Source organism: Astatotilapia calliptera, chromosome 17 (genome assembly GCF_900246225.1).
Source record: "Astatotilapia calliptera chromosome 17, fAstCal1.2, whole genome shotgun sequence".
Lineage (NCBI taxonomy): Eukaryota > Metazoa > Chordata > Actinopteri > Cichliformes > Cichlidae > Astatotilapia > Astatotilapia calliptera.
Window position 1 is genome coordinate 5,447,407 of NC_039318.1, and position 249,285 is coordinate 5,696,691.

General features: G+C 40.2%; 5 protein-coding genes and 1 non-coding gene across 11 annotated transcripts in view; 3 read left to right on the forward strand and 3 right to left on the reverse strand.

The window, feature by feature from the left end:
• The first annotated feature begins 20,678 nt into the window (after positions 1 to 20,678).
• LOC113009434 (pollen-specific leucine-rich repeat extensin-like protein 2) lies at positions 20,679 to 51,242 on the forward strand. The gene is made up of 5 exons (XM_026147712.1): positions 20,679 to 21,041; positions 21,129 to 21,333; positions 21,712 to 21,842; positions 22,071 to 23,231; positions 51,159 to 51,242. The coding sequence occupies exons 1-5, from the start codon at positions 20,679 to 20,681 to the stop codon at positions 51,240 to 51,242; spliced, it is 1,944 nt and encodes a 647-aa protein (XP_026003497.1).
• Positions 44,790 to 79,780, forward strand: adcyap1r1b (adenylate cyclase activating polypeptide 1b (pituitary) receptor type I). 3 transcript variants are annotated; one of them, XM_026147031.1, is made up of 15 exons: positions 44,790 to 45,152; positions 47,472 to 47,540; positions 64,166 to 64,302; positions 69,364 to 69,460; positions 72,144 to 72,257; positions 72,369 to 72,472; positions 72,573 to 72,670; positions 73,436 to 73,568; positions 73,687 to 73,840; positions 73,922 to 73,982; positions 74,069 to 74,138; positions 74,222 to 74,313; positions 75,259 to 75,388; positions 76,093 to 76,134; positions 77,169 to 79,780. In XM_026147031.1, exons 3-15 carry the CDS (start codon positions 64,246 to 64,248, stop codon positions 77,559 to 77,561), a joined length of 1,545 nt encoding a protein of 514 aa, XP_026002816.1. In that variant the 5' UTR covers positions 44,790 to 45,152; positions 47,472 to 47,540; positions 64,166 to 64,245; the 3' UTR covers positions 77,562 to 79,780. The 3 variants fall into 3 exon arrangements, with proteins under 3 accessions (XP_026002816.1, XP_026002815.1, XP_026002817.1); XM_026147030.1 differs by lacking the exon at positions 47,472 to 47,540; XM_026147032.1 differs by lacking the exon at positions 47,472 to 47,540 and having other exon boundaries at positions 77,182 to 77,437.
• A 5,432-nt stretch (positions 79,781 to 85,212) lies between these two features.
• ghrhrb (growth hormone releasing hormone receptor b) lies at positions 85,213 to 158,964 on the reverse strand. 3 transcript variants are annotated; one of them, XM_026147033.1, is made up of 13 exons: positions 158,645 to 158,964; positions 143,828 to 143,936; positions 116,821 to 116,931; positions 105,597 to 105,697; positions 102,446 to 102,543; positions 102,188 to 102,320; positions 95,461 to 95,614; positions 95,268 to 95,328; positions 93,685 to 93,754; positions 88,509 to 88,600; positions 88,264 to 88,393; positions 88,120 to 88,161; positions 85,213 to 86,404 (listed from the first exon to the last, which is right to left on the reverse strand). In XM_026147033.1, exons 1-13 carry the CDS (start codon positions 158,744 to 158,746, stop codon positions 86,198 to 86,200), a joined length of 1,410 nt encoding a protein of 469 aa, XP_026002818.1. In that variant the 5' UTR covers positions 158,747 to 158,964; the 3' UTR covers positions 85,213 to 86,197. The 3 variants fall into 3 exon arrangements, with proteins under 3 accessions (XP_026002818.1, XP_026002820.1, XP_026002821.1); XM_026147036.1 differs by having other exon boundaries at positions 86,387 to 86,404; positions 88,232 to 88,393; XM_026147035.1 differs by lacking the exon at positions 143,828 to 143,936.
• On the reverse strand, positions 137,919 to 138,037 carry LOC113009829 (5S ribosomal RNA). The gene has a single exon (XR_003270253.1). It is a non-coding gene; the product is annotated as a 5S ribosomal RNA (ribosomal RNA).
• A 23,075-nt stretch (positions 158,965 to 182,039) lies between the features above and the next one.
• Positions 182,040 to 193,591, reverse strand: cyldl (cylindromatosis (turban tumor syndrome), like). Of its 2 annotated transcripts, none has more exons than XM_026147023.1 (15): positions 193,442 to 193,591; positions 190,989 to 191,459; positions 189,512 to 189,769; positions 188,459 to 188,537; positions 188,207 to 188,382; positions 187,928 to 188,090; positions 186,948 to 187,089; positions 186,429 to 186,539; positions 186,258 to 186,349; positions 186,104 to 186,167; positions 185,862 to 185,994; positions 185,404 to 185,512; positions 185,213 to 185,331; positions 182,830 to 183,043; positions 182,040 to 182,753 (listed from the first exon to the last, which is right to left on the reverse strand). In XM_026147023.1, exons 2-15 carry the CDS (start codon positions 191,424 to 191,426, stop codon positions 182,569 to 182,571), a joined length of 2,283 nt encoding a protein of 760 aa, XP_026002808.1. In that variant the 5' UTR covers positions 191,427 to 191,459; positions 193,442 to 193,591; the 3' UTR covers positions 182,040 to 182,568. The 2 variants fall into 2 exon arrangements, with proteins under 2 accessions (XP_026002808.1, XP_026002807.1); XM_026147022.1 differs by lacking the exon at positions 193,442 to 193,591 and adding an exon at positions 191,728 to 192,032.
• The window catches only part of zc3h3 (zinc finger CCCH-type containing 3), a 75,975-nt gene continuing 19,511 nt past the window's right edge, over positions 192,822 to 249,285 (forward strand). The window contains exons 1-5 of the mRNA XM_026147021.1: positions 192,822 to 192,926; positions 195,452 to 196,820; positions 197,626 to 197,795; positions 239,032 to 239,182; positions 246,872 to 247,035. Of these exons, the coding sequence (XP_026002806.1) occupies positions 192,881 to 192,926; positions 195,452 to 196,820; positions 197,626 to 197,795; positions 239,032 to 239,182; positions 246,872 to 247,035 (1,900 nt within the window). The 5' untranslated portion in view covers positions 192,822 to 192,880. The remainder of the gene's footprint in view (positions 192,927 to 195,451; positions 196,821 to 197,625; positions 197,796 to 239,031; positions 239,183 to 246,871; positions 247,036 to 249,285) is intronic.

A 249,285-nucleotide genomic window follows, 5' to 3' on the forward strand; every position in this document is an offset into this window, starting at 1 on the left:
TCCTACCACAACACTAACAAATAGAGTTAGTGGGGTTAACTTTATTGGTGATGCTAAATAGCAGTTAGTGGCAGTCTGTCTCTGTTAGCCCAGTGACAGACTGGTGACCTGTACATGGCCTACCCCAACTCTTGCTCTGGCAGCTGGGATAGGCTCCAGTCTCCCACAAACTTGAATTGGATGAGCGGGTATATAATGGATGTATGCGTGTAAATACCTATAGCAGTAGGTTTGTCTAGGTGCTTACTATCTACATTTTAGTAATGACTAATCTACCACATGGTAACAATTTATACTGGCCCTCAGTATCAAATCCTGTATAATGATAGTTAAAAAATAAATGAATAAAGATATTGTACACAACAGTCACAGTTTTAATCAATGAGTCTTGATATACTGTGCAAAACAATGTCGTCAGCTTTTGTTTTGATCCAGAGCTGAATTCTAGCCTAGAGAATAAGTTTAGGCTCATTCCGTCATTTCTTCCTGATTGAGCCATGATCTTTTAAATATGAGAAAAAGGCAGGGGAGCAGAGTGACACTTCACTTGACACAAAATCTGACCTTAGGAATGTAATGGGTTAGCCAACAGCCATGATGGACCTGACTCTATAACTGTATATTAAGTGCATTAACTGTCATAACTATTAAAAATGAATTCTGTGTCTATTTCAAGCCCATGAACATTTCAGTGGACATAAACTATTGATTTTTTTAAATTTAGTTTTTAACAAGCCATTTCTTGTAAACACATCTCCTGGAAAATCTTTTGGAAAACTCATATTTTGTATGTAATCATATATAATTTTGCCATCAAAAACAAATGGCAAAATTATATATGATTACATTATATATGTCCTGTGCTATTTACATAGAACAGGACAGTAGAACAATGTTCAGAGGTTGACCTGATTAAATCGGTACTGGTGTTATTCAATGGATTCCTGTGTTTGGAAAATTATATAGCCTTTTCAAAGTATACATTCATAAATCATAAAATATTGACTGCACAATATGCAAGCATGATTCTTTTTTTTTTTTTTTTCTTTTTTTTGCCTGTCCCGTTTGGTTCTTTTGCCATCAGAATTGTTGTCTAAAGGCAAAGAAAGATGCCCAACGGATTTACTTTACCAAATGGACCATCCCAGCCTTGCTGTATAGATCTATTTGATTCACCTTTGCTTTTATTGTTTATTTAATTTTCATTTGCTGAACACGGGACAGACTTGACTGGGGAAAAGAAAAGGGAGAAAGAAAGAAGGAAAGAAAAAGAGCGGGGAAGAGGGACGGGGCTAAAGCAACAAAACAAACAGACTAAAAATACATATATCAATCACCTGGATCACCTGTTGAGAAAGAAAAAAGAGAAAACAAGCAAAGAAAAAGAGAGCAATATAATAAACAACATCATCGTGATGATCTATGTGAATATAACAGTAAATATTAAATATTATTGTGCAGCACGTAAGATCGACAGCGCACAGTGTGCTTTGAGGTAACAGCCAAAAAGGGTGTAGTTTGTTTGTGTGAGCACCCGTGTGTACATCTGTGAGCATGAGCGCGCTTGTATTTAAAAGGTTCCTTCATGTAATGATCTGCTAGAGGGTGTGGGGGCCATAGCCCCGTCCTCCAGGGCATAAAGCAGGTATGGAGGAGATCAAAACTCCAGACATCCAGAGGCCCCAAGAGCAAAGGAGACCAAGGAAGACCAACGGAGGGGCAGCTGCACCACTATCCCAGAAAGAGCTGAGGAGAGCCCCAAATGAGGGGTCGCTCAGCAGCCGCGGAGCAGAAGCCGGGGGGTTGCAGTGACGTACCCGTGAGCTCCGCCGGCAGCCAGTTGTGCCAGAGTGACCCAGGCCGAGAGGCCGAGGGCACCCCACCCCCAAAGGAGCCCGATCGAACCCCAGGCTCCAGGCCCCGACAAGCAGCCACCAGGAGTGAGCTGGTGTGTACCTGGACGCCCATCCCCGGACACAAAGAACCACCAATGCACCGATGTCTGAGGCCGTCTGCCACTGGCAGGGGAAGTGGTGGTAGGGGGAGATAGGCCTCCATACCTTGGAGGGCCTGAGATGTCCCCAGAGAGGTGCCGTCTGATACCCGACCTGACATATAGACACAAAGAAAAACAGGCACACACAGATACAAACATCCATTCCCACCCTCATGCTCTCATATGCAATTACTCAGCACTCACCCAACGTGGAGACAGACATAGAGAGACACTGTACACACGATCACACTCCCCAAGCGTACTCTATACTCCAGGTCTAGGTACCCTTGCCCCCGGAGGGGGAAACCGCACCCAGACCCAGGTAGTGTTACCCTTTTCCCTGGGGTGGAGAGAAGCAGACCGCCCCGACTCTGCAGCAGCAGGGAGGCCCCACACTCCAGACCCCAGTCGGATGGCCAACTCCTCCTCCCAGCCCCCCCGCCCCAACAGGCAGCAGAGAACAGGGATGCGTGTGAAGACTCCAAACCTCCGTCCACCCGCTCATATGTAGTGTTGATGCATGTGTGAAAACCCAGGGGGGCATGGAGCTACCTGCCAGAGAGCAGCAGGTAAGCCCATAGCCCCTCCTGTTTGCCCTCAATGTAAATGGTAAATGGCCTGTATTTATATAGTGCTTTACTAGTCCCTAAGGACCCCAAAGCGCTTTACATATCCAGTCATCCACCCATTCACACACACATTCACACACTGGTGATGGTAAGCTACATTGTAGCCACAGCCACCACTGACAGAGGCGAGGCTGCCGGACACTGGCGCCACCGGGCCCTCTGACCACCACCAGTAGGCAACGAGTGAAGTGTCTTGCCCAAGGACACAACGACCGAGACTGTCCAAGCCGGGGCTCGAACCGGCAACCTTCCGATTACAAGGCGAACTCCCAACTCTTGAGCCACGATCGCCCCCTTCCTCCCATGTCTACGTGTATTTAAAATTGAGAGGTGGGCAACGACGCCAGGGGTGAGGTTGTACACCCTGATGGATTTCTGGATGACGTGTAGCGTGGCAAGTGGCAAGTGGCCCCTCCCTTGGGCCAGCTCCCCCGCTGACCCCAGTAGGCACCCCCACACTCTGCAACCCACCAGGGAAAGGGGGCCCAGGCCCATCCTGACCGGGTTCCAGTTCAGCAGCGCCACCCGACCCCACCACAGAGAAAACTGCACCCACCCCATCATCCACTTATCTTCCAGACACAAGACAATACAGGGAGTGCAGAATTATTAGGCAAATGAGTATTTTGTCCACATCATCCTCTTCGTGCATGTTGTCTTACTCCAAGCTGTATAGCCTACTACCAATTAAGCATGTTAGGTGATGTGCATCTCTGTAATGAGAAGGGGTGTGGTCTAATGACATCAACACCCTATATCAGGTGTGCATAATTATTAGGCAACGTCCTTTCCTCTGGCAAAATGGGTCAAAAGAAGGACTTGACAGGCTCAGAAAAGTCAAAAATAGTGAGATATCTTGCAGAGGGATGCAGCAGTCTCAAAATTGCAAAGCTTCTGAAGCGTGATCATCGAACAATCAAGCGTTTCATTCAAAATAGTCAACAGGGTCGCAAGAAGCGTGTGGAAAAACCAAGGCACAAAATAACTGCCCACGAACCGACGAAAGTCAAGCGTGCAGCTGCCAAGATGCCACTTGCAACCAGTTTGGCCATATTTCAGAGCTGCAACATCACTGGAGTGCCCAAAAGCACAAGGTGTGCAATACTCAGAGACATGGCCAAGGTAAGAAAGGCTGAAAGACGACCACCACTGAACAAGACACACAAGCTGAAATGTCAAGACTGGGCCAAGAAATATCTCAAGAACGATTTTTCTAAGGTTTTATGGACTGATGAAATGAGAGTGAGTCTTGATGGGCCAGATGGATGGGCCCGTGGCTGGATTGATAAAGGGCAGAGAGCTCCAGTCCGACTCAGACGTCAGCAAGGTGGAGTACTGGTTTGGGCTGGTATCATCAAAGATGAGCTTGTGGGGCCTTTTCGGGTTGAGGATGGAGTCAAGCTCAACTCCCAGTCCTACTGCCAGTTTCTGGAAGACACCTTCTTCAAGCAGTGGTACAGGAAGAAGTCTGCATCCTTCAAGAAAAACATGATTTTCATGCAGGACAATGCTCCATCACACGCGTCCAAGTACTCCACAGCGTGGCTGGCAAGAAAGGGTATAAAAGAAGAAAAACTAATGACATGGCCTCCTTGTTCACCTGATCTGAACCCCATTGAGAACCTGTGGTCCATCATCAAATGTGAGATTTACAAGGAGGGAAAACAGTACACCTCTCTGAACAGTGTCTGGGAGGCTGTGGTTGCTGCTGCACGCAATGTTGATGGTGAACAGATCAAAACACTGACAGAATCCATGGATGGCAGGCTTTTGAGTGTCCTTGCAAAGAAAGGTGGCTATATTGGTCGCTGATTTGTTTTTGTTTTGTTTTTGAATGTCAGAAATGTATATTTGTGAATGTGGAGATGTTATATTGGTTTCACTGGTAAAATAATTGAAATGGGTATATATTTGTTTTTTGTTAAGTTGCCTAATAATTATGCACAGTAATAGTCACCTGCACACACAGATATCCCCCTAAAATAGCTAAAACTAAAAACAAACTAAAAACTACTTCCAAAAACATTCAGCTTTGATATTAATGAGTTTTTTGGGTTCATTGAGAACATGGTTGTTGTTCAATAATAAAATTATTCCTCAAAAATACAACTTGCCTAATAATTCTGCACTCCCTGAGTTCTTCCTCCACCTCTGCTGCAAGGATGATTCTAACAGGGTATCTTTATAGTGGTGGTCTGCTGGCACCAAACCTTTCACTTGTTCTTCTACTTGTTTTGTATTAGTGTAACAAAAACAAACAAAAAATATTTATAAACTGACTATTTAGGCATGTTAGCAACCTAACACAAAAACAAATTCATTCTTCCCATTTCGTTGGTTGAATTTAGGAAAAATGCCCAAAAAACAACACAGTTTGACAAGAATAAAGCACTATTTTTTCCCAACCATGATATCAAAGCAGCTGTTAACCCCCAGATGTGGTATAATTTGTTATGGTGTGGAGTGTGTCCTTAAAAAAGTTGAGGAAACTTAACAAGTAGAGGTCAAAATAGAACTGCCAAGCCGCAAGAACCATCTACAGCAGCTGAACACTATATTGGGAATTAAACTGAACTGACGTTGGAGATTTTGATTAAATTACGAATGTAGTAAAATAACATCAGATTTTGAATGCGGTACCATCTGGTAAGTGGCAAAGGCTCCATTTACCTCCAATGCAGTGAAAACATCTCTGAATTTGATATTCAGCACTGATCTGTATCTGCTGCTCTCTGCACTTGATTCCTTTTTAGATAGTACACATGGAACAATTCACCCTAGAATTTATATCAAAATACTGATGGAAAACTGAGAGCCAGACATGTAGGACAAATATTACCCTCTCAGCTTGTAATCATCAAATCTCTCACTTTTTATTACAAATATTCTCCAACCAAAACTGATGGCACAAACGATTTCCCTTTCTTCTATTCTGCTTTCCCCCCCTAAACGTGTTAGTGCTCTTGCCCCATCTGTCTCCATCAACTGTTTATATAGCAAATCGTTTTTCTTCTGGGCCCCTGCAACGATGCATGACCCAAACACACACGCACAAAGTCAAATATTTCAGGACAGTAAACAACAAACAAACAACAAAAGGAGCTAAAAGTGTTTCAGTGCCTCACTCCCTCATTTCCTGATCAATGGAGGGCATTGAGCTTGGTTCAGAGAAACGACCCCAGTTCATTGACCTCCTCTGACCCAGAATAAACACGCTCAAACATTCTGACAGCAGCAGGGAGGACTGGTTGAAACAAAGAAGTTGGACAGTGGGCAAAACAACAATCCCAACTAGGCAACAGGATTTTTGTCACGCCACTGGGTCTGATGACCCAGTGCTTGTGTTTTGGGGGTTCAGTTATACTCTTTGAATTATGTGTTTTTTTGTTTTGTACTGTATTTACAGTTCCTGGTTTCTAGCTTTCTGTTCTGTTTCTGCTCTCTGTGTGTTATATGCCTAGTCTTAGTTTTCTATCTCTATGTCTTCCCTGTGTCCCACGTCTTGTTACTTTTGTCTCTGTGCTTCATGTTCCAACTGTTCCACAGTGTGTCATGTTTTTATGTCTGTGTCAAGTCCGTGTCTCTGAGTTATGCTTCCTCTTTTACTTTGACAGTCGGTGTCCTTTGTCAATGTATTCTGCTATGCTTCCTTTGTCTTGTTATGTCTGATTTGTTCCAGCTGTGTTCCCACCTGTTCCCAGTGCCTCGTTGTCTTGCTTGTGCATTAAAGCCCTGTGTCCCGTCATACCCTCTCTGTGCTGTGTTTTCCCCCCTTCATGTTCCTGATGAAATTCTTGTGTTCAGTCCCTGGTTTGTTTTCCTTGTTTGGGTTTCTTATTTTCTAGTTTCCAGTTTAGTCTCTAGTTTTCATGTTCTAGGTTTTGGTTTGTGTTTTGAGAGTTTATTTTCTATGGAAAGTCATCCATCAATAAAGGTTGCCACTTTAAGTTTTCATTCCGTGTACGAGTCCTGCCTGCTACAGCACACACCTTCAAAAATTTTCTTTCTCTTTAGCCTTTCTTCACAGCGTGAAGACGCCTTTTCATCTCTCTTAATGTGTGGAATCATCTAGATGGGGAGGAGGGAAGGAAAAGGTCAAATATAGCACAATATAAAAAGTCTGCACAATAAAAAGCACATTATAACAACAGAAATATATACATTTTACTTTGCCTTGAATTCAAAACTAAAATCCAAACAAAAATCATACAAGCAACTCGTTGAATTTTGTGAGGATATCCATTATGAACAGTTTAACTCAAAGCTTTCTGGATAGTCAGAGGAAGTCATGGTTTAGTAATAATTTATTGAATGAATGAATCTAAAACTGCACTGCAATACTGTTCAATATGGGAACATTTCCACCCTTAAATATTTGAGCTGGCAGAAAAGCACAGGCACTAGGTCTGTAATCTGCTGTGCTATGTTGTGATGAATAACTCTCTCTCTGTGCATATGTGTGTTTGTAATTCACTGATCCATCTGTTTTAGTGTGCAAACAAGTGAGAGTAGCAGTTACAGAATCATGAGGCTCTTCATCTGGCTTGCTGTCTGCCTCTCTTTCTCTCACCTGGCTCTATCTGCATGCACCCACCTTCATTCTGTGTACACATTTGTCACCATACCACATTATTCAAACGTGACACAGATAAGTGAAGTGGTGTAGTGCTGTTTCAGGGATACTACAAAGTAAAGAGAGTCTTTATAAAGACAGACAACTGTCCCAATAAAACTGAGACAAACCAGGATCCAGCAGTAGAAGTTTCTTGAGGGCAAAGCTGCTGGCACCAGAAAAGCACTTATTGGCCTACTTATTTCTTAAAATAGCTTATTTCTGTGATTGTGTGTTTTTGAGATTATTTTGTCTGTTGGGGTGTATAATATGTGCTTGGCTGCCTGGTCACTGTTACAGCCATATTATTGGAATTAGCCTTAAAATGAACCTTTTAAAAAACTTTAGATATAATCACCAGATACGGGGAATTCAGAAGCAAGTTGTACAGGGTGCTTATTTCCTATCTTCTTAGGCAGATTAACGTAGCTAATACACCTGATTTGTACTGTGCTACTGTTCGGTGAAAAGCCCAGTGTCAACATGTAATCTTGGCTAAAAATTAGTTTTAAATCAAAGTTATAGAATTGGATGATTACTATTGTTTGATCATCACTCTGTGAGCCACTCTATGAGATCACCATTAACGCTATAGTCACACTGGAAAAAACAGTTATTAGAGAGCATAGCACGCCAAAAGTATTGCAACTGTTTGCAGTGATCTTGATGCCTTTTGAAGTGGTTGCTTTGAAGATGGGGACCAGGTCTGCAACCAATTGCAGTCACATGTTGTCCTCAAAGTGACTTTAGTTCATCAAGATCCGTTTCCATCTACATACACAGAAATGCACATGAAACAGAAAATGCAATTAACTACTCCAGTATCCACCCAGAACCTCACAGATTTGAAACTGAAATTCACAAACTGACAACAATAAACATTGCTGACACAGTTGCTGCTGGACAGTTTTGTGATGACGAAGGATCAAAGAAGAGAGAGTTATGAGCACTAAATTGTTTGTGTCAGGTATTGCTGACATGAAATTCTGACATGTGTTATTATGAATCGGTAGCAAAACAGATTCAATTGAATCTGACTCTAATATTAATAATAATACTGATTTTGCTTTATGTAAATGTCAACAATATAAAACAAAAAAGAACATAAACTCACAAGGGAAAAACAACAACAACAACAACAACAACAAAACAAAATAAGAAAAAAGAGAATTTCAGTCAAAGTTTAATATCAATATAGTTCGAGTTGAAAATCCTTCATGTCTAACATGTTCATTAGACCCAGGAATGTTGACTGTGCAATGACCTATATCTGATAACATTAAGACCACTCTTTGGCATTCAAATTTGTGTTGAATCTTAAGCACATTAATCAATTAAAGAATTCAGGATAGGCTGTTGTCAAGATACATGTTGCTAAAATGGTTGCGCAGTTAACCCTGTTTCCTCTCGACTCTGCTATCTGATAAAAATGTCTTGAAAAATAAGGTGTAAGATAGCGTCAACAAAATGGACAACTAAGTTCCCTAAACACAATGAGACAGGAACATGATTTACTGTATATAAGTCCAATGCATTTTAACATGTTAATACAAATAAACAAACAATTTCATAACATAATTATCTATCAAATCAAAGCTGTTGTGTCAAAAGCAAATGTCTCATTGGCTTACTTTACTGGAACGATATGATCAGTATTTGTTCCTTTGTGAGAGACTGTCTGTAAGGAAACAACATCAACATTGGCTTATCTGTGTTGTAGATTTTACCACACCACAGACAGACTGACCAGACAAAACTGTTCTGGTGAACCACAGCCTACTTTTATCTGGCGAGATAACATTGATGAGCCAACATTATCTGCTATCCTGTTGATCTGAACTTAAGCTGACCCAGGTCTACAGTCGGGGTTTTTTTTTGTAAATATTGTATGGTTTTAGGTATAGCTGTGCAATAATGAGGCTATAAGGCTTTGCTTGTTTGTTTTTTCCTCATATTTACAAACAAGCAATATCTAAGTTCAATCACTGATAATATATGATTATATGCTACAGACTTTATGTGATGGATTTTTCTTTCGATGACAGCTCCTCAGTCCTGTGACTTTGCTGAAAGTCATCTAATTACATGCAAGTGATTTAAATGTATATCGCTTTTCCTCTGTCATTTAGACTCATAGTCTACCCTGTCACATTCCTGCCCCCCACCCCCCACCCCCCCAGTGAGCAACATGGTTTGCAGGCGTGTGTGTGATCTGAATTTCAACATCAGTGTCTGTCTTCGAACAAGATTTCTTGTTTTCTCTCCCCTTGACTCCTCCCCTGAAATCAAACAATGCGATAACATCAGTCAATGGATTTCTAATCACAACAATGCATTGCGCAAGACACGCTTGCTGTAAAAACAGAGTTAATTCTGTCCTTGCAACTGCGACATACACACGCTCCCTTAAGATTATGTAATGCACTGTGTGGCACACATAGTACATATCAAACTCATCAGTAGATTTTCACTGCAGACCGAGTCCTCCTCCTGCTGCTGCTGTCATGGGAACAAAAGCTTAGTCTGAATTGTTTTTGGTTTCCAGGCTTATGAAACCTTGAATGCTTGCTGTTAATTTATCTCTGCTCTTACCTGGTCTTATCACAGTCATTTCACCTTAAGAGGTATTTAAAGCAAACATGCCAATATGTTATTATTGCTCCTGGGTAGTAAATAACACAATATAACTTAAAAATAGGATAAAAAAGAAGCTCATTTAAATTCTTTTGACATAAATAACCACAGACTAGTTCACAATTTAGTAAATTTAATCCTCAGTTTTTCTTAATGACAGATGCAATTTAGAAATGGAAAAAGAAAACCTTTCAAATGCTGTGCTATGTGTATTGTACAAATATTTTCAATGATTCCTGGCTGAATAGGTTGGGAGATTGTGAACTGATTGCAGTAAAATTCATAATACAGTTTTTCTTTGCTGGCAATTCGTAACATGGAAAGAATACATGGTGATGACGTGCAGCGAGAGACTACAATTGTGGTTAAGTTCATGTAAGGTCATTTTGAGGCTGTTATGGATGCAGTTAGGATTAAAATATATGATTATTTTGAAATTACGCTGGTGTATTTATATATACAAAACGACTGTTTAAAATTAGAACACATAATTGATCAAGGGATTCCATGCACTTTTGATTAAAAAAAAAAACTTGCATGGATTAAGAAGGAAAGCGTTAAGGAGGTAAGTATCTGGGTGTTTGCCTCATTTATGAATTTCAAAATGCATATTTGGAGTTGAGCAATACAAAAATGAGAACATTTCTTAAAGCAAACTGTAACATACCTGCAGGTGTTGTACATTTTCCTATTCCATCATTTTCAGATGGAGCGCACCACATCATTATTCACTTGTGGTTGTTCTATACTTTTCAGAGGCCCTCAGTTCTGCCTTATTGTCCTCTGTGTTTAGGAACCAGAGTGCACTGCTGACAGGAGCATTCACACAATTCTTGCCTCAATGTATTTACAGTGGCAAGTATACCTACATTAGTCAAGTGAAAGAGCAAATGATAAAATATTAAACTGAATTTATAAATAGATTCCAAAGTCCCTCAGACCTGATCTAGATCTCTGCCTATTTGACCATCTTGATAAGACTTTCACTGTATGCTATATTCCTCACATCTAACTGCTCACATTAAATATGCTCTTGTTTCTCTGTCTCTCTCTCTCTCTCTCTCTCTCTGTCTGTGTCTTTGGTGTGTTTGAATAACACTGAAATTAGTTGAAATTAGTTGTCATTTCGTGATTGTCCCGGCCACATGTTTTAATGTCCTGTATTTCTTAAACAGTAAGTGTTGTTTGCACCCCCCACTAAATTTCCTGCAAACATTTCACCATTTGACTTCAGCATACCCAGAACTTTGACGGAGGTGAGATATCTAACAAGCCAGATGGTTCTGCACTCTCTTGGAAGAGACTATGATTCCAAGCTGACCAGTGGAAGTGAACTTCATAATCCAGCACCAGACAATTAGCCCTCCTTCACCTCCTTGACAGGTCTAAATTGATGGACTTCCCACAGTTCTGAGTAAAAGACTTCCTGCCTCCTCTGTCCACTGCTTCCTGAAAGTGGTTTTAAAAAGAGTTTTGAAAGGTTCAAAATTTCTGAAGTCTTGCTAAAATGAAGCTAAGACCCATTTATTGATGATACAACTTGGTTTTTACCAACAGAGTATTACCAAAAAATTAATCACCTAAGTTTCTTGTCATAAAATGTGGAAAATGCCGTCAGACATAAAACAACAAGTCCTTTGGCTCTATTAATCACACTCTGACAAATGTGTTTTTTATAGAAAACCCAACGTATGGACATCAAGACTCATCCATCTATCCATGTTCTTGTGCTCATGCAGATTTTGTAAATTATACTTAATTTAAAAAGTCTCAAGAGTCATGTTTCCTATAGAGGAAAAATAATAATCACATCAGGACTAATCAAAACTGTGATATATTCTGATCACCATCAGTTATTAATATTAATTCAAGAAGATGGTCATAGCTAGCCAATGTTAGATATTTTACTGGGTTTTGTGTGTGGGATATGTGGACCACACAGTATTGCAGATTTTAAACGTGTAGCAGTGAGAAAAGCAAACATTCTCTCTGTTCTAATTGAAATGCGTGTCAGTGGGGCCTCTTTGTCTATGCTGTTTCAGTCTACCATGCAGCTTCAACAAGCCCCACAGAGAGTAGGTACAGTAGCAGTAAAGCAATCAACTAGACTGGAGCTCAGGGCTTGAAAGGCACATCATCATATGGAACAGCATCGTCACTGGGGTGTGAAATCAAAGCTACACTCAACAAAAATATAAACGCAACACCTTTGTTACTGCTCCCATTCCCCATGGGATGGACGTAGAGACCTAAAATTCATTCCAGATACACAATATAACCATCCCTCCCAAACAGTGGTCACAAATCAGTCCAAATGTGTGGTAGTGGGCACATCTGCTATATTGAGATAATCCATCCCACCTCACAGGTGTGCCGCATCAGGATGCTGATCTGACATCATGAGTAGTGCACAGGTGTACCTCAGACTGCCCACAACAAAAGGCCACCCTGGAATGTGCAGTTTTTTGCATTATTGGGGGTCTGGGGACCCAGAACCGGTCAGTATCTGGTGTGACCACCATTTGCCTCATGCAGTGCAACACATCGTCGCATGGAGTCTATCAGATTGTCAATTGTGGCCTGTGGAATGTTGGTCCACTCCACTTCAATGGCTGTGCGAGGTTGTTGGATATTCGTGGGAACTGGTACACGCTGTCGTATACGCCGGTCAAGCACATCCCGAACATGCTCAATGGGTGACATGTCCGGTGAGTATGCTGGCCATGCAAGAACTGGGACATTCTCAGCTGCCATCTGCCCTGAACAATGTGAACCATGATTCATCCGTGAAGCGCACACCTCTCCAACGTGCCAGACGCCATCGAATGTGAGCATTTGCCCACACAAGTCTGTTACGGCGACGAGCTGGAGTCAGGTCAAGACCCCGATGAGGACGACGGGCATGCAGTTGAGCGTCCCTGAGACGGTTTCTGACAGTTTGTGCAGAAATTGTTTGGTTGTGCAAACCAATTGTTCCAGCAGCTGTCTGGGTGGCTGGTCTCAGACGATCTTGGAGGTGAACCTGCTGGATGTGGAGGTCCTGGGCTGGTGTGGTTACACGAGGTCTGCGGTTGTGAGGCCAGTTGGATGTGCTGCCATATTCTCTGAAACGCCTGTGGAGACGGCTTATGGTTGAGAAATGAACATTCAATGCACGGGCGACAGATCTGGTTGACATTCCTGCTGTCAGCATGCCAATTGCACGCTCCCTCATTGCTTGTGGCATCTGTGGCATTTTGCTGTGAGACAAAACTGCACATTCCAGGGTGGCCTTTTGTTGTGGGCAGTCTGAGGTACACCTGTGCACTACTCATGATGTCAGATCAGCATCCTGATGTGGCACACCTGTGAGGTGGGATGGATTATCTCAATATAGCAGATGTGCCCACTACCACACATTTGGACTGATTTGTGACCACTGTTTGGGAGGGATGGTTATATTGTGTATCTGAAATGAATTTTAGGTCTCTACGTCCATCCCATGGGGAAAAATAAAAACACTCTGTATGATAGCCTCCCTGACAAGTGTATTAAACATTATCTGGATGCTACTGTCACATGATCAGACTCTTTATCCTGACCTATGTGTTTAGCCTGTCGCTTTTTTAAAACTTCTCTCTCTCCACCTGGGATTCTTAAATATTAATAATGTATATTATAATTATGTTAGTTTGAAATTTTCTCTCTGTTCATTTGCAACTTTGTTTATAGTTAGATTCCTTTCACGTCACCAATCTCTCTCCCACTTTATTCTGTTTCACCAGAATGACTCGTCACTGCAGCATCTCCTTAATTTAATTTGCACTCGTCCCTGACCTCTCAGCTTTCTTTTGCCGCTCTAGTCTATGTTCACTGAAGGCACTTTACATTTAAGTGTCATGTCTGAAATTCATGTTCTCAGCCACGGGGCTTTGAGCTTGGTCTGTCCCTGCCGACGGACAGCACAGCCAATTTCATTAATCAAACAATCCACGAGAAAATGACCCCAGCCCAGAGGTACCTGAGTGAGAGGAGATGGTATCGAAACATAAACTGAGTACAACCGACTCAACTCAGACAAAATGACCATTTCTTTTCGTATAAAACTCTAAATTAGACTCTTTGTAATTATGAATCATTCAGTTAATCATAAGCCTTTGGTAGATATTTTAGAAATTGCACCCTTTGTTTCAACATATGCTTCGCACTCATTATTGTACTATTAAATATAATTATTAGTCATGTCAAAGAGACATTTCTTTGCACTTTAAGATTCAATTCTTACATATTGTAAGTGTGGCACATGCTGTAGACACTATTTTGAGGACGTGGAACACGACAAGCCACAATCCTCCTCAAACCTGTTGTTTATTGAAATGCCAGCGAGTCAACATGCACTACCTGACATTTCCAGTGGCCGGTTCAGAGCATGTGGAGAGGAGGTTACAGCAGTGTCATCTTTCATGTAAAGTGGCCTTTGATGACCAAGGAAAGGCTGTGGATTTACAGCCATAGTGTTCACAGCGAGAGAGCTCATCCATTTTCTCTGACCAAGCATGACTCTTGAGAAACCTTTTGTGTGTTAGAGATCAATTTCTATCCTGTCATTAAAGAGTTTCTACTTAAACACGGCTCAGTGTCTTGTTGTATTAGTTTATCCTGTTACAGCTTTTGCACATTTAATCTCATTGATAGTATTTTATAACGATAATGGTCACAAATCTCTCCTAACTGACTTACAAGACAGAAAGACTGAAAGCATTCTGCACAGTCCATTATTCCAATGAGATCAGAACAAAGACAAAGTCAAAACAAGACAGCGCAGGCAGCCTCTGCAACCAAGCAGACTGACAGATTATGTGTTTCATAATGTGCTGCATGTGATTTGAAGGAAATGTACCAGGAAGTTTAAGTTTGCATTAATGGATCAGTCACACTAAAGCATAAATAGGAAAAATCTGTTATTGTCTGGGGAGTGTACAAATGTTTGTTTTGCAATTTGCAAATTATTGCAAGTAGATGTGGTGAGCAACAGTTTGTTTTTTTTTACTTTATTTTGCCACATTCTATTGCAAGGGGAGTGCACAGATCACATGATGGGAGGCAATCTGTCTTCTACTGTCTGTGCTGATGAGTGTGAAGCATTTTTGATGTATCTTTTTGGAGCAGGGGACTCAACTTGTAATATGGATATATATAAAATAAAATTGCTGAGCACCAATGTCATTTTGCAATTTAGTTATCATCCTGTGAATTTCTGTTTAATGTGGTTTCAGACAGACGGCAACTGATTTGTGACTTTCACAATCACAATTAATCATAATTAATTGGAATATTAACACAAACATATTGCATGTAATTGCCTTCTCGCGTAGTCTAACAGCACACTAACATCTCATTGCTGTTTTATGAATGTCTTGATGCCAAAGAGGCTTTGAAGATGGCAACTAACTGCACGTGGTTGTACACTTCTCCATCTGTAAAATGAGCATCTCAAAAGCAACAAGAACGCATGTTCATTGCACACAGTTAAAATGATTTTTGGTGTTTTCCCTAGTGTGACTGTGGCATTATCTATAGATAGCTGTGATGTGCTGTGTTTTTTTTTTTTAAATTACATACATATTTGAATATTAGACATCATGCACCATTATTTCCTGAATGAGATACTAACTGATCCAGACATTCTAAAGATTACTTGGCCTTAAGTCTGTTTGGACTAGAGTTTAGAGAACTGGTGCATCACCTGAGGATGAGCTTCTTAAGGCAAATGGTTAGATCCTTTGTTGTTAGCAGTGCAGGACTGTTTTGTGCCTCGGGTTTCTCATTGGCTCACACTCTTATGCAGCCATAGCACGCACATGAATGAGAGGCGGAAGGCGATTGTAGTTCCTATTAACTGGGCATTGCTGACTATCCCACTAATTGCTGAGTTTACTTTTGTCTGTATATCATATTTACGATTAAAAATAAAAAAATAAATAAAAAAAGATTAATCAAGTTGAATATTGATTGCTTTTCATATGGGAATTGATCCTGCAACATGAAATTTTGTATTGGAGGCATCGATATTTCAGGATCGCTCTGCACATCACTACCCCTCAGTCAGTGAGTGAGATGGTAGACAGTGGTGAAGAGGAGAGTTTGAGAGTGTCACAAAAACGCATAAATATGACTGACACCTGTAAACGAAGCAGCATCTGGCTAAGAGCAGAACCTGCATCAGCCCATCCAAGCTGAATGTCAACTTCCCATCACTACTACGCAACACAGAAATACCTTAAACCTGTGTCTTATTAGCCAGCAGCGGTATAACTACTATAGTTACAAAGATGTCCAGCTTTATATAAGTTTATTACTGCCTGTTCCTTGGTTTCTCAATCAGAACCTAAGATGGTGGCAAAACTGCTCTGCTCAAGACTTCAAAGGTAAAACTTAAATAACCAATGGACAAAGTCCATTTTTATATACATTATATTACTGATAAAAAATGTCTTCATTGAAGAGTTTCTGTCATACAGGTCCTGATGCATATATTCCAGATTGCTGGAGGTGATACTCAGGATGTAAGGCCACATCAATCTAAATGAAGATGGTAAATACAGCTGTACCTATCCTATATTGTTGTGACCATTACGGGGACATCAATCAAAAACACCAGGCCATTAAATGTCAGGGGACCAAGGTCATAGCATTCTTTAACCTTTGTCAGATGGTTCGCATGACAACAATAACTGAAATAAACAGGAATTCAACACACAACCTAGACCTAGACTCATGTAGACACTGAGTGGAATTCCAGGTGTGCCATTGGTATGCAGTGTGTTTGGTTTGGTGAGGTGTGCTCACTTTAGCCCATTACAGTGGGGAATGAGACACAGGCATCACCCATCATTACTGTAATTGGTTAAATTGTGGCTACACATACAAGTATTGCTCTCCACCTGCTGCCAATTTAAAAAGAACATCTGATGGATTAAAAAAAACCCCCAGCATTTTAAATAAAAGTGTAAGTGGTAGAAGCATATGTTTATGTTCCACCTCCTAGAATGATAAACTTTGACAGCGTGTGCACTAGAAAAATGTGCTCCAGTATAACCCCAAAATACGACTAAAAAGTTAAAGGAACAACTTAAACATTTTTAACTTTGAGTTTCTGGTGTGATTTTGAGTACAGCCCTCAAAGAGTGGATGATTTTAGTTAACACTGTTCCTTTGTTTTTTTTCTTTTGTTCTCAACAAATTAACAACAGTGTATTATAAATATAGACTATTGTATAATTCTGTAATTATATACAATTATAATTTTTGAATAACTGTCAATGTGTATTTTAAGCTATTAATTACTATTATGTTACATATACGATGCTGACACAGGAGAACATGAAAGATAATAACAATTTAAAAACACGACTGAAGGAGACCATACATAATACAGGAATCATTAAAAAAGTAAAACATTCCTCTTTATGTTTACTTAATATTTTAGTGCTTCTACCACAAACAACATAGGCTTCTGACATTATAGGAAAGAGAGAAAAAAACATAGAAAGTTTGATATGCTCCTTTGAAAATCAAAACATTAGCCAACAGACCAAGACTACAAACCTACACAGTCAATATAGCTTTTGCACTTAAGAAAAAAATCAAAGCAGAACATTTCTGCATGCATTTAACTAAAGTAAACAATCAGTTTAGTGCATACACACACTCACTACTTCACACTTTTCCTCCCACTTGTAGGGCTTCTCACCCATTGTGAGAAGTATGGGATCAGAACGATGCCACCTTGAAATGAAACTGAAAAAAAGAAATTGTGGGATATATTGTGGGACAAAACACGCAATAAGAGGCTCGCACTGGGATTCCGACCCGCATTTATTTGCATACATTATAGAGGCCACTAGTGCTGACCAAGCTGCCATCTTTCTCTCATCCCGTCTTTCAATGGCTGCTTCAATTTCAGCTTGACCCTCTAAACCGCAGGTAAGTAATCATTTTTTGTCATCTTTCCTTGCTGTCGCTCTGGACTGGACATTAGTTTAGTTTTTTTTAGCTACATCTGGTGAAGTTGTGGTAAAATGCTGGTATTAGCCTATTCGTTGTAGCAAGCTAGCCTAAAGCTAATATTTGCTAAATTTAGGGATACCCGTGTCTCTTTAGGAGTTGGAGGCCGTTGTTTTAGGAGCGGCACAAGATCTCATCAACAGGCAGTGTTGGGGAGTAACGTAATACATGCACCGGCATTATGTATTTAAAATACAAAATATGAGTAAATGTATCCGTTACAGTTACCGTTCAATAGATGATATTGAGAATACAGTTACTTTGTTGAAATAAATGGATTACATGGCGGTATCTTCCTGTTTCATATGCAAGGCCAGACCTACCCAAAGTGTGGGGCCCGCCCCCTGGGGGGGGGGGGGCGCAGATCCATTGCAGGGGGGGCCCGGCATGAAAAGGGAAAAAAACCAAAAAACAAAGCTTGTACACTGCTAGCACGGGGCGCCCACACAAACGCAAAGCAGGAGATGAAGCATCGCTGAATATGTTTCCAAACCAACTTCATTCTAAGCCAAAGAGTAGAAAATATAGTGAAGCATGTCTGCCCTTTGGTTTCACCTGCACAAGTGCCGAGGTAGGTCTCCCCTGCAGAATTGGTTGTCCCTTCGTCGGGAGCAGCGCTGGGCTCTCCAAATCACGGACAAACACTATCCCACATTCTTGATTTTTAGTTCACAAATACTTGTTGTAATGACTAACTACTCCTGACATTTTGGAGATGTTAGCTTGTTATACAGTAAAGTTACAGCGGGATACAAATACAGCAGGCTGATCCTGCCACGATTTGTTCCCTCGGTTCAAATCACGGACAAACAGTATCCCACAGTTGTTTAAGTTTTTAAACCCATTTTGCACAGAGAGGCATTTTTTGAAAAATGTATTGATATCAATGTATTGATGTTGAATATTATTACACAGGAAAAAAAACAACTACATGTAAAATAATCACACTGTGACGCCTCTGCCTTTCTAAATGGAGGGACAGTAACTGCGTGTGTAAATGTAAGCGTGTAAAACCTGAAGATAGAGACACTGTTACTGTTAATCTGACTATCTGCCATTCTGCAATTCATCTCATGTAAACAATAAACAAACGTGGCGCACAGCGTGACGTGAAAAAAGGCACCTATCGTTGACGTTGCGTGACAAACTCCATATTCCTTGTCCACACATAAAGGCAAAAAATGAGTTTTAAAAGATCTCCGTTTTCGGTGATTCCATACGACGTTTACGTGTGGACGAAACAGCTGTGTTTTCAAAATCACCGTGTACGTGCAGACGCAGCGTAAAAGAGTTAGTAGTTTATTTTCTTACTACCTGCAGATTACTTTTATTTGCTTAATTGTTTACTAAATGTTTGAGGTGGGAAATAAACTGCAATGGAGCAAAATATGGGTGTGTGTGGTTGGAGGATGTGTGCGTGTGTGTGTGCACGTGCGCGGGAGGGGGGGCAAATATTTTTCTTGTAAAACAAAGGGGGGCCCAGCAAAAAAAGTTTGGGAACCACTGTGTTAGGCTATGGTCTCTCTATTTTTGGTAATTCCACACCGGTGGAAACCCAAACAATGCACGCAATAAGAGGCTCTAAAAATTATTATACAAAAATGATTTAATATGAAGGCAATAGCAGAGTGTTACATGCATCACCCTAAACAATGTAGCCTGATGGGCAGTGTAGTCCATGCTGCAGGGAGAATGGACTGCCATACCCGTTATGTGTCTGTGAGCGAGGGAGGGAGAGAAAGGAAAAGTAGGAGCTGTCACGGGGCAGAAACGGGGAGCTGGAAGCATGTAAATATAATAATAACCACTGCAGCCAAAAAGAGTGCCTGACGAGCCCAGCTGTAAGTAAGCTATTAAGACTCGACTGTACACTGTGTTATTCCGAAACAGTAAGTTCCTTTCAACGCCTCTCTCTGTCTCTCTCTAGCAAAGCTGACCCAGACAACAAAGTAAAGCTAGTTTTCAGCCCAACACGGACCCGACGTATTAGCCAGAGGTCCCTTTACTATGGTTCGGAGCCGCGGACCTGTTTTATATACGCATGGAATAGTTTTCTATACGAGATCGCTGCAAAAAGTGCAGCTTTACTTAATGTCCACCTACTGTTACTCATTTATATTAAGATTTAAACATCTAGTTGGTATTGGTATGGCGAGTAGCCTTCAGTAATAGTAATAAATCACACAGCAGTTGTAAAGTATTCAGAATACATTTCTTCTATAATCTTTGGTGGAATACATTTTAAAAGTAACCTTCCCAACACTGTCAACAGGTTAGCACCTCATACCACAGTGCATCAAAGCAGTCTCATGAGCGCTGGGAAGGACAAGCCCAGAGCCCAAAACAGACAGTGCAGGAGATGACAAGGTTACTAATTGTATGGTGAAAATTATATACCTTGTGACTCTCACGCCCGTACATGTCATGTTCAGTTCACCCCGCCCTGTCTCGTTATGATTATCAGTGTCACCTGTGTTCCCCGTGTGTTCCCACTTCCCTCGTTAACCCTCTGTGTATTTCTGTCTGCGTCTCCCTCTGTTCAGCGTGACGTCGTCCCTCATGCCGTGTGTGGATCTCCCTGTGTCTCTCTGTGAATTCTTAGTTTGTAGTTTTCCCAGTTTAGTTTTGTATTTCCTATGTTCTGCCTCTTCAGCAATAAAGCTGCCTTTTGAGTTTATTCCCTCGTGCCTGTGAGTCCTGCATTTTGGGTCCTACTCCTGCCTGCCGCACGGCGATTCATGACAGTACGACGTCACCAGTAATGGACCCAGCAACTCACAACCCCTCCGCTGAGCTCCGGGAGGATTTGATCTATACGGTGGAGTACCACTGTCAGGAGTGGGAGGCGCTGCCAGGAGACGAACACCGGGAGGTCGTAGCCGCCCGTCTACAGCGGATGGTGTCCGGACTCCCGTGGCTGTTCGGCGCGCTGCACCCCCACATCCGGGACTTCCTTGTTTCCACCGTAGGCGTCCGCCCGGAGCTGCCTCTCCAGTGTGAGGGGTCGGAGGACGTTCAGTCCGGTCCGCTGGAGGATTCGCGGCCCGGCTCATCTCCTCCCCCCTCTCGGCGAAAACGGCGCTCACGCCGCCGCCGCCCTAACGTTTCTGAGCAAACTCCGGGGGTGAGTGACACTAACTGTTTCTTCCATACCACTTCCAAGTCGGACCAACTCGGACAATATTCTGCTCCTGAGTCCGCTGTTTTTCAGGTCCGTAACACATCAGAAATGAATAGCGAGTTTGAATATGACTGTGTTTCCAGGGCTCATAATGTTCCTAAGTTCACCTCCGCACCTTTTAAGCACGAGACTGAGTTTATTACCCCCCCAGAGACTGCTGTTCATGCTGAATTAAAGAATCCTGGCACTGTAAGCTCCATGCGCGTCATCCCAGAGGCCATTAACTCCGTGTCTGGTAATTCTGGGTCGGTTAATCCTGAACCTGCGTTGCCTACCCTCACGCCCATGTTTCAGTGTGACTATTTTTCCTGTGCTCCTCCCAGGTCAGCAGCAATTAACACACAGACTGATAATCTCACCTTAGAGAAGCAAAAGACTATTGTCGAACTGCATACTCATGAACAACACCGTGAAGTTAACAGTTCTGAGGTCCCTGTACCTGCTGAGTATAAGACTGTGAATGATGTTTCTTCACTCCTGGACTATGCTGCTCTCCAACCTATATATTTAGAAACCGTTTGTGTGAATGCTCCTGTGTCCGCAACGGATCCCTTTGTGCTCGGTGTTACTGACTCTGCTAAACCTGGATCTTCCTGTGCTGTGACTGTTTTAGAGACTGCTACTCCTAACATGGACAGCTTAAGGCCTACAGAGTTGCCAGGAGTGACTCGCCATGAATCTCTGTTAGCCGCCCGGCCCGAAGCTCAGTCGCCACCTCCACCACATTCCGCCTCGCTTCCCATAGCACAGTCACATCCACAGCCTGACTTACTACAAACCTTATTTCAATCCTTAGCCCAGTCAATAGCTCAGTTGGTAGAGGAATCATCGGCCTTATCGTCAGCTCGGTCTCCAACTTTACAACCATCACTGCAGTCTCCAGTGTCCCCAGTGCAGTCTCCAGTGTCCCCAGTGCAGTCTCCAGTGTCCCCAGTGCAGTCTCCAGTGTCCCCAGTGCAGTCTCCAGTGTCCCCAGTGCAGTCTCCAGTGTCCCCAGTGCAGCCTCCGTTAGCGCAGTCACCCACTCAACCACCAGCACCACAACCGTCACTACCTCTAGTTCATTCCCCTGTGAAGTCATTAACTCCACTACCTACTCCACTCTCACCACAACCATTGCTACAGCCATCAGAGCAGCCCCCTGTGCAGACTTCAGTGCAGCCCCCTGTGCAGACTTCAGTGCAGCCCCCTGTGCAGACTTCAGTGCAGCCCCCTGTGCAGACTTCAGTGCAGCTCCCTGTGCTGGTTCAGCACTGCAGTACAGCTGAGCTGGCTGCACCCGTAGGAGAGAGTGACTGTGAGTCACACACTCAGCCCAAGTTGTCTGGTCCCGGACCCCATGACTGTTCCACCACTGTGAGTAACTCTGTTTTGCCTGCCATTGTGTTGCCTGACTTGGATAACTCCGCCACTGTGTGTTTGGACTCTAAAGACGTTATTCCGAGTGACACCTTGGTGCCAAACTATTCACCGACCGCCCTACCTAGCGATCTTTGTGTTCCAAAGCAATCGGGTTCTTGTAACGCTCGCAGCATTTCCTCTGAGTTAGCCAGTATAAACGTTTCACCCGTAGAGTTAGCGGAACCAAAGACTGTTATTCTACACCAGACTCACCGACATACTGCTACTAGCATTGCAGCACCGCAGAACCATTTTACTCAGCCTGTACGTTCTGAGGTTTCTCAGTCTGAGCTCAGCCACACACCCCCATCATCAGCTCAGGATGTAACAGTGCATGCTGAGGAGCACAAACCCCCTGAAACCGTGTGTTCCATTGCTGATGCTCCTTCTAGTGACTGTTTCATGTTCCAGCCTGTTTTGTCTTTAGACATTTCTGACATTCCCCAGCCAACTCCTCAACTAGCCATTGCTCTCTCGGCTTCTCAAATAGTTACTGAGAACGAGACCTGTGTTGCTGAGCAAGCCAAGGCTGTGGTTTTTTCTGTGCCACAACTCGAAAGAGCTAACTCAGACGCCGCCTGTGTAAACTCTGCTTTGCCCTTGCCTGCTAAGCATAAGACTGCTTGCCCTGTGCAGCCACAGTTAGGGTCCCCTGAGCCAGAAGTCTCCGCACCTGCTGGCTCTGCATCCGTCTCCACTGTGGGTTCAGGAGAACCTCTCCAGCCGCCACTCGTCTCCGCTGGAGGGTCCGAGGGGCCCGTTCAGCCTCCTGTCTCCGCTGGAGGGTCCGAGGGGCCCGTTCAGCCTCCTGTCTCCGCTGGAGGGTCCGAGGGGCCCGTTCAGCCTCCTGTCTCCGCTGGAGGGTCCGAGGGGCCCGTTCAGCCTCCTGTCTCCGCTGGAGGGTCCGAGGGGCCCGTTCAGCCTCACGCCGCATCAGCTGGAGGGCCCGAGGAGCCTGTCCAGCCGCCATCTGCGACCGCCTCGTCATCACCTGGCCCGGCTACATCCGCCTGTGCTTCTGCTACGCCTGGCCCGGCCTCCGAGCCTTCGTCTGCTGCAGCCTCTTCGGAGCCTTCGTCTGCTGCAGCCTCTTCGGAGCCTTCGTCTGGTCCAGCATCCTCGTCAGCTGCTTCGTCTGGCCCTGTGCCCACCAGGCCATGGCCAGCACGCCTGAGACTGGAGGGCCGCCGCTGCCTTCCGCGCGGTCGGCCCCCTGAACTGCTCCGTCGTCTCCTTCGCCGCCGCCGCTGCCTTCCGCGCGGTCGGCCTCCTGAACTGCTCCGTCTCCTTCGCCGCCGCCGCTGCCTTGCGCGCGGCCGGCCTCCTGAACTGGTTCCACGTCTCCGCCGTTGCCTTCCGCATGGTCGGCCCCCTGAACTGCTCTGTGTTTGGGTTGTTTCCTTGGGCTCCGGTGTTTGCTGTGCTCTTCTTTTGTTTTCTGTTCCGAGCCCTCCGTCCTGAGCCCCCGCCGCCCGCCCTGGGTTGTTTTCTGTTTGGTTTTGTTTTTCTGTGTTTGGGCTGTCTGGAGCCAGCCCTTGAGGGGGGGGTACTGTCATGGTCCTGGGCCATGTTGGCACAGTGTTCTTAGTTTCCTTGTACGTTTGTATTTTGTTCCTTGCTTAGGCCATGTTTTCTGAGTTGCCCTGTTGTGTTGTTCCCTAAGTGTTTTCCCTTCATGGCTTTTACCCCCTGTGTGCCCCTCTGTGTATCTGTGAGCCCTCGTCTCTCCTTATGTTTTATCCCATGCTTCCCCTGCCCATTATGTCTAAGTTCTCCCCGTGCTCTCTCTTCCCCCTGTGTGCCCTCTATGTATTTATGAGCCCTCGTCTCCCTTTGTGGTTGTTTCATGTTTCCCCAGCCCGTTATGTCTGTGTTTTCCCCGTGCTCTCTCTCCTCCTGTCTGAACCTCTGTGCACTTCCTGTTTACCTTGTGACTCTCACGCCCGTACATGTCATGTTCAGTTCACCCCGCCCTGTCTCGTTATGATTATCAGTGTCACCTGTGTTCCCCGTGTGTTCCCACTTCCCTCGTTAACCCTCTGTGTATTTCTGTCTGCGTCTCCCTCTGTTCAGTGTGACGTCGTCCCTCATGCCGTGTGTGGATCTCCCTGTGTCTCTCTGTGAATTCTTAGTTTGTAGTTTTCCCAGTTTAGTTTTGTATTTCCTATGTTCTGCCTCTTCAGCAATAAAGCTGCCTTTTGAGTTTATTCCCTCGTGCCTGTGAGTCCTGCATTTTGGGTCCTACTCCTGCCTGCCGCACGGCGATTCATGACACTTTTAGGTATCTTGATTGGCAAAAGAAAAGTAAATACAAAATCTTTTTCTCACATATAGGACATTTCCAAGATTTTTTTTCAAAACTTCTTCAATTTCTTTCATTACAGCTGTCCTGTGCCAGATGTTCTGTTGACCCACAGTGAGAGGCATCATTTCAGAAACACCAGGAAGACTGAAACTCATCGCCGGGATCAAGCAGGGCTCGTGATCTTCACCAGCAGCTCCCTCACAAGAAGGATAAACCCAGCATTTCATGAACACTGATGGAGACCTTTGCTTTGTGTAATGTTAGAAGTACTCAGATAATCCTCAGAGGGTCTGGACTTTTACATAATATAATAGCTTTAAGTCCTGTAGAAAGTTAAATATATGTTGTGCTCTCTGGTTACTCTGGTATGAATGACTCTGAATTACTTTATGATAAATAACACACTATTGTCAAAAAACAGTGAAAGAATTCCAGATCACAAGTTTTTAGTTCAAATACAAGTAACAACCTTAAAAACAAAATTAATTTCAATTAATTGTTTTTCACTATCATTTTTTTTTCAGTTTCAATACAAGATTTTTCAGTACATTTATTTCAGTTACAATATTTTTTTTTTGGTTTCATTTCAAGGTGGGATCGTTCTGATCCGATACAAAGAGGTTAAGAATCTGTAGTGTTCTCATCTCTCATCTGCTCTGGATTGATTTTATGTAGCGTTCCAAGAGGAGAGCGAGATAATGAGATCACAGCATGCATTTTTCATGGACAGGGTGGAAGTGCAACAGTCACGGTTCCGAATCTACATTTCAAATAAAACTGCCGCCCACGTCCCTCGCAGAAGAACCTTTGCCTCCGAAAATGAACTTATCCTTCAGCGTTCGGCCTCCAAAGTGAAGACAGTGATCTTTGCCAATGGCAGGACAAAGGCTGGAAGAGACAATGCTGAGAAACTAAGAAAATCCTTGTTTTTCTTTAAAATGGCTTGATTCGTAACATACAGGACAGAAAAGAAAAGATGTGACGCCAGTGCTAGCATGAGGAATGCAGATCTGACAATGCTTTATCCTCTAGAATGTAATGATCTAAATCCTTAACTAAGAACATGGGAATGTAATCCTCAGAGAGCCAATGATCAACATTTTGCCGGTGAAATAGTTTCATTTGTCTGTTTCTGAGGATCAGTTTAGACTATTCAAACAGAGAGTTCTAACCTGTAAGCTGCCATCTGTAGGCAGCCTAAAAATTGACTTGCCGACATTTCCTCTTGCTGTGTGACAGTGCAAAGGAGACACACAATAACAGTGATTACATTCTGATAAAGGCAGTAATTTCATTGCAGTGGGCAAGGGCTGCTTTGTGTGTCGGAGCAGAGAGCATGTTTCAAAATCATCAGATGCCTTGATCTAAAGGTACGTCTCAGCACAGAGACACAGAGTGTGGAATCAGTCAAAGTTCACACAATTCTGCTTGTAGGCTTCACACTCCTCTCATGTAAGGATCTCAGCCAAACTGAAGCCTTTTACCCTTTTCAGTAAAAATGGGGAAACACAGTGATAGCTGCTTCTCCTTGTCCATGTTTGCTGTGTACAAGAATACATGACAGCTGCTGAAGGATTTATGAGGTTTTTTAGCTTTAGAGCTCCGGCAGTTGCTGAGCACTGATATAGTGCTTTATTTATCAGTTATTTCATATACATACACAACATATTTAAACTATTTTTTGTATTTTTCTTCACATCTCTCTGATGGTTCTGATGAAAAACTTGACAGGACCAACAAGAAACAACCAAAAATGTCGATTTCTATTTACATTTTTTGCAGTGGTTTATCACAATAAGATTGATGAAATTGTAACAAGAAGAAACATCCTTTCATATAAGTAAAAGTAATTGTTTTTTAAAGAATCTGTGGTGGACTGTTACCATTACAGCTACATGTGCTGAAATGAATTTCCCAGCTTCTCATTTGCTTTGCTTATTCCCCCCCTCTTCTTCTTCTTTTTTTTTTTTTTTTAAAGAGATCATGATATTCTGGTCTCATATATCCTGAGTGATGGCTGACACATTTGTCTGTGCATTGCAAATTGCATATGGACATATTTTAAAAGCTAGAGTTTATAAGAATAGTAAATTACACAGGGATTAAATAGCTGAGAAAACAAACACACACACACACACACTGACAAATTAACTCTGGTGCCACGCGTTTCTCATTTCTCACTCTGGCCTGTCAAGCTGGGAGATCAGCTCTTAATGGAAATGTTGACTGTTTTATTTAAGTGCCAAATGCTCTTCTCTTTGTTTGGACTGTTAATGTCTAACTCTTCACTCCGCTTTGCTCTGACAATGTCTATGAAAGGAATTCTCTTTTCTTTTAATCCAGTGTTTTAGCTTGTTTCCCATTATTATGGTGTATTGGCTTTCTTCAAGTCACAGCATGAAGATGCACCAGATCTACACCCTAAGCAATTAAGAGTTATGGCCATACCAGTGAGGCAGACTTTGACCAGTACAGGGAGTGCAGAATTATTAGGGAAATGAGTATTTTGTCCACATCATCCTCTTCATGCATGTTGTCTTACTCCAAGCTGTATAGGCTCGAAAGCCTACTACCAATTAAGCATATTAGGTGATGTGCATCTCTGTAATGAGAAGGGGTGTGGTCTAATGACATCAACACCCTATATCAGGTGTGCATAATTATTAGGCAACGTCCTTTCCTTTGGCAAAATGGGTCAAAAGAAGGACTTGACAGGCTCAGAAAAGTCAAAAATAGTGAGATATCTTGCAGAGGGATGCAGCAGTCTCAAAATTGCAAAGCTTCTGAAGCGTGATCATCGAACAATCAAGCGTTTTATTCAAAATAGTCAACAGGGTCGCAAGAAGCGTGTGGAAAAACCAAGGCGCAAAATAACTGCCCATGAACTGAGAAAAGTCAAGCGTGCAGCTGCCAAGATGCCACTTGCCACCAGTTTGGCCATATTTCAGAGCTGCAACATCACTGGAGTGCCCAAAAGCACAAGGTGTGCAATACTCAGAGACATGGCCAAGGTAAGAAAGGCTGAAAGACGACCACCACTGAACAAGACACACAAGCTGAAACGTCAAGACTGGGCCAAGAAATATCTCAAGACTGATTTTTCTAAGGTTTTATGGACTGATGACATGAGAGTGAGTCTTGATGGGCCAGATGGATGGGCCCATGGCTGGATTGGTAAAGGGCAGAGAGCTCCAGTCCGACTCAGACGCCAGCAAGGTGGAGGTGGAGTACTGGTTTGGGCTGGTATCATCAAAGATGAGCTTGTGGGGCCTTTTCGGGTTGAGGATGGAGTCAAACTCAACTCCCAGTCCTACTGCCAGTTTCTGGAAGACACCTTCTTCAAGCAGTGGTACAGGAAGAAGTCTGCATCCTTCAAGAAAAACATGATTTTCATGCAGGACAATGCTCCATCACACGCGTCCAAGTATTCCACAGCGTGTGTCATGGTCCTGGGCCATGTGGGCCCAGTATTCGCAGTTTTGTGTGTTTTGTATTTCATTCCCTAGTCATGCCTTGGATTATTTAGTTAAGATGGTCCTTATTTGATTACCTCCTGTGTGCCCCTGTGTATCTGTGAGCCCTCGTCTCTCCTTGTGTTTATTTCTATGTTTTCCCAGCCCGTTATGTCTGTGTTCTCCCCGTGCTCTCTCTCCTCCTGTTTGAACCTCTGTACTTCCTGTTTTACTTTGACAGTCTCCCGTCAGTGTTGTTTACTCCTGCCATGTCTTGTTATGTTCATCTGTGTCAGCTGTGTTCCCATGTGTGGCCACTTCCCCTGATCATCCCTCTTGTGTATTTAGTCTCTGTGTTTCATGTAGTCTGTGTCGCGTCGTCTGTGTTACCACCCCCTGTGTTCCGGATCTCCAGCCATAGCTTTCCCTTAGTTTATGTCCAGTTTAGGTTTCTGTTTGAACTATTACTCTTATGCTGCCCTCACTCTGTTTTGTTCCTTTCATCAGCCAGAATAAAAGGCTCGCTTTTGTTTTACTCCACTCCTGCATCCTCGCTTGTGTTCGCTCCTGGGTCCACCACACACATTTCCGCACGGTCTGCCTCCGCAGACCGTGACAGCGTGGCTGGCAAGAAAGGGTATAAAAGAAGAAAAACTAATGACATGGCCTCCTCGTTCACCTGATCTGGACCCCATTGAGAACCTGTGGTCCATCATCAAATGTGAGATTTACAAGGAGGGCAAACAGTACACCTCTCTGAACAGTGTCTGGGAGGCTGTGGTTGCTGCTGCACGCAATGTTGATGGTGAACAGATCCAAACACTGACAGAATCCATGGATGGCAGGCTTTTGAGTGTCCTTGCAAAGAAAGGTGGCTATATTGGTCGCTGATTTGTTTTTGTTTTGTTTTTGAATGTCAGAAATGTATATTTGTGAATGTGGAGATGTTATATTGGTTTCACTGGTAAAAATAAATAATTGAAATGGGTATATATTTGTTTTTTGTTAAGTTGCCTAATAATTATGCCCAGTACTAGTCACCTGCACACACAGATATCCCCCTAAAATAGCTAAAACTAAAAACAAACTAAAAACTACTTCCAAAAACATTCAGCTTTGATATTAATGAGTTTTTTGGGTTCATTGAGAACATGGTTGTTGTTCAATAATAAAAATATATTCCTCAAAAATACAACTTGCCTAATAATTCTGCACTCCCTGTAGACTCTAATCCTTGAGTGAAGGTGAATGTGAGATCATGCGTTCATGGAAATGCTGACTGTGTTACATATCACGAAAGTGTTGCAGTAAAGGTATCCCATATGGAATAGATATATATAAATTTTATAAAGTTTGTATCTGTCTTGTGTGAAACTTGTATGAAAAGCATATAAGAGTGAAAACAGATATAAGATCCCTCGAAAAATTATATAATGAAACTTGTATGTTTTGGATACTTACTAAAACAATATATGAAAGTAATGAGAAAGTGGCCACTTTCATGAGTAAATCATGTAAGCCTTATATGATTTCCTCATGAAAGTGGCCACTTTCATGAGTAATCACATATAAGTTTATACTATTTCTTTTCCATATGGGATATATCGTCATGTACTAGCAACTTGAGTTGATGGTGAGTGATAAGTTTTTGAAGTAGCATTTGTAGTTCACTCCATCCTCAATAACCTCTGTGCACAATGCACCTCAGCGTTGCTAACTTTCTGCGGAGTCAATTGCTACAAATTTCAAAAAATTGAGTCCAAATCTTGTGACTCATTTTACAGTGGCTATGCTTATCCTATACATTGGGCATTGTAATACCCAGACCGTATCAAACTATTAGGTTATCTCAGACTGCCCATCTGAAGTCAATGGGTTGATTCAAACAGAATTAAGCATACATTATACAGCTTGTCCCTTTCAACCAATACTTGTTCCATAAACTGCCCAACAGAGTGGTTTTTGTGTTTTTTGTTATATTTTTTGGGGGGTAAGACTTTAAGCACCATTTGGGTGCTTACAAAGTGGTTTTACACAATAATATAGTGCAGCCCTTCTTCAGCTTCAGTTGACATATCTTCACCACAGTGCATAGAGATTCAAATAAGTGTTAGAAACAATACTTATTTCTTTAAATTCTGTTAATATCTTATTTTAACTTCAAAAGATTTTAAACTCTTTGCAAAGTCTGAGTTTTACAACAAGTATATAAAGATGAAACAATGAAGATGAAAAATGGGAAGTGTCTTCTTACTACGGATGCCATTCTCAGGATATTTTCTTTCTATCTACCATAAATAAATTGCTGTTGTGTTTAATCTGAGTGACTGGTATAATCAGGAGTTCAATCTAGTTGGTTTAAATTTGTGAATGTGTTGCACACTGTTCCAAAAAATAGTAATGTCAAATGATTTTACTGTGTAGTTTACAGTTGTGTACTGTTTTTCTAAAATATCATTACATAAGTAGACTGTGATCTGACACGTCAAATGTAAAATAACATAGCATCACTGTAAATGTAATAAAACACAATTTACTTGTTTGTTAAATATATTTTGTTGTACATATGCATATTTAGATCGTAAAAATACATCCAGAAATGTCTCCCATCATGCCTTGGGACATGTGCTGCTGTTTAGATGTTCTTGTTTTATTGTTTATGGTTATGTTACTTTTAACTGTTATCTTGAATGTTGTGTTTACGCCGTGGTGCAGCGTCACTGACAGTTGTTGTTTTGTAGAGAGAGTGCTGTACCAAGAGTGACTTCTGTTGTGCTGTTGTTGAACCTTGAGGCACATTGTAACACAGCAAGTGTTTTAATAAAGAACTCCCCCTACCAGCTTGGGGTTAAATAACAAGCTCAATACCTCTCTGTGAGCTTCTTTGTTAAGATTTCTCTGCATGCCACAATGTAAAACATTGCACGGACACGCTGTGCTAATTATATATTTTGAAAAAGAAATGTAGAGGTAGGAATTGCAATTAATATAAATAACATGATGCTAAGCATCGGCCAATGAATGTGAACTAACAACAAGGTCGCGGGTAACGCTGCAACCGTAAAAAAAACCCCTAATATGAAGGTATTTTACTGTGCATTTTACAGTAATGTTCTGTTCTTCTAGAATATCATTAAAGTTATGTAAATAGACTTTGACTTCACATTTTGAATGTAAATTAACGTTTAATCACTGTAATGTAATACAACATAATTGTCATGATTATTAAATGTATCTGTCTGTACATATGCATATTTAGATTGTTAAAATACATTCACAAATGTATCATGATTTCACAAATATCTGTCCGTTATTTGAAAGATTGAACTGTTGAATTCAAATGTAATGCTATGGAAAAGTATATAACATGATCCCTATAAGCTTGTGTTACATCACATAAGTATTATTATCATTGCTAGTTAGGCCGTTCGTGGCTCAAGAATTGGCAGTTCGCCTTGTGATCAGAAGATTGCCGGTTCGCGCCCCGGCTCGGACACTCTCCGTCGTTGTGTCCGTGGTCAAGACTCTGCACCTACTAGTGATGGCCAAAGGGGCCGATGGTGCGATATGGCAGCCTCGCCTCTGTCCTAGGGCATGCAATCAATTATTATTTAAACCAACTGTTAACTGTATATTTCTGTACATTTACGTATTATGATTCATATTTCCACATTCAGTGACCTTGTTTATAGGTAATTTCATTGTTTGATCGCGTAAAAATGTTCCTAATTTAATGTCTAAAAGCACTTGGAAAAGGCAGAATCCCATGTCAAATTAGTGCAACAAACTCTATTTTCATTACTGGAAATAACCGTATTTTTATGGGACAGTTATTTTCTGTTATTTCACGGTCGTATTTTGGCGCCCCAGCTGCCAGAATATTACCGTTGTTTTAGGATGTTTTTTTTAACAGTGCATATAATCTTTTGTCTTGTATAACCACTACAAAAATGATGAACCTTGTATGTTAAAACTGGCCTACTGGAGCAATCTGGAGATATTTGTTGGGTTCACCTGTTGCTGGCTGTATTTTATTACATTTGGGGACAAAAAAAGTTTGTCTTGTCAGGTTTGATAATTATTGTACAGTACCCCTCCTGTTTAGCTGGGCACAGTCACCCTGTTTTTCCCCTCCTTTGCACTGTGCAAACTTGTCCAAAGCCAGTTACCCACCACACACTGAGGAAAATGAAAGCCAACTAAAGTTTAGGACTTTTTTCAATGAGCCCAAAACACAAGAGATACAGGCAAGGAATTATGGGTAAATGACTAAATAATAATGGGGGGAAAGTATTTGATTTGTTAATTTTCATTTTGAATCACTGTGTATGCTTGTTCACTGGGAAGGATTGCATGTTTCTGACAAGTACCACCATGCAGCAAGACTGCTCATTAGAGTCTCCATGGCAATTGGGGGAGTGAGGAGGAAGAGTGGGGAGGCTTGTGAGGACCCATGCGGAGATCTCCATTGATCTGGACGAGACTAGCTGGAGAGGATGATTCACTCACTCGCTCAAAAAAGAAAACAAGACCACAGAGTGGTGAGAGATTATAAGCACAGCCCGGAGAACATTCTTTAAAGAAAACAGAGCCATGACTTTCTCAAATTCACACTTCAAATCACAGCTTTGTAACTGAAGACCTGACTGTGAAAGAGCCTGCTAATGAGACCGAAGGGCCATTTTATTAACACACTGGGTCAGTGTTCTTGTGCCATCCATACACAAGTTTATATGCATAAAGACAAAAAGTATCATTAGCAGCTATATTTTTAACAGGGACTTGACTATCAAATCACAAGATGTAAGGCTTCATGAATAGACACAAGCCTCCCAAAACTATTCACTTGTCTGTCTCAGCCTCTACATCTTCTTGTTATTGAATTTTAAATCCTTCTCATCATATTCATGGTCTTGAATAATGAGTCCCCGTCATATTTTGAAGAAATCATTGTACTTCAGGTGAAACCAAACCATCCCTTGATACAATGTGCACTGGATGCTGGGAGCTTCCCATGATGCACTGTCTTTTCTCTACTCCCTCTTTTCACTCTTCATTCAATCATGAGCTATTATTAATCTCTGACTCTCTTCCACAGTGTGTCTTTTGTCCTGTCTCCCTCCCCTCACCCAAAATCCAATGCAGTAGATGGCCGCCCCTCCCTGAGCCTGGTTCTACTGGATGTGTCTTCCAGTTAAAAGAGTGTTTTTCCTTCCCACTGTTGCCAAGTGCTTGCTCATAGGAGCTTATCTGATTGTTGGGATTTTCTCAGTGTTATTGTAGGGTCTTTAGCTTAAAATATAAAGTGATTTGAGACAACTGTGTGTGTGATTTGGTGCTACATAAACAAAATAGATTTGAACTGAAAATTTTGTTGAAAATTGTCATCTCAAACCTTCTCTTGGCTCAGGTTTTGGTTTCCATTTTTGGTGTCTTCTTTCTGACACATGATAGCATTTATCTCTGCTAATCATCGACCCTATGTGTTTTTATTCTGAACAATTCAACTCCCATTTTCCATGTGCTAATGTATTTATATTTGCTTAACTACACTTCTACAGGAAGCTATGAGGTAGTTCAACTTCACTATCCCACCAAAATGTGGTAGGAATTCATCTATTAATTTATTTTTATTTTCACTTCTGTCCAATGTTGTAGCAATACTGCATATCATTTTTCCTTTAAAAATACCTGTCTGTTAGCCTTGGTGTCATCCTAGACAGCTTACTGTTCTATAAATCTCACATCAATGATCTCACCCATTCTGCCTATTTCCATCTATGCAACAACATCCTTCTTTTTCCACCCAGTCTGCATCAATTCTTGTTCGTAGGCTCGGTACCGCTCACATTGACTATTGTGCTTCTCTCTTGCATGGTCTCCCTCAAAAATGACCTCCAAAAATGACCTCCGTAAGCTTCAACTGGTTCAAAACTCTGCTGCTCGCATTATTATCAGTAACCCCTCCACCAGCACATCACCCCTCTCCTTCAGGAATTTCACTGGCTTTCACTGGCTCACCCAGTTTAAATCTCAACTCAAAACATTTAAGTCTGCATATTCACTGTGATCGTATTGTTCATTTTATCTTGTGCACTTTTAAATAAAATGTATTATTTATTTATTTATTTTTTAAGGTTTCTCCCAACTAAACACTGGACCTTGGATAGATCATGTCTATATTTATCTGTTGGTCCAGCACCAATTCTGGACATCTATACGATATCCAAACTAGAAGCCTGCTCCATCTTGGAGATGTCTGCTGATCACTCTTCAACTGTCCAAAAATGACTAATGAACAACATCACCCTGTGCAGTGGTTAAACTTCGGAACCAAATATCATGTGTCCAGACTAACTAGCTGACCGATGTGTTGTTGAAAGTTTCTGGTTGTCTTGATAACCCTACCTTTACCACTCTCATTGGTAATACAGTGATCCTTCGCTATAACATGGTTCACCTTTCGTTGCCTCGCTGTTTCGTGGATTTTTTTTGTGCAATTTTGCATGCTTTTTGTTTGTTTGTTTGTTTTTTACAGCGCATTGTGTTCTGCATCCTGGTTGGCTGTAGACCATTGTCAATCAATCTCCTCCTTGTCGTATCTCCTGTCCAGCACAGAATGCGTTCATTTTGTCAAATTTACATAAATCTTCGATCGCTAGCAGTGTGACTCTGCAGTGCTGTACTGTATGTTTGTAAGTTTTCTCCCCAACAAACACAACAAGGTCGACAAAACGTTTTGCACCGTCAAAGACACCTGCAGTAGCAACAAAAAGGCAGAGGAAGATGCTAAACATTGCACAAAAAGTTGGACTTCTGGACATGCTAAAGGAAAGTAGAAGTTACTGTATTTTTCAGATTACAAGGCTCATTAAGTGAAACAAAACAGTCAGATATGTCAAACTTTACTCAACTCATTCTTCTTGCTTCTTCTACTTCCATACCATTGATCCATTAATGTTTAATTCTCTGGCAGCTGCTCTATTCTCATGTTCTGGACCTGAAAACAGGGTTTGATCTTTGGTTTCATTCTATAATACTGGACTTATTTTTTTCTATGAAGGCTTGAGGGTATTTAAACAAGAGATAAAGGTGTGAAAATGTTCATACCTGTCTGAGAAAAGTGTATAAAGTGTGTAGTGAGGGGTTTTACAGCCTTAAAACATCTATAATAATTGTAAAAAATAAAGCTGGCTACTTTGCTTTTACCTATCGTGAGTTATTTTTAGAACATAACTCCCTTGATTAACGAGGGACCACTGTAACTGAAATTGTGGAAAGTTTATTTTGGGTCACGTTTCTGCATGTTGCAAATAGTGTGGCTGTGAGGCTATAAAATTGACTTTAAAGTTTAAGACATCTTAAACAATCACAAGTCATCAGTGGTTCAGAACAGTGAGAGAACTGCATGGATGCAGTTAAAGCTTTTCTCAGTATTAGCATCAACAATGCGTGCTCTTGTAATCACAAGTCAAACTAAGCATATATCACACTAAACAAATAGCAGTATGTGCATCATGCCTTTAGAAAATATTGCATGTGAGCGATGATGTTAATGATAATTGGCCTACTAATATACTAAAGAATTTGAAAAAAAAAGTGATAATGATAATGATGCATCATTAATGGTATAAGTTTTCTTTTTTATATAGCAAGCCAATGTTACATTAACTGTTTCCTACACTTGTATCCATTTCTATTTAAGAGTTTAAGTGGAAGTACGTGGAAGAATGATCAAATATTTTGCTTTCTCATGGCCCATATGGAAACAATTAAAGAGATGCATCAATTCTTTTGGGAGAAGGCCATAAAATGAACACATACTACTACTACTACTACTACTACTACGACTACTACTACTACTACTACTACTACTAATACTAATAATAATAATAATAATAATAATAATAATAATAATAATAGTTATAGACAAACAACAGAGGCAATCGGAGAAATGTATGAAGTACGCAGAGATTACCAGTTTTACTTAAGAGGATAAGTTATCTTTTGGTCGGAAATCTAAATTGTTTAGTTAAAAAAATATGTAAGAATGTCGGTTCCTGGCCATTTTCCAAAAACAGGGCACAACAGAAAACAGTTTTGGAAACACTGCTCTGGAATGACTCTCTCCAGAGGCACTCACTTATGTAGGTCTTTTATTCACATTGTTATTTAAAGGATTGGATATCAAGAAAGCATTATGTCTAGAATGAATATACCCAATGTAATAAAATACCTTTCTTCACAGGATCATATTATAGTAACTTTAGGATCTTGGTCAAATAATTATTTTATACATTTATTAGCGTGAGAATGAAAGCATAGCAAACAGAGACAGAGAGACAGGCGAGGACACTGAAGGAATTTTGCTGAAAGCTGCCTGGCCTTAAATGCCTCTGATCTTTTCAGCGTGGGAAACGGACATGTTGGAGATATTTCTTCCCAGACCTTCATAAATAACGGTGGATTATAACGCTCTATTTTTGTTCCATTTCTCTCTCCTTCTTCTTAGAGCTTCTCGTCAGACTCCCTTTCAGGCAGAAACTCTGTTGCTATGGTGATTTCAATCGCTGTTATTGCTACAGCATGATGAGGGGGATATGCTGGTGGAGCGGGAGATGCAATATATTTATATTCTCGAGCATTTACAAGCAGATGTCTCAGCCAGCATTTATTCTTCTGCTCTCTCTATAATTGCAACATTCCAGATCAGACAGCAACACTGCAGGATGTAGAAATGAATAGGTAAAAAGAATATTAACCTATTCTCTAAGACATGAATTCATAAAACACTGGCCCTGCAACAAACTGTGGCAACCACTGTTGGGGTTGGTGAATTACTCAAAAAAAGAAATTACACATTACTCGTTACTTTTCTTAAAATACAGTAAGCTACTTAATTATTCACCAGAGAAAGTAATTTGTTACATTACTTGCTACATTACTTGTTACTAGGGATGGGTATCGTTTAGGTTTTATCCGATACCGGTGCCAAATCGGTACTTTTGAAACGGTGCCGGTGCTCAAACGGTGCTCGAACTGGTGCTTAAAGAATGGAGAACACAAAATTGGTCCAAAAACCTCTCATATTCAGCTGGTTTTTTGTAAAAAGATAACAATGTTAGCCTTTTCTGCAGCTATGGGGCATATATGGTATCACTCTTAGCTGGAAGCAGTGCTTAAACAATGGAAAAAATACAAACTTTGTCCAAAAACCTCTCATGTTTAGCTGTTTTCCACTTTTTCTTTGGTCATTTTAGCCTTTTTGGCCAGGGTGAAGGGAGCATCTGCCATCAAACAATAAGGCAGCCGCATGTAGCTATGATGATGTTTGTCATAGCTACATGCTTGATGTTTGCTAGTTCACCTTACATGCATTAATGTAATAACGTGGTTAGCCTACTCAACGTAAATTACACACGAACAACATTAAGCTACTCACGCAGAGAAGAACGGCTGCTGCTGCCATCCAATACGGCGCATTTCTCAGCTTTAAAAAAAAACAACGCTATGCGTCGCCAGGTGTTTCATCAGTTTCGAGGTGTTACCTCCTTTGACAGCATCACAGTATCAGCTTAAAGCACTTGTTGCAGGCTGCTGAGTTTGCATATTTTGCTGTGAAGTACAGCCAGACTTCTGACCGCTTCGCCTTGGGCATTTTTAATCTGTAGCTCTGCATAAAAGAACGTACGTACCTGGACCCGCCTATTATCCTCGGAAACGTAAAATGATTGGCTAGAAGTGTATCACAGCTCAGGAAAAAAAAGCACCGAAATAAAGCACCGAAATGTGCGCTGCTTTTTGGTCTGGTTACTACCGTTTATGTCAGAACCGGTGCCATCATGGCACCGGACACCGGTACCCATCCCTACTTGTTACATACTTTGACCGGAAATGCATTGTCTCATAATACCACATATCAAAAAATAATAGCTTTATTTTAGGCTTTACTTATCAATACAAAGCAAAGTTGACAACCAGCCAAAAGAGGCTTCAAAGTGTTCACCTCAACGATTCTGCTTTAGAAACATGAAAAGGTACAAAATTCCACCCAAGATTCTACAAAGTTGACTGTTGTTGTGTTAGCAACACAATGCAGTTGTTTCTGTCCTGGATACAGTTTGCTTCTTGCCATTCTGCTCTCATCCTTTTGTGTAATAAAAAGAAGTAATTTCCATATCCACTCTATAGACTGTGCCACTATTTTCCTCCTCTGACATCTGAACTGAAATCTGCTGATTGTGGTGCTAGTGCAAGTGGAATTAATAAGTGGAACCGATAAACAAGCAGACTAACAAAACCAAAGAATTGAACTAGTGGGAACTGTTTTCTACAAGAACTGGTTCTTGATTCCCATCCCTACACACCAGTCAAGAATTATGTCCCAAATACCCCCTTCCCAAGATAAGGACAAAATTTGTGATGCTATTCTACATGCACATAACTACGTGAGAAAGTGATTTTACTATTACTAAAGTGATATTATTAAAATATGTGATCAATACATAGAATAAGGGAATTTGCCACTTGTCACACTTGTAACAAAAGGTAATTAGCCATCAAGACACTCTGGCCCTTTGTTTCAGCCAACCCCTCATTGTCACAAGGTGTGGGGTAGGTTGGCCCTGTAGTTATCAATGAGGTTTCACAAAGAAAAATGTAATAAAAAAACAACAACAACTATTTCTTTTTTTCAGATCAGAGAAACCATACGATGCTTAAAGAATACAATATTATCAACATTACTCTGACTTGGTCTCTGTTTTAAGTCTTGATGCTTGCTCGATAATACAGTTATGGAAAGTTTCTGAGGTCTCCATTTTCAAGTTTCTAATCTTGATCTAGAAACCCTGTACCTCACTTACAAGTCACTTATGACAAATGCATACGCCTGGATTGCCAGGGGTATGATCTTTGCAAGATAAGTTTGTTAGAAGACACATGGAAGCCATACTTCCTTGGGCTGGCTGTTGGTTTATGGCTCAAAACAAACCATTCTGACCACTGAGACAACCATCCCCAAAAGTAAAGGAAAAGGCTGATCCGTGACACTGTGCACTGATTTACTGATGTAATAGTGGCTCTTTTAATTTAGAGAGGTCAATAAATGGGTACATGGGGTGTTTGTTCTTCTTGTGGATGTGTGTGACCTTTGGGTTTGCAGAAAGGTATGAGGTCAATTCAGTAGCTTCCAGCTGAAGGAAGCCTTGTGATTGATCCAAATCTCACTAGCTCTGTCTCCATAATTTTATCACCAGCATGAGTATAAGTAGATTTGTTTCTCTGAGCAAACCAGCTCTTCCCTTCTCCTCTTTATATTACATCACACTGCAGTGATGGAGTTTTATCAGTTCTTTATACTGTACAATGCTGCATTCCTCTTGCTCTAAACTATTTCATTCCTCTTTGGAAACTCACAACCACCTTTCTGTTTACACATATTGAAATAGCCGCTACCAAATTTTTCCCACCCCAGCATCCTGACTTACCCCCAACATCCAGCAGCACTCCACATCCCCTTGCAATGAAGTGGCCCAGTTTCCATGGCAACCCCATACACCAGCATATTATTCCCCTTTCAGAACTCAAAAGAGGATCAATTAGTGATGATGTCATTGCGTCAAGAGAAACACTCAAATCCCGATTTCGATTGCCTGAGAGCAGCCAGTCCCAGCCTGTGTGTGTGTGAGAGAGAGAGGGGTTTTAATGGTACATAGTAATGTAAGTGTAAATAACAGTTAAAAAAATAAAAAATAAAAAGCAAGGTTAGATTCTTCTCCTTGCAGCTCAGGCTGGAAGATGAAGGCAGACTTGGGGTGCCTGAGTCACCACCACTACACACTGTGTGGGAGGCCTGGATGGCAGCAGAATGGAGAACAGGAGCAGAATGAAATCCACTGATTATCAGCATGAGGGTTAGATGAAAACGAGACATGGAACGAAGTAGGAAGCAACATGTCAGGTGCAAGTATCACATTTCTCCTCAAGGAAAAAGTAGCACAAAAATGTGCTCCACGTCAACTAGAGACCTTGCTCTGCCATTTTTCTGATAGTACAAATTGATAAAATAACTCCCATCATAATTTTATAACTCTGCAGCAGCTCTCGCACCTTTTTCTTTCCAACACAAGAACAGAGAATACTGAGGAGATCTTTGGTGAGTTCATTGCACCAGTGAAACCAATAAGCCATGCTAACAGTGCGTGATTCCAGGTTATACATATATTTTTTATTTCTCTCTTGAACTGGATTTGGGTTTGGACTCTTTCTTTTTCCAGTGGACTGACATTTCTGCTTGTTTTTCCATTTTTTGGCAGATGAGCAGAGTTTTACAACAACTGCACTGGGCAAGCCAGTAAACTTGAACAAATATACTTTTAGAGACACTCTTCTAAAGGCTCACTGTGGTGGAGGTGGGGTCTCTGGCTCTGCTACAGTGGAGGGGTGGTGAAGTGGGCTTGAGGGGCAGTGCCAGGGTGGCTGGCAGGGCAGCTGCTGCCACTCAGTAATCAGACTCTCCCTTTTCAGTGATGCTGGGGCTTGAGAGAGGAGCTGAGTGTGGACTGGAGAAGCAGCTGAAAAGAATTCCTAATGTCAGGAAAAAGGAAAAAATATTGTGGCAATAAACACCACAAAACTGTCACCAGAGGCTACGTAGGGTCTATTCATTTCACACTCCCCCTTCTACCTCCAAATGTCATTAGTAAGGAAACTGGATTCCCAAAGGCGTACATAACTGTGTTTTGCAAAATGGATTGGATATTGATTGTGATGTGCAAATGTAGTCAGCGTCAGGCTTCTAGCTTTTTGATTTTTTTCAATAATTAAGTCTGTCTCTAATCATTGCCAAATAGAGGAATGTTTGTGCTGTGGCAAGGTACAACATTTGACCGTCACATGGTTAAAAGCAAAGCATAGAGTGTGATCATGAGACTGATCCCCACACTGTTCCACAAACTTATTAAACTGAGGTCAGTCCATCCCTTATAGCAAAGGCAACCTACGGCTTACAAGGCTCATCTGGTTCTTTTGCTGCATGCAGCTTACGAGCCACAGGTTAGAATTAGAGTTAACCATACATATATACTTTTTTTGTTAGTTTTCACTAGCAGTCAAAAACTAATGTGTACACTTATGTCTGCATTTTTATTTTGTTAAATACGAACAAAATTATTGCAGAAGCTCCCGTGTGTCTGGCCAGAAAGAGAATACCAATGTGTTTGGCAGAAAATGTCTCTTTTGATGTTGAATATTGCAAAGGCCTGCCTTAAAGGGTGTGCAAGGCAGGAGCTAATCACAGCCTCAATTCTATGGATTTGCTCACCCATTCAAACATAAGTGTCAAAGACTGGTTGAAGAAAAAGAAAATGTGCCATCTGTGCAGCAAGTACAGTCGTGAAATTTCCTCACTACAAAATATTCCACAGTCAACTGTTAGTGTTATTATATCTGTGGAGGAGTGCGGTCTGTGGGTCCGCTACAGAGGGAGGGGTGGTGAAATAAGTTCAGAGGGCAGTGTCTGGCAGAGCAGCTGGGACCAATTCCCTAATCATGCTCTGCATATTTCAGTTACGCTAGGACTGGGGACAGAGGAAGAGCTGAGATGGAGGAGAACAATTTTTGTTGTGTAATCACACTGAAAATAATCCATCACTTCCCTGCAAACACCGGCTCTGCTTGTGTGTATATGTGTGTGTGTGTGTGTGTGTGTGTGTGTGTGTGTGTGTGTGTGTGTGTGTGTGTGTGTGTGTGTGTGTGTTGTATTATGTCTGTAACACAATTGTGTTACAGTAACAAAGTGGAAGCAATTGGGAACGACAGAAAAGCAGCCATGAAGTGGTAGGCCACCTATAATCACAGAGCAGGGTCAGCAATGCTCAGGTGCATAGTACACAGAGGTCAAGAACTTTCTGCAGAGTTCATTGCCAGATACCTCCAAACTTCCTGTAGCCTTGAGATTAGCAAAAGAACAGTGCATACTCAAAATGTGCTCATCTAATGCAGCACAGATAACATCTTGGAGAAGCTCACAGCAGTCGTGAGTACTCAGACTATGCTCTTTGAACGCAAAATTGATAACATCTCGTAGAAGCTCACAGCTCTCCAACATTTAGATCGTAGTTTCTTAGTTTCAGTAAAAGAAATGTAATTTTTCACTGTACCAAAACATTTTGGACGATTTCATGCTTCCAACTGTATGTGAAAAGTTTGGGGAGGGGTCTTCCTTTTCCAACATGACTGCCCACCAGTGGACAAAGCAAGGCCCATAAAGACCTGGGTAAGTGAGTTTGGTGTGGAAGAACTTGACTGGCCTGCACAGAGTCCTGACCTCAAGCCAACAGAACAACTTTGAGATGGATTAGAGCAGAGATGGCCAGCCATGCCTTGCCATTCTCCAAGAATGTATATCACCTATCTCCAGCTTCTTGATTAAGGTAACAAGGTGAAGCAGAGTGGTGGGCGTATACCAAGGTCCAAGGTTTTCCACTTCCTGGATGTGCTGCTTGACCTAGGCCTGCAGTACCGTGCCTCCAGCTGCTTCCAGTCATCTGTTTCTGGTGCATTGTGGACAGCTCTGCCACCATCTGTGTCAGTGCTTGCAATGGCTGTTATAGGCTGTGAGTCCAATATTTTTTTCTGCTGTTTGGTAGTGTTGGGCACCAGTGCAGTATTTCTGTGTCACTGTGGGTTCCCTAACACAGACAGTCAGACACAACACTTTTGTTATACTTTTATTTATTACATTACACACTATCTTTAATGATTTTTTTAGACAATGCACAGTTCACTCAGTGTTATCCGTTGTTGCAGCTTCCCTGGCTGCCAGTCCAAGTGGATGTTGCACACCTCAGTTCTGGTGCACTACTACATGAATAGAAGTAATTAGACAATAGCTGGAAGCTGTGCCTTCCTTTGTCTCCTAGCAATGCCCCCTGTTCCTCTGTTCCACCCCTCCCCTTTAGCTGAGGCAAAACCACACCCTGCAACCAATAAATTAAAAAACAAAACAAAACAGAAAGATCCTCTTTAAATTTTGGCTTAAGAGAGGAGGTTTTGCAATCATCATCTGTTGCAGCAACCATTCTTTAGACACTGAGGCCTCAGAGGTGTGTGTCTTGTGTGGAATTTGCTTCCTCCGTCTCATTATGTCTCATTTTTCGAGCCTATCTCTCCTTGTTATAATGAGAGTGTATATAGTCTATCTGTCTCTCTCTGTTTATTTTTCCTTCGTCCTTTATGTCTTTGTGAACCCCAGCCTTATATCTTCCCACTCTGACGTCCCCAACAAATCTGTATCTCGTGGCTTTTCTTTGTGTTTTTGATTCACTTACTCAGTTCCATGTTTGCTGTAACATTTTGGACTATCAGCATTAAATGCTCATTTTGAGTTCGACTCCTGCCTTCTGTCCTTTTGGGTTCAGAATTACCAGCTCACACAGCCAATACATAACCTAATGTGGGAAAGGTCAACAAACATACAAAAAAGACATGTTTATTCTGTTTATAATTGAGGTGGTCCTTCCGAAATAACCACAGCATACTCATCTATATGTGTGGAGTTGTATCTAAATAAAATGCAAAACAGGTAAATCACCTTCACAGAGTGTGCAGTGCACAATCAGTATCAGAGAGGATTAACAGGGTAATAAGGCACAGAGAATGCCAGTCAGACACTGACGAGGGTGGGAAAAGAACAAAAGAGGGAAATAAAAACAGAGAAAATTATATGAAGAACAGGTCTTCAATTAAAACAGGAATCAAACTGAAAGAGGTGCCAAGAAAAAGCTGATAAGGCAAACTGAGAAACACACAAAAAATGGGAGAAGCCATTAAAAGCTACTGCCATTGTCTTTGCCAGTGTTCATCAAATGACTATCGTAATGCCACACCACCTCCTCCCAGTAAACACACCTTATAATCTTGGAATGGGAGGCATAATTAGCCTGTTGCAGGAAAGGCAGCCAGTTACATATAATATAAAATGTCTTGAGCAGCTTTAAACACATAGTGTACTAACACACAGTGTCTAAAATCATCTTACAGATTTTATGACGATTTCTCAAAAAATTAAGAGGATAGACTTTCCAAGATAATTTCCTGCAGACATTTTATAACGTGCAGATTTGTAAATGGACTTTATTAGCACAGCTGCTCACCTGCATCACACTTTGATACATTTATATTGAAATGGTCACGGTCGCTGTCCGGGGTTCTGATCTCTTTTGTTTGAGCTCTTTGATCCGTTCTGATGCCTCAGGAATAACACACACACACACACACACACACACACACACACACACACACACACACACACACACACACACACACACACACACACACTTTCTTCATGTTCCACCACATCTCTGTGTCTCTGTGTAGAATCAGATGAGACTAGATAATTTAACACACCCCGTTTATTCACATCCATCATGTAGAATTGGATTTCAGCTTCCTTGCGCGCATGTGTGAGAGTGTTTGTGCATGGATAAGAGAGAGGGAGAGAGAGAGAGAGAGTGAGAGAGAGAGGGAAGGGGGGGTTGATAGCGAGTGGACTAGTTGAAATGCGCGGCACATTCTTATGTGGAAGACGAGACGAGCAGGCAGCAGTCCTTGGGCCAAGCGACATATCAGCACTTAACAACCGAACAATCTCCACGCACGGCACGGGAAACCTCGTTTCATTCCTTAATCTCTGCCGCAAAAGCAAAATTACCGCATTCTTCCAAGCGGTAATTCTGCAACAAACCCAAACTGCATACCGGCTGGAAGTTGCATCGCCTGGAGCCACCGGGGAATCTTGTATCTTTACAGCTCCGCCAGGCTTGATTTGTCTCCTGTGGTGTGCGCGAAGGGGCCGCGGCGCAGGAGTTCTATTTGGAGCAAATTGATAAAATGGTAAGATTTGCGGGGGGAATTCACGAATCACATTTTAAGTGGTTAAACCTGCATGTAAAGGGAGGAGAATGGAAGTGAGCGTGCCGGGATCTTGCGGCATGTGTCGGATGATCTCAGTGAGGAGGTTGCTTCCTATCAGTGGCTGCCGGCAGCGCGCAGTTTGCACACTGCAAAGGAGAAGGACCATCACTAAGCAATGAATATGAGAAAACAGAAAGACAGGATATTGGAGCAGAAAAGCACCTATGTACAAAATAGCGCATTGTCTATATATTCGTCTGTGAACATGAGGAGTCTTTAATATATTCTGATTAAGTAATTCTTAAAATCAGAATATATTTATATATATTTAAAATCAGAATAATATGCATGAGCTCTTTTATGGATAAAAGAGTTATCCAGTCCTTCCTCTGTTATTAGAGTATTCAGTTCAATTACTCAAAGATAAGATTAATATTATCATCTATCCCATAATTTGGCACACACACATACATATATATATATATATATATATATATATATATATATATATATATATATACACACACACACACGCACACATGCATATGCACATGTGTGTGTGTTTCTGTCTGTCTGAAATCCAGGCCTTTGGGTAAATGCTGTGTGTGACCTTGTAATGCAGCCTGCTGTCGCTGAATAACAATTGCGGCTTCTCTTCTTTCTTTGCCTGGCTGGTTTGGGAGGGTTAAAGCTACACTGAAAAAGCTATTCAGTCCCAGCCGCCTACATCTACACGTCTGTTGTGTCTGAATGATGGCAGAAGATGTGTTTTCTCTCAGAACTTGTGTTTCTTAATGATGGGGGGAAATATGTGTGCATGCAAGTCTGCGTCCCTCTGTTCCGATGACATTATAAAATGCTGTTGAGTTATTTATTTACATCTCGGAATGCTCAGCTGCAGCATCATTCATAAGACTCGCCACAAATGCGATAAGTAATGCTCTGTTTTTCTATCTGAACATGCGTGAGAACTGTTTAAATATCTGAGTTGGTTCATCCCAAAGAAAAAGTGTGTATGCAGTTCTAATTTGTTTAAATTTACAGGTCACATACAGCTCAGCATATCAGAGAAACCACAGAATCCTGTTTAGATTTGCTTGACCTAAGAGTAACAAAAATTCCCATAATACCTCGTGCAGGAAAGTGAGGAGACATTTAGAGTGTAACAGCACAAGTAGGACCAGAGAGCTTTTCTGTCCTTTAGATCTCAGTGATGCTGACATTTAAATGACCCAATTAGCCTTGTTGTGTTGACTGGCCTGATCAGCAGAGGAAAGAGAAGAAAAAGTCAGGCCGGAGAAGGAGAAGATATTAGGCATCAGGCCCAGTCTCAGCAAGGCAGCCTTGTAACACACCCAGTGTCATGCATGAGCGAGTGTCATTTATAGTTGTATTGAGGCGATCCAGTTCCCATGCAAAAGGGTGAACACAATAAAAAGTAATGTTAGTTTTGAAATACTTGCCACATCCATGTCTGCAATTAATGGTATACGATGGTTGAACTGAATGGCAAAGAGAGCACATTTTAATGGCTACACCATCCGATCAAATAGGAGTTTTCTGGATGTGATGTGCATCATTTAATGCACACAAAATCCACAAAATTTTACATTTGAACTTTATAAATTTGACCAAATATGGAGCTGCCAGCAGAGTTCTTCATATTAGTACATATCATTCTGGACGGTAATTGTTGATGTCACTTTAAACAGATTATGAAGAATGGGGGAGGCTTGGGGGTCTGCATTTAGGGGACACATTGAGTAAGGGTTCTGGCAATTCTCCCCAATAAATTTCGAGTATTGGAGACTTATCTTTTCTGCATTGTGGTTTAATTTATCTAAAAGAAAATAATTTAAAAAAAAAAATGTAACCAGGATATGCTGTTGAAATTAAAGGCCTTTCACAATGAAGACCTGGTTATGGTAGCAGCCATACATACACAAAATATTTTAAAATGTAATGTAAATTTCAAGATCTAGATCATGATGTATACGAATGTCCACCACTAAAAAAAAACTGCCTTTAAAAAACATGTAAGTCTCCTTCACTGGGGTCCTTATCATTTTATTTATGCCTATTTGCTAAATTCACCAGTTGTTAGAAACATCATATTAAAAGTTTTGCAAGTTATTTCAAGTCCAAGGTGCAAAGTAAGAAAATAGTGTTTTACCTAGACCTGTCAAAACCCTTGGTGTAACTGTTTAAAGGAGTGTAGCTGATAACTGGAACTGTGACAGAGAAAGGCACACTGAAAGTTTATCCACTATCGTCTTTTTGTTTTCTATGTGTTGTCAGTGATGGCCAACCCACCAAATCATAAGGAATGCAAGGGCACAACTGACACTAGACTCAGTAAAGACAGTGGTATGTATATACACTCTATCAAAATAATTAATCACAGGAAGAAAAATATTATACAGTGAGGTTTCCTGGCATTCTTGATCACTTTTAAATATTAATTGTTAATTTCCCTCATTGGATGTTCTCCCTGCAGAATACAGATACATAAAAGCCTGATTTACCTTTCTGTCCTCTTTTGTGTTTGCCTGGTTTTAGACATGAGCGTAACAAATTGGCACTTCTGTCTAATATCAGGCTGATTTGTTTGGGGAAGTGACCTGCCTGAATGTGCCTGAATGTCTTAATCAATTAACTTATAAACCTCTCAGTTTTGACTGTGGTTACTATTTTGGGGGATTTTTTTGATCATTCTTAGGACTCATGTACATCTCTAGCCACAACACTTGGGCTATAAACTCCAAAAACAGAAATCTACAACTTTCCAAGATAAAATAAACTTTATTAGTCCAAAAGTTGGGAAATTCACATTGTTACAGCAGCAGAAAAAATGTTTTATAGTGCAGTGGTTGTGTGTTAATAACAGCAGGTATTGAGTATTGTACATTGAGATATGTACAGCCTCCAGTGTTTGCATATGCGGTGTGTTTTCACGTGTACATTCACTGCTTAGTTGGTATTTAGACATTTGTCCTTATCCCACTTCCTTCTGGCTCATCCATGGTTATATAACTGCAGTTACAGTCATCACAAAAAATGTAGTGGCTGTATTCAATGAGATTCTTTTGTGTTTTTATTTTTGGTATGCAGGGGTTGCTCTAAATATTGGGAGGTGATCTTTCCAGCTCCCCAAAACGACACATGTGCTTTGCAGTTCAATTCAATTCAAGTTTGTTAATGCTCCAGGAACCTGTAACTGTAAATGACACTGAAGTAATGTTACTATTTCAATACAATATGTTGAGCATAGCATTATTCCAGGCAGGCCGCAAAGCTCAGCCACTATTACAGGAGATCAGCTGATTTTGTTTTACACATCCAATTGTCTGTTTCACATAAGGCGTTAGCTGTATGTCCCCAGTTGCTGCAAATCTGCAACTCACCACCCCATCTCTCTTTCTGTGCCTAACCTTTTAAAACCGGAACCAATGAAATAACTGCCAGAAATCTTTAATTTTTTGATAATACAGTGTTTGTTGAACCTTTAGACAATGTAGATATATAAATTTTAATCTACATATATGATTTTAAATTTTTCTGTGTTTGCAATTTAGTCATTACAATGTGTCATGCAATTTATATCATTTTTGAGGGTAAAAAAAGTCACACTGATGATGTAGAAGTCTCAAAAACTCACAACACACATGTATTAAATATGATACACTTGGCTTTAAAGGGCTAAATATTGTATCTGGTGTCACTGTTTACTCTGAGCTGGGCTTTTGCTGCTCCACTCCATGTCTCCAGCATTCCCAGTATGGATGTGGAATCGTGAGGCGGTGTGTACAGTGAACAGACCCATACCAGGAAATGCAAGTTGCTAGAGGTGCAAATATCACTACGATCTTTTGACTGGTGAACAGTCTTTGACCAGCATCAGGCTCGTGGGTGGCCAAGGCTCATTGATCCACATGGGTAATGAAGGCAGGGCCATGTGGTCTGATTCAACAGACGAGCTACTGTAGCTCAAATTGCTTAAAAAATTAATGCTGGTTCTGATAGAAAGCTGTCAGAATATACAGTACTTACCAGTTTGTTACGTGTGGGGCTGCATGGCTGCAGACCAGTAAAGGAGCCCATGGTGACCCTTGTCCACTGCCAAAAGCACCAACAATGGGCCTGACTGTCAGAACTGTTCCACGGAGCAATGGAAGAAAGTGACCTGCGCCACTAGGCCAGCACACACCCTCTCTGCCATCTTTGTGATGGCAGAGAGGGTGTTCTTCTGTTGAAAACCTGGCACTAGGATGCACTATGGCCAGTGGAGGCAGTGTGATGCTTCAGTTCAATTCAATTCAGTTTTTTTAATATAGTGCCAAATATCCACAACAGTTGCTCCAAGGTGCTTTGAGAATTTAAGAGGAAAAGACCCTAAAATAATAAAAGAGAACAGAGAGAACCCCAACAATCATATAGCCCTACAAGGACTTTGGCGACAGTGGGAAGGAAAAACTGTCATGGCTGTGTGCAGGCAGGCAGGGAGGAAGGACCCAGAATGCATGACTCACTGAGGAAAAGTTGAACTCAAAATAAACAGCTTTATTGCGGGTTGCAGACTGAACAGAAGACTAACTATACTGAGGGAAAATAAACTAACAGGCAGGCAAAACAGGTACTGGAACACACAGCAAAACCTGAGGGTGAGCAGACATTAACGACACGACAGAGAGCAAAGGAAAACACAGGGCTTATATACACTGGGGAGTAACCAGGGAATGGGAAACAGGAGGGAGACACAGCTGGGAGAAATTAGACTAACCAGACAGGGGAGAAGTAAAACAGAACACACTGACATCAGACTGGGACTATCAAAATAAAACACAAAACACAAAACAAATCACAAAGACGCAGACTTGACACTGAGAGGCAGTGGCGGTCCTAGCCTGTTTGGCGCCCTGGGCGAACACTCCCCCCCACCACACACACACATATGAAGAGAGAGAGAGTGTGCATTGTATGCAAACGGCTACCAAACAGCCATGATAATTCGTCATACAATGAGAACAGGACAAATCAACAATTGACTAATTAATATTAAAATCTGTAACATAATGTATTGTTTGGAGTTTAGTCTGTTACTGTTACTATTTTTACCATTTCTCCTTGGAGCAACTGTAACCCGCATAACTTCCTTAGGGATTAATAAATTATTCTGATTCTGATTGTTTCAGGATGACCTGCCATTATCCAATGACACATCTGCTTACCTGCATCTTTTGCTCGTTTTACATAACCTAATAGACCTACACCTTAGCTCACAGATTCACTTTGTGTAGGGTTTATTTCTGGGATTTCACACAACCCAGGATTCAAATCATGAATACATAATGGGCTTGGATTTACATCATTATGAATGAAATGTGCTCTATTTGGAAGCAGCCGGCCCCCCTCCACTTTCGTGGAGGGGGGGCAGACTGTGTGTGAGACTTTAAATCATCAAACTGTAAATTATAAATTTTAAATTGATCCCTTTACCCCGAGTCCTAAAGTGTATATTTATTTTCTTACTCTTCTTATATTTATTGTTTGTTTACTTGCACTGCTGTAACTGGAGCCTTGTGTCTCGTCTCTCTGGACTGTATGTAGCGGAGATGACAATAAAGTTTACTTTGACTCCAGCAGCGAGCAGGCGCACCGAGGGCTCTCGCGCTCACTTTTCGCATATAGAATTTCGAAAAAACATCGGTGCAAATTATAAGTCTGCATGATTTTTCTTTTTCTTTTTTCTTTTCTTTTGCAAGTTGGTTATTAGATGCCGCTCTAGCCAGCCAGAGAATCCCCCGTCGCCCCGCCCTCTCCTCCCTGTGCCGCAAGCAGCAGGCGCACCTCGCAAACGGAGGGCGCCCCTACTCCCAGCAAATGGGCGATAGAAAACCGATCGGTGCCTATGACATTCCTACTATGCGCTGGCATGACGTCGGGGCAGCATGAGAATGAGCTATTTTTTTATTTTTTTATTTTTAGCCGATGCCCGTGATGTCGCCTCCCACCACGATGCTGCCCCAGGCAACCGCCTGTGTCGCCCGTATCAAAAACCGCTACTGCTGAGAGGCAGTCTGAAAGAATATAACACATGGAACCCAGGGACGACAGAGACTTAAAGAAGAATTAACATCAAACTAAACTCATGACCAGAACCAAACTGAAACATTGATTTATAATACTCATCAAAACAGGATAGCTAAAGAATCAGACATAAATCATAATACAGAAAAACACCAAAACATAAGAAACAGAAAATGCTGTGACAAAAACTTCCTTTTAACAACAAGAAATGACCAGCAGAACCAGGCTCAGGAGGGACGGCCATCTGCTGCGAACCAAGGTTTTCTCCTGAAAAACCTTGTATATACCTTGTGGATGTTACTTTGACATGCACCACCTACCTCAGCATAGCTGTAGACCATTACGGCCTTTCATGGAAACAGTATTCCCTGATGGCTGTGGCCTCTTTCAACAGGATAATGCTCCTACCATAGCATTCATGAGTGATTTGAGGAACAAATTGTTGGATTTATTGACCTGATCTTCAATCCAGTCGATCTCAATCCAACCAAGCATCTGTGGGATGTGCTGGACAAACAAGTCCAATTCATAGAGGCCCCATCTTGCAAATTACAAGGTTTAAAGGATGTGTTGCTAACATCTTGATGCCAGATAACCACAGCTCTCCTTCAGGGTTGTTTTGGCAGAAATCAACTTCAATATTAGGCATTCTGTCATAATATTATGCCTGTTATGAATTATGCCACACAGGAACCAATCAAATGCAAGGTAAATAGCTGTCTCTCTGTCTCATTGTGTTCACAATATTGTAATTTGAAAGTAATGTAATGTACTGGCTCCTAAAACACACCTGCCTACAGCCAGGTTTTTGTAGCCATGAAAATTGGCAATACAGTCTGTGACACTCACAGAGAATCTGGCTGTTTAATGACTCTTAGCTGTGGTGCATTTTGAGGATGTTTTAATGTTATTTAAACTGTTACTTTCTTTTGCGCTTTAAAAAGCCATTGCCTCGGCCTTGTGACTGCATAATTCCCAACAGAATTGTGGGAAAAATGGGACATAATAGGAGCGAGAAACCAGGCCAGTTTTCATACTGTCTTTTCTTCTTTGTCTCCCACTCTCCATCCCTCTCTCTGTAATGCGTGAACCTCTCTCTCTATCTCCAAAATAATGAAGACTAAGTCATGTCTGTGTATATTAATTCCTCCCATAATTCCTTGGGCTAAATATAGAGCCAGAGACTTGAGTGACTTAGTGAGATATTCAGTGGGAATTAGACAGTCCGGTGGTGGATTAACACATGAGATAATTAATCTTGAAGCACAAAAAGAACATTTCATTTTTCTGAAAAGAGGAGTAAGCACCTCCTTGATTAGAGATAGAAAGAGAAGAATAGTTTTGGTTTGAGGTTCTCTCAGTGAGTAGAGGGGGATAAGCCAGTGCATGCCTCTTCTCCCGGCTACAACAGCTGTCAAGCTTGACCAGAACACATCCTGGGAGGCTAGACTGCTCTAACTAAAATCAAAGGAGGCTCACGCTTTTTGCAATCCTGCTTTTTCCTCCCTGTCTCTTTTCCTTCTAATGATACATCTCATCACTGAGAAAGTGTCTCTCGGCACCGCAGCAGTGTTACAGGTGAGTGATCATTAGGATATCCTTGCTTCTCCTTTTCCTTATGCCGGAGCGAACCAATTCCTCTTCTCCCGAGTGAATAGTTTTTCTCAGCACCCACATATTCATAATGCAGCTCTTTTTCGCCAGCCTGCTCCCCTCTTACTTTCTCCATCCCTTCTTTGCTTATTCTCAGTCTCTTGGGTGAAACTTTACACGAATGTTTATTCAAAGTACAGACCGCAGTCTCCACATTGTGTGTATGTTTAGTTTAGAGAGTGACTGTGCCTCTGTGTGCATAAGTGTGTGCTTTTTTAAATTAGGTATGTGCTCTTTAAACGAAGCATCAAACATTACACACATCCAGGCTGACACTGTTCAACATGAAAGCCGCTGAGACTCATTAGGACACTGATTACAGCTTGGGGAGGAGAATTCTGAGCAGCTGCTGAGCTTACAGGCAAACACCCACACACACTCATGCATTCTCATTTTATGTGTGTTCATGGGTAACAATATGTTTGTTTTTAAGTAGGACCAGTTTGGTTATTATTTAAACAAATGTTTGTGAGTTGATCATAGTTTGGTGCTATATAGAGATTGATAGTGCTAATAGATATAGTCAATTGGCTATGTGATCGTGTGAGATTGTGCCCTCTCTAGACTCCCTGCTGGCCACTGCCCACAATTTCCTGAGTTCCCCAGTGTTATCTTTCATGTGATGTTTGGATGCACAGGAAGAATGTGCACAAATTTCTATCAGGAGAGTTTCTATAGATAACTTCACAATGAATTACTGCTTTCAATTCTTGTTTCTTCTGTTGGGTATTGGACAGCAGTATGTCTCCCTTCATTAATCGCAGCTATTGCTCCTTTGCTCCTTTGCCCCTGGCTTTCTGCTTCAGCTGCTACCACAGTTGCACTGTGTGGAAATATTGTAAATCAAATTAATTTGATCGTTAATCACACAGTTAAAATGTTTTCCAGTAATCATCTTGCAAACATTTAGATCCAAGAGTTCAAGAATGAATATTAATGCTGTCTGCTTCCACTGCTTTTCAGATTTCTGTTTTCCTTTGCTCTTATTCAAAGTTTTTAATTTATTTTGTTTCTGTGAATCACTTTGTAACTTTTAGGTGAAACATTATAAACATTCTGTCATGAACTTATAGCTGTCCTTTCCAACTACGCTACTTATGTATTTGTGATTATTGACCACACCATTGAAAATGGTTCCAGATGGTCTTTAGGTGTTTTTGTAGATTGGAAATGTGTGGTTGGCCACAGCCATGTTGATTGATCATATATACTCACAGTTACATATATACAAACACAGTACATATGTAACTACAGTATATGACTATGGCAGTGTACTGACCAGGAGATGAGTACACTGTGGTCATAAAGGGATGGAAATAGTCATCAACAGTACTTGGGTAGTACTCAGTTTGTACTAAGGAGCCCAAAACGTCCCTAGAAAAAATACCCCACATTATTAGGCAGGATGGATCCATGATTTCATGTATTTTATGCAAGGGAAGATGTTTCCAATCTTTTATTGTCCAGTTTTAGTCAACCCATGTATTTTGCTTTTAGGTAATGGAAGGGGAAACCCGGTATGGACTTCTATTGCTGTAGCCCATCTGTGTCAAATGTTGCCTTTCTATCATTTTGAAGAAGTCTGGCTATTCTTTTCTGACCTGGAGATTTGTGAAATTTGTGTCTCCATTATTAACACCATTATTACAGACTAACTTGTCAGCATTTATTTTAGACATATTCAAGCAGAAATGTTGCCATTAACCATTTTTGAACTACGGGTTGATTCTGTTCAACAGTACAGTCATTGCTCTCTGATGGGAAGAAGCAAAAACACTCCTTCCTCCCACGCATGATCATGTTTGTACTGAGAAACTGTAGGTCTGTTCCTCTATGGGTCACTCTATTTGTGGGAAAGAGGGGGTGGGGGTTATCTAAATGAATGGAGTTGTTGCTGTATGAGGCAAGGAGGTGCTGCAACAACTCTGTGCTTAAATAGGATTTTAACCATTCATAAAGGAATAAATGAGGAACTCAATATGCAGAAATCATTTTTGCTATTTTTATATTTGTATTTATGTTTTTATACTGTTGAGCTCATTTATGCAAGCCACAAATAAATCAACATATCTACAATTATACAGGGAGTGCAGAATTATTAGGCAAGTTGTTTTTTTGAGGAATAATTTTATTATTGAACAACAACCATGTTCTCAATGAACCCAAAAAACTCATTAATATCAAAGCTGAATGTTTTTGGAAGTAGTTTTTAGTTTGTTTTTAGTTTTAGCTATTTTAGGGGGATATCTGTGTGTGCAGGTGACTATTACTGTGCATAATTATTAGGCAACTTAACAACAAACAAATATATACCCATTTCAATTATTTATTTTTACCAGTGAAACCAATATAACATCTCCACATTCACAAATATACATTTCTGACATTCAAAAACAAAACAAAAACAAATCAGCGACCAATATAGCCACCTTTCTTTGCAAGGACACTCAAAAGCCTGCCATCCATGGATTCTGTCAGTGTTTTGATCTGTTCACCATCAACATTGCGTGCAGCAGCAACCACAGCCTCCCAGACACTGTTCAGAGAGGTGTACTGTTTGCCCTCCTTGTAAATCTCACATTTGATGATGGACCACAGGTTCTCAATGGGGTTCAGATCAGGTGAACAAGGAGGCCATGTCATTAGTTTTTCTTCTTTTATACCCTTTCTTGCCAGCCACGCTGTGGAGTACTTGGACGCGTGTGATGGAGCATTGTCCTGCATGGAAATCATGTTTTTCTTGAAGGATGCAGACTTCTTCCTGTACCACTGCTTGAAGAAGGTGTCTTCCAGAAACTGGCAGTAGGACTGGGAGTTGAGCTTGACTCCATCCTCAACCCGAAAAGGCCCCACAAGCTCATCTTTGATGATACCAGCCCAAACCAGTACTCCACCTCCACCTTGCTGGCGTCTGAGTCGGACTGGAGCTCTCTGCCTTTACCAATCCAGCCACGGGCCCATCCATCTGGCCCATCAAGACTCACTCTCATTTCATCAGTCCATAAAACCTTAGAAAAACCAGTCTTGAGATATTTCTTGGCCCAGTCTTGACGTTTCAGCTTGTGTGTCTTGTTCAGTGGTGGTCGTCTTTCAGCCTTTCTTACCTTGGCCATGTCTCTGAGTACTGCACACCTTGTGCTTTTGGGCACTCCAGTGATGTTGCAGCTCTGAAATATGGCCAAACTGGTGGCAAGTGGCATCTTGGCAGCTGCACGCTTGACTTTTCTCAGTTCATGGGCAGTTATTTTGCGCCTTGGTTTTTCCACACGCTTCTTGCGACCCTGTTGACTATTTTGAATGAAACGCTTGATTGTTCAATGATCACGCTTCACAAGCTTTGCAATTTTGAGACTGCTGCATCCCTCTGCAAGATATCTCACTATTTTTGACTTTTCTGAGCCTGTCAAGTCCTTCTTTTGACCCATTTTGCCAGAGGAAAGGACGTTGCCTAATAATTATGCACACCTGATATAGGGTGTTGATGTCATTAGACCACACCCCTTCTCATTACAGAGATGCACATCACCTAATATGCTTAATTGGTAGTAGGCTTTCGAGCCTATACAGCTTGGAGTAAGACAACATGCATGAAGAGGATGATGTGGACAAAATACTCATTTGCCTAATAATTCTGCACTCCCTGTACTAGGATGTGACTTAATACAAGTCCAAGTGTAAGAAACGTTGGAGTAGCAAGTGTGGAAGCAAGTTCCTGAGTGTGTTTGATGTCCTTTGTGATTGATAGGACAGTCTGACTTAAAACAAATAAACAAAAAATATAGACCAGAGATGCTGCTGACAGAAGGCTTTAATAGGGAACACGCCCACCGTTGTTCCAGTACTGAGGTGAAATGTAGGTCATATCTGGAGTCTTGTAAGTCAAGATGGCACCAGAATTTCCTGCATATCTCAATAATAATAATAATGATAATAATAATAATAATCAGTTTCATTTCTTAAACTACGGTTTATGATGTCAGAGGTTCGAAGCAGCGTCGGAAACACAACATGCTGATGGTGTACCAGCGCTCATGTCTATACTCCTGATTGTGGAGGAAAACCTTTGCTGCACAGAGTGGGACCTGTTGTTGCCACACTTAGACAATTTCCATGCGTACATGAATAAAGCAAAAACTCATCCATGAAACCGCAACTAATAAATCAGCAGACGTGATAAAACACTGCTTTCCTGGTGTTTAATTTCAAATCAACTGAAAAGAAAGACCAAGACGAGCGTATCAACTGCACTCGATGGAGCTGGCCTCAGGCAGTTCAGAGTGGGAGGTGTTGACAGTTCCGGGTGCCTAGTTGGAGTACTGGAGTATGGTTACACTGGCAGCAATCTAAATATTTACTCTATCTCTCATTCACTGAAACTGAAGCATGATTTAGGTTCAATGTTATGTATCAAATCACAAACATTTTTAATGTGCAGTGCGTTTGCTGTTTACAAAATCTCCCTAAATAGCCACACACATGGAGATAGGAGGATATTTGAGATGCTGTAAATGTTGGCTTTTTCCCACTGAGTTTTAGTTTCTGGTTTCATGGACTGCATTGGCGGGGCATACAATATGTTCACAAGGTGTGTTCAGACTGTATGCAGTCTGAGAGACAGACCTATCAAGTCTCTAGTATAATGAATTTCAGCTGAGCTTGAGTTACTTTATCTAAGTTTTTCTAAACTGATGGGACCGTAAAGGAAAGCGTTCTTTAAAAAAAGAAAGATTGTAGGTGCTTTCCTAAACAATCCAGTGTCATGGAAATGAAACTGAAGTGTTAGGTTTTTGTTTTTGGTTTTTTTTGTTTTTTTCTCTACACCTTGGTAATATATCATCAATGCTGTGATGCATGGTGTTGTGTAAAATAAATGAATTCATGGGAGATTGTGCTTTAGCACTTACCATGAAAGCTTTTCTAAGGAAGAGCATTAGAAGTGATTGAGGTGACTTTGGCAATGAAGCAACTCCCATTCATGTTGAGTCTTGTCTGATGTGTGTGTGTCCTTCTTACTTTAAACTGCAAGTGAAGGTAGTGTTTGTGTGGCTGTGGTCTAACAGCAGGACTTGAAAACCGACTGATTTTAGGCTTTAATGATTCTGCTGTTTCTACTACGTTTTTTGGTGTTTATTGTCTAAGAGATAAATAGAAGCACATTAGAAAACTTAAGGGGCACTATTTACAGTGGAGCTCAAGAAGGAGCAGAAAGAGGTCCCAGGGCCACGTGGTCCACTTTAGATCCAAACTCAGCAGCTCTCTCAGCGGTTGCTCTTGACAACAGCAGAAGGAGGAGCTTGTGCTGGCAGGGCTTTGGTAGAGTAGGAATGCCAAGCTGCCAAGTTCTCCCTGTGGGATGATGCCCCAGGCCCAGTCCTGATACTTGGCTTTGTTCATGCAAGCCCTCTAAGCCTGCTGCGTCACGGTGCATCCATGAGGGCTCACACATGCATACACAAGAGCTCTTTACACGGACACAACCTGACCTGCTGGTTCATGTACAGTTTGAATACTCAGTCATTTGATAGCAAGATAGTGACTTTGTAATGGTTCACAACTGATGCTGTAGGGGAAATAATATTCTTTTCTTGGTTTTCAAACTGCATTTCCCTATGAACTCAAAACAAATATTCTGAACATATTTATGTTCTCTCCTTCAGCACAGATGAAAGGATGTTCGGTGTTTTTTTCTCAAAACATTGCGTTATTTGTGTTAATAATTAATTTTCTGCTTGTGAGTTGCAGATTCAAGATTTTTAAACTATGTCTTTAATGAAGGCCTACCGTACAGTCCACTGTAATGTCTCTTGCTTGGTCTCCAGTACTTGGAATGAAAACGTCCATCACTTAAGCTGTGCTGGCAGACTGAGTCTCTTCTGCACAGCATTCACGATACAAGAGTTCTTCTCTATGATAATAAATCTGAAAATAGAACTGACTGACAAAACTGTGCTGAATATGGATGAGTGAAAACCTGAGTCGGCAATTTAAATCCCACATTAACAACATTTGACGTACTGTAGAGATAATTATTTTCAAATTGAAAAAAAAAAAAAATATATCAAAATATTTAGAGCGCTATTGCTCTTTGTGTTGCAATGCAGTGAGACTAAAGATATCATGTGGTTCAAGCAGGTTTTGTCCCTACAGCAAGATAAGCGTGTTATGTTCAACATTTTCAAATTGATCCTCAGTGTAAGGTAAGGAAGAAAATTTACTGAATGATACTTTATTTTTTCTAAGAGAAGAAATGGTCTGTTTGATGAAAACGACTCTTCACCAACTGAGAGAATTTATCTGAGAGCTTTGTCTGAGAATGCAGTGACACAGCCATGGGTCTTTTGGGCATTCTTAACAACAATAAAGCTGTAAAAACATACCCCCTTTCTCATTCCCCACATCTTCAGTTCTCATCTTTCTGACTTATATCTTACTCTCAAGAGACATGAGTAGGGAGGAGTCCAGGCAATAGGAACTATGTGAAGCACCCTCGCCTTGCAGTCTCATTTTAAAATGCCGGTTTAATACGACATGTGGCACGACTGCAATAATAATTCCTTCCCCAACTACTGCTGCTCAAATATAAGTGACATTACTTTTTACAAATTCAGAACATGGTGTAATGTTACAAGATTTACCTTTTTAATATTGCACACACACACAAACTGTGATGGGCAAAAGATTTTTATCATCATAAGTAACTAATGAGATTGCAAGACTAGGCTGACCAACCTGTGCAATCCCTGGATTGATTACAAGAAGGCCTATGACTCAATGCCCCACACCTGGATCCTGGAATGCCTAGAACTATACAAGATCAACAGGACCCTAAGAGCCTTAATCAGGAACTCAATGGGGATGTGCCATAAAACACTAGAGGCCAACTTCAAGCCCATAGCACAAATCACCATCAAGTGTGGAATCTACCAAGGAGATGCTCTGACCCCACTGCTGTTCTGCATAGGCCTTAACCGCCTCAGTGATGCGATTCACATTCTTATATACGCACCTAATCAACGTCGTTGACAGGTTATGACAGCGTTCTTATGTGCCGGCACCGGTGTTTTAGCTAGCAAAGTGGCGTGGCTGATGTGGAGTGAAGCCACATTAATGACAACGTGTACAACCATTGGAGATGTGAGCAGGACAGTTGATGAAAAAAGTTTCAGTTTCAGTTTCAATTTTATTTCTATAGCACATTTAAAAGACCCAGGTACATCAAAGTGCTTCACAGACAAGGCGCATTTGTGGGGTTACAGCAGTAAAGGAGCAGGAAAATACAGTTATCAGCAAAAGAAAATACAGTTTTAAGATGGTGACGTGGAAACAAGCATGGACCGGGGAAAAGTTAAAAACTAAGTTGTTAGGAAGGCAAGCTTAAACAGGTGGGTTTTAAAACGTGATTTAAAGGATTGGATGGATTCCGACGCACGGACATCAATCGGCAAGCTGTTCCAGAGTTTTGGTGCGGTAAAAGCAAAAGCACGATCCCCCTACTCTTCCGTCAAGACATTGGTTGCATTAAGAGCCCCTGGTTAGAGGATCTGAGTGCTCTCGTGGGGATGTATAGGTCAAGGAGGTCGATTAAGTAGCTGGGTGCCTGGTTATTTAAAATTGTAAAAGTGTATAAAAGGATTTTAAAAAACATACGGGGAGCCAATGAAGGTTGGCGAGGGTGGGTGTGATATGGTCATGTCTTCTGGTGCCGCTTAAAAGGCGTGCTGCGGCATTCTGGACTAGTTGCAGGCGTTGGATGAGGGAAAGTTGGAGGCCTAAATAAAGAGAGTGTGGACTTTATACCAGTTTTTAATAGGCCACGTAAAACTGGAGTTATGATAAAAAAAATATATGCAATGCTTGGTTTTTTTCCTATCATTGTTTATATTTACTGTGGGAAGAAACAGTAAAAACGGCGTTTTATAAGGAAAACGCTCAAAAGCACTCTCCGCCTGTGAGCAAAAACAGCCCCCCTCCCAACTCCCCCAGCGTTTCCTATTGGTGGAAAAATGTACCATGTGGATCAATCAAAAAATGATATGGCAACATGGCATTTAGTTGTTTAGGAAAGAGGGAAGTTTTAGGAGTGACGGCGGTGTTTTGAGATGTGAGAGATTTGCGATGTTTAGCGCAAATCTTGTGTAGTTAGTGTGTAGTGTAGTCAATAGTTTTGTTGTGTGTGTCAGAACAATGAGGCGACTGCTGAATGTTACAGGTGTTACAGGAGTGATACATCTCCTGTTGTCAGGCCTGCAGGTATCAGGCTGTTGTTCTTCTTTATCTCATAGTGGACAGAAATTTTTTTTTGGAGTGGCACAAATAATTTGTGTGGCATCAGATGATGCAGAGCAGCTGAATGTTCTGTAAATAGTTTGAAATGTTTATTTAAAAAACCGCCTTGGCTGCATTTTTAGGTAAATAGCTGAAAAAAACGTTGTTGTTTGCAAAACTCACTTACTTTATTGAAGAAGTGACTATATAATTAATTACCCAACATTGGTCATTATATACTGTATTTTGCAGACAAAGAGTTACAGGACTCTCTGCCAGACCACAGACTCATAATACAAGTCAGAACTCTATAAAAGAAAAAAGAAAAAAAACAAGAAAGTTGTGTTTTCAAAATTGCAGTTCAAGTTATTTTTTACTTCCAATAGTGTTAACATACTACACAGGTCCTGAACAAGATTTGTTTTTAATTTTCATTGTAAGTGTGCTAAAGCAGTTAATTAAAAGTAGTCTAACATAAATGTAAATGCTGTAATTTGCTTATTTTAATAAACCATGTAACTTGGATAGATTCGATGCTGGCGTGACCACAGTGCACACGTCTGCTGTTGCTCACAGTGGTTCAAGAGACCGCTCAGGGAGTTTGTGTTTTCGCTCAGACACATGAAAAATTAGAGGGAACATTGGTTACAAGTACCATGGGATCCCACAGGCAAATGGGAACAATGAAGAGGCAGGTAGGAAAGGTGCAACCACCAAGTACCAGGCAAGTCCTGAGGAGTCAGCTGAATGGCAAGAACAAGATCTGGGCTATAAACACTTTGGCCCTGCCCATTATCAGGTACCCTGCTGGGGTAATAGGCTGGCCAAAGGAGGAGATAGAAGCTGCTGACATCAAGACAAGAAAGCTCCTGACCATGCATGGAGGGTTTCACCCCAAGTCCAGCTCTCTGAGGCTGCATGCTAAGTGGAAGGAAGGAGGCCGGGGACTGGTGGCCGTCAGCACCACGGTCCAGGATGAGGTAGCGAACATCCATGAATAAATCAGGAAGATGGCCCTAACGGACTCAGTGAATACCTCAGGCAGCAGAAACCCAAGAAAGAGGAGCTAGAAGAGGCACCATCATGGATGGACAGGCCCCTGCATGGTATGTACGACCGGCAGATAGAGGAGGTGGCTGATATCCAGAAATCCTATCAGTGGATGGACAGCTGGACTGAAAGACAGCACAGAGGCACTAATCATGGCAGCACAGGAACAAGCTCTGAGCACAAGATCCATAGAGGCTGGGGTCTATCACACCAGGCAAGACGCCAGGTGCAGGCTGTGTAAAGATGCTCCTGAGACCATCCAGCACATAACAGCAGGGTGAAAGATGCTAGCAGGCAAGGCATACATGGAACACCATAACCAAGTGGCCGGCATAGTGTACTGAAACATCTGTGCCAAGTATGGCCTGGAAATCCTGAGGTCAAAATGGGAGAATGACCGAGCTAAGATCCTGTGGGACTTCCAGATACAGACGGACAAAATGGTGGTGGCTAACCAACTGGACATAGTGGTGGTAGACAAACAGACGAGGACGGCTGTAGCGATAGATCTAGCGGTTCCGAATGACAGCAACATCAGGAAGAAAGAACACAAGGAACTTGAGAAATACCAGGGGCTGAGCGAAGAGCTGGAGAAGATGTGGAGGGTGAAGGTAACAGTGGTCCCCGTGGTAATCGGAGCACTAGGTGCGGTGACTCCCAAGCTAGGCGAGTGGCTCCAGCAGATCCCGGGAACAACATCGGAGATCTCTGTCCAGAAGAGCGCAGTCCTGGGAACAGCTAAGATACTGCGCAGGACCCTCAAGCTCCCAGGCCTCTGGTAGAGGACCCGAGCTTGAAGGATTGACTGCCCGGGAAGGGAATTTTTTGTTTTGTTTTGCTAAATTTGCAAGAAATTCTTCCAAGAAATTTGCAAGAATCTCAATTTGTGTGTAGAACTTTGAGATGAAAAATTAATTTAATCCACATTGAAATAGGGCTCAGGTTACATGGACGCTGAACAAGTGAACTACTGTGAATACTTTCTGGATTCACTGTAATCCTTCATACATGCATTATCTGACAAGCCGTCTTCAATTCAAATTACCATTCAATCCAGGGATAAATTCATCAGAGGATAGAGGATATGAGGAGGCACAAATTAGTGAAATGGGGAACACCTTACTATCACTTGTCTTGTTTCCTTTCAACAAACAAAAAATCACAGCCATAAACTCTATATTTCCTTTATTCTTGGCATACACATTAGAAATGTGCAGTGAAGTGAAATCACTTTAGTTCCTCGACTTACAGTGCATTGTGCACATGCAATACTGCCTTTGTAAAAACATAATGGTTGTAAAACATAATGGTCAGAGGGTCAGAGGGCCCGGTGGCGCCAGTGTTCGGCAGCCTCGCCTCTGTCAGTGCGCCCCAGGGTGGCTGTGGCTACAATGTAGCTTGCCATCACCAGTGTGTGTGTGAATGGGTGGATGACTGGTTGTGTAAAGCGCTTTGGGGTCCTTAGGGACTAGTAAAGCGCTATACAAATACAGGCCATAATGGACCTTAACACTAAAACAAGTCCAGATATCGAGGATTTATTTTAAAGTAAAAACCTAAACCCTTGACTCCTGCATCCTGCATGGTATCCTTTGGGTCTTTTACTTTGTGTGGGGTCTTTTGCTGCTATGGATTAGGTCCATTTGTCAGTTTTTTTCTGTTCTCATGCTAATTCTCTCTACCAGTGGACAGTGCCTCGAGGCATGAGGTCAGTGGCTTTTTTCATGTCGGTGAAAATGATGTCTTAGGGTGTGGTCTTTACAGTTAGCAGATCTCAGTTTTATTCAGAGGTTTTAGAAAGGTCTTTCTACCACTCATCAAAGCAATGTTCTATTGAAAGCAATCATATAAAACTATGCTAAGTGTCTGTCTATAACTACTAATGAGATGTAATGTAGACATGCTGTTTCATACTTTTCCACACTTGTGATTTTCAGATCCCAAGGTGAGGTGACATCCCATCACGTTTAGTGCTGGATCTTTTTTTGTAGAGGAAACTCCTAAGAAGTAAAAAAAAATGTCTGGTGCAAAGATCAATTCACTGACCCTCACCCTACTCTTCCTTATGCCCTCGGTAAGTGTTATTTCTTTACTCATGTCTTATAAATGGGTTTATGAAAACGTGTGCAGCAAGGATAACTGTTCATGTCAAAGTGCTTCTGAAACATTCTGTTTGCAGCAGGTGGAGATTCACTTCAGCAGTGTTTGCATATTAGATTGATTTTCACACACTTGTACACTAATTTACTTAGAATAACCATATGGAGTATCTGCATCAATAATTCATTGATCAGCATGTGACAGGAATAATGGATAAAGATGTATCCTCATCATTTATTCATGGATTGTTCAGCATTATTCCAGCCTGTTAACTGTGTGAGGAAAGAATGGCCTCTCCTGTCAAGGGACACAGAAGACAGTAGTTAATATTTACAAATCGTCACTATGTATGTAATCACTCATACCCACATACACACAAAATGAATGGTGTTTGAATTCAAAGGTGTTTGAAGGAAGGGAAATAAATGGAGAGCTTACAGTCTTTAGTCGTGCTAGTAGTCCGTGCTGCAGGGAGAATGGACTGCTATACCTGTTATGTGTCTGTGAGCGAAGGAGGGAAGAAAAAGGAGAGTGGAAAAGTACAAGCTGTCACGGGGCAGAAACGGGAGCTGGAAGCATGTAAATATAATAATAACCACTGCAGCCAAAAACAGTGCCTGACGAGCCCAGCTGTAAGAAAGCTTTTAAGACTCAACTGTACACTGTGTTCGTGTTTTCCTCTGAAACAATAAGTTCCGTTGGAGCCTTTCAACGCCTCTCTCTGTCTCTCACTAGCAAAGTTGACCCAGACAACAAAGTAAAGCTAGTTTTTGGCTACGAGCCCGACACAGAACCTGACGTATTAGCCAGAGGTCCCTTTACGGTTTTACACCTTTACGGTTCGGAGCTGCGGACCTGTTTTATATATAGGAGCGGAATAGTTTTCTATACGAGATCACTGAAAAAAGTGCAGCCTCACCTAATGTCCACCCTGTTACTCATTTTATATTAAGATTTAAAAATCTAGTTGGCATTGCTATGACGAATAACCTTCAGTAAAAGCAATAAATCACACAGCAATAGTACATTCATGTAGTTGTAAAAAGCATGGTAATATATTAAGTAATCCAAAGTATTCAGAATACGTTACTCTCATTGACAACACGTTACAAAATACATTTTGGGGCATGTATTCTGTAATCTGTACTGGAATACATTTTAAAAGTAACCTTCCCAGCACTGGGTATATGTGAGCACTTGGCAACAGTGGGAAGGAAAAACACACTTTTAACAGGACCAGGGTCATGGAGGGCCAGTCATTTGCCAGAACTAGTTGGTGGTGAGGGGAGGATGATGGGACAAAACACAGACTCAACAGGCCTTGTATCCTGTATCATGATAAAGCTACTACCTTGTGTGGATATCCAAAATAATTTACAATTGTTACAAAATTATTTCGAATTTCCCAGAGGAACCCACCCGAGGGATTAATAAAGTTCTATCTTATCTTATCTACCAAGTATGTGTTTAAAGTTATTTGAAGTTCTTTCAAACTAAACTTTGCAACTTTGTAAACATAAACCAGTGTTATGTTATTGGTAGTGTTAGAATTATATAATAATGTACTGGCCAATGTTGTTTTGCTAACATATATATGCTTTTAAATAATATATATTTCAATTTGTCTGTTAAAACTATCATAACTGTAATAACTCTCTTGCCAGATATACCAACTTTATTTATGGTCCCCTTTCCTTTAATTCTAAATCATACATTTGCAATCTTCAGTAACCGTTGTCTTATGACTTGATTGTTTTGCTAGTGTGTATGTTTTGTAATGATAGCTACTGCTAAGCTCAGTTTAATATCAGTCTGTTTCAAATATTTTATTAAGAAACATGTACAATGCAAGTGAAAACTTTTAGATTGAATATAGTGCTTCAGTTGTACAAGTCAGTCAGTGAACGATGCTGCATATACCCACACAAACCAGTGCTAACCAAAAACGAGGAAATTTATTTAGCATCTTGTTCTGTATAACAGAAGACAGAGCAATGGTTGCCAAGTCTGTTCAAAACCCTTCATCTGGCACTAAGGACATATGGAATACAAATACAGGATTTAGAAAGTGTCTGACCTTCAAAGAAATCTCTCCTTGTCAACGTGTTTTTCTGCTGGAGCTGGTAAAAGAATGGAGACACTCCCTGGATGACAACCCCAATTCCCAAAAAGTTGCAATTCCGTGTAAAGTGAAAATAAAAACTGAATAAAATGAATTTGCAAAACTTATAAACCCATATTTTATTCACAATAGCACACAGAAAACGTATGAAAAATGTCTAAACTGAGAAAATGTGAGGGAGGTATTTAGGTGTGTTTAATAAATAAATAATATTTAATAATTATTTAATAAAGAATAAAAATCTCTTTGGTTAATTTAAAATAAATAAAATAAGTAATCTGTAAAATAGGGATTTAAAACAAATCCCTATTTATCCCCCCCCCCCCCCCCAATTATTTAGTTTTTTGATGGGAAAAACCTGTAAACTAGTTCAACTTCATTCTGAGCTGTTGTAAGATTCACATAACAATCTACTGAAATAAGAATAAAAACCCACGATCAAGTTTAGTCAGACAAGCAACATACTAATATTTGATGCTGATCTGATGCAGTGTGACCAAGGGCAGACAGATATGATATAACCACAGGAGGTTACAGAGCAGAGACATAAACAGAGGAAGCCGAATACACTGTATGTCTTTGCCTCTCAAGCCACTTATCATTTTAATACCTCTGCTTCCTATGACTTAGTCTCATATGCACTTAGAGAGCAGTCCCAAAGTCTAAAATCTAAAATCTAAAAGCAGAATGTGGAACTCGTCAGGGTGGATGTTTTTCTACACCTCAGAGTTTAATAAAATTCACAGCCCACATTTCAATCACGTCCCTACTGCAAGCCAATGCAGTCAGTTTAATGTCTACATGAATGAAAATAAAAACATCATATTTTAGTTAGATGCTAAATCTAAAACACAGAGAATCAACAATTGTTATCCAATTGTGTGATTTATCAATACACAAAGGTTTGCTATATTTAGCAACAGCTGAAATGTATCTGTAGCCAAAATGCCCAATACAAGTGTTTCCATTTGTTTTACTAGAATAGATCTCTTCTTTTGATTAATGGATGTAATTTTCAGCAACTTTAATCTTAGTTAAACAGACACTAATTGAAACACATGAGTGGATGTTCTTGACATTTTAACCAAGTGGTTTCAATTTCCTTTACTTGAAATGTACTTTAGTTTGCAAATCTATCTATATAGTAAATGATTTTTGACCGAATCTATAAATCACAAAGCCTGATTATCCAAATTACTGGGATAATTATATTTATTGGCTCATTAGTCCATTGTACATCATCTCATAATTACAAGATAAGGTCTGAAAATTTTGTGGGTGTACATGCAGTGCACTATTAGTACTTACATCATCAAAAATGAAGCATATGCTTAAGTTCAATGAGGAAGATCTTTAATCACTCATCTGCCTTCTGTCCCTGCTTTTCTGTGTACATGTCTACTGCTTTCCCACACTGTCAGTCTCAACACTGACGTCATTACTCTAGTCCAGTCATCTTCTTGCAAGCCTTCTTCGAGCCTGTCAGCCTCCACTTTACATGGTTTAAATTTGTGCTCTCCGTCGTTCTCCCTTTCAGGCTGTCATTCGTGCAACCCACCTCCTTCCCATCTCCACCTCACAGACACCTCAGTCAGAGCTCCATCCAAACCTCAGTCTTCATGTTCACCACCAATCTCTAGACTCCACAGAGTACTGTCCTAAATCCTATCACTGCTGGGATTCCATACTGCCATGATGGGTCATCGGAGTCTAATTGCCAAATAAATTCATTTCTATCTATCTCTATCTCAATAAATCATGTTGGGTTCTTCCAAGTGATCTCTCCTTATTTAACTTGGTTTCATTAATATTCACATACTGCAAATCACCAACACTCTTCTTTCAAGTCATCATTTACCATTTGAAAGCTTAAACAGTGTTTACTTGCCTCTGTCCTGATGTCTGAATACCTGCAAACCAGTGACTCATGAACATTCAAATGCAAGTTAGCTCTAATTATTACATCCATGTACACCTGTGTATATATCTGAGAAATCCCCATCTTCATTTTCAGTCAAGGTCAAAGAACTGTATTTTTAATAGGCTTACAGTTTGTTTTCAGAATCGTCCTACTGACAAGTGACAGTTTGTTCCTTCTGATTAAAGAACACCAGCTTCAGCTTTGCTCTATAGACATGATGGCCTGAAAAGGATGCAATCAAACAATGGACAAGCTGTGTAAAGGAAAGGTTTAAGATACATGAAACTGAAAATTATTTCAAACCAATTATGCTACCTGGTAAATTAAGCTACAACATTTTTAAAAAATAATATTTATGTTAAATCATTACATCAAATAATAAATATTTATTAACAAACTGCACTCAGTGTATGCCAGATGTTTGAAGCTTATCCATGTTATTCAGCAGATTAATATTCCTCTTGAAGCTAACACGTGGAGTCTCCTGGACTGACGCCAGCACAGAGACATGTTCATACCTTGATCCTCACCATAGGGGCTGTAAATGATGTGCCCCTGGTCATAACCTCCATGTCTGCAGTCGTAGCCATGCAGTCATCCGTGTCTGGATGTCTGGAGAGCACAATTATAAACTTCATGTCTGTGGTTCAGAACAGATGGGACTAAAGCTTGGCAACGTGTGGTGTGAAAAAGGCTCATCTTTCCTGACTTGTTTTCATTGGAATAATGTCGTCCTGTGGGTCAGTTAGAATGGAGAGAGAGCCAGCAGCTCTGAAATGATTAGTTTAATTGGTTGGGATTTCAGACAGATCCCAGGACTTAGACCTCTCCCACAGTAGATTGAAGCACATGAGTGGCTAATGAAGCAACCAAGCACTTTGCCTTTGAATCTTTTCTATGTGCTCTTTAGCTGCTTGACTCTCTCTCTCTCACTCACACACACACTCTCTGTATGTGTGTGTGTCCCTGTGTGGGTGTGTATTGTCTTCTAGATTTCAAGCCAACAGGTCCCCTCTAACTGTGTGATCAAGATGGAGCAGGAGAAATGCATGGAAATGATGGCCTTGGATTCCAACAATCAAGAATTTGGTGAGTCTTTGTTGCCTTCATGATAAACTTGTATTAAAACAGAAGCATCTTTGGATTCTTCGTGCTAATGAGCTGGTGATAACTCCACAAACTGTAGATGACTCACCTGATCCTTGGAAAATGTTTTTTAAAAAACGAACCTCACAGTTCATAGCCTCTGTGCTTGATTTGAAGCATCGGATAACTAATGAGGCCACAGGAAGACTGTATTTTTGGAGCAAGGGCACGTGCTTTAGTTGTTAGTGTCTTGTGATGATGATTCTGAAAATGAAAGTTGATCGGTGAGTGACAGCTGTCTCTCTGGCTGATTAGATGATGAATGAAGGGAATATTAAAACTATGGGCAACTTGTGTCAGTTCTCCTTTGTGACCTTAGTTTCTGACTTAACTCTCACTGTCAGAAACTAACGGCGAACTGTTCCATATTCAACAACCCTTTGTCATATATATCCAGCCTTGCCTTTTATTTTGTCTCCACAGACCTTTAATAAAAAAAACATTTGTTATGTGTTGTTAAAAACTTTTTTGTGGTGCTAGAATTTAGATAATCTTACAGAGTAAACTAACATTAGCTACTTAAATACTTTCCAACTATTGTGCAACCATTCCCATATGGAAAAGAAATAGTAAAAACTTATATGATTCACTCATTAAAGTGGCCACTTTCTCATTACTTTCATATGTTGTTTTAGTAAGTATCCAAAACATACAAGTTTAATTTATATAATTTTTCAAGGGTTCTTGTATCTGTTTTCACTCTTGTATGCTTTTCATACAAGTTTCACACAAGACAAACTTTATAAGATTTATATATATCTTTTTCATGTGGGTTGTGGGAGTCTAGCAGTTGTTTTTGGTGTTTGCGTGTATAGATTTTAAATTGTAATATCATGGTTTCTTGGCATATTACAAACATTTCAGCAGTAGTTGAATTTGAGAAACAAAACATGTTCACTTTTTGGGACAAATTCACTGTCAAATACAAAGAGTCGGTTTAACAGACACACATATATAACCATATCATTAACGTATATGTGCACCAATTTTTTACAACTGCAGGTTTAATAATCTCTGACAGGAAAGCTCACTGATTAAAGCAGTGCTTAGACTACGTTGTTAGATCCTGATTCACCCCCCATTTCCTAATGGTCTGTGCTGTCTGTCTACTAGTCTGCAGAATGTATTGTTAAATCTAGGGCAGGAAGATGTTTTTGACATTCCTGGACTGTTAACCTACTGCCTTCTAGCAAATGTTAATTCAACTGGTCTTTAGGTAGACTTAGTCCATATAAATTTTTTCAACCCTTCCTACACTACCCAGATGATGTTTCATTTCATTAGCTGCATGTGATGGCACTAGAAATCATAGAAATAATTCAGTATTTCAAGTATTTCACTGATTAAAATAACAGATTACTTTGGAACATGTTACACCCATGAAGAAGAAACCTCTGGCAGAACTGGCCTAAGGGAGGGGCAGCACAGAAGAAAATCACTCGGGCAATTGAAACACACAAAGAAATGGCAATTGCACTGAACTGAGATGAGCTAGAAGCTGTTGTCATCATGAAATTGGCTTCAAAACACAAAAGCAAACTATGTAACCAGTACCACAGAACTTCAGACCAGTGCTAATATTAAAACTTTAATGATAATATAAGCATGGAATATAGAGCCCATTGTACTATTTGCAAAAAACAGTCACAACAACCACTAACAACAATGTCCTAAAAACAGAATTTAAACCTGATGTACCACTTTACATGCTTTCTGCAGGCATCTCTCCATTTCTAACTCAAGGTCTGTTTTAAGTGAGCTTTAGACATTCAAAATGCAACACTAAATTAACACTAAAAGGAGAGCATCTGGAGCAGAAGATGAATGGCTGAGTTGATTGATTGATTATAATTCAAGCCAGGGTGTCGTTGTGCAGTTGCTCTGTTTAAAGAACCGTTCTTTATGTTGGTTCACTGCCCACTGTTCACTTTGAGGGGGCAGTGGAACACATGGGGACCAATTACTTAACATTTACTCACTGAGCTTCATTAGTTTGTGAATACCTTTTTTAAAAAGCACATTTTGCGGGGTTTAAATCGAGAGTTTAATTGAAATAAGTCTGTTTTTGTAGAACTTCCCTAATTGCAATGGGACAAATCATGGAACAGTATATATATATATATATATATATATATATGCTGGACACAGCTTTTTAGTGTTTTTCGTTGGAATGTTTGACATCAAACACACCACATCATCAAATTAGGGCATACCTCACCAATGTAACTACACAACAAATTATTAGTTATAGTTAAAGCTAAAATATCCAGTTGTTTTCCAGTTATCCTTTAAAACTGTGTCTAATTTAGAGTGACATGTAAATACACTCAAACAGAATAACAAATTAAAAGGTTACAAATCTATGAGACTTGCTCCTTGATTTCTGATGCAAACCGATCCCTGTATAAAAGTGTTGTAGAAAAAGATGCAACAGCAAAGACTATTTTTTACTACTATCATCATGTAGTAGTCTGATAATTGATTTATTTAGTCCAAAGACCAATTAGATGGAAACAAAGAAAAGGTACCTGGTCAAAATGTAATTTGATATAGTAGCAGTGATATGAAATGAACATATGGCTTTTTGGACTTGAGCACTGAGCTTTTCTCCCCGTCGTGTCCCCAGATTGCCCGTGGTTTTGGGACAATCTGACATGTTGGCAGCCTGCCAGGCTCGGGGAGGTGGTTGAGGTCAACTGTCCTGAACTCTTCTCTCAGTTTATGAGTGAAGAAGACTACGGTCTGTTTCTATACATTTATCTTTATATTTCAGACAGCTCTACTGCTGTAGAATTACATTGGTGTGTTTGGCGTGTTTACTGTAAGTAAGTAAAGGGCTCTGTGTCTGCAGAATTGGGAAAGGTTAGCCGCAATTGCACTCAGTTTGGTTGGTCGGAGCCCTTTCCCCACTATCTTGATGCCTGCCTGTACGAGGAAGGAAACAGCACCCACCCTGTGAGTTAAACAGCACCTCAGCATCTGCAACTGTGTCTAATGCACAGTTGTATTTGACATTTTCTACATGAAATGCTCTGTGTCTCTATCACCATTGTAGGACATGTATTACGTGTCAGTGAAAGCTCTGTACACTGTGGGCTACAGCACCTCTCTGGTCTCTCTAACCACAGCCATGGTCATCCTGTGCAGGTTCAGGTGAGAAATACTGTACGTCTTATAGGAGATAAGACTGACTTTAAACCAGATGAAATGCATCTGCTACAAGATCAAAACCACTGACAGGTGAAGTAAAGAGTACTAAGGACCTCGTCTTTGTAATGGAATCTTTCTGTGCCATTTATGAGTCAGCCTGTGGATGCTCAGTTTATGAAGTTGGTACAAATTGTTAGTGTGAGGATCTGACAGACTTGACTGTATATAAAAGATACGGCATCCATAAACTCCACAGGTTAAACACGCAGATACCTGCCAATAGGTCTTTATTATCGCACTACAATAAACACTGAAATTTCACTCACCAACACTGAAGCACAAACTATTTGAGTAGTCTGTTCTGCTTAGCAGTCCATATTAATTATCAGATAATGCCATTAAAATGTTTCCAAATACAGCAGAGAGGTCCAGTTCAGTGGTTCACAGTCAAAATGGCCACGCCCCTAACTTCAGATTTAGAAAAACCCAAATTGGTCATATTACTGGTATTACCTTTTGGACATTTTCCTATGGAAGTCTCTGGAGACTGATATGCTTTTGGAGCCAGCCTCAAGTGGCTATGGACACTAATTAATGTGGCAGAAGTAGTAGTACTTATGCTTCTAACACTGGTATCCTGTCTATGTGTTAACAGTGAATCAGTGTTTTGCAGAACAGCACTTGTGTGTGTTTATCAGGGAAAAGAAAATATTAGTTACAAAATAATCAATTTTTATCCAGAGTGTTCACATTTATTCCTTCACACAGGAAGCTGCACTGTACCAGGAACTTCATCCACATGAACCTCTTTGTGTCATTCATCTTAAGAGCTATTTCTGTCTTCATCAAAGACGGCGTGTTGTATGCAAAAGAGGACAGCGAGCACTGCTTCATACACACTGTGAGTAAAACAAGCTGCACATGTGCCAGTAAAGCAGGCTGTACTCATGCTGGTGATGGTTTGTGGCACCTTTGCTGACACTCTCTTGCACGTTGCTTTTATCTGTCTTTTCTTGAAGCTGGAGTGTCGAGCGGTGATGATATTCTTCCACTACTGTGTTCTTTCTAACTACTTCTGGCTCTTCATCGAGGGTCTGTATCTCTTCACGTTACTAGTGGAGACCTTCTTCCCTGAGAAAAGATACTTCTATTGGTACATCATAATAGGCTGGGGTGAGATGTCTTACATGCCATGCTGTCGTTGTATTCATATTTCCAAATGTCATGTTGTTTACTTGGTGATGTTGGTTTCAGGGACCCCGACGGTGTGTGTGACCATCTGGGCAGTGCTGAGGCTGCACTTTGATGATATAGGGTGAGTTATGAATAACACTGTAAGTAGAGTCTCATGTTTTTGTTGCATATGTGCTGAACATTTCATTTTATCATCTGCACTCTTAGCTGCTGGGACATGAATGACCATGCTGCCATCTGGTGGGTGATAAAAGGACCCGTGCTGGCTTCAATTATGGTGAGAAGCCAGGATGCAAAAACACAGTCTTTCTTTTGTCAAGTATATTTGTATTACTTTTATACAACTGGTTTATTCTACAGGTTAACTTTGTGCTGTTCATTGGCATCATCATCATCCTGGTTCAGAAGTTACAATCTCCAGATATTGGTGGAAATGAATCCAGTATTTACCTGTAAGTACTTGACATTAACATAAAGTTTCTTATTAGATGAGTTAAGATGTAAATGCATTTTGTTTTGAATGTGTTTAATATCTTATTTGTGTATTTAACATAATTTTATACCATTTTGTGATCAGTGCTAAAACATAACAAGTGTTTCATTGTGTAATTAATTAACAACAAGTACTTTTTACCCAATAAGGAGAGCGTTTCTCCCTATCTATAAGTTTTGGAATTGTCATGCAGTTTGCTTCACTGTTAATGAAAACACATTATTAGCACATTATTATTAGCATTTACTTTTAAAAAATTGAGGTATTTTGGAGACAAATTCAGTATTTCTGCATCTTAAAACTTTAACTTTGTCTTTCCATTTTTGTAGAACATATTTCACTTTTTACTTGACTACATTTAGTCACCTCACTATATACAATAGTAACCCCAGTGTCACAGACCCATTTGTGGATAGATCTGAATACATATGGATGACTATGTAGTCCAGCTGTCCATCCTTACATTTCAGGGGCACTGGAGCTTTGAGCAGTCTATCACAGGGCTATCACCATTCACACTCACATTCATGCCTACAGTCAATGTAACATGCATGCCTTTGCACTGTGGGAGGAAGCTGGAGCCTTGTGGGAGCTTGGGTTAAGCTCCATGATTCCTGGAACCCTATTATTTATTCTCCAAGTTAAAGTTCTGATTTGCCAGCTTTTTCAGAGCTCACGCTGATCTGATTGTGGGGGAAAGTGTTTAGTTATAGATATATAAGTTACAGATATGTTACTGACTGAATTTAAAACCTTGAAACCTTGAAATGGCATATTTATCCTCATGCATATATGCCCTACTGTAAATTTAGTCTTCTGTGTATGAGGACTGACACATTGGTAGAACAGCTCTCTCATTGTGATGGTGATGATGATGAGTGTGTTTCATGCGTTTGCTTTACAGGAGGTTGGCACGCTCCACTCTGCTGCTGATTCCTCTGTTCGGGATCCACTACACTGTGTTCGCCTTCTCTCCTGAGAATGTCAGCAAGAGGGAACGTCTGGTATTTGAGCTTGGGCTCGGATCCTTCCAGGTAATTATTTCTCCTGCATAGCCTAATGTAGGCAAGGATAATGCCTGTGTGAACTATTTTCAGAAAAAAACTTTCAGTCTATATTGTGGCAGTGCATCAGTTTCTTTCTACTCTTTGATCTGTTTTTATAGCTGTTGTTGTTGTTGTTGTTTATGATCTGTATTTATAGGGAGACAACATCCTTAATATTAGCACAGAACCTCTGCCCACCCCCTATTCAAACTTTTTCTTTATGGGTGGCAGCCAGTCAGAATAAATTTGACTTAAAGAAAGTGAGAAGGAAGCTAAAACAACTTGTTTCACACAGAGGGTGAACTGAGGGGATGCTTCAAGGCCCAGTAAGATAATTAATAATAATTAATAATTTGAAGTCTTAAGTTACAAAATTCTGATCTAGTAGTGTCAAAGAATTAAAATCTGGAGCTGGAAATGAGCAAAGTAGGTCTAAACATTTTTTTACATTTATTTTCAAATCCAAAGTCAAAATTTAGAACATAATTTTTGCTAGCAACATTTATAAACCTCCACTAGAAGGCAGCATCTTGCAGCGTGACTTATTCACCCTGCATATTCAGCCATCCATCCTGAGCTGAAACTGCCACATTAATGGTTAAAGTCAAGCAGAAGGATTCTTGACTGCATCGTGTTCACTTTAGATGAGTTAGTCTCTTTGTCTCATGCTCTGACTTTCTGTGTTTCTTCAGGGCTTTGTGGTGGCCGTCCTCTACTGCTTCCTGAATGGAGAGGTAAGTCTTTTTTATAGCAAGCTATCACCACAACACATTGGTGTTATTAAAGTACTTTATAACAGCACATAATCTCTCAATCCAAATATTTATACATGAGATCTGAGGTTTGAGTTATGAATCTCTGCATTGAACAGAAATGCACTTTATTTTTGGGGTCTCCACCAGATATTTCCTAATTAAGTCAATATTTAAAGAATTCAATTTGAAGTGAAAAAAATATCATTTACAGTCAAAACATTTTTACTATTAATATTCTTATTTTTTTAAATGAATTATGTCACCTTTCTGCAGCACACCATGGTCTGTCTAGAGTTTGATGCCAATCAAAATGCTCTTACACAAACACTTTGCAGTTCTGAAAACTACATAAATAAAGGATAAAAAAAGGAACATATAAATTTTAAAAAGTATTAAATAAAAAAGGACAGTAATAATAAAGTTTGATAAATAAATGACATGACATAATGGTAAACCAACAGCAGGTAAACACTGTGTGTTAGAGGAGAATAAATAGATGAAGTCTACAACATAATGTAGCAACACAGTGTAACAGCTAATGTGGCAGCAACACTATGACCCAGTGTAGAAAAATGTTGTACTGAACAATATTTTTTAATTGTAACTTTATCATTATTAATTAGTTCATGAAGAGACTTTTCCCTAGCTATGAATTGTGAAAGTGAGCACTGACCTCAGCAGAAAACATTGTCTCAGCGTGCCCTTATAATTTTAAAGATGTTGTGTGTCTTACATACACTTTCTTCAGTTTAACAGGTTGTAAAAAATACGAGGGGTAAAGGGAGTCTGGCACATTCGCATTTTCATCCCTTTAGTAGAAACTTTTTTTTGGAGCTCAGCACTTTCTTAGAATAGAATGCATGACTAATTTAACTGTGTGTAGATGTAAAACCATGAGACTGCATTTTCTGGTACAAGAAAATGACTGTTTACAGTCCACTCAGAAATGTAGAGCCTGAAGGCACTGAGCTTGTCTCTTTCCAGCGAGGTCCATTAATAATGACCTTGTGAAGTATATCCCTCAAGGTGCAATCGGAGATCAAGAGGAAATGGCGCAGCTGGACGGTGAACAGGTACTTTGCTGTGGACCTGAAGCACCGGCATCCTTCGTTGGCGAGCAGTGGGGTGAACGGGGGGACGCAGCTGTCCATCCTCAGCAAGAGCAGCTCGCAGATCCGCATGTCCAGCCTGCAGGCCGAGACTCCAGCCACCTGAGCAGCGCTCTCGGGGACGCCAAGTCTGATGACGACACTGCCGCCTCCGGACCTGATGCCACCAAACCTACAATCCTCCCAATGACCAGCCTCACCAACCCGTTCCTCAATCCCTACCCCAACCCGTACCCCGATGAAATCATGATGGAAACCCAACTCACCTCCAGCGACCCAGAACAGCCACTTGTCTGAGTCCACATCCAATGAAATATGACCAAACAGGTCATGACAGGTGAATTGAATGACACATTCAGGTGCAGCCTGTAGGTTCACTCTCCCGTTCTGGAACCCCACTAAAAAGGCATGTGTGCCGGCTCTCTCTGTATATATTGTATTGGTGTTCAGAATTGTCTGGTGTTGCAGTATTTGCTTTGCAACACAGAGGGACCAAATAGCTCTACAATACAGTATGTATCCCATCACACTGATCATTCCAGTCTGTCTGAGGACACTTTGGTCTTCAGGTTTCACACTTTTCTCAAGATACATTTTAGATGACTTTACACTTAATTCCTTAATTAATCTCCTAGCGCCTGTGCCATGGAAAGTGATTTAACTGAAGAAAGTAAACACTGGTGACTCTGATGTAAATATTTTACTGGGACACGCCGCTGGATTTAAATATGAAGATTAGTTTCCTATTAGCTTGTACAAACTGTTGTCCTCCGTGTCCGACGCTTATCTCAACTGGGACTTTGGATTTTTTAACAAAACGATTGTGTTACACACTGTGGAGATGTGTGAAAGATGAGGTTGAAAAAATAATAAAATAAATAAATATTAATAATAATTTGTGTCACATGGAAGTGAAGCCTGCCCCAATCTGAGCATGTAAATTAAGGATAAGTGCTGCTGCTACTCCAGTTTATTCTGGTGTGGGTCCCTAACCCTAAACACCAGGAGTAATCTTTTAAAAGAAGCTGTATATTTAATACCCTGAACATGGAGGAAAGTTTCTCTTTTTCAGCCTCTTTATCAGTGTTAATGACTGAATCAGGGACTCTAAAGCAAACCTGGCCAGTTTCATTGGCATCATACTCGCATTCAAAACAATCCCTCTTTGTCTCCTCTGTTTCGGTGCATATAAAACACTGAAAAAGCCATCCTCTTTTTTTCTATCAATGACTGCAGCACCCGCGATGCACAAACAGTGACTGTGTGTAAGCTTAGTATTATCATTCGCAGCCTCAGCTGTGACAGATTTAAAACAATATAAAGGTAGTTGAAGACAACTTCTGTCACAGAAAATTTTCACCAATCAGTATTTACTAGATTATTATATGGACATATTTCTGTGTAATATGCCATTAAAGTTAAAAATATGTATCATGTTGATCTTCAGATGTGTCCACAGTGCTAAGGTTTGCAAATGCGACCACAAACAGGCCTTTTTTTTTAATCTCTAGAAAGTCTAAGAAGAGGACACTGATGTAGTCAGCAGGTCTGTAGTTTTAACAGCCAATAGTACAGAAAATGTCAATGAAAATGAGCACACGACTGAAATGTCATGAGTTCAGTTGCTTGCATGAAACTGCATTTATTGTCCACGTGGGTTGTTTGTGAGAATTCAGTGTTTTTTGGATGTTGTTTTTTCTTTTTCTTAGGGTTATTAGTGTTTATCAGGCTGCTGTGGAGCTAATGTACTACATGTATCTCCTCCACAGCCTATTGCACGAGGAAACTGTATAAAACTATAATGGTCTAAGTGGAGATATAGACCATGAGAAACATCACAGCACTTCTTTTTCGGGCTAAAACCTTTGTATTTTTCTCCTTACAGAGGACCATTTGAAAAATCTGTTTGAATTATTTTGATTAATGAGGTTTTCTCCTCGCTTGGAACAGCTCTTTGTTACTGATGCTGTATGTGCTCATTCTGCTTAAAGACAAGTACGCTGAGATGGATGTTACTTATACCAAGATGGTAATTTTCTCATTCCAAAGACAAATGAATCGGCTCTTCAGTGAGTATTTGCACGGCCGTATCTGTTTGCGATGCTCAAGTTTGCATTGCAACTGATGTCACTGCAGATTTTTCCTTTTGGTCTGACTCAGCTATCCTCTAAAACCCCATGTTTGACTCTACTTTGTGTCTCCTAAAGTGCCTTTAAGCACAAAATAAGTATTTTGACTTCTGTTGATGAGTTCAAATAAAAGGAGATTTGTCTTTTCTTTTTGAAAAACTAAACTGCAAAGTAAAGGGTTTTACAAAGTGCTTTTACAATGCTTCACACTAATTTTAACCCCGGAGGCCTTCAAAGTCCTTAAAGCATGTTTAAGGAGACACAGAGAACATGACCAGTTAGTGTTGTCAGTAAAGCAGTGCTACAGTATAATGGCTTCTAAATATAGCGGCCATTGTACAGTGCAGCACAACATCACGTCTACACACTAATAAATGGTTAATTTAGTGGGCCGTTTTGGGGTTGTTGTTTTTTTTTCTGTTTTTTTTTTTTTTTTTTGCTTAATGGCAGAAATATGAGAAAAAGTTCTCATGAGCCAGTAAAGAAAGGGGTTAATGATTTTTCTTTTTGATTTGTTGTTGGGGGATTTGCAAAAAATAAGACAGTTTTCTTCATTACAGGAGATAAACTCTTATCTATTAAATATGAAAGACAGACACGACCTTTAAAACTCAAAAACTGATTAAATTCTTTGATTAGCATAATGCATTTTTGCTAAGTATGTCACACATTATTTATGACCGATAACAAAAGAAAACCACATCTCCTCAGTTCAGCATGTTATCATAGTTTGAGCTGTTTTCCATATCGGCTGTTTGAATTTACACCATAAATATCATTCTGGTGATTTACAGGTAAGAAGATGCCTTATATTAAACCCCAAAAGTTAAAAATAATAATAACTTGGACTTGGACTAAAATCACTTAAACAGATATTTTAAAGTAAAGATAACATTGTCCTAAACAAATGTATGTTTAGGTTAAATGCTTTGGCTCATTTGAAAGTATGACTAAAAAAAAGTAGACATCTAGGTTATATATATTCATGCGTAGTCTTGTTAATGTTAAGAGGTTACAACTACAGGCAGTGGTTCTCTTAATAAACATAGAAATTCTCTACATGATATTAAAATGTAGCCAATAAATTCACATAGATACTATTTGTAACTGTAAGAGTGTCATTTCCCCCCCTAAACTTAAGGCGTCTTTGGACCTGCAAATATTCACATTTTCTGGGAGTTCAGATGAGTCAAAAGCAAAGAGAGAAAAGAAGGGCTGACCAGAAACTGTGTTGTCCTGCTAATCTGCTATGTATGCATTTAGTCTGAGCTAAAACAATACCAGTGCAGATGCAACAGCAGCCATAGGGGGGTCATACAGGGAAAGGGCTGGTCAATCACCACCTCTGCTCTGGTTCACTTGGGGTCTTCAGTTGAGCTCATCACAAACATTTTGACAATCTCACCAGTCCAGTTTTAAACCATATATTTATGATTTCCTTTAATGTTAAAATTAAAGTTAGAGCCTTATATTGCCAGTACTATGTTGATGTCAAACAAAGATGTTGCTGTTACTATAGGAACCTGTTGTTTTTGACAATGAAGTAGTTAGTTAAAGTGTTTGAAAGGTGTGTAATCAACCTTTGTGACTAAATAAACTGCAGTGTAAATGTGCAAGACAGAAACAAGCTGCTAGTGTACCTTGCAAAAAGTTTTTGTGGTTCAAAGTAAATAGCTGTCATTCAAAAACTGCGCTGTGATTGTTTTCATATTTTTACTTTTAGTAAATGGTGATTGTGTTTGCTAAAAGTATAAAGCCTCCTGTAATGCCTCTGTACTCTAATCGGCTGATGCATGCGCTTTAAAACATTTTGATCTCATTTGACCAGCAGACGTAATCACAGGGGAGGGTCGTGCTTCCATGCCATTAAGGGAATCTGAGCTGTGTCCTTGTTTTAAATCCCTCCGACGAGTGGGTGAAGCAATTAATAAGCTAGAACACAGATATTGGGTTTCAACTGTGAATGCTTTATCAGATTGTAGTTTAAGTCCCATCATGACCCATTAAATACTTTTCCTTTGAATGTTAATGTTCACAAACATGAGGAAAGGTACAGTGCCATAAAAACTGCTGGGTTGTTTTTTTTGTATAGCATGACAACAAAGTTGATTTCTAATGAATTTCTTTTTTGACATATGCTGTCTCTTCAATTGTTTTATTGTACTGATTGCTATGGGGCTCATCATAGATTCAGATTGCTGAATGTAAAATTAACTTCAAGATCTCTGCTATGAGTCTGCTCCTGTCTGCTCATCAGCTCCTTTTTATTTGATCTCTCTTTTTTTTTTTTGGGGGGGGGGGGGGGGGGGGGGGGTGCACATTAGAAGGGTTTTTTTGTACATCATGTAAATATCAACAATAAATGTTTTTAACTTGTTGTTTCAATGTTGTTTGTTAATGCTGTTTTGTATTTCAAAGATGTAAATCTTTGAAATACTATTATTATTTTTTAAAAGACTGCTGTTCATATAACAACTGAGCACTCTAGGATTTAATCAGGGCAACATCCAGAGGGGTCAGAGGGTGGCACCAGCCCTCTTTTATGGAGTTTTTTATACATTACCCAACATTTCCTGTAGGATTAGTATTTAGGGCCAAAGACACCACCAAAATTATACTTAATAATATTTCAGGGAGGTCCATTGTCATCAAAAGAATAATATTTCTTTCTGCACATTTACTACATGTTTATATTTAGTAGTATGACTCTGTTTGTTACACAACATTAAGCAGCAAGCAAGTATAAGATATACTACAATAGTCCCCTGAGATGAGTATTGTGGTTAATAGGTGCTATTTAAAAAAAAAAAAATGAAATGAAGTACAGTTGAAATAATTTGCTCTTCATTATCAGTTGGACGTGTAAACGAATATCAGCTGAGCCATCAGCTGATGTGAGCTGACACTCAGTCCAGCTGATCTACTGGGCCTGCGGCAGAGCTTCACTTTGTGAACTAATGCTATGCTTGATTAAAAGCCAGCCGTATGCTTATGTATCTCCTCCCTGTAGAAGCAAAGACCAAAGCAGAAACTTGCACACATGTAGTAAACTGGAACCTGCATGAGAAACATTCACATCACACTTATAAGTAAAATGGGGGGGGGGCATTGTCCAATTCCTACAATGTAAATGAAAACAATCTAAACTGCAAGGTCCACACAACATACATAGCTTTTTTTCCCTCATTACAATAAAAATTAACTTCCTAATTATACAATTTTCAACAGAGCAACACATTTATCACATAGCTCAGCAAAAGCCAAAAGCATGTGGTACAGTATCACAGTCTTACTGGATTACACAGAGTTTGGATGCAAACCTACAGTCCAGCTGAACTGCTGGGAAACATCGAGCTATACCGCATGAGAAAAGGCACTATCCTGGTAAGTAGCTGATTAAGGTTATATGTCTTTCATGGACAACACTTGAAATGTATACACATGTACATATCTGTGTATGCAGTATGCAGTCTACATACATGCGTAATTCCTATTGTGTCAAAAGACAGAGTGATACCACATCAGTACTCAGTTAACATGGTAAAAGCAGCCTATCAATCAAAATTCTTTATTAGAGGAAAGAGGTTCTGGATCAGTGTTGGCATTAGCATTAGCTTAGTAATTAGTAACTAGACTTATCTGAACCTATGCTAATAAATAGGAACATGTACACAAACACTTCTTTTTCATTTTCAACATTTTGTAATATTATAGTATATAAGAATAAAAGTAAGTTACATGTATGTACAGTATGATACAAAAAATGCTGAATGTACACTGTATGTATAATTGTAGGGTCTACCTTACAATATAAAGCGCCTTGAGGCGTCGGTTGTGCTTTGGTGCTGTATAAACAAAACTGAATATAACTGAATAAACATCAACTTGGGAATTTTAAACATTTTAACTATCTTTTATTTACTATGATAAGAAGGTCATTTAATGTGGTGGTTGTACAAATCTGTAAGTCGAACTGCAAGATCATAAAATATATGTAAACTCTATTTGAAGTCTATTTACATTCACACAGAGACATTAAAACAATAATTTCACAATAAATAGATTTTACAGTGTAGTGCTCCAGATGTGCACAAGTGCACTGTGCAATGTGTAATGTGTATCGGCCTGTCTCTCTGAAACTTGATTACAATACAATACCCAACATTCAACATGCCATTAATCACTGTTCACTAGAGCTCTTAAATGCCACAGTGAACATGTATGTGGGACCTTTTAGACTTTTCTTTTACATCCCGTTTAATCACAGACATAATTTAAGTTGAAGGTACCAAAAAAACCAAAAAACAACAAAAAATCATCTGATTGAGGATCTATTTTATATTCAAAAAATTATTTTTTTTTAATAATTTTGAGACTGAGAAATTGTACCCCTACAAAATCTGCTTCCATGAATTTTTAGGGAACACATGTTTAGGTCCTCTTCTGATCTGTGGGCAAGGAACTCTTTATTTGTATTTAGTACATGAAAAACTAGCCTCAGGTCTAGAGGTGTCAAAAGTGTCTGCAACTAGAGTAGTGTCTTTTGTGAACATTTCCCCAGAGTTTTCATTTTTACAAGCAGCACCGCATGTCATGTGTAACAGCAAATATAACTGGCTATGACTAAATTGGGAACGTGAAGCTGCTGAGGGAGCAAGTGTTTTTTACTGCCAAGAAAAAAAGACTCTAACATTAGCCAGAGCTCTGTAATCAGCTACTATCAGTGTTAGCTTGCTAGTCTGGTTACTAAGTTGCATCTAAATTTCAATGTGATGATTATTGTTGGATAGTTTAAATCAAAATGAAAAATCTGAACAGCTGCCTAATGTCTTCTGAGAAAGTGGCCAGTGTTTTAAGTCTTAATAAAATTTGAATTTATGTATCCTTGTACGATTGTGATGGGAACATTAGGGAACATTGGGGAACAGCAGTGTTCGGTAGTTGCATGCTGGCTTATTGTATTTAAACATAATAAATAAAATCACTTTTTAAAATAATTTCAGGCTGTACTTCAATACAGAAATCCTTTGTGTCCCTTACTTAATCTGTCATCACCAGAGACTGTATATAAGACATGTACACAGCCACCACAACAACACCCACTGGTTACTGAAGTCCTATTAAGCTTCAAGTTGAGCAATTTTACTGTTGCCATCTTGATGTTTCACTGACGACTTAGCTCAGAAATGAAATCAAGGATACCAGTGACTGACAAGCCGCTTCCAGAATAAGTCTTTTTTCTGACGCTGACAATGACAAACTTGAACAAAATTAACTTTATATTTTAATCATTGTGAGCTGAAACTACCGAGTCAGTGCATAAAGTGCCCCAAGAGGGAGCTAATTTATTTATTATTGTAAAGTCTACATTAAAATATATTAACCACCTTAGGTGATAAATAAAACTGAATTGAATTGAATTGAATTAAGCGTCATTCTCTCAAGACTTTTTGCAACCAGAGGAGTTGCCCCCTACTGGCCGTGAAAAATCCCAAATGTAAGGCACTTTTGCACTGGCATCACTTTTATACCCCAAAGCTATGTCCAGCATTTATATATAGTTTATAACTATCTAGTCTAATTAACATGTGTTATTGTTTACTTCAGCAGTGATTTAAAAACTAACTATTGTATGTACAGGGCTTTGGTAAAGTCTGGAGACTGAGAAAGAAAACTCATTCATGAGCTGTGCTCACCTTAGAATTAGCAAACAGAAGAATATTTAGTAAAAAGTACATGGTCGTTTCATCCTTACCCTGTTTTCATCTTCTTTTCTGTCTCTCACTAACCTGTTTTAAAAACTACGTATGCTCTGTATATCTGTTTTATTTTATTTTATTTTATTCTGCTTTTCCTTTTTTTCATATACTAAACTGTTACAGTGTTGAATGGTCACAACGAGGTCACTGGCTGCAGAAGTAATCTACAACATAAGTGAGAGGAGATCTCCCAAATATGATCATCTGCTGTTAGGGGAGAACCAATCAGATAAAAGGAGGAAGGAGCTTGTTTCAAACAGTGGATGGACAGCACTAAAGCCCAGTATAAAACAATAAGGATTGTTTTGAACTGTCATGCAAAGCTATTCTAGTATTCTCCAAATATAAAATTATGGAGCTAGAAATGAGCGTAACAGGATCAGTTTAATTCATGTTTTCTAATCAATAAATAGATTTATCAATACTGGACAACCACTAACAACTAAGCAAAAAGGAGTGATACAATTTTCAGAATTTTAGAAAGGTTTAAAATTGATTCGCCTGTAATTATACATTTAAAACTGTCTGTCTGGTGCCTGCTTGAGACAACAATGAATACATATGTATTTATTTATTTTTGCCCATTTCCTTTTAAGAGCAGGTTGGAAGAAAATAATGAGAATGAAAGCTAAATACTAAAACAGTCACCCACAAAACTGAGCAGTTCAAGACATGGTTTTGTGATAAACAAGGCAAGAAAAAAATTTGGTGGTTGTGAGTAAGATGTGGAGGAGGGGCCCCGGAGCATAAAAACAAAATCTGAAAAAAACAAAAAACAAATGACCTCTTGTTCTGCCAACATGATATCTAGTGTCATCATGGAGAAAGGTTTAATGTGAAATGATGTATAGGATGTTATGAATTAATGAGCTGAACTCAAATTAGACTTAGTGTACGGTAAGCCTACAAGTCCCACACTTCTAAAAAAAAAATGTAGCATACAAATTAGGAGGTACCTTAAACGTTCAACAATCAGGCTCTGTGATTTAGTCTCTGCTAACCAGGCAGGTGTAGAAAAGGACAACTACGTGCTGTCGGCTGTTTTTCACACAGCCGAGACGTTGCTGTGTGTGACGGTATTGGTGAGGGCGTGTGTCTCAGAGCCTGGCTTATCTTTTGGGCTAGATTTGTCCAGGACAGATATCTGAGTGATTGTGCTGCTTTCAGTGAACAGGGTGCGCCGTCGTTTACTGTAGCTCAGGTAACTCTGAGTCTGCCACTTCCAAAACCTCTTCTTGAGCTCAGCCTGCACCTGAAATCAAGATGGAAAACATACATTCCAAATAACTGTTTTTAGAAGCAGGAAATACACAATGTACCTGCATGAAGCTTTCCAAGTGTTTTTTTCTCTACCATATAAAAGAGAACTAAACTAAACCAATTTTAGCCTTTCCAGTATGCACATTTTGTTAAATATGCCTCATCTAGTAAGAGATAGTAAAACAAAAAGTAATTATTTCAAAACACTACAAGTCTTTCTTGTTGCTACTCAGGTGCTTTAATCTGATTAGTGCTTTTCTAAGCACGATGATTAAATGGCATCTCTAAATAGTTCTCATTGTTCAGGTGCCTATAGATTGTGAGGTTCCTGACATCTTATTAGTTTATTCAATTCCCTTCAGTTTTATTTATACAACACAACAGTTACAGTAATTGTAATATAGTGACATTTTATGTAATACAGCAGAGAATCCCTTGAGTGGCACTTGGAAAGGAAGAAATTAAGCTTGTGCATTCAACAATCTGTAATCAGTCTTCCTCCTGCTTTCGCTGATGTAAGGCTGCTTTTCTGTTCTTTACATCCCTGCTTTTCTACACTGTCAAATTCAAATTCAAATTCAAATTTTATTTGTCACGTACACAGTCATACACAGTACGATATGCAGTGAAATGCTTAGACAACTGCTCGTGACCTAAAGAAAAAAAAAAAGAGGAAAAGGCTATGAATAAGATAGGAAATAAATATGAAAAATTTAAAAGGGTAAATTTAACTAACTCAAACTCAGTACTGTTATCATTACTCTACTCCAATCATCTTCTTGCCTGCCTTCTTTGGACCAATCAGCCTCCATGTTGCATAGTTTAAAGGATCAACCTTCATTTTCACCACCACCAGCGTCTAGATTCCCAGGGGTCCTGTCCTAAATCCTGTCACTGTCATGATGGGCCACCGGAGTCTGTTGGCCAAATACATTCATCTCTTTATCTCAATAGGATTGGAAGAATTGAACATTATCATGTTCAATTCTTCCAAGTGATCCAAGTGATCTTTGTTTATTGAACTCTGGCAGAACTAGGTTTGGGGGGTGGTAGTTATTGACTGCGACAGGCTGTCGGGGGGAAGGGCAAAAAGAAGCAAAAAATGGAGCACATAGAGAGATTGTGCTGGTAATTCCACTAAAAGCTAGATTCCTTCAGGATTGACTTGATATTGATTCCACCAACCCTACTTCAGAATACTGAATCTTTAATAAACTTTCTACGACCGTGGCACAGGGGGTTGGGAATCGCATCTGTAACCGGAAGGTCGCCGGTTCGATCCCTGGGCTCTCTGTCCTGGTCGTTGTGTCCTTGGGCAAGACACTTTACCCTACTTGCCTACTGGTGTTGGCCAGAGGGGCCGATGGCACGATATGGCAGCCTCGCTTCTGTCAGTCTGCCCCAGGGCAGCTGTGGCTACAACTGTAGCTGCCTCCACCAGTGTATGAATGTGAGAGTGAATGAATAGTGATATTTTGGGTGCCTAGAAAAGCGCTATATAAATCCAATCCATTATTATTATTATTACATTTAATTAAGGTTGCCGTACTGCAGCACTGTTTTGTGTATTTTATCTTTGATTTGCATCATCTGTGCAGTTTTATGAACCTTTTAAATGAAAGAAAAATCTACAGTCAGACTATATATGACTATGAAATAGTCGAGGCATTACATCTCCTAATGTTGTTTAGTATTTACTTTACTTACCTCACCATTCAAGAAACAGTAGAGCAGTGCCACCACAAAGCCCTTGAGAGTAGAGAAATAGTATTCAAAAGTATTACTTATGCTTTCATGACACATATTTATTCTTTTTTACCTTTATATGTTGATGTGTATTTTCGGTTCTACCTGGAAGGAACCCACACCGAGCTCTATGAAGATGCGTGCCTCTGTCCCTGTGTTTTCTGGCAGGAAGGCAAACACCATGTAATGCATCCCGAACAGTGGGATGAGCAGCAGCGTGGACTTCGCCAGCCTCCTGCACACACACATGCAAAACACAGACACATTCTACACATGCAGATTCACAATCCCTTGTGACTTTATATTTGTTGTTTATGCATTCACACGCAGCAGCATTTATTCTGTCTCACTTGAAGTGACTGGTATCATTGCCACCAACACCAGGAGACCTAAGCTTCTGGACCAGAATACGGATTACGTTGATGAAGATCGTGAAGTTCACCTACATGAAACAAGTGGGAAGCACCAAATTAGTAATCTGTCAGAATATTGTTAACATTTAACTAGAGATGGAACATTTGGCTCTTAGGCTGAAGCTTGTTTCACTCTGTTGAAGCAGACTGGTCCAAAACACTGTGTTGAGGCTTGAATCAAACCTCTGTGACCATATGACAGATAATGCTTGAGGCTTCATACGTCACAGTGGAACACTGGAAGTGAGGTGATGGGTTCAACTCTTTAACATTGTTTCATTTGTTTTAGGGAAATGCAAAATGTTTGGTGTACCTTCCCTGCTTTGTAGTGTTGCAACAGATCTTTTGTGGCATTAAAAGTTGCCAAAAACCTTCAATCATACCTCCAAAACACTGATGTTGAAATACTTATCATCTTACTTCACAGTACAAACCTGTCATAACAATTTAACCCTTGTATGGTGTTTGGGTCTGTGAGACCCGTGTTCAGTTTTTTCAAAAGAAAAATTAAACAATTAATTATTTTTTCACGTGTAAATGTGTTGTGTCTTTCCACTCACTCCACTTGATTATAACTGATTTATTTATAACATTTTATATAAAAGAAAAACGAGAAGCACATTAATTCATAAATGTGATCTAACAAAGGTAAAGGGAAAAAATTAACCATGTTTGCTGTTCATATGTCTTGTAATTGGGATGAAATAAACATCTGTTGAGTAATTTAACATAAAATTGTTTGATAGTGTTAATTTGGAAAGCCAAAACTCTAGCGGGTCCACCAGACCCATGAACACTGGCTGAGTAACAAAAATACGAACACCACACAAGGGTTAAATGATGTTTTAAGTAGCCTGATAACAGGACGACACATTAAACACTAGATTTGCCAGGTGGGATCATCCTGACTATTTCCATCTAATTTCTTTTTGAATTTTAAAAAAGATCAATTATTGATTGATTATTGGTTTTAACAACTCATACTTACTTTGTTATGTCTAAAAACTTTGATATGTTTATTATGCCTGTAGCCAGCAGAAGTTATCAAGGGGTTAGCCTGTAAAAAAAATACCTGTTTTACCAGCATCTTCATAACTCTGCCTTTTACCTATTGTGCGAGCTACATTATAATCAATCTAGTCCCTTTAAGCCACTTCACAGTGGCATAATTATTGTAATTTCTGCTGCCTTTGAGGACAGATTTCTTTTGAAAAAGACATTTTTAATTCCATTAAGCATTTACTGGATTACATCTTGAGGGACTAGCTCGAATAACACCTTTGAGCGCAAATTCGATCACATCTTGGGGAAGTGCACTGCGGTCGTGAGTTCTCAGAACCTGCTCTTTGAGCAAAAAGAATGACAACATCACGGAACGTAAGTTTGGATAACATCATAGAAAGCTCAAGGCTCTCCAACAGGAGATTGAGAGACCAGTGTTGGACTGTTAGAACAGCTTTGAAATTCATATGAGTTGTTCGCACTAAAGTAAAAAGCACCATCACTTCATGTGGATACCCTCTCTGCGCCAGCTGCAGTTGCAAGGCTGGAGCCGAACAAAAAACACCCTGATAACGACTGTGTTTAGACTGTTCCTTCCCATTCCATGCAAGGCCACCTGGGTTGGCTGAAAGACTGTTTACTTAGCCTGGCAGGGCGAAGGACACTGTCTCAGCTGAACTCTGGACACACACACACATACATATACACTGATATGCACACACTCATCCCCCCTCCCTTTCCAAACGCCTTTGACGCTTATTCCCTTCCGATGCTGATGGTGGATCATGGAGACCAGCGCAAAGGGTGCAGGCCCGGATGTACTGTCTAAGTCGGCTGTCTCTCACCTTTTACCCACCCCTGTTGCTTGTCATGTGTTTCTTTGGCGTATTTAGAGTTTTTTTCATGTGCTATGTGCAGAGGTGGTTTTTTCTGTTCTCAAACTGATCTCCCTATTGGAGCTCAGTCTGAGGGGAGTTATTTTTTTTCTGCTTATCTTTCCTCATGTGGTGCATTTTCCATTGTTATACCTCTCTGACCTGTCTTCCCCATGTGATGTTTGTGTAATGTATGTATGGTCAGAAGGGTAAGTCGGCGCTGGCAAAGGTTGGCAGCCTTAACCCAATTTCCTTCGGGGTCAACCTTCAGGATCAATAAAGTTTTATTGAATTGAATTGAATTGAATTATACCTGGATAAACAAAGAATATTAAAAAACTGACTTTGCCTAAATTGATTGCAGCTTCTACCCTGTGAGAGGAATGCTCTTTCACCTCAAAATGACTCGATATCATTCATGAGAGGATGTTTGACGGGTTTGATAAGTAATAAATAAGTAATTTACAGCAGTTAAATGCAGGAAATCATGTTTTTGTACTACCCATTCAGGCCTGCAGTAGCCTAATTATTAATCTTTTATCTAATTACAACCTCTTATATATATATATTTAAAAAAAAATCTTGTGAGTCTTTATGTCAAAATGTCTCTGAACAGTAAGTTTTGCTAGTCAACCCAGCATCCTGGAAAAGTGGTGTTGCATTAATTCCTACGGGTTCAAATGACTCCATCGTGGTTCCAGTGTTAAACATTTTATTAGCAACTTGACATTTCAAAATGTTGTAGCACTTTCATGTGTGGTCAATAATTCTTAGAAGGAAGATGCTGCTGAACGACACAGGAAATCATTCCTGGCCGTCTCCCTGCAGAACTCCTCCATCGAATACACTGTAAACACAGCAATAGTTACACCCTTTTTGCATATGCTCTTTTCTACTCTGTAATATTCTTGTCAATATTCTTGATATCTATTTATAACCACCCCTGTTAATCCTTGATATTTATAATTGAGTGATTTTTATATATTGGTGCTATTTCTTAAATTTGCAAAATCTGTAACATATTGTATTGTTTAAATAGTTTAGTCTGTTACTGTTACTGTCTTGGAGCAACTGTAACCCACACAATTTCCCTATGGATTAATAAAGTATTCTGATTCTTAAGATTTAATTTATCTCTTTTGTTTTGGAACTGGAATCACTGAATTGTGTGAATCATTTGGAAATTTGTGGCTGTTATAATTGCACATGAGCACTAGATGTAGACAGATACTAGTAGTATCTGCCTTTGAGACTTTGAAGCTTTGCCTGTTTTTTCAGTACAATCAGGAAGAAGCCTCAAAGTTTCACAGCGCTTCATCCACCCGTCTCTACATGGATGTATTATTCCTTAGTATTTTCTGTTTTAAGTGTTTAGTTCAAGTTATTCTGTTTTACACTCATATAAATGCCCCTAGATTTAGTTCATTCATGTGTCAGGATCTCCTCATTTAGCTATCATTCTCTCTTCCTGTTTTATTTTGGTAGCTGTACTTGTCTGTAGTGGTTTGCATTTACTGTTACATTCCCTGCTGTCTGGTTGTCTTGATTGTCTGCACCTGTTTTTCCCAGCTGTATCCCCTTTCCCTGATTGTCCTTCTGTGTATACATAGCGCTGTCTTCTTATTGGTCCTTTCTGTCAGTGTCTGTTATTCTCTCCTGCATATTTCTTGCCAGTTCTGGATTTTGTTTATTCTCCCAGTGAATTTTTTGCTTCTCAGCTAAAGTAAAGGCTTGTTTGCCTGTCTTCATATGTCTGCATTTTAGTCAAAAACGTTGAAATTTATGACAAAACATTGGCACTAAACATGGACCCAGAAGATCTCTGGGGAGATATGAGGATCTTTAGGATTTCCTCCCCAGTTTAAAAATCTATGGACAAGCCTCTCTCAGTGGGTTTGTCAGCTAGTAGGAATCATTTCCAGCTGTCCTAAAATGCTGCAGTCTCGAACAGTTTCAAGCATGTGTATCTCCATGACCCAGATGGAAAGACAATTGTAGTCAATTAATCCCATCCGGCCTTATTCACCAGAGTTCAATTCAGTCTCATCCCTTACATACCCTCAACTGCTGCTCCAGACAGCCAGCCCCACTGCAGACACCAAGCTGCCACTCACCAGTCTCAGCTCCAGCTGTTTCCCATTCACACAAGAGCAACCAAATAATGAAACATTTCTGCTGAATATCCCAGATGCACCACCTTTGGACACTGTAGAGCAGGGGTCCCCAATCCCAGTCCACGAGGACCGGTGTCCCTGCAGGTTTTAGATCTAACCCTGGGTCAACACACCTGAATCACATGATTAGTTCATTACCAGGCCTCTGGAGAACTTCAAGACATGTTGAGGAGGTCATTTAGCCATTTAAATCAGCTGTGATGGATCAAGGACACACCTAAAACCTGCAGGGATACCGGCCCTCGTGGACTGGAATTGGGGACCCCTGCTGTAGAGTCTTTCATTGACAACTGTTTGGTTTCTGGATCAAGATTTACTGTTTATCACCAATTATGATGGCCAAAATCCATTTTTGTGAGGAAGTTGACACTTACTGAGTTTAAGGTCATTGGTAAAATTGCAAAATACATGTATGAGTGGTTTGAATTTGACTTTCATGGAGCGATCTAAAAATAGCAATGCTGGAAACGGTAAAAGAGAGACCAAAAAAGCCACTGCACGAGCAGATGCCCTTAAAGAAGTCGAAAAATAATCAAGTAAGATTTTAGTGACTGCGCATGTGCAAGGAGAGGTTTGGAATCTAGACGTGATTCCCTTCAGTGGCAAGTCAAGGGCAAATTATATGAGTAAGAATTGAGAATTTGTACCCCCACTGTAAACACACATATACACACACCAACATATGATGCAATAAACTGAAACAAGTACCACAGTGTAAAGGCACTTTATAACACTGCAGAGAGAAAAAGTTATAATATGAACATATAATATAATAAATTCTAGAGTCAGGAGGGATATGAGAGCTGTAATAATAGTCTTAATGAAACAAACATAACACAATAGCAGGAAAACCAGAGAGATTCTGATTTAGTCATTTCTGTTGACCTTCTGTGCATTGACCAGGTAGAATATGACTCAACTCTCCCTGACTTGTTATTGTCGCTCCTAGTGTGAAGACAAGATAAGTGTCTGCAATAGCAGCCACAGAGTCAAAATGCAGGACTGTGCCAAGATTGAGGACTCTGATAATCCAGCAATGGCTCCCACTTTTACTGTACTCACCAGTAGTGATGCCGTTATTGGAGCTTTTATGATCCACCAGATAAAGGCCACATCTGTGTCATCCCAGCACCTGAGACACACAACAGGCAGAAATGTGTGTTACTACTCGCTTACAAGGCTGTTTATAGTATCTTTGAACAATCAACAATATATATTAAGCTTAAAACCAATAGTAATAAGCTAATACATTTTTAGTACTGTGCAAATATCTTGAGCCACTCCACATTTCTTCATAGTTTGCTTCCAAGGAACCAGATTTTCTTATAATAATGTCATTTGTGAAGGTGGTATTGACTGCAGTCCTGGCCATCTTCAAAATATTTTTTTTTGTTTGTTAAGCCACTTCCTACTAACATGAATCATACAGGTATAAAAATACACATAATTTATGGGAAGAACTAGTGTTGTGTTTACATATAACAGACAACTTTGCAAAAATCAATGTTATATTACAAATGGAGAGACAGACACCCTATTTGCTTTTTTACACTATCCACAGTGTGTCTTTTGTCCCGTTTTAACCTCCTCAACCCAACCTATTGCTGCAGATGGCTCTCCCTCCCTGAGCCTGGTTTTAGCAGAGATTCAATAATGTTAGGAGGGAGTTTTTCCTTCCTACTGTCACAAAGTGTTTGCTTGTGTCATCTGATTGTTGGGTTTTCTCTGTATCGTTGTAGGGTTTTTACCTTGCAATATAAAGTACATTTAGTCAACTGGTGTTGTGACTTGGTGCTATATAAATAAAACTGAATTGAATTAAACCTTAGATAAGCTTCCCCTTTAGATAATTTGTTACTAGCCTGACACAGGATGTGAGAAAAGCATCAGCCCCTTCAGTTGAGCCATCTGCTGTTAACTGAAGATTCACCAGAAATGGTCTCAGTTGAATGTTGGTAGCCATTCTTAAGGAACAGAACCAGGAGAAAAGACAGGTATGCACAATGGCACAAGGACTGCACTGAAACTGTCAATATTAGTGTAGTGATGAATCATCATATTTCCATAAAGAGGAGGTCAGGGGAGTATCTACAGTCATTTGTAAAACATGGTGGACGCTCTAATTTAGGTGACAGAGAATGCAAAAGCAGTCAATTTCCGAAGAAGAACTTTGGAGTGTTCTCAAAGAAGCCCGGAAAACTAATCCTGAAGTCAAAAAAAATTACAAGAACACTTGCCAAAGAGGTTTCAATGCTAAAGAACAAAGTCATAGCAAATATTCACTTTCAAGTTCATTAGAATTGTACAAACTTGTTAATTTTTTCTTGTATACTGTGTTTTCACTTGTATTCAAACATGTTCCAATAACTTTCTCCAACTATTTCCTGCTTTCATTGCAAAAAATAAAGAAATGAGTCATCCTCGAGAGTTTTGTACAGCACTGTGGGTGTGAATTACTGTACAAATGAATATATTATCAAAAAGCCTTTTTTTTGCCACAAAGACTAGATCACAAAATATGTTATTTTTGTTAACATTTTATGTTTAGTCTAAAGTTATTTGAGTGAGTATGTGTTACTATCATTTTTGTTATTTAAATTTTCTCTAATTTGATATTGTCTTGATTTCCTGCAGCCGTTGCTCACCCCCTGTTGTCGTAGAAGTTTCGAGTTAGAATCCAAGCTGTTATGATTACTGTCGGGAGACCTGGGAGGCACAAACAGAGTGACCTGATCATTAGGAAAAGAACTAAAGTGGAGCAAGAGGAAAAACAGGAAATCAAATGAAAGGAAACAGGGACATATGATAGACAGGGATGATGACAAGTGAGGTACCCACCCCAGCCAATAAGTATGTACCACCAGAAGTATTTCTTCTGGAAGACAAATGTGAGAGTGAGCAGTGTCTGCAGGTACATGCCCTCCACCAGGAGCCAGAAGTAGTTAGCCAGGATACTGAACTGGAAGAAGGCCACTGCTGATTTACAGGATGTCTGTGGGACAAAAAAACAAAAAGATTCGTGAACATCAGATTCATCTGAAGGGCTCATTTATCTACAGGGACAGCAACAATAAAAAACATCAATTTATGAGCCACAGTGATGTTCAGAATTATAAAAAACATAAGACTTTAGTGTTACAGGGAAACATCCATTTCCCTTCACATGTGCTTGAAGTCATGGGTTTTGCATTGTATTTATTTATACTCATTATAATTAATGATCAGTCTCATCCTCCTCTTACTAACACTATAATATTTCTGGAATGGTTCAAATATAGTTTATTATAATGGTAGTCAAACAAGACGGTCATATTTCACCTTAAACCTGCACCTCTTTAATAAACAGTAGGTGGCGGTTGCAAAAAGAAGTCAAGATGTATAGAAGATAATGGCCTTTAGCTTCTTCAGTAAACACTTTCCTGGTGGCTTTATGGTGTCAGTCACTAATTTCTGAGTCCTACTAAGTATAACATGTGCCATTAAAAGAGTGAGAGGACTCAAGTAGTAGACCGGTTTAACTTCCTTATTAACAAGCAGATGAATGAGCAACAGGGATTAGACCTCCTGATTGAGGAAGGGGAGCAATGCCAGAGTATTGTATAAATCTGCAGGTTGTTTACAAAGAAGAGGAGATAGCAATGGAGCTGCATTCCAGAGCTACCACTTGAATCAAAAAGAAGGATAAATCATCAACTGTCATTAATATATAAACAACAGAACTTTAGCAACAAGTGAGTGACATCATAGCGGGGACCCCCATATGTAGCTGGGATTTCAGTTTCATTAACTAATCACAAAAGACTATTCACCTGAATCTGAATCCACCTGCAGCATCTACATTATGTATTGTCATGTTGCTCATTTTAAGATGGTATATCTGATTGAATTTGAATGGTCACTAAAACACACTGCATGCATAAAATCTTTTGTCAAATCTAAAAGAACCGACTTAAAAAGCATGCTGACTTTGACCTCGAAGTTCTACTTCTACCATCATTTTTGGTGTTGACGAATTCTCCCACAGATTTTAATTCATTCATCGTGTCACTCTCTTGTAAATGCTCTTTTGCTATTCCAAAATGGAAACGGGCTTTTAATGGCTAATTGAAGTTTATAAATTATATTACCAATAAATTGCCTTTGTCTTAAGGGACTTATTAAATTAACTTTATTTTATACTTGAGTCTTAAGATGAGGACTTTGGGATATTTATTTTGCTTGTAAATAATATTCAAGCCTGTTACTGTTTAACTAAACGTTATTGGATTTAGATTCCCTTAACTCCAGCAAAACTGGTACACTGTCTATATCTCAGAATAATTTTGATATTCTTGTCTTTTTCTGTTGCTGTGCGCTAAATGTCAGAACTCTGAAACAGCTGGCAGCCAAAATGGTGTTTGGGGAGCATGGCATCTGGGATGAAACACTCAATGCATCACAGAGTTGTTGGCTTTTGAGTGTTGCAGAAATCACACTCCATAAAGCCTATGTGCTTATGTAATCCTTAAAATTTGTTAAATAATCTGGTTATGAAGCTTTGTGAATTATTTCTTTCTTTTCACTTCCACTGATTGGTGAAAGCCACAGAGGGTTCTTAAAACGATGTCCCTGAAATAAGCGTTCTCGTTGGGTATAGTGAGCCTTGACCTTCTGGTCAGTTGACAGCTGGTGGAGCAAGTTAGCTGTTAGACCAGCAGGAAGGGACTTATCTGAAAACACTGGAGCACTTTTACACCATGTCTTGATAAATCGAACAGATATTTGAAGTTTACACATCTACCTTCTTGCCTATAAACATCTTAAAAGATTAATTTGTGCAACAGAAACAGTAATACAGCAAGTTCCCCCACTTAAAATGATGACAGAGGTCAGTAATTTGCACCAGAGGTACACTTCAACCATGAGAGACAGAATGTGAAAAAAAAATCCATGAATTCACATGGTAGGATTTGTAAAGAATTTATTCGTAAATCAGGGTGGAAAATAAGTATTTGGTCAATAACAAAAATACAACTCAATACTTTGTAACATAACCTTTGTTGGCAATAACAGAGGTCAAACGTTTACTATAGATCTTTACCAGGTTTGCACACACAGTAGCTGGTATTTTGGCCCATTCCTCCATGCAGATCTTCTCGAGAGCAGTGATGTTTTGGGGCTGTCGCCGAGCAACACGGACTTTCAACTCTCGCCACAGATTTTCTATGGGGTTGAGGTCTGGAGACTGGCTAGGCCACTCCAGGACTTTCAAATGCTTCTTACGGAGCCACTCCTTTGTTGCCCGGGCGGTGTGTTTTGGATCATTGTCATGTTGGAAGACCCAGCCTCGTTTCATCTTCAAACTTCTCACTGATGGAAGGAGGTTTTGGCTCAAAATCTCACGATACATGGCCCCATTCATTCTGTCCTTAACACGGATCAGTCGTCCTGTCCCCTTGGCAGAAAAACAGCCCCATAGCATGATGTTTCCACCCCCATGCTTCACAGTAGGTATGGTGTTCTTGGGATGCAACTCAGTATTCTTCTTCCTCCAAACACAACGAGTTGAGTTTATACCAAAAAGTTCTACTTTGGTTTCATCTGACCACATGACATTCTCCCAATCCTCTGCTGTATCATCCATGTGCTCTCTGGCAAACTTCAGACGGGCCTGGACATGCACTGGCTTCAGCAGCGGAACACATCTGGCACTGCGGGATTTGATTCCCTGCCGTTGTAGTGTGTTACTGATGGTGACCTTTGTTACTTTGGTCCCAGCTCTCTGCAGGTCATTCACCAGGTCCCCCCGTGTGGTTCTGGGATCTTTGCTCACCGTTCTCATGATCATTTTGACCCCACGGATGAGATCTTGCGTGGAGCCCCAGATCGAGGGAGATTATCAGTGGTCTTGTATGTCTTCCATTTTCTGATGATTGCTCCCACAGTTGATTTTTTCACACCAAGCTGCTTGCCTATTGTAGATTCACTCTTCCCAGTCTGGTGCAGGTCTACAATACTTTTCCTGGTGTCCTTCGAAAGCTCTTTGGTCTTGGCCATGGCGGAGTTTGGAGTCTGACTATTTGAGGCTGTGGACAGGTGTCTTTTATACAGATGATGAGTTCAAACAGGTGCCATTCATACAGGTAACGAGTGGGGGACAGAAAAGCTTCTTACAGAAGACGTTACAGGTCTGTGAGAGCCAGAGATTTTCCTTGTTTGAGGTGACCAAATACTTATTTTCCACCCTAATTTACGAATAAATTCTTTACAAATCCTACCATGTGAATTCATGGATTTTTTTTTCACATTCTGTCTCTCACAGTTGAAGTGTACCTCTGGTGCAAATTACTGACCTCTGTCATATTTCAAACATTACTTGTAGTTTTCGCTACTCTGTCATTGTCACCTTTCGGGTGTTGGACAAAATTTTGGGATACTTGGGTGAGCCCACTTCCTACTTCACACTATGAAAGCTAAAAAGCATGTTATATGCATATAGCATATTAAATTAGACTTGTTAGCAATCTGTTGCCTAATTCCCTGTACGTTTTTGAAGAGTAACCCTCAGTTAGATAGTTCCCACCAGAAGGGATGCCAACTATTCAAGGTGTTTTAGCTCTAGTTTTGCTCTCCATTGCCTGTTTCTGTAATTTTCTTCTATTTTCTTCACTAGTTAGCTGCTAACCTTTTGTACATGATATTTGATACATCTGGACAGTTCGTAATTAATACATAATGTATTACTGATTGATAGATTTCACTGTGAATCCTGTTCTAGAACCATCTTCTTATCCATATCTAGCCTTGCCCACTGTATTTTTCTTTAAACCGTGTTTTTGTTGATGTCATGAGTAGGCTTTTTTTCCCTTCATATTACCTATTCATTGTGCCTCAAAGCCTTTCTACGAGTCATGCTGATGTTCTGGTGCTGGTCCCTCATACCGACACAAGAGGCACACTTACCAGCACTCCAGACAGCCTCATCAGGAGAAAAACACAAAGGGAAACACATTTATGCTCTCACCGGCTCTTTGCTCAGCCATTCCCAGCATTTCAGTCTTGCTCCTTGCTGCTCTTATATTAAGTTATTAACCTCATCAGAGACGATATCAAGAAAACCAAACACAGCTAACCAAACTCATTGCTACAGTTTAAAGAAACCTTGCAGTTGAAACATGGATATTTTATCTCCCTTTTTTCCTGCAACAGATTTACCTAGTAATTGTAAAAAGAATATGGCTGGATAGAAACAATAATCTAACCTGTGCAGTTAGATTAAATTAAAAAACTATTAAATTGGATTATTAGCAGCATGCAAAGTAAGGAAATTTGCATTTGGTTTATTATTTCTTTATTGTTGCAACGGGTATAAATCTCATACCACTGGAAAGCCTGTTTATTTGGCTGACCTGTGACAAGTGCTGATTGAAGAATGCGATACCATCCCACTGCTTTAGTGTGTCCAGATTGTGGCCAGCATGAAGATGTGGTGCCAGGCTGATTCTGTGTATTGTTCTTCCACATGCTATTGAGACCCCTGTTTGTTTAATACATTGTTAAATTGCCAACATGTCTTGTTTCTTCTGAGAAGGTTTGACATGTAAAGTCTGAAGAAATAATTGACCAAGTTTAGTTACTTTTTCCAAGATTACTTGACAAGTTCTGATTATAGCTTTAAAACATGGATACTTCTTGTGTTGCACATTTTGGAAGTCATTGTAATTGTGGTGCTGGCAAAATAAAGGGCTATTTTGAAAGGACCACTGCCTTTCCCCCCCAACTATATTCTTAAGTAGAAATTGGAGCACTTGTCCAAGAAACCCAGAATTTCCTAGAGTATTTAAAGGTAGAATGGGAGGGAGAGCCTTCAGTTTTCAGGCCCCTCTTCTGTGGAACCAGCTTCCAGGTTGGATTCGGGAGACAGACACAATCTCTGCTTTTAAGATCAGGTTTAAAACTTTCCTTTTTGATTATGCACATAGTTAGGGCTGGATCAGGTGACCCTGAATCCTCCCTTAGTTATGCTGCAATAGTTCTAGGCTGCTGGGGGACTCCTGTGATGCATTGAGTATTTCTTCTTCAGTCACCTTTCTCACTCACTATGTGTTAATAGACCTCTCTGCATTGAATCATACTTACTATTAATCTCTGGCTCTCTTCCACAGCATGTCTGTTATTCTGTCTTCCTTCTCTGACACCAACTGGTCGCAGCAGATAGCTGCCCCTCTTGCTCATAGGGGGTCATATGATTGTTGGGTTTCTCTCTATGTATTGCTGCAGGGTATACCTTATAATATAAAGCACCTTGAGGTGACTGTTGTTGTAATTTGGTGCTATATATATAAAATTGAATTGAATTGAATTGAAGTACCACACTGACAATTAAGTATCATTTAATTATCTGCATCTTGGGTGGATAGAAAAAAATGTTCTAAGCTATATTTTTTATTGAGTTTAATTCATGCTGCAGAAGTACAAAAGGGACCAAGCAGTCTAAAAACTGAGGAGTGATATTATGCTCATTAGTTCTTCCTTATTGCAAGAGTGGATCAGAGGGGGACCATAAAGAGCAGTCAGTGAGGTCAGTCCCGAAATAGTGGATGATATGTGTACATATCATATTTTTATTGTTAGTTTGCTATTTACACAGGCACTGTTGCCAAGTAACAAAATAAAAAATATAATAAGTTGTGTAATTTATTATTTTCCACAAGGAGTAACCTTCCCTGTGAAGGCCAGCAAGGTGGTGCGCTTTTATGTGGAGACTGCATATTTCTCCTTGTGCCTCTGTGGATTCTTTCTGGGGACTGCAGTTTTCTCATCTAACTGGTGACTGGTGAATGTAACCCAGAATGGATGTCTGCATACCTGCCTGTTGTACCTCCCTCTCAAACTATGACAGGACAGAGTCATAGTTTGAGAGCACCCTTGTAACCCTTCACTAGATAAGCAAAAGAAACAAAATCTTTTAAAAAGTGAAGTGTAAGCTGTAGTGCATTACTTGTTTTGAGTAATGACCCCAATCTTCAGGTTTTACTTTTAGTTAAGCTATGTTTCAGCTAGTTTATAATTAAAAAAATGTAAACATTTTTTTTTAGTTTTTAAGTTTCTGTATTAGTTTTACTATTTAAAATATTTAAAATAAGTATTTTAAATGGTCAATCTTACAATGTTCTGTATTGATGCTTCAATACAAATGAGACCTTTTGAAAACAGCTGACACACTGACACATAGACACATCCACATATCCCCCCATCTATCTCTGTCGTGGGGGAACTGGAGTCTATGAGCTATATGTTTAATGAGAATGGAATATCTATATCATTAACAACATGCATCAATGCCTCCAAACCCTAAAAACTAAGTCAATCTCCCACTTTAGCTCATTTTGTAACCACATAATATAATTTCAGTGAGGGTTTTTTTCTGTAACCTAGTTTTTAATGTGTTTTTCACTTAAGTAAAATAGTTTTGTCACGCTGAATTTTAGTTTATTTTTAGATAACCATACTATCCTTAATCCTACTGCCAGTTTTCTTAAGTAAATATAGTGCCTTTGATGGGCATGGAAGATGACATACTCACTGTAGACATAAAGCAGTGGTCCATGTTTTCATCAGAAAAAAGGATAGCGTCTTTGATAAAGACAGCACTCGCTCTCAGGATGAATGAGAAGAACAAGTTCATGTGGATGTAGTTCCTGGTGCAGTGAAATTTCCTAAAGAGTAGAAGAAAAAAGAACCTTCAATTAATCTGTTTGGATAAATGTTCATATACTATTTTATTTCAGAGTCATTTAGTCTAAAAGAGTCTAATATTTTTCAATGAGACCTCCAGCATTACCTGAAGACAGTGAAGACAAAAATAGCTGATATAAGAGAGATGAGGGAGGTAGCGTAGCCAGCAGTGTACACCTGTTTGAAGTTGGAGAAATACGTTGTCTGAAAAAAAAGAGAAGTGAGTGGGGGTTAAGGGAAGGGATCTCAAAACTGCACTGTAGGTGGCAGACAGCTGGTGTTGTAAGCCACCGCATTTGTTCAACAAGTTGTTCACAGTGGACATAGATGGCTTATTTCACTCCTCTTTCAAATCATCTGCCTTCTCTGTCCAAAATGTGAACATTGGCGTCCTCGAAAGAGTGACCTTTTCCGTTTTTCATCCTGTTTCTCCCTAATTTGTGCCTTACCTTCTTTCCTACCCATCTTTGCTGACTTGATGAAAGCCCATTTGGGATAACCACGTGTTTTGAGAGCTTTCTTTACATGTATGTGTTCTTTTTATTTCCCTTCTGGCTTAGTGGGAATGCTTTCTGCCCAGTGTTGTAGTGTGCTGATTACTCCATGTCTGTGCTCCAGAGGGTGGTGGGAGTCAAAGAGTAGATACTGGTCTGTGTGTGTGGGCTTGGGGTAAACTTAAATGCTGACTTTTCCATTCTCCCCAGTGTGCACAGCACAGTCCAGAAATGGCAAACTATTATCCTAAACAGACACCAGCAAGTATTAACCTAACGCTCATTCACAACCTTCAAGTGTTCAATAATGTGACGAGATAATGACCCATCTGCTGTTTTATTATGTTTGTCTTTATGAGTTGTTCATTGAATAATGCAGCTACTATATTTGATGCGACCTGAACCAAATTTACTGTAATCCAACCCTGGAGAAATCTGTTTAGAAATAGGTGGAGCAGTTTCATTATTAACACTGATGACCAGAATACCAGCAACTGCATTAATATATTTCACCTCTCCAGTTATCCATGGCTACTTGATTAATTAGGAATCACATTCAAAACATGCTTGTTCTTGCAGTCCTGTGAAGAAAACGTAAAAAGCATGTTTCACAGGATTCCACACAGTTATCACCCGGATTGTTTGCACTGGCCAGCCCCCAAAATAGAGACCGGAAACACTTCACACTCTTACATGATCTAATTTGATTTGGACTGATTTGTCTTTCCTGGACAAGTTAACTTCATTCTGGGAGAGTGAAGCTTTATGTCAGGGGCTGGGTCTGTGACCCAACATTTTCAGTTCGCTCTGTATTTTTGAGTTCTTATGTTAAGTTTGTGATTATAAGTTCTTGTGTTATTCTTATTTAGGGTCTAGTTGAGTTTCAGTTCAGCAATTACTATCATCTGTGTCCTTGGTTTTTGTGTCATGTGTTTTATGTCTGTGTGTTCCATATTGTCAAGCTTGTGTTGTCATGTTTACATCCTTCAATGTTTCCTGATTTATTTTAAAAGTCTTATGTTTCTTTGTTCCATGTGTTTAGTTTTACTCTTCCCCTGTGGTGTCATTATGTTCATTTGAGTCAGCTGTTTCCCCATGTGTTTCCACTTCCACAATCACCTCCTGTGTGTATTTAAGTCCTGTCTTCCTTTGTTCAGTGTCAGGTCGTCTGTTTTCCTTCTCTCCAGCTCACATCAGGTTAACGCATTTTCATGATTCTCCTCAGTTCATGTTTTCTCGTCATAGTTCCTTGCATGTATAATTATTTTGCTTTATAATGTTCAGAATTATTTTCATGTCATGTTTGTTATAGTCAGTCCTTCACAGTTTAGTTTAGTTTACTTGCCCCTATTCGCCTTGCTTTATTTTGTAATGATGTTTACTTACTCCGCACACAGTCAGCTCCCGCTGACCGTGACGCTTCAGGCTGCTTCTGCTCAGCTCTGCTGAGAAATATTAAAGTGTTGGTTGGGACTTCTAGTCAATTGATCAGTCAGTTAAAACGTATTATGGATTTCAAAATCAAGTACCTGGTTTTCATATGTACATATTTTCAGTGGTATCACCTTTAATAGCAGGAAATTAACTAGACAAATTATTATTTTATCTTTCTCCTTTTTGCCAAACTTTTCAAGTAAACTATATTTGACAATAGCATAATAAAAATGGAAATTATGTTTTTGGTTATGCCACCTCAATATTTTTTAGCTGCCCCAAGATGGCGACCCCTATGAAAAAATTCTGGAGACTCCCTTATTTATTTTTTTTATAGATAAGGACCGCTCAATTATACTTGATAAACTGCAGATTTGACATGTAGTGCCATCATTTTTAATTACATATTAAATATACATATGTGTTTGGATTGTTTCATATTGTGAAATGTCCAGCAAAACAAACTAAGTATATTAAATTTGTGTTACTCAAATGCTAAATGAAAATTATCAGTAGTTTTGTGCAGGGTAAACAGGTTAGCTAGAAACATCTGCTGATATCTTGTTAAATTAGGCTTTGTAAATCCAAAAAGCACAGCAGGTCACCTGATCACAACCTGTACACAAAGACAATTTACTGAAGCTCACATTAGAAAATATTGTGAGTTGTGATTCGTGTCCCCACACTGAGCTACTACAAGTAGTCTTAGGGTTCACCCAGCTGCTGAATCCCACTTGAACTCCTTACTGTATTTTTCTGTTTATATGTGGAAGCAAAGTCACCCTTTACAATGTAGGCAACAGAAAATATTTCTTTTTTATTCTTTTTTACTGCTTGTGTCTTATATAACAGATTCAATCTGACCACATTCTTTAGAATTAGCATTTAGTTCAGTTACCCTTTGTACAAAAATATCTGGTAGAATTATTTTTCAAGGAGCTACTTTTAACTTTATTTCTCTGAGTACATTTCAGAGCTTGCACCACTTCATTCTCACTTGAGTAAAAAAAGTTGATTCGGTACTTAAACGTTTACCATAGTATTTTTATAGTATCTGTACACAAGTAAAGAATATCTGCACTTTTGCCACCTCTGGAATCAACATAGCAAACTAAAATAAAATGAAAACAAACAAAACATAGTAAATAAATCACAATATATACCGACCCAGATGGTCTTCTGCAAGGCTGTAGCTGAAAAATGTGCAGGGTGCTGAGATCATTAAAAAAAACTTTAATATTTTTATCACAATGAATTCTTTTAATATCAGTAGAAAAAAAAATCCAGCAAATAGTCTTGGATCTCTAAGTGAGAATGAGCAATGTTTACCTCTGGTTCGATTTCTTCATCCTCTGGAATCTTACAGGCCTCTTCATAGGATGGGTAGAAGTCCGACCATCCTTTCTCAGTGCAGTTCCTATAGATATAACCTAAAACAACAACAACAAAAATATATGAAACTCAGCGGTTTCTGCCAAGGGAAATACCACCAAACTGTGGTGTTTCAAATTTGCTTGTTATGTACAGACAGAAGTCTCATTCAGCCCTTTTAAGTAGGGTCTTTTCTTATTTTTTCAGTCATTCACATGTCAGTCCTAAGTGGCGTAACAAATGAAAAAATGACTGAGTTTAGTATTTTAGTTTTGCTCATTGTTATATTTTCTGCATAGTCTGTTCTTTATTTACATATTCTAGCTATAGTTTCTATTTTTTTAGTTTTCTGTGATGTTATATCCAGATTATGTTTTCTTTTTGAAGTTCAACTTATCACTTATTCCCCAAGGTTTTTTTTCCGTGCCCTTCTGTGTTCTCTGTTTCAAGTCTGCATTCCTGTGTCCAGTATGGAGGACCAGAAGTGCCACATGCATGCAAATGAAGAATGTTGTGCTTCAATAATGAATTGTGCAATAAAATATGCATTAGGAAATTCATTTAAAATTTCTTTTTATTTGTTTATTTATTTAAACAATTGTCCATGTACACAAAAAGTCCATGTGAACAAAAAGGCAAAAAGGTTATTGTGCCAGGTGTTATTCTTGGGAGTTGAAGAGCAAAACTCAAACAGTGAATTCACTTTAGATTGATAAACTGGAAAAAAAATTCCAATATAGCTGGATGGGGGTGTTCTTTGACTCAAGACTTTTGCACAGTGCTGCTGTGCAAATTACCAGCAACCAACCCCCTTTCTTCCATTTGCCAACCAAAAAGCAAATGGAAAAAAGTGTAAATGGACCGGGATTAGGGTTATATCCTTTGCTGTGTGCATCGGCACGTGCATTTTAAAAACTGGGACACAGATGCACAATAAGAAAACATTCATCCATCACTCTTATACACCAGCACCTCCTTATAAACACAGGAATGCACATGAGCACAAATATTCTGAGAGTTTATCAGAAGAGATACTGCACCACAGCTCTTAAGATTCAGTGGATTACTCCATCTTCCTGTTAATAGTGTGAAAATACAGCAGGCACATGACAACCACGTGTAAACGCTGATAATATTACCACAGATACAGTACATAACTACTGCTGCTACTAAAAATTACACGTTCACCATTTGAAATTTTTTTGTCTTCCATTTCAGTTGTTGTACCACTTCATATTTTCTTTCTAAAATTTATAACTGACAGCATATGCAACTAGTTTTGCAACTTTTCCTTAACTGAAATTTAAAATGTCAATACATTTAAACAGCTGTGTGTTTCACAGCTAAAGCGGAATTACAAATTCCATATAGAAAGCATCTACCTAACTAGTCAGAAGATTCAAACTCAGGATCTTCTTGCTGTAAGGTGAGGTGAGAGTGCTAACCATTGCACTGCTGTCTTGCCATTTACCAAGCTTTTATTGATTCACCAGTTTACACAATATAATTCTACCCAGCAGAACACCATACCACAAATATTATGGGTTATGATATGTCACTTACATTTCTAGAGCTGTGAACATCAGGCTGCTGAATTAGATATATATGTATTTGAAGCTGATTCCCTGGTCACTTGCCACAGTAAGTCAGTTCTAAATCATGCAATTCCAGTTCAATGTTTCTCTACTGACAATCAAAGTCAGCTATTCAGGATTCATACATAACATTCTATGTCACACGTTGATCCATGTGAGAAACTGCCTATTATGCTTGCAGTCATTTTGGAGCAGAATCAGCCTTTTGTGTAGCGCCTTCAGTCTTTTGGGATTCTGTGGATAGAGTCAGGTATTTATGTTTTGTTTTTTCTTTGTAACCATGTGTACACATGAATAGAATTTAAACAGTATGTGACTTCTTTCACAAGGACTGCTACTGGATCAAAGTGTGATGCTGCTTCTTTGGTGGCTGAGGAGTGGCCTTGTGTGGACAAATATTTAAAGTTTAAGGGACTGGATAATGTGATTACCAGTGTTGGTCAAGTTACTTGAAAAAAGTAATTGATAACTAATTACTTATTACTTCCCCAAAAAAGTAATCCCATTACTTTACTGATTACTTATTTTCAAAGCAAATAAGTTTAGTTACTTAGTTATTTTTAAAAAACACGATTTACAACCTGAATAGGTAATAAAGCGATAGATCTTTCAGCCCAATTCTACTTTTTCTGCATAATCCATCATACAAAATGTAATCAAATGGAAAAGTCTCGTTTTAAAACTTGTTTTATTAGTTTTAATCTTTTAACTTTATGCATCAAGCAAAAATTCAATTATATGCAACATTCACTGACTGGAAGAAATTTGTTTAACATTTAAACCTATTTTCTGCACATAAAATAAAATAGGTTTTTGGTGTTTACACTCAGTCTTTCAAATAAATGCAAGTAAAACACAGCAGAAAATAAATAAAATCAAAGACTCAGCGGTCCTGTTGTTCTATTTTCACCTGTAAAGCAGGAGTTGGGTAGGCGGAGGTTTACCCTGGTGCAGGTGTGCCGCAGTGGTCAGTGGAAGAATCTGCGGGTTTGTCTGTGAGTTTCCCATTCCCTGGTAGCGTACTTGGTGCTTGCTCAGAAGTTAAGGGTTTTTTTTCGCTGTAAAAAGAAGTTTTCTTCCCACGCAGTGAGCAGCGGACGCTAATGTTGTCACTTTTTACGGAATCAAACTCAAAGTAAGGTCAGTACTTCCACGCTTTAAACGCTGCATGATCATATGCTCTTCCGCACTCAATATATTATCCATTGTTGATCTGCACACAGCTGTTGCCACGAATGTCACACTCGCTTACCTCATTGTCATGAGACACTCTCGCAATTAATCACGGTTTTAGTAACACAGTAACGCAGCATGCTTACGGGAAAGTAACAGTAATCTAATTACCTTTTTTGCAATAGTAATCCTTTACTCATTACTTGAAAAAAGTAATTGGATTACAGTAACCTCTGGTGATGACACTGACTAATAATGTGCTGGAATGCATAACAGTTGAAATCTACAAAGACTGTAAAGACTGGATGCAGGAAAAGTTCACAGGAAAATGCCAAAAAATTTAATTTGTGTAAATTTTAAAAATTAAAATGTTAAACCCAAATAAACATAAAATGACAGAGCCTATAATATATAAGAGCCTGTAACCTGAAATCATTAGAAGTTCTAGAATCACATCATATTATGGCATTCTTATAGACAATATATTTTCAAATGATACTGAAAATAAAGTAAATAGGTTGATTATTAATAAATAATATCAGTGACCATTGTCCAGTTTTTGCAGTTTATGATAGGAACTAAAAGCATAAGTAAATGAAAAGAAAATGAAGAATACAGATGAGTCCTCAGTAATTTCCTTTAACTGCTTTTTAACAGAACTGAGGTTAAATATGAGAACCAGGATATTAATTATGTATATGACAGATTGATTACCGTAATTGTCGGGCTATAAGCCGCTACTTTTTGCACAAGCTTTGAACCCTGCGGCTTTTAGTCAGGTGCGGCTTTTCTAAGGATTGTCCATGATTTTTGTGATATCATAAGAGGATTTGTTTTGTTTGTTCCGCTGTTGTACGGCACTACGTTGCCTGGCGGAAGGGAATGTGATCAGATACACAGTATCGGGGTTCAAGAGTGGTATGTTGGTCACATGTCCGTCCGCCAGGCAACGTAGTGCCGTACGAAGTAGCGCGAAAAACAAACTTCAAAGTAGTGCTACGTGTTCAGCGGGAGGCGTGGATGACGAACGGCGATAAACTTGCGAAAAGCAACTTATGCCCAACTCCACCAGTGAATTCTGACAGCGTGGAAAAGTGTGAAAACATCCATGATCACCAACGGATTTTGAAGGGCTGGACTGTTGCATGGTGGAGAGGAGGACACCGCCACGGCCCTTCAGAGGGTGTTCGACTCTGACACTGACAACGAGGATTTGTTTGGTTTTGAAAGTGACAACAAAGGAAAGGAGCTAAGAGTGGATGACGAAGCCACCCTGAGCCTGTTCGTTTCCGACACTGGAGAAGAGGACTTTGGTGGTTTTAGTGCGCACGAAGAAGAGAAAGATAATGGTGAATGACTGACTTTTCTTCTTGTTAAAGCCGTGTCACTGCACCTGAGCCTAAAAGGTAGTCCGAATCTATTCTTCTGGTGTGCTGTAGGTTATTGTTATATACTACATTTGTTACTCGTTTATGAAGCACAGTACATGTTTCGTACTTGTAATTACCGGTACTTGTACGTATACCTAAAAAGTTATGCAAATATGTACCCATAACTTGTTTTTCAAAATATTAATAAAAGGGATGTGTCTCCAAACAGCCATCTCTTTCCTGACAATTCCCTTGCATATTCCTTTTGCATATTCTCTTACATATGATAAGTCAACATTGAAACACCTGCGGCTTTTAGTCAGGTGCGGCTAATGTATGTACAAAACAGGATTTTCTCTTGATTTTAGCTTGTGCGGCTAATATTCAGGTGCGCTTTGTAGTCCAGAAAATATGGTAGATTATTTGCCTTATTGTTTAATATAAATTGCCAATAAAGCAGCATAGTAAAAAAAAACATATATATACTGACTGTCCATGGATTTTAAAAAAGGGTCTACAAAGTGCATGTAAAAAGAAATATTAACTATACAGAGATTAAATATGATCGATGGCTACTTCTTCACTGTAGCCAGGCTGACACAAAGTCAAAACTCTGCTGAGCCAAGCATTCCTGTCTCTATTATTGGGTTACTTGCCAAAGACATTTAAGCTAATAATGGTATAAGTACTAAAGGCAATGATAAAACCATTCCTTAAAAAGGTATCACTCCATCCATCTGTCTTAGCTAATTATTGGACAATCTCAAACCTACCTTTTATCGCAAAAATTCTTTAAAGAGAAGTTATAAAGCAGCTAACTGATCAATTACAGAAAAATGGTTGATTTGAAGAGTTTTACTCAGGTTTCAGAGCTCATCACAGCACAAAAAAAAGCATTAGTGAAGGTTACAAATGATCTTATGGCCCCAACAGTGGAGTCATCTCTGTGATTGTCATCTCAGTGTTGTGTTTGATACTGTTGATTGTAATAATTTAATACAGCGCTTAGATCAGGCCATAGGAAATGGCCTGATATCACTCCAATAGAGCACTTCGTCCTCAGACTGCAGGCTTACTTGTGGTTCCTAGGATATTTAAAGTAGAATGGGAGCAGAGCCATCAGCTTTCACCTCTTCTGTGGAACCAGCTCCCAGTTTGGATTAGTGAGACTACTTTCAAGATTACTTCCACTTCCAACCAATGTTCCCTCTAATTTTTCATGTGTCTGAGCGAACACACAAACTCCCTGAGCGGTCCCTTGAACCACTGTGAGCAACAGCAGACGTGTGCACTGTGGTCACGCCAGCATCGAATCCATCCAAGTTACATGGTTTATTAAAATAATCAAATTACAGTGGTACCGGCACATAAGGACGCTGTCATAACCTGTCAACGACATTGATTAGGTGCGTATATAAGAATGTGAATCGCATCATTGGCTGGACTATGGGATAAGGTGGCATCGTTCTAATCCCATACAGGAGCAGCCAGTCACTCACTGAATAACACTGCAAAACAGAATTGTTAACGTATTTATTTTAATTTCAGTTCAGGTTAGATTTCTTTGTGCACAACACAGATTTTCTGTGTGCAGAGACCATTCCAGCAGTGCGCAATTGCGCACGCGCGCAGCTTAGAGGGCACATTGCTTCCAACCCTAACTATATGCTTATCAAAAGCATATAGTTAGGGTTGGAAGTGGCCCTAAAGTGACCCTAAATCCTCCCTTCAATACATTGCAATGGGCCTAGGCTACTTTGGCTGCTTTGTTTACACTTTACACAAGCTTTAAACATAAAATTGTACTTGTAAGGTGTATTTTAATGATTTTGTCATTTTAGGGCATAAAAATAGCCCATTCCATAAGTCTGCACAGCGAGCAACATTTTAGTTGATTTCTATAAACTGTCACTTGCTGCCTGTGAATCCAAGGTTACAACAAAAACATAATATTAGAAACGTTTTTATTAGATAACTGTAAGTATTAATGGAGATGATGCAGGTGAAGGGTGCAAATGCTGGATTTGAATTAGCTGAATTCAAAGCAATGTTCTCCCACCATTGCCTGGAGTTAGAATAGTGGAGCTCAGCCACAGTGACCCTTATGGAATAAATGATGCACACAAGGTCACCAGGTATATGGTGCAAGTTTGTGTTTGTGAGAGGAGGATACAAAGTTTACACTTAAAAAAAAAAAAATCTGTTTCACTATTTGAAAATGCCTGTCCGACGCTTAAGCGAGGAGAGTGTGGGTTTGAGTCGTGGGTGGATTTAGCGTTATCCAGCTGTATTAGCCTCAGTATAAAGTGGCATGTAGAGCCTGCAGGCCTGCAGCCGCGGCAAATGGCAGGATGTGAATGGAGGTTGAAGGCCAAGGCTCCAGGGAGGGCATTAGAGCTCACAATGCTATTCCTATCGAGCAGCGCCAACTCATTCCTGAAGGAAGGCTTATACAGTGAACTCTTTGATTTTCCAATTCATTATATTCTCCCACTGAAAAGCCTGGATCACCTGCACAGTTACAGAGCTGGACTTATCGGTACTGTCTGTGGAGGAGGAAATCCAGTGGGGTCCGAGAACCCACTAACACTGAGTTATGAGGTCATCAGCAGCTACCTCCGCCTCCTGATCCCTCCACGCAAAGTATACACTTTCACTCTGCATTTTTTCCTTTTTCTTTTTTTCATTTAAGCAGTGTTTTATTCAAGACTGGAAATTAGTCAAGTAAATCTTTTCTACACACAGCCTCTCACTTACTGTGCATGTTCTCTGCTGCAACTACTTATTCTGTTTAGCAACAATTTAGCAAAACAGCTGACACAACAAAAGGGCAGGCACTCAGTCAGCCAGTGATCTTAGAGCTATTTGATCAGTTCATATGAAAGTTTCATACCTTTAATTACATTCAATATAGGCACAACTCAACTCTTATAGTATGGACACCCTACAACAACAAAGCGAAAGCTCCAGCAATCAGACGACCCCGTGTGAGCAAGCACTTGGTAACAGTGAAAAGGAAAAATCTCCTTTTAATAGGAAGAAACCTTCAGCAGAACCAGTCTCAGGGAGGGAGGAATCTGCCGTGACCACTTGGTGGGTGAAGGAAGTGAGACAACACACATTGGAGAGAGCCAGAGGATTATTAATAATGATTAAATTCCAAGTGGTGTATAAACACAGAGAGGGAAGAAGACACACTCAGTACATCATGGAAATCCCCAGTTGTTTAGGTCAGTTGCAGTGTAACTACGGGGGGTTCAGGGTCACCATATTTTAAACCTAATCCTGTAAATTTCTGTCCCCTAAATCTAAACTGGGAACTGGTTCCACAGAAGACAGTAGATTCTTCTGCTAAAAAAGAAAAAAAGAAAACAGGTAAAATAACAAAAAATGTGATTCAAATTTAGTTGCTCTTGCTTGTAAGATTTCTTCCTTTTGCACTTCTGTAAGAATTTTACAGCAATGTGGAGAAGCTTCTGGGAGTGCATTAGAAAAGTTGCTTATCTAATGTACACTGTTTTCAAAGTAAACTGCAAGTTTATACATTGTTACGATCCATGATCATGTCCCATGTCTGTTTCCATGGTTCCTGCCATAAGAGTGTGTGTGGGTGTGTGCAGGTTTCCCTCCTAGGTGTGTGTGTGGTGTGCGGTAGCTGTTGAGACAGGTGGAGACTGGAGAAGTTCCAGGGATTATCGGATGGCCTCTTAACCTCCAACTCACCTCACCACTCCCCTTTTCTCCTCTGTACCCAGTAAAGAGCCAGCTGTTTACCAGCTTTGAGTGTGTGTTGCTTCAAATTCAAATTCAAATTTTATTTGTCACACACACAACCATACACAGTATGACATGAGGTGAAATGCTTGTAGCTGTGCAATGCAATGCCCGACCATTAAATGACAGTGGTTTTACAGTATTTGCAATTTATAGGTTATACAAAATTTACAGATTTAACTTAGAAATTTACAGTAAAAAATGTGCAAATAGCAGAAAGAGATATTAATTATAGGAAGTGTGCATGAAGAAAAACCAGAGTGCGTGTGGTGATGTGATGTGTGTGAGAGTCCAGTCCCATTTTCTTGGGAGTAGCAGGAGTGGGGAGTCACACCTATGTTGTGTCTAGGTCTAGGCAAGGGTTGTAAAAGACATTTAGTAAAGACATTACATTTTGTTTCAGTGGCTTATTTTTACATCTCATGTCTAAATACTGATATCTTCTTTGTCATTGTTTATCTTTCAGATATCCAGAAATGCATGTTTTTTTTTTTATTCTTAGTTGTGTCTGTATCTATCTGTCAGTGATTTGTTGTTATGAGAGACTGGAGAGAGTCTATTATGTTTTCTTTAAACCAGCCAGCTGGATGAGTCAGAGTTCTGGAAAAGGTGAGGGTCGTGTAAACAGTCAGGACAGCACTAGTCTCTACAGTGTGCAGTCTAGAAAAATGTAGTTTTTGTAAACCACTCAGTGAAAACAAAACATTGGTGCTCAAAGATCTCTAAATATACCACAGTCAGTTGCTGAGCTCGGAAGTGAAAATGGACAAATGCAAATGGTTTTTAGGTTCAAATCTTCCTTTTAGTGGCATCTAAAAAAAACAACAACATTCTTTTGTTGAGTTGGCTCACACACACACACACACACACACACACACACACACACACACACACACACACACACACACACACACAGATAACATCAAGGAGGAAAACACTATACAGACAGAAGCAGGAGGATAAAAAGATCGCCATGACTGTTGGCAGCACATTGTTACCCAAATAACAAGCCGTGGGTGACTAAGGACATCAAAGCCCTCCTCAACAACAAGAAGAGGGCTTTCAGAGGGGGCAACAAAGAGGAGGTGAGGAAGGTCCAGGTGTTACTAAAGGACAAGATCAGAGAGGCTAAGGACAATTACAGGAGGAAGCTGGAGTGGAAACTCCAGCAGAACAGCATGAGAGAGGTGTGGAGGGGCATGAAGACCATCACTGGATTCAGGCCAACCAACAGCAGGGGAGCTGAGGGAGGTGAGAATAGAGCCGACGAGTTGAATCTGTTTTTCAATAGATTCGACACCACAGTGTCTGCTCCTACCCCCACAACCTCACCTGCAGTCAGCCTGGAATCCAGAGCCACACCACTGTGCCAGCCTCTCTCTTCACATGTTGCCTCCTGTGAGATTCCTGACACCCCTCCCCCACCCATCACCTTCACTCAATACCAGGTTGAGATGCAAATGAGGAGACTTCACTCAGGCAAGTCTGCTGGACCAGACGGAGTGAGTCCCCTTGTCCTCAAGACCTGTGCCCCCCAGCTGTGTGGAGTCTTTCATAAACTGTTTATGCTGAGTCTGAGTCTGCAGAGGGTCCCGGTGATGTGGAAGACATCATGCCTCGTCCCTGTACCAAAGACGCCTCGTCCCAGTGGCCCCCAGGATTACAGGCCCGTGGCACTGACCTCCCACATCATGAAGACCCTGGAAAGGCTCATCCTGGACCAGCTGCGACCCATAGTAAGACCACATCTGGATCCCCTTCAGTTCGCTTATCAGCCTCGTCTCGGAACAGAGGACGCCATCATCTACCTGCTCAATCGTGTCTACACCCATCTGGACCAGCCGGCGAGCACTGTGAGGGTCATGTTTTTTGACTTTTCCAGTGCTTTCAACACCATCAGGCCGACCCTCCTGGGTGATAAGTTAGCAGCGATGCAGGTGGATGCTTCTCTGGTGTCCTGGATTGTTGATTACCTGACAGGAAGACCACAATATGTACGTCTCCCACAGTGTGTGTCTGACAAGGTGATCAGCAACACAGGGGCACCACAGGGGACTGTCCTCTCCCCCTTCCTCTTCACCCTCTACACCACAGACTTCAGCCACTGCACAGAGACCTGCCATCTTCAGAAGTTTTCTGATGACTCTGCGGTGGTTGGATGCATCAGCAGGGATGATGAGACAGAGTACCGGGCTGTGGTCGACTCCTTTGTCACGTGGTGTGAGCAGAATCATCTGCAGTTCAACGTGGCAAAGACCAAGGAACTGATCGTGGACTTCAGGAAGACCAGGAAACACTTGACCCCTGTTTCAATCCAGGGGGTCAGTGTTGACATTGTGGAGGACTATAAATACCTTGGAGTACACATTGACAATAAACTGGACTGGGCTAAAAACACCACAGCACTTTACAGGAAGGGCCAGAGTCGTCTCTATTTTTTGAGGCGACTGAGGTCCTTCAACATCTGCCAGAAAATGCTGAGGATTTTCTATGAGTCTGTGGTGGCCAGTGCGATCCTCTATGCTGTTGCATGCTGGGGGAGCAGGCTGAGGGTCGCAGATGCCAACAGACTTAATAAACTGATCCGTAAGGCCAGCAATGTTGTGGGGATGGAGCTGGACTCCCTCAAGGTGGTGTCGGAGAGGCGGATGCTGTCCAAGATAAAGACAATGTTGGATAACACCTCCCACCCACTCCATGACATGCTGGTCAGTCACAGGAGCTCGTTCAGTGAGAGACTGAGATTACCGAAAAGCACCACTGAACGACACAGGAAATCATTCCTGCCTGTGGCCATCTCCCTGTACAACGCATCCACTTAACACACTGTTTGCTGCTACAACTACACATGTTTCTTTTCCAAATATTTATTTATAAGTGACTTATGTATGTATGTATGTATATATATGTATATATTGTACTATTCTTAGTTAGCGTATTGTCTGTCTTGTCTTAATGTTGGTTTAAAATGGAGCACTGTAACAAAAAATAATTTCCCCCAGGGATCAATAAAGTATTCTGATTCTGATTCTGATTCTGATTATTAATCACTTTGTTGCCCTGCCTCAACCAACGCTGATGGTTCTGCTGCAGTTCCTTGCAGTTTATATCAAGTTAGGATCCCTAACATAAGAACATTGTTTTTAGAGCATTAAAAAAACACAGCCAAGCATCCTCAAAATGTCAAATTTTGGTACAGTAGCAATTATTTAAATTAGCCAATTAAACCAAAGAAAACTAATCATTCAATTTGAGGTGAAATGGACTTACCTTGGTTATTAGGCAACAGCTGCCAGATGCCAGAGGCGCACGAGATATTGACCACCTGTCCCACCTCAGCATGATACCAGCACTGAAGGTTGTCCCAAACTGTTGGACAGCCTAACAAGGAAAGACAGTAATTACCAAACATTATAGAGTCTCAGTTAGCAGCACTAATACTTTCACAGCACAGGTGAGTAAACAGAAATATTACATATGGTCAGACCATCATCAAAACAAAAATATACTTGCTGGACAAAGACACAGTTCTTGTAGTTCTGCCTCTGCACACCATCAAATGCTTCAAGTCAAACAATTGCAATGTGACTGAAGTGCAGATTTTTAGCATTAATTCCAAAACTTTGCATTAAAAGCTTAAGAATTACAGGTTACAGATTAGAAATGACAGATTTTCGAGCTGTGTTCAAGTGCTCAAAAATTATTAGACCATTGACTAATAAGCAGTTTCATGGGCAGGGAAGACCTGATCTATGAGCAGACATAAGTAGATATAACATATAAAGTTGATCAGATTGTTGAATTTTTATTTCACTTTAATTAGTAATATTAACCCTGCTGATCTTTCATCTGCCATTTATGACCTTCCATTTATTCACAGCTCCTGATCCCCAGATGAACTTGTTTCTCACTATAATGTCAACCTCCATAACCTTCTTAACACATTTGCTCCACTTAAACACCGAACTGTCTCATTTTCCCGTTCAGCACCATGGTTTACTCTTAACCTGCGCCATCTCAAAGCTAAAGGACGCCAACTGGAACGTCTGTTCAAGAAAACCGGACTTACGATACAAGAAATGTATAACAATCATATCTTGTTGCATAAGGATTGCATTGCTTCAGCCAAATCTGCATACTATTCTGGTTTAATCAGTTCTAGTGAAGGTAACTCCAGGTCTCTTTTCATTGTTTAGTAAAATTACAAAACCTCCGGACTCATTCTCCTCTCATATGAACTCTGCTGACTTTTGCAACTCTCTTATATCTTTTTTCACTGATAAAATCGCTGATATCCGCCAACTTAACTCGGTAGGAGCATCTAACTGTCAATGGTCAATGTCAGTGGTCAATAGTAACTTTATTGTCCCTAACGGGAAATTGATTTGCAGTATGTCCATACAGAAATATAAAAAACAAACAAACACATCACATACACACAAAAAACAATATAAGCCCTGAGAAAACAACCTAAATTTTATCATTAAAGAAAGTGCAATGTGCAATGGCAACAACACTTATGGTTTAGTGTTATTAACCATGATAATAGCAGTAGGTAGAAAAGACAATCTATGTCTTCACTGCAGGCACTTTACAACAACGACCTGAAGGAAGCAGTTGAAAATCATTAAAGAGAGGATGATCTGAACACAACAAGACAGAGGTTGCCTTCCTCAGCACCTGCCTGTTAGAAAATTTCACAAGCTGGACCTGAAATCTGACCAGACACTTTAACCAGGTTGCTAAATCTGGTCTTATTATTCAAGGACATATTACCATACCAGGCAATGATACAGAAGGTTAAAACAGATTCAATAAAACTTTTATAAAAAACGAGTCATCATTTCAGATGAAACATTAAAACCTCTCAACTCCTTAAAATGTACAGTCTTTGTTGAACCTTTTTCACTGTAGAAGCAAGATGTGACTAAAAGGACAGAGCCGTATCAAGAACAGCCCACAAATACTTATAACTGTCCACCAGTTCAATCGCTGCACCATTTACCACTGTTAGCGCAGGATGTGGGGATGTCTTCCTGAAGTCAATAACCATGTCCTTGGTTTTCAAGGTGTTGATCATTAAGAAGGACTGATCACACCACGAAACAAACTCATCCACAACAGGCCCATGGGAATCCTCTTCACCATGAAGGAGGCTTACAATGACTGTGTCATCTGCATATTTAATGAAATGCCTGTTGGCCTGTGTACTGCGACAGTCTTTAGTGTACAAAATATACAGTAGAGGAGAGAGACAACAACCTTGTGGTGAGCCAGTAGAAGAGTTCAGTTGTTTGGAAAAACAGCGGTTCACACACTGAGATCTGTCAGTTAAAAAGTCTAAAATCCAACCAACCAGTTTAAATCAAGTTTAAACTGGTTAAGAAGTTTATCAACTAAAAGATGTGGCTGGATAGTATTAAAAGCTGAAGAAAAATCGATAAATAAAAGCCGAGTATGAGCTTTAGCACCATCGAGATGGCAATAAAGGAAATTCAACAGAGTGACCACTGCATCATCAACACCTCTACGAGGCCTGTATGCAAATTGTAGTGGGTCTATAAGATTTTCTACTTGCTGCAGGATCTCCTTCCTGACAAGTTTTTCAAAGGACTTTAGGAGGCCTAAAATCATTTAATGATGTAGGTTTTGTGGTCTTAGCAACTGGAGAAATAATTGATTTTTCCCATACCTCTGGAACCTTCTGCAGCTGAAGTGATAAAAGAAAGATGTAATAAAAAAAATACTGCATAATTGCTCAGTGCATGTTCCAAGAACCTGGTCACATATACTTAAGGACCTGGACTTTTATTAGTCTTACTCATTTTAAAAAGATTTTCCACCCTTCTTTCATCAAAGAACAAAGCGGGGGGAGGGGGGCTCTGGTGCTCTCTATTAAGAAATCAAGTGTATTCCTAAAATTATAATTATCAATGAATCTCAAATAAAATCTATTCAGCTCATTGGCTAACTGAGAGTCTGAACTAAAACCAGGGAGACTTATCTTATTACAGTCACTGTAACAGTGACCAGTCATGTGTTTCATACCTGCCCAGGCAACCCTTAAGTTATTGCTACCCATCTCCGCCTCTACCTTACCCTTGTATTTTATTTTGGCTTTTTTAATTTCTGATCTGATCTCCTTCCTAATTTCTCTTACTTTCAAGATATTCCCTTCAATAAAAGCTTTTTTCCTTTCATGAATCAGCCTCATAAGGGCTTTTGAAGACCATGGTTTGTTATTAGGGAAAAATGCAAAACCTTTGAAGGAATAATCATGTCTCTGCAAAAGGAGATATAGCTGCAGACAACGTCAGTGAGTTCATTAATGTCTCTACATGATTCTGTAAACACCGACCACTCTGGTCGCACCTTTTATGGAACTGTAACATAGATCCAGAGTCTTATTGAAGCGCGTGGGACAGTTCACATACTGATAAAAACTGCTCAGTGTTTTCTTCACATCGCAGCGATTAAAGTCCCCAAGAACAATATTAGGGGCCTCAGGAGAGAGATTGTAGTGAGTGGATGACGTTGGAGATGGTGCCAGTCGCATTCTTAGGATTCGCTTTAGAATGGATGTAAACGACGGTGACGTTAATCTGTGGGAATTCCCTCGGCAGATAAAACGGCCTCAAAGACACAGAGAGGAACTCAATGTCAGGCAGACACACTTGTTTACGAACAGTAACGTTTTTACACCATTTCTGATTTATATACAAACACACCCCTCCTCCTTGAGATTTCTGGGTGGCTCCGGGGTCTTGATCCAGATGTATGGGAAACCCGAAACCCTTTAATTCCAGAGAAGAATCAAGGTCAGAATCCCTGTGAATGCCATTAGACATGTATCTCTGTAGTCCCGTAAATGTGCGACATTCAAATGCAGTTCATCCAATTTACTCCTCAGTGAGGAGTAAAGTGTATCGTATTTTCTTCCTCAATCGCTGACGTAGGCCTCCCTTCTTACCCCGCTTCCTTGCTTTGACTCTGTTAAAAACAAGAGTGCCCCTGTGGTTACCAGATAATCCAGAGCTGGAAAACACTGGAGGGTGAAAAGAGTCCAGAGACGGGCCTTTCCACCAAAGATCCAGAAGAAACTCCCGTGAGTATGTAACTGTTTGTCAGTAGCAATGACTCCAAACAACAGTCAGGATTGCCAATAAAAACATGCAAAATAAAAACCCCATCTTCGTTAAAAGAAGTTCCACAAAGCACAAGCGGATGCTGTAGGATTTCCTCATGCTCAAAAAAATAAAAACATAACTCAAGAATGAAATTAAATAAGTTAAAACACTGACACTGACAGACAGAGACAACCTGCTGGTCGCCGCAAGAGCAGCGAAAACAAACTGTGAAGTAGACTTTGTTTTCCTCACTGTCTTCCTCCCAGTTATTTTCAAGTTTTACTCTTCCCTCCATAGCTGATGTATTAAATCTTATTCAAAAATCAAAATCATCCACTTGTCAGCTCGACCCTCTTCCCACTGTATTAGTTAAAGCTTGTCTTCCCTCATTGGCTCCTCTCATAGTATTATCCACGCTTCCCTTAACACTGGAATTATTCCTCCACCCCTGAAAACTGCTTCTGTCGCTCCAATTCTCAAAAAGCCTGGTTCAGATCCCAATAACTTTGATAATCTCCACCCTATATCAAACCTCGCCTTTATTTCGAAAATCCTTGAGAAAGTTTTTGCCTTCCAGCTTCACTCATACCTCAACGACCATAATCTCTACGAACAATTTCAGTGCCCCTCCCGAAAATCTCCTGGAGCCACCATTCTCCCAAATTTCTCCCGATTTTCCACTCGGACAACAAAATTGAAAAACCATATCCCAGATTGGCTCAGGCAATTCCAGTTTCCAACAATGGCTACTACTGGTGCAGCTACTTAGTTTTAATATTACTCTTATTACTCTTTGTGGGTCACAAAATAAACTTTTAACATATTTTCAGGCGAGAATGTAGCTGTGTAAACTTCAAATATCTGAGCCGGGGAGAACAGCAAACTCCCGGCACATCGTTTTCAAACCCCCGCGGTCTTTCGCTACTCAGGTTAAACATGATATATAAGTCACTTAAATAACTTAAACATGTTATTGTTTTATGTGTTCATGACTAAATCAGTTTGGCTGAGATTAAAGTTATTAGATTAAATTAGATTAAATAAAACTTTATTAATCCCTCGGGAGGGTTGCTCCAGGGTTTTCACACAGCTGAGTAAACGTCAAACAGAGAACTGATTAAACAGAAGTCCAAGATGGTTGAGAATTTACGCCAGCGTCAGGTTATACTTTAGATCGCAAGGAGCAGACAGCAGAGTTTCACTCCACCAAGAGAGCTCATGACATAATTCTGAAGGCTGGACCGTCCAATTTCACAGTCGCTCACTTCCGGCCTACTCGGCCTTCGGAGGACCCGGCCCACTTAGACCACGAAGGCTGAGTCCTCAGGTGGACACAGCCTGTGAATTTGGACACCTCTGCTGTTTCCAGCCGGACAATAATAACGGTGACATTTAACCTATTTACCCGATAAGTAAACATTGCAAAATTCAAGTTTATTGTGTATATACGTATATGTATACCACTCCCCCCCAACAGCCCTTTTGAATGTCTCCCTAATTCTGAGGTCTCAAGGTTGGCAAGTATGTTATTTGGTCTCCCTAATAAGTCCCTCCATAAACTTCAACTTCTTCAGAATTCTGCAGCTCGGGTCATAACTCGTACTCTCTTAAGAGACCATATTACCCCAATTCTTCAACAGCCTCACTGGTTGCCCATAAAAGCCAGGATAAACTAAGATAAAATCTTAGTTCTCATGTTTAAGTGTATTCATAACCTTGCCCCTCCTTATCTCTGTGATCTGCTTCGTATCACCACAGTTTCCCGCTCTGTCAGATCTTCATCTGCCACTCATCTTGTTGTTCCTTCTGCTTGCCTTACCACTATGGTAAGCTTTCAGTCACTCTGCTCCTCGGCTCTGGAACTCACTTCCTTCAGCCTTAAGAAATGGATTCTCTTCCCTTACTTAAGTCACAACTCAAAACCTACTTGTTTAACCTGGCTTACTCGCTTTAAAACTTGCTGTCAAATCGTGGGGGTTTTTTTGTTTGTTTTTTTAAATTTGTTGTTTGTAGTTGTATTTTGCTGGTTTCTGTATTTTAATTTATTAGAATCTATTTTAATCTACTGTTTTATTGATGTTGTTTTCTCTTTGTAAGGTGACCTTGGGTTTTAGAAAGGCGCCCTCAAATAAAATGTATTATTATTATTATTATTATTATTATTATTATTATTATCATCATCATCATCATTAGTAATTTTAAATACGAGTTCAAAAGAGATGCCTGTGCAAGTGAGAGGAGCCATCATTAGATTAGGAAAAACATGAACCATAAATCCATGAAAGAGAAAACATTTGGATTGGTCAACTCAAAAACTGATGTGTTCTTAAAAAGAATAAATGCCAACAGCATCAAAAAAGTGCATGATGATAGATGTATTTACATAGTAAAGAAAAAGCCTGCGAGTCATACAGTTGCATTCACAACTGGAAGTAATTCACTTGATCTTCATTAGTTTGAAACTGAAAGCTGGTTGTTTGTTGACTTTCCGGGCCCTGGTTGCCTTGGTAGCCCTTGGCAAAAACGTATTTACTACCAAGTAATATCTCAATCCATGCTGACATTGGTAATCGCTTAAGCTGTTTGCCAGGAAGTTGAGAAAACTTTATCACCAATTTGTGTCACCTGTAGCTGCCAAATGTCATTCACTATCCATAGTCTCTGGTCACCACAACACTGCAAATGTTCCCAGTAGGGTCAAAAGGTAAATCAAGAATGTTCTTGAGGAGGCAGGTGTTTCACTTTCAAAGTGTAAAATCAAGAGACACCATCCTGAATGTAAAAACAGGTTTGCAACAAGGTGCAAATTCCCTACAGCAAAATAACAGCATACTCTTCAATGGCAATGTCAGTCCTCCTTCAGCCTAGCCCAGCATGCTTTTATTAAAAGTAGTTATTAAATATAAAATTGAATGCAGAGAGACCCACAAACAAGCAGCAACTTAAGGGAAAATAAAGGTTTGATAGACATCTCACAGGAGGAAATGCAGCATTTAGTAATGTCCATGTGTTCTAGGTTTCATGTAGTCAGTCACTGAATTTGGATTTTTATCCAATTATTAAAAACGATTTTATCTTTTAATATGATATTTCAAATCATGTGTGTGTTCCAATAATTTTGAGCCTCTGAAAATGTATAAGTATAAACATTTATAAAAAGCCTATAATTCCTAAACCCATCCAGCCATTCGTTCTCTTCTGCTTATCTAAGTTGGGACGCCTTCATGATTTCACTTTACACATATTATTCAATTTTTTTAAACATGAGAACATTAGTCTTTGACTAACCTAGAGTGTTACAGTGAAGGTTTTGTTTTTCAGGGCATCTTAAAGAGTAATGTGATACTTACCAGGTCTTAAAATGAGATAAATGCAATCTCAGCTGAACAATAAAGCATGACACATTTCACTCTGTCATTATTTATTTAGCAGAAGACAACACAACGTACAGAACCAGTGCGTGGAAACACTAAGCACACCGTTATTGCTCCAAGAGGAGTTAGGAGTGTAAAACAGCAGCCAGGTGCTGATAATTAAACGCACATGAGTAACTGCTCAACAGCAAGTGTGATGACCTTTATAAAAGTTGCTAATGTGGCTTCAGCTCAAACTCTACGGGTCTCAGTTAGTATGTTAAATATTTAAGTTCACGAGAGGACAATTAGAAAAAGATTAATCAAGTACGGCTTGTTGGTAAGACAAGACCAAAGTGGACATGTTTGACCATTATGCAGAGTGCCATATTTGGTGAAAACCAAACACAGCATATCTGCACAAACATCTCATAGAAACTGGCAAACATGTTGGTTGAGGAGATGTAATTTTGGATTTGTTTTGCAGCCACAGGACCTGGACACATTTAAGTCATCAACCGTGAACTCTGTATGAAAATGATTCTATAATGGAGTGTGAGGTTGTCTACCCGACAGCTAAAACTTGGCTAGAATTTACAGTTAGTTTTTTACATTTTGATATACTTTGTTAATACAATTAACCTGAAATCACACAAAAACCATAAAAGTATGAAAAGGTTAGATTTTTTTTTCTTTTACTCTGACGAACCAACCAACATGTCTAACAAATCATTTTCAAAACTTGAAATGCAAATATATATTTTAATTTTTTTAAATTTATGCACAAATTTTGAACACAACAAAGTTACATACAACTATTTATATAACAATGCAGCCAATACCTCGGATGTTTTTTGTACAATTATTTAAATTTCTTTACAGAAATGGAGACCCAGTGAAACAGGCTGCATCTTGCTGTTACATCATCTTAAAAGAGTCATTTGCTTTGGACACACTCCAGATACAACTATGTATAAACAAATGCTCAATGAAGCAACATTTTGAAGAAGAATGGGCCAAAATTCGCCAAAAATGATGTGATGGGGTCATAAAGTCATAGAGAAATGACTTCAAGTTACTGTCTGTGAAGGTTCTCAGTCATCCAGGTCATCGTAGTCAAAGGAGCTTGCAAAGAAAAGCGTCTGGACTTCTTTAAGTTGCTTGAAGACGTTTCACCTCTCATCCGAGAAACTTCTTCAGTTCTAAGGTCAAATGGTGGAGAGTCCCAGATATAAACCTAGTGGGAGAAACCCCCCACAGAGGGACAAAAGGACCCCCTGATGATCCTCTAATCGCCTGAGCCAAGGTGTGAAACTGGGCGTGGGTCCCAATCAGCCAGAGTTTCGGGTGTGTTCATTGTGAAACCTGGCCCCACCTTATCATGCGAATTCCTGAGGTCAGATGGCCCAGGATGTGAGTGGGCGTTAAGGCGTCTGGGAAGGGATCTCAAAACTGGATTATAGATGGCAGAGAGTTGGTGTCGTAAACCCCCACCTCTGTTCAAAGATGGTCGCTCACAGTGGACATAGATGGCTTCTTTCACTCCTCTTTCAAACCATCTGTCCTCTCTGTCCAAAATGTGAACATTGGCATCCTCGAAAGAGTGTCCTTTATCCTTAAGATGCAGATGGACTGCTGAGTCTTGTCCTGTGGAGGTGGCTCTTCTGTGTTGTGCCATGCGCTTGTGAAGTGGCTGTTTGGTCTCTCCAATGTAGAGATCTGGGCATTCCTCGCTGCACTGTACACCACATTGTTAAGTCTGTGTTTTGGCGTTTTGTCTTTCGGGTGAACCAGTTTTTGTCTGAGCGTGTTGCTGGGTCTGAAATACACTGGGATGTCGTGCTTGGAGAAAACTCTCCTGAGTTTTTCTGATACACCGGCTACATAGGGGATGACAATGTTGTTGCGTCTGTCCTTCTTATCCTCCCTCGCTGGTGTCTGGTCTTCTTTTCTGTGCCTCTTTGCTGACTTTAAGAACGCCCATTTAGGATAGCCGCACGTCTTGAGTGCTTCCTTTACATGTGTGTGTTCCTTCTTTTTCCCTTCAGGCTTAGAGGGAACATGTTCTGCCCGGTGGTGTAGGGTCCTAATTACTCCAAGTTTGTGTTCCAGAGGGTGATGGGAGTCAAAGAGGAGGTACTGGTCCGCAGAGGTGCGGACTCGAGTCACATGACTTGGACTCGAGTCAGACTCGAGTTCCTAAAAATGTTGTAGACTTGCAGACTCTGAGGCGTGTGAACGTTGAAAAGTCCTTCGCTAAAGGAGTCATGTACTTCTTGTAGTACTAGGTTTTACTGAACAGTCACACCAGAAACACCGGCTGTGAGACTTGCGTCCATGCCATAAAGACGTACTACGTAAGAAGTTTCGCTTTTGAAGAAGAGACGACGGTGGGATCACTTCACACCAATTTGAAACTCAGCCGGGTAGAACAAAGACATCCTGTTACACTATCATATAGTTATATCCAAGTCTGGCCTGACAGAAATCGTCTTTATTCAAAATACATAGTATACTAGCAATATGGAATTGGGACTTTGCCTAAACGTGTACTATTGCCAGTGGATTAATTAAATATTCTGTCACGCGTTTAGAAAAAGTAAGCAGTGAAAGTCAATATACTGTATGTGATTTTAACTGGTAAAATGGCGTCAATTAGTGATCAACAAGGAGCTGTTTTATCCTGTGAATGTAAAAGACAGTCTTTTGTGTTACCATATAACAGAAGCGAAACGCAATATTATGTCAGGACAATTCACTATTTATGCACAATAAACAAAGGAGCGACAATTTCTGTTCAGCGCCAGACTTGCTTGTAACCTATATCACCAATTATGTTATGAAAATGATGTGTTAACTACAACAGCAGACTGACCTTTGTGGAAATGCTTGGAGCAGACTAACCTGTGAGCTGGAGTGTTCTGGGACGTTATATTTGGTCTTTGAATGGCTGCAATCCAGGCCATCCGTCGCCTCTTTGTTACTTCGGAAACATGGCTCGAACAATTTCTCTTCAACGACGTAATCCGATAACAACCGATCTCTTTACCCGTCGGCTTCCCGTGGCTGTCATGTGACCGGCTATTGCAGTTAATAATACAACAGCTTCTTGACATTTTTGTGTTTCTTTTTATCGCTGTGTGACTGATTTCAATTAAAAGCCTAGTACCTCTTGCCACGAGTTCCCAGAATCCTTTGTGGTTCTACCCCTGAATGACATTTTCCCTATTAATAGCTATGTAATGAGCTGAGGGTAAATAAAAGTCTTTTCAGTGAACAAGTCACACCCGAGTGTCCAAGGAAGCACTCTTAAGACATTTTTGAAGTGTCGGTCTTCGAGACTGTCAGAAAACGATACAGGGCGACAGCTCTGCGGGACCACTTAACCCATCAGATTTGACACCAGCACCTCTGCCCCACAACTGACAATTTCACTACACACCGGGCAGAACATGTTCCCTCTAAGCCTGAAGGGAAAAAGAAGGAACACACACATGTAAAGGAAGCACTCAAGACGTGCGGCTATCCTAAAATGGGCGTTCTTAAAGTCAGCAAAGAGGCACAGAAAAGAAGACCAGACACCAGCGAGGGAGGATAAGAAGGACAGACGCAACAACATTGTCATCCCCTATGTAGCCGGTGTATCAGAAAAACTCAGGAGAGTTTTCTCCAAGCACGACATCCCAGTGTATTTCAGACCCAGCAACACGCTCAGACAAAAACTGGTTCACCCGAAAGACAAAACGCCAAAACACAGACTTAACAATGTGGTTGCTGTACAGTGCAGCGAGGAATGCCCAGATCTCTACATTGGAGAGACCAAACAGCCACTTCACAAGCGCATGGCACAACACAGAAGAGCCACCTCCACAGGACAAGACTCAGCAGTCCATCTGCATCTTAAGGATAAAGGACACTCTTTCGAGGATGCCAATGTTCACATTTTGGACAGAGAGGACAGATGGTTTGAAAGAGGAGTGAAAGAAGCCATCTATGTCCACTGTGAGCGACCATCTTTGAACAGAGGCGGGGGTTTACGACACCAACTCTCTGCCATCTATAATCCAGTTTTGAGATCCCTTCCCAGACGCCTTAACGCCCACTCACATCCTGGGCCATCTGACCTCAGGAATTCGCATGATAAGGTGGGGCCAGGTTTCACAATGAACACACCCGAAACTCTGGCTGATTGGGACCCACACCCAGTTTCACACCTTGGCTCAGGCGATTAGAGGATCATCAGGGGGTCCTTTTGTCCCTCTGTGGGGGGTTACTCCCACTAGGTTCTCGGATGAGAACCTAGTGGGAGTAACTAGGTTACTTCTCGGATAAGAGGTGAAACGTCTTCAAGCAACTTAAAGAAGTCCAGACGCTTTTCTTTGCAAACTCCTTTGACTTCAAGTTACTGCTGCTAAAGTTGGCTCTGTAAGCTATTGAATCATGAGGCATACTCATACAAAAAAAATGTATGTAACATGAATGTTCCTATGTGTCACGTTTGTGCCATTCCATACAGTAAAATATTGTATGTCCTGTTGTTACTCCTGTAGCTTTGTTTTAGAAGTTCCTTCATTAGAACATTGAGATTCTGCAGGTACTACAGGATTCAGGATTTCCCCACTATGGGAAAGTGAAAAGGCATTTCATTTGGTGTCGTCCTCAGCCCTCCTCTCTACCCACACTCTGTCTCTGCTGTTCCCCTCACTTGCCTGATGAGCTCTCCCTGCAGTCTGCATTGCTCCAAGCGAGGGAGGCATGGAGACGGTGGCAGAGTTTAAAAGAGAGCAGTAATGAGGATTCAGTCTCTCCACCACCACGTCTCATACATCAAAGCTCCTTGCTCCTGTGTCAATTAAAAGAGCTATGCAAAAAGACACCCCGCCACTCATTCATAATAAAACACAGCTCTTGGCTAGTGCTGGAAGATTGGCTGCCAAAGCAGTGATAAAGCAAACATCGGACCCCCATAACCCCCACCACACCCACCGGCTTCTGCATCACAACTATTGTCCATGAACACATTAACTTAGACTAAGCATATGCTATTTTGAAAGAAAACAGCATGTTGTTAATCTAAATTCGTTAATGACCCTCCAAGTAATGAACTGCCACAAAGAGACTAAGGACTGGTTGGTACTAATGAATGCAGTGCTTTTATTCAACTTGGCGTGTGTAACTGCACTCCATAGGCAGGATGGAACCCTTCATATGTAGCAATAAAAGCATTACAGGATGACACAACAGATGAATGGCTGGTTCTTCTTACTCAGTATTATTAGTTGCGATTTGTGTTCTATTAGCAGAAAGTATCCATAGCAGAAAGACCTTTGTTTTTTCATGCTGTCAGTAATTACTTCCATCAGAGACTCCATAATTCTAGTAGGATCAATGGTCTGTGTGACAGATTGATGTAAAGAGCATCATTATGCTCACCATGCATGAACATCTTATTGATGCACACCTTTGCACATTTCAGCATAATAGGCCCTATGGCAACAAGGCAAACAAAGTCTCTGGTTTCTAGGTTTGTGTCACAGTTTTTTTCATTGTCAAACAATGTGATTTTTCTTCATCATAATAATGCATTCATACAGGGCTGACATAATAAAACAAAACAAAACAAACAAAGACAGATCCTTAGAGATGTGCACATGATTAACAAGTTACCCACAGCCTTAGCGTAATATTTTGTTGAACATTTGCAGAGATTAGTTAAACACACACACACACACACACACACACACACACACACACACACACACACAGTAAGGTGGTGAGGTAAAGATTTTAATTTTGTTGCTGTTTTTTCTTAGATTTGTGGATTGGGATTTTTGTAAAGCGGCACCCTCCAGGGCTAAAGTAAGCTGCAGCGGGAAGCTGATAGGCTTCACCTCTGCTAATTCAAGTCACTCAACTTGACCACTTGACTATGTTTGGGCTGTCTGTGCCTTTTGGAGCATTTCTAAGGAAAGTATGTGGTGATTATTAAGGCCTACTATTTGGCATCGGCCATCCAAGAAGGTTGTCCTACAATTTTTATGAGTGAATTTCTAACTTTTATTTAGTCTGTTACTAATTAGCAGATGTGGAACTATGTGTTTTGCAGTTTTACAGTTCATAGATACAGCCTACTAACCAAGTTTGCTACAATTAACTGATAAATATGCACTTTAAGCTCTCATGGGCACTTATGGCTCAAAACATAAGGGTAAAAAAGATCAATGAGAATTCAAAAAGCATATACAAGTAAACAATAACTGTCTGGATTAGCCTGACGAAGGTTTCATCATTTCTGACGACAGCTGAAGGAAAATTACACTAACTTAGTGTCAGTTAAAACATATTTCCTGTATACCCCTTACACTGTCTTTACAATATCTCGAGATTATTCCTATCTGGCTACAACTACCCCCTGCTATAACTGTCCAGTGTTTCATGGTTCAACAAAAAGCATGTACATTGCTGCTGCTGTGACAGTACTACTGATATTACAAAAAAGGGACCTTTGATACATGTACCACAATATCTGCCCTTTATTATCATTGCATTGTGATGCAGATTAAGGCATAAAACCTTCATGTAATGAGTTTGCATAAATTTAATGTGTAAAGAAAGTACCTATATTTCCCAACAGTTTTCACTAGCATTTTCATTTGCAATAGCGGTTCATTGCATGAAAAACAATTTAGCTACTATAATTCATAATTTTTACACTTGGCAAACCCACAGTTTTCCGCATCAGTAAACCAACAGTAGCTTCCTTGTGTCAATATTAACACAATCAGATTATTTTGACTGTTAATAATTTAATAATGAATTTACTAAAATGTCAATGAATAATGTCAATCTGACAATCGGGGATACTACTATTACTAAGACATATGAATGTATTTTAGATTTAGCTACTCAAATTTTCTGGAAAATTAAAAAAAAAAAAAAGAATTATTTGGAGAACTCTGTGAAAGTAAGGAACATTAGTGATTGTACAAGAGTTTATGCAATAGAAGTATAGAAGTATTTTGGCTGTTTACAGTCTGAAGCAACTGAGCAGCATGGTGTAAGTGTATCAAGGTAAGAAATAGGACAGGGCTCCAGAGTCTAAATACTGGTGGTTATGATTACACTTAACAGATGGCTCACAGAGACTTTGAGTAAGGCTCTGTACCTCCAGGAAGAGATGTAAAACTGAGAGTTCCACAGAAAACGGTTTGAATAGTGTAATAACTGGCTATAAGAAAATTGAGAATGAGAGGATTGTGCAAAGGTGGAAGTGACAGAACAGAGAAGCAGGAATAGCCCAAACATCAAGCTATGCAGACAGACATCAGGAACCAGATCATGTAGATTTTTCTCCCTTTAGGCTAACTGCTGTAGTATTAATATAGATTTTATGAATAGTATATAGCAAATTTAAACTGTACACCAAGCCTAAGCTGAAGTTTTAGAGGAAGACATTTTTTTTTTTTTTTTGGGGGGGGGGGTAACAAAACAAAGTTTAAAATTTCAGCTGCCAAATCTCTCTGCCAATGGACAGCTGAAAGAAACAGAAAATGGTTTTGGTGTGCTTTACATGTCCTGTTTTAACCTTGACGGCCAAATTGTCACTCTAATGATTACAAATCCTTTATTTATTCATTTAGGAGCCCCTGCCTTATGTTCTGGGCTTCTGTAACAATGTAACACAGTGCATTGTTTCTAAATCTCTAATTCATATTGCAATGTGCTGGCTATTTGCACTCCCCACCTGATTTAAACCAAATTTGTACATCAAACGTTTAATGTAGCATCACAGTGTGTATTTTCTACTGTCAGATTAACTCGCTACATGTTATAACTTAAATCTTCTTCCTTTGGGTTGTTGAATATTGATCCATGATTTCTATTGTTGTCCTATGTTGCTTTGCCAAGAGCTTTTCTTTTTCATGTGCCTCCTGTGTTCGCCTCTCTGCCACATTGTTTGTAAGAGTTCAGTCTCGGTTCGTCTTTTAGTTTATTTAAGTTTTACTTTAAAGGGTGGATTCTGATCTAGACAATGGATGTAGCTACGACAGCTGCTTTGTGAAGTAACATTATGAGGCTTTGATATTACCATCTTAGTGTTTTAAAGTCAGGTGTGATCTGATAGTGGGTCTGATAGTGAAACCCACATGCATACTGGCTTGTCAATCAAGTCATTAGCCAATGTGGCTTGGATAATCTAGGGTCAATCAGACTCCGTTTTTTACTCATTATGATCCAAAATGAGTGACTGAGCCCATAAACTCAGGAAAGTGATCAAGTCTGAAGGCTGTTTTCACATATTCTATAATGCCTTCATAATACATGTTCTGTTTGTGTGAGATATAATAGAAATGACTACTTAGTGGTCACGTCTTTTGGTGTCCATATCTGTGTCTGCAACAGACTAACCTGTGAGAATGATTAAAACTGTATAATGACAATAAACTAATTCGAAAAGTTAATATTCTCCATTTAGGCTTTGAAGTGAATTAGTATTGTGAGTGATCTCGCCTAAAAAAACAACCAACTCCCTTTTCTGACCATGTAGAAAGAAAACCAGATTTGGAAGTACCGACTCTGTCCAAAGTGCCCCTAAGGCAGGGCTGTAGAGTGCGACCAAATTTTTCAGTGGTGCGACTAAAAAAAAAAATTTGGTTGCACCTGTGCAACCAACTGTTTTGCTGTTTTGCTTCCACGACTATTAAAATCACACTCCATGCACAGCTAGCTCTCTCTCTATCTCTCTCTGTACTTCAAGAACAGTTTCCCGTCTCCAATCTCCGTTTTCTGTATTATTCATTCGCTTATTACCCACCAGTCTACCGTTGTTTACAGCGCTGTCGGCTGCTGTCTTTTTCTTTTCTTTTTTTCACTTGAATGACCTCGGACAAGAAAGCCTATTTTTTCTGTTGTTCAATACTGAAGAAATTTGAACTTTATATGCAGAACATTGTAGAATATTTTTAAGGTTATCTGCTATAAAAAGCCAGACCAGGAAAATCTCCTTCATGTTTTTCTGTGTTTTATTCTCAGTTACTTTCGCACAAAGGCATCTGCCGTGATGTTCACAATTCTGATGAAGTCAGTACTGATAAATGATCAGAATTATAATATTTCTGACTGTCTGAGGCTAAGTTGAATCGAATCGGGACTTTGAAAACCGGAATCGAATGGATTATAGAAATCAGTGATGATACACAGCCCTAGTGAGCAGCCTAGGCACGACAGAAGTGGATGTAGCTGTAATAGGAAAAGAACTATTGCTAACTTTTCTGTTATGTTAAGGCCTGATCCTTCTGAAATTCATAGCCAGTGCTCTGACACGGTGTCATCAATCTTTGAATGCTGAAAAAGCACAGTGTATCCAGAAAAACACATTATATTATATAAATTATTATAAAATTTGTGTGTGCCTAACTTTTGTGCCGGTACGCCAAACTTTTTAAAGTTAGGCGTACCGGTACGCCCATGGCAAAAAGTTAGTCTAGAGCCCTGCCCTAAGGTTTACATTTCAACATGGCAATCCTAGCAGAGAAGAAGAGATTTAAACTATTCCATCCACAGCTCTTTGAATATGTTTAATTCTCCTGCACTCTACAAATTATATTTCATCTGCAAATTGGGTATAATCCTTTCTTCAAGATGATCCAACTCCTTACAACAAAGTGCAGAATGAGAACAGCTAATACCTCACATTTTATATCTTCCTTACAGACTCACTACTCTTGGGATTCTTTCCACTTTGTCTACACACTGCCTTTTCGTTTTCGAGAATGATTTATGTTCCAGTTTTGTTTCTTTCCTAATATCATTTGTTATTCTTATGTTTGTTAGGATTTGGACATGCTGGGGTTTGTTTTTTTCTCCCTCTCCAAGATTTCTGATTTCTGTCAGACTTCTGGGTTCTCTCATCGAGCCACCATATTTCAGAATCAGCTGTGGCAACAGTTCTTTGCTAGATCATTGTCTCTGCTATTGTGGTAACGTGACCTGTTCCTAGTGACTTCAGATAATGCATTTCTTAGATAGACAAATCTAAGTTTCCTTGTTGGTCTCCAGTATTCCTGAGAGTTACATTTCACCCTCCAGAAGAATTGAGCCACTGCCAAACACTTGCTCACCTGCTTCTGATCTCACTTACCTGGACTCCGCTGTTCCACCTGTGCACCCGCCAGCACATTCTCCCCTGCTCAACAGCCGCAGTAAACATAGTCATGCCTACAGTGTGACAAGTAAGCTTCACCTCCCACTATTGATGATTCAGTATTTGTTATCAAGCCCGGCCTCCTTTTAAAATTTGGTCTACCTCCTAATGCGCTATAATCATCTGATAACAGTTCATATGATGGGAAGGAAATGGTGGAGTGGTCTATAAATTTTAAGGAGCTTAGTTATGGACATTGCTTTTTTATCATCACATTCTTGTCTTTTGGTGAGACAAAAATAAAAGTAAACCGTGTCCAGAGCAAATTTGACATGTAACCAGTGTAATATAAATAATAAAAATGGCAATAATGTACTTCAGTTCATTCATGATGCATTTCCTGTGGACGAGAAGCACAGAAAGAAGTGCCTGGTGACACTTAATAACCTGATTAGATGTCATCTAAACACATGTGCTGGCTTGTACAAGAATCCTGTAAATTGCTGTATTTATTTATATGTTCCATCCATCCATCCATCTTCATCCGCTTTATCCGGGGCCGGGTCGCGGGGGCAGCAGCCTAAGCAAAGAGGCCCAGACCTCCCTCTCCCCAGCCACCTCCTCCACCTTATCCGGGGGAATACCAAGGCGTTCCCAGGCCAGCCGAGAGATATAATCTCTCCAGCGTGTCCTGGGTCTGCCCCGGGGCCTCCTCCCGGTGGGACATGCCTGGAACACCTCACCCAGGAGGCGCCCAGGGGGCATCCTTGTCAGATGCCCGAACCACCTCAGCTGGCTCCTTTCGATGTGGAGCAGCAGCTGCTCTACTCTGAGCCCCTCCCGGATGGCCGAACTTCTCACCCTATCTCTAAGGGAGAGGCCAGCCACCCTTTGGAGGAAGCTCATTTCTGCCGCTTGTATCCGCGATCTCGTTCTTTCAGTCACTACCCACAGCTCGTGGCCATAGGTGAGGGTAGGGACGTAGATCGACCGGTAAATTGAGAGCTTCGCTTTTACACTCAGCTCCCTCTTCACCACGACGGAACTCATCCCCGACCCGGAGTGGGCACTCCACCCTTTTCCGGCTGAGAACCATGGCCTCAGATTTGGAGGTGCTGATCCTCATTCCCGCAGCTTCACACTCGGCTGCGAACCATTCCAGTGCGAGCTGGAGGCCCCCACCCGATGAAGCCAACAGAACCACATCATCTGCAAAAATCAGAGATGAGATTCTGAGGCCACCAAACCGAAAGCCCTCCGCCACTTGGCTGCGCCTAGAAATCCTGTCCATAAAAATTATGAACAGAACCGGAGACAAAGGGCAGCCCTGGCGGAGCCCATCACCTACCGGGAACGAGTCCGACTTATTGCCGGCAATGCGAACCAAGCTCTTGCAACGGTTGTATAGGGATCGAATGGCCGGTAGCAATGGGCCAGACACCCCATACTCCCGCAACACCTCCCACAGGACACCCCGAGGGACACGGTCGAATGCCTTCTCCAAGTCCACAAAACACATGTAGACTGGTTGGGCAAACTCCCATGCACCCTCAAGTATCCTGGAGAGGATAAAGAGCTGGTCCACTGTTCCGCGACCAGGACGAAAACCGCATTGTTTCTCCTGTATCCGAGGTTCGACTAACGGACGAACTCTCCTTTCCAGCACCCTGGCATAGACTTTCCCAGGAAGGCTGAGGAGTGTGATCCCCCTGTAGTTGGAACACACCCTCCGGTCCCCCTTCTTAAAGATGGGGACCACCACCCCGGTCTGCCAGTCCACAGGTACTGCCCCTGATCTCCACGCAACATTGCAGAGGCGTGTCAACCAGGACAGCCCTACAACGTCCAGAGCCTTCAGGAACTTGGGGCGGACCTCATCAACACCAGGGGCTCTGCCACCAAGGAGTTGTTTAACTGCCTCAGTGACCTCGCCCCCGGAAATTGGCGGGTCATTCCCCTCATCCCCAGACTCTGCTTCCTCCTCGGAAGACGTGTCAGATTGAGGAGGTCCTCGAAGTATTCCTTCCACCGCCTGACAATTTTCTCAGTCGACGTCAGCAGCGCTCCGCCAGCACTATACACAGTGCAGGTAGAGCACCGCTTTCCCCTCCTGAGACGTCTGACGGTTTGCCAGAATCTCTTCGAGGCAGTCCGAAAGTCTTTTTCCATGGCCTCTCTGAACTCCTCCCACACCCGAGTTTTTGCTTCAGCCACTGCCCGAGCCGCATTCTGCTTGGCCTGTCGATACCTGTCGGCTGCCTCCGGAGTCCCACAGGCTAACCAAGCCCGATAGGACTCCTTCTTCAGCCTGGTGGCTCCCTTCACCTCTGGTGTCCACCATTTGGTTCGGGGATTACCACCACGGCAGGCACCAACCACCTTGCGGCCACAGCTCAATGCAGCAGCTTCGGCAATGGAGACGCTGAACATGGTCCATTCGGACTCAATGTCCCCAGTCTCCCTCGGAATGCTGTTGAAGCTCTGTCGGAGGTGTGCGTTGAAGATCTCGCGGACTGGGGCCTCTGCTAGACGTTCCCAGCACACCCTCACTACGCGTTTAGGTGCACCAAGTCTGTCCAGCGTCCTCCCCCGCCACCTGATCCAACTCACCACCAGGTGGTGATCAGTTGACAGCTCAGCCCCTCTCTTTACCCGAGTGTCCAGAACATATGGTCGCAGGTCTGCTGATACGATTACAAAATCGATCATCGACCTACGGCCTAGACCGTCCTGGTGCCACGTGCACTTATGGACACTCTTATGTTCGAACAGGGTGTTCGTTATGGCCAAACTGTGATTAGCACAGAAGTCCAATAACAAAGCACCGCTCGGGTTCAGATCAGGGAGGCCGTTCCTCCCAATCACGCCCCTCCAGGTCTCGCTGTCGTTACCCACGTGAGCATTGAAGTCACCCAGCAGGACAACAGAGTCTCCAGGTGGAGCACCCTCCAGCACCCCCCCATGGACTCTAAGAGGGCTGGGTACTCTGAACTGCCACTCGGCGCATAAGCGCAGATGACAGTCAGGACCCGTTCCCCGACCCTAAGGCGCAGGGAACAAACCCTCTCGTCCACCGGGAAAAACCCCAACGTACCGGCAGCAAGCCGAGGGGATATTAGAATACCCACCCCAGCCCGCCGCCTCTCACCAGGGGCAACTCCAGACTGAGACAGAGTCCAGCCCCTCTCCAGGAGACTGGTTCCAGAGCCCAAGCCATGCGTAGAGGTGAGCCCGACTATATCTAGCCGGTACCTCTCAACCTCACGCACTAACTCAGGCTCCTTCCCCACCAGAGAGGTGACATTCCATGTCCCTATTGCCAGTCTTGGCAGGCGGGGGTCAGTCCGCCAGGGCCTCCGCTCCTGGCCGCCACCCAGCACACAATGCACCCGACCCCTATGGCGCCTCCTGCGGGAGGATGGGCCCATGTCTCCTCTTCGGGCTGTGCCCGGCCGGGCCCCATGGACTAAGGCCCGGCCACCAGACGCTCGCCCTCGGGCACCCTCCCCGGGCCTGGCTCCAGGGCGGGGCCCCGGTAACCCTATCCCGGGCAGGGTAAACTGTTCCCTCTGTGTCCTTTTCATAAGGGTCTTATGAATCGCTCTTTGTCTGGTCCCTCACCCAGGGCCAGTTTGCCATGGGAGACCCTACCAGGGGGCAAAAGCCCCCAGACAACATAGCCCCTGGGATCCCTGGGACACACAAACCCCTCCACCACAATAAGGTAGCGATTCAAGGAGGAGAGGCTTACAGCACCAGGTATTCCCAGGCAGTCTCCCATCCAAGTACTAACCCAGCCCAGCCCTGCTTAGCTTCCGAGATCAGACGAGGTCAGGCGTGCTCAGGGTGGTATGGCCGTAAGCTTATTTATATGTTAAATTGTATAAACCATGTCTTTAGTAATTACATTTAATATAGGAAAAACAAATGTGAAACAAGCTACACTTGTTTTATCTCCGCAGCATGTTCTCAGTTTGTACTGGACAGCTAGACCAGCTGTGTGTGAAGGTTCAAATGAAAGAGCAAATCTCCTTATTCACTTGCTCATTTCATTCAGCTCTGCCATTACTGAATGATGGCTTGGGGATAGAAGCTCCTCTGATATTTAACTTTGGCTCTGTTTTTAATCTCACTGTTTTTTCTTAATTGTTCTCTTTTCATTTTGTCTTGTAAGCATTATTATTATTATTATTATTATTATTATTATTATTATTATTATTATTATTATTATTATTATTATTAATGTGGCTGGGTGTGGTTTGTGGCTCAGCTACAGGGGAGGGGTGGAGCAATGGGTTCAGGGTGTGGTGTCAGGGAAAGCTAGCCCACACGGCTGTTCTCCATCACCTGGTCATTCCTCCCTATAACAATAATAATCATGCTAATAATATATTGTGTATGCATGGGGCTTCAATTAATATACAACCCTTTTGGTCTATCTAAACTTTTTGCTCTAGGTAAGGACGCTCAGCTAAACAAAATTTAACAAATGGTATCATCCTTCCAAACAATAGTAAAGCTGGTGACTTTTATTTATTTATTTTTAAATCACCCTTTTGCAGTATTTGATTATTACTATTAGAATTGTGGCTGCTTAGACTGACAGGTCTGGTCACTTGTGGGATTATAAAAAACAACATGTTGGTGGCACAGAATGTTAATTTTGAAGCTTTGAGATGAGATTTTCCTGCCCTTTGCAAACTTAGGTGCAAAAAAAACAAGGCGTGTCAGCTCCAACCATGATGCCACAGGTCATTGGCTAACAACTTGTGCTGACAAATTGTTGGCCAACGAGTGTTTCATACCACAATCAATCCATCATTTTGAAAAGATTTACAAAACAAACTGAACTATTTATTTAGTATGACCCCAAACAAGAGACTGACCCCATAACATCACCAGCAAAGAGACAAGGTACTTTCGGATTGGCTTCATTTTTCTGACTGAGAAAGTATGTCCATGTTTTATGCTTTATGGCGAAATGCTAGAGTTGGTGCTTAAAAGTGTGAATTGTGTAATTGCAAACGATAGTTTATTTCACGTAACTTAAGCCCATATTTTATAATTAGTATCTATATGGAAAGTACTTGACTGCGAAAACAGTTCTAAGGACATTACAAAATCATCCTTATAATTTCCCAATTGGAAGCAGAACATGTAACTCTGAACTCTTTGAAACAACACAGCCATCTCTGACTCAGCATTGCGAGCATCACATGGAGGATTGATTTGGAACACATGCTCTGCCAGAGGATGACTGAGGATGACACCCTCTTTGACCTTCCAGATGTCAACTGTCTTTGAAACTATCTGTCTCACTATAAGGAAACAGCAATCCAGAAAAACCAGAAGACAACCACTAACCTCAAATCACTGTGTGTTGCTTCATGACATTATAAGACAAACATGGACTACGTAAATCAACAGTACTCATTTCCTAAACGGAAAGAAATTCCAGCATTTTCTAAAGTCCTAGGGTGGGAAAGGCTCCACAGAAAAGACCAACATCAGAAATGATCATTTACATTTTTTTCCAAGTTCTTTCAGATTTATTTTGACAAGACTTTCATCCCACAGCTGCTCAGCCACATGCTTGAGAAGTAGATGCCTATGCTCTATAAGATCTCTCTCTCTCTCTCTCTTAATTTACATAGGAAATATCACAGTATTCAGTCCATAACACCACAGACCACTGGTATCCTATACTATTCTTTTCGAAATACACACTGCATAGCAGTAATTTTCTTGTTTTGATTTTAACACAAAATTCCTTAACTTGAAAATAATTGATTGTTATTGGTAGATGTTATCAGATTAAATGAAAATGACGTACATACTTCATAACAGGACTTCAAATTAAGTTAGGAACTTGTAATCTCTTACTGTATTAAATTAAGACAAGGCTGAGGAAAGTGCGATTTTCTTGTTTTGAATTTTTTCCCCCTGATAGTACAGTGCTAAAACTTTGTGTGCAAGTGTTTGCTTAGTTGAAATAATTGCTTAAAAATAATTCCTTAAATATAATTATAGATTTCAAAACAGCTTTGACAGAGCAACGCTTTTAAGGTAATGCTAAGGTTTTTTTTTTAATAGCATATCATAAATAATAGTTAGATATTTAACACACAGGCCGGATCTGTTTTATCTATTTAACAGTCATAAAACCAGTGTCCCTCACAGATATGAATCCATTAATCTTCTCTTGCTCTGTTGGATTGATGTATAAACATATAATTATTTTAAAAAATGTAATATTTTAATAATAATAATAATACCAACTTAAAGTAAGTTTACATTTACAATTTAAAAAGTGAACTACAAAACACTCCTTTAGCCTTAATTACCTGAAGTTCTACCATTTAATGAATTTTTGATCCCTCTTATTTTTCTGTTGTTCTTCAGTATTAAATAACATTATTACTTAATTAGTTTCCGTCTGTCTGATGACATCACTACTGATATTTCCACATAAGATTCATTGTGTCAGTTTTTTCGTTCGAGGCTTTGGTTTATTTTGTAAAGTTCCAGCTGTTTTTGAGTAATGTAATGTTCTTGGATTCCTGCTACACAGCCGGCATGACAGAATAACGTGACGACTATGGACCCAGCAGCTCTCAGCCCCTCATGATTTATGACAGGATTTATACAGTGCAGAAGTTGTGCAATGATTGGTTGAAAAGCCCCAGTAAGGAATACCAGGGGGCAGCTAATCACAGTCTACAAAGACTGGTTTCTGGCCTTCCTTGGTTATTGGATTTGCTACATCAGTTGATAAAGATGAAGGATTTTGTCATCAAAACTTTTCACCTTTGTCTACCTGCTACAGCTGCCCACACCGCTGGCCATCTCCTGGAAAGGAGGCTTCAATCTCTGAAGCCTGGACAATCACTTGAAATATGTTATGTTTTAGACTGTTTTGTTGTTGTTGTTGTTGTTTTTGTTTGTGTGTTTGTTTGTTTTTCCTGGACATGCAGTCCTGCACAGTATATACGTTGGCCTAGATATCAAATAAACATTAAAAGGAACCAATGTTTTAAATATTGCTTGATTAAAAAAACAACATCTCTGTCATCTTTGGATTTTTACTGTACGGTAAAATCAGTATGTATGTTTAACAGTGACATCATGGAACATTTCAAATTGTTCCCAGGATGGCTATAATTTTATGTGACATGACTTGAGCCCATTTAGCTTCTGATGGCCCCAAATGTAGGTGCTACCAAGGAAAAGGGACTGTCAAGTGTAATGCTTGTTTTGTGTTTACACTTGTTTTATTTAGGGGGTGGAAACGGCAATGATTTTTTTTTTATTTTGTTTTGAGGTGAGACGGTATGTTCTCCCCCCCAAAAGAAAGACTATGTAATCCTTTCAGTTTGTTTGTTTGTCTGGCTGCCTGTTTTTTGGCAGTTTAATGTCCACAGTTTTTAAGATATCATGCTCAGATTTTGTGTAATGGTAGATACCAATAACAGCTCAAGGTCAATCAGGTCAAACCAAAAACCTTAGCTTATCCACAATTTTTTATGGGTCTTCTTTAAACTTTACAACAATATGCTAGGTGTTGGGGGACATGAGTACCTAGGTTGGCTAAGCATTTGACCTTGACCTTCATCGTAGGTTACCAAGATCAAAGCTGACCTTGGAAAAAAATCTCCAAGAACCCATATTTAGTAATGTATCATATGAAAGGGCATGGAGAGAGCTCTACAACACACTTTTTATTTTTTTCAGTACAAAATTCTATGACATTAGAATGATCACAAAAATACACACTGCGTGAATGCTTAAAAGCTCAAAATTCTCATGTAATGATTTTGGCCAATTATTTTAGCCAGTTCTGCTTTAATCATGTGGGTAAAGATAACAAAATACCATTTTAGTATGTAATGCTTCACAGTCATTGGTCAAAAGTCAGACATCAGCATGTTGTTATAAAAGCAGGCTGACGTCAGCAAACGGTAATAAAAACATTGTGGGGGGGCTGTCGAGCGCTCAGAGTGCTGTTGTTGTAAATGGTTTACATACAGTTAGCCACATATATATTTGGTCACTGACACAAGCTTTGTTTTTGTGTTTTTTACCTGTTTACTGAAACATCCAATTATAGTTGTACAGTTATAGTTATATATGGACATAATGTGTCTCAACTTTCATTTGAGGGAAGTTTTGTCATGGTTCTGGGTCATTTTGACCCAGCTTTTTCTGTTTCTTATGTGTTGGTGTTTTTCTGATTATGATTTATGTTCTGATTATTTAGTGATACTGTTTTGATTATGGTTATTATTATTGCAGGTTTAGTTCCGTGTCAAGTCTGTCTCACTCTGTCTAGTCCGTGTCTTAGTAAAGTCGTTTTTCTTGTTTTACTTTGAAGGTTCATGTTCATGCCTGATGTCAATGTGTTCAGTTTTACTTTTCCCCTCGTTAGCCTAGTTTCTCCCAGCTGTGGCTCCCTCCTGTTTCCCATTCCCTGATTACCGCCCTGTGTATAGAAGCCCTGTGTTTTCCTGTGCTCTCTGTCGCGTCGTCTGTGTTACTCCGTGTCAGTCTGCATTACTCTGTGTAACCCGGTGTTCATTCTGCGGCTCTCTGCCATCTTTCTCTGTGCATTTTGCTCCTCCTCCCGTGAGTGTTTGGTTTCAGGTTAGTTCTTTAGTTTTCCCCAGTTTAGGTTTGTTAGCTCCCCGCTCTGCTCTTCCTGTTTTTGCCACTTTGTCACTTCTGTAAATAAACACTCACTCGCACCCCAGCCAGTACCTGCATTTTGGATCCTTTTCTCAATACACTACACGACTGCTGCCCCAGCCGTGACAAGTTTAGGAGTTTCAGCTCCTTAACCTGTGCATGTTACACCCTCTTTAAAAACCAAAAGTCAACCAAAAGTGATTGAACGATTGACTCAAAGGCAATTTTATGCGTGGATGTGGGCAGTTCTTTTGTTATATCTTAATCAACTAAGCAGATAAAAGGCATTGGTTTTGGAGAGAAGGAGTTGATTTGGTCAATTGTGAGAATGAAAGAAAGCAACTCAGCAATGAAGAAAGACCTGGAAGTCCACAGAAGACAACAGTATTTGCATGGTGAAGAGAAACCCCTTAACAACAGCCAACCAAGTGACCACTCTGAAGGAAGTCGGCATCCATATCCAAGTCTACCATAGAGAGAAGACAGCATGAAAGTAAATGCAGAGGGTTCACTACAAGATGCAAGTGACAAGCCTCATGAATAGAAATTATGGATGCTAACAACAACAAAAAAAATACACCAAAATTCAGAAAAAACATTCTTTGGACAGATGAAATCAAGCGCAACCTATACCAGAATAATGGCTAGAAGAAAATGTGAAGGTGTGGAACAGCTCATGGTTTAGGTGTAACTCTATAAAACATTAGAGCATACTGTGTCGTGTGAAATTTTGAAAATGTAGCAGTATTATAAAATATAACTAAAAAGGTGTTTTGGTTATTCTTCTGAAAAGTTTGGAAGCATCACAACATATGGCTTATCTGCCTTATATGAAATCTAAAGAATACCATTCTAATGTAACACTATAGTAAGTGTTAGACCTCGTTGAGACTGTATATTTGTCCCCAGTGTGAAATGCTTTCTACCATGAAAATATCTGTTCCCATTGTGAGATTAAAACACGGGCTGACCTGTCTTAGCAGAGTGGTTGTTCTCCTCCTGCTTGAGGATCTGATAACATTCTTCCTCAGCCTTCATGTGCTGAACAACCAGAGCGCAATCTGGGTGGATGGCCTCTGTCTGAAGGCGAGAAAAAAAGCTTTCATCACAGTCCAGTAACACAGAAAGACACACAGAAGTGCAGAAATACCATAATTTTCTTTTACATGACATGATAATGGCAAAGATAATGTTATTAATCAGTAGTTCAGTAGTGGTTGTGTTTTGGACTTTGTTATACTATTGACCATATATTAAAGAAATATCATATGGAACCTGTTGTTGGCCTCTCCCAAAAGTATTACTTATTTTTATTAAAGGCTTTAATAAGACACATTGTAATGTAATATTCACCACATAGAACAATTCTTTGAGATATATATATATATATATATATATATATATATATATATATATATATATATATATTTGTATTTTGCCAGAAACGCTAGAATCTCAGCTTAAACCTCACAAATTATTTCAACAACCACCAAACACAAAATCGCACTTCCTGCACAGCTCTCTTCCCCTCTCAATGTACTTCAAGAACAGTTTCCCATTTAAAAATCTCTGTTTTCTACATTATTCACTTGCTTTTTACACACCAGTCTACCATTGCGTACAGACAAGAAAGCCTCAGTACCGAAGAAATGTAAACTTTTTAAAATTATGACAAATTGCAAAACTCTTAGCTGTGACTCAAATAAAACCTCTGTAACTTTGTACTGCTTCAATCAGGTAATGTTCATATGATGATTCATGGTTTTCTTCAGTTTTCTTCAGGGTCTTCGGAGGAGGGGGACAACCTGTCTATCTCTGGGGGTGAGGTCACTGAGGCAGTTAAACAACTCCTTGGTGGCAGGGCCCCTGGGGTGGATGAGGTTCACCCTGAGTTCCTGAAGGCTCTGTATGTTGCAGGGCTGTCTTGGTTGACACCAATGTTCCCTAACCCTGCTGGCACGGTCTCTGCGCACAGAAAATCTGTGTTGCGCGCAAAAAAGAAATCTAACCTGAATTGAAATTAAAACTAATACTTTAACAATTCTGTTTTGCACTGTTAGTCAGTAAGTGACTGGCTGCTCCCATATGGGATTAGAACAATGCCACCTTATCCCATAGTCCAGCCAATAATAATGTTTTTATTAGTTTTTATTGTGTTGATAAGCCACGTAAACCCAGACTTATGATAAAATTATCTGCAATGTTTGGTTTTCTTTCTGAATACTATCGTTGTTTATATTTACTGCGGGAAGAAACAGTAAATACATTTTATAAGGAAAACGCTCGAAAACGCCTGTGGTCAAAAACAAAAACAAAAAAACCCCCACCCTTTCCTATTGGTGGAACAATGCACCATGTCGACCAGTCAAAAAATGATATGGCAACATGGCATTTAGTTGTTTAGAAAGGGGGATGTTTTAGGAGTGACGGCGGTGTTTTGAGATGTGAGAGATTTGCGCAAATCTTGTGTAGTTAGTGTGTAGTGTAGTCAATAGTTTTGTTGTGTGTGTCAGAACAATGAGGCAACTTCTGAATGTTACAGGTGTTACAGGAGTGATACATCTCCTGTTGTCAGGCCTGCAGGTATCAGGCTGTTGTTCTCCTTTATCTCATAGTGGACAGAAATTATTTTTTGGAGTGGCACAAATAATTTGTGTGGCATCAAATTTGATGCAGAACAGCTGATTGTTGAAATGTTTATTTAAAAAACTGCATTGGCTGCATTTTTAGGTAAACAGCTGCAAAAAACTTCATTGTTTGCATAACTCAGTTACTTTTTTGAAGAAGTAACTATATAATTAATTGCCCAACATTGGTCATTATATACTGTATTTTGCAGACAAAGAGTTACAGACTCTCTCCCAGACCACAGACTCATAATACAAGTCAGAGCTTTATATAAAAAAAGAAAAAAAAGAAAGTTGTGTTTTCAAAATTGGAGTTCAAGTTATTTTTTACTTCCAATAGTGTTAACATACTACACAGATCATGAACAAGATTTTTTTTTAATTTTCATTGTAAGTGTGCCAAAGCAGTTAATTAAAAGTAGTCTAACATAAATGTAAATGCTGTAATTTGCTTATTTTAATAAACCATGTAACTTGGATGGATTCAATGCTGGCGTGACCACAGTGCACACGTCTGATGTTGCTCACAGTGGTCCAAGGGACCGCTCAGGGAGTTTGTGTGTTCACTCAGACACATGAAAAATTAGAGGGAACATTGGTTGACACTGCTCTACAAGTTGCGTGTATATCAGGGGCGGTACCTGTGGATTGGCATACCGGGGTGGTGGTTCCCATCTTTAAGAAGGGGCATCATACTTCTCAGCCTTCCCAGGAAAGTCTATGACAGGCTGCTGCAAAGGAGAGTTGGTCCGGTAGTCAAACCTCTGATACAGGAGGAACAACGCGGTTTTCATTGTGTCATGGAACACTGGACCAGCTCTTTACTCGCTCGAGGATACTTAAGGGTGCATGGGAGTTTGCCCAACCAGTCTACATGTGTTTTGTGGACTTGGAGAAGGCATTCGACCATGTCCCTCTGAATGTCCTGTGGGAGGTCCTTGGGGATTATGGGGTGTCTGGCCTATTGCTACAGGCCATTTGATCCTTATACAACCATTGAAAGAACTTGGTCCGCATAGTCAACAATAAGTCAGACTCGTTTCAAGTGGGTGATGAACTTCGCCACGGTTGTTGTTTGTCACCAATTCTGTTTGTAAAAAGACAAAATTTCTAGGCATAGCTAAGTGGTGGAAAGCTTTCACTTGGTTGGTCTCAGAATCTCAGCTCTGCCTTTCGCAGATGATGTGGTTCTGTTGGCTTCATTGTGTGATGGCTTCCAGCTCGCACTGAAATGGTTTGCAGCCGAGGATGAAGTGGTGGGAATGAGAATCATCACCTCCAAATTTGAGGCCATGGTCCTCAGCAGGAGGAGTGTTCATACCAGGTCAGGGATGAGTTCCTGTCCCCAGTAGAAGAGTTGTCTTGTTCGCAAGTGACAGCAGAAGGGAGCGGGAGATCGACAGATGGATTGGTGCCACAGCAGCAGTCAAGCGGACGCTGTTCCAGTCCATTGTGGTCAAGAGAGAGCTGAGTGTAAAAGTGACATTCTCAATTTACCGGTCGATCTATGTCGCTATCCTCAGCTATGGTCACGAACTGTGGATCAAAAAAACATGATCACGATACAAGCGGCAGAAATGACCTTCCTCCGAAGGGTGGCTGACATCTCCCTCAGAGATAGGGTGAGAAGTTCAGCCATCTGAGAGTGGCTCAGAGTAGAGCCTCTGCTTCTCAACATTAAAAGGAGCCAAGTATACCATGCCCAGTCTCTTTGGTACACCATTTGACCTTAGAACTGAAGAAGCTTCTCGGATGAGAGGTGAAACATCTTCAAGCAACTTAAAGAACTCCAGACGCTTTTCTTTGCAAGCTCCTTTGACTCTTTGGTACATAGTTGGCCTTTGGTCCAGATGGAATCTGGAAGAAGAAGACAAGGTCTCTCCTCACTGTAACAGCACCATGTGATGGATCACTGCCACACCTGCTCTCAAGAAACCACTTGAATAGGACCTGCCGGACAAAGTGGAGTAAGATTCACAAAAGCCAGATATCATGCAGCAATCCAAGGAAATTTAGGAACAAATGAGGAACAAAGTAACTGAGATTTCTCAGGTTATAAAGCTGTTTCTAAAGCTGTGGGACTCCAGGAAACAACAGTGAGAGCCATTATCCACAGATGGCAAAAACGTGGAACAATTGCGAACTTTCCCAGCCAACCAAAATTAGCCCATGAGCGCAGCAACGACTCATCCAAGAGGTCACAAAAGACCCCAGAACAACACATCCTCACATGCCTCAATTAAGGTCAATGTTTAGAAGGGCCTGCATCGCACAGTTACAAGACAAAAACCACTGCCAAGCAAAATGAACACAAAGGCTCGTCTCTGTTTTGCCAGAAAACATCTTGATGATACAATATAAAAACAACATTGTTAAATAAACATAGCACAGTAATAAAATAGCAAAAGTAGTTGATCAAAAATAGCGCATTATAATGCAAAGGATTCAGTTTGATGCGGAAATGTTTATGACATCTTGTATAGTGATTATTGTATGTATTTGTCACAAAAAGAACTGTTGTACAGTTTTATGGCAAACCATAGTTTTTTGAGGAATCCTTTATAGCAGCTTTATACCTTAAATAGGTCTGAGAGAGAATGGTAACAGATTATTTGTCAAGACGGAGAAATGTGAATTGCATGTGACAACAGTGTCTATCCTGGGCTGTATCATTAAGCAGGGCAACCTCAAACCTGGCCCAGACATGGTCCAAGCGGTGGTGGACTGGCCAGAACCCTCTGACTGGAAACAGCTCCAGTGTTTTCTGGGCTTCATTAGTTTCTACTGTTGTTTCATCCGAAACTTTAGCCAGATCGCTTCACCTCTCACACACCTAAATTCTTCTAAGGTGCTTTTCAGTGGGACTAGGCTGCTCAAACCATTTTCAGTAACGTTGAGCAATGCTTTGCCTCACCTCCTATCCTGTCTTCACCTGTCTCTAACCAGTTTATTGTAAAAGTGGAGGCTTTGGACTCGGGAGTGGCAGCTGTCCAACAGTATGAAGGTAAGCTTCATCTTTGTGCCTACTTCTCTCATCATCTCTTCCCCAAAGAATGGAACTATGATGTAGGGGACAGATTGCTCCTGGCAGTCAAACTCGCCTTGGAGGAGTACCAGCACTGGCTTTATCGTCTGGACGGATTACAAGAATTTTGCCTACCTTCAAACTCCTAAATGGTTAAACGCCTGGCAAGCCAGGTGGACTCGGAAAAATGGAAATGAGTAAAAAACAATCACCTATAGCACCAGGTCACACAACATCTAGCCCGAAGCTCTGTCCTGGCAATTCTCCTCCTTAGAAGGAGCTCCAGAGGATTCTCTGATCCTTCCAGCCTCCTGCACCATCAGGGCGATCTCTTGGGAGGTCAAGTAGGTTTTTGTTCAGAACCAGACCCCAGGACTGTGCTGCTCCACTCCAACCACAATGAGCGCCCAACTCGCCTGGGTCGAGTATGTCCACAACAGCCTCACCTCCTCGGCGACTGGGTTATCTTCTTTTGAAGCGTAGCTGGCTTATCAACCACGGCTCTTTCCAGCAGTCGATGGTGAGCATGAAGTTCCTTCAGTTCAACACTATCTCTCCCGGTGCCGCCATCTTTGGAAGACAAACCTGGCGGACCAATGTCGGAATCCTGCACCTCCCTACAAGCCTGGACAAAAGGTGTGGCTCACCACGAGGTATGTCCTGGTCCAGACTGATTCCAGGAAACTGAGTCCTAATTTATAGGGCCTTTTGTGATTGGCCCAATGGTTAATCCTGTCTCTGCCAGCCTAAATTTAACGTGGAACATGCAAAGACCAGAGGTTTATCCTCAATGTGCAAGTGGAACCAGAAAAGGCTGCTAGCCATTCAGCCTGATGAGTTCAGGCCATTGTTAATGGGACATAGACACACCGGTGAAATGAAGACAAGCTGCAGTTTCCAATGGGATCCAAGCCAAGCATGCTTCCAGTGACAATAGCCAACTGCAGATACAAGATGGCAGTGACACAAAGGATGGGTGGAAAAAAGGCAAAAAAAATTATAGAAAGAGAAGGAAGGGATTGCTTTCACTTTTATACATTTTAATTTGTATGTTTTTTATTTTGGATGAGGCAAGGTTCCTAAGGGAAAACTACTGATACTTGATTGTGTGACTTTTTCATGAGGTCAAACATAACTGGGCTGGCTTTGATTTTTCGTTTTTATGGGCCGATGATTTTTTTTTTTTTTTTGTAAACGTATAAACAATGAAGGGTGGTGGATTGGCCAGATGCTGGCCGATGTGTAAAAATAACTCAGTTGTTTGGTGGTGGCTATGGCGGAGCTTCCACAGAGGCCAGCAGGTGGATGAGGGAAAGGGGAGGCAGGTGGAGGAGAGACTCGAGGCGGCCGCCGAGTGTCAGGTGAACTGAACTTCAGGTAAGAAGTTGTGACCTGCAGTCTATCTGGGTCAGATATAAACCAAGTTTAGGTGTAGTTTTTTTTTTCGTTGTGCTGACTTTTTACAGTCAGTTACAATAACTCGCACTGCGTACTAGCTAGCATGATGGAGTTTCTATACAGCTGGGTGGGTGCTATGATGTTACTGATAGTGAACTTTATTTTAGTCATAAGGTTAGTTAGTAGAGTTGCCAACCGTCCCGTACAAAATGGAATCATCTGGTATTCAGAGAAAATATTGTGCGTTTAATATTGAGCTGAGAAGGAACACAGCTAGGATGGAAAAAGACACAAAGCTGGATTTATTCTGTCGTTATGCTGTCAGATGCCTCTTCTTCTCTCATTCTCTCCCCCTCCCTCTCCTGTTGCTACTTCAATCATGAAACTGATCAATGATCAGCTGATCGGCTTTTCTGACGCAAGTCCTGTCTCTCTTGTTTGTTTATCACCCACTTTGCGCCAAAAAGAGGAAACCAGCGGATGCAGCAGCACGTTTAAGCTTGATCAGCTGTTGTTAGAATTTATTTAATATTAATTTCTAGTATCAGCTGATGTTTGCTGGAGCCACAGCTGTAAAAGCTGCCGGTCATGATATCGGTTTCGATATGTGGTGAGAGGGAAACATGAAGATGAAACCAGGAGATGTCCTTACTGAATCATCAGAGCTGAACAGGTGATGGAGAAACAGGTTTACCTTTTAGGTGACATGAATGAGTTGAAGGGAAGTTATGAACTGTTTCTGAGAGATAAATAACACCAATATCATTTTCTATGTAGCTAACAGCTGGTAACTGTGTGGGGGCGGGTCTAGCAAAGTTTTGCCATGGGGCCAGGTAGGGCATTAACAAGGAGAGGTGGGCACAAGGAAATAATTTTCTTTCTTATTCTCATTTAAAATGTCTAGCTGTTATTAAATAATTATCTGAATCTTACAACCAAATTTTTATTATGACCTAAAATGTATAGAAATCATACATATACCAACAAGACGGTGTACACCACTGTCACAACTGTGTTTGTTTTCATTCAAAGGCTTTATGGCTTTTCCTAGAATACCTGGTGGGCCGGTCTCTAGTCCAGCCCTGAGGTCAAGCTAGAAGATTTAATGAATATCTCACCAGCAGATTTAGTCAGATTTTGTTTTTTGAGATTTTGGTGACAAAATGAAGTGTCAATTTATCTTTTGACATGGTTTCAACATTCTTCTTCCCAGTGCACATATTTACTTCATTCTCCCTGTGACAGCTTAGAGAATCTACTATTCAAAGTCAAAGTCAAAGTGAAACTTTATTGTCATCGCTGCTATATACAGTACAGGATATAGAGAGACGAGACGACTAGGCTCCAGTTCCATAGGAAGAGTAAGAAATAAATATACACTTTAAGACTAAGGTAAGGGGAGTAAATATACACTTTAAGCTAAAAAGGATCAATAACAGTCTAACTTTACAATTTACAATTGTAAATTTACACTAGCCTTGAAGTGGTTTAAAGTGACCAACGTGGCAGCGTTACAGTTTACAGTATGAGTGATTTAAAGTGACCTTGAGTGAAATAAAGTGACCAACATGAACAATATTCCTAAGTGTAGGATTGTCCATAGAGCAGCATCTGTATTTACAAAGGCAGTGGTATGTGGAGTGCAATAGAGTCCGTTAATGGTTTGTGTGGGTATGTGTGGTGGGGGGGAGTGGCTGAGCCGGTAGTGAGTTCAGGACTCTGATGGCTTTTGGGAAAAAGCTATCTCGCAGTCTGGATTATCGGGCCCTGATGCTGTGATAGCATCTGCCAGATGGGAAGAGGGACAAAAGTCCTGTCAGGGGTGTGAGGGGTCAAAAAAGAATACACCATTAAAAAAAACACTGAATTTGCCAAAGCGCTATCAGCCGCTGCCTGCTCGTGGAAGCGCCACGAGCCGGAAGTCCTTTTTTATTTTGGATGAGGCATTCAGAGGTTGGAGTCTTGAAATGAACCCCTGGAATGAACTGTAATGAGCACCCATGACAGCAAAAAATGTGGGTGTTTGACGTCCTCTCAAAGCGTTGACATTTGCTGTCAAGGCTTCTCTATTTTTACTTATATTCACGCCTTCTCAGGAATGTGAACAGGAGGACGTCAGAAGCTTAGATCTAAAAAAAATCTGAGATTATAGTAACATGTGCCAAAAATGTAGATTCCAACAGCATCTGGAACCTGTGGTTAAATTTGTGTCATACTTTGCTATCAAGTGAATAATTTTTTTTTGTTTGTTTGTTTGTTTTTTGAATGTGTGTGTGTGTGCGTGTGTGTGTGTGTGTGTGTGTGTGTGTGTGTGTGTGTGTGTGTGTGTGTTTTGTTTGTTATTTTTGGCATGCAATTGATTTCTTCGGATGTGTTTGATTCAAACTGTGTGAAGAAGCTCTAGTGGAACACCTGCCTGTAGATCAGATGGTGACACTGCAGGGGAGTGTGACATTTAACCTAGTGCTCTCACAGCAACCCAGTGACCTAAATTTTTTCCTTTTTTTTCTCTAGTTTGCATAGCAAAAATCCTTGGGCAAGATACTAACGCCAAGCTGCTCTCGAATGCATCCATCAGAGTATGATTGTTTGATAAAAAGCACTTATGTAGAGGAGAAACCAAGCATAGAAAATGCTTTATAGTTCTGTAAGTGCTTTGAGGGGTTGGAGTAAAACAATGCTATATAAGAACTAGTCCATTTACCATATAGAAAATACAAAGATGTAGGGGGGAAAGTACTTGTGTGAATGAGATGTGCTATATAAAGTGTTTCAAGTGTGTAAAGAGAAAAGCACTATAAGAAGAACCAGCCTACTTATTATTTTACAAGTGTTTAAAAATCTACATTTTAAGGCCACCAGATGGCAATAGGTTGGGTTGGTTACATGATAGTTCTCGATGAATACAAGTAAATGGTTCGAGCCCCGGCTCGGACAGTCTTGGTCGTTGTGTCCTTGGGCAAGACACTTCACCTACCGCCTACTGGTGATGGCCAGAGGGGCCGATGGCGCGATATGGCAGCCTCGCTTCTGTCAGTCTGCCCCAGGGCAGCTGTGGCTACAACTGTAGCTTGCCTCCACCAGTGTGAATGTGAGAGTGAATGAATAGTGGAATTGTACAGCGCTTTGAGGTTCTTGAAAAGCGCTATATAAATTGTTGTTTTTGCCATAAAAAAAGTTTTATTTTACCCAGAAATTGCTAGAATTCAGCTAATGCATGATGACTGGTGAGTTAATGATTTACAACGGGACATATTCCTTTGATGGCACCAGTTTACACATTTACAAATATACAGTACAAACCAGTCAACAACAGAAGCTTACACGATTGTGTATATAAGAATTGCTCGATTGTGCAGGTTGAAGGTAACGTGTGTCAGGACACATGCTTGAAAGTAAACTGGTGCTCTGGCGTGAGCTCCCTTAGATGTCAGACTACAATCCTTGTATAAAAACCTTCTTGTTATATTCCGTCATTAATAAACATAGAAGGCCATCTTTCCACCAGCTATTTTCTATTTTAAGTACTGTTTCTATCAGCCCTTTAAACATATTACTGTACACGAGGGAGGAGAATTTACAGTGAAAATATTAAATATTCCCGTAACGTTTTCCATCTGGGTGGCCTGTTAACTCCTACATCATTAATAGTTCAAATGTCCGGGAGTAACACGTGAGTGCGCGTGGCTGAAGACTTGATCTGGCAGCACAGCCTCACTGTGACACAAGACAGTGCTTTCTTATCTACCCTGTAGGCTTATAGAACAAGCCTCTTTTATACAAGCAAGATCGTAACATGACATACTGTCTGATGGAGCAGCACGGGGTGTCACTTTCGAATGTAGTGATGCGCAGTGAACCTGGAATAGCTCATATGAGCAACACAAGCTTGCTGATGGTTTCTCTCCTTTAACAGATGCCGAATAATAGACTCACTCAGAGAGAAGAGCGTGAGTGCCATTTGAGCAGCACTTTAATTATTGTAACTCTCCATCCTATCTGGCAGCAGTTTATGCGGCTGTGGTGTCATTTAAATCCAATCACTATCTAAAACAGGTCGTTATTGCAGGCACCTCCAGCCAATTTTTAGTCAGTTCCACTTGTTAGCATTCCTTTTTTTTTTAACATACACTGGTCCCTGAGTCTGTCTGTCTGTCCTCTTTGTTAAATGTCTCACATGTTGGTAAACATGCATGTTTGCCTTATTACTAAGGGTTCATATTCATGTCTGTACAGCAGTTAATTTGCTCATGTTAGCACAAAGACTGTAAATGAAACAGCAAACCCAGCTTCATCTAAAGCTAACCCATAGATCCAGAGACCAGCCCTTGTCATTTTCACTTTAACACTTTGTAGTTTGTTTAAGATCTGTAATATTTTGATAGAAACCTTTTGCTAAAATTGTGATCTAAGGCTTTGGGAAATACTTAAAGAACTCCAGCTCTATCCATGCACTTGTAGTTGATGAAAGAAAGTCGAGGTGCTTCCTTACCTCTGTGATGGTATTTTGATTAATGTGAGTTATATTTTACTCCGTTGTTAAGGTCAAATAAAAAAACTTGAAAAGGACACATGTTTATCTTACTGTAGGTTCCAGAGAAGTGCAAGGATTAAATCAAATTTTAAAAAATATTTTTATACTTTTTACATTTTTAAATTATCTAAATTGCTGGCGTTATATACTTTATTTATATCCTTTCTCTAAAATCAGACTTTCTTATAAGATATAAAAGAGTGAACCATCTGTATGCTGAAAATCAACTGTGAAGTCAATCTTTTCATTTCAAGGCACAAAAGTCCTTCCTGTCTTTTCAGCAACTGAGTTAATGTCACTCATTATTTGCCCCCAAAAATCAATTGACTGCCTTCGGTTTCAAAAAAAAAACGCAGCCATCAGAAGGGCACTAACAGGATGATGGCACATTTCCTCATGTTGGCTTCTCTGCACTGGTTACATGTGGCCTTTAGAATTGATTTTAGCATTTTACAGCTTGTTTTTTAAGGTAGAGCTTGCCTTGGGCTGCAGACAGAGGGTAACAGGTTATTTGATGTCTAATGGGAGAGGCTTCTGCAGGCGATAGGAACGTTACAATCTATAACTTGTTACTCAAGACCTGCTATTAGGATATTAAAGGTAGTTCTATTTGTATTTTTCAAATAGAAAAAAAATGAATTGAAATCTCCCTCCATAGCATGCAAACACCACTTCTCCCCTCCTTGGTCTTTAGTGTTTGTATGTGGCCTGTCTCTAGCCACATCCAAAAAATGCAGAATTCATCTGAAGAAAAATGTCCTTCCTGACCACTGTAAATATTAAATATGGAGGCTTCCACAAACCAAAAACCTGCTCCTATGTTTTTTCAATGGATTGACAATAAGTTTGTCAGAGTGCATCAATTTCTTGATATAACAGACATAATTACACAGTAATCTATGCATATTTATGAACACATACTTTTTTTTGTGTTGTCAGCGTTAATCTCATTAAAATGACATTAACGCCATAACCGCATTAATGCGGCAAATCTCTGTTAGCGAGTTAGTGCAGATTGGCCCATGCATGGGGCTGCACAGCATCAATGCATTAGTGCAGTTAGCTCGTTAACGCCGTGCAGCCCCAAGCACGGGGCGATCCATGCTAACTCGTTAACGGAGATTTTCCGCGTTAATGCGGTTATGGCGTTAATGTCATTTTAACTAGATTAACGCTGACAGCACTACTTTTTATATTAAATAACCTAAGAATTTATTGAACCCACCTTTATGAACTTGGCTGATACATATCATTCTAATATAGCAGCTTTCTTCTCCATCAGTTAAATGCAGTGTTGAATTTTCTTGGTAATTTTAAACCTTCATTATTTACGTTCATGTTTTCACCCACAACAGGGAAGAAGAAGACAGCTGTAGTTGTATAACTCCCTTCCTTGTTATGTAGTGCTTGTAGATCAGAGGAACCGTGTAAAGCCATTAGTAGGGATGTCTGTGGCCTCACTGGTGTGCACATGCACTCAAAATGGGAATGTAGTACTGAAAAACAACTTCATGGAGATCAAAAACTAACATTTCAAAGCTGTACTACACTGTACTGTACTGTATGTGTGCCTCCTATTATCAAACAAACTAGGAACAATTACCTTATTCTGCACTGGGATATCTTTATGATTTACTTTTTAGTCCACATTATTCCCATTTTGGTTCAGTCAGCATTCTCATAAAAATCTCTGGCTAAAATTTTCATCTGTTATAGAGACAGACTTGCTGGATGACAGAAGAATCAATATTGGACTTACACCAGAACACCTCTTCACCTAAAAGCTATTGCCTGGTGCATATGTACTGGTTATGGTTCATGGTAACACCTTGCATGATGCTAAAACCATTTAGACTTGTGCTTGAGTGCACTCAACATGGCAACCTCTCTGAGACTGTTTCTGTCTGGTCAGAAACATGCACACGTAGCCTACTGGAGTTTTTGTAGGTCAGTGCAAGTGGCAATGCTCCTCCTGTTTTTCCTGGTACAATTCTGCTGCTTGACTGATGCCCTTCTACAGCCCTGTCCAGCTCCCCTAGTGTTATGACCAGTTTTCCGATATTTCCTCCACACACTTGAGATTGTACTGGGAGACACAGAATACATTCTTGTGACTGCACTTACGAATGTGCAGGTCTGGAAGGCGCTCGACTAGCTATATAATCTCAATCGGATGCAGGCGCCATCTCATGTTTGCAGACTAAATCAAGATCAAGTGTTTCCATGTGGTCAAATGTTTTTCGACAAAAGCCTTTGAGTCAGATATGGATGGCAGTGATTTTGAAAGAGAAATATGAAAAACCCAGGGTTTTAAGTAAAGACTGTTACTGTACCTTACACTGAAAACATCAGCAATAAAGTAATAAAAGGCAGTCATTTTCTGTTGAATAAAGTTTTCCAGCTGATCAGTAACTCACAAAAGATACTGATCTGCTGCCATCTATAAGGAAAAAGGGGTTAAAGGCATCTTGAGTCCATGACAATCTGATCTTTTCATCTGGAGCAAAGAGCTAATAAATGAAGAGGCAACACAGGATTATTATGAGCATTCGGGATCAGGGAAAAGACACAAATCACTCCATAGCACCAAAAGAAGAAACTCCACAATGGTTTTGAATCAAAATTCATATAAGGACAAAATGCAAAAGAAATGTGCTTCACACTAAATTGTTTACGCCATTTGAATTTCAAACCCCACATGCATAGTAGAAATGGGGGAAAAGGGAGAAAATATTTCTACGTTCTCATTACTGAAAAAAATTTTTGAAGCCAAAAGCAGAGAAGACTCAAGTGAGCAATGAGGGTTAATGGAGTCACAGGAGATACTATTTATTCAATATTTATTTGAGCTATACGAGTTTGTTCTTTGAAATCCAGTCCTCCTCTTGATGGCTGAGGTACATCTCAAATTCTACTTTTTCGTTATAAAGGAAAGAAAAATCAAAGCAGAAAAACAAAAGTCAGACAGACATGCAATGCATGCATGTATTGGTTCTTAAGTCACATGATCCGTGGCGATTTGTCACCACTGGAGACAAATTAGTCATCTAGCAAGTAATTATCATCCTAGTTCGAATCAGATGTGCCAGACAAACATGAACGCAGCAGGTCAATATCAGAAAACAACTCCTAATCTACACATTCTGTGATTATGATGGATGCGATGTTTCCACCTTAAATTTTTAGAAATACTCATGCAAATATTAGTGATTTTCACATAAGATCATGATTACGTTGGAAGCAGAAAATTATTATAACACTTTAATTTATAAAATTGTTTAAAACATGCTTTTCTATTTATGACAAAATAAATGTTTGATGTTAGAATATTGATGCAAATGTATACAGTGCAGTTTGATTTAAAAAAAATATATATATTTTACAATTTAGATGTTTAGTTTAGCTCTTTACAAAAATGCCAGCATCATGTATAACTCACCATTTGCACAAAAGTCCATCTAATGTAAAATGAATTTGTTTACAACAAAATATGGAGGAATCTGCTCAGGTAACATTTGGGGAGAGTAACGTATATGATGGTGTAGCAAGTAAAGCTCCCATTTCAACAGCATTTAACTATTTAACTATTAGCACTTACTCAATAGATATATCAGCCATCTGTTTTCATTGAGGTAGTGACTAATGGCTAATTGCTAATAATAAAAACCATTAGGCAGCAAACCTTATCAATCCTGCCTGCCTATAATAATAAGACTAAAATGTGTTATGTTTCTTTTAAACTCCCAGACTGAAGCTGAACAAGAGAATCTTAAAATGTCACAAATATAGATTGTACAGTTACTATCGTTTTTGGGGTTTTTTATTGTTCATATTGTATTTGTATTCTAAGCTTTACACACACAAAATGTCTGTTAGTCTGTAACTTCTAATTTAAAGGGGCAAAGATCCCTAATTCCCTTTCCTCAATGCTCAAACAAAGGCTACACTCATGATAAACCCAATGTACAGTCCCACTACTACAATGAAATAATTCATAAATGTACAAAGTGAATAAAAGTAAAAGTTAATAAAAAAAAAAGTAAAAGATTTGATTGAAAAATAATTTTCAAATCTTTTAAGTCATGTCAGTATAAAAACAATGTGACTGAAATCGTGTTAAAATCACCCACACAGACACATTACTTCATGTTCCAACTCTCCTTGTGATAAGACAGATGAGGTTAAGCTGTGCGTTTGGACTCACCGTTTCCCAAACCGCCGACTGCATGAACAGACCCAAGTAAAGAAATGCGTCCGTCCATTTCAATCGTGAGCTTCCAGTGATAAGCATGCTCTGCGATGACATCTATGCTCGCTTTGCAAAGTGCATGTAGAAAAGTAGAAAAAACAGATTACAACAAACTATTTCCTCCTTAAATTTCCACGACTGTCAACACCCAATGAACTGAGCAGCCGGCTGACAGTTCGCCGGTATTAATGCCGCCCGGTCTCTCTCCAGTGTCCGGTGAGTGAGACAGTGCGCATTTACACGCAGAGAGGAGCCGGTGCTGGACAGAGCCAAACAGTTTGCGCTCCTCCCTGAAATGGAGCAGAACACACAGACGCAGATGCGCGCTGACAAGAGGGAAAACAGCGAGTGGAGTCTTCACGAGCAGGGAAAACGGTGTGTTTATAGGTTCGAGGTTTGTACTCTAATTGCATAAACGGATAACACAGGATAACTTTCAGGCTCCGTACTGCCATGCAGATGTAGCTCCTGAAAAATGTATGCACAAAAGTTTAAACCTCATTTTGCACTGAATACCTGTTTTAGGAAGGGATAAACATGTATTTAGAGTTGTTAAGATTTAAATTATGGTTCTGTTTAAATACCCAAATAGTACAAAGGTTTTGCATCAAATTGTACTCCAAATACCCAAAATAAAAGTTCTACAGAATCATATCCATAATATTACTGAATCATAGTTGCTTTTTGAGTATTGTGCGTATCACTTTACAATCCCCATTCCAAAAAGGTAGTTCAGGCTGTGTGGAATGTAAATAAAAACGCAATACAATGATCTGTAAATCTCATAAACCCATATTTTATCCATGATAGAACATAGAATGTTCTAACATATTTCAATCAAACGGGGAAGCACTGTATACAACCGTGCCTCTAGAAGTACAGCAGGTTGTTTTCTAACTGGACTGATGGGGGTTCCAGCCCTGGATGCTCCAGTCTGCCTGCAAAAGTGCTTCTGTGCATATCAAACTGTTACAGACTGCCAAAATCTCACTGCTTTTATTTTGTTTGTGTTTTGGTTTTTTGCTTTAGCTTGTGAAATGGAACGGTGATCATGTCTGGATTCCATCTGAAATACAGACCTGAAGACAAAAAATTACAGTACAATATTAAATATTAAGTAAAACAGAATATATACAACGTGTCTTTGCAGAGTATGAGATGCAAAAAATGTTTGCATGTATCAGTGTTTGGATAGTTTTTTTCGTCTTTTTTTTTAATTTATCGATTTGTTTCATTATTTTGCAGAGATCTAGTTTCTTATTCAGTCTGTTCCTGGTTTCAGTTTATTCCTTATGTCCCCTTGTATTCTTGCTTCCCTTATGTTTCCGTATCTGTCCTTGTCTCATCTGTTTTGTCCTGTAGTCTCATGTGTGTAGTCAGTCTTGTGTGTGTTTACCTTTTGATGTTTAGTCTGTGTTTCTATTTCCCTCAAGTTCAGCCATGGGTCTGGCTTCTGTTATTTTCTGTAGTCATTTGTCCCTCTGTCTCATCTTCCCTGATTTGTTCTCTTCTGTGTTCCCTGATGTCTTAATCTCATCCATACTTGTCTGTCTCCCATTTCCCTTGTCTAGTCCTCCTGTTCTCATCTGTTAAGTTCACCATACTTTCTCATTCAGTCATGTGTTTTCTGTTTCCTCTGTCAGTCATGTCTGTTTTCTTTTTTGTCTATATCAAGTTTGTATGGCTCAGTCTCTGTCTCAGTTTTCTGTATTATTTTAATAGTCCCTCATACTGTGTGCACTGTTTTCAGTTTAACTACCATTGTCTCGCCCCTGCGGTTAGTGTCAGCTGAGCTCCCACCTGTTTCCTCTTCCCTTGTTACCTGTATGTATGTGTCTCAGTCTCCCTTTGTCCTTTGATGTGTTTTCCTTCATACCTATATACTGTGTGTTCCTATATCCTGAGGTTTTTTTTTTCCTTTTTGTTTCTAATTTCTGATTTTTTTCCCTGTAGTTTCCTAGTTTCTTAGTCCTGGCTTCCTGTCCAGCTTGCATTGTTAGTTGTATAATTCATAGATAGCTAGATAGCTAGAATCTTTATTGATCCCACAAGCAAAAATGTGGTACAGCAGCATGATAAAGAGAAAAAATGTACAGTCTACTAGTACATAACAACACCTGCATTATGGTATAATACAAAAATCTGTTTAGGATCTTGGAAAAAGAAATAGAAGAATGTGATTCTCACAATGCCACCAATACCATCCAGGTGAAGAGTGAGCATGCTGCAACAGGTATATAACAGTATCACCTACCCCCACAAGAGACTGGCAGGCAAACTGAAGACTTCATTTGCGAGCTAGGTCAAGCAATAAACAGTCTCCCCAGCACCTTCATGACATGTGACTTCAAAGCAACTGGTCTGAAGTCATTAAGGCCAGAAGAGGTGGCTTTCTTTGTCTTCCATAGTGCTGGTACTTTTTCCTGCAGTAGACTCAGGTTTGATTGCTCAACAGGTTTTTGAGAAAATGGTGAGAAGCTTATTTATTTATGCCTCCTGGGGTACCGGCTGTAAACAAGGGCCCTCCCAAAGCCTCTGTCTTGAGCCATTCGGTCTCATGCAAGGTGTATCACAGTTGCTCGGTATCCCTTTTGGGGGCATCTTCACCATGCATTCTTTGGCCTTTCTATTTTACTCCTTTCTTTCAGGTTCTATGTTAGGACTTGTCTGGTAATGTTGTTGCCTTGTTTCTTGACTTGTCTTATCCATCTCCATCTTCTTCATCCGATCACTTCCTATGGAAGTACTTTGCTTTCTTTCCCCTGTGACTGCAGATCTTGAAATGTTTAAATATGAAGCATTTATGTGGAACAACAATTTTGTTAATTTTTTGTTGTTTTCCTCCTGATTACCTTTTGCATGTCCATCTTTATTTTGACTGTCATAAATCACAACATGTTGGCACCCACGCAGAATACATCACAACTCCTGAGTTATATACAGAGTCAAGGCAGACCTTTTTACAGTAAATTATAATATCTGTCATATAGACCTGCATTACTAAATGAAAAAATGACTGGGCCAAAGTTTTTGTCAGCCATGACAGCCATAAGAGGTGTGGCCTCTTTTGGAATCAAGTTAACCAGCAACGCAGACCGATTACAGTCATTTACCTGCAGTCATTACCTAAATGAATGTTGCCTTTTATTTAATTTGGGTGTTGTTTTGTTTTGCTTTAAGGCCTATTTTCCGATTGTTTAAGGGCTTAAAAATGAAACCCACCTTCCTGGAACTCCAGTGGAACAGAAACAGAAAACAAAAGCTCTGAAGGACTTCAGTGATCTGACAGCAGCAAAAAATAAGAGTCTCACTGTTTTGTTTTGTTTTAAGTTGTTTAAAACTCTATATGCAAATCAAAGAGTGCTAAAATTCATTCTGAGAGATGTGAGTAGACTGGGCGATGTCTTAAGGAGCAGGGTAATGTGATCCTTTTCTGCAGGTTTCTTAGTGACTTTTTATTGAACTACCACAGTCTAAATGGCTTTTGATAAATGTGTGAATAAGTCAATGAAAGAAAAAGAGAAAAACAACTTGTTCTTCGTTGATTCAGAATGTCAACTGAAAGGAGATTTTAACAGAGTTCCAGTGCACAAAGCCTTCTTTGCAAAGATGAATGCACATTTGAGAGTTCAGTGATGTAAAAAGAACAGGCACTGGTCTGCATTGATGTGGAGAGCACATGAGGCAACTCAGTGGTTTGATAAGTGCAAACATAATGCAAATCATATATAGTAGCCTTCAGAATCTAGATCTCACAGATAAAAAAACAAAAATAAAGGGACTGGTTAGATTGTTGTCTCCAACATCATTGGAAGAATGGTGTTTAACTCACTGGGATGGACACTCAGAGAATCAAGGAGGACTGAATCTCTCTTGACTGAGACACTATTTGTATTTTATATATTTATTTTTAAATTGTATTTTGGTTTCTACATGTTGTAATTGAGTCTTATGTTGTCCTTCATCACTGCACAATGAATCCAGTTGGTAGCATAACACAACTCCAGAACAAAACTAAAAACCCTGTGTCAAACAACCAGGACCCTGACAAAATCAGTTACGAAATATGGGAGAAATAAACTTGTCTTATTAATTTTTATCAGAATATTCTTGCAATTCCAAAGCTAAAAACTGAAAAATTGAAAGTGAATTTTCATGACAAATTTTCAAAATACAGTTTGAAAGCAAATAAGTGCGCATATTGCTCCCACAGCATGTTAATGTGGACTTGTCGACTTCTCATGTGGACCGTCATTGTGTATTCAAAGCAATGACTGAATGGAAGCTCAAGCAGTTTAATCAATATGATTAAATGCAGTGTGGCATAAACACACATAGCCCTTTTCCACTAGTACCTACGCGGGTCTCTGTTTTTCGGGTTTTCAATTAGGTGGTAGTACCTGATACCAGCTACTTTTTTAGTGCCTACTCAGCCAGGGTTCCAGTGATCTAAGTGATCTGAAAATTGGGCAACAACAGATTGCATTCTACTGATTGGCTAATCAGTGGCATTACTTGATGAGTCATGAGACAGACTGCTTGACGAAAATAAAAACCATTGTCAATCACTGTCACTGTCAAACCCAGCAACAAGGGAAATGGCTACATAAAAACTGACACCATGATCCCAGAGTCTGACAAAAAGCAAAACACCATGCAGCAGTTACACCATCGTTTCGGTGTCCACCATTGTTGTAGTGTTCAAGTCACATACAAATGAAGCCTCGGGACTTTCGGTCACATTGCTATAATGACCCTACACTCACAGAGTTGAGTCACATTGAGTCAAGCTGAGTAGGGACTAGTGGAAAAGACCAAATAATGAGTGAAAAAAAGTGAGTGAAGAAGAAACACGGGTATCCTGGGAAGCCCCTAGCAGGCTAGGATTATTGCAGCATAACTAATAAAAGATTCAGGGTCACCTGACACAAAAATCAATCCACAAATGTCTCTTCTCTGTGTCTTCTCTGTAGGTATACACAGTACCGTGCCACTACAGCCATACCCATAAGCCTAAGGCTGCTGCAAAGACCAGATTAGCAAAGCTAAAAGCCTTGTTTTAACTGTCAGGTTATATTCAGTGCTTTTTGTTTACTTTTGAGCAGTCACATGAAATGCTTGTGAAAAAAATAATATAATACAACAGATAGTATCTGTTTCTCATGTACACTGTACATTTACTTATAACAGGAAGTGGTTTATGATAGATTTGACGTTCCCGGCAGTGTCTATACATGCTGTGTTCCAGGAGCACAGTAAGAGTGCCTTTTCAAAAATGTTTTGCTGCTCTGGAAACTTTATATAAACAATTCTAGTAAAGTTAAACAGTGCAGGTTGACAGCAGCGCCGTGTCTGTGTGTTTGTATGTGCGCGAGTGTGTGCGTTGGAGGCACCTTGCATATAGGTCGGCGGGTGACAGACGGTGCTTTTGGCTTTGTCACCAGACCTTCTCACAGGTGCTGCTGTCTGCGGCACCTGTGACAAGGAGAAGAGTGCCTGAGGGTTCTTATACAGGGATTAGGCTGTACATATGAGTTTACAGTACAGTAGGAGAACAATTGTTAAGTGTACATTCAATGAGTTATATCATGGAGCCAGAACAAAGCTCAAGGTAATGTGATTTTGTACTGTTTTTAGTAGATGTGTGCTATGTCTTTGATGCATTGTCAAGACAAAAATCTGACCAGAACTCACAAGTAAGCAATTTCAACTAGCAAAACAGTTAATTTCAAAGAAACATAACAGACATTCTAACTGTATCAAAAGTACTTCAAATGAACATTTTGGACGCCACCTCTCTAATTACACTCTAGCTCTAGCTTTTGGTGCTCATAGGCAAAAACACAATGACTCCTTGTTATGATGCTACCTGGCATCAACCTTTTGTCATTATTTTAATGATTAGATCACTTACCCTTAATCATTGTTATGGGGAGCTTCATTAGACACAATACTTGTACAATAATAACCACTGCAGCTTCTGGCTACTGAAAATGTGACTTTATGAATGAACTAATCTTAAAATAAAATAAAAATACCTGGGTATCTGTGAACAAAACTCTGCCGTGGGTGATCCCAAGCCCTGATAAGAAAGGAGCCGCAGGTGCACATAGGGCTAGCAACTACACATAAAACCGTAAAACCCAAACTGCTACAGAAACATTGACAAGAGAACATCAAGTAGGCTTGATTTTGGAATGAGGATCTTCAGATCTAAAATTACTGATAAAGTCAAGACTTTTGGAAGCCATGGGACCAAAAATCTTTCTTTAATGCACAAGCATCAATATTCATACATAGACTATGAAGAGTTTACTAATATATATATTTGATACAATCCTGTTTATTATAATATATATGTAATATCTCAAAACAACTTCCCCTCTCACCCATATGGGCAGTGTATCCTTCAAGCTCGGGTCCTCTACCAGAGGCCTGGGAGCTTGAGGGTCCTGTGCAGTATCTTTGCTGTTCCTAGGACTGCGCTCTTCTGAACAGGGATCTGGGATGTTGTTCCTCGGATCTGCTGGAACCAATCGCCTAGCTTGGGGGTCACTGCATCTAGTGCTCCAATTACCACTGGGACTAATGTTGCCTTCACCCTCCACATCTTCTTGAGCTCTTCTCTGAGCCCTTGGTATTTCTCCAGCTTCTCGTGTTCCCTCTTCCTGATGTTGCTGTCATTCCCAAGTACTTGTGGCTGTCTTCAATGTCATTCCCATTTGTTATATTTTGCCACAAAAAACATTAGCCACAACCCATTTTATTCTCTTCGCAACCCAAAAGTGTCTGCCACCAAATTTCTAAAATTTCACGAAATTCCCTGTGGTTATACATGTGTCCTCTTGTAGATGCCGAGACAAGCAGAACACGGAGCCTCAATGACCCCCAGAGTCATTATGAATGCAAATCAATAAGGTGTTCTTGTACATATAGTTTCAGTCATGTTTTACATATGATGTCCCAGTTCATCTCTGTAAAACACACAAAGTTCATTTTTTTAACACTAAACCACCAGGGACTCTGTGTACATAAGAAGCACATATATGAAGCTCAAACACATACACACGTGTGCACACACATCTTTCTAATGCACTCATCCTGAAGTACAGATGAGTCATTTTCTGTTTTCTCAGTCTGCCTGTTGAGTAGAATCCCAGTTGGCTTGCAATGTACAAAGTAATAGCTATATCAACAGTATGTGAAAAACAACATTCATGTGACAAAAACTACCATAATTACATTTTGGATTACTAATGAATGTTAGCTAGGATCTGAACTGTGTGTGAATCCCACCCAGAAGGTTAGTGCCTATATTACTGCCAGATTTCAGCAGTTCATTTGGTGTGTACAAAAAAATGTTCTTTAACCTTTAGCTTAGGGCTGACCTCTTTTCTGTTTGTCCAGATTTGTTCCTTTGTGTACTGGTGGTGACTTTCAAACAACCTTCCTGTGTACAGTGTGTGTTTTCATTGCTAGACACATGCTGTTTGCAGCTGCATGGGGGCATGCGGCTCAAAGAGACACTACAAGGCTGTGAACCCTGAACGGAAACTGATGGGACTAGCTCATTCAGATGTGTCACGTATCCGCTCATCACCTCAGGACTTCATCGTCGCCCATATGTGACACTTACTTCCTCCTAAAGTTCAAAATAAAAACCTCAGGATGATGTCGACCCATATGCGGGGGAAGGTTTTATGAAGATAAGTAAGGTGATTTAAGGGTTGAAACAGAGACAAAGTATTTATTTTATTATTGCTGTTAGACCAGACAGGCTTTGCTGGAAGGCACTGCTCTAATTTTTGCCTTTTCATCCTTATGTTGCCCGATATTTAATTCCTGTCTTCATGTTTTACTGTTTTACTCCACTGATGCCTCCTAATCAGTTAAAAGTGCTTTCAACGATTTCTGAAGCACTGTTATTAATATCAAATAAAAATATGTTGTAAATGAACAGATACTGACAAAAATAAAGACAGCTACTGACATTTACTGACATTTCCCCCACATTAAACAATTGTGCGTGTGTGAGTGTGCACACATGTGAGTAAGGCTCGCCCCAAACATAGCAAGGTACCGTCAATGTGGAGGAGTGTGCTCACTCCAAATTTGTGTTCAATTGAGTTGGGGTTTAGATGTTCAGCTGATATGTGGAGTGTTTTACAAATGATTTCACAGAGCTATTTGAAGGCTGGATTTAATTGTACTGCTGAGAGAGGTGTCCAGCTAGAAACACATTTAAAGATGTTAAAGAGGGTAAAGTGGTTGCAAGGCTGATTTGCAGGAAGAGAGGTGCAACACATTTACACCAGAGGAATAATAATGCAATGGTTTATCTGAAAATCACATTATTCTCTATTAGTTTTGTGTGCTGTTTGTCACTAGAAATTGAACTGAAGGCTAAAAAGTGACCATTTTCTGCTACTTTAAACAGCACTGTGTAAACGATTTGAGATGCCCTTCATATTTTTATAATTCGATAGGAAAATGGGAAAAGAGGGGAGCAATTTATTCAAACATGTAGAAGCATACATGTTAATACAATATATAGTGCAAAAACTGATTTTCTTTATTACTGCTTGAAAGTCATTATTTAGCAGGACCACTTTTATTCTTCACAGTCGGTACTCTCTTAGGCAAGATTTCTTGTAATTCCTTTAAGTAGTCAGGAATAGTTCGCCAGACTACTTTAAGGACATTCCAAAGCTCTCCTTAAGATCTTGTCTTACTTTTTTGTTCCATTCTCTGTCAAGATGATGCCGCTCTGTTTCACTAATCTTGGGCAGGCTATTCAATGCCTTTCCCTTTCACGTTTTATGTGACACAACACTGGTTCATGCCTTGACTTGAGTGCCTTTTTATGCTTGAATTTTTGTATGTACGCACACACACACACACACACACACACACACACACACACACACACACACACACACACACACACACACACACTTGACTTAGCTTGTTACTGACTTACTTATCATTCAACATGCAAAAGGTAACAGCAACAAACCATTTTTGCTCAGAGAACTGCAGCTCAATGAATAACTTATCTTTTTCAGATCATTCTATGTAAACCATAGAGATGGTTAACAAGCACTTGAACTTTTGCCTAATGAAGTGGCCAGTGAGTGTATTTCTGATATATTGTATTACAACTATTTCCTTGGCTAAAGTTGTGTGTGTTAGCATTAACAAATCTCACTGTGTTAATATGAGTTGTGTACCTATCATGTCACAGATGAATTAACAACATGTCACAGAAGTTCATGAGTATTAAAGCTCCAATAAAACTCTCTGCCAACACATTAGCGTCAGTGCACTCACACAGCTGCTGCATGTAGTTTCATTTTAAACTAATGTGTTCTAGCCACATTAACTGGTACAGCGAGATCCCCTGGCCTCAGTCATAATCACCACTACAGTCTGTCTCAATCAGCTTCTGCAGCTGCCAGTGAATGAGAAGATAAAATCAATGTTTTAGCGTTTTTCTGCCTGAGCAGCAGCACCTGAGGGTGTAGTGACTCACACTGTGGTCTCAATCACAACATCTCACAGTCAATCCAAGCATCAGATTAAAAAGGTACCAGCTGTGACCCTTAATGTGGTGTAGTAACATACCCACTATTTTTTTAACTGGCTACAAATCTGTTTAAGACAGCAAACTGAAAAAAACGTATTATTTTGATTTGGTCAGGATCACTTGTCTCAGTAACAATGAAAAGCTTAATACTTTTGTGTATCACTGATAAGAACTGCAGCACTCTCCAGTATCAGTACCTCTTCTCAAAGCCCTAACCCTAACCACATTGGAACTGCTCTCACAACAAAAACATCATTAAAAAGAAACATGATCAGCATTATTTTCACAAGGACCGACAGCAACAACAGCAGCTGTCCCCACTGACTGAGAGTAACCCTTCAGAATGAAAACTCTGTTTTCTTGTTTTTCATTAGACTGAGGTCAGCAGTCACAATGAATCACAAAAACTGAAGTGCAGGTAAAAAAAAAAAAAAAAAAAAGAAGAGAAGAAAAAGGACAGAACAAAAATGAAAAAAGAGAAAATATGTAAAAATCCATCCATTTACTAACACTGAAGACAAGGGTTGTTGGCCTTAAGAAATATGAATGGAAATGTGAAAATTTAGGGCATTCAAGTGAGAGTTCTGTCTTAAAAGATTTGCACATTTTGTTTGTTTTTAAACATAATTTTAAACAATGAAATTCAAACTTTTCTTTTTTTCTTAAGTGTCTGTCAGGGCTGGAAGGCTGGTGCAGGGTGTGGACCCAAATGCAGATACAAAACGAGGCGTGAAACCAAAAGGGATGGTGTTTTACTTAGGCTGCAATGAACAGTAAAGAAAAAAATGGGAGGGAGCTAAACTATAACTAAACTGGGAGAAGCTAAACTAAACCAAATTATACACTAAACACAGAGAACACAGAACATGATAACAGGAACATGGTGCATGGTGAACAGACTACCTGACAAAAAACAAAGGGACACTGACACAATATATATACAGAGAGATGACGAGGGAAGTGGGAACACATGGAGAACACAGCTGGAATGAATTGACATAATAACACAGGTGAAGCAAAACTAAACACAGGAGGAGAGACTGCCAAAATAACACAGGAAAAATGCAGACTAAGACATATGGGCTTGACACTGGGACTGGGGTAAGAACAGACATGGGGACAAAAAGACTGAGGAGATAGGGAGGGTGAGAGAGCCAGGGACACAGACGGGTGAGAGAAAGATAGCTGGGGAAAACACACATGGATGCACATGTGGTAGACAGGGGAGGCATAGAATGGAAGCCTTGCATTTACAAATTAAAAATTATATCAAGAAATTTTAGAAATGAAATATCGGGGCTGCTGCTCTTGATCTGAAACTAAGATGAGTAATGCAATTGCACCCAAGCACACAAGTAAACTAATAGCCAAAAAATAAGTTTTGTGAATGTCAGAGTTTTGACATTAAATTAGTTCAGATGCTGCATGGTATGAGGGATAGGATTAAGGGAACCTTTAAAAACTTTGACATGAATACATCTAATAACAATAAATACATCAGTCCTACAAACAACTATAGGAAACATTTGATATGGGTTGTTAGTGTTAAGTTGTCCACTGTCCTGCTCTTTAACTGATTGTTTGGGGTGTTTCATAAATAAAAGACATGAAGAAGTCCATCTGTCCCTATGTTACTTTGTGTTATATGTAGAGTTTGCATGTTCTTCTTGTGCATGCAGGGGACTTAGTGGAAAAGGTTCACAATCTCTGATCTGGGCTCATTATGGCTTTAGGTCCACTTCCTGAGCAAAAAGCAGGTTTACTCAGCTAAAGTTCTCCCTACATTCCTATCTATGTGCAGGATTACTGTGACAGGACTTGGCTTCCATAAGCCAGAGGATTTTCCCTCAAGAAAACAGGAGAGTGTAAATTGATGGGCTCCAGGAGGGTTCTCCAGAGGTGTTGTGAACAGAACTGAACAGGCCTTTAAAGGTGAGTGAGTTATTCACAGAAAACTGAACCTGAACCTGAACACAGAAAACCTGAACAACACTACCACAAGAGCAGGTTAACAATCTGGCAGTGTACAGTGGTAAAGCCAGAGTTCAAATACTGAGCTTGATTGTTGATGGACGACAGACAGGCCTACCAAGGGTTTCCAAAGACCATGCCCACTGATGGAAGAAATTGGTTAATGACCATTCATGGTCACACTTGCTCAGACAGGGAAAAGGGATGGAGTAGCAAAAAGTAGAGGGAGAGCGAGAGAGATAGCGAGAGAAAGCAGGTGCCACCACAGGAGGACTCATACGACAATGACACAGCCAGGTGTTGCTGATCAAATGTACTTGATTAAATGATGTCAGCAAGTGTGACTGCCTCTATAAAAACACAAATTCTGGCAGTTTTCTGGTCTGGACCATTCAGCTGTGTGTGAACACAAGGCCACAATCTTCTCAGGAGTGGACATTTGTGCAAAGTCACCCCAAGGTCACACTGTGCAGTGCTCAAAGTAAACTAACAAAGACAAGCTCTGGAAAATTAATTTATCACCCCTGCTTGTTTAGATGGGTTTCCAGGATAAAGCTTCTTCTATTAAAAATAAATAAAATAAAAAAAGAAAGAAAGGAAGAAAGAAACATGGCAGCACAGCTTAGGTTTGTAAGTTGCATATGAAGAAATGACAAGAGTTTTAGGGTACTGACACCCAGACATATGAGACAAGAGCCGAGTGTTTGGCCATAATACACAGCATCATGTTTGGGGACAAAGAGAGGTGTGATGATTCTGCCTTGTTTTGCAGCCACAGGACCTAGACACCTTGAAGTCATTGAGTTGACCGTGAACTCCTCTTTATACAAAGTATTCTAGCATCAAAGGTGAAAAGGAAAAAGTCTTGGTACTGCAATGGCCCCATCAAAGTCCAGACCTCAACCCAAGTAAACTGCTGTGGTGGGACTTAAAGAAAGCTGTACATGAAAAAACTTCATTGAGCTGAAGAAATGTGGCAGAGAAGAGTTGGACAAGATTTCCACATAACAATGTGAAAAACTAATAAAGTCTATAGAAAACCATTACTTTAAGTTATTGCTGCTAAAGGTGATTTTACAACCTATTAAATCATAGGGTGTACTGTTTTCCACAGGACTTTGTGTAGTCCTGTGCGTAGTCTTTTTCACATGACTGTATTACAGGAATTCATAGAGGAAATTTCTTCAAATTTACATCCAAGAAGCATTACTTATCTGAAAGAGATTTGTACATGAAAGCAGCCAAAATTCCACCCTGTTGTTACATTGTCTTATAAACAACTAGGAAACATCTGATATGAGTTGTTAGTGATAAAAGAAGTTAAAGCAAAGGCAATTGTCCACTGTCCTGCTCTTTAACTGATTGTTTGGGGTGTTTCATAAATAAAAGACATGAAGAAGTCCATCTGTCCCTATGTTGCTGTGTGTTATTATATGTAGAGTTTGCATGTTCTTCTTGTGCGTGCAGGGGACTTAGTGGAAAAGGTTCACAATCTCTGATCTGGGCTCATTATGGCTTTAGGTCTGCTTCCTGAGCAAAAAGCAGGTTTACTCAGCTAGTTCTCCCTACTTCCCTATCTATGTGCAGGATTACTGTGACAGGACTTCGCTTTTCCCTCAAGGAAACGGGAGAGTGTAATTTAATGGGCTCCAGGAGGGTTCTCCAGAGGTGTTGTGAACAGAACTGAACAGGGCTTTAAAGGTGAGTGAGTTATTCACAGAAAACGGACCTGAACACAGAAAACCTGAACAACACTACCACAAGAGCAGATTAACAATTTGGCAGTGTACAGTGGTAAAGCCAGAGTTCAAATACTGAGCTTGATTGTTGATGGACGACAGACGGGCCTACCAAGAGTTTCCAAAGACCATGCCCACTGATGGAAGAAATTGGTTAATGACCATTCATGGTCACACTTGCTCAGACGGGGAAAAGGGATGGAGTAGCAAAAAGTAGAGGGAGAGCGAGAGAGATAGCGAGAGAAAGCAGGTGCCACCACAGGAGGACTCATACGACAATGACACAGCCAGGTGTTGCTGATCAAATGTACTTGATTAAATGATGTCAGCAAGTGTGACTGCCTCTATAAAAACACAAATTCTGGCAGTTTTCTGGTCTGGACCATTCAGCTGTGTGTGAACACAAGGCCACAATCTTCTCAGGAGTGGACATTTGTGCAAAGTCACCCCAAGGTCACACTGTGCAGTGCTCAAAGTAAACTAACAAAGACAAGCTCTGGAAAATTAATTTATCACCCCTGCTTGTTTAGATGGGTTTCCAGGATAAAGCTTCTTCTATTAAAAAATAAATTAAAAAAAAAGAAAGAAAGGAAGAAAGAAACATGGCAGCACAAATGAGGTTTTTATGGTGATTCTGCCTTGTATTGCAGCCACAGGACCTGGACACCTTGCTGTCATTTGGCTGACAGTAACCAATGAGTAATTGAGTATGTTTGTTTTTGCATTTTCACATGATATTTTGATGAAGTTTGAAGTCCCTTCACTGTCCTTTTACTAGGTCTGTTCTTATGTGTACTTTGGATTTATTTCCAGCTCAGCTAAGCATGAAGTGTGTTGTGATCTTTCTGAAAGAGCTATTTTAAAATATAATATTATTTTAAAAACAAATGACAGGTTCAGTTTCTGAAAGTAGGTTTACAAAAAGTTCCCAAAACTTCACTACTGTCCATAAGGAAGTTTATTTTAAGCCAGTTTATTTTCTAAACACAGACTGACTGATGTCATAAACATAAACCTTTCTGCGGTGTTGTACCTTTTGGCACTACCGTGTTACAGTTCAGAAACCTCATTACATCTCCTCTTTGGGCTTAATGAGGATATCAGGTTGGCTCCCAATTGTGGTCTCATCCAAAGTCTGACTCATATACCTTTTAGAGAGGATGCACTGAGCTCCTCTGTTTAGATGTTGTTTCTCTAAAGAATTGAGCTTTCTGTTTTGTCACTGTTGCTATAGAGTTTCAGAGGTCTTGGTTTAATCAAATGAATGAGTCAAACCATACACATTTCCTCCCTTTCTAATGGTGTCTCTTAATTGAACACTCAAAGCCATGCATTCATCATCATTATCGCTGAAGGAGATAAACACATTCATTCCATTAGAATGGCTGCCATTAATTACCACTGCTTTAAGGTGCAGCATTACCTGGAATTGTCTGTCATGTGCATACAAGCTCACCGCATCAGCATTAACAATAGAGCAATGAAGCTGATGAACTACAGTGAAGTTGTAGAAAGTTATGAAGAGAGGTAAAGATTAGTGAGCAGAGTATGGATTCTGGCCACAAATAAGCAATACAATGTTTGTAAAGATTGCAGTTTCATATGTAGTAAAATCGTATTTATATAGCACACAATCTGGGGGCCACAGTTACAAAAGCTTTGTCTCCTAACAGTGTGCCCACTTTAGGCTGACTCTGAAAACTACAGCTTCATCTCAGCTAAGTCCAGTCACTGCACTATACCCCTCATCCCTGCTAGTGCTGTTGGTACCATTTGGAGCATTTCATTGAGATATTGGTCCAATTTGTGCAAGAAGCACGAAGAACTCCTCTTGAAGCAGGAACTGTTCCTTAGGCAAGAAAGTTTTTTATAATACAGTTCAGAATAATATCATAGTAAATATTGACTTTCATGCACACTAAAGTTCTACAAACTTTTTTTTTTTTAATTATACACTGTATTGTCATATATGTTTGGACATGTTTCAAGACTGTTGTACACTACTGCATGTGTAGATGCTGCTTGCAATCTACCCTTTCATCCAAATATGAACCCTTGTAGTTAAAAACAACAACAACAACAACAACAACAACAACAACAACAACAACTTTATATCTTTGTAGGTTCTCAGTCATTCAGGTCATGGTAGCAGCAACTGGACTTCTTTAAGGTTTTTTTTTAATCCATTTCACATTGCAGAATCCAGTGACTGATGTCAGAATGACTGTCCAGCCTTAGTACTTAGAGATGAGGAGTAGTGTCGCATTAGGAAGTTGGCAGGAAACTTTCCCTTTTTCTGTTTGCATTGGTGATAGGCAGGCTGACTGAAAAGATCAGGCGAGTGTCTCTGTGGATGATGACTGCAGATGACATTTTACTCTGTAGAGAGAGCAGGGAGCAGGAATGGTGAGCATGTGAATGTGGATTCGTTTCAATTAAAGATCCACTTTTCAGTCAGCCAGTGACTTGATTCAGATGTGACCTGCTCATCGGCCTTGTATATACCTTATCTGAGTTCTAAGCCATTGCTGACCACCCCACGCCAAACTCTAGAAAAACATACAGTGTGGGGTTGACATGTTCTCCCTATGTTTGTATGGGTTCTCTCCAGGCTTCCTCCCAGAGTCTGAAGACAGGAGATTAGTGAGGTTAGGCTAATTGGTGATTCTATATAGCCCATAATGAATGTAAGTGCAAATGGTTGTCTGTCGTTCTGCGTTATTCCTGCAACAGACTGGTGACAAGTCCAGGGCACACCCTGCCCCTCACCCCATGTAAGCTGGGACTGGCTTTGACCCCCCTTCGACCCTAAATTGGATAAGCGTAAGAAATTGGAAGGATGTATGTTTTTCTAAGTCCTAGCAATATAGAAAGTAATAATTCTAACTGAAACAAATAGAAAAAATGCATAGGGGCTAGGGTTTGGGTTACCACCTATGATGGTTTAGCTCTCAGAGAGCTAATTTACTTTTGCTGTATCTTGATGTGTTGGTTTTAAGAAAGCAATAATACACTTTATTCTTTACAGTTGCCCAAAGTACTTTAGAAAGGCTGTAGCAAATTGATCCCGATTTAGGGAAAAGTCTGGGCAATGTTTTATTAGAAATATAAAATGAAATTGAAATTGAAAACAAAAGAAAAAGAAAAATATTATTAGTGAAAGGAATGTTTGGTGAGAGCTGGAAGTATCTCAGTTAAAGATGCCGAGATTAGTGTTGTGAGTGCCAAGCCTGGACCGAATTAGAAGTGAACATATAGGAAGGCCGTGGCCATTTGGAGGGACAAGGACAAGAGAAAGAGTCAAATGTCCCCAGGTGGTGATCCTTAATGCAAAGCAGAAGATCGTGTATACACCTGCACCACAACGGTGCACCAGCTAACATTACCACGGGCAAACTAATGTCACTAGAATGACTAAAAGCCTCCCAAAATGTACTCAAGTACAATAACATTTTGAGATGATTCTACAGTGTTGGTAGAGGTTAGTGCTTTCTGATTGTTTTCTTCAATTTTATTTCTTCATTTGGCAGATGTAACAGATCAGTCAGGAGAGTCTTTTTCATTCCAGACCTAATTCACAGAGATTTTCATGGTTCTGCCTTTGAAACAAGAATGCACCTTTGACTAAATGCATGTCCCTCAAAGCAGCAATATTAAGGTTGCAAATCAGTGGCTGCGTTATTCGCATGACACATTAAGTAGGAAATTACCAGTAAGCCACCAGTTGCATCGAGGATCTGCAGTCTGTGGGGGATCGATCTTTGGTGTCTCACTAAAAGCCACATCCCTTGGTCCCATTATGGTTAAACTCATCTCTGGGTTTATTGTGATGGATAAATCAGCTACAGCCCCACTGGGAAGGTTCTCCCTGAGTATGATATACACACAACATGCTTCCTTTATCAGATTTCACGCACCAACTTTCTACAGCCTGTTTTCAATCTTCTGCATCACACACAGTTCACTCCCCTCACAAATCTCAGCTGTCATGGGTGTTTGCTGAAGACTAAAGGCGAACAGAGACATATAAACCACTCAGGGGAAAGAAAAATTGAAGCTGCAAATTACAGGGCTAGAGTTAACCTTTCCATCGTTAAATTATGCAGATGTAACATCGCCAGCCAATAGTGTTTATAGATGGATGCAGATCAGAGTCCCACAGGAGCTGACATACAAATTAAAAAAATTATCTAAAGATCATCACATCCACTGTTGCGGATGAATGTCAGGCTGGGATGACAGCCAAAACCTTCCCAACCCATAAAGAACACTGTATTAGGCCAGCATGTGTGCTCTAATGACACATTTATGAATGTTAATACTGATAAGTAATTGGAAGAGCATATGGGTATGAAAGCCATAACTGACGTGCTATGGAGACAGGGAGCAATAAAAGCCTTTTTCTCATGGGTGAAGAGGAACTTTTTGTATTAAATGTGGGACTCACAGCCGAATGCTGATGTACGTAAAGCCTTTAATGCAGGTGTTAAGTAAGTGATTTATTTAAAGAAAAGTGGCCAAAAACTGGCATAATCAGAATTTGAAAAACTCTAATGTATAAAATAAAATAAAAAATATTACAGTTTAATAAAAAATAAAAATACATTAAGACAGAATGAAGCTGAAATGACACAGTAAGTCCTTCATGATGTGACTCTCGCTGATTCGTCATATCCTGCTGTCAAGAGGCTCAGGAGAAAGACATCACAGCGATTTCCAGTCAATTAAGAAGGATATTTGGTGTTCTTCCTGTTGGAAGCTTCCTGACTAAACACAGAGAAGATGAATGTGTTCAGATCGGAAAAGGATAACCAGTAAACACCATGTTTTACAGAGTGTAGTGCTATATTAGTAATGGTGGACAGTGTTTGTCTACTCAGGCTTGCATGGCAGCCACTGAAGATTCAAAGCGTTTATTGTTATGTGTACCAAGAAAAAGCATTTCTCTGTACAATGAAATTCTTTCTCTGCTGTCCACACACAGATGCCGGTTAATATGTACAATAGATAAAATACTGAAGAAGAATCTCATTTAACCACCACTGAATGTAGCGCGAGGTGAGATCTGGCCCTGTCTTTTCTAGGTATCAGCAAAGAAGAGAATGTCATCCAGCTGATAAATTTAAACCATTTATTAAAATAAAACAAAAAGGACGCATCAATTTCAGTAGTCCTTGTTTGTCCATACAGTGATGTGAATAAAGTGTTTGCCCCCTTCCTGATTTCCTGTTTTTGTATGTTTGTCACACTTTCAGATCATCAAACAAATTTAAATATTAGACAAACATAGCACGAATAAACAAAAAATGCAATTTCTAAATGAAGGTGTTTATTATTAAGGGGGGGAAAATCCAAACAAACATGACTCTGTGTGAAAAATTGACCCCTAAACCTAATAATAGGTTGGGCCACCTTTTGCAGCAACAACTGTAATCAAGCATTTGCAATAACTGGCAAGAGTCGTTTACAGCCCTGTGAAAGAATTTTGGCCCACTCATCTTTGCAGATTTGTTATAATTCAACCACATTGGAGTGTTTCTGAGCATAAACCACCTTTTTAAGGTTATGTCACAGCATCTCAATTGGATTCAGGTCAGGACTTTGACTTGGCCCCTCCAAAGTCTTCATTTTGTTTCTCTTAAGCCATTCAAAGGTGGACGTTCTGATGTGTATTTGGGATCATTGTCCTGCTGTAGACCTGAGGTGTGCTTCAGCTTGAGGTCACAAACAGATCGCTGGACATTCTCCTTCAGGATGTTTTGGTAGACAGTAGAATTCATGGTTCATTTACCACAGCAAACATTCAGCAAAAGGTTTGGTGTGGTTTAGTGTGATGGGTTAGGGCAAAATAGCCCTAGCCCATCACACTATCACCACCATATTTTACTGTTGGTATGTTCCCTTGCTGAAATGCTATGTTACTTTTAGCCACATGTTATGGGACACACACCTTCCAAACGTCATCAATCCACAGAGTATTTTCCCAAACATCCTTGGGATCAGCAAAATGTTTTCTGGCAAAACTGAGATGAGCCTTTACGTTCCTTTTGCTGGGCAGTAGTTTTTTTTTTATCTTGGAACTCTGCCATACAGGCCATTTTTGCCTAATCTTATGGTGGAGTCATGAACACTGACCTTAACTGAGGCAAGTGAGTCCTGCAGTCCACTCCTAGGAAGGTTCACCACTGTTCCACTTTTCTGTCAGTCGTTGCTGAGTCGTTGTTTTTTCACACAGGGCCATGTAGGTTTGGATTTTTCCCCCTTAATAATTCACACCACCTATATATACAGTAAATTCCCCTTTCGCCCCTGCAGGCGGACTTTATCCTTCAAGCTCGGGTCCTCTACCAGAGGCCTGGGAGGGTTCTTGCGCAGTATCTTTCCCAAGATCTGCTGGAGCCAATCACCTAGCTTGGGGGTCACTGCACCAAGTGCTCCAATTACAACTTGGAACACTGTTAACTTCAGCCTGCACAACTTCTCCAGCTCTTCTCTGAGCCCTTGGTTCTTCTCCAGCTTCTCCTGTTCCTTTTTCCTGATGTTGCTGTCATTCGGTATTACTACATCTATCATTACAGACCTTTTCCTCTGCTTGTCCACCACTACTATGTCCAGTTAATTAGCCATCACCATTTTGTCCACCTGTATCTGGAAGTCCCACAGGATCTTAGCTTGGTCATTCTCGACCACCCTAGGGGGCGTCTCCCATTTAGACCTCAGGACAATTACTCTGTTCCGTAGTAGGGATACATAGTCAGTCTTGCCAATGATCTCACTGAGGGGCTTCAGGCAGAACATCAGTGGGACAGCACATCTCCTTGGCAGATCCTGCACTGGCTTGTGCTATGGGCTTGAAGTTGGCCTCTAGTGTTGTCTGCCACATCCTCATTGAGTTCCTGAAGAAGGCTCTTAGGGTCCTGTTGATGTTGGGTCCTTGTTATCTGCAGGAAGCTCCTGAGGATGTTTTACCAGTCGGTGGTTGCTGGAGTACTTTTCTATGCTGTGGTGTGCTGGGGGAGCAGCACAGCAAAGAAGGACTCATCCAGGCTGGAGAAACTGATCAGGAAGGCTAGCTCTGTGGTCGGCATGAAGCTGGACACTCTGGTGACAGTGGCAGAGAAAAGGACATTAAAGAAACTGCTGGACATTATGAACAATGCTGGGCATGCACACGGCCATAAACAATCAGAAGAGTCTGTTCAGTGACAGGTTGCTTCTCCCCAAGACAAGAACTAACAGACTTAAAAACTCCTTTGTCCCACACGCCATCAAACTGTTTAACTCCTCTCTGGAGGGGAGAGGGAGGGGAAACAGGAGGACAAAGGAGGGGGGAACAACTAAGCTGTAGTGCCTCTTCACCTCACTGTGCAATACCTTTTGTGCAATACTTTTGTAAATAGTCAACGGTGCAATAGACTCAATACTTGAAATGTGCAATTCACTTGTATTTTTATTTTTTATTCCTATTTATTCTATTTATCCCCTTTGTATATTTTATTTATATTTGTCTCTGTATTTATATGTGTGTGTGTGTGTGTGTGTGTGTGTGTGTGTGTGTGTGTATATATATATATATATATATATATATATATATATATATATATATATATATATATATATATATATATAACAATTCTGTAACTGTAACTTCGGTCGTTGCTGTGCTTTTTGGAAGTCGAATTTCCCAGAGGAACCCACCCGAGGGATTAATAAAGTTCTATCTTATCTTATCTCTTACAATTCTAGGCATTCCAGGATCCAGGTATGGGGCAATAGAGTCATAGGCCTTCTTGTAATCAATCCAGGCAGTGCACAGGTTAGTTAGACTAGTCTTGCAGTCTCAGCTGACTGCTCTGTCTACCAGTAGCTGGCGTTTACTCGTTTCCTTATATAAAACTTGGTCAAGAAACCATATGGCAATTGATAAAAAAAATAATTGAATCAATAAGCATATTCGATAATGGCATTAGTATCATTAAACCCCTATCAATTACCATCCCTAGCAAGCGCATAACTCGAGATTGTCTGATCATTGTTTTTCTCCAGCATAGCATGACTAGAAATGTTATGCTGGCTTTGATAGGAAAAAGGTCTGCTGCTTTAGGTTCTGTGTGTTTTATTATGCAGTCAATAGCTTCTTTCAAAAAGCCTAGGAACAGTTCAACTATGCTGCTCAGACAAGCACAACTGTCTCCTTTATGTAAACACACACTTGCAGAATCTATACTTTTTTGCATAATAGCAAATATGCTTGAATATGCTGAGTATGTTTGACTATAAGGAGCCTGTGCTGTTGAGTTGCAGGGCCATGTATTAGGACTCAAGGCTGCCCTAACTGCTGCAGCCATCCGTGCCCTCGAGTATACCAAAGAATCCGACTCATCACAAAGCACAGCTCAGCGCAGCACTCCTAACTAATGTAGAGGTCATTCAGAGAGCTGATCACAGCAAGATGAAGGGGAAGCACGGTAGGCAGCAGGATCAAAAGCATCCGGAACGAAGACAAATATCCAGTTAGGCACCGACTGAAAGAAAGATGAGATAGGAGTCAGAGCTGAGGAGACGCTTGCACTTTAATGGAAGAAAACTTGCGTGTATTCACATCACAGCAAGTAGTAGTACGCGCAGAGTTGGACTGATGAACTGAGTGAAGCGGCGGTTGTTGGACTGCCAAGTACACCTCAAGGTCAACAATAGCAGTATTTTGTTGTCCATGTAGTTACAACAGGCATTTTAGATTCCAGCTAGGATCTGACTGTAAGACTCTGAGGTGTTATTTCCCTGCTCGTTCTGCGTTCCACTATTTTTTTTATTCACTAAAAGAAACACTAACATCAATGAAGTCAGAAAGAAAAGCATTGTTAATGAGAGCACTGACAGTGAAGGAAACGTGAATAACAGTATGGCTATTTATTGTGTGAAAAGAACAATATGAAAGGAATAATTTAAAGAGATAACACAAGTTAACCTTTTGAACATGCTGTGTGATATTAAAAAAAATATTTTACATCCTGTGAGACTATGTTCAGGCTCAAAGTGGAAAAAAAGAAAAGAAACAAAAATGTGTCAAGACTTATGCATGCAAGCTTACTCTTGGGAGAAAGAAACAGAGGTGGAAATGTTTTTAAATGGTAAATGGCCTGTATTTGTATAGCGCTTTACTTAGTCCCTAAGGACCACAAAGTGCTTTACACGACATTCAATCATCCACTCATTCACACACACATTCACACACTGGTGATGGCAAGCTACATTGTAGCCACAGCTGCCCTGGGGCGCACTGACAGAGGCGAGGCTGCTGGACACTGGCGCCACCGGGCCCTCTGACCACCACCAGTAGGCAACGGGTGAAGTGTCTTGCCCAAGGACACAACGACCAAGACTGTCAGAGCCAGGGCTCGAACTGGCAACCTTCCGATTACAAGACAAACCGCCAACTCTTGAGGCATAGCAGTTTGTTCATCAAGGAAGAACACACTTCCCTGCACTCTTGAAAACCAAAACATGACAACAGAAAATACACGAAGTGGCAACAACTGAAGCTTAAAATGAAGTACCAAAAAGTGAATCTCCTCTAATGGATAGTTGAGGCTGGTTCCAAAAGGAAATCAGTCCTCATGGACTCACATGTTAAAATTCCTGAATACGGTGTCAGTTGAACAGGCCTAGACACTAGTCAGCAAATGCCTGGAAATCACCGGTCACTGGGGTAAAATGGTTGATGCGTGGTTGGTGGAGTTTGCATAGTTGTGAAGCTGTATGTGTATCAGCACACTGTATGTCCAACTCTTTTAGTAAAGACAGATGATGAAAGGTTTTATTGATTGCATTTATTTATTTATGACATCTATTTTACTGAATATCAGAAGTAGTAATAGTAAAAAATAGAAAAAGGTCACAAGTTCAACCAGGACTCCCAAGCAGCCAGTCAAGCACAGTTTTCCACTGTGATATTATTCCCAACATCTTTTCGTCTCTTAGGTTGCTCACAGAAACATCTTTGTCAAGAATAAAATCATTGTTTCATTTTCAGGTGTGAAATTTAAATACCAGAAGATAAAAAAAATATATCTAAATATATAAAGAAATCCAGCCAACATCCAAATCTGATGCCAAAATAACAGCAGCATATAACATAAGCTTTTAAAATAGAGCTGGTTAGATGGTATTCTTAATGAACCGTACTGAATCATCACTACTGTCTACTTTGAAGGGTTTTTCATCAGCAAAACTCATTTACTTTCACTATACAAGTTGTAAATAAAATTTAAAGTAATTACAAACATCAGCAGTAAACTGTAAAACTATTTTTACAGTGCAATATGTAATTTATGCCCAACACATGCTGCAAGCCAGTAATTATTTTCTTCAGATTATAGTGCAAATTACTTAGAAAGCAATGTCAGTTTATCCTCTACTTCATGCCATATTAGAAAATTATTGTCGCTATAATTTTTTTCCAGCACCCAAGCACCACACACACACACATTTAAGATATTTGCATGTTAACAAAAGAAAAAAAAAAACAATGCAGCAAAAAGAAATTACACAAATAGCAAAACGTCCAGTGTGCTCAAGTTCCATCAGCGATAGAGGCACATAGTGGTGCTTTGGTACAGGTACATGTAGGCATCACAGAAGAGACGCTTTGCTACACCTTTCATATCTCGAGGTGCCTGGTTGGCCAGCTCGGAGGGGGACATTTCCAGGTATTCACCAACCTCGGGGCAGGGCTGCACCTCTGGAATGTTGTAGCCATCCATCTCTCCTGAACGCAATACACACAAGTGAGCCAAAATGCACTCAGAGCTAACTTGTGTATGCATATTAAATATCCCGCTTACCCTGTCTGTCTGCCATGCTGTCGAAGAAGATCCAGTCCTCAGTGTTTGGTCCATATTTGACGAAGGACACATAGTGGCTTGTCTCGATGCAGAGCACAGCGAACAGCTCCATTTTGTCTCTGATCATAGTGTGAGGGTTTTTACGTCCAACATAACCCTTTGGGATTTCCAGGGATGCTGGTTTATGGCTGCGACGCTGAGGATGGGAGTGCACCTGAAAACACATACACACTATTAGACCTGTAAATAGTCACTATTTTATATCTATGTAGCCACTGTTAAATTTCACATTAGTAACTTTAGTTCATTGTCTATAAATGATCCCTAAACCAAAGGAGATATTTGAGACAACTCTATAATGTTGTAAATAAAGATCCTATAATAGTATAGACACAATCCCTACAATCAATCACCGATGAGCAAGCATTTGGTGACAACATGAGGGAAATAAAGTTTTTTGTTAAAACAGGAAGAGACCTCCACCAGAACCAGGGTGAATGATGGAAGGAATGAGAAGAGAGAAAAGAGGAGCACAGAGAGACTACCAACACGAAACAGGACAAAACACATCTCCCCAAACAGCTTTAGCCTAGCTAAAGTATGACATTATTAGCTATCTCTGCGTCCAAATGCTCCTTTAGTTCCCAAAACCAAACAAGCACTGGGGCACCATTAAAAGTTTAAAGCCTCAGATTCTTTCAATTCCAATGAAATACCCAGTGGGACATTTTCCTAGGCTGGAGGATCAGGGGAAAGAGAAGACAGAAAAGAGAAACACTGGAGAGGCCACTAACAACAACTGGGAAAAAAAAAATACGCATTACAGGTCCCAAAGCACATCAGCCCTGTGCAAAAATGTAGCATGAGGGCTAAATTGGTCTCAATAAAAATATATGTTGATGGTTTATTGGCAGAGACAAATTAGACCATCTGGGAAGAAGAAGAAGACGGCGAAAATGGATAAAACATGAGCTGAAGCAGTGTTTTAAGAGAAAGACTGCAAAGCCTGAACCTTCTAATATATGCTGAAAAATTCAAAATTTTTGAAAGTGGTGTGTTTAGCGAAACTTCTAACAAATAAAAAATATATATAATTTTTTATTTATGAGTTTTGATTTGTATCAAATTTGATTCAAATAACATGTTTGCAATTTATTGCTTAAAAGTGTATTGTTAGATGTATTTAGGTTTTTCTGGCAAAAACTATGACACCGATGTTGCTGAAGTCACAAAAACTCATTTACCAAATATCATCCACTTGATGTTACAGAGCTAATTGAAAATACAACAAATAAATTCAATAATAAAATTGAAATTGAGAAATATTTTTCCTTGATCAGCTGCTTACAGCATTCGTTTACCACCATCCAGTTTGCTCTTCCTGAATGGAGTGCTAGCAGGTGCTCCAGAAGAGCTTTCTTGCACATTTTGCAGAGCATTGTGCTTTTTACTAAATCATCATCAGAGCCTCACACTCAGCTCTCACTGTTAAATATGTTTGGGCTTCAGTCATTGTAGTCATGGTGTTGCTATATCACAGATATTGTGATGTGACATTTTTATATCATGTAAAAATGTATGTATTCAACAACATGACAAGGCACAGCTCTAGTCACGCACTACTTAAGTGGATGACCTAGTTATCTGTGTACGTCCTTCATTTGCTATCTGTATGTATAAGAGGAAAGGAGGAAGACTTCACATACACTAGCCTACACTAGTTGATGTCTGACAAAAATTAATTTAAATATTTCATAAAATATTCAAATTTTCGCACAGTGTTTCATTTAGAGGCTTGATAGTATGCCACTGAACTGATATAGTGTTTCAGCAGTACTTACTAGGACCAACAGTTAAACAGCAGACGGTGAGCAGGTGATGTAATGCACCAAGAGCAGAGTTAATTAGCTGCTGTTCAATTCAGTGCACAAACTGATTCAGAAAGCAGCCAAGCATAGATTTTTATATATAGACAAGCAAAACAACACCATGTGTTGCAAAGCCAGATAAATACACAATATTATACACAATAATTATACAGTAATAATAAAAAAAATCTGAACAGGTAGCTAACAAATATCTCTCAAACCAACTGGGATTTCGGTCTAAAATTTGATGACCTATATTAAGTCAAAGTTCTAGTTTTAGTGCATGTTCAACACTGACAGACCACTTGTTTGCAGTACAGATCAGCCTTGATTGTGATTTAATTTGTTTCCTCTCTATATCTGAGTCCTACCTCCTAATAGCAGCTAAATCTGATGAAACTGTGGTGAGGTGGGAGGTTTCACATGGAGAAATGACGTCAATACATTCCCTCTACCGTGACAAATTAAGCCAAAGACAAACAAAATGATTCAGGTGTTAAAACAATGTGACAAACCTGTTTTGAACACTTCTCGCAGAAGACTTTGAATCCTGTCGGGCTGAAAAGGGGATCTTTAAAACAGTCGACGCACTCAACCTGTGCCAGGGTTCCACACAGCATGCACTGCTGGGGACCTGAAAAACACACCGTGCGTTGTATTCACTGTGTTAAATTTAGTCGCTGTGAGTTTGTATTCTTAATCTGACCTTCAGAGAGGAGGTCAGTGACATCCAGCTCCAGAGAGGGGATGATTTTGTCAAACATCTTGAATTTCTTCCCAAAGCGAGGCATCTGGAGGATGAGGCAGGACGGCACCTGGAGTGATGGTACGATGAAATAAGATGAAAGACCACACAGACTGAATACGCTCAAGTGATCAGATTCCAGGTGGTCTGCTCAGAAAGCTTCCCCACAGAGCCATCTACTGGAGAACCAACCATTACAAGTCTGTCTATTACATGTCTGTGAGAAAACAGCTAAATCATTTTTGGATTAATCTGTGGGGGGAAAAAAACAGTTTCCATTTTTTTGGTAACTGAAATATTATAATACAGGATTGTCCTTCTATTCTGATAAATATCGTTATATTTTTAATTTGTTAAGCAATAAAACAAAAGTGAAAGTGGGACTTTAAAGTTTGTGCCTAACAATGAAGTGCTCTCACCTCTGCCAGCTTAAGACCTGCACTGTGGAAGGAATGTTCTAGTAGCTGCTGCACTGTTGGCAGAACTAGTCTGTGGTTCTGGTCCAGGAAAATCTGATAGCAGTAACTCTCCTGCACTTTACCTGCAGCTGATCTAAAATGGGAGAACACACAAGAATAGTCTGCATTCCAGGTATGAGTCTCAAAATGCATTATACTATACAGTACAGCAGGAGACAGTAATTTAGCTATAGTAAGTGTACAGTTTTAGCAGAGGATCCAGGGCGAGGATGTGGTGCATGATGACACTGAGGAACTCCTCTGGATCTGAAAGACAAAAGTAACATGAATACTTCAAACTCAACCACTTAAGACAAAACAAATGCCTTCCAGAAAAGCTTTCCCAAATAAGCAGACCCTTCTCATCTGTGGTGAATGATTGGCTGTAGCCATGTTTCTGCAGCTGCTGTCGTAGCTTCATGATGTGTCTTCCTTCCACAAAGCCGTTACTGCAAACGGCACACACAGAACTTTCATAACAGCAAAAATAAAATGCAATCCATGTGATGATTTGATCAAAACACAGACCTGCGGAGGGGGTTGACTATGTCATTGAGCAGTGTTCTCTGAATTGGGGCATCTTGAGGTGTTGTTGATTTGAACAACATGGAGTCCAACACGGAAGAGCAGGAAAACAAACTGAAAGCAAAGAAAGAAACTAAGTTAACATAAAGAACTGTACATTCCCTAACATTATGGATTTTTAAAAATATAATAAAAAGTCAGACTGGAATCCTTTCAGTATGCTTTGAAAATGCAGTTTTTTGCTATGTTAAATGCACAACTGGTTTCATCTCTGTACCCACACATTGAATGTACAGTACAGCATTCAATTGCAGTAGCTGGTATACCAACAATATAGTAGAAATGGAGACACCATCAAACAATTTCTAACCAGTAGAAGCAGGACAAGGCATCTGCACTGATGATGATGTCAACGCTAGCTAGCTAGTTAGCTAAAAGCCATTACAGGTAAATTCGTTTGTTGGGGAAGCTGTGCATTATTTAAAACTGTAAAACCACAGGATAATAATTTATTATGCTGACCTGAAGAGGGCAGCGTCCATGTAGCAAGAGTTACAGTGTCCTTGAATCCCCTTCATTCGTCCAGTCAGAAGCTGCTTAACCTGCTCTGTGCTCATAGGCGGAACAGTCTGCAACTCAGCTGTACTGTGGTCTGTTTGATCCACTAAATCAAAACATAAACAGCAAATATGTGGTTATGTATATAAACAGATAACAGATATAGATGTCCAAATGGCTGTTGTAAAGTGTATGCTACAGTCAGCTGTTGGACAAATGTGCAACTGGAGCACTGCATTTGATGCTGCTGCTAAAAATGCTTCAAAAATACAAACAGTAAACACTACTGATACTTTATATTAAAAAAAGACAAGTATAGAGAAAGACAAAATAGAAATGCATGTTTCAAGTAAGTAAAAGGAAACAAAGCTTAATTTTTGCAAATTAATTCTCCCTCTGCTGCCAGAAAAGTTCAAACTCAACCAAAATGTAGTTTGTTTTGTTTTGTTTTTTGCTGTTTTCAGTATAAAATAATCCTTTGTGAACAAGGGGTCACTCACGGCCAGTTGGATGTAAACTACATTGAAGAAAGCACCGGGACACTAATTACATCTACAGGAGCTCAGCTGTGGAGCTCCTGGCACAGTTTTTGTGCTGATGTTAATGCCAGAAGAACTTTGAAACAACAGAGCCACTTCATTGCTGTGGTTCCTAAACACATGCTCTTTGCAACAATAACACTTCTAGTAGATCATGGAACATCTGAGAGAGGAAGAAGTTCACAAACTTGCTGGAGTGGTGGCATCCTATTACAGTACTACACTCAAGTTCAGTGAGAGCTTTAGACCAACAAATTATTTCACAAATGTTTGGAAAAACGGACTGCGTGGCTAGGTGCTCGAGTCTTATATACCTGTGGCCTCTTGAATTCAAAGGATTAAGCTTAAGAGGTGTGGCCTAATACATTTTTCCATAGAGTGTAGGTTTGTCCATCCTGTACTAACCAGTGTCCTCAGGCTGCATTTTCTCATTGTGATTGGATGATGTGCTCTGAAAGCGTGAGTCAGGCCGGCATGAGCTCAGCTTCACAAACAGGGCTCTCTTCACAGGACATTTGAAATAACGCTGACCTTTAAAAGTACCATCACTCACTCCTTTGTTCTCATCCTGCAGATCAGAATACAGACTGATTATACCAATGTCTGAAATTTAACCCAACATTAAACGCAAACTAAAACATAAATATGCAAAACAGTTTTAAATGATGATGAGTAAAGACTTACCAGTTCCAAGCCAACCATAGTTTCACTTCGATCAGGCAGCTTGCCTATCCAGCGAATAATTCCATATGTGTTGCCTTCACCCAGAGTCACTTCTACCATAGAGTTCAAACTCAGACCCATATAGAGATAATCTGTATCAGCTTCTGGGGGTGTGTCGACATCCATGCTCTCTCCCTCTGCAATGAAAAATGTGTTTGGCTGAGGCATGATGCAAATGTAAAACAAACAAACAAATGTAAAAAGACCTCAAACCTGCAATCAGCTCTCCTTTGATAACCGCTTCTAATGGAACTCTAACTTCACCCCCCGTCTTCCCAGATTCATCTTTGTCCTGAAAACACCAACAGACAAAGGAAATATTACTGTCCTATACTCCACTACTACTGCTGAAGCAGTTTTAGAGAGTCTTAACAAAGTTTGGTTGTAACTGTAAACTCAAAGAAAAGCAGGAGCACGTAAATGACAGAATATCATCAGACAGGATAATTATCAGTGCACTGCTATTTTCAATTGGATTCAGATCCAGACTTTTACAGGACCATTCTGGGACAATGGCATGATTTAAATTACTCACTCCAGTGAGTTCTGAATCCCCATCTCCGATCAAACATTAAGCTATTATGAATCTAGCTATGACAATGTTAGCATTAGCATTTAGTAAACACTAGTCAGTCTGATGAATGTAACTTAAGACTGTGGTCTTTGTATTTGTGTTCTGCCACATGGATGTATTTTGTAGAGTGAATATCCTAAATGTGATTTTTTTTTTTTATTAATCATTATAAAAATAAGGCATTATTTTATAAAAGTCATTTTCACACACAGAGCAGCTGTCAGTCGAGTGACCTGCACAGAATGTGAAGCTGGGTTTCAGCCAGTTAGACCCATTTTACAGCGAGATCTGTAAACAAAACAAAATCCACCAATCCAGTAGTACATCATACTGTATGGCACAACTGAAGCAGTAAAGTCATATACATGTAGCTCATGCTGGTTTATGTTCAGACACACAGCTGCTGATGCCAGGATGGAAAGGTAAATGCTTTAGCTCCTCTAAATTGTCAACAGAAATGTAATTAAGTGATTACTTTTACTAGATGAAATGATGATGCTGTAAATCTCAGGTGTGTTTCATAACAAAGAGTTTGCTTACAATTTAAACAGGTAATTATTTAGTCCCTATTATTTGTTATTATTTCTTTGAAAACATAAAAATCTGATTTTGTAGAATAAGCTTTGTGGATTTATGGCACAAAATTACATTTGATATGATTTTGGAATTAAAAAAAATGGAATATTACTTACCGTGGAAATCTGAACGAAACATTGTCCACCTATTTCCAGTAAATCCAGCACCATTCCATAGCGAAATTTATCATCGATGAAGCAAGTAACTCTGTCTCCCAACTCTAGCCTTTCTGACTGTAGGGATGGCTTATGGACAGGGGGTAATAAAGAGCTGACTCTGTTGAATGGGGTAAAAACGCCACAGTTTTTGTCACACTTGAAATATCTTTCACCCCCATAGGTCCCATCCCAGTAGCCCTTTCCTCTGTCTGGTCCCTGGAGAAAAAGAAGCAGAGCAGATTAAAACTGATGTCACACAAGACCTCAGTTAAATTTCTCTACCAGTTGTTCTGCTTTGCAAACTGCAATCATGCTGTGCAGTTGTGGAGTTGAATGGCTCCACCTGGCTTCAGCTTGTGAGGTTTTTACATTTATACGATTTCAATTAGTGTACTGTTTTACAAGACATTTTGAAACTTATTCAAAATAGTGACCTTACAAAGAAATTGATGCTTTTTCAAGCATGAAGCAGTGCACCCTTTCAACTTTGGATTGCTTGTGTTGTCTCCATACACCACTCCACAATGACAAAGCAAGTTAAAATACTCCCAAAACAAATTTGAGGGTATTTTAATGATTTATTCAAAAATAAATGGTTGAAGTATCATCTTTAGAGACATTTTTACAATACAGACATTTTTATGGTTCATACTGGCTCTGTCAGTTGTCCTTGATATGTTTCCACAACTTAAATTTGTCTGTGAGACAGGATTGTATCTGACAATCTCTGTGGCAATTTAAGTGCCCAAAAAGATGGCAACCCCCATTACTCACAGCTGGATACATTTCAAAATCTTTGTAGCTCTGCTTGACCAGCCAAGCTAAACCGGGACATCAATAATGTGGCAGCTCATCCAGCTCATGATCTATCACAATTCATCAGGTTATTGCCCATGAGATGACAATCGTGACCTTGACCCATAGTACGTTTGAGTTAACACCCATTAGGTGCTCAGGATCTTGATGCACATTGCCATGAAAACTTCTCCGGATCTGAATCCAAACGAGGTTCTCAGAAAATATATATATATATTTTAAATGACTGTGCATTCATGCTTTCTGAAGAACTGGGCTGAGCTTGAAAGAAAAATACAAGGGAGAGTTGAGGAAAATGTGCCAAGCTTGTAAGATTATTCTCAAAAGACTTACTCCTTTCAAAGGAACTTTAATCCAGTCCTGACCAATGGGTCTAAATATTTATGAATCTGGTAATGATTCAGTCTTATTTACTTATGTTTATAAATGTTCAAATCACTTCAAAAACCTGCTCTTGCCATTTAATTGTAGAGTAGTATGGTGTGTATATTAACAAACCCAGTTTGAAACACTACCACTTGTCTTTGCTTGGAGGCAGAAATCTCAAACCAAAATGAAACCTATAATATGTGTATATCTTCTGGATATGCCAGAAGGAGTAAGAAAAAAAACATCAAACCTGTAGTTCGATTCCAAAAAAGTATCCTGGTATGGGACAAGAAATAGATGCCTTTTTTAATGGTCCAATGTAGTGAATGATGCCTCTGAGCTTCTTCCCAGCTTCCTCCACAGTCACTTCAGTACCTATAGCAAGTTGCATTGCTGCTTGCAGATCATGTCGCTCTCTGAAACACCTCAGCCTCTCAGCTTCATCAGGCAGTGCCTGCAGCAGCTCAACTTCCTCTACACACAGCTGCTCCATGTCGTTGGCCTCCAAGTCATAGTCTATTCTAGAGTAGTTCATTAAACACATTCGTAGCTTTAATGGAGGGGGGGATTTTTTCATTTCTGAGATGTACTTATTTTCAGGCATGTAAACAATACTTCCAGCTTTTGCAAAACTGATCCTTTCTGGCTTTTTTGTTAAGATGAAGTACACATTTTCTGTTGATGCCATGTTGCCGAGCCAGGAGATGTAAAGGGGTACCTACTGTACAGAGACACACAGAAAACACACACAGCACAAATGTGTTGTTCAGACAGGTGTGAAAACAAAACAAAAAAACAATATACCTATTATCAATTTTGACACCAGCACTCAAGCTAGCTGGCTAACGAGCTACAATGTCAACTCTACAAATAAGCAGAGTTCAAACTGAAAACGGAGTCAACATTGTTTATAATTCTAAACCTTCAGACCGTCTGCATCAGTCTCTCCAGCGAGTATTTATTTATAAAGAAACCTCCGTTAGCTTTACCTTCAATTATTCAGCAACTTTAGAGATTGCTTTCCTTTCTGTCTTCTCTCTTCGTTTTACGTCCAATCAGCTGCCTTAACTTTCACTTCCTCTTTCATTTCATTTCGCAGCAGCGTCACTGGTACTTTGTTCATGACAGTTCATAGAAACATTTTTGGACCAGACGAATAAACTTTTGGCCCAAAACTACTTCCCCGAAGGGAATTCTAAACTTTATAAAGCGCAAATACAGAGACGCTTCCCGAAATGACGGTAATGTTTTCAAATCGGTTGTCAGCCAGCTGCGCATCAACGATAGCGAGGTTACGAAATGAAGCCCTTAGTACTGTCTTACAGACAGCTAACGGCTTTGTCAGTTGAATCTGACAATCCAGCCTCAAGAATGCTGACTGCATGTAGTACATGAAAATTGAAGCTTGGTTTTTTTTTATACATGTGTGCATATCAGATAAATTCTGGGCAATTAATTACCTTGTGGTGTGTGATCTGCCTTTGGAGCTTCCTTTTATTGTTGTTTGTTTTTGTAGCTGAAAGTCGGTTCATAGTTTGTTCAGTCATTGTGTTTGTTCTCACTGTGATTTCCATACAAGAATCAATACAGAAAAGTGGTCTCTTAGTTGTATTGTATTTAAAAATATCTTACAATTAACGTGTCTGAATAAGCCTGGTTAATCCAGGCACAGTAATGGGAGTCCTTTGCACGGAAAGTAGTTTCTGGAAAGGAGGCAGCTGGTTCTTCTTGCTCAAAGCACGCATCATGCATTGCCTTAACCAGGCAAAGTCATTTAGACATATGGCCTTACACATCTACATATACATGCAAAGAGAAACCACAGCCTTGATAAAGCTGAAGACATTTATCTTTGTTTATTGTGTTTTAGTAACATTTTAAGTCTCCAATAAAATTAACTCTGCTCACCACAACAGTAAATTAAATAAATAAATAAATAAATAAATAAATAAATAAATAAATAAATAAATAAATAAGAAAATTCTACTCATTCTTACGGCCCACTTTGAGTTAAATGTCAAGCCTGTAAGTCAATACTGAGGATAAACATCGATGACTTTCTTCAGACTGTGATTGGCCAACATGAAATACGTCATTCTTAAGGGCGTCGCCATTTAATGACGAAAGGTTGTGGTCGTAAACATGGAGGAGAGAGAAGCACTTAAGAGACAAATTGACCTTTTACAAAGTAAGTCTCTCCCGGTAAATGTTGACAATTGTAGTTGTTACAGGCGGGTTAACAAAGGCTGTTTTGCACAACACGGCTGCTTGAAGCTTGTCGGTCGTACGCGTTTTGTTGAAGGATAACAGTTAGCGTTGTGCCACCTCTACGCAGTAACATACTTTTTAACGATATTCACGTGTCTTAACAGAGCCGTTAGTGTCCTTTGAAGAATGCTTCCTGTTTGCCTTTGGAAGCAAGTAAATGGCTGTTTATGTCGGTGTCAGCTCCCTGTAACAGCATAAAGGTTCAGTCCTGTTTATAGTCCCCCGCACTAGTGATGACAGCACAGCGCCATAACAAACCTGGTTTTAATTACTTAACTTTAAGGCATAGTCGTACATTTATTTACATAAAGTACTAAAATAGTTACCGGTATTAAAAATTTGCTAGATAGCATAGCGACAGAGCGGAAAACAAGTGTATAATCTTCCAGAAAAGCATAAAAAAACTCACTGCTACAGATTTTTCAAGTCTCTTACTCGAAGGAAGTAATGAGAGTTATTTGAAAGATGTTCTTTCCTTCCTGACACTGGTCAGTCTCCAGGATTTCCTATAGGGATCTGTAGAGTAAACTCAGCGAGTAAAGGATGGAGTATTATGAGCCTGTTCCGTTGTCAGTATGCTCTGACGCTGATTTGCATAGTGTTCCACTGTTATATTACAATTAACTGGGGAAGTAAACGGTCACCAGGACCTAAAATCTGAATGTTTCCAGTCATGTTTCCAGTCATCAGTCATATTTAGCTTAAATGAGTAAAAAGTGTTATGATATTTCCTTAAATCCTTAAATTACGTTTTGGGAAAAAAAAAAAGCCCAAAAGATTTCTTCTCCCTTAAAATAATTATACTAATATCACCGGCTCTGGTACTGTAGAAATTTCTGACTGGTTTCGATTCATGATATTTTAGGTATAGCACTCAAAATATCATGTTCCTTGTTCCTTTTGTATGCTTTCTTTGTGTTATGGTTACTATCTGACTACCTCTGTATTTGTATTTTGAGTTAAAGATGATTAAGAGTGATAGATGGTCTCAGGACACAGTCAACCGCAGATAGACTGACAGACGTTGTTGTCAGTCCAGATTGGAGGGCATACATTTTAAGAATTCAGTGTGTGGAAATCCTGCCAGCTTAACCTGGAAAAGTGAAGTGATGTCATTGACTAAAGAAGATATATATTTTTCCCAGTTATTTTCTCTTAAATTCGTTTCATTTCGTTTTGTTTTTATTGACAAATTGGCTGTTTTTCATTTTTTGGAAATTTACAACTTTAACATTGTCAATTGTATTTTTCAGAACATTAACTCGCCTCTCACCCATTATTATTTTTCTTCAGTGTCACTAATATGTGATTGTTCTAAACAATAATAAAGTGAGGAATTTTTTTTTTAAAAGCATAAAAACAAATAAAAAATACTTTCTCCTTATCAGTGCCTGTGTCTCTCTAACCAGTCAAAGAGCTCCAGACTGCGTTCCTTACTTACATTGCTTTTTCACCAGAGACCAAAAGAGTTATGGAAATGCTAATTGAAGAAGCTAATCAAGTAGTTAATGTAATAGTTAATTAAGCAGCTAGTAAGAAATGGAAATTGAAATTGAGGAGCAGAGTCATTATTTAAATGTCAGAAAAAACACATTTGTATTCCTAATTTGCTTTTTTTAATCCATTTACTTTATTTGAAAGTCATTTTTTACATTTGTTTTGAATTCAAAAATGTTTTTAGTGAGATTTTTATTGAAAATTATTTTTTTCCGTTTAAAGCGTTCATCAATGGATTGATAATTAATTCAGAAATACTAATTTATAATTCCTCCTTCTATTTTATTCTATTAAGTTAACAATATCATGAACTTTATTAATGTCTAATTACATAATAGAAGTTCACGTTGTTGTTTTTTTTAAGATTTGCTAATTCATGTTTGATTGTACAATTAATTATTAAATCACAAAATGCTTTGTTTTGATGTCTGTGACACTTGTGGTGCTCCATAGCTGCTGCTGTGTTGGTGGATTATCAGTATCTGCTGTTATTGATCCAGTTGATTGGTATTGGCCTGATTAAGTTTGTCAGTTGTGGATATTTAGCTTTTTTTCTTTTCTTTTTGATTTAGTTTGAAAAGAATGAGTAATACAATACATTAGGTTAAATAAAATGCACCTGGGTTCCAGCAGGTTCTTACAAAGTTGTCAAACATTTAACAATGAAATCAAGAATATGGAGGTCATAAAATGTGTTTTATTATATAGAGATTTTCTTTAGGTGTTACATTTTCAGATGTTGGCCACTGTAGGCTAAGCAGCCTGATGGTAGCCCTATACAGTAAATGGTGAAAACTACAAATCAAATTCAAATTAAATTCTTAAAAACATAACTTAGAATTGAGAAATGGGGCATAAATTGTGTTGTAGAGCTAATTTTAACGATTATTTGTTTGCATATTTTTGTTGGACTTTTTAAAATACTTTTGCCTGTTTTCAAATTTCCAGATCTCATCAACAAACATAAAAGTACCCATGGCGATACACCATTTACAGGAACTGAGCAGAGCCACACACAATCTTCAGTGCCAGCCAGGGGCCGAGGTCAAAGTGCATCTATGATCTACCCTCCCAGCTCCAGAGGAAGACTCTATGCTCCTCAGAGCTGTGGAAGTTGGAGGAAAACGTACTCTCTGAGAAACAAGAACCCTGAATCCTCTGCTGGACATCCCTCAGCTTCTGCCTCCTCCACTGTCCATCACTCTCATAGCATGTCACTGCCCAGCCTCAGCACGGGAAGCAGGACTGCCACTTTATCATCAGGGATATCTCAGCTGAAGAAAAAAGAACATATAAACAGCACAACGGAGAGTAGAGTTGTAGCAACAGAGAGAAAAAACAGTGATGCTCTTGGAAAAATGGGGTCAGCAGCAGAGTTTACGCAGAGGGTTGACAGCAGGAACACAGGCCTGCAGGGAAAGAAAATTGGTGTTTCTTTTGAAGTGGCCTCTTCAGCCACAGCCAGTACCTCAGCCATTCAGCAGAGCAGCTCCCAAGTAAAGATTGGACCTTCCCTGAAAAGCATAACCAGTACAGACACTCAACAGATTGTTGCTAAAACATCTCAGGTAACTCTCACTGCTGGTCTCTCTACTGCATTACAACAAGCTTCCTCTAACTCATCTTTGCAAAGCAGCAAAGCCCAGGTCAATACTTCATATTCAAATAAATCAAAGTTCACTTGGGTAAAGGGTCAGAGTGCTGCAGGAGCAGAGCTCAAACCACTGAGCTCTGTTTCAACACCGTCAGCAGTTGTTGCCCCAACATCTGTCTTGAAATCTGGAGTTGCCATTGAAAGCCCCCCTTCATTTGTAGTTGCTAAGAGAACCGCTGCTAAGAAGTTACCTCGAAAGCTTAGCCAGCCCACTGTAGCTGCCAAGACCTCAAAGTACCGCTGGGTGTCCTCTGCAGGAGCCCAAGCTAAGACATCTCGTAAGCCTCCATCTCCCAAACCCTTGACTCTCACACAGAGAAGTCTGGACAAAGGAGAGGCCACAAGGAAACTTAAACCAGGTTCTTCTCCTTCTGTAAAATTGAAAAAAGGTATTGCAGTGTCCTCTGCTGGCACCTCACAGAGTAGCCGCTATCGCTGGAAAGCAGGGGGCCAGAGTACATCTGTGGCAGGGACAGCAGGAGCAACAGCAAACCGCCGTAGATCTGCTTTCCACTGGACAGCTGAGAAAAGTAACAAAGGATTGAAAGGAGGGATTTCTGTGCCCCTAAGTTTACCTCAGCGCACCTCCATGTTGTCATCCTCCTCGCCTGGAGGGTTCAAGCTCCGCAGCAGGATGAAGATTATTAGAAGGTCTACTATCAGGTGAATAATGCACATGACATGATGGCTCTTGTTAAGGCTTTTTACTGCCCTACCCCCTAATATATACTGCATCCTTGTCAGTAGGGATCAGCCAAGCGTTCAGTGTGTCTTTGCTCATGTTTGGAGGATGTTTACACCGATAAGGTGAAAATGATTTACCTAATACTAACCTCTGGTTTCTGTTTGAGAAGGAGGGTTTAGTGAAAGCCCTGGATTTGTTAAGTCCAACATGAGATTTCTGTTCTAGAGCATTAATTTAAACTCTGGTTCAGTTATTGGGGTAACTGACATTCATCTTATTATCAATCAGATTCATGGTTACTAGGATATCTTTAGGATAGCTTCACTTACCTTAACACCGGCTAATCCTACTTGGTAGTCACTTGAAGGTGGGTATCAGATGCAGATGCAGAAAGACCTCACATTATGCCTCGAGGGTTGCAGGGCATAAAACTCTTATTGATTGTGTGCTGTTAGAAATGACTGTGGTGATGTGCCCCAAGAAGAGGTGGTTCTGTGATAAACTTTGTGTTACTGTAGTAATCACTGTTTAAATATATGAATCTAGACCTGCATGGTATATTCCACTGATGTTTTTCTTGTTCCCAGTAAATGGGCACATGCATGTCTCAGAGTGAACATACTCGGAGTTGATATAAGGAACTTTGAACAGCTTTTTTTGGAACTAAACATTCAATTTCCCATCTCAGAGTTCATTAACTCAAAGTTTAGGATTTCTTATGTTTAATAGTTTTTTACTCCTCCTGACTGTCCTGTGTGTCTGCCTTCTGTATTGTGACCACAGTGGCAGTGGATCAGAGAAGGTGAGCCCACCAGCTGTGAAGCACTCTCCCCAGGGCAGAATCTATACTTTGGTCAGGACTCCCACAGGAGTTAGGAGGACACCCACCAGGGAGCTTGTGTCGTTTGGTAGACACAAGTTGAGGCGGCTTTCCCCTGTCTCATCAAAGACAAGTAAGAAGCACACACTACAGACCAAAGTAGAAAGTTGTTATTTTGCTCTGCTGTAAAGTTTGCTTTGACTAATTGCTGACGTGTCAACCATACATGGATGTTTACGCAGAAAATCCTATAGCTGTGGGTGATAAATCTTCTTTTAAACACGTGCGTGTCCTCACCCATTATTTGGTTGAGAGCAGTAATATTCTACAGCCATTTGGTGGTGCTGTAACAACTCCAAGCCGCAAAGTCACCAGCTGCATATCAAGCAAGCATACCTGTTTTGCTTCCTGGAGTTATTCATTATGCTTATGTTTTGTGTGCACTTTGGTCATGGTTAGGCATATGCTTAGTTTTAGAAAAACATGGAAAAATAGGGAAAGATGTAATTTATATGAAGATATAATAACAGGATAGAGTCCAAATAGAAATGCATTATGTACTGCTGTCTACCACACCTGCAAGAAAAACAAACATACACGACCTCGAACACAAAAATTTGAAAATGCTGATTTATATATCTGTGTAATCTTCTTGTGGGGTGTGTGAATGTGAGAGAGAGAGAGAAAGAGAGTGTGGAGTGTAAATGTGTATGTGTCTTTGCCACAAAATGTACTTGAAAATGAGGGTGGGAAGCCGCAATAACGTCTCCCAGGAGTCAGAGGCAGGCAGAGATGGATCCTGGAGAACTGGGCTATTTGCCCCCTCGAGAGTACTGAAGACCTAAGGCCACACATCCCAGCTAGCGAAGGAAGCTGCCCCTAGATGGGGTGCCCACGGCCAAGAGGTGGGAGTCCCAGAGGACAAGAGGCGATGGGCAGAATTCTCGACCCCGCTAGAATTCTCACCCAGGACATGGCAGACCTCCCCTCAGACAGGGAAGAAGTCCAAGCCACCCCAGACCACCAAGAGAGTGGGTCCATACCAGAACATCCTGTCAAGCATCCTGGAACCAACTAGTACCCTCATCCCAGGAAGGGGGAGCTGATCCCCTCCCTCTATGACCATGTCCTACAAGGCCAAGGATCAGCAAGTCCCAGACCCAGGCCCAGCCATCCACGCATCCACCCTTCCACCCATTAATGATACACAGAGATACAAAATCAACATATTGATCAACATAGAAGTGCCAAAAACTGCAGACAGTCCCCAGACATCCATGCTTGAAGGCCAGCATGTGAGGTGAAATTAGCATGTTTACACCCTGCTGCTGCTGGAAAAAGAAAAAGATGGAAAAAAAAGTTTGTGGTCTCTACAGCTAATTTGCCCTTCTGTTAGACAGAGGGTGATTTAATTATTTATTTTTATTACAACTCACCTCTTTGTGACTCTACAATGTAGTAGTGCCTGAGCCAGGAAGGGTGTCCGGTTCAAAAATCTGCTAAATCAAATATGCAGAGACACTTGGTGTAATGACCCCCTGTGAAGCAGGGAGGAGCATTTTGTTAAGGCTCTATGTTGATTGACTGATTAATCAGCCGGGCTTGATAGCAGTAATAGCAGCGGTAATTTACAGATGTGGAGGCAGGCAGCACCACTGATTGGCTGATTAATCAGTCAATCAAGGTAGGTGTCTGTGCCTCGCACCAGTGCACTTCATGACTTAGTTCATCACCTTGGCAATCCATGTTCCTGTCTAAACTTTGTAACTGCTGTCTCCGAAAACACAACATCATGGTGGTGGCTACATCTATAAATTGTATATAGTATCTCACAGTTATTGTTAATAGCCAGTCTTTTTATGGTTCATTTTGAGAACCTGTCAGTAGCTAACCACAGAGCAGGTGCTCCAGAGGTTCTAACAGTAAGAGGAAAACATCAGTTTATCATGTTTGCATCGTTGATATGTAGGATAATAGAAATAATGGGCAAAACCAAGCTTCTTTCTGCTTGCTGTTTTAGTTTTTGTTCCACATACTTCTAATTGATCCAGTGTGAACACAATACATACTCTACCAGCCAGTGTCTGCTTTGTAATGTATGTAGAACTGGTACAAAGCTGCTAGTTAATTGAAGCCATGTCCAGCAGAGGGCAGCAGTTTCCATCCATGTCATCCTTGTAGGGGCTTTGTGTTGCAAGCTGTCACAGGGAGGTGTACAGGCAGACTATAAGAGGGGGTGGGTTAATTGATTGCCCAATTCAGCGGTGATGGCGAACAAGTGCCGATAGCGGGTAATTTGCAGAGGTGGAGGCAGGCAGCACCACTGCTATCAAGCCCTGGCACCACTCTCCTTCCAGTAGATAAAAAGGAGCTAATGCATAATTATCCTTTTGCAAATTGGATTGTTTTAACGAACTGTAGAATATAGGCCTAACCTGATGGAAAGCAATCATTGTTTTTACAGCCCCAACCCCGCTCTCCCTCCATTCCCCCCTTCCTGCTTCCACTTGCCCCTCGAACCCTCCGGTCATTTTGTGTGTACCCTACACGGCTCATGGCCATCTTCGTGTAATCTCCCATACTCAATGGAGTCAGAAGACATTAGAAAAACCATCACTATTAACATTAGGCTTTATTCGTCCCCATGGCTCTGCATCTTAAATTCTGTTCCTCTTTTTCTGATGCTTTAACACAACTTTATGCTCTTTTTCCCACACCTCCTAAATCATTTTGTCTTTTCCTTATCTTCATCTTTGCCCTCAGTTTTTTATATCATGTGATACAACAACAGGAACACATGCATCTCTAATTAAAGATGGACATTAGAGACTGAGGAAAGGTGGAATGTGGATGAGTGTGGAAGAAGATGGAGTGAGGAATGCTGCTCTTAGCCGTCTGTGCTTCTGATAAGAGCTGCTAATAAAGCGCAAATTGAATTACTAATGATGGGAAGCACATTCCCTATAGATGAGCCTGTTTAAAACCGACCTCATGACCACTCACACATGCATGATAATATACTCACAAACAATGTTTCTTAATTTCCTGCTCGGTATGCTAGTTTCAGCTTCCTGTCCACGTTCAGGGGACCGTGTTTTCTGAGGTGCGTGGTTATCTGAGGTTTAATTTAAAGAGGGCATAAACCTAAGTAAGCAGTTAGGACTGTAATGAATTGAGAGGTGTGTGTGTGTGTGTGTGTGTGTGTGTGTGTGTGCTTGCATGCAGTCAGAGACAGCCATGTAGCCCAGATAATCTAATAAAGCAGATAAATGTCAGGAGCGGACAGAACACAGAGAGGAAGAGTGCTGAGGCGTGCGTCTTCAGGCCCCATGTGACAGGCTTCTGGAGCGCTTTAGGTCTCTATCTCACTCCAGTTTCTTCCCTCTCTCACCATCTCTCATCCAGTCTTGCTCAGTCGTTCCCCTCGTTTTGGCTGTCTTCACTGCTCTTTTAAAATACCTTGTGATTTTATTTTATTTTTTTAAATCCCAGCGCAGTGGAGCATTTTTGCAGACTACAGGCGTTTTAGGTCTGAACTGTCCAATAAAGCCTTGAGTAAAAGAAACTTTTGAACTTTAATTTTCTAAAAATAAAACGACACTTATAGATCAACAATTTGGCATAGAAACTATTTTTGACATAATATTTATACTTGTACTTTTTCAAAACAAAAAACAAAATGACTGTTCCTCCCAGTCCACACACAATTCACTTCAAGCAAACACATAAAGAAATTTTCATAAATACAAAATGTTCAATGGTAATTGTCCTTGTGGAAGGTTTGAACGGAGGTTTGCCTGATTGTGATCTAACTTTCTTTTTTTTTTTTTGTTCCAAAACGGGGTCATTAACTTTTGGGCAGGTTCATTAATGTTCATTTTAGTTGTTCATCCTGTTACAAACTAAGTAGAAACTGCTTCAGTTCTAATGAGAAAATAAGCAATTTTCTACATCACTGTGAGCGCTTCCCAAAATGTTGCAATCTGCCACATCCAGTGAAAAGGTGTGCGTTTAACCTCTGTGCATTTAGTGACACAAATGTTTTTGTTGTATGCAACAATTGGGTGCTTTTGTGTACAGAGCGGGTTTTGCTGCTTTCTTATTAAAACGCTCAACTATTTTCTTGAAGCATTCCCTACTCACTGTATTTATTGGACATGTTGGCCAAACAGAATGTGATTGGGTTAATGATTTCAGTGTGTCTTTGTGAGCTGGATGGATATACAGCCATGCTGTCCAGCCTCGATCTCATGGATGACTAAGCTGGATTTTTTATTTTTTTTTTTAATGATTCACGTTACAAGGTTCTTCTTAGCCTTCATGGTTTTCCTGCAGTTTGTGGTGCATTTTCAAGTGGTTGAACAAGTTAGTTGTTATTTCACAATACACACAGAATTCCACACTTCTCTTCACATATGATTTCTTCTTGGTTAGCGCAATTTTGAGCTAAATCTTAAGTATTTCCAGACCCATGCTGTCAGATTGGTGACCTGTTTGTGTGTTGTAATTGGAATGTCTCTCTTACATGCCTCTTTTGCTCTCTCACACAACATAGAGGCCATTATCGCCGCAAAAGAATCCTCTTTTCACACCCCCTGCTCCTGCAGAGATCCAGTCACTGTGCCAACACTGATGCCATTTGTTTTGTCCATAAATAACATGCACAGCTCTGCATTGAGACCCTGCTTTCTTGGACCTTTTCTACTTTATGCATACATCTCATTCCATTTACTTTATGTGGACACATGCAAACAGAAAGTATTAAAGTTCCTCAAAGAGATGCTCAGCCCTTGAAGAGTAGAGCATGACTGATCCATTCTATCCAGGTATAATCTTTTCATTGGCAGTGTGTTTGGGGAAATGTGGGTGGGAAATGCTTTCCAAGTGGTATTGCATGGTGGATAAAAAATCGGGTGCTACATATCTGTATTCATAACTCATCAGTTAGTTAGCTAAAATACAGTCCCAGACCGTGACAGAGCCTCCACCATGTTTTTCAGGTGGCCGTAGATCATAGGTGTCAAACTCTGGCCCGCGGGCCAAATTTGGCCCGCAGCCTAATTACATTTGGCCCGCGAAGCCATACCAAAAATACTATCAGAGCTAGCCTACTGGTATTATACAGCTAATATATATATTGTTTAGTATTAAGCTTTGCTTGCTCCATATTCAGTTTTTCAGCAAAACGTGTTTGAGTCCATAAGAAAAGATTCATTCTTATATCTGGAGGAATAAATATATTTCAATAAATATATTTCAATAAATATTAACGTTAGCCTGCGACTTTGTTCTAGTTTTGAATTTTGGCCCACTGTGTATTTGAGTTTGACACCCCTGCCGTAGATGGTCACTGTTGTGCCTCTCCCCAGACCTGTTCTGTATGTTATACAGACATACTGTCATACTGACAATGATTTAAACCAACAATATCAAATCTGGACTCCTTGCTCCATAAGACCTGTTGCCACTGAGCTTTAGCATAGTTCTTGCGTAATTTAGCACACCTCCGCCATTTTTCCCTGTTTCCCTTTCTTAAGATTAAGTTAAAGGGCTGTCTCTCTTCGTAAGGACATGACTTCCAGATACTGTTAATATGTTGTAGATAGTTCTTTAGGCCTCTGCTTGTTTGGGTTTCAGTTAATGTCTTTGAAATTCACCTTGGTGGTGCAAAATTCCTATTTTATAGCTATTCAAATACGTTATCTTTGACATTTTCTGTTCCTTCTGTTTTTAGAATTGTCTGTTATGTGTATACACGATATTGGTTCTTCCATTTGTGTGATGTATTCCAACGAAGTTGAAACTAGCTAGTCTGCAAGGAAAACACCAGACTTGATTGGTGTGGTGTTTTTCTTGCTGTGCTACAAACAAGCTAGAAGGCCACCCTAACCAGATAGAGATGTGGTTCATGGGCGAGTTGGGAGATTCAATACAGGGACTGCTTGTACTGCTTAGTTATTTATCATGTACTTAGCAAAGTAATTAGCAAATAAAATATATGCAGAGAATAAATTTAATGATCACCAAGCCCTCCATCTTCTGTTGCTGAAGTACTCCACTTCTTTTGGACTAAAACTGCACAGTAATCACACAAATATAGAAACCTTTTTGGGTCCTGACACATGTACACGCTATCTGCCTGTCTTTTTTTTTTTTTTTTTTTTTAAACCTTGTTTATTTTTGCTTGTTTATTTGCATCACTCTCTGGTTCACACGTGCTCCAGTTTCTCCCACTTTTCCTTCACACCATGGCCACTTGTCCTGCGATCTTCTCACACTGACTCACTTTCCTGCATTTGCACACACAGCAGCAGCTTATAGAGGGCAAGAGATCACCGCTTGTTTGGAACTGAAAGCTGTGTGCTCTCTGTCACTCCATATAACATGTAAAGTAACATGTGTTTTGCACACTGTTTCTCTGAACTCTATTCTTTAAATGATTTTAATAGTTTGTGTGCGTTTATGTGTGTGCATTGTTGTGTAGGTCCCCCCAAACAGCTGCCTACATACCGCTCTCTAAATGCCATTTCCCTGTGCTCCTGTAGTATTATCAGTTGGCCCAAAGTATGGACATTAAACTAATGTGCGCGCACGCACACACACACACACACACACACACACACACACACACACACACACACACACACACACACACACACACACACACACACATGCTCATTCTGCTCATTCCTCTTCACTTTCTCAGGCTCTCTGTGTCAAACAGGTGGACCTCTGTCCTCTTTCTGTCTGTGCTGAACTGTCTGTGGCCTTCTCTCTCTCTCTCTTAATGCCTGTCACCATTTGTCTCACTCACACACATTCTCTGTAAGACATGTGCGCCCACACACACAAACAAAACACATGTCCACAACTGTAATGTTGCCTTAATGATTTAGACACAGGCTCATGCAGTTGTTGCAGACAGAAAAGAAGAATAAACCAACAAGAATGTCAGTGTAACTTCCACTTGTTACGTCTGGCTAAACAGAAGTAGTGCCATGAGACCTCTTTGTGGACTTTTGTAATCTTCACACTTTTCTGTGCATACACATAAAAGGCAGAATTGACATCTGCGTCTGCATGCATGCATATATATATATATATATATATATATATATATATATATATATATATATATATATATATATATATATATAAAAGTAGTATAGCTATTCAATTGCATGAATGGTCCAGTTTCTCATGTAAGATTGCATCCTGCACATTACTGGCTTAGTATAGCTCTGTACCATGGTGCACTGTAACATTTGGCATTTTGATTAACCTCCCAGTGCCCAGAGAGCTGTACATGCCAATGATCTGTCTGATCCCTGAACGTACGGTATGCCCACATGAGTAACTTCACCCTAACTTTGCTGTAAGGCCTCTCCTTCTCCCCTCTCTTGGACTCTCATCAAACTGTCAGCTGGCAATAATTAAAATTTTCACTCATTTGAGTTTAACATGCCTCTCTGGCCTTCTTGAGGACACTGACATGGTTGAGAATACTTGGTCTTTGCTAAACCTGCTAAATGACAACAGATTCAAATTGCTTAAGGCGTGCTCCAGATAATCCAATCATTGAATCAATATTCTGTTATTATTTATATTTTTTATAACAAGTTCTAAGATTATTTGTGTGGTGTTGTGAAGGGGTGTCTTATTTTTTGTCGGGTGGGGTGGTGGGGGCGCAGCGGGTGTTGAAAAGTGTCATCAATGCTACCAAGTCCAGAAACTTTATCCTGAGATGATTGTGACTCCTTTCCAGTTAAGGAGGTAAATGTTTTCTTGGTATCCAGAGGAGTGGCCCATGTGCTGGGCTGTCTGAATAAATCACAAACCCAACAGGAGGCACACAGCGCACTGCTAATTATTTGAGAACACGTGGCAGGCTATATGGGTGTCGTTTATTGGTAAATGGGTTGGCTGGACCAATGGGTGTTGCCATATTTAGCTATGACAGTATAGACTTAAAATCCTGCCAATAGTAATGTGTACTAGTAATAGTAATTGTGACAATGATAATAATATTGATGTAATTATAACAATGGTGGCAGTAACTAAATAGTCGATACATTAGCAGGAATATTTAAATGTAAGGACAGATTTTCAGGAAAACTTTACCAGATGTGCAAAATAGAAACAGATTTTTGAAATTGTCCGGTGTATAGATTGGGATCCATGTACTTTTGGAAGGATTAAAATCAGACATTTGTCATTATATTTTCACAAATACATTTGACACTCAAATGAGAAAAATAAGGAGATAACATCTCGATGCTGTCAAGAAAATATCACAAACTGATCTAGATATTCTTCTTGGATGGTTTAGAGGGAAAATTTCAGCACTGGTGAAACTTCAGAAATTGGAACTGGCAGTATTTTTTTTTCTTTATTATTTACCATTTAAAATTTTCAAGGGACTACTTGAGGGTTTCAGCCAGTATGCTACAAACCTAAGAGGCCTGATTAGCCCACATGGATGCATTTTGTTCAAATTAATGGCCTGGAAAACTGTTTTTATTTCCCAACCAGCAAACTGGCCAACCACAACTTTAAACCACCATCCAAATATTGTGTAGGTTCCCATCCTGCCAAAATAGTTTTGACCATCCTGACATGGACACGGGACCTCTGAGAGGATCTTTTAGTGTCTGCCACATGGATGTTGGGTAAAATGCTTTGGCTCCTGCTGGGTGCAGGTTAGAGGTTCTTTGGATCAGACTTGTTCCAGTGCATCCCGTGGACGCGGCATCAGAATCCTTGAGCCCTTTCCAGGAGAACTTTACATTGAAAAGATCAATGTTATTTCCTCCACCATTCAGGGGTTTGTGTTCTGGCTGCTAATTGTTTCACAGCTATCATTACAAATCAGTATTTGGATGTACTTCTCACTTTAATACTTTAAAATATCTGAATTTGTCATGCCATTCTTAAAAACAAAAACAAAGGGTGAAACTAGAACTCCGGCAAGAAAAATCCGTTTATTATCAGAATACTGAAATACTGCAACAAAGTTTGCAGACTCATATAACAAATACTAAATAAAACAAACTGACAGAAGTAACTAGGTCTCCATTCATTCTTTAACTTCAACTGATTAATCAGTCCGAGTTATTCCTGTGCAGTTAGGGGTGCTGTTGTGTTACATAAAGATGTATTTGTCATCGTAACAGGGAGGGGAAAGTCTGGGGCTGTTAAGAGCTGCTCCATAAATCTTCACCTTTTGTTAGTTGGTAAAGTTGGCCGGCCACTCGCCCTGCTGTACCCTGACCCTATGACAGTAACATTATCCGGCCCCGCTCCCCTCCATATGTCTGCACACACTGACACATTGCCTCAGTAAGTGCAGGAGGTTTGCTTGGGAGGACGAGAAAAGATTCTGAAGTGTGCTTGGCACGTTATGTCCACCAACTCAGACACAGTATTAGCAGATGTAAGCGCACAAGACAGGAAAAAAAACCCCCCCAATGTTAAACAAACATTATGTTGCTAATTTTAGACTTTCTGAATTGTTTTATCATGATATTCTCTACTGGATCAAACTTGGCAGTTATATTTTATCTTGTACTCTGCAGAACTTTTCATTTAATCAGGATGTAGACCACACGAGATAGCTTAAAATGGGGTTTCCACTGGATAAAAACAACAGAAAAGATGCTTTGAAATCCAAGGAACTAGTTAGGGCCTTGTCCCCTGATTTGAAGCAGGGGCACAAGTTCTGGGGACTGTAGGGACTTCTTTCGCCACCCAGGTTTTCTTATTAGAAGAGACTCAGATCCATTTACTCACAGTGAAATTACCAGCACAGGTCAAGATGTAGCACAAGGCTATATGTGTGACTTCCTCTAAGTCCCAATGTACAAATAAATCTAATTATTTGGTGCAAAGCAGTGTTTTAGTGTCGCGAGAGCTCCCTCGGCCCAGGTTTTAATAGTCAATTTAATTAATTTAATTTTTTTTTTTTTTTTTTTTTTGTGTAGTGCCAGATGACAGCAACAGTCGCCTCAAGGCGCTCTATATTGTAAGGTAAAGACCATACAAGATCTTGAAGATCAGCCTTGTTTTTGTGCTGAGGGAGGTGTAAGCAGGGACAGGTATCAAGACGGGGGGGGGGCAACTGTGTAGGAATGCTTAATGCTTGAATAAACATGGCTGAGTGCGTTACTTTTCCTTGTAGTACATGCCAAATGTTGGTTGATTGGTAGTATTGTTTCAATGCCTGAGGAAAGTCCAGCTTTGTTCTTAGTGTGTTGTTTCACCCAGCTCTGGTTCGGCCCCCAGTCTTTTCACTACCAACTAGATGCATGATTCCCACACTGTGTGAATCAGCAATGTTGTACTGTGCAATAGTATCATTCTAAGTTACAAATCTTTGATGGAACTATATCCGAGTCTCAGCTCATAAAGGCTTGCACATGAAAACTGAGGTAATCCTAATCAAGGCTGGAGTATTTCTGTGTGGAGTTTGCATGTTCTACTTGTGCTTGCATGAGCTCTGTGGTTCTCTACGGCTGTCTTCCTCCCACAGTCCAAAGGAAGGTTAGGCTAATTTGCGAGTTGTGAATCTAAGTGTGAATGGGACACAGAATCTGTCTCTGTGTTTACCCTGTGACAAACCAACAACCTGTCCAGCATGTGTCCCCCCTCTCGACCTGTGCCAACTGGGATAAGCTTCCGCTGTCACAGAGGGATAAGCATAAGAAATGGATAGATGGATGTCATATATAGTAGATTGTTAGCTCTGGGTATCAAATGTACTAAAACCTGGTATCATTTTATTTCTTTACATTATAGTCTACTAGTTTTAGACTTTTTATTCAGACATAATAATTACAAAATATTTTAGGCATTTAACATTAGGAGAGGTGTTGGACCAGTAACAGTGAAATTTTCTGTTGAACCTGTTACTGCAACTACCATCTAAATTCTTATAGGCACTATCACTGCAGAGGTTAACCACATCTTTACTCCATTTATCTACTTATTTCTATTTCTCTACTTCTCTCTACCCTACAGTGGAATAAAGCTGTTTCCCATATTGATGGGGCTTGACTGTATGTCTTAGTAGGCTGGTAGAGCTAAGTAGAGATTTAGTTCTTCTTCTACTTCTTCTACTTCTACTTCTTCTACAATTTCATCCATATGCCCTTCTCAAATCTGTCTGCTCTACCTGAGTCTCCATACAAGACTCAAAGCTAAGCATCAGGTTCTCAAGTTCAGGGTCCAAGCTGAGGAGAAACCTCACCCCTCATCTTGAAGATGTTTTTTTTTTTCTCCTTCATCCAAGCTTTCCAACTTTCCATTTCCATCCACCTACTGGCCTGGACATCTGAACCCCTGCAACTCTATTCTGGTCTGAGTGAGGTATTCACTGGCCCTCTACTGTCTAGCCCACCAGTCCCTAATGCTTTTTTTCTGTCCATTTAAATATCCACATTACTCTCTCTCTCTTCACCTACCTTTTGATCAGTTTTTGGTGTCTTTTTAATTTCACCAGTGCTGCTTTGTCTGATGGATAGATTGAGGGGCTGAACTGAAACTCAGTTCTAATGATGTAATCTGCCAAATGTAACCCTAACCCTGCTCAAACAATTAGAGGAACATTTGAATCACACATCAGATAGTAATGAATGAATCATAAAAGTTGAAACTGTTGATAAACTTTGTGTGGAGAATAAAATTACTTAATGGCCATTACACACCAAAAACATTAACCCTTTTGATGGCTAGATTCAAAGTGACACTGCAAGTCAAAATTTACCATTAAACTCACAGGCTGATCCAACTTGAATCATAATGTGGCTCATGCATTCCTACCTGGGTATGCTCCTGATGAGATGGCAGATGGTGTCCCAGAAGATCTCCTATCAGGGCATCAATAAGCTCATAGGCAGCCTGTGGTGCTATTTCTCAGTGTTAGCCTTGAGGCAATTCAGTTCAGTTTTATTTATAATATATAGGACCAAATCACAACAGTTACCTCAAGGTGCTTAAACACTGCTTAGCTGTGCACTCACACACAATGTTTCAAAGGTTCTGAATTCATTTCAAGTCTGGAGAAAGTGATGGCCACTCAGTTGCATCAATGCCTGTCATCCTGGAACAATTTACATACTTATCCTCCTGCACCTGGAGCACCCAGGGTCCAGTGCACCAGCATATGTTCTGACAATGGGTTTGAGGATATTGGCCATGTACTTAACAACAGTCAGGGCAGTGTTAGCTAACATTCTTTCACATCTGTCATGTATGGTCAGTGTGAACCTGCTGTCTCAATGGAATAGGGTGCCAGTGGTGGACCTGGCAGGTTTGTTCCTTTTTCTTTTTCTGGCAGGGTCCAATCAATATGCATGATGGTGAGTCTTGAGCACTGGTGCAAGTGAAGGATGTTGGGTTCTGTGCCACCATCATGGAGTCTGAGTCTATCAGTTTGGTCAGAAGTAGTCTACTGAATTCCTGGCAGTGCTCCCCCTTTTCCTCCTTGCATAAAGTAGCAGACACAGGTCCTTCTGCTGGGTTGAGGTCCTTCTGTCATCTTGCTTGTTTAACAGCCTGCTTCCTGGTATCTCCTCCTTACTCTTGCGAGTGTGCTGGAAGGAACTGCAAACATGTGAGGGGTTTGAGGAGTTGGACTACCTGTGCAAGCTGAAGGGGCAGTACCATCTCATGTTACCAGACTAAACCGAAACTAGAGAAAAATCAGTCAGGATGGGTAGGGAAGGGATCAATGGTCTGTGGTACCAGTACTATCAATTTCTGTGTACCCATTGCTGTTCCCGTCCTCCTCCCACAGTCTAGGATGTGGTTTGGTATTTAATAATAGATGATTGTTTTGTGTTTGTCAGTTGCTACACTCTTGTTAAAGTCCTTTAAGATAACTGCTAGGCATGTATTGATTAGCTATGCCTGGGTTGATTGTTTTTATAGCCTGAGAAGACACTGCATTCCCCTCATCACCACCTTCGTACACTTCTTCAGTAACTCATCAAGAGTCCCCTACTCTCTGTGTGTTTGAATAATTAATGCTTAAACTCTTTAATTAGGGAGATTTGCTCTGAACAGATGCAATGTAATTAAGTCTTCAACTCTATGTGTGGCTGGAGTGAAAATGTATTTGGTTTTATTTGTTTTTCTTGCCCTATACAAACTGAAGACACAATAAAATATAACTTATCATGTCCTGCTTGTTGAAACATCTCAGATGATTTCCAGTATGTGTTCAGCTTTGGTTTGACTCTCATTGTGTTGGCATTCATGGTAGTAAACGTGCAACTGCTCTGGTATGGCAACTCTGGTAGCTGTAATGGGTGGAAAGACTATGAGCTCCGAGTGTGATATTAATAACCGGCACTACACGCCAGAACAATGATGAAAGATTTGTCAATCATCATTAGTGTAGTAATGACAGCACTCTGACCCTGCATTCTAATGCTAAATGTTTCATTATTCACCATGCATGTTTTCTTCCTTGTCACCTTTATAAGGGGATGTTGTTTAAGGTATTGTGCTGCCACTAACACACCAACACGTGTGGTATTTTATTTTGGGCACTGAACAATGTGATTAACACAGTGTGTGTACAGACGGTGTTTAGCTTAAGGTTGTGGTTAAGGATGTGATCAGTTTTAACAGTTTAACAGTCTAATTTCATACTTGTCAACTAGTCAGACATTTGGTTTTAATTTTGTGTTTTCCTCATGTTAAACTGGTTACCAAATTAGTTCCCAGGACTATCATGGGTAAATGCTACAAAATGCCTCATTCATTTTTACAGTACAATTTCTAGTATTATTTTTATCTTTGTAACATTTTCAACTTGAAAGATTTTTTCAATCATTTCTTTAATTTAATCTTTTATTTAGCCCTTTAAGACCTACCATAGAACCAAGTCCGCCAGAGCTTATATTATATTTTTACATGGTGTGGTGCAATTTTTGGGAGCATTTCAAGTTGCTATACATCAATACAACAATTATAGCCCAGATTTTAATAATATGTATTCGTTAAGTGCATAGTAATTACATAAATTGCAAAAAAGTGCAATAAACTACAAAAAAATTTAAAATCGTTTTTGCTTTTTTAACATATATTTCTAGTTAGAGAAATTTAAGAGGCTTATCCCTCAAAACTGTAAATACAAAAAGGTTGCACAAAATAGTTTCCTACCACAGGAAATTTATTTTGAGTGTCTTCATAGTTTTATTTTTGAAATACACCAATTTTTATATATTGCAGAAAAAACGAAAATAAATATTATACTGCAAATTTGCATATGCATCAAAATAAACTATTTCCAGCAGTGCAATATGAGTCCTAAGCATCCCAGAAACGATACAGAAAGTCATAAAGTCAAAGATAACTTTTAAAAACACCAGTATAGGCCCTGAGGCCCTGATGGTTAAAAAAAACAAACTACATTTCCGCGAAAATGATGTCACTTCCTGTTTCGGGCAGGTAATGGGAGACATGCAAAAGTTTGCGCTGACGTCTATTCCAACGTAGGAAGTGTTATGAACAGCTGATCGGATCGGCAAAGCGTGTTTCTGGAATATTATGTTTTTGTTGCTGCAAGTGCTTTTTATGCAGTTTTTGCAAAGCTATATGTGGAAGGAAACTGTGACCTATGACAAGCTGATGGCATAAGATGTAAGTACAACTCCTCCGGTTTCATATGCAAAAAAAACTATTGCGCTAGCTTACGTGGTTGCAGAGCTACCGGGATTTAAAAATAGTTACGCAAAACAGAGCGTGCCCACTCCGACCGACTTTAAAGGGTTAATTGTTACACAGCTACTGATGCTGCACTTGTAATTTGATAAATTAATTTCACTGTTGCATAGCAGAACAAAAATAAAATTCTCTATAAATATAATAATTTGATGACCTGTTGATGATTAGTTGGTCTGCTCCAAATATGAAATCCGGCCGGTGGTGGGTTATCAGCTGTAGTCTGCTGGCAGTGATGCTGGTTTGACTGGTCAGTGGAAGGCAGCTGGCATGGATTCTGTCATGTCTTTTTGGGCCAGCACAGAATTAGCAGGGACCTGCAGAATTTGGGGTCAGTACTATTTATACTCACCTGTGAGTGGATCAGAGTGTACAGCCAGATTGAGGATTCACTCGTATGCACCACCCATACGCTCACCAGAGTGTCCTCCTTCTGCACTGCTGCCAATGAGCTGCAGAGGGGGCTCTGCACATGTGTGCTGCTGCCTCAGCATGTTAAGCAGCTGATGAACTTGTCCCTCACTCAAGCTGAACCTACAACCTCTAACTACACAGCAAATGTGCTTATGGTTTGACATCTAAAATCACTGGCAACCATGGCAACCATTATAAGGATCCAACTTGACACTCAACTTTATTAATTTTTAGAAGATCATGACCAAAGTATTATTTCTTAATAATTTTCTAACTTTTTTGCCAACACGTAAAACTCATTCTTGCAATACTTCTGGTTCAGCTTCCAGCAGTTATGATTTAGTCACAGATTTATCTCACTCTCATTTGTTTTTCACTGGCAGATGAGAATCCAGAGAGTAGTCTCTTTCTGTTCTCTTCCATGCGAATGGTGGGGGATGACTGCAGCTAGTAAACATTAGGGTGTCGTGGAAGGATGTAGAAAATATAGTAGTGGTGTAGGGTTGTGCGATATGACCAAAATCTCATATCCCAATATAAGATATTTATCGTCCTGACAACGATATGAATCACAAAAATGTAACATTTTCTGTAAATTCTGTGAATCTCGGGCAACTCGACTTGCGTGAAGTGTTTTCAGCTGGGCGTCCTTTACCTGGAGTCGAGTATTTTAACCGATGCATGAAACTATACATTTTTAGACATAAGTAGTAACGGCCACCATTTTCTTTGAAAGTTTGAGTCTAAGGTTTAGTTTTTTAGCACCTGACGTGATTCAGTTTATTTTGAAAAGTCTCAACAGGATCTTGAGCTTTATTGTGAAAGTGTTAACTGAAAAACAAACAAGCAGAGAACTTAAGGAACTACAGTGACCATCAAAAAGATGAAAACATATTGCTGCAAACAGTTTATTTTACGACATCACGAAACAAACGATAGCGTAACAGGAAACGATAGATGTTTTTATATCGTCATCCGGTATATGTTGTTATATCGAACAGCCCTTTAGCGGTGTGGAATTAACACAGAGCCAGTGTATAAAAGGCTAAGATCTGACCTCAATATAGGACTGCCACAAACGATTATTTTGATAGTTGACTAGTCACCGATTATTTTTGCGATTAGTCGACTAATCAGATCATCATCCATTGGACGTACAGCGTACAGCTTATTGCACCAGCATGCATCTGCTCTTATATAACTATCATTAGCTGACAGCTTTAAGTGTTTCAGGTATGTGCTAACTAAAAATAAAGACAAGATGATAGTTTATTAAATTTTAATGAAATTTGCAGATTGTTTTGGTGAAGTTTAATAAACTCCTTGCTATCTAAAATATAACAGGACACTGGAGTATATTCTCGAGCATCTCACACTTCTGATGATCAGCTGTCTGCTTGAAGTTTATTCAGCTGTATAAAAACTATAACTTTAATCTCAGCCAAACCGATTTACTCAGGAACAAATAAAATACTAAAAAAAGCCAAACAACAACATTCTTAAGTTATCTAAGTGACTTATATTACATGTTTAACCGGAGTAGCGAAAGACATTGGTGGGTTTGAAAACTATTTGCCGGGAGTCCGGTGTTCTCACAGGCTCTAGTGAGCCGTGCCCCCGGCTAGCTATCGAGCTGGTGGGTAACAGACCTCGCCGAAAACGTCGGAGCGCTTTTGAAAATATGTGGTGTCTTGATAAACTGAGCAGATATTTGAAGTTTACACAGCTACATTCTCACCTGAAAATATGTTAAACGTTTATTTTGTGACACAGAAAGAATAATAAGAGTAACATTAAAACTAACTAGCTGCCGCCATTGTTGGAAACTGACCTCGGCTGAGCTATGAATTCTGGGACACAGCTTCTTCTTCTTCTTCTGGGTTTAACGGCAGCTGGCATCCTTGTACATGCAGTGCTGCCATCTTCTGTTTCAGTCCGTTATTACACTCTTAAATCCTACTACTTATTCCTGCGTCTTTTGTGATCTTACAAAGCTTCAAACAACACGTCGCCTATTAAATCAGTCGTCGACGTAATCGTGACTAGTTGACTAATCGTGTCAGCCCTACCTCCATATCAAGTCTTTTTCAATGTTGTGGGACAAAATCTTTGGTACTCAAAGCTTCCTGGTTTATTATTTTGGACCGTGTGCTATTGAGTCATCACATTTGAGCATAATTTAATTAAAAGCAGGTAAACAATCACCTGGAGAACAAGAGGTATTGCTTTTTTCTGAAATAAAATCTCAAAGATAACCAGTTAACATGTCATTTTATTACCTTTTATTTTAAGCACACACTTGAACAGTGATGGTATTTCCCACACATCTACAATCCGGAGGAAGTACACTTATCGCACTTGCATCGCTTGCAAGTATTTGTGCAAATGTTTCTGAGCTCTGTAAAGGGCCTTTGCTGCTTATTGCTTTTTCTTCTGCAAACATGACTTATCATGTCCATTGTGAGTAATAACTGAGCAATATGATCAGCTGCCTCTCAAGTGAGTCTCTGGCACACAAACCTGCGACTGTTCTTTCATGCAGTGTCTGATTTGAGTTGCTCTGCATTGCACAGCAGGAGGAGGTCTGCTGGCTCAGTCCACTACAGAGGACATGTAAGCCAGCTGTGGCTGGCTGATTGAAGAGACTAAATGAGAGCAGAGGCATTGTTTGTATAAGTTAATTTCATTGCAGTTGTTCTCCCAGAATGATTTCAATGAATGAATGTTAAAATAAGTTCCTAGAATATCCTCTGGAAACCTGTCCATGTAAACTCTGTCTTTGGAAAACTAAATTATCAGCAAAGGTCTTGTCCAGATATCTACTGGCCACTCTGAAAGAGGCCCAAGAATTGTCCATTGCCCTCAAAGTTAGTACACTAGATCATGTGTTGCTAGATTGTCGAATTCTATATTACTAGGGCTCGAGTTAATGGCTTGAATTAATGCAACTTGTGACCATCATGATCCTCTAGTTACCACACTAAAGTGTGTTTCAGGAAACATGTTTTCAAAAGAGCATCACTGAGATACATCCATCCCATATCCACATTACCTCCTCCCTTTGTCTCTACTTCTTAAACTTTTTAGGATTTTTCAGAATGATGCAGTTGGTGGAGTTACATTTTTAAGACATGATTTTCCTTTATGCCATCACGATGTGTAATTAGACCCAAAGTTTGTCAAACTGTTGATCATTTCAGTCTGAACAAACAGAAGTTGTCAGGTAAGATGAAATCAACTATTAAGGATTATCTGTGTGAAGAAAAAAATGTGCAGGAGTATAATGCATTGTAAATTCAGTTGGGTCAAAAATGGCTTTATTTCAAGTAAGTCTGTACTACTGTGGGTATATTTCATTTGCAGGCCTTATGATCCAAGTAAATAGTTTTATTTATGAAAGCAGGTATTGAGTTTTATTGTATTGAAGCTGCATGAAAGCAGGCTGACTAACCCAGAGCATGATAAATTACCAGGCTGGATCATGAATGTTAACACAGAGAAACATTTGTACATTGGCTTTATTAGATAATGCAATTCACTTGTTGTGAAAGTCTCAAAAGAAAAGACATGCAGTCTTTTCTTTTTTCTTTTCTTTTATTGTCTTAGGCTTATTCTAGTCAGTGCAAAGAGAGTCAAAGAGAGTCATTTTATTTTCAATTCTGAAATCAAATTAAAGCAGTGTCTTTTTCACAGTGGGACACTTTGCTGAGTGTCTGTGGTGGAGAGAAGCGTGACTGTGTGAAAGAGTGCAGTATTGATCTGGGGCAGTTCATTTTCTGCTGTCCCTGGTGAGTTGCTCTGGGGGAAATGGCTAGTTTGTCTCCTGTCATTATAGCTTCAGAGTTAAAGAGGAGTGAAGAAGGAAAAAAGAAAAAGGGAGTTGGGGGTAGAAAGCCACTTGACTAAAAGAGAGACAAGCATCATGACCTCATAGACCAGCGTTGCCACAGACAAATCAAACTGTCCTCATTTGAGTCTTAAAATGTTGTGTTTACACAGAGAAAATATGGATTATGTCCTCGTAACTTTGTGTAGATACATGGTATATGTATCTAGATGTGGGGGTAATATTGCGTGGGTTCTCCTGAAGAAGGCAGTATTGATCGTTTACCATTAACTGTCCCCTGCTCCCTTGTGAATTGCTCTGGGGGAAGTGGTTAATTTACCTTGTGTCCAGAGGGCTTCTTCTCACCGCGTGTGTGTGTGTGGTTAATTTGTGTCCAGTCTTTGGGTGGCTTAGGTGTTAAATACCTCACTCTGTCTCTGTGGAAGAACACACAGATATCATTGATCATCTTGTTCAATGACAGTAATCCTGGCCAAATGGCCTCCATTAATAGTATAAACCCCGACATAAACACAGAAAGTAAAGAAAGACCCAAGTAAAGAAAGAATTATTCCTAAATTGTCTGTAAGAAAGATTAATCTCTGTGATGACTGTCCTTAAAATCACAAAGTGCAGAACTGACTTGCAGTGCAGAACTCCCAGTTGCTACCATAAACCTGTATTGGGTATCTAACCTAGCAACCAGCTGGCAACAACCAGTTGATAAGAGAAAATCTGTTTACCCTGACCAGTTGGTTGTTGAATGCAGTTGCTGTTAAATTAGTTGCTAAAACCGCAGTCAAGCTGACACAGAGACAGAGTCAATGCCCCTGACATCCACAGGTCGCTAGGGAAATTCCCCAACTGGTTGGCTAATGGTTGCTGGAGGTTCAGTCCAGAATAGTTTGCAAGGAAGATGTGGACTTAACTGCAAATATTTGCACTATTATCTAAGGGTTGTAAAACTCATTCAGGTATGGGTGACTGTTTTCAGTCTGCTAGTGACCAAAACAATCACACGGAGATTTCAGTTCAAAATTCTTACTGTGACCAGTTAACCTGACAACACCCAGCAATATCCAGCCATAGAGATTGACAGACCACGTGACTTTCGCGCATTGCATGCCGTGAACTCGTGGCAAAACAATCCAAGTACCTGCATCAAATGCAAGCATTTGCAGCACCGCAAAACATTCATTCTTGGGTGCGACTGTGGCTCAGGGGTTTGGGAAGCGCATCTGTAACCGGAAGGTCACCGGTTCGATCCTTGGGCTCTCTGTCCTGGTCGTTGTGTCCTTGGGCAAGACACTTTACCCTACCGCCTACTGGTGTTGGCCAGAGGGGCCGATGGCGCGATATGGCAGCCTCGCTTCTGTCAGTCTGCCCCAGGGCAGCTGTGGCTACAACCGTAGCTTGCCTCCACCAGTGTGTGAATGCGTGAATGAATGAATAGTGGCATTGTAAAGCGCTTTGGGTGCCTTGAAAAGCGCTATATAAATCCAAAACATTATTATTATTATTATTATTATTCTTCGGTTCCAATGCTTTTTCTTTGCCCCCCAAAAAGGTATGTACAAAACGAAGGAGAACAGTGCCGGTCCGTACAAAGACAGACTTGATGAAAAGTCAAAGAAAAGATACGAGGAAAAAAATCAAACCAGTGAAAGGGTCAGACCCTTACGAGCACACAGAGGGACAAAATACGTTAGCGTGCTGCCCAACTTTCACCACGCTCATATTTATAATTATACGGTTCTTGGAGTGAGTGCATACACTTGTGAAGTTTAGTAACTTCAGGTCACTGCAACAAGCCCAGGTACAGTTTACCGACGGATGGGTACAGGACCTTGAAATGCACCGTGTAGAAAGTAAAGACCATCGTACGTATCATAAGTTTACCAGTCTCACAAATCGTCTTCATAAATACACATTCGTTAACCGTTTATTAATATAACCTTTGAGCTCAATGGTAATTAATTAGTAGTGGAAATAATTTCTGGTACGCGTTACAGAAATGTAGCAGTGACAATAATATTGTATGCTGTAATCGTACTGGGCAATTAGTGATACAAAACAACTGTTTTATCCTGTGAATAAAAGTATATGTTTTTGTCAGTGTACCATGGTAATAACAGAAGCGAAACACAATATTGTGTCAGGACAATTCACTATTTATGCACAATAAATAAAGGAGCATAGCGCGACAATTTCTGTTCAGCGCCAGACTTGCTTGTAACCTATATCACCAATTATGTTATGAAAAATGACGTATTAACTACAACAGCAGACTGACCTTTGGCAGACTAACCTGTGAGCTGGAGTGTTCTGGGACGTTATATTTTGTCTTTGAATGGCTGCAATCCAGGCCACCCGTTGCCTCTTTGTTACTTCGGAAACATGGCTCGAACAATTTCTCTTCAACGACGTAATCCGATAACAACCGATCTCTTTACCCGTCGGCTTCCCGTGGCTGTCATGCGACCGGCTATTGCAGTTAATAATACAACAGCTTCTTGACATTTTTTGTGTTTCTTTTTATCGCTGTGTAACTGATTTCAATTGAAAGCCAGCGTGCGCTAGTACCTCTTGCCACGAGTTCCCAGAATTCTTTGCGGTTTTACCCCTGAGTGACGTCACATTTTCAATCTCTATTGGCCAATCGGTCAGGAAATAGACAATTTTCCCTAACAACCACAGGTTGCCAGGGGGTCACTGTGAAGTAGTCACACTCGAACGTCAAGGAAGGTGGTAGGGAAGCAGACTATGCAGACATTTTGGGTTTCCAAGGTGAGCAATTTATTTGCAGTTAACTTAATTTAATGTATAACTTAACAAAACTTTCCCCAAATCAATTCATTTAACAAAACTCAACATAACATGGCTCTGGTGACACAGCTCACCTCTCCTCTCTCCTGCATCTGTTAGAGACTGGCTTTAAATAGGGCCATCAATTTCCCTCCAATTGCCCAGCCAGTACCACTCACTCAACTGAGGGATCTAAAACTCTACTCAGGTTATCTAAAAACACAAAACCTCTACACACTTCTAATATGCACATTTACACAACTAAATGGCAGTATTAACAAAAGGAAAAACATTCAACAAATCCCTTTAAACATTAACACAAACAAAAGGAAGCATCTCTCTGGAAAAAGAAACCCCTTCACATGGTTTGACCTGATGATGTCATGTGTGACATGATCAGGACTTTAAAATGAGGAAATGCCAAGCGGGCGTTTCCCCACACCTGACACTCATGATGACTGAAAAGACAAACAGAGTAAGTATGAACAAATGACTTAATCTGTAACATAATAAAGTATAAAGAAACATAACTTAGTATTTGTCTTAATTTGCAGAATGTTTGATTTGCCGGCAACAAAACGCTTACACAAACAAACCCGGGATAGTGAGTGAAGCAATGTTACTTGACAAATAGCAAATCATAGCAAATACATAGAAACAGAATAATGTGTACAATGTGCAAAAAAAAGGTAAACACATATGGGACAAATGGAGAGAATTACAACTGCTTCTCCACTTTGTCACACTCCCCCCCCCCCCTTAAGGCACTCACTCCTCCATGGAACGGGACAGAAAATCGGCCACCACATTCTTGTGCCCTGGTCTATACTGGATCCTGAAGCGAAATGGCTGTAGGGACAGCTACCATCTAGTGATTCTGGCATTAGAGTCTTTCATTCTGTTCATCCATTGTAATGCACGATGGTCAGTTTCCAAAACAAACTCATCACCCATTAGATAGTACTTCAATGTATCCAGAGCCCATTTTATTGCCAGTGCCTCTTTCTCAATAGTGGAATATTTCATTTCCCTAGGAAAGAGCTTACGGCTTATATACACCACTGGTCGTTTATCCTCACCCTTACCCTGCAGCAACACTGCTCCAAGTCCTTCTCCGGAAGCGTCCGTCTGCAAAGTGAATGGCCGGGTAAAATCCGGGCACTGCAAAACAGGTTCACTACACAAACAGTTTTTAAGATCAACAAAAGCTGCATCACACTCGGCAGTCCATTTAACCTTTGTGGGGCTAGATTTGCGAGTAAGGTCACTAAGGACTGCTGCTCTAGCAGAGAAGTTGGGAATGAAGCGGCGATACCACCCCGCCAGACCCAAAAACGATTTCACTTTCCGTTTGGTCGTAGGAGGTGGGTAGGCACTCAGGGCTTCAATCTTTGACACCTGAGGGCGGATGACCCCACCCCCGATGACGTAACCCAAGTACTCCACTTCAGACTTAGCAATGTGACATTTGTGTGCATTTATGACAAGCCCGGCTCTCTTAATCCGTTGAAAGACATCAGAAAGATGCTGAACATGATCCTCCCAGGTCTCGCTAAACACCACAATGTCATCAATGTATGCTGCAGCATACCCATCTGCACCTCTCAAAACCTCGTCCACCAACCTCTGAAATGTGGCTGGTGCACCGTGCAGACCAAAAGGCATTGTTCTGAAGCGATAAAGTCCACTGGGAACTCTAAAAGTTGTCAAATCTTTCGAAGACTCAGTCAAAGGTACTTGCCAGTAGCCCTTGCAAAGGTCTAATGTCGTAAGATACTTAGCGTTCCCCAAACGCTCAATCAGTTCCTCTACTCTTGGCATCGGATAAGCATCAAAAGCAGAAACAGCATTGAGTTTAGAGAAATCCACACAAAATCTCTGTTTAGGGTCATTTTTCTTCGGCACTAGAACCACTGGACTACACCACTCACCTCTAGATGGCTCAATGACCCCCATGTCAAGCATGTCTTCCACCTCTTGTTTTAATGCTGGCATCAGCTTCGCAGGAACCCGTGAGGTGGTGTCCCTAATAGGTTTTTGATTGGGACAGTGGAGACGTATCTCATGTTGGATGAGATTGGTGCAACCTGGTTTGGTGCTAAAAAGATCAGCAGGCATAATTGCTTTCACCTCTGTCTGTTGTTTGGAAGTAAGATGACTCACATCAGGAACTAGTTGTTGACCTGCTGGAGAAGGAAAGAACAGCTCCCGTGGTTCCTCCTCTTCGACCACGGCACGAGCCCAACACTCTAGTGAAGATGCTGGCCGATCACACCATTCTTTCAACAAATTGACATGAAATATCTGATGCTTCTTGCGACGCTCAGGCATGTACAGTTCATAGGTAACTGGACCCACTTTCCTACTGATCACATACGGTCCCTGCCACTTGGCAAGGAGACTGTTCTCAGATGATGGAAGAAGCAGCAAAACCTTTTGTCCCTCTTGAAAAATCCTCCTACGAGCTGCTTTGTCATAACTCTGCTTCTGACGTTGTTGGACACCAACCAGATGAGTATTGGCCAGCTCTTGGAGCTCCTCAAGCTTATCTCTCATTTTCAGTACATATGAAAGAACATTGCATTGTTTTCTGGGATTTGGAGCCTCCCAAGCTTCTTTCAACACATCAAGGGGACCCCGGACAGCGTGGCCATACAAGAGCTGGAAAGGAGAAAACCCTGTGGAAGCTTGAGGTACCTCTCTGTAGGCAAAGAGCAAGAAAGGAAGCCACTGGTCCCAATCCGCTCCTGTATCTTTCACAAACTTCCTCAACATAGCTTTAAGGGTTTTGTTGAAACGTTCAACAAGGCCATCTGTTTGTGGGTGGTAGGGAGTTGTCTTAATACCTTTGATCCCCAGCAATCTATAGACTTCTCTCATGAAGTTAGATGTAAAGTTGGACCCTTGATCAGTAATGATTTCTTTTGGGATGCCTACCCTCGAGAACATTTGTATTAAGCAGTTGGCAATCTGACGAGCTTTAACCTTTTTTAAGGGGAAAGCCTCGGGATATCTTGTAGCGTAGTCACACACTACCAAAATATACCTGTGCCCTGCACTGCTCCTCTCTAATGGGCCTATGATGTCCATCGCAACACGAGAGAACGGGGTGTCTATGACTGGCATAGGGATCAGGGGAGCCCTGTCACCTTTCCTTCCGGGTGCTGTTAACTGACACTCGGGACAAGACTTGCAAAACTGCACAGTGTCCGTAAACTGCTGTGGCCAGTAAAATCTAGTTGACATACGAGAGAAGGTTTTGGCTTGACCCAGGTGTCCTGCCCAAGGGACTGAGTGAGCTAACTGCAGTACTGTGGATCTTAAACTCTTAGGCACAACCAACTGGTCTCCAACCCTACTACGGCGATATAATAGCTCGCCCTTTAGGAAAAATAGCTCTCTGCCTCTCTCAGTGACCTCTGTTGCGTTTGTGACACTCTTTAAAAACAGGGGAGCTAGAGATGGATCCTCTCTTTGAAGCTGAGCTATTTCATCAGGTACGACTAGTAATTCATCACATTGTGGCACTGGAACTGGTTCAGTGAACTTTGTCCCCCTGCTTAGCCTGTCGTCTCTGGGCTCTGCTCTTTCTTATGCGACCCTGACTTAATCCTTCAAAATCAGGAACATCACTGTTAGCGAAAGGAAATTCACCCCAACCTAAACCTTCTTCCGCGTGATGCTTATATTTTGACCTGGTGACTGCTACCATAGACTCAGCTGTAACACTTGGGTTGATTTCCTCTCCCCTGGCTATCAGATCTCACAAAATGGGAAGATCACGGCCCAACACAACCTGATATGGCAGTTTACTCATAACTCCCACGGAAAGTAAATACAGCTTGATGTCATGTGTGACATGATCAGGACTTTAAAATGAGGAAATGCCAAGCGGGCGTTTCCCCACACCTGACACTCATGATGACTGAAAAGACAAACAGAGTAAGTATGAACAAATGACTTAATCTGTAACATAATAAAGTATAAAGAAACATAACTTAGTATTTGTCTTAATTTGCAGAATGTTTGATTTGCCGGCAACAAAACGCTTACACAAACAAACCCGGGATAGTGAGTGAAGCAATGTTACTTGACAAATAGCAAATCATAGCAAATACATAGAAACAGAATAATGTGTACAATGTGCAAAAAAAAGGTAAACACATATGGGACAAATGGAGAGAATTACAACTGCTTCTCCACTTTGTCACAGTCACCATATGTTCTCTAGGCCTTAGTCACCTGAAATGGTTTTCCAACAGTCTTGAAGGAGTTCCCAGAGATCCTGAGTACTTGTTGACCCTTTTGCCTCACTCTGCGGTCCATCTCATCCCAAACTATCTTGACTGGGTTTAGGTCAGGTGATTGTGGACGCCAGACCATCTGGTGCAGCACTCCATCATTCTCCTTCTTTATCAAATAGCCCTTACACAGCCTGGAGGTGTGTTTCGGGTCATTGTTCTGTTGAAAAATAAATGATGGACCAACTAAACACAAACCAGATGGGATGACATGTTGCTGCAGAATGCTGTAGTAGACATGCTGGCTCAGTGTGCCTTCACTTTTGAATAAATCAAAGAACACCCCCAGATTTGTTACGAAGGGAGTTCTGGACTTTTCCAGAAGTCCAGTTCTTCTCAGCCCCTAAAGAGAAGAACGAGGGTCCAAATAGTATAACCTCAGTTTTTTTTTGTTTTTTTTTTTTATCATTTACATTGAAACATTTTAATGCCAACCATGATTTAATGTCATCAAGGCAGTCTGGCAAAACTTTTAAAGAGGCTGTAGAATTATTTTTAAGAGGAAAGTAGAATCATCTGCATAACAGTGAAATGAGAAATGAGAATATATAAAAAAGTTTTTGAAAAGAAGATGTTGGCAGAGGGAGAAAGCAGATGTTTGTTCCAGAGCAACAGAATGAAGATACACACTACCCGTCAAAAGTTTAGACACACCTTCTCATTGAAGTTTTTTCTTTATTTTTATTACTATCGACATTGTAGATGCATACTGAAGATATCAAATATATGAAGCAAGATATATGGAATTTTACAGCAAAGAAAAAAAAGATAAATAACTCTAAATATGTCTTATATTTTAGATTCCTGAAAGTAGCCAGCCTTTGCTTTGTTGACAGTGCTGCAAATCCTTGGCCTTCTCTCAATGAGTTTCATGTAGTCACCTGAAATGGTGTTCACTTCACAGTTGTGCCCTGTCAGGGTTCATTTTTGGAATTTCTTGCTTTCTTAATGGGGTTGGGACCATCAGTTGTGTTGTGCATGTATCACCTGCTTCTGTGCATGTGATACATAATAGCATAGCTGCTCTTCTACAGTTAGGCTTGTATACTTAAATTTCACGACCCCACATCTATTTTAGAGACAGTTATTCTACTGCTGTTCCTCCATTTGTCTGTCTCACACTGGAATATGTCTTTTATTGCATTCCTGTTTTAACGTGTTTGTGTATATATAGTGAAGAGTTTGGAATAACCTGTGTTGATTTACCTCAGTAATGATGTTCACAAAAAACAATTCCCAAAATTGCATGTTTTTTTTTTTTTTTATAATGCTGATTTGCTATTACAGCATGGAGCTTCATGACACAAGGCTTCAGGCCACTGAAACCTGGAATGTCCTCTAGCAACGAACTGTCTGCAACAAAGTGGTGTGCAGTGAGCAAATTGCTTTCTGTGTGGATGCTCTTATGTTACAGATAGCTGGCTTAACCATTGTTAAAAAATGCTAAAGCCAAAACTTACCCTAATTATTGTGATGTCAAACATTGACTTTAGCCAACAATAAATTAGCAGTACAACATAAATGTACATAACTAAGCAATATTTAAAGGTAGAATGGGAGGGAGAGCCTTCAGTTTTCAGGCCCCTCTTCTATGGAACCAGCTTCCAGTGTGGATTTGGGAGACGGACACTACCTCTACTTTTAAGATTAGGCTTAAAACTTTTTTTTTTTTTTTGCTAAAGCATATAGTTAGGGCTGGATCACGTGACCCTGAATTCTCTCTTAGTTATGCTGCAATAGGTGTAGGCTGCTGGGGGATTCCCATGATGCATTGAGTATATCCTCTTCAGTCACATTTCTCACTCAACATGTGTTAATAGACCTCTCTGCATTGAATCACACCTGTTATTAATCTCTGGCTCTCTTCCACAGCATGCCTTTTATCCTGTCTTCCTTCTCTCACCCCAACTGGTTGCAGCTGATGGCCGCCCCTCCCTGAGCCTGGTTCTGCTGGAGGTTTCTTCCTGTTAAAAGGGAGTTTTTCCTTCCCACTGTCAAAGTGCTTACTCATAGGGGGTCATATGATCGTTGGGTTTTTTTTCTGTATGTATTATTGTAGGGTCTACCTTACAATATAAAGCGCCTTGAGGCGACTGTTGTTGTGATTTGGCGCTGTACAAATAAAACTGAATTGCATTTTGTGTAATCGACAAAATTAAAGGAAGATAGAAACGGTTAGCCAGCTAGCAGTAACTTTTGTATGATAATGTTGTAACTTTGTTGACACTGGTATTTAGGTATATGGTAGAATATAGAGTACATAATATGGTATACTGATCCCAAATAATCAGGACAATGCTGTAGTGCAACATAATCGACAGTCATGTAAGTCTTGGCAGTGCTTTTGCTGATGCTACCTCGCACACCGAATGTGAGCAACAGAATGCTTATACAGCATTCTGATGAGGACAGTTAACCTAATTGCTGCAGGCATCATCCGTAACAACACATGCTGTTTGCAGAGAACTTTTCTAGTCTTGTTTTTTTCTGAGTTTTTTTCTCTTTTTTTTTAGTTAAAGACATAACTGACTGAGCTTGTCTTGAGATTTACTGATATTATTAATACTTGACTTAATGACAACTTAAAAATCTGATCAAGTGACTGGAATCTGTTTCTATACAACCTGCTAAATAGTGATGGTTGCAGTATTTATTTTTTATGTTTTTTGGTGTGAAGCATGTCTCATGGATAAAGTAGTTTATTTTTCAGCTGGTCCTGATCATACTCTCTGGTGCTGTGCTCAGTAAGCAATTTTAACATGACGCAAGAATTGAAGCATTTATCTGTGACTTTGAAGGACCTTTAGCAGTGTTTTTGCTGCTGTGTTGTGTATTTGTGAGTGGACCATGCCAGTGGTTTGGTGGCAATCTCTGCTTCTACCAGATGCCAACTTCTTCTGGTTGTGATCAGCATTTTAGCAGGCTGATGCCAGCTCTCCCTTGGCCCAGAGGGACCAATTAGATTCTGGCAGCTGCACCCAGAATGCCACCATGGAATGAAGCAGGGGCTATGGGTGGGTTAGGATGCTGCACACAAAAAGGACAGATAGAGCTGCGGACACCTACGCAGACATGGCGAGGAATGATCCATTAAAACTAAGGAAAGGAAATTTTAGTGATGATTGGTGATGATTACAGGTGGAAAGCATTCAAGAGGGCCAATTTTTTTTTTTTTTTTTTTTTTTTTTCGGGGGGGGGGGGGGGGTCTTCCATAGAACACATGGTTGTTTTCTCTATAGGATGGGGTAGTGGAATCCTCTCAGGCTCTTCCCCTCACCAAATTGGCAAGCCAATAAGAGACTTGGCTGTGTCTCATCACCCACCCCCACAAACCCTTAGTTTTCACCCTGGTAATGCAGTGCCTTTACTTTACTGAGCTGATCATGGCATGGGGCCAGACTGTACTATCAAATGCAAGTTGTGTATTATCCCAGCAGGCAGTCTTCATGACTTTGACAGTCAGAGGTTGAATATCACTGTCATTGCCCAGGGCCATCTGTAAATCTATAGTCTGTATATTACTGGATACTTAAAACTTTACAGTAACACAAGGACACTTTCTGTTCATGTATGTAGCATCCTTAGTAAAAATAAATAAATTAACAACTTTGATTATTATAGAGGGAGAAGAAGTCCTAAAAGAAGGAGGAAGATTTTAATATAGGAGTGCTTACAGATGTTAATGTAATTGGCATCCTAAGAAAATGCCTATACATTAATTACAAAATCAAACTGTACTACAAATATCTGAAGTTTAGCTAAGGACTAAATGTAATATCCACAGAATAATCACAAACTGCAAAAGTTTCAGTTAATGAAAGAGCCCAAAATGTAAAAGTTTAGTGTCTGTACAATTATCTTTTTTTCTTTTAGCCATACATGGAACATGCAGAAAGGCATCATTTAGTTCTTTCGTAAGTTTCAAACTCTTGCCCACATTGATGTTTGCTGACTTTGAATGAGTGCGAAAAGTGTAAAGCACATCTACTGTAAATGCTCCTTTTTTGCACTGGCATTATCTGTCCTATCCGGGTCCCTTTCGACAGCCTGACCACCTTTTTCCACAGCCTTAGCTCTCTCCCCTTCTCTTTTAACTCTAACACATTCATGATGCTTGTGTGTCTCGCCGTGGGCTTGTACATCACCTCCTTGTCTTTCATTCTGTGGCTGAAACATAAGTTGAGGGCCGGTGTCCAACCGGCTGACTGGGTTCCATCACTCACTGGCCCAAAAGAATCGGCAGCATGATGGATGTGCGTCACGCTGGCATCTGCAACCAGAACCTCAGTACTGCTTTAAATCTCTACCAGTGAGTCACCTCTGCTTCTTGTGTGTGCAGTGACTGACAAACTGCAAGACCCTGCATGTGTCTTTAACCCATCATTCAGTAAGACGAATCAACTAAGTCAAACCAACACACACAAGCTCGTGTCTCTTACAATTCAAGTGCCGGTCCTTCTCCAGATGCGATGTCATAAGAAACACAAGATATTTGTGGGCACAACAGCAAGACCTTTCAGACTTTTTAGACACCAGGGAGGTGCAGAGCCCCTCTCAGGGAGTCTGAGGTTGGCAGGAAAGAGTGTCTGCCCGTGCCAGATGACCTTCATGGTCAAAAACACCCATTAGTTTGTGTCACCCATGACCTAAGGGATACACTCCTGGTAGTCTTCTTCAAGAGCTAATAGACTTGATGTTAGGGACAAGGATTTAAAGCAAGAATGCTGTTAGATATTGATTGAGAAACACTGCCAGTCTCTGGTTTAAAAGAACAAAGAAAGAAACCAAAAAAAATTGAAAAACATAATAATATAAAATGCAGAGAAACAGTCCGGTTCAGTAAACTGTTTTAAAGTAATCTAATGAAAATTCAAATATTATAGAAGCTTCTCCATCGATTTGTATGGAAGGTTTTGCAGGGTCCCTGTCCACTGCCAAGGTGCCTTCCCATATGGAAAAGATGTATATAAATCTTATAAAGTTTGTATCTGTCTTGTGTGAAACTTGTATGAAAAGCATACAAGAGTGAAAACAGATATAAGATCCCTTGAAAAATTATGTAATGAAACTTGTATGTTTTGGATACTTACTAAAACAATATATGAAAGTAATGAAAAAGTGGCCACTTTCATGAGTAAATCATATAAGTTTTCACTATTTCTTTTCCATATGGGTTGGTTCACCACTCAGGACCTTAACAGTGGTTTTGTCCTGGTGGTCACTCTCTGTGCATCCAGGATCCGACTCCTCACACTTCAGGAAGAACCTGGGGTTATCTTACCATATAATCTTGTCACCATGTTGACAGCTCAGTATTACTGATATAAAATATTTCATTTCCAGACACCTGGAGATGGCTACATCTTGGTTAATGCTGCAATATAAAAATCCAAAACAGAAGAGCATTTGATTAAAAGCCCATTCGCTTTCCCATTCTCATTCTTTTCTTTAACTCAATCACTTTTTTTTCTTCTTCCTGTGCCGTGGGCTTTTTCAGCTGTTGATGTGTGTTGCTCACATGCCTCATTGAATCTTAGGTTGCCCTTGAGAGGTGTTCCGTTTGCACTTCAAAAAGGGTTTTATAAGATACAGTACATTTTAACCTCACTCTTAGTACCCACACAAACACACCTACTCTATACTCACAAAGACATGCACATATAAGATATGGTATAATAGCAGTCCTTAAGTGGACTAAGCCCCAGGCACTTCTTCTTGATGTGTCTAATGGGATATGTTGACTGACAGCCAGACTTTGACCCTTTGACCAAACGTAACATGGTGTGTGTACCTTGGGACACGTATGAAGCGTTTGAAGTGAACCTGACCAAGTCCCAATCACCACTAAAGATTTTGGCAGCTTACGGGTTTGGGGTCAGGGTCAAGGTTGAGTTCACAGGAAATGTATGTTTTCACCATGTTGTATTTACATTATTAATGTTCTTTATGGCCACAAGGGCATACATGTACACTGGAAAAACACACACAGGTGCTATTAACATTTAATTATTCATCAAGGATGTTGTCAAGCCTACTTAAATATTATTCAGCATTTGAAAAAATACTTAAGGATTGTGCTGTGTTTTCTTCTTCTTGAAGGGTGGCCACAGCAGGTCATCGGCCTCCATGTCACTCTGTCCCTAGCATCCTCTTCTTTCACACCAACCCTCCGATCTTTCACTACATCCATAAACCTCTGAATTCTTCCTCTTTTCCTTCTGAATGGCAGTTCTATCTTTAGATTTTCGACCCCTCTCTCTTCCTCTCTCTTTTCAATATGTCTGCTCTTACATCTTTACTTTTCCACCTGTCTCCCTTTCATTCACACACATGTATTCTGACTTTCATTCACATATCTTCTTCATCACTCAGGAACCTTCTCTCTCTTCAAGATTGTCTTGAACAATCTTGTTAAAAATTCCACTGTCCTCTCTCTAACTATCCTCTGTCCTCATCTCTCGCTCTATTTCATTTTATGCATTCATCAGCCCCTAGTCCTTTTCTCCATCTTTACTCCCCAGCCTCACATACAATTTACTGTAAGCTGTTTCCTTCGTCTTTGCCACCGTAGCTGTATGCCTAGTCTCCCAGAAACTTCCTGACTATCCCCTTTTTTCTTTGCTAAATTCTTCCTTTGAATACTGAATATTTTCATGTTCCTTCTCATTCAATAACCAAGTCTCCTTATCCTCTTCCTCTATCCAAAGGATACGCCAAACAAATTCTTTGGATTTTCCCTCAGAACTACAGCTGTAGTTTTCCAGTCATTTGGTAACTCCACCCTACCACCCAGAGCTTGTCTCAACTCCTTCTTGAACTCTTTGAATGAAGTCTTCTTTCTTCAGCTGCTTCTTCTCTTTTTTTCCGTCTTTCTTGCCTGTCCCGTTTGGTACTTTAGCAATCAGAATTGTTGTCTGAAGGCCAGGAAAGATGCCCAACTGATTTATTTTTTCAAGTGGAGAACATATGGCAACGCCATATTGGTCCACTTGATTGATCTATATTATTATTTTTTATTTTTTTTTTAATTTTAAGTTATTACAAATTGGACAGACAATTAGACAGAAAGGGAGAAAGAGAAGGAAAGAAAGGAAGAAAAAAAGAGCGGAACGGGGGACAGTAAGAGAAGACACTGACAGAATCCATTGGATCACCTGTTAAAAGAAGAAAAAAGGAAACAAACAAACAAGCGAAACAGTTCAAAAGGTTTGTCCATGTAACGATCTGCTAGAGGGTGTGGGGAGGCTTATGAGCCTGCCCAGAAGAGCATGAACAGACTGGAAGACTCAGACGGACATCCAGGCCCCAGGTCCGACTAGAGCACTGGAGACAACATGCGACCAGTCCAAAACCCCCCCCCCCAATCACCCTTCAAAGTTAAACACTCGTACTTCTGTGGTTGGGCTGAAATGCTGGAACTAGATAACTGAAACTTTTACATGCACTTTCAAAAACAGTATCAGAAACAGTGTAATGTAGCTGTTCTTGTTTTATACCATCTCATGCATTTGTGCTTGCACTTGGCTGAATGGGAGGATTGCCATTCCTCTGGGCAGCCTGTTTCCCAGGTCAGCTGGATATGTTACAGCTGATAGCACCACTATGATGACGGACGAGGCCACAAGCCAGTAGCCTTCCCCTTTCTCTCCCTCACCACACTCCCTACTCCACAAACCACATTCTCCCCCTTGAACACCCCTCTTTGTGGTGACATCACCAACACGCTGGTTGACAGCATCTGCTAATGGCACTCACCACTAATGGAGCCCATGAGTATTCATCTAAAAAGATTGTAGGTCCATCATACAGAAATACTTTGGTAGATAAAACATTGTACCACTTGTATCCAAGTGTTAATTTGGTCATGAACTGAAGAGCAATTTGTTAACACCATCTGTCTGTCATCACATTTATTGTAGAACTAATTCTTCATCTAGTTTTTTTTTTTTTTGCCAATTTAAAAAAAAAAAAACTTTTTTAATCTATGGGAATCAATCCCGGGTTATAAAGAGAATAAATTTACATAATTAAAAATACACACATATCCTCGTGAATTCTTAAAATATTTTTTGATCTTTGAATTTAGTTTAAAAAAAGACTGTAAATGATTAAGGTGATGTCCCCACAGCAGAGAGTGAAATAGCTCCTGTCAGCAAGGTTTAAATAAATCTGCCCAAATACTTCTAATTTATTTTCCCAAACCACGCGGAGCCGCACTATAAGGCCCCTGCTCTAAGGGGTGTCCATCCACACAAATGCCAAAAACAGAGGTTTCTTAGCAGTTTGCTGCTCCAAGGTGATCAGTGTTACTTGCTTCAGCAGTAAGTGGTTTTAATAATGTGCCTACTCAATCCATATAAAGCATTAAACAGACGCAAGCACACGGATCACATGTCCTGAAACAGTGGACATAATAGACCCTGTTTATAATTTTGGTTTAAAAACGGATAAAGATAAACTCTGCCTGTCCTGACAGAGAATGCTTCAAGTATTAAGTGTTACATGGAAAAATGTGAACTTTTTATCATCTGTTGGCACATTTCCCCATCCTTCTTGATTTTCCTAAAACAAGATGCTAAACTTGTTCACATGCAACATAACCTACAGGGCTCACATTCTGCTCATACTTTGTGAGCGGATGATACTGCTGTCTTGGGAGTTACGAGATGCTGTAATTCCAAGACCATGGAATGCAGTTCTCTTGGTAGGGCGGGACATCAAACTCTGACGTCTCTGGCTCATCTGTCAGAGAGTGTCGCTGGGTGTCAAACACGCAGAGATCATATTATCATAACTGTGTTGACTTCCAGTGGGTTATTAAATTGTGGTAACTTGCTTGTTAAGTCTGATGTTAGCATGGCACTGCTGTCTTCTTTCAGAGAGATGGAGCTGTGGGAGTCAGAGGATGAGCCCCAGGGGACGGGAACATGTGATGGCAAGGGGAACAGGCACTGTCAATAATAAGATTTATTATCCATCGGTTAGTTCCAGGGAGGGGGCAGAAGGAGACTGCTGTTCTCTGGAATTAGCCGTCAGGTATGGAGAGGCAGACTGCTGGGTGATCCCTAAGAGGATGCAGGATTGGAGGTTCAGAGTGGTGCACTGTCGGGATGCTGAGCTTAGGATAGAGTGTAAAAAAGAGCATGGAAGACAAGTTTTCTTAAAGTCTAGTCTATGATACGGGGCTCAGTCATCTTAAGGATAGAACTTGAGCTCAACACTTTCAGATCCACTTAAGTGATCTGTCTCTTCATGTTGATGAAGTGGGATCTAAAATGAAAAAAGTAAATTTGTCTGCTGGACTGTTATAATCAGAGGGACGAAGTGAAGGGAAAAAAACCTTGATTTCTGGTTTGAGGTGTTGGTTCACTCAAATTTTCAAATTTTAATGCCGTAGATATGCAAATTGTTATGGGTCTATTTAAGATTTATCCCGTTTCTCTCGTAACTGCGTTGCAACAACGAGCCAAATGCCCAAAGAGCAAGAAACACAAAACACCTAAGCAAGAGCTTTTAAAATTAAAAGTAAGTCTGTTTAGCAAGGTTTGGTGTTATTCTAATATTGAATACTAGCCCTCCTCTCTGATGGCTGCTTTTACTCTTAGTTTTTTCAATATGGTATATAGTTCAACTACGAGCATTTCAATTATCCGTTTTGGGATGTGTCTAAATGAGTTATCAGTGTTGTCAAAGGGTCGTAAAATACCTTAATGTCTGAAATGCACAAAACCACATTTAAACTTATTAACATATTTAGTGACAATAAATGACTGAATTTCACCTGAACAACTGAATTGATTGCAAATTCAGTGTAATGGTCTAAAAACCATAACTAAAGCTGCTTGAAAACCACAGACTTTGTGATACCGTTTGCTTGGTTGCTTTAACTGATTGACAGAAAATAAATAAATACAGTAATTGGTCATGTCATGCCTGATGCTCGGTCTACTTAATAGGGATAGAAGTAGCATTGTTATTATACTAGGTAGACATATACTGTCATTAAACAAACTTTCACCTCTGTACTGGGCCAGAAGCACTAAACAAGAGTATCCTAAGGGATAAGTGGAAAACTATGTTATATAGTTAATGTGGCTCTGACTAGAAGGCAAACCACGTGCAAAAGGAGCGATGAGTGCAGCGTGAGGTGACGAGAGTAGATTATCTGTAGATTCACAGCAGCGAGTCAGTGAGAGATGGATGGATGGATGGATACGAGCTGCGTGCGTCTGCAAATGGTGGCTTCACAGTGTAGGGCGCCACTTGCAAGGCAGGCCACTGTCAGAGGTCTATTAAGGGAAGATGGAGACCCCAGGTGTATGTATGTGAGTAAGTGTGTGTTTGTGTGTGCGTGTATGTGTTCACATGCTCATTGGTCATGGTCCTATAGTGGAAGATTGAAACCCCATTGCTCCAAGAGCCACTCAACCAACACAACCTGCAGTGGTTTACAATCAGAGCAACACCGTCCATCCATCCCTGCTGACATGCACACAAACGAAAACACCAACAGCACAACTCACTATAGATGTCATTAAACAACAGCAGGAGTGGAACAGCTGTGCGACAGCATCTTGGACACGGTTGATGTCATGATGTTTGCAATGAGTGCTTAGAGACACATTGAGGTGTTAGTTGGGAGGGAAGGTAGGTGAAAGTGGGTGTATGAGGTTGCAGGGTGGGAATCGTGGCAGCACCTTTGACAAGCCCTATTTGTCATCTCCCAGGATGCCCAAATAGCTCAGACTGGAGTACAGATGGATTGTGGGAGAAAAAGTGACTAGAAGCCAGGCAACTAATCCTGTACAAATGACTACCCCCACCCATATTCCCCCTCTAGGGCTACCTTTTGTACTGTCTTATTTTTAAGCTAGGTCTTTCTCGCTCTCGCTCTCTCTTATTTTAAAGTGACTTAATTTATTTCAGTTTTGTCATGATATTTTAGTTTTTTGACATGACAAAAGTAAATTTAATTCCTGTTTACAACAGGGCAATCACTAATCAGAATGGATCTCTGAGAAGTAACTACACACACAGAAATGATTGGTCTGTGTTGTTTAAATATTGAACATCTTGAATCATTTAATAAAAAAATATATGTATTATGGTCGAAAACCTGTTAAAAGAATATTTTTATTGCATTGCTAACAGTATAATAATACCCATAACACTTTATATTGAAAGACTAAAGACCCTACAATATTGGAGAGAAAAAAAGCCTATGAGCAACCACTTGGTGACAGTGGGAAGGAAAAACTCCCTGTTGACAGGAAGAAAGCCCCAGGAGAGCAATGTTCACACTGGGGCAGCTATCTGCTGCAACTGATTGGGAATGAAAAGCGAAAAGAGGAGAGACAGCAAAGGGAGATGAGACAAAATACAGACTATATTAGAGACATAGTTTAATAATTACTGATACTGGTTTAAGACGGTGAAAAAAAATCACACCCAGTACATCAGGGGAAGCCGCCAGCAGCCATCCGTAACTAGCCCATAAGCATTACCAAAAAGGAAAGATTTAAGTCTGAGCTTTAAAGTAAGATCGTGCTCCATTCCCCAACAGCTTCCGTGACCTCGTCAAAGTCCTTGATCCGAGGTACATAAGCACTTCAGTAAAGTCAAGTTGCCTTGCTTATATGACGCATGCCGGGCCAAAGTAGAGATGGATGTTTGCAGTGTCGTGCATTATGCCTTGATGACTGACTTATGGACGAGCAGAGATACGCCCTACATGAGCGCAACCATCCATTTCATTAACAAAGACTGCACCCTCTATTGTCGCTGTTTACAGACTGCGTACTTTCCAGATGACCACAGGTCAGGTGGTATATCGTGATATATATCGTTATCGTGATATAAAATAATTCATATCGTGATAAATCTTTTTTCCATTGCAGTCAGCTGGCACAGAGTGGGTAATGAAATATTTTTCCCACTGAAAACCCTGCATCCAGTTGAACAGAATCACCTTTTTTTTTTTTTATTCTTTACATGTATTATTGATACAATTTGATTGTTGATACAGTGTGAAAGCCTTTTTTCTTTTCTTTTTAACACACCAGTCATGTCCCGTTGCACCCTCTAGCAAGGAAAGGGATGGTGAAAAAATGCTACCTTTTAAAAAATAAATAAATAACAAACTTAAACTGCTTGGTGTACTAATGTAGGGTGTGTGCTTGTGTCTATGATCGTGTTGTAAACCTGTTGTCAGTATTTCAGCCCCCTGCCTCCCCCCTTCCTGTGATTTGTTGAACAGTAAATGTGTGTCTGAGATAAATTCTCCAGCTGATCCAGAGCTGCATCATGGCTGACAAATGAAACCAGCATCTCCGAACAGGACGAAGAATGAGGGGGAGGTGTGGCGAGAGGGAGAGAGGGAAGGTTGAATGAGTAGAAGTGGAAATGGAATCATTTCATTATTCTTCACCACAGACCTTGTGACAGTCACGGTTTGTTATTGGGCGCTAATTAAAACAGCAACAATCCTAACAACTGGCAGTTAAAGACTTGTAAAAGAGGTGATGGGAAATGAGTTCTGCACTGAGTGCATAAACTCGTTCCTAATTCCCCCCTCTAACACCTCTCTTCACTCTTTTCTTTACTCATTAGGAAGACTGAGTGCTGTCGCTGACCACTGCATTGAATGATTGGTAGAAGGGGGAAGAGAGTGCAGATAATGACTTCTTTTTTCTTTAATAGTTTGATTGAATACACTGAGCAACTGACTCATGTTGCATTAAACCTTTTTTTTTTCTTGTCTGTGGTAGTGGGAGATTGTTGCTTTTTCTTCAAATATCATTAACATTAGCACCATTAAATCCATGCTTGCTGTCAAATTACTTGACATAATTTGTGAAGAAGAAACAGATTAAAAAAACATTAAAGTTAGAAAATCCTCATTTTCTACAGGCAGTCATGGCTGCACTCAGTGATTAAAACGTAAAGAAAATGGGTGTAGGTAACTGAGTTTTACCAGTTTGACTGAGTTTTATTTATGACCACATGTGGTCATAAATAAAAGTGACTAAAGTGTTTTTGTAGCCTGATAGATGATGGGCTCAAAGAACTTTTGATGAAGGTCAAACAAAGTTTCTTCATGCTGCTTATTGCTATCACAGTGATTTTGGTCAGTATTTAAGCCACTGTCATCCAACCAGTTTGAACACTGAATTTCAAAAAAACTTATTTTGAAAAGTAGATTTCACATGAATGCTAAAATTGAATTCAGCAACAAAAGCCAGGTTCAATCTATTTTTCTTCTCAAATCAAATCAAATCAAGATTTATTTCTATAGCACATTTTAAAAACAACATCAGTGTTGTCGAAAGTGCTTCATAATCATCCAAAAAGAGAATGAAAGGTTAAGAACAAAGCATTAACAAGCAAAACAGATCAACAAATAACACAGTGACAAACATAAAAAGCAAGCCAGATTATAGCCAAACTTGTTTGAATTCACTCTTCTGAATAAAAACAATTGCATAACATATAAATACATAAAGCCACTTTTAGCTGTTCCCAGTTACAAGGGGATACCACAAAGGGTAGCTCTGCATGTCTGAACTGGCAGACTTTTATCCCTTCCTGACGTATTGCCAAAGGGGGATCTGTGTCTCTTGCTAGAATTGAACCAGTGTGATTTGATTAGATTAACTCTATTACAGAGTGATTCAGGTCTATATTCAGTGTAGCTAATTGTACTGAATGAACAGATTTTTCCATCAGTGGATTACTTTTTCTTTTTTCTTCCCTTGCATATTCCAGGACGACAATGACAGAATTTATTGTGAAAGAATGGTTCAGGGACCATAAAACATCATTTTCACTCAATCCTTGGCCACAATTGACTCCAGACTTCAACGGCATTGAGAATCTTTGAGATATGCTGCAGAAGACATTATGCAGCAGTCCAACTCTCTCATCATGAATACCAGATCTCGGGGTGGTGGTGGGGGGTAGGGTTAGAGTTAGACTGCAGACTGTGATGAGACCATTGACAATGCTGACTGGTTGAAAAGTTGGCTTGAAAAGGAATGTGAACACCAGCACGTTGACCACGTCAAAGACTCACTCGTAATGTACAGACGAGTAACCCAAACAGTGGTTTTAGTCTGCAGGTGGCATTATTTTAATACAGCTTCAGGCTTCTGCAAAGAAGTTCTTTATGTTGTATTTTCTCTCTTCTCAGTGGCAGAGGCTAAAATGAAGAACCAACTACAGCACAACCATGAATTAGAATACACTACTACATTTTTGACACTAACCCCTGCTGTTATTATTCATTATTGGGTTTTCATAATAAAAGGAAAGTAAAAAGTAAGTAGTTTTTCAGAAAAATACATTTTATAGAATAGAATAGAATAGAATTCAACTTTATTGTCATTGCACATGCACAGGTACAGTGCAACGAAATGCAGTTTGCATCCATCCAGAAGTGCTTTAGTGATATAGATATATTACAATATATATTAGCAATAATATAGATATATGAGTATATTACAGAAATGGGTCTATTATGGTATGTTATAATGTACACGGTATGAAGTATGTTGTGAATATTCTATAACTATAAGTATGTACAGGCTGTAGTGAGTACAAGCTATGTACAGGCTATGAACAGGATATAAATATGAAAAACTATACAGAATATGAAATAAATAACTTTATCTGACATATTAGTAACGACTGCCAGTAACTACAGAATACAGAAGTGTGATCAACAAAAAAAAACCTTTTAGAGGTATTCACAATGTCTTTGCAATTTACCTTCAGTGCACAGGCCTTTGTAGTGGCTGATGTTGATGTGAACAGGGACTCCAGCGATCCTCAATGCAAATTCTGTTCTCTGTGCGTCAGCCAGCTTAGGCCATCATAAAATAACTTGATGGATAAACAGTCAAGATAAATAAATAAATAAATAACAACACTAGAGCCCCCCAACCCCCTTTCCGATCTCACTGCTCTTATGCCTCTTCTCTGATGGATTTGTAAAATGATATAACGAATGAGACTTAAAGTGAGAAGGAAGGAGGGAGGCTGGGTAGGAGAAATGATGGCAGCGAGGAAGGAGACAGAGCATATGATTTATTAGACTCATAAAAATTCTGCCTTTGTTATTCCCTCTCATTTTTATATGTGAAGCTTATTAAAGAGCACACCTGCCAGAGTTCTCAGACAAACTTATGTGTGTGTATGCACACATTATGCATTCAGAATGATGTCAATGTGCATTTGTTCACACTCACTACCTGGATGCTTAACTCTGGCTTCTGTTTCTTAATCATCCCTGCCCATAGATGCCAACTCTTCCTCCCATCGTAACCCCGCCTCCCAAAGGGTGTTCAGGACACGCTACAAGATGGTGACCCATCTGGGCTCCAGTGCCATGCAGACCCGCTATTACAACCCAGCCCTTTCCTGGCGTGCCAAGAGGCTCCAGTCTGCCAGGTAATCCACGTTATCAGATACTTCCTCAGGTCTGGCTTTAATGTGATTCAGTCTCTAATATCTTTCAGTGCAGAGTGAATCCCTGTCTTTTATGTTACAGTCATGTGTAGCATGAGTGGTAGGGGTCGAAAATTTATGGTGTTCATTTTTACACAGTAGATAACCCAGAGAATAAACCATTTACAATAGTGTGCTCCTCACATTAATTTATACCAGCAGGGAACACATCAAATCCAAGACGGATACAGAGAGAGAGAGGGAGCTGGGTGGTTGGGTGTTTTTATTTATTTATTTATTTTTTAAATGTCATTGCAGCCCTCATCTCTCACTTTTTCTTTATCTTCATTCATCAATCTTTCATCTTTGTCTTAGTACTTCTGAGTTCACAGTGAATGCATGTTAATTGGACTCACTGGTTTTATCATTCATCTTTTTTTGTCCATCAAAATTGTCATTAAAAATGCAAACTGTTTCATTTCCAGAGTCACAAAGAGATCTCTTTATTGGTGTTTTCAAATAGATTCATTGTATACCACATTTGAAAAGTTGGAGCCAGAAAGCTATGTCAGTTAATCAGCTAGTCATTGCAGCACCCATATTTTAAGCCCTCTAACAAAGAGAATGGAGGTTGTTTTGTGTCTTTTTGATATGGTGCTAAGAGGAGGTCAAACTCCTCTTTATGTGATGTGATATCCAAGGTTTTGTCACTGAGAAAAATTCACTCTTGAATAATCTTTTCATAACCGAGACTTGTAAGCTTAGCTTAAACACTGAAATCCCTGAAAACATGGTTGTTCCAAGGTTTTCCACAATTATGTTGTTGCCTTGGTTCCCAGGGCGATGGTGGTTGGGTGAGGTTGTGTATTTTATTCTAAATGCGACTGGGATTTACAAAATTAACATGTTATGTTAAAGAACAAGTGAAACTAGCAGTTCAGAAAAAAATCAAGAAACATTTTCTCATAGACTTCTTCACAGTCAGACCTCGTTTTAAAATTAGTGGGTTCCCCCCTGCTGGCCAGTTTCAAGAATGCATGTTTAAGACGCCTAACACTAAGATCTAAAGAATAAAGAATGTGATATATTTTTTTTATGTGTGTAAGATTATGTCCTATGTTTTTTGTTTGCCAAGACTTGGAAGAACAGTTTAAATATAAACCATAATTCAATTCTCTGGTTTCCTAAGAGTTAGATTAGGGGTGGTTTGAAACCGAGATGACATATCTGCTTCATTTCTTTGTTGCAGTATATGAGATTAACTTGTTTTGTACACATAGAAAGAATAAAGGTTTGGCCCATGCAAAAAGTTTCAGTTTAACATAACAAAGTTTAGAAAGAATCAAGTTCAACTTTATGCCTCTGAATTACATAGTGTGTCACAGACCTTAGTGAACAGATTTCATGCTGCTCTGTAGTGCTAGAAAGGAGTTCGATATGTCTACAGCTGTCACTGTTGGTAAGTTCAACAGTGCTGTCTTTGTCATTTAGATTGTGCGATCTTGTAATTTGTTCGCGTAGCCACTTGTAATGAAATAATTTTGTGTATTTGTTTTGTGTGTTGATGATGAGCAGAGTTAATTTGTGCAATCCAGATTTGGTGAAACAGAAGACCCTGGACTGTGGCTGGACTCAGCGTCTGGTGACTTATTACTATTCATTTAGCTGCTGCAGTAAATATTGATTCATCAAGGGATTTTCAATTTGAGCCCCCTGACATCCTGTGAAATATCACCACATGTGTAGAAGTGAGGAAAGAGATAGGGAGGGAGGGGGACCCATCGGGTCCCCAGGGAGACTCGTACCCCCACCCCACCCTCATACCTGCTCCTTTTTTATGCTTTATCTATCTGTTTAACTCCAAAGACCACCACCACTTTTATCAATTTGAAGCTATTGAGTGCAGCATGAGCTCATATTCTTTGCTCTTAACTACTGAGTACTCCTCTTCATCTTTGGCCTATCAGACCCGTTGGTCTCGCTTCATACCTTCTCAACTCTTATCTCTGCCTGCCACAGCTGCATCTTAGAAAACATACCATACATACCGTACCTGACCGCTCAGTAGTCCAGAGGATCCCAATGTGTTCAGATAACCTGTAGAGAAAAGCCATTGATTAGATATTTAAAAGTGATGTGGTACCATTTAATTCATTTTTGACATTCTTGTTAAGACTTAATTCACTGATATGCATATATTAAAAAATATATATATATTTTTTTTGTTTTTTAAGAAAAAAATCTAAACACATTTTCCCCTAAAGTTCTGTCTGCATTCAACAAAAATGATTTCAAGGACTGAACATAAAGCTTGCCTAAATAGCATGCACTTGTAGGCGCATTTATCTGTGGTTTGGTAAAAGTCATTGAGAAACATTTCTTATCTTGTCCAACAAAAATAAAATAAAGGTGAACTTTGTGTATCATATATGTTGAGAGTCAAAGTGTCACTGAGTTCCAGGCCGAGATTTGTGAGCAATGTTTTGGTTGCCTTAATTAAAAGCACGGGGATGTCCTGGATACTATTATTGTTCCCACTGGCCTCTGTTCCAATCACCCATCCTAGCATTGACTTGTTTAAACTTTTGAAAATTGTTCTTGGTGACACATTTTAGAATGGGTACTAAGAGTGTTAAAGCTGAAACATGCACCTGCAACACTGAGAATATTCTGCTTCATGGGCATCTTGCATCCCCTAAGGATTTTTTGAGGCTGATGATGGTGCCTCTATTGAGAAGGGGGGGGGGGTTGCTTAAGGAGTTTAATTTAACTAGTTTTACTTAGTTTTTGGTTTTAAAAAACAGTTTATCTGTAAATATGTGACTGGTAAAACTGATTTTATTTTTTTAAACTTGTCCTTCTCGTCCATTTAGTTGCACAGATGTCTTGCTCCCAGGCCCACAGGAAGTGAGGTTGCCTCTGCCCAACATACCGTTCTCTCTCCTAGTTTTAGCCATAACAGGCATGGTGTGTGATTTAGAGCTGGGTGACAGTTTGAAGGGGCGGGGGAATCGGCTGCAGTATTTCAGGCTCCACCACCAGAAAATAGATATAATCTCAACATTAACTCCATTAATAGTATCAGGAGTTGAATTAAGAAAGCTGTAAAGCATGCACTCTGGAGGATAAATTACAGCCCAACCCTCCTTTCATCTCCCTTGCTATTTTTCTCCCCGCGAACCACTCTTTAATTTTCTGTCCCCCTATGTTTGCTCTGTTGCTGTTCTTTCTTGTGTTTTATGTCTTTCTGTTTGATAAAATTTCATGTCAGTCTTGCAAATGCCTCCATCTTTCTCTTCTTTATTTCTGGCATAAATGTTAAGGCCCTCATGCATATACATACATACATACATACATACTTTTGTGTATATATGTATGTATATATATATATATATATATATATATATATATATATAATATGTACACACACACATCTGGTCCGGCGCTCATCTCCTTTAGTGCTTCAGTATTGATCAGTACAGGATGTAAGAGACTGGGCAATAAAGTGAAGCAGCGCTCCCTCTTCTTCACTTCTCTCTTCTTTTCCTGCATTCACCACCCCATTCATTCCGCTTTATACCGCAATTCATTCCTTTGCTCATTACTTATCACATTAGTCATCCACCTCCCACCATACAGTTGTGTGTTAAGATTCTCTTCTGCTGCTTTTTAATGCTGAGTTCTCAATAAATATGTTTTATTGTTACTTTCTACACTACAGTCAGTTCCCCTTACGTTGGATTTGAAAGGATCCTGATGCGTAACTCGGCTACTTTGGTTTCCTTTAAAAGTGTGAAGAAGCAATGCTCTCGGTTAGAATTAGCCAGACAACTGTTTTTGCTGTGCTCTGTTTCAAGGGTAACTGTTTCCCAATATGAGCTTACTAATGCTGGGGTTGCAGACAAATAAGACAAGGGCAGCATTATTCTGAGCAGTTGCGCGACCCTCCAAATTCTTCCTTGTCACTAAAACAAAAGTCGGATCATTCATCAACGGCACCGGTAGTGCTGAATCGCGCTCTCCTTTATCTGTGCATTGCATGGTCAGAGCACCGCACATACACACACCTGCATACACATATACAGAGTCAGACATACTGGATGGTCTCAAGAGAGTTTCTTTGTAGCCTTGCCCTGTCCTCTAGTTCTCTTGTTTTTTCACACCATATTTTTTACAGGTTTTTTTTGATGAGTTTAAGATCTTTTACTGTCTGTGACCTCCAATCTTTATTTTATGCTTTCTAGCACACTTAAAAGTGTAAAGATTACATAAACTGTGCTTCAGGGCTGAACAAATTTGTTAATTTGTAGAACTTCAATCTCAAAGTAAATTTAATTGTCCTATAAATTAATCAAGCAAAAACGCCTCCCCATTCTCTTTGAGCTCCTCTTATGTCTGTGTAATTTTAATTTGTTTGTGGTTTTGACTGTTATTGTTCTGCTAGTTATAAGATATTTAAAGAAAATTTTATTTTCAGTTGGTTTGAGAAATTGATTATCACATTTTTACGCACCCCGGAAAATGATATTTTGAGATTTTAGCAGTTCTGTGCAGAGAGAGAGATGAAAAAGAAATGTAAACTCAAACCACAGTTTGAAATAATTTTTACTAGTCACAGAAAAAACTTGTTGGTATTGCAGGCAGGAAAAAAACTGCAAAGTACAGATTTTTATCTCTATCTAAGCTCTCCCACTAACAAAGGGGCGCTGCTGCTGACACATGGTGAAGTGAACAAAGACCGGCATGGATTATTTCATTGTCACAGTATCTGAGCCGCCTTGTAAGCTGTCATCGGATCTGTGAGCTGCATCAATTGGCTGTATAAGTGCATTGTACAGATGGAGATAGCTGCTAATTATTATGAAGGAAGGACCAATAGAAACAATTTCACTCACCAAAACTGAAGCATAACTTCTTTTTATCGCCTTACCATAGCAAGTCATATTATTTGTCAGAATATGTCATTAAAATGCTCCAAGAAGCACCAACAGCACAAACACAAATTACCAGAGGTGAGACCTAGCAGGCCCTGTGCTGGACCGGCAACATCCCCAGTGACAGCCCTGTGACAAAGCCTTGAGAGCCTCAAGTGGCCATTTAAAGAACTGCAGTTAAATGCTGGCTTCATTTTTTGTGTTCTCTGGAACTTACTATTATGTTATTTGTGTATAAACAAGCCATGTGTGAACCAGTGTGACTCATTATGTGCACTTCCGTGTGTGCATGCAGTTCAGAGCTGCTCTCATTTTGTCTAAGAAAAGACGTTCTTTTGAGATGTTTTGTCTTGGTGTTGCCAGACGGTTTACCAGCCCAGTCTTCAGCTTTGAGAATGGACTACATTACCCCCAAGTGTCCTTAAAGATGAATTATAAAACCCACACAAGATTACGCTCATCAAAAATGAATCTGTTACATCACAGTGCTGCCTACTTAAAAGTAACTCATTAGTTAATATTTTCATCACAAGAAAATGGTATTGCTTTTTCAGAACTTCAGCACCAGCAACATTTTCCTCCTCCAATGTTGTAGATTAATTGAATCTTTTTAAATGGACTCCTGTGAAAAAACTATTCAAATTCAAAAAGCACTTTATTACAGTAGCAACTATTCTATATGCGTAGCCTGACTGCTTTCATAGGAATTAAAAGAAAGAAGAAAAAAAAGAGGATAAATAGCAGCCATATGCTGTGTTATCAAAGGCGGCATGTGTGTTAAGTATCAGTAAATATGGCACCTTTATCTAAAAAGGAAAGAGTTTTTGTAGTTTTCTCATATAGAATATTCAGGTGTGTGTGTTAACACAATGACACAATATTCCCAGGAGTGGACATCCCAGTGTCTTCACCCCAACTTCAGACCAAGCAGTGCTGAAATAAATTGCAGAAAAACCCAGTATCTAAATCTCTGACTCAGTTAGCACGTTAAGAGTTAAAGTTCATAACTGTTTATAACAATTAGAACAAGACTGAATATGTATGGCTTGTTTGGAAGTGTTTCTAGAACACAACCTCTTCCTTCTAAAGACAACATGGAAGCAGGGCTTAGCTTTGCAGAGTTGCATCCATCTTCCTCCTCTCACCCCTACCCGAGCCTGGCTGAGTTCAGCCATAGGTCTCTTCCTGTTAAAAAGGAGTTTTTCCTTCCCACTGTCCACAAGTGCTTGCTCAGTGGGAGTCATCTGATTGTTGGGGTTCCCTCTTTATTACAATTTATAGACATGACTGTTATTATAATGAACATAAGGATTGAACAAAGCTTGAACAGATCTTAGTTTGCAAGATTAGAGGTGTGTACATCAAACAGTTATAATTTTTGTGCCAAAGGGAAGAACTGCTCTGTGATGGGGATGGCACACATGAAAGTAGTCATGCACAGACATGTGAAATCACTGGGACGATTGCTCTGACACTTAGACTTGTATGAACATATGAACCCGGTGAGAGAACATCCTAACGTCACCCCTTGACTGCAGCCCTGTGTCAGGGTTAACTGCCGTCTGTGTTAACTGTTCATGTCATATCCCCATTAACCTCCATTGTGGCTCCCTAGGCCACCCAGTCCTTGTTTAAGCCTCCCTGGGTGGCAGTCAGTGCTCCAACATTAGCCTCCATTACAGCTCCCCTGGCTGCAGTTGCCCTGTGTAGGGCGTCCACTGATCTTGTATCAGTGAAACTGAGTGTCTGTGCTGCTGAGTTATGGCACACAGTCTAATAGAGCGTGCATGTGAACACAGCTGATGGCTGATATTATTTGCAGCAGTGCAGCAGCTCTGCACGTGTTAAGCATCCATGTCAGTTGTTTTGTGCGCGCCATGCGTTTGGGGTAACCCTCTCTCTCTTTTCTGTAATGGGAGGCATGAACTCTCGCTCTAAACCCATTTCCAGCCCATCTGAAATACGGCAGCAAATTACCTCCAGCGGCGCCCTGCACACTAGCCCAATCCGCCCCAAATAAAAGTGACAGGACAGCGCAATTTATCGCCATAACCCCTGCACCGCCCCACCACCACCCAGAAGCTCCACACACACTGTGGACTCGCACGTACAGATGCCGCACACATACACAGGCCAACCGAGGGACTCCTGAATCTTGAACCTGTGTGCAGAGGCCTGCGATTTTGTGTACTATACATACCATAGTAGGAATGTGTTGTAATTCTGTGTGTGTGTGTGTGTGTGTGTGTGTGTGTGTGTGTGTGTGTGTGTGTGTGTGTGTGTGTGTGTGTGTGTGATCTCTACACTCAAGTGTAGGGGCCAACCGTGCTGCTCTGGCCCCCTGCCCTGCCTATTATCTCATTGATTTCCTTCTCTCCTCTTTTCAATTCTCTCCATTTCCACACTACCGTCCTTTCCATTAGAGGAGCAATTTAACAGAGTGCTGTGACATGAGAGAGAGAGAGAGAGAGAGAGCGAGAGAGGGGGGACTACAGGATGGGAAACATAAAGTGAAGAGAGGGGTTATACTGAGAGAGCTGGGGAGAAAGGATGGGTAAAAGAAAGAGGGTGAGCGGAAAGTCTTCTAGCAGATGGTTTTCGCTCAAAGCAATGCATGAATGAAAATTTTACAGTGTATTAACTGGGCTGAGTGGATAATTCCAAGTAGCAATAAACCAGAATTGGGAGTAATTTGATTTCCTCAAATGTTTCCTTATACCATCTATTCTTCTTTTATTTGAATCCCTCTTTCTCTAAGGAGTTTCCTTCAGAGCCGTCTTCGAGCTCCCCACGACAGACACCCGTCATCCACCCAGCAGTGGAGAGGAAGCAGCATGTGTTGGATTCGTGGGTCCTTATACCGTGTGTCAGCCAATAAGCTGTCCCGCACCGTAGCAGCGAACATGTCCATCAATCGAACAGGTATATGTGTTGTGTGTTCAACAACTTCTGAAGTTCAAAGAGGACTAACAATTCACACAACCACCGTGGAAATTTATAATGTGCCTGAATGAGCCTGCCTCAGTGTTTTCCTCTCACAAGCAGATGTCAAATACATTTTCCTAATTAAAATATATTTAAAAGAGACTTAATTTCCACCATTGTAATCTGAGTATAACAAGGGCACAAATGTGACCGCTTGCTTCACATTGTATTTAAATTACCAAAAAATGGCTGGGCCAGTATTAGGCACTATGTTCACATTTTCCCCTCAGTTCTTCCTATGCTGAATGACACTGTTGTCTTTTTTTTTGATTGGTTGCCACTTGCAAAGAAGGTTATAAGGTTATAACAGGAGGTGGGTAAAGCTACTGTTGTTTTGAGAGTGGTCCTCTCCTCAGCCACTTCTCCTACAGAGACATGGAGGCACGCCCACCCAACCCAAGATATAATCTCCTCAGCATATTCTGCGTCTTTCCTCGGGTTCTCTACCAGTTGGACATCCTAAAATGCTTCACGTAGGGGGTGTCTAGGAGGTCTTTCAGTGTGAAGGAGTCCCTCCCAAAGAACCAAGCTCTTCCCCTGATTTCTATGACGGGAATGCTCATTTTGTCTGCCTATCTCATTCTTTCAGTCACCGTCTAGAAGATGTGGCCATAGGTGAGGGTAGGAACATAGATTGGCCGGTAAATAAACCGCTTTGTTTCCACACTCAACTCTTCTTGCCTCTCCTCTTCATTTGTTTTCTAGCTGCAGAAAATTTAGTTCTTAAAGTACAACACTTCTCACTGCTATATTCATGGTTTGGACATATTTCAGTTGACATAAAATTATACAGATTAGATACCCTGCATTTAAGACATTTAGTCCAAGAACATGGCAGTAAGTGTACAGAGAGTGTATATTCACATTTGTGGCTGTAGCACCGTTCACATATCCTCTAACAGACTTAGGGGAACTGGCTGGATTTGCCATCTGAAATAATAAAGTTGTCATCTGTCAGAGAGGTGAGGGGGAGGGCCTGGAGAAGTGAATGGGGGAGATTAAAGCCTGGATCTGCCTCCACTTTCTTCCTGCTTCTCTACCTCTCTTTTACACATTCTGCTGTGACTAAAGCTGCAGGTGAAATTGAGAAGCTCCAATCAGTTCAGCTCGTGACCAGCATCACAACACAAATTCATGCATCTAGAGACACGTCTCGGGTGTCTTCCAAGTAGGAGTTGTGATTTCACATCTTTGTAGCAAGCTTCATATTTGTTCTTGGTACAGAGCCTCCGGACTGTAATTCAGAACACACGCTTGACAAGAGACTTAACAGCCAGAAAAATGCCAAATTTAGAGGTCTGAGTAAGATTAACTGCCGTTTGTAACCACACCCTGCCCATCTCCTTGTCGTCTTATTCATTCCTCATTTTCCTACACTATTTGTGGCGTGCATTGGGTACATAGTGTTTGTAATATTCTCAGACAGAGCTGGATGACGCATTTGGATTTGGCACTAATGCGTCAAACCACCCGAGTATAAATAACCAGTCACATATTTAGTTTTTATTGCTTCTGGCTATGCAAAAGCACATACAGATAGCTTCCTTTCTGTCATATCTATTGTAGATACTTTGAATACTTTAAAATTACTTTAAAATTGTTACATTTAATGCAAGACTTAACATCAGAACAAAGCATTTTATAGAATTATAGTAAACAAAACCAAAAGCTACCCTTAAATCTTCATTTATATATGTGCTGATGTATTTATTACTAGGACGACTAATTGCTTGTAGATGGTAGACATGAAGAGAAATGGATTAGAGACAATCTTGAAGGAAGAATATGTGAATATTGTTGTGGAGGTGAAGCATGTCAGACAAGATCATGAGTTTGAAAGGGTAATGTTGAATGTTGCCACTGCATTGGCACCACAGATTAGATGTCAGTCAGAAGAGAGAAAGGAATTCTAGAGTAAGTTGGATGAAGTGGGAGCGAGTGGTGATTGGAGCAGACTTTAATGGACATAAAGGTTCAGGAAGGAGTTGAAACTGACTCTGGATGGTAGGGAAGACTTACCAGATAGAAAAAGATGGAAATGTGTTAACAAGTGAAGAGAGGTTATTGAAAAATGGAAGGAATGCTTTGGGGAGCTGATGCATGACTAAAATGACAGTGAAGAGGGTGGCTTTTCAACAACAAGGGTGATGTGGAGAACTGTGGTAACTACAGAGTAAAAGGAGTTGC

Bases quoted from the DNA above. Each gene is read 5' to 3' on its own strand.
- LOC113009434 (XM_026147712.1), top strand. From the start codon at position 20,679: ATGGACCCAGCAACTCACAACCCCTCCGCTGAGCTCCGGGAGGATTTG. The intron at 21,042-21,128 runs GTGAGTGACACT...GCTGTTTTTCAG, and splicing joins TTTCTGAGCAAACTCCGGGG to GTCCGTAACACATCAGAAAT. The intron at 21,334-21,711 runs GTAATTCTGGGT...TGACTGTTTTAG, and splicing joins GGCCATTAACTCCGTGTCTG to AGACTGCTACTCCTAACATG.
- adcyap1r1b (XM_026147031.1), top strand. From the start codon at position 64,246: ATGTCTGGTGCAAAGATCAATTCACTGACCCTCACCCTACTCTTCCTT. The intron at 72,258-72,368 runs GTCTGTTTCTAT...CTGTGTCTGCAG, and splicing joins TATGAGTGAAGAAGACTACG to AATTGGGAAAGGTTAGCCGC. The intron at 72,671-73,435 runs GTGAGAAATACT...TCCTTCACACAG, and splicing joins GTCATCCTGTGCAGGTTCAG to GAAGCTGCACTGTACCAGGA.
- ghrhrb (XM_026147033.1), bottom strand. From the start codon at position 158,746: ATGTCATCGCAGAGCATGCTTATCACTGGAAGCTCACGATTGAAATGG. The intron at 93,755-95,267 runs GTGAGCAACGGC...TGTGTGTCTCAG, and splicing joins AACTTCTACGACAACAGGGG to GTGCTGGGATGACACAGATG. The intron at 88,162-88,263 runs GTAGAACCGAAA...TCTACTCTCAAG, and splicing joins TCGGTGTGGGTTCCTTCCAG to GGCTTTGTGGTGGCACTGCT.
- cyldl (XM_026147023.1), bottom strand. From the start codon at position 191,426: ATGGCATCAACAGAAAATGTGTACTTCATCTTAACAAAAAAGCCAGAA. The intron at 189,770-190,988 runs GTTTGATGTTTT...CTTTTTCTCCAG, and splicing joins TTTTTGGAATCGAACTACAG to GGACCAGACAGAGGAAAGGG. The intron at 185,332-185,403 runs GTCAGATTAAGA...TGTGTTTTTCAG, and splicing joins CACTGACCTCCTCTCTGAAG to GTCCCCAGCAGTGCATGCTG.